Here is a 255,308-nt window from a genome sequence, read left to right on the forward strand (position 1 = left end):
TTGGTTTAGGAACAAAATTGTAACCAAACCACTGCAGAAATATTCTCTGGACACTGAATATCAATAATAAAAAAAAGTTGAAATTTAGATTTTTGCATTCACAAATATGTTAAAAACCTACTTTTGCAAACTAGTCCTAGGTTTTTGGCCCAATCAGAACCAAAATACTGCAGTAATATTCTCTTGACTCTATAGATCAATAATTATCAAAAAAAATAAATAAATAAATTGAATTTTGTCTTTTGGTTAGCTATAACCGGGGCATTTATAAAAGGGGGGTGGCCACATCCAAACAAAAGCCTATAAAACCTCAACATAAACTCAAAACTTTATGAAACATATATCAGATGACTTAACAATCATGCAAAGTTTCATAGAGATCGGACCATGGGTGTCGCTATAACAGTAGAAAAGGTCTCAAAAACCAGATTTATAGATTTCCTCAAATTGGTTGAAAATGCTCATATATTCACACAAATACTAGATCTATATATCATATGATAGATCTCCTAATACTGAATAACTTTGCCTCTGGGACCAATGTTGTCAATAAAATTGTTAATTAAATATACAAAAATAAGTTTAAACTTACTTTTGCGAACTAGTCCTGTTTTTTTTTTTTTTTTAATCTCGATCAAACCACTACAGAACAATTCTCTGAACTCTACATCAACAATTATCAAAAAAATGTTGAATATTGTCCTTTGGTTAGCTATAGCAGGTTAATTTTAAAAGGCGCGTGATCAAAATGCTCAAAAGCCTTTAAAACCTAAATGAAAACTCAAAACTTTACGAAAACATGTCAGATTACTTTTAACAAGCATGTAATGTTTCTTGGAGATTGGACCATAGGTGGTGCTCTAACAGTATACAAGGTCTCAAAAACACAAGATTTATATGGTAAATTGCCTCAAATTGGTTGAAAATGCTCATATATTCATACAAACACTAGATCTTCGTATCATGATAGATATCCTCTTTCTGAAAAACTTTGCCTCTGGGACCAATGTTGTCAATAAAACTGTTAATTATATACATAAAATAAATAAAATACTTTAATGAACTTCAAGGTTTATTAACTGTGTGTGTGTGTGTGTGTGTGTGTGTGTGTGTGTGTGTGTGTGCGCGCGCGCGTGCGTCCTATTCTCCATTTTGGATGTTTAACTGTCATCCATACATCCGGGTTGGCCGAGACCACCTCAAAGGCCTACATGTGTTTCAACCCCGTAATTGCTGCTTGCAGCTATATATATATATATATATAAACAGGTCCTTCTAAAAAAATTAGCATATTGTGAAAAAGTTAATTATTTTCCATAATGTAATTATAAAAATTAAACTGTCATATATTTTAGATTTATTGCACACCAACTATTTCCAAATACCAAATATTTCAGGTCTTTTATTGTTTTAATACTGATGATTTTGGCATACAGCTCATGAAAACCCAAAAATCCAATCACAAAAAATTAGCATATTTCATCCGACCAATAAAAGAAAAGTGTTTTTAATACAAAAAAAGTCAACCTTCAAATAATTATGTTCAGTTATGCACTCAATACTTGTTCGGGAATCCTTTTGCAGAAATGACTGCTTCAATGCGGCGTGGCATGGAGGCAATCAGCCTGTGGCACTGCTGAGGTGTTATGGAGGCCCAGGATGCTTCGATAGCGGCCTTAAGCTCATCCAGAGTGTTGGGTCTTGTGTCTCTCAACTTTCTCTTCACAATATCCCACAGATTCTCTATGGGGTTCAGGTCAGGAGAGTTGGCAGGCCAATTGAGCACAGTAATACCATGGTCAGTAAACCATTTACCAGTGGTTTTGGCACTGTGAGCAGGTGCTGGTTGTGCTGAAAAATGAAATCTTCATCTCCATAAAGCTTTTCAGCATATGTAAGCATGAAGTGCTCCAAAATATCCTGATAGCTAACTGCATTGACCCTGCCCTTGATAAAACACAGTGGACCAACACCAGCAGATGACATGGCACCCCAGACCATCACTGACTGTGGGTACTTGACACTGGACTTCAGGCATTTTGGCATTTCCTTCTCCCCAGTCCTCCTCCAGACTCTGGCACCTTGATTTCCGAATGACATTCAAAATTTGCTTTCATCCGAAAAAAGTACTTTGGACCACTGAACAACCATCCAGTGCTGCTTCTCTGTAGCCCATTTCCTGCACACGCCTGTGCACGGTGGCTCTGGATGTTTCTACTCCAGACTCAGTCCACTGCTTCCGCAGGTCCCCCAAGGTCTGGAATCGGTCCTTCTCCACAATCTTCCTCAGGGTCCGGTCACCTCTTCTCGTTGTGCAGCGTTTTTTGCCACACTTTTCCTTGCCACAGACTTCCCACTGAGGTGCCTTGATACGGCCCTTTTTTTTTTTTTTTGAGGGGGAAGTCGTGGCCTAATGGTTAGAGGGTTGGACTCCCAATCGAAGGGTTGTGAGTTCGAGTCTCGGGCCGGACGGAATTGAAGGTGGGGGTAGTGCATGAACAGTTCTCTCTCCACCTTCAATACCCTGACTTAGGTGTCCTTGAGCAAGGCATCGAACCCAACTGCTCCCCGACCCCAACTGTTCAGAAATTTCTTTCTGTGTCTTACCCTCTCGCTTGAGGGTGTCAATGATGGCCTTCTGGACAGCAGCCAGGCCGGCAGTCTTACCCATGATTGCGGTTTTGAGTAATGAACCAGGCTGGGAGTTTTTAAAAGCCTCCGGAATCTTTTGCATGTGTTTAGAGTTAATTAGTTGATTCAGATGATTAGGTTAATAGCTTGTTTAGAGAACCTTTTCATGGTATGCTAATTTTTTGAGATAGGAATTTGGGGTTTTCATGAGCTGTATGCCAAAATAATCAGTATTAAAACAATAAAAGACCTGAAATATTTCAGTTGGTGTGCAATGAATCTAAAATATATGAAAGTTAAATTTTTATCATTACATTATGGAAAATAATGAACTTTTTCACAATATGCTAATTTTTTGAGAAGGACCTATATATATATACTTTTTTTTTCTTTTGTTAATTTTATAATAAATGAAAAGAAAACCGACAGAATACAGAAAGATTCGAAAACTAGTTAGTATTAAATTATATTTAATATGAAATGTGCAGTAAAAAGTACAATATTAAGCTTTGAATGGACATTTTCTAAAGAAACATTGACTCATTGGCATTTCACTTAAAGTACTTTTACTGCAGAGTTAAAATACTTGACTACTGTTTCTCTCTGCATGTTATGATCATGAAACTTGGCCATAATTGTAGTTCCCTGCCATGTTTTGTTCTGTGTCTGCTACACCAGTGGTTCTCAATCCTCTCCATGAAGTGCCCCAGCACTGCACAGCTCTTGCAGTTTCCACTGACGATTTGAAGCAGGTCTGCTGGATGAGGGAGACATAAAAAATGTGCAGGGCTGGGGGTTTTAACTGCTGAGGCACTAAAGTTGCAGAAATCAATAACTATGGACCTCAACTATTAACATTAACCCTGTTTAGTGAATATTCTATTTGCATATAGTAAATGTCATTTAGAAATTTAAATGCAGGGTGGTTGGTGTATTAAGGACTGGTAATATGTCTGGATGTTGCAAGAGCTTGAACAAATCGCTGCGTTTGATAGTAAACGCTGCACTGATTGTAACCTGTATCGAACACCGGTGCATAAATTATACAGCTATAATCTGCACAGCAACACAACCACGATTTGAGCCAGGTGCTTCAGTGTTTTGACTGCAGTGCAGTTTAGCCAGTAGTCCATAATTTAGTCGTCGTTAATAGACAAATGTTTGTTTGCTTTAGCTTTCCCCAGTCTTGTGCCTTTTCTGCATCATTAGTGTTTGCTTCTCGTGCAGGAGTGTAAACCACACTGGTTGTCACATGACAGTATGTAAACACCCATGCGACCGCTTAAATGTGTGCTGCTGGAGTCTAAAATGTTATTGATGCACTGCATCTTAACTTCAAAATCCCTGTTCTCGCGTTCAGCCTTTTCTGTCGCTCAAAGTGTAACATAACGGGGCTTCAGTAACTATTAAATGATTGGTGAACTCTTCAGGAAGACCGTGAAAATGTACATCATTCCACACCCAGACGTTTTAAGGGTTTCGTTGTGTTTTTACGAGAACTCTAAGGAGGGCTGACACCTTCAAAACACGCCCTTTTTTTAAGCAAACTAGAAATGCTCAACTTTCCGCTGCAAAGGAACAGACGGATGTGCTGTTTTCGTAGAGTGAGCGAATTACGAGTCATTTTTGTTCTTGTTTAATAGAACGTGTCCAGCACCTCTTCGTTTCGAGCGGTATTGCGTGGGTTTCTAGTGTCTAGCGCGGAACCGCTCACAGAAGACGGGATTTGATGCAGAAAGAGCCGATGTTATCTGAGGATGCAGGGCCGAGCGCGGGTGCCGCTGCAGACTCGGCCCTGCCTCAAGACTCCGCTGGAAAACACGCCGTGTCCGTTCTCTGGTCCTTCGGAAAGTGCGTCGGTGCCTTATTGCCGGTCTACCTGGCTGGATATTTCGGATTCAGTATCAGTTTAGTCTTGCTCGGTCTCCTGGTTTATATGGGATGGAAACACAGTCGCGATGGAAAACGATCGCGACTGCTAAGCGCAATGTATTTTTTAGACAATGAGCAGGATGTCACCACTACACGGGTGTTTAGAAGTAAACGGGAATTACCGGCATGGGTAAGGGACTTTATACCATAAATGGCATCATTCTAGTAGCCAACAGTTCAGCAACGTAGCCATAAACACATGAAATCTTCGAGCAGATAGACATGCAGGATTTCTTAACGCTTTTCTCTAGTATTCCTGTTTACATTAAGAGTAAAAAGTGTATATTTAGGTGCTTTTGTGGCAATGATAGCATGATTTCATGTTGTAGTTATTTACTGATATGATTTTAAATATTTATTCACCTACTCTTGCAGTGCAACCTGTAACTATTGATTACACATCATACGCATCGTAACTACACACTCAGTGTTCTACATTCCTTTAAAATAACATCTATTTTTTATGTTACAGTACTTATGTTTTTGTAATAACTGGAAATTAATCCAGTATGGACCCGTTTCACGAATGGCCCTCATCATGCTAGTACTTATTCCAAAAGTACAAGAGTACTAGTACTTATTTACATTGCTAGTCACAATTCCATTAAAAAGTACATATTCCATTTGTAATAGGTAAACAATTGCATTTACAATTGAAATTCACACAGATCTGTAGTTTAGATAGATCAACCATTCACTTCCGACTAATATGCATTGTATTCAAACCAGTACCTACTACCCATACCTGCAACTAGTTACTATCCCAATAACAAGTAAATATTCAATTTGTGACTGGTAACAAATTACGTTTACCATTGTACTACCAACTACCAACTTTTTACTACTCACTATGCATTCAAGGAGGATTCACTGAAACGTGTTCATTACAAACTAGTACCTGTATTTGTCACAATCCCAATAATAAAAAAAAAATTATTATTATTATGTTTGTGATTGGTAACCAGTTGCTTTTTCCATTGAATTTTATGGGACCTGTAGCTCAGATATGAACTCTTTGATTCTGCCTAGTATTTCAGTTTTACAAGTAACCGACTACCCATCCTTACTTTTTATTTAATAATATTCAAATAGTTAATGGTACCATATCAGTTTTTCTAGCAATAGTAGAATACATACTGGTACGTGTTTAATAGGTGCTAATGTGTATTCCAATTCATAGAAGTTATTACTAAAAAAATAACTATAAACTACTGTAAGTAAAAAATCAAATAAAAAAGCTGTTGTAACCAGTGAGATGCTTTACTATCATTGATTTTACATATAAAAGGTTTCTTTCATGTTGTTAACAGGGTACTATAGTTTTGGTACTATATTTATTGGAACTATATTACGTCATTATCTGTAGTCAGAATGCATGATCATGACCCTGTATTGCAACATCATCATAACGAGAGCTTCTGTCAGCCAACTCCGCCAATCAAAGTTTACAGTTCTCTTCCTTTCATAAGCATCAAGCACACTCCCTGACAGAGTTCATATTTATATTCTCCTTGCCTCCCTCCCTTCATCCCCCGTCCCTCATTAACTTCACTACATTCCAAAGTCAGTCCAGCCCTTGCTATATTTGGACATTGAAGTAACCAACCACATGGGACTGAGTCACCAGCAGCTAAATGGCAAAATGAACCATTTGCAGCAAGAATTTGGTGAGGGGGTGATGGGAAAACATGAAGTTGAAAATTGTTAAGAAAAATATGACCTGTGGTCAGAGAAACAGTTGTGGCACATTCCACGGGTACCTCTCATGTACATAGTGGCTTTTTTAACTGATGTGTTTTGTATAAACCTACCCACATCCTGTTACAAAATGATGTTTAAACTTGAAAGAGGACTGCTGCAGGAATATACATTTGTCTGGTGTCTTAGATTAAAATATATGCAGTAGTTGGGAATCATGCATATGGTGGGTCAAGTTACATTCAGTCTAATTTAATGTAATTAACTTGTCCTTTTTAAAAATTGTAATTTAACTAAATTATGTTTTATTTATTTATTTATAGTTAAACATCTGCACTGAAATCAGAATTGGCCTTTAAATAAGGTTCTTTTGCCATGTGTATTCCTGTGTCTGCAGAGCTGGAGTCTTCCCTGGAAAATGCTGGTGTTTTGTTAACAATAGCTCTGACCTTCCTGGTGTTTATTTAGTAAACAAAAAAATGCTGCATGTAAAACCCTTCTGTTATATGTGTTGACATCGGAAGTCAAAGTATACTCTTTGTTTTCCATAGGTGAACTTCCCTGACGTGGAAAAGGTTGAATGGATGAACAAGGTATTAAACTCGTTATTCATATGCACACGTGACCGCAGCTGCTGTTCTCATTGTTTCTGCTTCATGATCCTGAGGGCACAGCGTGTATGTTTTCAAATTCAGTCCCTGAAGATAAATAGTTGAACGGCTTGGCAGCACTCCAGTCTTTGCATAATGTTTACAGTTGTCATTGGCATAATATACCTTATTTTGGAATAAAGGACACACAGACTACATTGAAAAACCTTGTAAAATATATGAAAATTACCAAACATCTGGTTATTTCAGAGACTTTTATTGGCCAGACAAACCACACAGACTTTAAGAGCTTATCAGGAAGGAAATTGTTGTTGAAAAGAGTCTTCAGACTGATTGCCCCATGATTTTCCGGATTCTTTCATTATTTCTAATTTTAAAGCACAAAAAATTTATACTGGCTTTGAGATTTCATAAAAGACCTCCTCAGTAGCAGACCAGACGCTTCACAGATAATTCTTGAGTTTTCTTGCACACCTGGTTTTGTTGTTAGCATGCAGGCTTCAAACGTTTGCCTCAAACAAACTTTTGTTTAGACAGTGGGAATAAGGAGGGGGGGATTGTGGAATATGGTTCAAAGCTCGCTACAAACACACACTGCTCTTTCTGATGACATTTGCAAACACCCAGTAAGTGAATATGTTATAGTGTAAGTTTTGTAATTGTATTTCATCATGATTTTGGTGTTAAACTAAACATGACGGATTTAAGTTGTTGCAGTGTACAGAAAATCAATCAGTATTTTTTTAATTAATGCTCAATCTAAAAATTTATGAGATTATTTTTATGAAGTTGAGTACAGCAGTCCGGTAAAGAAAAAAGTGCTTTGTATAGTTTTCTTTCTCAGTGCTTATGATTTCCGTCCTAGGTTTGACTGACAAATTAGACTTATTTTGCATGCTTTCATTTCAAAACATAATGCTCTAATGTTTGTGTCTCTCAAAGAGCACATTATATCCAATTAAACATTTATATTATATACTTTTCATTGACTTGATATTGCCATCTTCATGAGTTTCTACCATTTTTTTATTGTTCATATCTATCCTTGCTCACAGATATTGCAGCAGGCCTGGCCATTTATTGGACAGTATCTGGAGAAGCTGCTGGTTGAGACTATTGCCCCTTCAATCCGAGCCGCCAGCGCTCATCTGCAAACTCTCAGCTTCACCAAAGTTGACCTGGGCGACAGGGTAAACTAATTTATCTCAATTAAAAGTTATTTGCATATGTTTTTCATATTTGAATGGATTCTCAGTTTCTGCTTATCAGACCCTTTTCTTGAACATGTTGGCTACTGACCAAGACTATTATTTTTGAACAGCCTATGAAGGTGGTTGGGGTGAAGGCCTACACTGAGCATGATAAACGTCAGGTGATACTGGATCTTTATATCAGGTAGTGTTATTGGTCTCTTTCTTGACAAACAAGTTCTCAACCTTGGAGTTGTGGTTGTGTCTTATTCATAGTATAGTATAGATTCATAGTCATAGTAGTCATATAGTATTTTTGATTATATTTACAAAAACAGACTATTATTATTTTTTGTCAGTGTGATCTTAAAGTGTATGTCTTAATTCTGTTACTTGGGGTTTCGCAAGACATTTACGACCAAAAAATAGGTTGTTGACCAAAAAAGGTTGAGAACCCTTGGGTTTTAGCCATATTTAAATCCTTGTGGCTGTGTTGCAGTTATGCTGGAGATGTGGAGATCAACGTTGAGGTGAAGAAGTACTTCTGTAAAGCTGGAGTGAAAGGCATTCAGGTAAGGAGGAGGTCAACGTGACACATTAGAGATAATAGATAATGGATGAAAGACTTATTGACTGTAACCAGTATCTCCTATTCTGTAGCTCCATGGAAAATTGAGGGTGATCTTGGAACCTCTTATTGGAGATGTTCCTCTCGTTGGAGCCATCACCATGTTCTTCATTCGCAGACCTGTTAGTACACCATTTTCCATCTTAATTACTATGTTGCTTCGTAGTAACCCCCTTTTTTATTACACAGTCTTTGTTTCTGCTTCCCTCCATCTTAGAAACTCGACATCAACTGGACTGGGTTGACCAATTTGTTAGACATACCCGGTTTAAAGTGAGTGACTTTGTTTTGTATCATTTTTCTGTTTTGGTTTTATGATTTAGAGATACCGCAACTCCACTGGAATTTTTAATACTGTAACTCTGTCTTCTCATATGCTTCATTCATTAATAATCAGTAGAGCACTGGTCTGATTATTCAAAGTCTGCTGAGCTTCCCTCTATTTAAATAAAGCATGGAAATCAGCAGTCGTTCATATTTATCATAGCTTAACTCATTATAATCATTCAGAAGCATGCTTTTAACTAGTTTAAATGTATTTTGTTTGTGCCATTTTCTCTGTACGAACCCCTTGCATTCATTTTCAGTGCCATGTCGGACACTATGATAATGGATGCAATCGCCTCTTTCCTGGTTCTCCCCAATCGTCTCACTGTGCCTTTGGTGGCCAATCTGCACGTAGCACAGCTGCGTTCCCCTCTCCCACGGGTAACACTTCACTGTGCTTTACTGGAGTATTAACCTGTTAACCTTCTTATTTTAACTATTAAATATCCATCCGGTGTACTTTAATACTCCATAGTTTTCATCATGCATGCTTGTCCAGTGTAGCTGCTTCATAATGTTGAACTACAAGGCCGTGTTCTCAATTGGATATGTTAATTAAAGGAATAGTTCAATCAGAAATGAAAATTGCTGAAACTCATCCTCAGATCATCCAAAATCTGAGATGAGTAGTTGATTTTCTATCTTCATCAGAACAGATTTGGAGAAATTTAGCATTACATCACTTGCTCACCAGTGGATCCTCTACAGTGAATGGGTGCCGTCAGAATGAGAATTTTAACAGCTGATAAAAACAGCTCAATAATCCACAAGTAATCCACATGAATAGTCCATCCATTAACATCTTGTGAAGCAAAAACCTACATCCTTAAGACGTTTTGTAATTCAAGCTGTGGCTTTCAGCTAAAATACCTGCATAATGTTGTTTTCTCGTAACAGTTTAAAGTTAAAACGTCTTAATTATGGATTTCTTGGTTACAAACACACAGCTTTTCACTTCGCAAAACATTCAGTGATGGACTGGAGTCGTGGATTACTTGAGGATTATTGTGATGTTTTTATCAGCTGTTTGAACTCTCATTCTGACGGCACCCAATGACCTCAGGGAATCCATTTATGAGCATGTGAAGTAATAAGTAAATATTCAACAAATTCAATTTTTGTTTGAACAATTCCCTTAAGACACGACTCTTGCACTCAGCTTAACCTTGTTTTGTGTTTTCCCACAGGGTATAGTGCGTATCCACTTGCTGGAGGCAGAAAACCTTGCTGCCAAGGATAACTACATGAAAGGTGTGATATCTGGGAAGTCTGACCCGTATGCCGTGCTACGGGTGGGCACGCAGACCTTCACCTCCCATCATGTGGACAACAACCTAAATCCTCAATGGAGGGAGATGTACGAGGTCAGAGAGAGATGTGTATGGGTGGCAGTGTTGGGCAAGTTACACTGAAAATGTAATCAAATTACTGATTACTCCTTTTAAAAGTAATCACATCACTGTTCTGATTACTTTATTGCAAAAGTAATTAGTTACATTACTAGTAACTGCAATTCGTGTGTTATAATGAGAGGATTCAAGAGCACGCAAATTTCAGCACTGCATTGCTCAATGCTGCAAACTCGTGTTATAGCATAAATAGAAAGTCTGCATACTATTACTCCTGTTAGTAGTTCATGTTGCTTTTGTTAAATAGATGAATATATATATATTTTTAATATTTTATATAAATACTGCACTCTGTTGCGTCTCGTCTCGCAGGAGCAGGTCATTAATTCATTGGTGCTTGATTCAACAGTGCGTGTTGTGTTACGTCCTTTTTACAATCTCTGGATTCTAAAACACTGCATTCTGTCAGCAGTGTAATCGAGCAGATACCTCGGCTTGCAACTATTAATTACTATTTTTAAAATCATAAGGCGTTAAATTACTCCATTACTAAAAAAAAACAATCAAATTAGTAATGCACTACTGCCCAACACTGATGTGTAGCATGTGATCAGTGTGGTTGCTGAAAAAAGTGTCAAGGTTCTGATGAAGGGGAAGCTGTGGGTTTTTTGAGCTTGTAACACTGTGTAGGTGTTTACTGTGTTCTGACTCTTGTTACTGCTGGCAACAGCAAGAAAAAACAAAGTGTAATAGTGCAGTATGTGACTATCATGTGGTGAGATCAGATGAGCTTAGAGCAAAAGCACAAGTTCAGAGAAACATCTGATCATTGTAAGGTTCTTTATTCCAAATCAAGAAGTTTTGAAGCATTTTTCTAAGTCAGCAATGTGCTTAATTACATTTTGTCACATATTTTTAGCTGTGTTCTGTGTGACTGTGTGTGATTTTTAGGTCATTGTTCATGAAGTACCTGGTCAGGAGCTGGAGCTGGAGGTGTTTGATAAAGACCCTGACCAGGATGACTTTCTTGGGAGGTATTAATTCATTAATAATATAATAATATCATAATATAATAATGAATACTTATACAAATATATAAATATTGTAGTTGAGTTAAAGAAATATATTACAAATATAAATACATCTTTATTTAAAATGCTTTTTCTGTTTTTGTTTTTCTCTATTTTCTGTGAATTATAATTTTTTTTAGAATGAAGCTGGATTTAGGTATTGTAAAGAAAGCAGTTCTTTTGGATGAGGTACATCTTGTGGACTAATTCTTGTTTATACACACACACACACTACAGTTTAAATATTCTTCTACAGTTTAAATATGTATATATAATTTTTCGTTGATGTTCTATTTTCATTTGATGATTTTTTTTACACCAAAAACCTTTTACATTATTGCTCTGTATTATGTTTTTTAAAGGGTTAGTTCACCCAAAAATGAAGATGGACCCATAAATTACTCATCCTCAAGTCATCCTAGGTGTATATGACTTTGTTCGGAGTTATATTCAAATTTGTCTTTAATCTTTCAAGCTGTCTAATGCCACTCAGCGGGTTTTGCGGTGCATCAGTCCAAAAGAAGTGAAATAATAACCACCCATCCATAATAAAAAGTGTCTCACACAGCTCACACAGCAAAGGTCTCCTGTATAGAATCAATGCGTTTTTGTAAGAAATATTTAAAATATAACAATCAATTTAATATAGCTTGCGCTCACTGTTGTACACGGAAGCAGCTCCAGACAGATGGTGTATGATGTCGGCTTTGCAAATGCGCTGCTCAGAAGTGACGAATGCGGAAGTGCAACAATGTTGAAGGATTTCGATATAAGCCAAGAGGTGACTCGTTTTCCTTTGCTCAAGCAAGGAATCTTTGTTTCCTTTGCTCCTGTTAACAAACGTTAGTTTTCATGAGACTCACCAGCGCATTATACGTCATCCTCCCGGAGCTGCTTCCTTGCACAGCTGTTGGTGCAAGCTACATTAAAGTGATTATTAGTTTTGAATATGGGTATTTGTCTTACAAAAATGCATCAGTTTGCTACAGGAGCCCTTTGTTCACCCCTTGAAACCATGTGAGACACTTTTTTATTTTGGATGGGTGCTTTTTATTTCACTTCTTTTGGACTGATGCACTGCAACACCCGCATTAAACAGCATGAAAGCTCAAAGACAATTTTTAAAATAACTCTGACTGGATTCATCTGAAAGAAGAAAGTCATATACACCTAGGATGACTTGAGGGTGAGTAATATATAGGTTGATTTTCATTTTTTGGGTGAACTAACCCTTTAAATCAGTGGCAAACATGTTTATTTCACCACCCTAACGGCCCCTTCACATGGGACACCAGCGTTAACACTTGACGAAGGGCGTTTCTGAAGCTTGGTGCTAACCAATCACATTAGTTTTCTGTGTTGCATGAACCCAATTGATTAGCGTCTTTGCTAGGATATTTGCATAAGGGTATGTGATTGGAGGATGCTTGTCCCACGAGCAACAAACCCAACTCGATGCGACAGACCCACAATTAATTTTGACATCACTCCATTTAAAGTAAACTAGAGCCGTTGATGGTGATGTCCCATTTGAATAAACAGCAACTGTTTCTCAGTTATGCCGCTGTATTGTTTATAATTGCAATGCATTGTTTCCACTGTGGTTTTAGTGGTACACTTTAAAGGACGCACCATCAGGTCAGGTTCATCTCAAGCTAGAATGGCTCTCTCTGCTGCCCTCTGCAGAGCGCCTAAACGAAGTAAGCTCTTACACGACAAACCATAAAAATAGTGTATTTCTTGAGATTCTCCTTTAAAATCCAGACTGAACCCATATCAAATATAGGTGCTGGAGAGGAATAAAAACATTACGATATATGGTAAGACAGCAGATCCTCCTTCTGCTGCTATTTTGACTGTTTATCTGGACCGGGCACAAGATCTACCTGTAAGTTTGTATTCTGCACCACTGTTACCCTTCTTTCAGCATTTATTATTTTGTTCAAAGAGTGCTTAAAATGTTGATGTTATTTAGTAGGATGTGTTTCTATTCAGTTTAAGAAAGGTAATAAGGACCCCAACCCCATGGTGCAGATATCTGTCCAGGATACCACCAAAGAGAGCAAGGTATAATATAAATCTTATAAAATATAGGTAAAGTTTGTGGCATGCTTATACCTTTTGGAGTCACTCTTTCATATATGTTTTCTCAATAATTAAAAATCCAGACGGTGTATGGGAATAACAATCCAGTATGGGAGGATGCCTTTACATTTTTTATTCAGGACCCACGCAAACAAGATATCGACATCCAGGTACAGTATAATCACTGTTATTGCGAAATATTAAATCTAGAGTGCTATTAATTTACCCCTTTTCATGATGTAACTGCAATGATATCCTTTCAAGTGCTCATTTATTTGTGTATAAATAGATGTAAACAGTATTTCTTCACTGTAATTGCTTCCATCTGTCCCAGGTGAAGGATGATGACAGGTCTTTGACTCTGGGAAGTTTGTCTATCCCCTTGTCCCGTCTGCTCTCCAGTGCTGAGCTCAGCATGGATCAGTGGTTTCAGCTAGAAAAGTCCGGACCAGCCAGCCGTATCTACATCACAGCTATGCTCAGGGTAAGATAAGATAGATTGATTTTGATAATTAAAGACTTGAGACATGTAATGTAGGAGTTGTTTGTTTCAGGTGTTGTGGCTGAATGAAGAAGCCATCCTTACCACACCCATGACTCCATCACCCGGAGAGGGAGATATTGAATCCGAAGTGTCTTCAGGGGTATCAAAAGTGACTCCCACTACAAAACGTCCCGAGCACACCAGTCCAGACAGCAGTTTTGCATCTGAGGTGAGTCTGTAAAGAAGTGTAAATCTTGATGTCTTTTGAATTTTTTAAAAAAGATTAATCGCATCCAAAATAAAAGTTGTTGTTTACATAATATATGTGTGTGTACTGTGTATATTTATTATGTATGTATGTATCTGTAAACACACATACAGATTATATTTGAAAATATTTACATTACATTATATCATACCTTTATATTTTATATACAAACATAACATATTTTTCTGAAATATATATAAATGTATGTGTGTGTGCATTTATATATAAATAATAAATATACAGTCCACACATATGTATAAAAAAACTTTTATTTTGGCTGCGATTAATCACGATTAATCGTTTGACAGCACTAAAAAATATATAAGATTGATGTACATGTTATAATTATTCCATGTTAAATATAGGGTGTTCTGCGGATCCACCTGGTAGAAGCCCAGAGTCTCATTGCTAAGGACAATTTAATGGGTGGGATGGTGAAGGGGAAGAGCGACCCGTATGTGAAGATTCGAGTGGGGGGACTGGCATTCAAGAGTCAGGTCATCCAAGAGAACCTCAACCCCACCTGGAATGAACTTTATGAGGTATGCATGCTAATTTATTTCATGTGTATCATGGAGGGATATGGCTTATTTCTTAAAACACAAGGATTCCATCTTGTCTAGCTGATATCTGCTTTAAGAGTCACTTCATTTAAACATTCCTTTTTGACTCTGGAAAATAAAGGTCCCCATTGCAAAGAGATCTTTTTAAGTTATGCATACTGTACCTGTCTGCTTGTATTGTAGGTGATCTTGACCCAGCTGCCAGGTCAGGAGGTAGAGTTTGACCTTTATGATAAAGACATTGATCAGGACGACTTCCTCGGCAGGTGAGGTGGCAACCTTCCTCGTCTACTTTCAGAATTCTATGCTGAAGTTTTACTGTACCATAGTAGCTTACTGATTCTTAAGTAATAAGGAAAAACAACACTTCTGTTTAAAAGTTTGGGGTTGGTAATTTTTTTTGTGTTGTTGAAAGAAGTCTCATGCTCACCAAGGCTGTAGTTATTTGATTACAACTTCATATTTTGAATGTTATGATTTATTATTATTTTTTTATTTTATTTTAATATATTTAAAAATGTAAGATATTATCAAGTTATCAAATGCACCTATCAAATGTAACAGAGCCTGTGTGATGTTATTGAACTCATAATAACAAAAAATATATCTGATTCATTACAAAGTGGAAGTTAAGATTGTGTTACAAAGTTTTGGATAGTGACTCGAGAATCAGTTCTTTAGTTTTGTTGGTGAATGTCAGTATTGTTCCTGTTTTGATTTATTATCTGGTTGCAGGGTTAAAGTGAGTCTCCGAGACCTCATCAGTTCTCAGTTTACTGATCAGGTGAGGCTCTCTCTGTTTTATGTATAACTTTTTTTTTTTACATATACTTTCTATATCTGGTTGTATACTTGTGTACACCTTTTTATGCCTGTGTCCTGCTGCAGTGGTATACTCTGAATGATGTGAAGTCTGGACGACTTCATCTTGTGTTGGAATGGGTGCCTAAAGTTTCAGATCCCACCAGACTTGAACAGGTTATGGGCTTTTATTATATATGCTTAAATTGTTCATCCGAATTCAATAATTTCAACTGATTTTGTGATTTTTTTATACATTCAGATACTACATTACAACTATCGTCAGTCTTACCTGAATAAAATGGTTCCTTCTGCTGCACTGCTTTTTGTGTATGTTGAGAGAGCACATGGTCTTCCTGTGAGTTCAAACATCTGAATTATTTCTTCACAGCTTAATTAGTAGTAGCTTTTATTTAGCATCGACTTTGCTTCAATGAACTGAATAAGTTAGTGCTGAAAATGTACTGTTGTTTCCAGTTAAAAAAGAGCGGGAAAGAGCCGAATGCAGGAGCAGAATTGTCCCTCAAAAATATATCCTACCGAACCAAAGTAAGATACTCAAGTCCTGACAGATTAATTCTGATGTTGTTAAACTATCGAAGACTCACGAAGGAATCATGTCTCCCCTGCAAGGTTGTCAATCGCTCGACTTCTCCACAGTGGGATGAAGCTTTTCATTTCCTGAGTCATACTCCGACAGAAGACACACTTATAGTCAAAGTGAGAAACTATTTTACAGTAAATGTTGATTTTAAGGAGTGAATTTATATCAGAAGGACGATATTTACATAAAGTTGTCTGCACTGGAGTGTATTTAAATGAATCTGGTGTGTGTTTGTAGCTCTCTCACAGCTGGGGTCAGGCTCTGGGCTCTCTTGTGCTTCCTGTGAGGGAGCTGCTGGATGAGAAGGATCTGGTGCTGGACCGCTGGTTCAGTCTGGATGGAGCCATGCCTGAAAGTCAGATTCTGCTGAGAGCTGAACTCAAGGTTAGAAATCACACACACACATTCAGCATGTGCTGAACAGCAGGACATGTTTACATTCAGCCAGAATGAAGTCTATTAATACAGACAGTTGTGTTCAAACATGCACATACTTTTGGTGGTGTAGTGTATTGTATTCAGCATGGAATGAAACATAATTGCTACAATACTACTGGTAGTTTTTTAAGTAATTAATGCTTTTCTTTAGCCAGGATGCATTAAATTGATAAAATGTGACATTAATAATTTGACAAAAGATTTCACATAATGCTGCTCTTTTAAACTTTGTACTCGTCAAAGAATCATGGAAAAAATCCTGAAAATTCTGCTTTGTCCTCACAGGAATAAATTGCACTTTGCAGTTCATTCAAATAGTAATTTGAAATTTTAATAATATTTCTGAATATGACTGTTTTTAATGCATTTTTGATCAAATAAAAATCAGCCTTGATAAGCATAAAATGCTTCTTTCGAAGACATACATTTTATTGGTAGTATAAATGAAACGAAAATATCTTGTGTGTTGAAAAGCTCCTAGACAGCAAGCTGGCTCAGTGTAGCAGTGCAGAGGATTCAGATCATGTCATCCCCGCTGGAGACGCAGCGGCTGCAGCCAACTGTGAGCTCCGACACAGAAGTGTGCCCGTCCAAGGGTGAGCTCAAGAGGAACTGTATTTCATTTGTAAACAGTGTTTTAGTGTTCTTAGGCAGAACCAGTCAGTTACGGACATTGACACGTGTGTTGGTTTATTTGTGTGGTTGGATGTAAATACAGAGGTGAGGATGCCAGTTCAACTGGAAAGGCCCAGGTGAAGCTCTCTGTTTCCTTCTCATCTGAGAAGCGACTGGTCATTATCGTCCATGCCTGCAGGTAGGAGTCATACAATTAAAAAAAAAAAGAGCCTTATTACATGCCGGTGTCCTCAGGTTTTTTTTCCCTTTCTTTCCGAATTCTCTTTTCTTGCGCAGGAACTTGCCGTCCTACTCTAAGGATCCTCCAGACACATACATCTCATTTATTCTGCTTCCGGACAAGAACCGGCTCACCAAAAGGAAGACCAGTGTTAAGAAGAAAAGCCTCAAACCTGAGTTCAATGAGAGGTTTGTAGGAACATTCATCAAATCACTTTGTGCTAACACAGAGAGCCGAATGTTCACCATCTTTCACTCGCTCCAACAGATTTGATTTTGACATGTCACATGAAGAAGCTAAGCAGAAACATCTTGAAGTGTCTGTCAAGAACAGCGTTTCCTTCATGAGTCGTGAAAAGGAGCTTCTTGGAAAGGTATTCATCATGTGACGAGTCAGATAACAAGACCCCAGACATTACAGATCCTCTTTACATGACTGAATTTCAATCTGCATTCTGTTTCAGCTTCAGATAGACTTGCGTCAGATGGATCTCAAGGCAGGAGTATCACAGTGGTATGTGCGGTACTCTTTACTGTAGATTACACTGAGATTACACAGTGTTTGCTCATGTATGTTCTTATTTGTATAATTTCAGGTATGACTTGTCCCATGAGACCAACTGACTGACTGGCATTCCCATGTTGACTGTATTTGCAATCGTTTAAAGTGGAGGCTGGTTTCAGAGATGTTATCCTGACTCTAGCAGAAGGTCCTAGAGCAGGGTGTCAGGACTAAGATTGGATCATGGAATTGCTGTGCCACTAGCTTTCACCCAAAATATAGCTTGCTTGATTTCCATTTTTAACAAATGATGTTAGCACAAGAAGGCTATGAGGGCTCCACCTTGAGTCAACACAGCTACAGTTGGAGAAATGTTAAATATTTAAGTATTTTCATTTGTAGCCTTTTGAGCTCATGCACTTTATGGGTCACTGAGAATGCAGCAATGAGAAGTAGGAGCTTCTTGTTCAGCTGTGATTTTTTTCAGTGTTTATTGCATTTCATTCCAGTCTCAAAAAAAAAAAAAAAGATTCATCTGGAGTTGATTAGTTCCAGATTAGTTCCATCTTGCATTTCAGAATAACCAAATTGCAAAATATTATTATTATTTTATTTTATTATTATTATTTTTTAAGTAAGTCGATGAAGGAGGAATCCTTTTTTATTGTTTCCTCTTTGAAATTCAATGTGTTTAATTATTATCTGAACATTTCTTTATATCTTTGGTTAACATATTTTAGCCTCATGTTTGTGACTATACTATTCATTTTACACATATCAAAAACGTGTCAATCTTTTCTCTAAGATTTTAAATATATATTTTATGTATGTATGTTTGAACCGAAACACAGCATGATTATTTAAAATTGAAGTGCCAATGAGTCTCTGAGAGACGGATGCTCAAAAATGTTACAAAAATGCTCGAGTTGTGTCATGGAAGTATAGAATTAGTTATTGTGAGAAAGACACAGGCGTAGGGAGGACAAGAGAGATGTTTTTGACTTTGAAATGTAGTGCTTCTGCACCCTATTAACCACAGCCTGTATTGCCGTTTTAATAAATATGCCATTTGCACTTTAAACGCAGATTTGTTTTGTTTTTGATGTAGAGATTCAACATGCCTTTGGTACACACTTAAAAATATTCATAATGAATTAGCCAATTATGTTAAGAGGAATAAACAGCTGTGATATTCACTGTTTCGAAAGAGAATTGTAGTAGACATGGCTAAAGCCAAACAGTCACGAATAAAGTCATTAAAATACCACATCGGGGACTACTGGGATTCCCAATTAGTAATGCTGTAGTTCCAGCGTTCCGCCAGGAGATGGCGACAGAAAACCCCAGTCATTCAGCTTCACGCTAGCGATGAGCAGTGTGTGTGGAGTTGAGAGGGTGTGATCAGTCGTATGTCGATAGATTTCATTGTGAGGTCGGATTCAGCGAGTTAACAGATGAGCACTAATCGGGATCACCCAAAATACATCATAAACAAAAATTCACAGCAAAAACACGAGAAGAGAGATATCAGAAAAAGAAGAAACAAGAGAACTAGCTGCTTTAAATGGATTGTCCAGACATCGGCAATACAATACTTTTTAAGAGAACATCAGAGTGATACTTTTTTACTCACTTAGATGATTTAAATCTAAGACATTAGATATATCATAATTTGTAACACTCGTGCCGATAAAGGAATCGGTAATGAAACGGATCACTTTATCTTTTTGAACTTTTTTTTCTTTCTTTTTTTAAACAAAACCAAACAAAAGTGGAATGTGATCGCACGTATTGGATGTAAGCTATATTGGATTTATAAAGGTCGCCGGGGGGTAAAGATTGAAGAAGACACAGAGTATCTGAATCCTGCGTCTGGACGACATTATAAAAGTAAAATATGGGGAATATTGAGAGTGTGGACGGGCAATCTGAGATGAAGCATCATATCATGCCCTTGAAAGTTCCCATGCCTGACCCAACAGAGCTAGAGGAAAGATTTGCCATTGTTTTGGTGAGTATGCTGTCAAAATATGCATATGTATAACATGCAGTGTTGCCTGCAGTGTATTTTCACTTTACAAATATATTGAAAACCTTTACTTACGCTTTTAAAATATTTACTAAATGTCAAGTTTGTTTTCACTTAGTCTGTATTTACATTAAATCGTTATTTTCATAGTTCATATTCCTTTATTTAAAATAACTAGACCATGTTCCTAACGGTAGTGTTTAGCATCTCAGACTTTAGTGATCAACAGATAATCACATCGCATAATTGAGCTAAACCGACGTGTTGACATTTCTTTGATATGTTCCATATGTCAGAGGCTTTATGACTTTCTCCAATTTTGCACTGCCACCCCCATTTGTTACTCTCCCACTTCTCTTCTTCTCAATCCTTTTGTCTCTGAAGCTTCACAAGCGCTGATAAATTATGTGAAATTTCGCATGGTGGTAAAACGGGCACACAGGCACAAAAATTCACTTTATGCTACATCCCAAAAGTTTTGTTTGGGTGAGTTGGCATACAGGCAAAGACCGTTATTTAGTGAGGGCTGTAAAGTAATTAATCTCCTCATAGAGTGCAGCATTTTCTGAATTCCCCCCAAAATTTTGGGTTACTTGCTTAACCCTGGTTCTCTTGCTTGATAGACTATGGAATCACCAGTTACACCACATCTGTCCGAAGGACGGACCAATATCAGCTAATGACTAAGACCCCACATCCTCCCTATACATACAGCTGTGATCCCCTAAACTTCTCTTTCAAACAATTGCTCGGTATCTCACTATGGGAATGATATAGCCAACTCCTGTAATGCTTGCTTTTCGAAGCCGGTGAACAGACTTGGAAGGGAAGAAAGATAACCTTTCAATTCTCCAAAAAGCGAACTTTAAGAACTGCATGAGCCAAGGAAGGCACAGTGACACCAAGATGGTAAAATCTGATAAATGTTTGCGGGGAAGTCCAATTTGCTTCTGCACAAATATCTCCCACTGAAATCCCCTTGAACATGAGGTAGCAATACATTGCATAGAATGGGCTCTAAGGCCCTTTGGGGAATGAAGACCCATAGATGTATAGGCTATTTCAGTCACCTCCACCATTTAGTGGGAGAGGCGCTGCAAGGAGATCGGCTTACCCCTACAATGAGTGGCCCACGAAACAAATAACTGATCAGCCTTTCTTAAGAATTGTGTCTCGTTTACATAATAGCATAATGCTTGATGAACTGACAAGGCATGTTACTCCCCCACTCGCTTAGCTGAGGCTAAAGCAAGTAGTATGACCGTTTTCAAAGATAGGAGCTTAAAATGAATACTCCAGAGGTTTAATAGGTGCCTGGGTTAAAGCATTCAAGACCGTAGACAAATCTCATGAGGCGACCAGTAGCTTTGATACTGGTCTCGAATGCATCACTCCTTTCATAAAACAGCATATAAGAGGATGCCGACCCACTGAAACTCCTTTGAACCCTACATGGCAAGTGGAAATAGCAGCCAGGTAAACCTTAATAGTAGAGAATGCTCTCCCATTGTTCAGAAGCTTTGCTAAAAGCAGAGAACATCACTCACCCCGCACTAAAAGGGAATAACTCCTTTACGAGTGCACCATTCCTCAAAGACCCACCATTTCAGATCATACAGAGAGCAAGTTGATGGAGCTCTTGCACCTCTGTATAGTGTTTTTAACCTCCTGGGGTACCCCTAGTGTATTAAGATTCAACCCCTCACAGGCCATTCCCAAAGATTTAGTCATCCCGTATGAGGGTGAAAAATTATCTCCCCCCGAAGGAGCTGGGAAATTTCTACCAGCCACAGCCTCCCTAACCAACGAAGGTGTATCATAAGGCGAGATGATCCGTTTTCTCTTACTCTGTCTAGGGTGGGAGAAATTCGAGTCAGCAGTGGGAATGCTTATAGCAACACATTATGCCCTGAGTTGCCAACGCATCCACACCCAAATGCGTATTTTCGTCCCTGAGGGAGGAATACAGTGGACATTTTGGGTTTGCCCACGAGGCGAAGAGATCTACATTTACCAAATTTGATTCACCACCTATGGTTGGAGTACCCATTCTCCATATAACGGGTTGCCCCTTTTCAGGAGATCTGCTCCAACATTCAAGACTCCCAGGACGTGCATTGCACAGCTTGTGTGCTCGATTGTGTAGTTGTAACAAACGCGTTCCCCCCTTGAGATTGATATATGCCACCACCGTTATGTTGTCTGTCCTGACTAGAATGAAAACCTTCCAAGAATGGATGAAAATGCTTCAGGAGGCTAGAAAGATGGCCATTAACTCCAGCTATTTATGTGAAGTCTGCAAAGCTGAGGTGTCCAATGACCATTTAACAATCTGCCCTGAAAAATAACTACTTTTCTCAGAAACACGCCCCCCAACAGAACTCCTGTCCTGAATACACATGCCAAGCAGGACCATGAACGGCGCTGAAGCCATCAATCCCAGAAGGCGGAGACAGGTCCTGAACGAGACCAGGTTCCCCACTCGAAACTGGGCTAGGCACTGGTAAAACGCTGATATACTTCTTTCCAAGAGCATAGCCTGGTATGCCATGACTCTATACACAAGCCTAGATACTCCATCTCCAGGGATGGAATCAACTGTCCAGGTCTGCGTGCACCCATGAATGAGCGCATATCAGATAATCATCCAAATAAGCAGATATTCCGAGACCCTTGTGTCTCAGTGGATATAACGCTGCCCCTATGCACTGACTGAACATGCACGGAGTTAGGCTAAACCTGAACATGAGAGTTACAACCCTTGGTTACAGTCATGATGACCCACGGATGTGCAGGACACTCTCTCCACGTCTCGTGATGAGGAGCCAGAAGGTTCTGTTGAACCAGTTCCATAGATGAAGTGCTGGCGCCATCTATGAAAACTGAATCACAGTAAACCCTAGGTGCTACCTGTCCCACCCATGCGGAGATTGTATCCTACGTATCCCTCTCTTTTTATCTGAAGGGTTAGTGGACCTGGACTTTGCAGCCGCTGCTGCAAATGACTGCTTTCTCCATGGCTTGGCATTCGGAGCAACAGGGGAGTGGGGCCGCTTGCTCTGTGCTCTGGGGTTTTGCAGTTCTGGGAGCATTCAAAAATCTCCTGTTCTGCATCGGAGGAACAGACCGAGGGGGAACAGGAGAATGAGATTCTCTTTTATGTCGGAGGCAGATGTCAAACACCTCTCCTTCCTTCTTCTTGAGGTCACACGTCTGTCTCATTGCCACAACAGCTAGGCTGAAGAGCCGCTTCAAATCTAAGGGATGAAGTGATGTTTAGTGCCCTCACCGCTTGTGCTGAAGACTTTTACATTTTCTGGTACATGGAAGTGGTGAAGTGTTCCATTTTCCCAAGGAGGTAGGGGCTGGACCATGAGAGAGTGGTCTGCCTGTTCGATGCAAGTGGTGAGCTACTGACTGCTTGACCATGGGAGGTTTAGAGAGCCCAAGCCCCTCCATCTCACTCACATTGAGTAACCCTTGACAGGCACGCAGTGAGAAAAGGGTTTATCCAATGACCGCTTCATCTCTGCTATACACGACGACACAGCTGGAAGCAGTTGCTACGCAGGTGGAAGGCCGAAAGAGAGCCTTTTCTCGTCATATATCCTGTGTAACTCCCGGATCCCTGGGAGTTACAGGCCAAGCAATGCCAAGCTTAGCTGCAGCATGTTAACAGAACGTAACTAGGTGGCTATCCACCACAGTCGTTGCCTTATTGCCATTCTGCTTCCTCACAGGCCTGGACACTTGTGCTTCAGACAAGACAGTATAATCCTCCTCATCATTAGGCTCATCTCAGAGGAGGCGAGCTAGAATCTCCTATCCTCATCTTCCTCCTCATCTCCCTCGACCTCATCGCAGTCCGCCAGCAACTGCTGGTCAAAAAGCGGTGCAAACTCAGAATCCATAATATCCCCCCACAAAAAAAGATCACCAGGTTGGGCACCCTCTGTCGAAGGAAGGACAGCAGAGAGTACTGGATCATTTTTGGAAGATGCCGACACTCAAAGCCTTCTCTCTAGAATCCTGGACAGCATCACATGACAGTGTGAACAGCTTTCCGCATCCACCAGCGCAGCCTGGGCATGCTTGACACCCCCCATGCATGCAATACACATCAGATGCAAATCCCTGCCCAAGATCATGAATCCACATGCATGCTAGACATGAGCACGAAGGGGCATCATTTTCTTTTTCCGCCATGACCTTGGAAACGACATGGTTTGTCAAATATACCCTAGCCTTAGATAGCCTTAACGCTTTAGCTAGGATAGGAAACACCACTAATAAGAAGTTCAGTAACAACCAGGAAAGATGTGGTGTAATCGGTGCTTACATAGTCTATCATGCCTGGAGGCATTCCCATAGTGAGATACAGAGCAATTGTTTGAAAGAGAACTCCTACAAGCAAGAGATGGTGAAAGATCCACCTCCTTCCATCTCTCTCTCTCTCTCTCTCTCCCTCTCTCCCTCTCTCCATCCAGTGAATGGTGTGGGTTTTTTCAGACATTTGTGTTGAACACACACTTACACACTCAACCTTTCATTGTGAATCTGACATTATGAGGCAATCAGGCGTGTTTATGTAATACTGAATTATAACATCGTAACATTTGGAAACATTGCCCACCAGAATCTGTCAAACAATCTTTGTAGTTTTTTTTTAGTCTGTTGATTTGCTTTGCGATTTAATAGATTTCTAGATACTAAATTGATTTTATTTAATGTACAAATAGACTCAGTTTGGATATGCTGTGAAGTTTATAATGTACATAATAGAAATGTTATGAGGGTATTGCTAGTCAATTATAAGGTGTTCCGGGTGGTTACTAGGGCATTGTTGTAGTTGTAGTTTAACAACAAAGTGTCCTCATTTTCTCCGTACTGGACCAATGATGGAAAGGCTGACCATCCCAGGGTGGCTCCGAGATCAGTTTTAGAGCCTTGCCGGCAGTCTTCTTTAACTTTGGCCAGATTTCCTCTTACTGTTTTTACTTTGTGGGAAAGCATAACATTTTGAGTCACATTTGTGTTTCAGTGTGGTTATCGGACAACAGCATGTGCTGGGCTCTGTCTGTCCCACTCGACAGATAAAGGAACATCAAAGTGTGTGTCTGGTAGAGAGCTCTCCACTCAGGAAAAGACGCCTTCAACTTCACACTATGGTACTGATTAGGGTCACACAGGTTGAAAGTGTTTCCTCCGTCATGGAGGTATCAATGCAGTCTGAACAAAAAAAAAATTCCCTAGCAGTCATTTATTAAAAAAAGAAAAAGTAAAAAGAAAAAAAGGATATTCTGACAGTCACAACTCTTTTACATGTGTATATATAACTTTCCTGAAACATACATCACGAAACCAGTGATGTAACTCTCACATTTCCCTTTGATTTCCTGTGCGCTACTGCTTGTGGTGCACATTTAGTTCAGTTTGAGGTTGTGTCTGCTCGTACCATCTCCCCTCCCTCAGACACACGCTTTCAGACGGGTAGCACATAATGATGTCATAAGTGTACACTGTGCCAGCGCTGTAATAACCATGCAGTGATGGCTTTAACAGAAGCTTAGCACACAGGAGGGCGGGCTGTGCGTGGAGATGGATCAGGGAATGAGACCCCTGGGTTTCATCAGACAACTTCATGCAGCCCACTAATAAAATGCTTGGTTCGGGCCTAACCGAGCATATGTGCCTCATGCATGGTTTTTGCTCTTTTTCCTTTGTCTGTCTGATTCTGACTCTGCTTCTTCCCAGCTCTCTGCGGCTGGAAACAGCTGCCTGACATTTTTCCCTCGTTTGCGAAAGGAAATTGCATTGTGGAGCTGGCTGCGGCCAGTTTCTCCAGTGGTGCCTGGAGATTTTGGCTACTGGCTTTCTTGATGGTCTCAATATAAACTATTGCTTTGGTCATGCAGCCTTCAGACTGAAGATTATTATTTTTTTTATTCAAAGTAGCATCATGACTGAATATGTAAATATCAGATTTCAGGATATTTCACCAGAAAGATCAAAAGTCTTGTCATAATTTACACACCTCAGGGGAAGTAAATGATGACATTTTTTTGTTTTGTTTTTTTGGATGAACTACCTATTTAAAATGTATTTTTTTAACACAGTGAGTGTGTTAAAGTCAACATGAACGCTTTTTACGTTCTTAATCTGTTCCTGATCTTATTGTGCATGATTCATCGACACATTTTAACAAATAAAAATGTTTGTGTGCATAATCTTCATCAAAATGTAGGCTCCACCTCTTTTTGGCTGACATCAACACTTCTCCTCCAACCACCTGGCTCCATTCTGGCTTTTAACAATCCGGTCAGTTTGCAAGTTGTAATCTTGGGGCTTGGCCAATATTCTTTTTTCATTTAATGTTTTTTTAATTCGAAATACATTAGTCATTACGAAATACATCTTATATATACTTACATTTATATTTTGAGTTTTCATATTCATTTTAATTTAAGTTTAAAATTATGGATACCAAAAATCATTTGCAATAGTTTTAGTTAACAATAACAGCACTGCTTGCATTTCATGTTAACTTTAAATGCACGCTGGAAAACTTTAGAGGTGTAAATGTAAAATGTACTTATTTCACAAGTTATTTGTGAAGTTATTTTTTCTTTTACCAACATAAATGAGGGGGAACAGTGTAAACCTGAAATGTCCCACTTAATCTGACCTGACATGTCAAAAAATTAATTATTATTGTAGGCGTACTCCTCTATAAGATATTTTAGTTTATTTTAACTTCTGTAGTGCAGCTTTAAACAATAGGTGGAACCCTAAATCCAAATGGAATATTCTATGGTAATGGAACAGTCTTACGCCTCACTCTGTTTCTGAGACTGAAGTTGGGGTCTGGCTTCCTAGCTAAACTTCTCCATACAGGCCTTTGTTTTTTTAAAGAGACAGGAGGTGTAATTTCTTTTTTTTTCCAGAGGTGCAGCGATGGAGCGGGAGTAAATGTGTGTGTGATATCCTCTTTCAAAGTGCTCCCGCTCGACTGCACCGCAGTGGATTCCTGCGGTCTGCTCTCGGTTAAAGCCACGGGAGAACTGTAGAGAGGGAAAATTCCCTTTGAACTGGCTCTTTGCCACTATGCTCTGTTATAATGACTTTACCAACATTTTAAGCAAAATCTTATACTGTAGGACTGTATCAAGGGTTGCTGGGCTTATTCTCTTCTATTTTGAAGTAGACACCAAAAGAGATTTGCAGTCTTGAATATTGTATTAAACTTCTTTTTGCGATTCAAAGAGCATTATGCTGTGCATGAGTGTTTAAGTGTGAGCTTTGCCACATAGAAAGAGGCAACACTGTGACCTTTCAGCCCCGTTTCTTGTCAGTGTGACCCCTGACACCGTGTCTGTCATGTCACAGTATTTAATAGATGTCACTCAGGTGGAACTAATTGAGGCTAGCTGTGTTTATGGGACATTAAACCTAAATCATTTTCATTAGTTTGGCCCATGCTTCGTTTATCTGCTCTGTGTGTCTGGTCAGCCTGCTTTTGGGCCAAAACGCTTCCAAAAAAGTTTGCAGGTGGGGACGAATCGGTCCTTGTTTGTTTGCTGAGCCTCAGAGTCATGCTGTGGGAGTGTACATCTGTCTCTTCAGTGGCCCCATCACAATGTTCGAGATAGGATGTATCAGGCTCCTCTCTGTAGGCATCCTTGTCCTACACAAAAACGCACAGACTCTTATGCATGCATGTAGACTCACATGTATTCAAATCTGACAGGTTTCTGTTTTGTGAGGTGAGTTTAAGGTAAATTAAAAAAAAAAGTATATAGTGAAAAAGCTAACTTAAATATAGTTATATAGTTTTCTTTTTTGATTTGAGCAAAAATCTAACAATTCTACATGAGGGTTATGCATACAATAAAAAAAAAATATATCAGCTTGGTTAGAAAAATGTGGTTACTCAATAAAAATGCTCCAAAAAAAAGTATTTTTATGGGGTTTTTTTTTCTTAAAAACATAAAAATCGTTAATTCGAATGACATTTTTTGCATGACATTTGCATGGTTTATATTTGGCCATAGGTGTGTGTGCGGGTCAGGCTGCTCTTTTGCAGCTGTGTTGAGGGTCCATTCTGAGCAGTGGTTTCCTCTCCAGCACAATGGAAGCTCTGTGAGTGAGTGTTGTTTTAGAGCGAGGGCCTCTTCCCCTGAGCCCTTTGTGCTCATTTCTTTTACTATAAAGCATGCAGGAACTGCTGCAAAGTTATTCCTTGCAGATAAATGCCATTTCAGCACACATCTGAAAATAAATGTTGTTTCCTTTCACCAATATCACCCCACTCGTGAATAAAACGTATGTATGTAAACCAGAACATCATCTTTCTGGGCTCCTTTTCTTAGGCTCACATTCATAAAAAGTGTACTCCCGTTGTCCCATGTATTTTAAGGTTGGCAGGACTGAGTGGGTGGTGACTTTGTGCTAGAACTCACCATTATTATTATCTCAGGGTGAATTTACTTACCACTCCATCATGACACGGGCGGTGGCCCTGTTGGCCTCTTTAACTAGATATTGTGTTCAACTTTCTTCAGGATTCTGCAAAGCAAGTTCCACTATTGCATACTGGCAACATATGGAGCTTCTATGGCTTTTTCATGGATAGACCCCCTACTGCTGCAATGTTAAGTAATGTGACACAGCATGTAGCATTTTACCTGAGAAGCAAAATTGCACAAGTATACATTGATTTAATTATTTTATTTTATTTAAAATAAAATTTAAAATCACCCCAGTGGGAATTTTATTTTATTTTGTAAGCAAATGCCACAAAATAATCAAAAAATGTAGTAAGCTTTAGGCTTTGAATAAGAATATTATTAAAAAATAATGTATTTTTGTAACTCTATATTCTTGTATTTACTTACTGTTACTTTTTTATCAGTTTAATGCTCAGTAAAAGTACTAATTTCTTTTTCCAGTTTGTACTTCACTCAGAATTTTTGAATGGGAATGTAATAGTTTCGGCAGCAAAAGATTTTCAGCTATTATATTATATATATATACACACTCACACACACACACACACATTTATATATATTTAGTGCCAATGTGTTAAGTTTAGTTTGCTATTGTGTGTACAAGAGTGTGTGCAGTTGTAAATGTTTGGTTGTCTAAATGAAGCTGTCTCCTGTGCTCTCATTCCTGTTGTACTCTGTATATCCGTTATGACCCTGTTCCTCTCCATCTCCTGTGTGGCCAACTGAAGACACAAACAGGACATCCTCTTTTTAAGTGTCAGCCAAGAACATCTGATTCACTATAAATTATATTTGTAAAATGTTAATATTTAAAGCACCATACATTCTCAGTTCTGACTTCAACGAGTCTACTGATTCACATGCTTAGAATGAATCTGGCTCATATTTAATAGCTGAGATGTGTTTGATGATGACACCATTTGAGAGTATTTAAGTACTTAATGTGCCGCAGATCCTGTCAGAGAAAGTAGAAAGGGAATCTGCGACGTCACATCTGGAAGCCTCATCATGGTCTTCAGTAGTTCCTGAAATCACGTCTCATGACAGGAAACACTTTTAAGTAACCACATCATTGAAGACAGTAATTCGTAATTGAGAACTCACTTTCACACAGAATGCTCAAACCAAAACTGGAAGTGGACATTTTTCACAACATTTTTGTGGTTATATGGTAAGAATGGTCTGGCTGTTCTTTAGGGATGCACCGATATCATTAAAAAAAAAAAAAAAACATTCAGAAACGATCTGATCCGATACAAAAAAAAAAGAAATTCTGAGTACTGGTCGAAACTAATGCCAATACCACAACTGTTATTTTTTTATCAATGTAGAATTTTTATGCCTCAGTGTAGTCTACTAAATATAGTATATTTACTCATTCAAAAGAAAAATAACAAATTAAAAATTATATAATCATAATCTATGACAAAAAATACTATCATAAACTAGGTTAGTGGATAATTCAGCAGCAAAAGTTATTTTTTAAATTATGCACAATAACTTTTTTAATCTAAACATTTAGTGAAATAATATTATTTAGTGGGGAACAAATATATGAGTGTAGGACTAAATATGGTAAATGTTATGTTTCTCTGTGTATTGTAAAATAGGCTCATGAAAAACAAGTAAAAAAATGTTTTTATATATTTTTTAATGTGTAGCACAGTAATGGAAACATAAGACAGAAGAAGAAAAGTTATTAATAATCTTTCATATCGCCAAAGTATTATAATACAAAATGTGGGCATACATGGGCATATCCCAAAAGGTGGGATATGGTCATTTGATATCATCATTTTAAATTATTTTATTATATGTATTTTTATTTCATATTATTATTAGCCTATTGTTATTTATATTGTATTATATATAATTTATTTTAGATTGATTGATTATTATGTTTTATGTATTATATTTAGCCTAGATCCTGAATGGTTTGGAATGGGGATCGTTGGTGTTTCTGATGTAAACATCTGGTGTGGCAGTTCACTAGTCCCTCAACCTCAGCCTCTTTCTGTGTTGTGCTGGATGGGACATTTGTGTTTTGTGGATTTGCTTTGTTGTGATTGCCTGGTTCAGGTTACTGGTTAGGTTTGGGAGATTAGGTGTCAGTGCAATGAATGGAGGACAGCATTTTCTCACACTCCAATATGTCTTGCTCATTGCCAGGAGAGCTGCCTGAGAACAGCCCTGACCTCCTGTAGAGCTCCACTTTCGTTCCCAGCAATCTTTTGGTTAGAGTCAACTGTTAGTGTTAACCTAAATTTAAAGTTGGAAATCCCCCTGGACCTGTGAAACCTTTTGCGGCTGAGGTTTCAGTGCTTCTTTCTTTTATTGTACACGTTTCAAGGAACAAGATGAACAGTAGCTTCAAAAGTTTATGTTGATGTGGTGTTGTAAGACATGGAAATGTACACATAAACCCAAGACTTAGTCATTTACATGTGATTGTTATGTCATTGCTTCAGGTCATTTTCTTCAATAAGATTCTGTTAGTCATGGGGGTCCCTGGGTGGGATGAGGGCCTGGATGGAATGTCCCTGTGTCTGTAAAGATTGAATTTCTTAGTTTCAGTGCTCTCTCTCTCTCTCTCATAATATATTCAAAGATACCAAGACCTTGCCTTGACATTTCATAAGATAAACATCTCAACAGACCTTAGACCAGCAATGAGGGAGGTGTACAGGTCTTGGTCACATCCTTGGGGATGAAAAAGAGTGTCATGACTTATTGAATTAGTTCTTCAGAGGTTTACATTGAGTCCTATCCAGATGACTTTGGCCTGTGCAGCAGAAACGTGTTTCACTCAGTAGGGTTTGGTTTTCAGATTTATTGTACAGAAGTTAGTGTTGAGAAAAAGTGCGAGTATTTTATTGTCTTCACCAGTCTTCATGTAATATTCAAATTCCTTGTGTTTAATGCAGTGAAGCAGGGCTTTTTTTAGCGAGGAAAATATGGCTGGAAAGTATTGAGTGTACAGGGTTCAGCACACTTTTCCCCAAAAGAATATTTGGAAGAATGAAAGGAAAAAAGCTTCAGCGGGCCAGTGTGATGTTCAGAAAGAGCTATTGTTTCCCATTCAAACTTACAGTCCACTATATCTGCCAGGGTTCGTGTGCATTCCTCAGGTCCTACATTGAGGCTGGGTGCCTGGGGACCTATTAGGTATAGCTCAGTAGCTGAAAGGGGGAGACGGTGTGTGTCTGGTACTCCACTCCAGTCTAGTCGACAATTCTGACATATGCTGGATCCATTGAAAGAATACGAGATCCCAGACTTCCCACACATTCTTCCTGTACTACAGTAGGCTGCTGTTTAAATTTATCAAATGGAGTCAGGGTGTAAGCTCTACCTGTTGACTTTGTAGTCAAAGAGTCGTTTAGATCAGTTTGTAAACCACTCTTATTGGCTTTAGGGTTTAGCTTGTAGATTTAAGTTGAGCTTTGGAGGAGTTTATTTTGGATGTCTCCCAGAGTCTAGTCTCAGGCATGGGAGCAGACGTTCTGAGCTGTGCATGGGCAAAAAACATATTTGCATTGTTTGTGTTTATAAATGCAGTTAAGAATCTTTGCTCACATGAACTCCCTGCCCTCAGAGCTGACGGAGAACCAGCCAAATAAGGCTGTAAAAGTGTGTGGCCCTTCTCTTCTCTTCATTCCCTGCAATCTGATACTTGACAACAAATCAAGCTACTGTTCTCTTTAGACACATCTTTCTCTCCCCTTTTGCCTGTCCCGCTCCCTTTTCAGCTAAACATCCCAGTTTCTACAGGTTATTTTCCCAACTCCGCTAGTAATTTGTTTCATTGTAAGTAATTCATATGGTTCATCTCGTCATGACATGTATATCTCCATTTCCTACGCTTCTGTTCCTATTTTTATTAATTAATTTTGTCTTATTAAAAAAGATTTTTTCCAGACCTGTCATACATGCAAAAATGCATGTTCCCAGAAACTAAAATACACTACATTGGAGTAATTTGACTCTAATTTAGTAATTTACTCTAGTATTATATAGAAAATGTTCCTCAGTTCTTACATTATTGGGTAGTTGTGGTCACCGATAACCACAGTCTATTGTCCAACATAATCATTTGCCAAACAGCTCAACATGCCAGAAAAAGGGAATGGTTCTTTGTTGTGTCTGCACAGTCACCCTTTCACAAACTATACTGGGATCAAACAGAAGCTCTTTTTGTCTCTGTGGTGGGTAGCGTCTCTCTTATTTTGGAAGTAAAGAGCTTTCGGGAGTTGATTTTAAGTTTTATTTTCAGACAGTGAAATATGAATGTATTTTTATCTCCGATGTAAAATATGGGCCTCTTTTTAAAGTTGTCATGCCAGGAAAACAAGCCTGGACTTTTGTGGGAGAGGACTAATGAGATTTTCAAAATTAGATTTGGAATCGGCAGTTAGCTAAACCCTTTGCTGTAGTAGAGCAGCCAGCAAGGTCTTTTGGAGAAGGTAGAACATCTACTTTATTTTGTTTTGTTTTTGTGCATTCATATTTTTGGGCCACCTTTTTATATTGTGTAATGTTTGCAGACGTTTCATAGTGAATGTGTGGGACTTTTTATGCGCCAAAATGAGATGTTCTTCTTTTCCAGGAATAGACAAAGTGCTTTGATCCCACTGGACCGTGTGCCATCTTAGTGGTTAGGACAGAATTCAGCGTTTTGTTATTTCAGACTGCTGTTTTTAGTGTGGCCTGGAGTGGACAGGCTAGTTTTTCTCCACAAATACCAAAATCTTCATAGCGTTTTCTTTGATCGTACTTCAATGGGTTTTTTACATTGAAGGTTCCCCTGTGATTCAAAGAGTTTGTTTTTTTGTACTCAAGTTTCAGTTGATTGTGGTGGTATTGCTCCAGAGGTTTAGCTAAAACTATCTGTTTAGGAAGCTCTTGGGTCCTAAGAAAAACCCCCAGGGTAAATACTGCACAGCTGAATCAGAAAAGTGAATCTTAAACTTATTAGCTTAGTCACTCATTTCTGAAAAAGAAAACAAAGAAGCCTAAATCTCAGAGAGCTACTGTAGATCAGATAAAGACTCATATGAGCTCTTTGCAGCCGCTGTTATCAGTGATGTAGCATCAGATCCTGGATCATCATGTGAAAGGAGGACTGGAACCTCACTGTGCTCTAAGTGCCCTAATTACATATCAGACAAACAAATGGTCGCTAGGCAGTCCCAGCAGCAGACATATGGTTAGATGCAACCTCTGACTCCTATTCTGAAGCTGCCCAGAAGACAGTTTTACTGCTCACAGGTTGCTCTTTCATAGCTCAGGAAACTGAAGCTCTTTAAGTATTACCTTCATGCCAGATGTTTCTCCTAAAATTACTTGTGAGAAATAAAAATAAACAAATTAAGCCAGTGTTGACATACAGCATAGGGGTTGACTGGTATGTGTTTTTCAGCGCCGATACCGATTATTACAGATCAAAATAACCAATATTTTGAATCAATATATTTGTCTGGTGTAAAAATGTAAATTAATGTCAAAATTAAGAATAACAAGGGCTCTGAAAAAAAAAACTTTCTGGAAATGCTTTGAAATTATTTATTGGAAAGTCAGTTGTAACTGACAGAAACCGATAACCATAATTTTTTTTTTATATTGGCACCAATAATTGGCCATGCCGATAATTGGTTGACCCATAATACAGTAGAAGAGTGCTCTCAAATTAATGTGGATAGCAAAGTCCATATTTGAAAATTGAGAAGAAATGTTTGGATTCATCTTGAAATCTGACTTTTAATTCTAGACTTTGGTGTATTGGAAAATATGAGAGTTTGTTGAGATGTCTTCTTTCATATGCATATTTCTCAGAAGAAAATCTGAGAATCTCATTGCTGTCTTGAAAAAAATAATAATGGGATTATATTTCTTTCATATGGGATTTGTTGTTGACGTAAAAATGTAGAATAGCTGCTATTTCCTCAGAGACTGGATGCTTTCATACTGGCTCAAAATGGATGATGGTATTTTTGTAGACATTATGCTCCTTTCTTCTGCAAAAACAATGGATGAGGTTTGTTGTGTGAAATGTTCGGAAGCAGTGAGCTCATCACAAAGAGCTGCTGTTTACGTCATTTATTAAATGCTGCATGCTAACAAGTGTAGGAGGCACCCATTCCATCCCTGACATTTGAGTTGTAAAGATTATAGAGAGAGATAGAGAGAGAACATGAAATCTATAAGCTTAGTCTAAGAGAAGGCAATGGAGGGAAAACAGGGTGATAGAAAAGATGAAGTAGGAGAATTTATAGCCAAATTCATTACTGTTTATAAACAGGACACATTCCTTCTGAAACTGTGGACATCTGGAATGCACAATGTCGGTCACAACTAGGGGGAAAAAAAAACATTGGAAGGGGAATTGTGGGAGGGAATGGTAATGCTTGAGATCTTCACAGACAGAGCCAAATAACATTCTCCAGGGCCTCTTTTTACACATTGTCATTTCTGCTCAAAAGTTATTAGCTTTTCAGACATTACAAACCCTAGTCATCATAATTGGGATGTCTTTCAGTCGAATGTGGTTTCAAACAAAACAAATTTTCTACATGGTCAGTTGAGTCTGTCTGCTGTTGTATTAAATGATGAAAGCTGAACTGTCTGGATTTATCTACTCAAAACTTTGTTATACTGACATCAGTATTTCCTGCACTGTTGTTTGCTACTTGTAAATCTAAAGCTCCATCGCAAACAAACAGTTGTGGACTTTTATTTAGAATTAACACTTCTAAGCTTTAATTTAGTTGAGACTTTTGTCTATCATGAGATAAAAAATACTTTTACTAATGACAAGTGGGTTCAAAACTTTGCCTCATTGCCATTTGGACTTTTGAGAGTTTCGAAACAATTGTTTTGTGAAGGAATTGGTTCAGCTGATTAAAAGATTAGAAAACAGAATTCACTTATGACCTGATTCTTTTCATGAATCACACAAGTTATCAGTTTGAATTAGTCTGATGAATCCTTCACTGAATGCTGCAAAACTAAGAAAAACTGCAGTGATACACACTGCATTCACCAGCCTTTTCCCAGACATGTCACTGAATATGATTCATTTTTGACTTTTGGAAAGCCGTAATCACTTTACAGTGAAAATAAACTAAAACGCATTCTTTCAACACATAGAATATTCACTTTCCACAAATCATGGAGTAAGTACCACTGGAAAAATGTTTTGTTTATAATGTCGTGGTCATGTAATTTCACTGAACTGATATGTTGCCTTGGCAGTAGGCTGTGAAACTGTTGGCTTTTGGGGTGGATGATCAAGATAAAGACATGGGTGATGGACAGATGTTTGGGTGGGTGTTGATATGGGTGTGAATGGTATCTTCAGAACAAACACCTTTTCCATCTTCAAAGGGAAACCTACTGAGAGGATCTGGGGAATCTGCTGCTCACTGTCAGGAATCACAGCACAGAATCTCAGGTTAATAAAGAGAGATACAGTGTTTGATACAACTCACACCCCACACCTGACTCAGTGTGTGTTCCATTATTAAAGACATTTAGAAGACAAATCACAAATCTGTTTGTAGTGCAAACATGACCTAATATTATAAAGTGGTCTTGTTTCAATGCAGTGCCCTGTCTATTATAAGAAGTGGCAGGAAATACAATGGTTTATATATCATTTGAACAATAGCATTATTATCATCGTCACACTAGTTGACACTGATGTTTGGAGTAATGGCTCCTGGAAATTCAGCTTTGCCATCACAGGAATAAATTAAATTTTAAGATATACTGTATATTAAAACTAAACATTTATTTTGAATTGTAATAATATTTCAAATGTTACTGTATTAAAAAATTTTCTTAACACAAACTATTCCCACAACATTACATATGACTACAACAGTATGAGGATAAAAGTCTGTTTTAGTGGTGCTTGTCCAGGACATTTGAAAGCTCAAGTTAACAAGCTTCAGGTGACAGAGTTACATTTAGATGTTCGTGCCATTTAACCAAGTGTGTTATTACTTACAAAAGTTGCTAGAAACATGCTGATTTTAACTAACTTGCGATTAAGATTCTCTCGCACATTGTGAGCAATGCACAAAATCAAGTTTGCATGGAAGTGTCTGCATATCGTAATTGTGTATTTCTGTAAACTTTAGCACTTAGGTCATACATCAACCAATGCAGTTTGCTTTCTAGCAACACCCCAGTAAACAAATACACACTACAAACCACTCAGAATACCTTAGCAACTGCCTAGCAGCACCACACCGGCAATCACCCACAATTGTGGTTGTGAGTTTTGCAAAGGCAGTTTCCTTCAGAAAATATAAAAATAGATTTTTTTTTTAAATGGAGAACTTTAGTTTGAAATCATATTCAGGCATCAAGCAAAGATTTGCTTGATGACTGAAGAGAAATATGATTTCAAACAGGATATAAGAAGTCAGTACAGGACGTGAGATCATAGGCTGCTGGTTTTCTTGTGTCAGACAGAAACCGCTGTGACCCAAAGCAAACGAGCACAGAGATGTCTGCAAGGTCGTTGCCATGAATACACAGAGGAATATATGACTTCCTGTGTGTTCTGATGCGAAAGTGCTCTCTTGTTTTTCAGAACTCTATGAACCTGCCCCCAGATAAAGCACGCCTCCTCCGGCAGTATGATAATGAGAAGAAGTGGGACCTCATCTGTGACCAGGTACAGCCTCCACAATCACCCACTATTATGTCACAGCCCTGCCTCTGTAAAGCAGTCCAGAAGAAAACCCCTCCAAGAAGTGTTGTTGACATGACAAAATATATATTTTTTTATCTCTATATATTGTACTTATATTAATATATACAAGTTAAAGGTATAGTTCACCCAAAAATGAAAAATAACCAAGATATTTTTGATGAAATCCGAGAGCTTTCTGACCCTGCATAGACAGCAACTCTACTGACACGTTCAAGGCCCAGAAATGCCATAAAATAGTCCACGTGACAGCAGTGATTCAAACTTAATTCTTAGAATTTGTGAAAAGAAAACAGAAATAACAACTTTATTCAACAATTTCTTCTCTTCCATGTCAGTTTTTGACACATGTTTGTGAGAGTACCATAACACATTAATTAATGACAGAATTGTAATTTTTTGGTTTACTGTCGCTACAAGAGGAAGTTTTTTTATATTTCAATTATTTATCACACAGACTCATCACACTTCTGTGGAGCTTTCTAGGAGTTGTGTGGAGTACTTTTATGATAATTTTATAGTGATTTTATCCTCAGTCCCAATTCGTTTTTAACTGCATTAAAATAGCTACTTGTGTAGTCTTCATAATTTCTCCTTCTGACTTCATGCTTTCATACAGGTTTAGAATAATAAGAGAGTGAGTAAATGATGACAGAATTACATTTTTAGAGGAACTGTCCCTTTAAGTAATCTGACATCTTGTTAAATACAGGGTTTTGCTGAAAAAACTGCATCAGTGCAGTAAATGAAGATGTTAAGTGCTACATTTTGTGTGTGTTTTGTAAAACTATTTATAAGTGTCTAGTTGTGCATTTTGACAAATCTGTTCTGCTGAAAAAGGGAGTTCATAGTTTCAACAAAATATAGTTTAAGAATAATGCCAGGGTTTGTTTTTTTAAACAAATGGCATGAAAGGATTAAGAATGTGTGTATGTTAGTTAAAACAGAACATTCATCTTTTGATGGAGATGTTTGATGTTTTTTGCCTGTGCATAACTGTGTGCCCCTCTTTTCTGTGTTAGGAGCGTTTCCAAGTGAAGAATCCTCCACATACCTATATCCAGAAACTACGAGGATATTTAGACCCAAGAGTCACACGCAAGGTCAGCATCATTCCTCAAGATTGTGTAACCAATGTCTGTTTTTCTCCTGGTTGAAATGTACTTGTCGCAGTTAAAGAGGTTGTATTATTAGAGTAGAACTATAATTGTACCCCTGGAAAAGTTGCGGGTAGTAGGATTTTGTTATTCAGCAAGGATGCATTAAATTGATCAAAGGTGAAAGTAAAGACATTTAGAATGTTACAAATGATTCCTATTTACGAAATAACTGGAAATATATGCTGCTCTTCTGAACTGTCTATTTATCAATGAATCCTAAAAACAGTCCTTTCTTTCGGAAATATTAAGCAGCACAGCTGTGCTCAACATTAGTAATAATATTAAGAAATGTTTCTGGAGCTCCAAATCAGCAAATTAGAATGATTTCTGAAGGACCATGGGAGTAGTGATGCTGAGAATTCAGCTTTGCATCACAGAAATAAATTACATTTTACACTTTTATAAAATTTGACATTTTAAAAGTTTTCTTTTGACTGGAAGTGTACAGTATATGCAAAAAAATATCTGATCAATTGGTTTTCCTCTGTATGTCATTAAGTGTTGACCTCTTTTGTGCACTAAAAGTTTAACCAGAAGTGTTTACCCAGCACTAGTTAATGTTTGTTGAATTGGTTTATTGAAGTGATTCTGGTGAATTGGATTGTTTAAACTGTTCTGGTGATGTTGCAGGAGTTTTTCTCCTAACATGTCGATAATCATCAGTTTGTCTCTGTGTGCAGAAATTCCGCAGGAGGGTCCAGGAATCCACCAAAGTCCTGCGGGAGCTGGAGATATCTCTGCGAACCAATTACATTGGGTGACTAATTCCTGTCTTCTTTTATTTAATCCTTCTTTTACATCTCTTCGTCTTCTGCTGATCTCTCCAAATGCCAGTCACCATTGCGTTGAGGTTATGAGGCTCCTGTATACAGTGCAGGGAACAATAGCACTGCTAGTGGTATGGACGGGAAGCTGTGGTATTGTTTGGCTTTCCACTCTAAAGAATCACTCTTTCTTTGTTCTTCCTGTTGTAGAAAGCTAGATGTAGTGTTTAAATCCCTGCTGTTGGGCTGTTCTGCCAGCTCCCCTCTGCTTATAATGCTGTCTGTAGACCTCAGCAGCGTCCAGATGGTTTTTATTCATCTCATTCCTCACACACCACCCCCTTAGCAATTTCAAGCAACTCCGGAAGCTGAGTTGTGTATGTTGGAGAGCCAGGAAGCCTGTAGCATCCAACAATGTAGTGTGTGAAAGGACATGTATACACACACACACACACACACACACACACAGAGGTTTATAACTCACATTGATTTGAACACAGATAAAAACACTGATGCACAATTGTGTAACACAATGAAGCACTGACAACTGAGAACATCTTTTCACTGTTTATTTTCCGTTTTCAAGGGCACACACACTTACTGAATACAAAAACCATTTGTTGTGGGACTGTGAAACCATTTACACACATCCGTATTAGAGAATAGCATGCTTGCTACATGTATGGTACATTCTTATCGAATGAACACACAAGCGATGAGGAGTAACTAATAACTTTACCACATTTTACAATAGTTCTTTTGAAAATTACATAATGTGTTGTATTTAATGTCACTTTGTTTTGTGCATGCAAATTTACAGTTGAGTGAAATAAGTATTCAAATATGCTCATATATACCATGGGGAAAATGTTTTTTTGGGCCGTGTAAATGAACAATTCAAAATAATGCTTTATCAGTTCGAGTCCAATCACAGAAGCAATTCATTTTAGGTATTTGAGTCTCCACAAAAGAGCAAGTAGGTATTTTTATCAAAACTTTCAGTTGCATGCTGCTGTTTGTCGTTACATTTTTAAATCAGTTATAAATTAGGTTGCATTATAGTATTGTTAGTTGTTTTTTGTATTTTGTGAAATTATTTTGTTTGCTAATTGAGATTGTTTGTGCCAAAACATACGGCTTACATTAAAATAATATAATTTAAATCAAATAATAATAATTAAATAATTAAATCTTTTTTTTTAGAATTGCATTTTATTATTAACATATTTAAAATGTTAACATTTTATAACAAACATTTTTTATATTTAAAATGATTCATTTAAATGATAAATTATATTATTTTATATTTAAACATTTTGAGAATAAGTTGTGTTTTCTCAAGTTGCTTTTTTTCTTAGTTGTGTGTAGGTTAGCTAACTACTGCTTCAATAGATTAAAAGGCTGTATTCAGTTTAAATTACTATAAATTATGAGTAGTTTGGCAAACTGCAGGTTCAAAGTAGCTTCCTGATAAACACTGACACACACACACACACACACACACACAGTTAGTAAACGAGTAAAATCTCAGAATACACTGACAAAATATGATTCTGAATGACTTCCTTTGTCTTCTGTGTGAGCCATAAATAACCAATACACTCCTCTCTCCCCCGTTATTAAGAGCCAGGGGTAATGTGTTTCTCATTAAGAACAAAAGAAAAAGAATAGGCTATTTTCACTTTTTCGGGGGGCTGGATGAAATGGAACACAGGACTGTTTATTGCATGTGTCCGATCCCTGGCCTCTTTCCGATGTGCTACTCCTTGCTTTGCCAAGACAATCTGAAATAGCATCTGGCCGGACAGGAAAAGAGACTAAAGGGGAGCAGGGAGGGGGAGGCGGCAGACAGGAAGCTGATGATGGAGTGAGCCCCCTCCACCTTTTCAGTCTGAAAAGTCTGTTTCTTGCTCAGTTCCACATTTTGTCTGTTTTCTTGTGCTCGTTTGGGAGTCTGGAACTGTTGCTTTTTTTTTCTCATGCATCCAAAGCCATTTAACAATAGAGACGGATTTCAACTAATCATTACGGCTTGTGTTTGAGAGGTAAAAAAAGAATGAAAATGAGAGCCGTGCAGAAAAATGAAGAATGCATGTGTATATAAGTGAATGTTTGCACAGGGGAGGCAGTCTAAACACTCCCACTGTTAGAGATTTAACCTCTTCTCTCAAGCTATGATCTCCACGTTCCTTTGCTCCGCATGGTGGGAATTCCTTTTGCTCTGAGTTTCCTCTTCAGAAATCTGGAGTTAAATGAAGGAAATCTAAAACTAGCCTCTATTCTGGACTTTCCATCTCAGTCCTGCCAAGCCAGTCCACTCAGAACAGCCTTGAGGCTTAAAATGTCTTGGGATTTTAAAGTCAACATGAAACAACATTCTTTACATCCATAATATGATCTATTATTTAATATACAATAGGATATTCATTAACAGTAAAGAGAGCAGAACTTATTTTTTTCTCTCAGAGATTAATTGGATCATGAAAAGTCTTGGTGTTCTGTAGACTTTGCTGTCAGTTGCGAAAGATTTCTTCCCTCTTAAAAACTATTGGCAACTTATTGGTACGCATTTTGAAGATTACAAAAACAAACACTTGTTTTCTGTTGCAGTAGTGCCCAATGATAAATCATTCATGAGCAGAAAGTAAATGGGATGCATTTAATTAATTTCTTGCTCACTTCGTCTGAAGCTTAAGTCTTTTGTCATATTGACAGTCTAGAAAAGAACAGTTACTTTTCTTGGTAACACTTTAGTATAGGGTCCAATTCATACTAATAACTAGTTGCTTATTAGCATGTCTATTATTAACATATTGGCTGTTTATTAGTGCTTATAAAGTACATATAATGCATGACATCCATAATCCTACCCAATACCCTAAACTTAAAGGGGGGGTGAAATGCTGGTTTTCACTCAATATCCTGTTAATCTTGAGTACCTATAGAGTAGTACTGCATCCTTCATAACTCCAAAAAGTCTTTAGTTTTATTATATTCATAAGAGAAAAATAGTCTGTACCGATTTTTCCCGGAAAAACACGACCGGCTGGAGGCGTGACGTGTGGGCGGAGCTAAAGAATCACGAGCGCCAGTAGGCTTTTGCGTTTGGAAGCTGTGACATTACCGTGAGGAAAAAAACATCCAAAACAAACCATGGCTAACAGTCAGATTCAGCCGTTTATTTATGATCCAGAATCAGATCCCGAGGCTGAATCTGAATGAGAGCAGCAGCAGCAACGACTCGCTCCGAGCGGGGCTCGAACCCGGGTCTCCGATGGGAGGCGGACGCACTAACAAGGAGGCAGAGATATTTGAAGCAGTTTTACTCACCGCCTGCGGTTCCAACACATGATCGTGACCCTTTTTCGTTGGGATTGCATCATCCTTAAGAAATAAACGATACGCAAATCCGTCGTCAAACTGGGCTTTGTTTGTAAAACAAGCGTTTTAGAAATGCAGGGAACAAACACAAACACTTGCACAACTCCGTTGATGCTCTGTAAAAATAAACTCCATCCACTGGTCCCTTAATGCTGTTTTTTTTTTTTGTAATCTGTGCAGGGTTGTCTTGCCCTGGCAACCAAAAACACACTTCTTTTGTGACTTTTCGCGATGCTCTCGCTCTGATCAGTGATTGTCTGTGCTCAACCTCTCAGTGCTCTGTTATACGGGAGCGCGCGCTCTTCCGGCAGACGTGCCCTCAGGACCCATATAAGGAAATTCCGCTCCATCTAACGTCGCACAGAGCCATACTCGAAAAAAACTTTCCGAAACTTGTGACAAAGCGGAAGGAGTATTTTGGGAGCAAAAATACGCCTTCAAACGTACAACTTAATTTATTGAAACTTTGTCCATGTTTAGCATGGGAATCCAACTCTTTAACAGTGTAAAAAAACTCAGTATGCATGAAATAGCATTTCACCCCCCCTTTAACAACTACCTTATAAACTATTAATAAGCAGCAAATAAGGAGTTAATTCAGGCAAAAGTCATAGTTAATGGTTAGTTAATAGTGAGAATTGGACCCTAAAATAAAGTGTGACCCTTTCTTTTATATTTGTCACATAGATTTACTCTGTTAATCTGATTCTGTTTGATTTGGGGTCTGTAAATAGGTTGCATTTATTTGATTAAAAACACAGTAAAAGCAGTGATAGCTCTTTCTACTTTATTAAATTTTAGAATGCCATGTATTTCTGTGATAGCAAAAATGAATTTTTAGCAGCCATAACTCCAGTTTTTAATGTCACATGATTCATCAGAAATCATTTTAATATGCTGATCTGCTGCTTGAGAAGGTTTTATGTTGACAGCTTGATGAATAGAAAGTTAAAAAGAACAATATTTATTTGAAAAAGTAATCTTTAGTAACAGATCACTGTCACATTTGATCAATTTAATGCATAACTGCTGAATAAAAGTAATAATTATTGCTTGTTGTCCCCACATTTTTAAATGGTAGCATCAATAGAGTGTGTTTGATATGAGAAGAATGTTAATAGGATGCTTTAATTTCATCTCTGTCTTTAATGTGGCAGGTGGGTTCGTGAGTTCCTCAATGATGAGAACAGAGGCCTGGACATCCTGGTGGAGTATCTCTCCTTCGCTCAGTGTGCCGTCATGTGAGTGACACACTCTAGAAACAACCAACCACAGTCATCTTCACAACACACTTATCCATGTACAAACTTTAGGACATTTAAAAGATCATGTAGCCAGGCTTCTGTTGGAGACAAAGGCTGCGATGAGTTCAGTGTTGTTAAATCATTATCGTGCTGAATTATGATCGGCAGGCTGCATTTTGATTTGTGCTTTGTTATGCTGTGCTTTAATTTGCTTGGGTTGTCCTGTGCTGCTCTCTGCATAATCCTGGACCCCCTGTTACTGAGCTCTGTTGCTAACCTTCCCCATCCTTACCCCCTGCCATCCTTATATGCGGTTCCCTGTCTATACGGCTCAGGTTGGATTTTGAAGGGCTGGAGAATGGTGACGACTTTTCGCTGGACAAAGCTAAGTCCTGGAGCAGGTCCATTGAGGATCTGCACCAGAACGGCTGCAATACGCTGGTGCGCTCTGCGCGGCAATCCGTCCTCCGGTATGTACTGGCCTGCTTGTGCTTGCTATGCTCTGCCTCGCTTTAAAATTATGTTTGATTCAGGCTGCTGGCCAGTCACAACTTAATAATTAGATATACATATATATATAAAAAATGTTTCACCCAAAAATTTTTACTGGCACTTTCCAAGAATAGGGTATGAAAAAATTAACCTACAAATCCTACTGTGTTATATTTAATACACAAATTTCTAAGGACTCTTAATTATTAATATGATCAAACCTTTTTTGAAAACTGTTGTACTGTTGTATTGCATAATATATTTGTTTTGCAGATGTTTTTTATTATTTTTGAAAAATATAAATTTTAAAGGTTAAATAAACTGTCCAAAAAAAACCTTTTTTTATTTCTTTTGTTCTATGTCAAAATTAAGATTAGATGAAACCTTATTACAGGCCAATATTGGGATTTTAATACAAACATTTAATGTGTTTTTATACTCATGCTAGGCTAATTTTATTTTAGATAATAGTTATCTAATAAATCTTTTCACATTCAACATTTTTCACATTTCACATCAAAACATTGTTTCCCTTTGGTTTACCCTATTTTTTGGAAAGTGTCAAATATTGTTTTTTGAGTTTCACAGTTAGTTTCCCGTCTCACTTCACAGATGATTATATGTGTGTTCATGCGATAACAGGAACATTGCTTTGCAACGAAACTAGGAGTCATATGCATGTATTATTTTGCCCACTGAGCCATAGCCACACTTCCTGAGGGTAGATAACACACGCAATTGAACACCTTTTTATATGGTGCATAAGAGTGATTGTTTTTGCACATTTATGTAATGTCAAATCAAGCACAACTTTTGTGAACTACTAAATGTGTCCTTCTCTTTTAGTTATGGCTCCGCTGCCAACAGCAAAACCATCAAGAACTCCAGATTAGTGAGTCAAAAGGATGACGTGCATGTGTGCATCATGTGCCTCAGAGCAATCATGAACTATCAGGTACAGGATGCACAGACCTGATTGATCACAAAAAAACCTCAGGGACATCTGACCTGATTGCACATAGAAAGGAAGCAGTAAATAAAGTAGTAAAAGTAGTAAAGTAGTATTATTAAGTATCATTGAACATGACAAATAACCTGTTACTCTCCAGAATGTTTCAGTGTCTGTCCAGTTTACAAACAGCAGCACAATGTCTCTATGGAATCACCATTGCACTGTGGTATATGTTTTTTTATACTTACACCACATTGCTTTTTCCTTTCACACCCTAGTATGGCTTCAACCTCGTCATGTCTCACGCACATGCAGTCAATGAGATCGCCCTAAGTTTGAACAATAAGAACCCAAGGTAAGAATTAGGGCTCTGTATAACAGTTTTAAAGGTCCACCCAAAAATTTAAAATTCTGTCAGTCACCCACCCTCATGTCTTTCCAACTCTGTGTGCATTTCTTCTTCTACTGAAGACAAAATAAGGTATTTTGAAGAATATTAGTAAACAAACAGTTTCGGGTTCCATTTACTTCCATAGAATAGTATTTTTGGTCCATACTATGGAAGTCAATGGGACTCTAAACTGTTAGGTTACCAACATTCTTTAAAATATCTTTTGGGTTTCACATAAAAGACCAAACAGTATTTTTTGATCCATACTATTGAAGTTAATGGGACACAAAACAGTTTGGTTACCAACATTCTTCAAAATATCTTTTGGGTTTCACATAAAAGACCAAACAGTATTTTTAGTCCATACTATGGAGGTCAATAGGACTCCAAACGGTTAGGTTACCAACTTTCTTCAAAATATCTTAGTTTGTGTTTTACATAACAGAGAACCAAACAGTACTTTTGGTCCATTTTATGAAAGTCAGTTGGACTCAAAACTGTTTGGTTACCCACATTCTTCAAAATATCTTTTGAGTGTCACATAAAGAACCAAACTCAAATTTTAGGCCATATTATGGAAGTCAGTGGGACTCAAAACTGTTTGGTTACCAACATTCTTCCAAGTATCTTCCTTTGTGTTTTACATAACAAAGAACCAAAGAGTATTTGGTCCCACTGACTTTTTTTTTCTAACTGTGGAAGTCAATGGGACCCAAAACTGTTAGGTTACCAACATTCTTCAAAATATCTTCTTTTGTGTTTTTAATAAAGTACCAATCAGTATTTTTAGTCCATACTATGGAGGTCAATGGGACTCCAAACGGTTTGGTTACCAACTTTCTTTAAAATATCTTTGTTTGTGTTTTACATAACAAAGAACCAAACAGTAATTTTAGTCCATATTACGGAAGTCAGTGGGACTCAAAACTGTTTGGTTACCAGTATTCTTCAAAATATCTTTTGTGTTCCACAGAAGAAATCATTTACATGACAGGTAGTAAATTATGACAGAATTCAAATGTACGTGTACTATCCCTCTAAGGTCCATTCATAAAGAATGTGTTTTTACATTTAAAAATAATGTAAAAAAACACTTTTTGTGCAGCAGTCACACATGTCTGTCTAGTGGATGTTTACACAGAAAAACGATGGAAAAGCAGCACATAAGAATGCAAAAAAAAAAAAGTGTTTTGTGTGAACTGTCCCTAAATAGGTAGCTACCTGATGAGCCCAATTAAATGCAGTACTTTCAGTGAACTTTAGTTTTGGTGGCGCTGTGAAGTTGGGGATTAGATTTGTGCTTTTGTTTGGTAAGAATGAATTCTTTCAAGTGGATTAGTGTCAGTCTGACTAAGTGTATTTGTAGTAGAAGCTTAGATCAGAACCCCCCACCCAGCCTTTTGAAAGCATAATTCCTAGAACTCAATGAATCATACACCAATGCCTTTAACTGTGCTGTGAAGGCTTTTCTTGGATTGTGTCATTCCAAAGTATCACCATAGAATTACCCAATTCTTAGCATCAGATGTGACCCCAATGAGAGGCTCAAGATGAAAGTGCACTATCACGTTTCTGATTTAGAAAATTGTATAACTATGGACACAAAGCTGCTGTTCTCCCTGTATAGATCTAAGCAGGTGTGGGCGGGTAATGATCTGTCAAGTTGGTAATGTTACCCGTGTTATTGTGTGAGTCCTGCTCTGTCACTCTGGTCCAGTTGAATGCTCACAGAAGCTTTTGTTCTGTCTGTAGAACAAAGGCGCTGGTCCTGGAGCTGCTGGCTGCTGTGTGTTTGGTGCGAGGAGGCCATGAAATCATCCTCTCAGCGTTTGATAACTTCAAAGAGGTAGATCCTGGGATTTTTACACCTACACGTGCCTTTCCAAAAATCACGAATGCTGTATTATGTTAAAAAAGTTGTTTTTGTTTCAGTTCGTGCACATATAAAACCCAATAGCTGTCCATTTTCTACCTTCGCACATGCATTTGTTGGACAACACCACATCTTAAACCAGTCATTTCAGCAAACCCGTCTCTGATAAGGATCAGTGTTTTGGGGGAGAGAGACTTGCCTCTAGACTCAACTGTTCACTCAACCGCTTAGTTTTGTTTGCCTAGTCATTTAAATACCGGAAACGGGGCCAATTATCCCGTAACGGTCCAACTCTTTCCTGAGAAACTAAGAGAGATAATTAACACAGCAGTCGCAACAATGCTGTGAGAAAGACTGAAATAAAACTCTGCCTGCTGTTGACCGCCAGAACTAGTCTTCAAAGAGTCTGTGGTTGAGCTAACTTTGAATTGAGACTAATGAATTAAACGTTCCACATTTAAATCAGCAAAACATTACGAACAAGAAGCTGACTGAAGTATTTGAAATAAGGTTCTCATTCTGTCATAATTAAATGCTAGGACATAACATAGTTCCTTTGTTATTTAAATCCCCTTCTTTTTCCATAATGTCTACAATAAAGTCAGACTTTCTCCTGTTTGGATTGTGGTGTGATTTCTCCATCAGTTTCAGCTTCACTAAACCCCATAACCTCATACTCTGCTGTTTATAGAACTAAAAATCTCAGTGATTTTTTCTATGTTGTGTTTGTTTTTGTTTGGTTGGATGGTTATTGGTGAGGATATAAGAGCTATAACTATCACACTTTAATAGTTAACACACCTGGTTATACTGGACTGAAGGGTTACTGTTTATTTGTGACTGACCAAATAAAAATATATGCAGGTGTGTAAGGAGAAGCACCGCTTTGAGAAGCTGATGGAGTATTTCCGTAGTGAAGATGGGAACATCGACTTCATGGTAGGTGCATGAAAGCAGGTCAGTATTTTGTGTGAGACATGAATGTGTTTGACTTTGTGGTTTGTGTCTCAGGTTGCTTGTATGCAGTTCATCAACATTGTGGTCCATTCTGTGGAGGACATGAACTTCCGTGTACATCTGCAGTTTGAGTTCACTAAGCTGGGCCTTGATGACTTCCTGGAGGTATCCAGTCAATGTTCAAACTGATCTAAAATCATTCAGTGTTTAAATAGCCAAGTAAAAAGGCAAGTTTGCTAGATGTCTTTTTGTATTTGAAATACTATTGAATGATCCAGTCATACAGATGTTTGGAGATATTGTAACTCACATGTAACCATATGGTAAGACATTAAGAAATCCCCTGTGTTTCCTTCCAGAAATCCAAGCACACAGAGAGTGACAAGTTGTCGGTGCAGATCCAGGCTTACCTAGATAATGTGTTTGATGTCGGAGGTCTGTTGGAGGACGCTGAAACAAAGAATGTGGCCCTGGAGAAAGTGGAGGAGCTGGAAGAACATTTGTCTCATGTAAGGCAGTTCAGAAGAACAGCATTTCATTCATATTTTGCAACATTATAAATGTCTTTACTGTTACCTTTGATCAATTTAATACGTCCTTGCTAAATAAAAGTATTTTCTTTACTGACACCAAACTTTCAAACTGTAGTGTATATATTGTGATGTCACAATATTGACCTTTTTTTTTATTAGTCATTTGTTATAAATGTTTGCTTATATCACCACACTTGCACTTTGATTTAATTTATTAACAGTCCTAATTATATTCATGTTCATATTATGTCAGATCTGTAAATATTAATGATAGTTTATCATATCACAGGTCACAGTCATGTTAGCACTTTGAATGTCTTAATGACATCACCCTTATCAGAGTTCACAAGAGTCCAGAAAAATCAGGGTTATTTCCTAGTATTCACTCACAACATATAGCCTCATGCATAGCTTAATCGTTAACCTTTAGTGCAGAGAGATCTTAAAATGTAATTTATAATCTGACTTGTGGAATGATTGGGTTTATAAGTGTTTAGTTCAACAGATGAGGCTTGTGAATCTGAGTATGCAGAAAGCAGGCAGTGTAAAAACAAACCTCGGATTGTTCCTCTGATCTTGACTCAGTGGTGGGCCTTTCTGCTGGGCTGAGTTATGCTCATGGCAAAGGTCTTGAAATGAACAGATAATCACACAACAATTTTTTTTTCTCTTGCTGGGGGAGGAGGACCGAATTCCCCAAATATTCCACTATGTGTGTAATCTTCACTGCTTCAAAAGTGAAAGTGATGCTACCTCATCTGCTGTGTCATACTGCTGGGAATGTAATTATTGATCCATAAGAGAGTGAGAGAGATAGAATGAAGCTTAAAAGGGTATGGGAGAGATGTTTATAGGATTAATGCTCTGAACCGCCTCTCTTTCTTCACTCATTTTTGTTTCACAGCCTCTCACGCTGTCATGTTTTCTCTCGTGCTCCTCTTTTTTTTTTGTTCTAGGTGACGGAGAAGCTTCTAGATGTTGAAAATGAGACAATGATGAAGGTAGCAGACCTGGAGAAACTGCTGTTACACAAAGACAAGGAACTGGCTACCATAAAGGTAGGCCTCAGTCATTAATATCATCTTCACTCAAGAGCTTGACATGCAAATATCTCATATCATGAGTTGTTTGTGTAATATGAATAAGTAATAGGAATGATGAAACGTTGTTATTAGGAATGACTGATTATCAATCCTTTGTGGCTTTTGCATAATGTGTTTACTAGATGTCTAAATGTCTAATAAAAGAGAATAAGATACCATTTGTTTTGGACATCTACTATAGTATTCTTTGAAGTACCATCATAGAAATTACCATTAAATAATTTTGGACGTTTTGGAAAATTTTAAAACCTAAACTGTGCCTTTATTGCCTTGGTATCAGTTTATGAAAAAAAATTTAAATGCTGCTCCTTGAGCATTTCTAACAGCTGAAGGAGTGAGCAAATAAGATTTTTTTTCTCGCTCATGACCAACATAAACAATCTCTCAATATTTTTACCTCAATTGGAAAATCATGGAAACACTACTGTGGCAAAATTGATAAATATTAAAACTCTGTTTGTTATAGTTTTCATTCACCACTATAGAAGTTTACCTTAGTAGCTTTATTATTTCTAGGCTGAGAGAAAAGTACAATAAATGTTTGAAATACTTTTGTACCCTAACATCCTTGGCTTGTCATTCTCGTGGTTATGCAGGAGACGTATGAGTCCACCAGCTCACAAGTGCACACACTGCGGCGGATGATCCAGGAGAAGGACGCCGCCTTCCAGAGGCACAATAACATTGAGAAGCAATTGCTGGAGCTGGAGCAGAAGGGCACCATCCGTTTACGCAAGCAGCCTGATGGGGATATTGCCATCGAGGCTCTGGGTGGAAGAGGACTGGTTGGTGGAGCGGCAGCTGGAGCATCTCTGGGAGACCTGGGCTTACTTACTGCAAGCATGAGTGGGAGTGGAGGTCTGGGTGTCTCTACACCTGCTCCTATTGAAGCTGTTGCTCCACCTCCACCTCCACCACCACCTCCACCTCCACCTGCCCCACCACTCCCTTCAGAAGGTACTGAGTCTGAGAACAGCCAGGAAAATCAGACGTGTATGCGAATCATGTGTGGTGTTACTGTTGCTTAACTAGATGATCTGAGATTCTCAGAACTCATCTGATTTGAAATCATTTGATTTCAAGGACAGATGAGGAAAAGTTTAGATTTGGCACTCGTACAAGTTCACTGTCAATGGGAAACAGATATGTAAGTGTTCCCTCAAAGCTCACGATTATGGAGAGTTATTGTAGTGGATATTAATCAGAAAAACAAGGCTCAGTTGTGCACACTTAGTTCCTTCTTAGTTACAGAGCTTTAAATGTACAAGTCTTTGCAAGCCTAGCAGGAAAGGGAAAAGCTAAGGGTGTTTCCTTTATCTGAGGAGCCGTTTCTGCTGAGGAAGCAGCTGGACTGGGACTAACTAAACATCTTTTTAGCCCTTGTGACTGTTTGGGAACAGATTTAAGAGTAAAGCTGAAAATCTATACTAATGTATTACATCTCTCTTTTTTTATATAGTCGAGTGTATTCCTATTCCTCCTCCACCTCCTCCACCTCTGCCTGGACCATCACCATCAGTCATCCTTAGTGTCGGCTTATCAGGTAATACAAAATTACAAATAATAATAGGAAGCAGTATGATCTAGGTTTTGATTTGTTATGAACAAAAGATTAAAGCAGTGACAAATCAGTCTCAGGATCTTGTCATACGTAATTATGTTTGTAAAAATAACGCCTGACAATCATGTTTATTCTTATCTTATAGCCATACGCATCAAGAAACCCATAAAAACCAAATTCCGCCTTCCTGTCTTCAACTGGACTGCCCTGAAACCCAACCAGATCAATGGCACCGTCTTCAATGAAATCGATGATGAGCGTGTGCTTGAGGTGATATTGAGTATGACTCAGATGCACATTATTTTGGTTGGTGCTCCATGAAACTCTCCACCCATGCCATGTGCTCTTGATTGGTCGTGTAGGAGTTGGATCTGGAGAAGTTTGAGGAGCTGTTCAAGACGAAAGCCCAGGGTCCTCTGGTGGATCTGTCATGCTCAAAGAGCAAGGTTTCCCACAAAGTCGTCAACAAAGTGCAGCTGCTTGATGCCAATCGCTCAAAGAACTTGGCCATCACCCTGCGCAAGGCCAACAAGACCACAGAAGAGATCTGCAAAGCCATTCAAACGTACGCACCTATGCAAGTGTCTGAATCTTCTAAAAAATCTCCTCTGAGATTAATATGATGCAATATCCATGTTGCAGGTTTGATCTGAAAGCCCTGCCAGTCGACTTTGTGGAATGCCTGATGCGGTTTCTACCCACGGAGGCTGAGAGTAAACTACTGCGTCAGTACGAGCGCGAGAGGAGACCTCTGGACCAACTCGCTGAGGAGGACCGTTTCATGCTTTTCTTCAGCAAGATTGAGCGGCTCACTCAGAGAATGAGCATCATCACGTTTGTGGGCAACTTCAATGATAATGTCAGCATGCTGACCCCGGTGAGCAACTATAATGGTCAACAAATAGGAAGTTGGGAAATTTTGTGGGGGTTTTAAATAGATTTTTGGTGAAGAATGACCGTCCACAGTGATTTGTGAAAATTGTCTGACCAGCATCCCTGTTGTTCCTGGAACAATATTCTTATTCACATTTTGGGGTTAAATTGAGGCATAGACTTATCAACCTATCATTACCCTCCGATTTTAGTGGTTGTTAGGCTTGGGGTTAAGTATAGGGTTAGTTTGTTTGATGGGAATTTTATTCCTGGAACAACAAAAGTGTTGATTTAGGAATGCGTTCTTGCCAATATCACGGTCATCCCGATCAAATCAAGATTTGACATCTGTTCATTTATATCCACAGCAACTCAACGCTATCATCGCTGCATCAGCGTCAGTGAAATCTTCTCCAAAGTTAAAGAAGATCCTTGAAGTAAATGTCTTCTTGTTTTGAATATTATAAGGGTTCAAAATCATCTCAAATTGATTTCCAATTATGCTTAACTATCCGTTTTTGTCTCCCCAGATCATTCTGGCCCTGGGCAACTACATGAACAGTAGTAAAAGAGGCTCTGTGTATGGTTTCAAACTTCAGAGTCTGGATCTGGTAAGCTCGAGTGTAGAAATGGCTTCAGAGATGTCGTAGCTGAATAACAGTGCTGTTCTCACCCATGCTAATGTTGCTCTCTCTCAGCTGCTAGATACTAAGTCTACTGACCGGAAAATGACACTGCTGCACTACATTGCTGTGGTCGTCAAAGAGAAATATCCTGAACTGTCTGCCTTCTACAATGAACTGCACTTTGTGGATAAGGCTGCAGCAGGTCTGTGTCCTTCAGGGTTGGAATTCAAACTGAACATGTCCCACTTACAGAAATGATATTCATTTCAATTTAATTGCATTAATTTGAAAATTTTCCATTACAGTCTCCCTGGAGAATGTGTTGTTGGATGTTAAGGAGCTGGGTAAGGGCATGGATCTGGTCAGGAGAGAGTGCAGTCTGCATGACCACGCTGTACTCAAGGGCTTCCTCCAGAGCAGCGATACGCAGCTGGACAAACTACAAAAAGACGCCAAGACTGCTGAGGTGTCCTTTCTCTCTTTTACAAAACACATTGTGAATACGAAACCAGATCATCTGAATCTCAAATTAAATCCATTTATAGGAGGCTTTCAACAATGTGGTGCTTTACTTTGGGGAGAGTCCTAAGACCACGCCGCCCTCTGTGTTCTTCCCAGTGTTCGTGCGGTTCATCAAAGCCTACAAGGTACTGCAATCCATTAAATGATTCACTCAATGGTTACTAAAGAATCATGAATCTTCATTATTTGACAAGGAGAAAACACATTTGTGGCTCTGTATATTCATCAGGTAGAGACTTTTATTTTATAAGCCTCGGGGGGGAAAGGTGAACCCGACTTGGTTTTAGGTCATTAAGGACAGGAAGGAGCCGTCCATGTGACCTGCTGTCTGGCATGTTTAGTAAACATGATGCGATGAAAGATCTGGCCTCCTAGCCAAGTGGTTGTGGGTTCAGACCCTGAATGTACACACAGTTTCTATGTGTGTTTATATCCTTTGGCCATCCTTGTTTTTAATGTCTTCCCTGTTGGAGCATCAGCGGCAGAGCACTAGGGTGGAGTAGCAGACGTTAGCAGAGGGTGAATAACAGGAAGGGGCAGCTGGGCTGAGATTTAAGGGCAGCTGCTGTGTTTAGACTGGGCTTTGCCTTCTCCGCCTTTAACCCGGACACACACGCATACACACACCTCTTCCTCACATTGTTCTGATGGGGGATTTATGAGCCTACATGAGGAACCAACAAAGGTCCAAGATCTCTACGCGTTCGTGTGTGTCCATATTCATATCCCTTCTCAGAGGTTGCTGGGATTGTTTAGATGCGAAGTCGTAGCCTGTGTTTTGTGCAGTGTCAGGACCCGGATCACACTCAGCTCTCTATCGGAACTGTTGTTGGTATTTTCTGCAGGAGGCTGTGGAGGAAAACGAACTGAGGAAGAAGCAAGAGGAAGCCATGAGAGAAAAACTACTAGCACAGGAGGCCAAACAGCGTGACCCAAAGGTAAAATCTAAGAGCTGAGAATAATTATTTTTTAAATTCCTTTAAATATCAAACTAGAAGATAGCTTTTTGAAATCAGTGTGTTTTTAAGTAAAAAAAAACAGCAATTATACTCTTGAAAACTCTTGAAATTGTGGCAGTGGCGTTCTCTGGTTCTGAAAGCAACACATTTTGTTCAGAATACATGTAATGCACATGCAAATGAATATGGGAATCGCATTTAAACATTGAGGGTAATATAAACAGAACTTTCAGAATCTGAATCAGATTGGATTGAATCCAATGGATGAAAATTAGTGCATGTAAGCATACCACTTGCAGTTTTTTTCCTATAATACCATTCTATTCTAGTTAATTTGCCCTTGCATCCATTAAATATTTCAAGCACCTCCAGTTGATATTAGTGGTAAACATGTATTTGTTTTTTTCCACTGCAGGTTCAGGCTCAAAAGAAGCGACAGCAGCAGCAGGAACTGATCGCAGAGCTCCGGCGCAGACAAGCCAAGGACCACCGGCCCGTATATGAGGGCAAAGATGGCACCATTGAAGACATTATCACAGGTGGGCCAGGCAGGACTACAATACCCATCAGCCAGGGGTCCACAATCACTGTGGTGGTCCACAGCTCTCCACATCAGCAGTGTACTCTGTGTTATGTTAAACATCGGCCCTTACAGCTCAATCATCACACTTTACAAGTGCATATCAGTTAAAACCAATGGTTCGGAATTTGCATCAACCCTCAGGGATATTCAGTGTTATTTAGAAGGCATACTAACTAAATGGATCTCTTTCTAAAGTATGTAAATCAATTGTACAGGATGCTCTTAAAAGAGATTGCAGAAATACTATCATTTTTAATAACAAAAGACTATAATGTATCTTTCACATAATGCTCTCAATTTAGGGTATCTATATTTATTATAAATTAATAACCACTGAATCTTTTTTCCTTTTTTCTTTTTTTTTTTTGGCAAACACTCATTCACCTAAGATTTTCATATATTGCAATACGGACAAAATTGCTAAAAATGTCTCTTTAAATGTAGTCCAGAGGTTCTGCACAAATAGGGAACTTTTTGCTATTTTAACATTTCAGTAAACAACGTCCCAGCCTTAAGAAGCCGTAGATATTACTGACAGAATGAAGAATAGGCACTTCTCCTATTCTGTTACCCCAGTCACAAAGTAATCAGGATTTAATCTCTAGTAATGCTTAGGTTTTGACTTGAACATGTTTGTATGTTTAACATGTAATTTAATGGTTTATTCCTAAAGTTTACCCATGTATATCCTGTGCTCAGGTTAATGGAGTAGTTTTTCCTTAAAAAACAAACAAATTCCTCCATCTGAGATACACACTACTGTTCAAAAGTTTGGGATCTGTAAGATTTTATTAATGTTTTTGAAAGAGGTCTCATAAAGGTTGCATTTATTTTCTTCAAAAATACAGTACAACTAGGTGTAATTTAAAATGTGATTTCTGTTTTAATATACATTCAAATATCATTTTTTTTTCCTTTGATTGAATTTTCAGCAGCCATTACTTCATCGTCTACAGTGTCACATGATCCTTTATAAATCGATCTAATGTGCATTCCAGTATTCATTCTATATGCTTCTTTTTTTGTGAATAGAAAATTTTGAAAGAATAGCTTAAAATGTAGTTTAAAATCTACATATTTGTACTCTCACTTTTGATTAATTTGATTAATCCTTCCTAAAAAACAAACAAACAAAACATTTTTTTTCTGACCCCTAATATTTGAAAGATAGTGTACCTATGTGAAGAAAATTGCACAAGAAAAATCCTGCACAAAAATGCCAGGACGTTGCAAGAGTCAAAACAAGTGGTTTCTCTTTAAGGAACACATGCTCCTTCTTAACCTCAGATATAACGTTCTGTCTCTGACCTCCCTCCCTCCCTCCCTCAGTGCTGAAGAGTGTGCCCTTCACAGCCCGCACGGCCAAACGGGGCTCTCGCTTCTTCTGCGATACCAACCTCTTCGACGAGTCCATCTGCTAGCCCCCCAAACCCCCCAAAAAACCTGCCCCTAATGCCGCAGGTTGTCCCGTTCTCTTACAAGTTGCAAAGTGCATGCATACAACCACTCGCATGACCCATTCTGTCACTTGGTTACCCAGCATCCTTTACTAACCAACGCACAATGGAATTGTAGGAAGCACAAGCTGTGGCTGTTCACAGACCTGAAACAGGGACCGGCCAAATCTTTCTCAATGGAATTATGACAAATGGACTGAAAAGTATAAAATCATCTGTCTTTAATATATATATAATATTATAATATAATATAATATAATCATATTTTGTACTGTAAAACTGTTGCTTTCCTGATTTTTTACATGTATGCCTTTATGATTTAATAATAATAATAATTTCTGTTTGTCATATTGTCCAGAGAGATTTGGCCTGTGTAACAGTCCTTATTATGTTTCACTTGGTTTGTCACCTGCTAACTCTCATTTTCTCTCCCATAACTCTTTGTTCTACCTTTCCAGCAGAACAGGGGATTAATCTGAGTAAATTTGAGCACTAAATAATTGGAGGGTAAGAAAGGCATCATGGAGCTTCATGACGCTTTGCTCCTGTCTGCCTTTCAGTTGCTTTAGCGGTGCTATATTTTGCACATTGCTACAATGCTGAAGCTTATGTGGCCAAATGCAGTCTTGTACTGAATATTGCTTTTTTTGCATTGTTAAATTCATATTTTATGAAACTTGTCATTGTGTCAAACAATAAGATAACTAATTATGTATATATATATATATATATATATAGTTTTACCACTGAATAAAAAATTAAAATTATTATTTTTTTTTTAATCTTTTTGGGAATTTTGATTTTTTTTCTCAAAATTTTGAGAAAAAAAAAAGAGAACTGTGAAATATTTGACATTTTTTAAGGAAAAAAAAATAATTCTTCTAGCAGTTCTGAGTTTTTACTTTTCCCCCCGCATTTACATCCCACAATTATTATTATTATTTTTTTTTTACTATTTATACCTTAAGATGTTTAATATAAACTACAACATTTTTATAGTTTTATATAACCTCATAGATATCAAATCTTATTACAAACTAATCAGTATAATCTCATATTATTTTACTAGTAAAATTTTTGTTAGCTTTTCTTCAGTAGCGTATATTAGAAATGGAATCTCTATTTTCTTGTCATCACTGTTGCATGTAAAGCTGTGTTTGTCCGCTATATCTTTGCACTGTGCCGTCTGTCTAACATGTTTATGTCCTCTACTATTTCATCACCTGCATGCAACTCTGTGTTCTGTTCAGCAAGATCTATCTGTAATGGTTACTGTATATAGTGGTGTAGTGTTTTATTATATATGGAAATGTTATAGCATCTTTTAAGACCTTGCTGAACACTGAATCTATCAGTTATGTATTTGTGTTGAATAGTCGTACTGCAGTGATTGTATTTTGTTTTGTGTCTCTGTTAGTGTTTTACTGTGTGTGCGCTTTATGAGTGCAGGGCCATGCCTGTGTTTATACTAGAAGCAGTTATTGAGATAAATATTAACTGCATTTAGTTTTTTACTTTAAAAGGAATAATTCACACAAAAAATGAAATGTCATTTACGCCTTAAGTCATTTAAAACCCTTTTGTGGAACACAAAAGGAGAAATTTTGTAAAATGACCAAGGTGCTGTTTTAATGCACTACCATTCTTTCGTCTTAAAACATTTATTTATTTTTTATGCCTGTGTCACATGATCCTTCAGAAATCAATTAAATATGCTGATTTTATGTTCAAGAGACATTTCTTATTACAATCGGTGTTGTGCTGCTTAAAGGGATAGTTCACCCAAAAACATGAAAATACTGTCATTTACTCCTCGCTATTTTTTTTCTGTTGAACACAAAATTAGATAATCTGTAAAAAGAATGTGTCTCCCTATTGTCTTCCATAGTATTTTTCCCATACCATGGAAGTCAATTGCTACCATCAACTGTTTGTTTACCATCATTCCTCAAAATATCTTCTTTTGTGTTTAGCAGAAAAAAATGAACTCCTAGAGGTTTGGAATGACATGAGAGTGAATAAATGTTCATTTTGGGTGATATTTCCCTTTAATGTTTTTGTGGAAACAGTGACACATTATTCCATTTTGGAGATTGACAGCTGCCATTCAGTTGCTTTTCATTCTAAGGACAAGAATGGTATCAACATTATGCTAAATATCTCCTTTCCTAGATAAATAAAAGCATGAATGACATGAGGCTGGGTAAATGACAGAATTTTCCTTTTTGGGTGAACTGTTCCTTTAAGATCTAGAAAAGTAAGATCTACAGAATTCGGCATTCCTTCAACCCTTTCAAAGACAGCACAAATATTAGCAGCCAGCTCAAGTGCTGAGAGTGACCCCTGCTACCCTAAATGTTCCCTGATCTAACTCTAACTCTCTCCCTTCCCCACTCACAGATCTCCGAAGCCAGCCCTTCCTGCGAGCTGACGCGGTGATCCGGAATGGGTGGAAGCGACCCTAAAGACCCCTCACTCACTCACCCAATGCTACTTTCCCCCCGCTTTCTTCTGAAATGGGATCTTCCTGCAATTCACAGTGACTGAGGGAAGTGCAGGACCAAACCAGTATCTTTGGTTTTAAGGGGATGTGGAAGTTGTTATTTATTTATGGAAATCCTTTTTGGATTCTGCACTGGAGGCTCTTTCAATAAAGCCATAAAAGCACAGACATTAAGGGCGGCCTCACGAACTCTCGCGTACGCAAATCCTGAGGAGAGTCTGTAACAGCTTGTGTTGGCACAGGAAAAATGCTTGTTGTGATTGACAAACCGACAGCAGTAACACTAGCCTGCTGACCCTGAAGAGCCTTCTATTGGGATTGCACACCCATTAACGTGGATTTCCTTTTATTGTGCAATGTAAGCATGACTTGAGGTCACTGACTTTCAGGCCTGAGCCCGTTTGTACAGTTCTTTTATTAGCTATGAACTCAAAAAGATGTATTAATCCTAACTACCTGGAGTGGACTAGTCTGTCTCCAGTATTGTTACCCTATCGTTACAAAGAAGTGCCTTTCTGCTGAGTCAGTATTATTTCTTATAGCCAATATTGATGTATCTAAGTTTATACTTGTGTTAATTATTATGTTGTAACATTTTGAATGCTTAATGTAAATATTATATGCAGTTATCCATTGTAGCTTTAACAAAAGAGCCTGAAGTGCTCTATTTGATTCATGTGCCTTGTAGGCTTGTTGATGGTGCCTTCTTCACCCAGCTTTTTAAATGTTTAATGCGCATGTACCAGAACAAAGTGTACATAACGTTATGCCATGCCTTGAAACGTATTCTTTCTCAGAGAATGATGTTCGGATCCATTCTTTACCACACAGAATTCTTATGTATATAAATGCATTTTTTATCCAATGGGAATCACTCCATGATTGTAAAGATGATATAACAGAATATTTTGGGTGTGCAGTTCACTCATTTGCAGAGTTAGTAAAATGAAGGACATTTGTATTTGTATTCACTTCACAATAACGTTTTATAAGGCACGTCCTGATTTTGCCAAGTTCGATGTGTTCCTAGGTCAACATATTTTGTTGACCCTGGAACAACATTTTACTCCAAAAATATATTCTTAACCATATCCCTACACCTAAACCTAACCTTAACCATGAGTAATCCCTAAAATCAGAGGAAATGATAGATGAATGACACTGATGTACAAGCACCAAACACTGATTTTAAGCGTAAACTTCACAAAATCTATAAACTGGTTCTAAAAATCTGATTGGTTAATCACAATGTTGTCCCAGGAACATGTCTCACTTGGTAAAATCAGGTTCTGCTTTTATAAGATTAATTTTATTATCTAATATCTCCCTAATAGAATACTTATTATAATTGAATAAGAAATGATTATGCAACTAGTGACTCGATATGAAATTTTATGAGCTTTATTTTAGCATTAACTTACGCAAGGCAGCGCTTTACTTAGTTACTTTGTTCGGAATGTGCTGTCAGTTATATTCACAATTCAGTATGGTGATTTGTGCTACCCTGTCAGATTTTGATACCTCCCAGACTTGTTATTCATTGTGTCTGTGTTTTATTCATAAAAACAACAATGTTCGATACACGCTCTGTAGAGCAGTTTGTCCATTTAGGGCTACTGTAGAAACATGGTGGCCACTTCAATTTAAGGGGACACATGGTGTATGTAGATAAAAAATAGCTCAATATAAGGTAATAAAAACATAACGGTTCATTAAGAAAGGTCTTTATACACATCTGAAAACATAGTTATGTATATTATATTTCATTTCTGTAAATAGATAGGTGTAAATATTACACACTGCACCTTTAAAAAAAAGTTATCAACCCAATATTGATGTGCGCATGCGCAGTAAACCCTGGTAGGAAAATCAGACGGGTAGGATAAAATGTCAGGACAAACGGCCTCAATTTCTTACTGCTTTTATAAAAGTTTGATAACAAGGACAGAAATTATAATTATTACGTTAAGAAAAATAATTTTAGTGGCGTTTTTCCGCTAGAAGAGATAAGATAGCCCCAACAAAAACTTGGCTGGGACCTGTTTTTATACAGTCTATGGTTGGGACCATAGACATGTATATATGATGTCTATGGTTGGGACGCTGTTCTGACCAAACAGAAGTCAGAACCGGAAGTGTCTAACTAAACGGAAGTGAAAACATGTCACGTGACAGGCTCGACGACTTGGAGGGCAAAATATCCATAGAAAAGCAACTTTTCCACCTGTTTCCCAGCAGCAAATATTTAAAGTAATGGTTCAGTTTTCCATTTCATGTGAAACTTTGCACATTGTTTTTATATCCCGGTATATATATATATATATGTATTTTTTTTACAGTCTATGGTTTTACTACACTGCTTAATGCAGTCTGCATAGGTCAGTGGATCAAAGCTTCGTTCTGCCCTCCAGTGTGACGTCACGTGAAAACGATCAATTAAACACTAACAACTTTTATATCTTCTTGGGAGTTGTTTCTAAGACTGAACTTTTATTTTTTAGATGTAAATTAAGCCATTTGGGAGGAAATGCAAAGCACAAGTTGAATGTACCAAAGTATTAATGTTATTTGGTTGAACTAGACCAGTGAATACAGCATTTAACTGGATATTCTGTTGAAGTGGCAAATAAAACATTTGATACTTGACTTTACCTTTGTATGAATTTGATTAATACAATCTCCCTAGTGTACTGCAGTAAATATACAGGTGAAGTGGGACAACCTTTGGATCTATTACTTACTTTTTACACTGTATATTGTAGATTATTGTTATGGTATTTTTTGTAAGGAGTTAAAACATCTGGGAATCATATTTTAGCTTAATACAAATGACAACCATAAAGAGCCCCATTTTACTTCTATTCACCTTGATCATATCTAGTACTAGGACAACAGTAATTGTTTTAGATTCAGCATTGAAATAATGCATTTGCACAATGCATTCTGTTGGAAAACAGTTTCTAAAATGACCACTCGTACCCAATCGCCAAACTACAGCAGAGCACCAATCCAGAAACCACTTCTATATTAGTTATGTACACATTTTTTATTTTTAATATGTGTTATTGTCTGTGATTCATGATGATCTCCAGCTGGAAACAAAAGAAACGAACATCACATGGTCTCTCCAAAAGAAGGGTTGAGCCACCATGCATTTCTACTATAAAAAGCAGTTTAATTATTTTGTATATATATATATATATATATATATAAAAAAATGTACCAACAAAACTACAGAAACGGTTGCAGGGTTGTGACACTAGTCATCTGTGACAGTAAAAGGCCACCGAGGGCCGTGCTAAATTACATTTGATCGTAAACAGAGCAGACACTTTACGTTAAGTCCAGATGCTCGGATGAATACTGTTAACATGTATCTGTTGAGCCGATGCTAGTCTTTATGAGCTGTTCGATCCATGCATTAGCCTATGGCACACGGGTTACCTCCAATAGAAGCAGTGGACGCTCGGCCACAAGCAGGGCTGGCCGAGTCTCTCTACAGGTCAGGCAGATGAGAATGATGGGAAGAGTAGCAGCAAGGCAGTGACTTATTACTGGATCCACACAAACCTCACAGGAATGCACTTACACTGAGCATAAAGTCCATAAGACACAAAACTAGTGAACTAAAAGTGACATACAGCTCCCAATGAGCAGATGACAATCATCTGAGCATTTCTCCTGGCTGTTTCCGGCGTACTGGAAGACATGGCGTCAGATGAGGCCCGCATCCTTTGGACGTACCACTTGCGTACACACCAAGGCCACTGATACCCTGGAAACAGTTCTGGAATGACCTTACATTTACCATCCGTTTGGATTCACTCACTCCTTGATTCAATCAACATCTTTTCATCCATTAAAAAAAACGAAGCTAAAACAAAGACAGTTATACTGCTATTCGTACGGGTGTCTGCTTGTATTCCTGGGTATATTTGTCAAGACACTTTGTTAATTATATATGTAAATATATATAAAATCAATCTGTGCAAGAAGTATGACAATCATCGTAAGCGTTGTTCTCTGAGATAACAGTATAGAAATAAAAGCGATGCCGACTCGTCCAGCCATCTGCAATCACACACGGGCCGAGTCAGCATCTGTTATCATTCAGTCGGCCGTGCACCCCTCCCTCACATTTCATTAGCAACACTTGGCAATTTTGCTTTTCCTAAAAGAAACATTGATCTCTATACAATTGATACAAAAATAAACGTTAAAAAAAAAAAAGAAAAAAAAAAAGGATTTCCCATATTGTTGTTGGCATCTTGTTGAGCACAGAGGTAGTGGCTAAATGGAGGGCAAGGGCGAGAAATTAGGTATGCAAAGTCTGAAAAAAAGAAAAGAAAAACAGGGAAGGGAAAGAAAAAGTACATGTATAGAAAATGCTTTCTTTTGTTGACCAGAAGGATTTCTCGAAGAATAAAATATAATACTGCGATCACATACAAAAGTGTCCTTCATGTTTATGTTTTTTGTGTGTTTTTTTTTTTTTTACATTTTGTACAGTGTTCCTGCTGTTGTTGCTTTTCCTTTGACATGTAAAGGCATAAAGGTCTGCGTGAGGGTGGGCGTCCGGCCGGGACTCTATGCCAGAGGGTCTCCCATGTCGTCATCTCCTGCAGACAGCAGCTCTTTCTTCTCGTCTGTGCTGGCCAGAGAGTTACGGCTGTTATGGGCGCCCATGTAGAGAGTGGCATATACAGGGTTGGTGAAGTTTGTGGGCTGCAAGAGAGATACAGATACTGATAAGCCGATGATTTTTTTAATGTCCATAAAAGATTTTAAAATGCCAAACTATTTTAATGACGTATATTAAAAATAATCAACTAAAAACTAAGTGAATTTATGCAATACCAAAATTATAATATACAGTATGATAAATGGATATTCAAGACACTCTTTTAGACTGCAAGAGTGAAATAAAAATTAAATCATTTCTCTAACCAAACTAGAATTTAAATAAAGTACTGGTATATATAATCATATATTAGGCCCTATATAAAATTATGTAAAATATTTTCATTTACCAAACTTATAATTAAAATGTTTCATATATGATCATAATATATTTATTTTATCAAATAGAAATATTGTAAAACTATTTAAATTATTTTGATTATTATTTGTATTTAAATACTATTTAAAGTTCTGGTTGAAATATATATATAATTTTTTCACACACCCACACTGATATATATATAATTCAAGAACAATAACTAAATACAATAATAAGAATATATTTTTTTATATAATTGAATATAAAATTATATTAACATAAAATTATATAAAATCAAATTGTGTAATACTGTCATTTTGATTTGAATGATATTAGACAAATATAAACTATATTTTATAATATTTTATATAAATGTATTTATGTTTTAACGCCACATCAGCAACAATGTCTATATTCATGGCCACATTAACTGTATCATTTCAATAGATCATAAACAGTACTATAACATTTTCGTAAGAAACAATCACTATACAAAAATCATACTTTTTAAGAAACTTTTTACAGGAGAAACAAAAAAAAAAGTCTTTTAATATATTGTCTAAATTAAAATTGGACATTCTATTATAATACAATTCACATTCAAAAGATTCTTACGTAAGTCACAAACTGGTTTCTCGTCTCCTTTCAATAGATATAAATGAGTGCGTCTTGAATGTCCGATTCATACAACCTGGTCATATCTATTTTCAAAACTTTTTTTTATTTACTACTGGAATCACCTCATATAGTGCATTCGTTCCATTCACCATTCATATATTATACAAAACATTGCATTATTTGATACTTTAATGTTAAACATTTTATCACTAATAACATTTCAACAGAAACAAATGATTACAAAATATACACTTTAAAATACACAGTTATAATAAATAATATTAAAAAAATCTAAATGTCAAAAATCCCCTACAAGGGGGTTGGAGAATGACATAAAGGGGTCACCTTATCTGGATCCAGACTGAACTCGGAGTCCAGCAGCTCGCCTGCGTCATCATCAGGCTCTCCTTCGTAAATCTTGTACGCCGGGTTCCCGATCTCAACGTTCATGGCTCCGTTGGTCATCCTCTGGTGCTGGAATCCTTTAGCGCTGCAGACACAAACACCAGTAAGCAGTTATACTTTGTCCAAGCTTCTTCACAACACACCTCTGCAGGCCGAGCCAAGGCACAGGGAGTTACACTCACACACACAAAGTAGCCTATCTCCAAGCAACTCACAAACACAGACACACAGCTACATCCACCAGGGTCTCTCCTGCCGTATAAACACAAGTGCAAGGAGCCATGACACTTTGAGGAACCATCCATGTGCTTTCAGGTGGAGACTGCCAGCCAGAGTGAACAACTCTGCAGGGTCTTAAAGAAAGCTGGATATCCACAAGACATGGTCCGCTACGGTCAATAAGGTGCCAAACACTTCAAGCACAGCAACACTGCTCTCACGGACATATAAAAAACGGACACACGTCTACAGGATGGCGCAAGAGGAGTGAGAGGGACAGGACGCAGCCCAGCGCTGCGTCTTGCACCAACCAGTTGATCTATTTTAGCTGTCATCAATAGATCCCTGTGTTGAAACTGGTAAAAAAAACACACAGGGATACCACAGTAACAGTACAGGATCAGGCAGGAGAAGCAGGGAGAAAGAGAGGAAGAGTATGATGATGGGGGAGGAAGAGAAGAGAGGAGAGGATGGACGAGGATGAGAGCCTGCTGTTATAGAGTCAAAGTTACCGCGAACATCTGGAGCTGGGCTTGCCCTGCCTCACAGACCTGAGAGACAGAAAGATGCAGTTTAACCACAGAGAGAGAAAGTGAGAGAGCTGGAAATTGAGTTTAGTAATAAATTAAAGAGGAATGTGCAGGAATTAATGCTCTAAAGCAGGGGTCTTCAACAGGGTACTGAAGAGGGTTTGCTAATTATCGGATGAGCTTAAGGTGACTTCAAAGAACTAGCAGCGATGAAAGCCGATGGTGTTGTCGCCTTGTGTCGGCAGCGTCTGGACCACAATGCTACGCTTGAACACACTGCACAGACTACAGCGGACTGCAAACCAACTAATATTTACGATATTTAAAAAAACGCGTTCTAATTCTTGGGCAATGACTCGTTCGCTAAACTGAACAACCAATCAAAATTCACACTCTAGCTGATGGCCCAGACGTTGCATTGACATGTTGAATCGTGCTCGCCAACTTTAGACTAAATTTAGACTAAATCCCGGGCTTTAGACAAAATTTCGTAGGAGAAATAAGTATTAAAACAAAAATCCATTTTTTATAACATGTTAATTAATATAAATGTAAATTATATAATTATATGTAAAATATTTACTTTAACCAGTTTTTTTTTATGTATAATATAATCATACCCTTATAATACACAATAATTATGTACATTTATTTCCTTCAGCTGAACAAATATGGTAATATATAGAATCATATAATTATTATATAAGGTCTATCAAAAATACTAAGGCCCTCGAACTGAAAGTGTCAAAGATCCTTGCTCTACAGCAAAATGAGGAAGATGACAGGAAAAAAGGTCTGATCAATACACAAAATTATTTTGGCTATTGCCCTGGAGTGTCTCTTTTGTACATGCTGAAATTGTTATATGTACTTACCCACGCATTCTCTTCTTGTACCACAAGATGGCACCAACCACTAACAGTGCAAGTAAGAGCAGTAGCATCACTGGGATGACCACTGACGGAGTATCTACACAAAGAAGAAACATACATCATTATTATACTATTAAACAGATTTCTTCATAGCAACAGGCATACAAAAACTAATCTTTCAAAGCTTCTTTTAGTTTACCTTGCCAAACTAAACTGAATATGAATCTGAGAGAAATGAAAAGAGAGATGAAAGGAATGCTGGAACTTACTTCCAGAGTCTGATTTTTGAACAGGGGCGACATTGAGCTCACAGCGGAAACCTGCCCAGCCGGTGTGACACCTACATAACACACACACACACACTTTAAATTACTGGCCATCCTTATACAGAATCATGTTATTATATATTTTTAAGATAATGCTATATAAACAAGTTTGTCAGCTATCTCAAGTCCAGAATTCAGGACATTCAGGTAGATTATCTTTTATCTGGAGTACCACAAGGTTCAGTACTAGGCCTATTTTTGTTTTCTATTTTCTATATTCTATTTTCAGTCTCATTGTCCATTTTAAGTGCATTTTATCTATTGGTGTTTTTTCTTTTTACTTTTTGCCAACAAAACATCTGCAAGAACATAAAAGCATTTCTTTTATACAGCTCTTTACCTGCACTGTGGCAGCTTAGTATTATGGTCTATAGAGCACTGGCCCTCAATGCAGAAGTCACCACAGGTGTAGCACGTAGGCTGCTGGCTGTTATTACCGCATCTTCACAGAAGAACATAAATTATCACAGCACCCACAAAAACAGAGCACACAACTGATCCATATTTATACGACACATTATTTCAAACAAGCTAAGGCTAAATGTTGGTAGACTATGAAAGCACAGTGAGTTGAATGTGCTGGTACGTACTTGCATGTTATCCCGCTGCCTAGCACTTCACACTTGCCCATTCCACAGTATTCACACTTGCTCAGCTCACATTGTGGACCAAAGTATGACTCAGAACACTGGCAATGTTTAGTGCCATTCATCATCTCCATACAAGTACCTCCATTCTTACAGAAGTCCTCACAATGACCTGCACAGATTGATTCCCAGTACTTATTTGACTTTGTTTTATTTATTAGCAAGACTTCTGTTTGGATTCAAACAGCTAATAAAAAAAACATTAAGACAATGGAAATTTTAGAAATTACTGAACCCTCTATTTAAAGTGACAAGGAGTTAAACTCACTGTATTGGCACTGGTCACCCAAGAAGCCCTTTGGACAACGGCAGGTTGGCTGGTTGCCCTGGTTGACAGTGCAGTTGCCCCCATTCTGGCAGTAGTTGTTGCAAACATGTAGGTTACATTTGGGGCCAGTGAAGCCAGTCTGACAGCGGCAGGTAGGAGCACCTGGAGAGAGGAAACGGGATGTGTTGCGGATGTAGCTCTAAAGATAAATGTGCAAAACCCTGGTCACAAAGGCACAATGTGTCTGTGAGTGTGTGTACCTGTGCGTGAAGGGGAGCAGGTTCCTCCGTTCTGACAGTAGTCTCTGCACTGGTTGATTTCACAGCGTTCTCCACTGTAACTGGTGGGACAGCGACATTTGGGCTGGCTCCATGCGTTGAGGAAACAGCTGCCACCATTCTGGCACTGAACATTACATGTAGGAGCTAAAAGAAAAATATGTTAAAGATGACTGACTGAATTTTATAATTTAATTATGTTGAGAAATACCTAACAAATGAATTTATGCTCATGAAGCATCAGAAAAAAATATAAATGCATTCAATCAAGCTCAAAAAACTGCATATGGACAATATTTACCATGTCAAATGTTATATATATATATATATGTTTTTTTTTTTTTCCTCAGTGTAATAAGTAGCTTCAGCATTGTTCTGGCTGTGGCCTAAAATGAATTAGGATATAGTGTGAAAGCAGGGTCTTACTGAAGGGGGATTGGGTCGCTGGAGGCACCTCTGTACAGGTACCGTTGTCCGGGATGTGGTCATTAGGACAGGTGCACACTGGCCCACTGGGACTGAGTAAACACAACCATTCACACTTCTTCCTATCACATGGGTTAGTCACTGTAAAAAAACAACAACAAAAAAGACGTTTTAGATCACAGAAAAAACACTTAGATTTGCAATCAGACCCTAAAAAAATGTGTCCAAACCACACACACTTTCACACAGACACTCACTCTCAGGCTGTTTGTAGCGGTGATATAGGACTATGTCAGTTGCGTGGTTGATGCCAGTGGTCAGATTCTCCGCCTGACCTTTCCCAAACTTGTTAACCCGGAAGACAAAGTTATTGGTGTAGGTAACACCATAAATGTAATCCTCAAAGATATCAATGCTGAAGGGATGAAGGAGGTCTGTAAGAAATGAAGAGAAGCTGATTAATGTTTCAAATATTACTGTTTTGTACAGTTCTTTAACCATATAAATGATAGCCTTTGAGAGTATATATATAAAAAAAAAAAATGTTTGAACGAAAGTTATATTATAGCTAAATATAGATTTTTAGCAGATACAGTCGAGGATGAGCTTTAATCCCAGAGCATAATCGCATTACTGAACTGTTTTTGATGTTAGATACAGCCACAACAGGGTCCGAGCCATCCAAACGCACACTGCCAATCATAGAGAGCTTGACATCTGCCCAGTACAGACGCTCATTGAAGTAGTCCACTGCAAGACCTGTTTTAGAGAAGATGTATGCATTAACACACAGATTTAATTTGAATACAGTGAACTAATTTCATGGACACAGATGGTTGAAAGCAGCACTACGCTGGTAAGACCTGTAGGCCATTGGATGTTCTCATGGACCAGGGTTTGTCTGAGTGTCCCATCCATGGCTGCCGTCTCAATCTTTGGATGATTGCCCCAATCTGTCCAGTACATGGTTCTGATATACGAAACAAAAACGATCCATCTGAAGCGTTTCTACTGTAGAATTAAGAAAACATACAGTACAGTGTATGCTTCTTACCCTCTCTGAGGATCCACTACAATGGCATAAGGCTCATCAATCATGCCAGAAATCAGCGTCTTCCTGTGCTGGCCTGAAATCTGAGCAACCTCGATCACATCACGTCCCGAATCGGTCCAGTAGAGGTTACCAGCCACCCAGTCTACCGCAATTCCACGTGGCATCTTCAAACCTGGAATCTAAAGAGGAGACCGGGGAAATTCAGTTAAGGTATTGCAAAGCATGAAGCTTAATAATGAACACTGAATGTCTCGACTTACATCGAGGTTGGTGACACTGCCCTCACTCTGCCTGGTGTTGCGGTGAGAGTTAGACGTAGGACCTGATGGTGAGATCGAAGAGGGCAGCTGGAAGCAGGAAATGCCAGATGTGTGCCAATTGGTCCAGAAAATGCGGTTGGTCTTGACGTGCAAGTCCATGGCATCGATGCGCACGTTGACGTCGCCCTGGAATGTCTGCTCATAAACCCACTTGCGCATATCAAGATTCAGACTGCGGATCTCGTTGTCATCCGCAATGTAGAGGACCTGTTTACTAATGTTTTGACCTGCAGATACACACGAAAGAGTTTTCGACAGGTGAATCCATTCGAGAGCATGCACAACTCTAAAGGCGAAGTGATTTAAAGAATAAATTCAGCACATACTGTCAGCCTTGCATGTGTTGTTAATCCTGGTGAAGTATTTGTGGCAGCTGCACTTGTAGGAGCCCTTGGTGTTGTTACATATGTGAGAACACATACCAAACTGCATGCACTCGTTCTTATCTAAAAAAAAGAGAACAACAATAATTTCGCAGGTAGAGATACCCTTCACTGACATAAAAAAAGTCATAAGCCTTTTTAAGACGGCAGACTAAGTACCTTCACATGTGTTGTGTCCAACGCTCTGGAAACCCTGTTTGCAGGAACAGAACGTGTCTGTGCCGTTGGAAATGCAGTGAGCCTCATCGCCATCTCCACATAAAGATTTGTTACTCTTACAGTCATTCAGAACGGTGTCTACAAACACACAGACAGACACATGAAGTCAATTCAATCAGGATTTAAGAGCCCCTTCTAAATATCAAACTATAAAACCAAAGCATATTTTATTCACAAATACGGACACTGGCATTATGATAAATCATCTTACCTGTCTTGCAGCCAATCTCATCTGATCCATAATCTTCACAGTCATTAAAGAAGTTGCAGCGCAGGTTGGCACTGATGCATTTGCCATTGCTGCACTTGAACTGGTCTTTATCGCATGTGGATGTGTGGTCTCCTATAAACATGTCGAACAGGTCATGGAAACCCTCAGGGAGTCTGATATAAAATCATTTAGGCATGTCAGAGCAGACGACTCACCACAGTTAGTCTCATCTGAATTGTCTCCACAGTTGTCCACACCATCACAGCGCTTGCCACTCCAGAGACATACGCGATTATTCCGACAACGGAAATTTCTAGTGGGTGGGCACTGGAAGTTTCCTGAATTATAGAAAGGAAGATGTTTACAGTTTGAGCTTGCTCTGTATTAATGTTGTTTTTCTATTCATCATCACCAGCAAAACGTTGAATTGAATTGTAAATATTTGTCAGGGATGCTGATCTTTTTTATTACAATTCAACTGTGAGAAAGAGTTCTTACTGCATTCCTCAGGGTTCTCATCAGAGTTATCTCCACAGTCATCCTCCCCATCACACTTCCAGGACAGCGGCTTACACAGAGTGTTGTTACACTGGAACTCATCATGGGGGCAGTGCCGCGCCTCTAAAAGAGAGCAAAAAAAAAACAAAGTGAGATACATGAGAATGTATTTTAAAAATGACATTGGACATATAAATAAGCCCATTTCAGAAAGAAGCAGACATGCATACTCACCAGAAATATTACAACTCTCTTCATCACTGCCATCAATGCAGTCAGCATCAGCGTCACAGCGCCAGCGAAGTGGGATACAGTGACCATTCTTACACTGGAATTGATCCTCCTCACACTTCAGGTCACAGCCATGCTGTGAAACACAATGATATATGTATTGATTTTAATATATAATATTACAATAAAGTGCTGAGTGTCATAAGAAGCCACAAAAACCAACCAACTAAAGAAACCTTAACTATATTTATATCACTTGGCTCGTATTTTGGAGGAAATGGAGGAACATTGCATTTAAGCTTTGAATAAATGGTCCCTTGATAACTGCAGTTTATAGACTGGCTACACCCAATTTATATGAGATGGTGAAGCAGGCCAGTGAACAGCAGTACCTCATCAGATCCATCTGAACAGTCATGATCTCCATCACACTTCCACCTCCCAGCAATACAACGGCCGTTAGTGCAGGCAAACTCACTTTCAGAGCACTGACGTGGCACTGGGAGGGAGAGAGAGACAGAAACGTTAATAGTGAAGAAACACCAGACAGCACAATAACTACAACAACTACAACAACTACAAGGAAAGCAGGAGGAAAGAGAGGGACACATTTCAAGACAAGGTCTATAGTTCAGCTTAGAGAGTGAGAAAAATTACCAACACTTTCAGGGTTCCAACATAATCATGATCAATTTTCAAATTAGATTATTTCATATATATATATATATATATATATATATATATATATATATATATATATATATATATATATATATGAGAAATTACCAACACATTCAGGGTTCCAACATAATCATAATCCATTTTCAAATTAAATTATTTCATATATATATATATATATATATATATATATATATATATATATATATATATATATATATATATATATATATTAGTGCTGTCAAACGATTAATCGCGATTAATCACATCCAAAATAAAAGTTTATAAGTACTATATGTGGGCGTACTTTGTATATTTATTATGAACATATAAATACACACATGCGTGTATATACATGTGTGTGTATTTATATATACCGTATTTTTCGGACTATAAGTCGCAACTGAGTATAAGTCGCATCTGTCCAAAAAAACGTCATGATGAGGAAAAAGACATAATTCGCACTGGACTATAAGTCGCATTTATTTAGAACCAAGAACCAAGAGAAAACATTACCGTCTACAGCTGAGAGAGGGCACTCCATTTTTACAGTGGTAGACTACAGGAGCACTGAGCAGCATAGAGCGCCCTCTCGCGGCTGGAGACGGTAATGTTTTCTCTTGGTTCATTTCTCTTACTTCATTTCTCTTGGTTCATGTCAAATTATTTTTGATAAATAAGTCGCACCTGACTATAAATCACAGGACCAGCCAAACTATGAATAAAAATGTGTGACTTATAGTCTGGAAAATACAGTACATAATAAACATACACAGTACGATGACGACCATAGGAACCCTACTAATTAGTTCAGAATCATTGGAAACACTTTCATTTTCAAACTTTATTCTAGTTTCAAGATCTGAATGTATCAACAGAAATGTTCACTGCTACAAGCTTCTCTATTTAATTTCGTGGAGGAAAATTAACTACATCGTTTCTCCACTAGGGAGCAGAAGCTACGATTGGCCACTTCTGTCATAAACATGAATGGAATCATGGAAAGATGAGAAGAGAGGAGAAGGAAAGGGAGCCAGGAATAGATAGGTGGTTTGGAGGAAGGAGAGACCTACCTCTGAGTCAAGCCAATGGGTCAGTGTGAAATGAAGAATAGAGACAACATGAAGTGAGATGCAACAGTGAGCAGTGTGAGTGAGCCATGACATAGGACAAATACCCACAATGCCTCCCACAGACATATGTGACAGTCACAAATAATAATAAACCACTAGATTCACTCCTTTAACTTGCATTCAAGCAGTCTCAGTTGTGCGAACAGGAAGCAGGAACGCTAAGGTCACTGTCGGTTGAGATACTTACCGCACTTCTCCTCATCCGAGTTATCGCCACAGTCATTGTCATAGTCACACTGCCAGCGGCCCGGCACACAACGGTTGTTCTTACAGCGGAACTGGTACGGCTCACATGTTCTCTCATCTACATCAAGAAAATACGATGGAATTATTTACTAAAATAATGAGAATAAAATGAACCATTTGTATTCACTTCCACAACAAATCAAATTTTTTTTAGGTATAAATGGAGAAAATAAAAGCTGTCGCACCACACTCCTCTTTAGGTTCATCTGAGCCATCTCCACAATCGTCCTCTCCATCACATGTCCAGCGGGACGGGATACAGCGGCCCGAGTCCTTACAGCGGAACTCATCCACACCGCACTTCATCTGAGCTGCAGAAAACACAAACAGCTTTAATTACGACTGTCAGTCGATTCTTCATTTAATTTATTTGGTTATTTTATGCCATATTATAAATCGAAGGCAATTATTGTAGCAAGAACAAGATAAAATCATTAAAAAAATAGGCAAAAAATTTATAAATAAAAATATTAACAAGCATAAGTAGTGCTGTTAAATCGATTAATTGCATCCAAAATAAAAGTTTTTTGTTTACATAATGTGTGTACTGTGTATATGTATATATAAAGATATACACAGATTTAAGAAATATATGTATATAATATACTTATTTAATATAAATCATATGTAAAAATTAAAACATATATACACGTTTGTAAATATATACCTATATACCTACACACACACACATATATATATATATATATATATATATATATACTTATATTTTTATGTTTGTAAATATACCTATATATATATACCTATATACATATATATACCTATATACATATATATATATATATATATATATATATATATATATATATATATATATATATATATATATATATATATATATATATATATATATATATACACCTATATACCTATATATATATATATATATATATATATATATATATATATATATATATATATATATATATACCTATATATATATATATACCTATATACCTACACACACACACATATATATATATATATATATATATACCTACCTATATATATATATACATATATACACCTATATATACCTATATACATATATATATATATATACCTTTATATATATATACATATATACATATATATATATACCTATATATATATATATATACACATATATATATATAGATATTTATATAGATATATATATATATATATATATATATATATATATATATATATATATCTATATCTATATAGATATATATATATATATATATATATATATATATATACTTATATATAAATATTTGTTTGCTGATTTAAAAAAGCAGTCTGATCAAAGCAGTCAAAATAATACATGGGCAATATCAAGATTTACCACCAAATTAAGAAAAAAAAGTGGCTTTAGAAGTCAACACATTGTTTTTGTATTTCCTTACTGCAGTTGGCCGGTTCGTCGGATTCGTCCACGCAGTCGTAGTCTCTATCGCACACCCAGACTCGTGGTATACAGCGTTTGGTGATGGCACACTGGAACTGGTTAGGAGCACAGGTCACCTCAGCTACAAGAAAACACAGCGACACTCAGCCAGTCAGCTCATCAGAAACCAGCCTAATACATAGTGTAAATATCAAAACATCCCATGTCTTAATTAATGAGAGATAGAGGACTAGACTTACGACAGTCCTTTTCATCTTCTCCCTGGCCGCAGTTGTTCTGACCGTTACAACGCAAGATTCCAGGGATACAGCGACTAGGATGCGAGCACTTAAACTGACTGGGCAGGCAAACGTGGATGTCTGAATGAGGACAGAAATGAGTGTTCATTAAACATATGTCCTAAGGATGATTATTTCAGTCCTACACAATTGCTTGGACATCATACCACAGTTGGCTTCATCGGAGTTGTCCTGGCAGTCATTGTCTCCATCACAGATATAAGCTGGGTTGGTGCAGAGACCTGTGCCACACTGGAACTGGCCTGGTCTGCATTTAAACTCGGCTAAAACACAAGAACAGAGAGCATAAGACTGTTATGTATGTTTGAGCCATGGTGTCTCTCGCAGTTACAGCCCTTATACTTACGGCAGTCGGCAGGTTCATCTGAGCGGTCTCCACAGTCATCCTCAGTATCACACTTCCACCAGAAGGGAATGCACTTATCATTCTTGCAGACAAACTGCAGTCAGAGAGAAAGAAGAGAGAGGACAGACAATTAGTAGAGCGTCATTTCTGACAAGAACTTCTGACAAGAACTAATATTGCACCCCAATATTGAGGACAATCAAGTTTTTTTTGCACGGTGACATTTATTCAATTTACTTCTGACTACACAATTTCTAACTCTACTACTCATTACCGAAATGCAAAAAAGAAGAGAATAAATAATAACAGTCAGTAATAGTATTATTGTATCGCAGTGCTATTTTAGAGTCACTTTAATATTATTAGTATACTATTATAGTGTTCAAAAAATGTTGAAGGTTTAATCATTTTGTTGTGTCTGAAAACACTTATTATAATATTATAAATATCTATAATGCAAATAAATATATATATTTTTTTATTACCAGTTTTATTAATATTAGTACTTCAAATTACATTTGTTTTCAAACTAAACTTTCAAATTTTAGTTTAGTTAATTTTTTCCTTCATTTAATATCTATTTTTCAGTTTTATTTTAATTAACAAAATATTTTTTAAGTTTTTTTGTTGTTTTTAATACTACTACTACACTGTAAATGAAGAAAAAAATATGTATTCATTTGGACCATTGAGGTGTTATTTATTAAAATAGTTAAGAAATACCACAATATTCTTTTTTTTATTTAAAATGAATGGCAGTACAATAAACACTGACAATGTTGAAACACTTGTGATAAATATCACTTTTACTTTAGTAGTTAATGTGTTAGCACTTTCAGTACATTTATAATGTGAATCGAATAAGAATAATGAATTATAACAAGTAAAATGTGCTGGCATTCTGCATTTTGAGAAAACGTTTGCTTATTTGTGCCAAAATGACACACACCTGACTGGCTGTACAGTTGGACAAGCACTGTTTTCCATCAGCTGCCAGATAGAAGTTGGTGGGACAGGCACACTTGTAGCCTCCTCCAGGTGAGAGCAAACACAGGTTACTGCAGCCACCATTATCCTCCTGACACGGGTGACCTGACACTGTGAGAGGAGAAAGCTCAGAAACCACATCAAACACCGCAGGAGCATTTCTATTCACAGCATGTGGGCATCTTCTCACCCTCAGGTTGTCTGGAGGGATGATAGATGTGTATGTCCATGGGTCTGTGGAGGGTGCTGATCAACAGGGTCTTGTTGGTGCCCAGGGTTTTGTGAGCTCTGTTAATGGACTTGGTCTCCCAGTCGGTCCAGTAGATGTATTCCTCAAATAGAGTCATGGCAAAGATATGAGGGATGTCTTGATTCAGCACTGTGGGGTAGAGAACACAAGACCTATATTTAATAAATCAAGAAACAGAATACTGAAATAAGGATGAGACTGATTTTTATCCTTCATGATTTCATGAACTTGATTACATTAGCAAAAAAAGAGAAAAAAACGTAATTATTACGAATAAGTGACAGACCAAACATATTAACCAACACTTAAGGCTATTTTCACAATATGAAAAGTACTACTTTTAGTACATCATATTAAACAGATTTCAATTAATTGCCAAGACAGCAATTTTTTGTTTGTTTAGTTACCTTTTTATTTTAATTATTAAACTGACATTTACTTAAATAGTATCTTAAAAACATTCACATACATATACATATATATATATATATATATATAGTGCTGTCAAATGAATTAATCGCAAAGTTTTGGTTTACATTACTGTGTATATTTATTATGTATGTGTATATATATATATATATATATATATATATATATATATATATATATATATATATATATATGCAAACACTTGCATGTATATATTTAAAAAAAACATGTTGTTCATATAATAAATCTATTTATGCATAATATAAAATCTAAAAATATAAATATATATACACGTCAATAATTCAATATAAACTGTACGTGTGTGTATTTATATATACATAATAAATATAAACAGTACGTATACATAAATTATCTAAACAAAAACTTTTGGATGTGATTAATCATTATCAATAAAAAACAAATTATATATTATTATATAACTTTAAAATGAAAAAGAAAGAAAGAAAGAAAGAAAGAAAGAAAGAAAGAAAGAAAGAAAGACAAGGTCTTTCAACTTGATATTTTCCCATATTTTCTTCCAATGTCCAAAATACATGCATACTTGCATTATTAACTGTGGTACAAGTTTGCATGAATCTTATTACATTAAGATTATGAGATGATATTGATTTTCTTGCATCTCTTGACTTTAGCAACACAAAGAAACTAGGAGGCTTCAAAGTCGAACCCATTAAATCCAGGACAGATCTAGCATGTTCTTGTGTAAGCTTTCTGAATATGAGGAATTCATATGGAAATAAACCTCCTCCTCACTGTCTGTCTTTTGCACATACCAGTCTCAGAAACAATAGATCGACTGTAATATTACATAATACAGACCGTCTATGATGTCATTTATTGGCGACATGAAGGCTGGGTCTCTCCTTTGTCTAAACTAACTGCCTGAAGAAAAATGACCTCATAAGCAGTGTGTGTGTGTGTGTGTGTTTGCATTCACCAATGTGTCTGTTGGATCCATCCAGGCTGGAAAAAGCAATGTAGTCTTCACGAGCGTCTGCCCAGTAGATGCGGTCATTAATAAAATCTAGCGTCAAGCCGTTCGGCCATGTGATCTTATCTTGAATGATGATGTGGCGATCTGAGCCGTCCATGCCGATGCGGCCAATATGTGGCACATCACCCCAGTCTGACCAGTACAGATACCTGGAAATAATAAACCACCAGTCAAACAAGTATAAATTAATTATTTAAAACAACAAAAACAACAAAGTCTCATAGATCCATCAAGAGAAAATACTAGGGTATTTTATATAATTATTTTATTAATATTTTATCTACATTTATAACATTAATTTATTCTAATGAAATATTTTATATATATATATATATATATATATATATATATATATATATATATATATATATATATATATATATATATATATATATATATTTCAGTTGATATATAATTTCTGATGATTTCTAAAATGTGATAGAGAAAAGGCAATGAAGAAGTCTTTTATTTATTTTTTTTTTAACAAAGGTCAAAACTCCTGTTATAATTTAGATTTTTGAGTGTTTACTCTTGTCATAAATTATTCTATTACTTTTCCAACATAATCCTTCAACAAAAAACATTAGTAAAATATATATTTGGGAGTCTTAGACCTTTCCAACGATATATAGTTTGCCAAGATTAGATTAGATTTAATTGTAATATAGTGAAGTAAATGTAGGTGTATACGGGACGTGGTGACAGTTAAAGGATTTTCTAGGAAAATAATGATATGCAATTTCAAATAATTAAATTCGTTACAAAGAATATCATGGAATTTGATCACAATTCTAATAGACTCACAACCCCTAGAAAATAAACCAGCAATTACTGGGATAGTCAGACTAGCTTACATAATACATGACGTAAGATCAGGACGTGTTTAGACTCTCACCCATTCCTCACATCCAGAGCCACGGCTCTGGGCTCTCGCAGGCCGCTGTTAACCAGCACACTTCTGTACGCTCCGTTCAGCTTGGAAACCTCAATTGTGTCTCGGCCCTTATCACACCAGTACAGGTTCCCCCCGACCCAGTCCACAGCCAGACCATCAGGGTTACTCAGAGAGGTTCTGTGCAGCACCTATCCAACAGCCAATCAGAACAAGATGGTACAGTTAATGAATTTGATGTATCATTTTTTTTTTTTAAACATGAAGGACTCCTTAAGGCGCAAGCTTTAAAACTACACAGACCTGCACGTTACTGCCGTTGATGTTCATGCGACGGATCATGCTTCCTTGTGTTGTCACGTCAGTCCAGTAGATCATCTGCTCCGCGTAATGATAGTCCAAAGCCACTGCGTTATTGAGCCCCTGTTAACACGTACAAAACCAGCACACAAAATAGACAATCAGCAACTTTAGAAAATTACAATAGTCTACAAATAACATCTATAGGCTGACAGCCACCTCACCTGTTTAATCAATGTATAGTTAGATCCATCCAAGTTGAGTTTTCGCAGGTAATAGCGGTTGGCGAAGATGAGGAAAGGTTCCTCATCTGAAATGTAAGCAACACTCGTATAGTAAAGCAGACTCTTAAACAGATACTCAACAACTTGAAACATTTTAACTAGCAATGTCATTTTTAATGACTTTCTGTACTAATACTAATATTAAAACATAATAGAACAAGGGGAGAGGGCTCACCAGATGTTGATTTGCAGCTGGTGGGGTCGTCGGGACGTGGCACAAAGCCATCGACACAGAGACAGTGGAAGCTACCATGCGCGTTGATGCAACGCTGGGCACAGGGGTACGTGGTGGTGCACTCGTCCACATCCACACACGTCTTTCCATCTTGCTTCAGACGGAAACCTGGATGACACCGGCACTGCAGGGGCCGGGCAAGAGGCATGTCATGTATTCACTCTTATATGTCCAAGTAATTAATTTGCATAAGTATTATGCGCAAATAAGGAAATGTATAAACACACCTTGAAGCCGATCTTGAGATCTTCGCAGAGCTGTGAGCAGCCGCTCAGCTTACTGTTGAGACATTCATTGACGAAGCAGTTGTTCTCATCAGAGCCGTCGCCACAGTCATTCTTACCGTCACACAGCAATGTCTCGTTCACACACTGGCCATTGGTGCACAGGAAGGCAGTGTCATTACAGCGCCTCTCTATGGATAAAAACAAAACAACCCATCACATTTCTGTTCTGGGACCAATGAATATCACTCTATTATGTGGTAATATTATAGCACTACACCATGGTAGAGAACAATATCATATTTATGTACCATTTACAAGGAACCCCAAAGAACTTCATAGAACATTGAAGTTCTTTTGGAACTTTTGTACTTGGTGTAATAGATTTTTAAAAAGTCCAATTAATGCTGTAAAAGTTCATCCATAACCAGATATTCATAAAGTTACTTCAACCCAGTCAGCGATCCAGAATTAATACTGCCACAGGAAGTTGTGGCTCTAATGAAGCAGGGAATTGAACAGAATTAAGCTCCTTTAACACACCACATTACACACCTGGCACGCTTCCAGGAACCCACAAGAGCCTGTTTATTACCACAAGTTTTTATTGTTAGACACACGACTGTAATATAACCCTGCGCTTTTCAATTTCACACACGTTTGCATTCAAAGACAAGATCATATTTTGATTAAAGGCGTGAAAAGAGAAATAGTGACAGAAAAGCTATTGGTATATGAACAATTTATCAGTTAGATGAAGAGTGGCAAAAAATAATTAAAACAGCTTAAAGTTGTGTATCTTTTATTGTATTTAAAAAAAGTACTTGTTTTATTAAAATGTATTATTTAATCTTTGTTACAGCCCGTAGAAAAGTATATAAAGAGATAAATATAAAAACTATTTTTTTTTTGTTGCCCTTTAAGGTTTCCATCCTCACCTGAGTCTGTGCAAAGTGGGTTTTTGGGAGCTTCATCTGATTGGTCTCTACAGTCAAACTCTCCATCACACTCCCAGTTCTTCTGCTTCAGGCACTGGCCATTAGCACAGCGGAAATCATTCGGCCCGCATGTGGGATATTCTAATTTAGGGCAGGAAAGACAACAACTGACTTAATGTATGATTCACTGTGTGGGTCTGTTTGACTAATAATAAAAAATAACACCAAAAGACGCACTAAAACAGACAGCACATGCTTACCACACTCGGGCGATTCATCAGAGCCGTCGCGGCAGTCAATGTCATGATCACACATGAAGTTTTTGGGAATACACTGATAATTCTGACACTGGAACTCCAAGTCATCACAGGTCTTATTGAACACTTGAGAGAGAGAAAATACAGAAATACAAGTTTTTTTTTTTTTAAATAAAGAGTGTGATTAAATAAAGAAACTAGGCAGAAATGGTCTCAACGGTTTCTTCCAAGGATTTCCATGGCACAAAATAACTCACCACAACCAGCCTTAATGCCCTCATCTGCACCATCAGGACAGTCCTTGTCGCCGTCACACTTCCAGCGCTGAGAAATACACATGTGGGAGCCGGGACACTGGAACGCCTCTGGACTGCAAGTTTTTGTCTCTGTCAGATACATACTCAGTGTCAGTGTCAGTGACACATTGGGGAAGTCGTGGCCTAGTGGTTAGAGAGTCTGACTCCTAAACCTAGGGTTGTGGGTTCGAATCTCAGGCCAGCAATACCATGACTTAGGTGCCCTTGAGCAAGGCATCGAACCCCCAACTGCTCCCTGGGCACTGTAGCATAAATGCCCACTGCTCCGGGTGTGTGTTCACAGTGTGTGTGTGTGTGTGTGTGAGTGTGTGTTCACTGCTCTGTGTGTGTGCACTTGGATGGGTTAAATGCAGAGCACAAATTCTGAGTATGGGTCACCATACTTGGCTGAATGTCACGTCACTTTTCACTTACACATTCTGTCATCTAGCCTTAACTAGATTGACATTGAGATTCTTCAAGGCTAATATAAAGACAAAAACAGTTGGTAGCCACTGACATCCATAGAATTTTTCCCTATGGCTACTATCAACTGTTTGGTTAACAAAATTCTTCATTAGTGCTTAACAGAAGAAAAAAAAGACTCATACTGGTTTGGAAAAACTTAACGTAAGCAAATGACAACAATTTTTATTTTTGGGTGAACTATCCCTTTAAATAGCATAGAGGTTATCAGTTGTTTTCAAATGACATGGTCACAGCTATGAGGATAAAAACAATGGATAATGCAAATAATAAAATGCAACCAACCATATAATCATGCATAGAGAGATCAGCTAAACAGCTTTTAAAGGGGGCGAAACACAAATGCGGTGCGTCCAAACAAACTCAACGGTGGCGCAAATTCTTCCTTTGGTAACTCGCCAAGTTAAACAGATGCTAACATGGACAGATTGTGTGACATCCTCAAAAACCATGAACAAAGGTAAAAGTACGACCTAGAACGCATTAAGTATTTGTTAACTTGCAGTGAGGAACCCGGTTTATTTGGGGTCAGAGCTCTGTTTGTTGATGTAAGTTATAACGTGACTCACTGCATTTGCTGTCCTCATCAGTGCCGTCTCCACAGTCATCAGCACCATCACACACCCAGGATTTGGAGATACAGCGATGGTTCCCACACTCAAACTGATTTGATGCACAGAACTTATCTAAGAAAACAAGAGTAATCAAACTCAGTCAAAATATCAAATGATATGATGATAACTGTGCTCAGGGTCAGAAATTAACCAGAATTGTGTCAAATAACATAAACAATCTAAAATAAATGCATATTAATAGATATACAAATATATATTATTGTTGTTAATAATAAAAAAAAAATATTAATCTTGTGAAAAGCCTGAGAGATGTTCACTAACCACAGTGAGACTCATCTGCTCCATTCTCACAGTCGTTCTCTTTGTCACAGGTCCAGCTCATGGGAATACAGCGGCCGCTCGGGCACGCAAAGAAGTTCACCGGACAACTATGCTTCCTTTTCTCTGTGGGAAAGAAGGTGAAAGGTCATTTCATGAGGCAGTATCACACATTGTATTTGCTGTGAGAATGAGGGGACGTGTCAGTGCATGCTGATGTGTGAAGAGTCTGACCGGGACAGTTTCTTTCATCCGAGAAGTCTCCGCAGTCATTGGAGCCATCACAGCGCCAGGAGGGGGCGTAACAGAGTGTAGTGAACTCACAGCGCTCAAAGGTCACGCCCTTCACTCCAAGCAGATAGTAACTGGAGCAGTCAGTGGGGCCTGAAAGAAAATGTACTGAAAGATTATATCCGTTGGAGAGAATAACCTGCAACCTTTTGGTTGGGTTACCAGACCAGATATTTTTAGCTGAATACTTACTGCAGTTGATCTCATCACTGGCGTCCTCACAGTCCACCACCTGATTACAGCGACTCGAGTTAGTGATGCAGGAACCGTCTTTGCACTGGAACTCAGCAGCACTGCACAGAGTCACTGAAGAAAACAGAGATGCATACAGTGAGGAATTACAGCTGCACTTCTTCTAGTCAACCACTCAAAAAACTAAAATTTCCTTAATCTCCTTTTATTTCAGACAATCACCCCCCCCCCCCACCCTTACTGTTGCACGGCAGCTCATCCGAACCGTCTCCACAGTCATCAGTGCCGTCACACCAGGAGCTGTGTTTGATGCATCGTCCGTTAATGCAGCGCCGGTAGCCCTTCTTACACATGCGGTTCGCTGCAAACAAAAAAAGAGAGTTAAACTACTTCAAATATTAAGCTTTCTAAATTGTAAATGCTTCTGAAAACTACAAAGCAATGAATGAGAAGCAGTGTCACGCTTACCACAGTAGGACTGCTTCTCATCAGACTTGTCCTTGCAGTGGCCGATACTGTCACAAGTCAGGCTGTAGTCGATACAGTCGCCGTTTCCACATTCAAACTCATCCACGCTGTTGCAGGTTGTGTTCTCCGCTGGGAGACAGAGAGATATGCTTGCATTTTATGCCGCACTTTCAGAGGAATCTAACAGAGCATGTTCAGAACAGGCTTATATTTTAGACACTAGCTTCCTGTTGGTCTCTCTCACCAACACACGTGTTGTCTCCCAGTAGTTTGCGGTCTCCGCGGCAGCTGCAGTTGACTCGTCCTTCTGACGTCAGCAGACACAGGTCCTGACAGCCTCCATTATTGGTGAGACATGGAGAAAATTCACCTACAGACACAAATGACCAATTTCAACTGAATTTATGGGCTGGGTAATGCATAAAATCACCATCAGTTTTTATTAATTAGTTAAAAATCAATTGTGTCAGTTCTATCAATTTTGTGTGCTGCTGTAAATGATTAAGTATATAAATAAATAAATAAATAGATAAATATTCAGCCATTTAAGCCATTTCAGAGCAGTGTTACTTTAGTATCACTGGTATTCTATGATAGTTTTTTAAATTAGAATTTAAATGTAATAGAAATTTCATTTTTTGTTTTCATTTTAAAGTTTTAGAATTGTGACTTTTTTTTGTTTTTGTTGTTAAGTTTTTTTTCCTCTTTTTGTGTTTAAATTTAGTAATTTTAATACCTTAAAAATGAAAAAAATGTTGCCTTGTCAACTCGCTGAAATAAAATATAACATTTTATTTCAGATAACATTTAGGTAATGCAATTTTTTCATGGTTTTAGCTTTTGTAGACCATAATAACTGTCTGCAAATAATAATATTTCTAATATTGGCATTCTGAAAAAATATTTAAACCATAATGTCAGTCTTCAGTACAAAACTTACAACTATTGGTGTCTTTGGCCACAGCAGTGATGCCCATTGGCTGTTGAGGAATGTCGGCACGTAGGACTTTCATATCTGTGCCATATTTATTAGCTCTGAGCACAGCTCTGCGCACCCAGTCTGTCCAGAAGATATAGTCACCATACACCGCCAAACCGAAAGGATGCACTGGCTCATTCTTTAGGACCACCTAATCACAGGTACAATTTACATTCATTCATTTTGCAAAGAAATTCAAGGTGAACAAAATGTCAGTAGTGTGAACTACTGAACTACTACCAACAATGTCGGTTGTGGTGAAGAAACAAGATCACGAACTCTGCACTTTTAGACTCATGATCTACCACATAATAGTCAAGAACTCTTCATTTCTCATGAACAAACATAAAAAATAAGGCATAAATAGAGAGGAACTCACAAAGCGTCGACTGCCATCATACTCGCAGCGCTCAATCTTGTCAAATGTGGCATCTGAGAAATAGATTTTCTCAGCACGGTGGTCGATGGCCAGGCCGTTCGGTGTGCGGATGTTACTGCCGATGATCACAAGGACATTCGCTCCAGAAAGAGACGCTCGCATGATACTTGGAGCCTGTTCATTCCAGTTAGTCCAGAACATCAAGCTGAAAGAAACAGAATTTAACAATAGAAACTGATATGTGAGGTCTACTTACACCAAAAGCAACATAATATTAAAATAATAAATAAATAGATTACTGAAGTATTAAATATTTTTTTTTATATAAATACAAAAATTGCAAAAAAAAAATTATTATTAAATAAAATGATAATTCAATTATTAGAATTAATTATGTGAGCTTCACAAAAATTTAGTTTTTTGGGATTTGTTTTATAATAAAATTATGAATTAATTATCAATTATTCATTATAAGAACATCACTTTGGCAATTAATGCTTAAATGAAGATTTGTGAAATTTAAATAAAATTGTTTCAAATAAATTATATATAAATTTGGCGGTAAAAACAAAAATGTGTTCAGTATTTGGTAGGGTAGTACTTCATTCTGAATGTGTGTCAAATTCTTGGAACTGTATGCCCAGCAGAAAAAATCAAAACACAGCATTGCATCATAGCCAATTTGATATACAATGGTCATACTCTTGGCATTCATCCAGAACAAAGGCTCTGGGGTGGTCATCCCCGGACATAGTGACCACAGTGTCTCTGTCAAAAGCTCCAGTCCGACTCTGGTCCACAGTGTGCCGTGTGATGGTGGAGGTGGTGTAGCTGGTCCAGTAAAGTGTGTCCCAACCCCGGTGATAAGCCAAACCTTCAATTGATCCTACATCTGTTCAAATGAAAAGAAAAATGGTCTTAAACTAAGGAAGTATATAGAGAATCCAGCTCTGACTGCTTGTTTCTGATTCAAGAACAACTTTACTGCATCCTATCTGTTTTCTTAATTATAATTGACCTATTGGTAAGCCCTGCCCCCTTAGTAACTGTTGCGAACTCGGACAAACAAACAGAGTTGCTAACTGTCTTAAGGGGCGGTCACACTGGTGTTTAAACGTGCGAAATTATTTCGGACGCCGTTGCGAATATGGGCGGGAGCAAGATAAAACGGTCTCTCCTCAATTATCACATGGATTGATATGTGCTTGTACTGTGTCTCTTGCGACGGCGTCGAAAGTGTCTTATTATATTGTACTCTCTTAACTTAATGAGAGTGTGACAACCAGAAAACAAATGTTTTTGTCTTCATTGGGATTGGGGGTGAATGCTTTGCGGCCTTTTGCTCCGTTTTGTTTGGGTTTAGGAAACAGTTGGAGGTTCGATGCCTTGCTCAAGGGCACCTAATATTTAATTTATAAATTAAATTACATGTATCCTGTCCTCTCAGGATACCTGGAATCACTGTAAGAAGTACCCCATGCACATCGTTTTTTTAATTTTTGAAGCATAAACCCCATAAAAATGATGCAAGCTTTGGATCTTCCCATGTTTCTCTATGGCGCTGAAACCTTCAGACGTTTGAGTTCCCCTCGACTGCCATTGGCTCATCTGGGTTTAAGGGGAGGGGCTTACCTATGTACAGACACACTATTTATTTTAAACAACTAACTCTACGGCACACTATAGCTAAAAAAGAAACAAAAAACAAGGCATCTGAACTACTTGGAAAGGATGGTAACAACTTCAAACTGGATTAATGTCATCTAAGCTTCATAGAGTAAACCAATTCTATGATTAACACAGGGCAAGTCCAAAACATCTCTTTTTAAACTCCTTATTCTTTCCCAATGAACAGTTTAATCCTATGATATGTGTGCATGTTGCTTTCATCATGCTGGGAGATAGTCGTTGTTGCTGGTGCATGTGTGTGTTTAGTGGCTTAGTGTCATCCGGTCATTTCATGGATGGGTGCCTGTGCACACAAGACCCCTCCTTCGCTTGATCTCTTTAACCACGGTGACTAGTTCTTTCATAAAGAGATGACTGCTGGAAGAGTCTCAGACCCAACGCTGGGGTGAGAAGCAATGTGGTGCAATGCACTTCATTCAGCACCCTCTGAACGAGTCGAAGTCACACTGAATAATAGTCACCCTCCAGAACATTTATGAGCCCATGAGGGTCTTCACTGCATCTATCTGCATCACACCAATTGCTGCTTTACGACAGTGATTGCTCCACCATAAAACAAGAAGGACACTCCACCAAGCTGTTTACTTTTGCAAAAAACCAATAACGATCCTGTAAAACACATCAGTCTTTCGGCCAAAGGAAGAATAAGATACTTGCGTAATAGCCAGAGCCAACAGATGAGACGCCGTCATCACAGAAACGATTTTATTCTTGGAAAAGGCCAGTAAACCTGACAATCAATGTATTAGGTGATGATACCTGAACAACCACCTATTGTACTTTGAACTTGGTGGTCAGGAGGATCGTTATGGTGTTCTTTGCAAGGGAAATCTCACATTAGGACAGAACGAGGAGAGTCGTCTTGCTTTCCTTCGAAAAGAAGGACAAAGTCCTGCAACAGCCAAACTAAAGGACTTGGAATTAATCTGAAGAGTCATTTAATTGATCATAAGAGGAAAGTTGCATTGGGCACTTAGATTCAAGTAGAATCGACAGTTTGTAATGTATCAGCCAATGACAGATGCAGGGAATCACATATTGCAGGGTTGCCTGGTTTCACTCAATCAATACACGCAAACCGTAATCATGGATGGATGTAAGGTAAGCGCCTTCCACTATTTCAAATACGAGATGGAGTTTAATAGTGATAACATGTGAAATGAACTGTTTTCACATTACAAATTATGAAATACAAATGTTTATGGCAATACTGGAAGTCTTTGGCTGCATTCGAAAACTTGTTATTAACAAAAAAATAATGCAAATACAAAATATTTCTTGCTGAACCTACTTGTAATCTCTGTTTGATGCTTTGCACAACAATAACTTAAAATTATCTTTTCAGAGTAATTTCTCCAAATTTGATGTGCAATTAATTAGATTAATTAATCACCACATCATGTAATTAGATAAATGTTAATTGCTTACCAGACCTATTTATAATACATTACTTGTCTATTTATTTTTTTAAATGTCTTATATGTACCAGAAAAAAAGTGTTAACATGAATTCTCAACTTCCTAGGAGGATATATTGCTAAATGCTAATGCTAAACACTAACAACCTCCCCAGCAGAGACTGCCTTTATCTCTTGGAGTAAACACCCCAATGATGCTTTGCCATGTGAGGAAGTTTTTAACTCTCAAAAGAGCTAATTGTTAACCTGAAGCAGACGGCAGTCTTCATCTGGAGTTTGAACGCATGTCATCCCAAACTTCAGTAAATTGTTCTTCAGTATGTTCAGTATGAATAGTAGCCATGACTGTGGGAGTCTGAGCTGGGAACTAATACGGGTCTTAGCTCCCATTCTGGACATAATAATCATGCTGATCGGGCTGGTGGGACACTCGCTGGTCATTTACGTCCTGACCGGACGGAAGAGGAAGAATGGACTCCAGTCTCTTCAAGGGACAGATATGTTACTTTTAGCCTTGAGTGCTTCAGATCTACTGCTGCTCATTTGCCTGCCCTTCCACACTGCCGCTATAGCACTAGGCTACTGGCCCTTCAGCGGCATCCTATGCAAAATCATCAGTTTCCTGGGAGTGGCCGGTAACTCGGCAAGCGTATTCACTCTATCTGCATTAGCGGTAACACGGTACCTGATTGTGGTGTACCCCAATTGGACGTATCGTTTCCGAATGCGCCGTTGGCTGCGGGTTACTGTGATTCTCATTTGGGTGGTGGCCATGGCTCTTGCAGCACCTCAGTTTGCTTTCCGCCAATTGAGGACTGCGCCCATCCTCTGCTTTGCGTTTCTTTCAGACCTCAGCCAGTTGGTCTACAGTACCATTCTGTTCCTGTTCAGCTTTGCTTTCCCCCTGATCATCATCGTCGTCATGTACACTAAACTTTACAGTTTCCTGCGAAGGACACGACTGCAATGTACCGCGCCGCAACTGGAGCGCTACCAGAACCAGGTGACCAAGACGTCGATCCTGTTGGTGTTATTCTTCACCATCTGCTGGTTGCCATCCTATGTCCTCATGTTCTTGCTCATCGCTACCAATAATAGCAATATTCACACACAAACTCTCAACTTCGCCATTATCGCCCGGCTGTTAGCGAGCTCATCGGCTGTAGCCAATCCACTACTATATGCTTTCATGTCAAACAAATTTCGCAGAGAGCTGCTGACATTGGGACGGGTGTGCTGCAAAGGTAACAGGTGTGTTATGTGTCCAGGGAGCGCCATAGTGGAGCCCTTTAACCCTGTGGAGCTGGACACCCCTCCCCAACCATGAGGATAAAGTCCTGATCCATGCAGAAACATTTGATGTGCTTCTGCTGTAAAAGGCTAAACCAGTAATGGGACTAATAGTGTAAAGAGATAAAGACAATAAATATAAGACATATGTTTGAACTACATTGATTTGTTCTGCCAGATATTGAGCCTGAATTACCTCGAACACTTTGATGATATTATGTAATAACAGATCTTTATTATATCATATATTGTTAAGAAATGTACTTTTAGTGACTAGAAATATCCATGTGAGACTTTTAATATATTTGAAAGCATTGATGAAAACATATGTTTGCTTTCTTTACTAATTCATTATATGGCATATCAGATAGAAACTGTATACAACAAAAGCAACACAAACTTTGAATGACGGGTTTTGCTTTTGGTGTATTGTTTTTTTCAGTGCTTGCATTGTTACTAAATGTTACTTGTGTTCTTACAATTTCATGCTACTATAGGAGCTGATAAACATTTTCAGCCTCCACTGGCATCTGTCTAACCATCTTGAATGAGGAAAAAAAAAAAAAAAAAAAAAAAGGTTGCTCACTAATAATTTTTGGTACGTTAAGTACACATTTGTTACACATTATCTGATTTCTAAATAATGACCACGTGCATATTTAATTGGTAGAAATACACATACATACTATACTGCATATTCCCTTTTCAAAGTTTGGGGTTGGTAAGATTTGGAAGAATTTTTCTGAAAATGAGTCTCTTATGCATTTATTTAATCAAAAATACAGTAAAAACTGTGAAAATATAATATCAATACTGTGAAATATTATTACAATTCTGAATAAGTGTTTTCTATTGTAATATTTTATAAATGTCACCTATTTCTGTGATGGCAAACATTATTCGAGGTTTTCAATGTCACATGATCATTCAGAAAACATTCTAATATGTTGATTTGCTGCTCAAGAAACATTATCAATGTTTGTGGAAACCGTGAAACTATTATCATGGAGTTTTGATGAATAGAACGTTCAAAAGAACAGCATTTATTTGAAAAAGAAATCTTTCATAACAGTGTAAATATTTACTGTCACTTCTGATCAAATGCATTATTGCCGAATAAAGTCTGTAGTTTCCAAATTAAAATAGCATTTTTTTTTTTTCAAGTACTTGGTTCCATCATCATTTCTCACACTTGGTATTGCTGTTAGCCACAATCAGATGGTGTGTGCAAAACAGAGCAATACAAAAAATGAATAAAAAAAGACTGGGCACTTACTCTCCACTATGGTCTTGCGGTCCGAGCCGTCATCGCTGATCTGCTGAATGTTACCAAAGTGAATGTCGCTGTAGAAGATTCGGTTTGCTCCCTTTCCACCGCCACCCCTGTAGTCAAAGGTAAGGGCGATGACGTTCTTCATGTGATCCGGGTCTTCAAAGGGTTTAATGGGAGCATTGAGATTGGTTTCATCCGATAGGTGAATGCTCTTTAGTATTGTGCGCTCCGAGTAAAGGAGGTAGCCATCGTAATCCCTGCAGCTGTGGCCGTCCTCTGCCAGCATGCCGTGTGCGCAGGCGCAGGTACGATTGCCATTACCCCGGTACAGACACAACTGTTCACAACCACCATTGTTCACTTTACAGATGTTGGTACCTGCAAACAATATTAAAATATTAAAATGAACATAGTTTCTACTGATAAAATCCAACTTTTTATGTACTACGGTCTCTTGGTTGGCTAAAACCCTGGCTGGAGGGGTCCTTATGATAGAAAACCCCTGCCATATAGTAAAAAAAAAAGTTTTCAGGAGGATACACACCTTGCTGTCTTGCACGGTTGAAGACTTTAATGTCTTTGAGCTGTACACCAATGCCTGTTCTCAGATACACCATGTCTGTGGCGTTGTCCTTGTTTCCTCTCTTGATGGAGCCATTGGCATGTGTCCTGTTGGAAACAGGAGAGGATAAAAAGCTCATTAACTGTAAAATCCACTGCAATAGCAAGATCTAAAAACCATTGAGGACATAAATTAAAATGAATTAAAGGGGCCGGTTAAAAAGGGGTAATAATATGCAATAGTAAGGGAATGATGTGTAGGCACCTGTCACTCCAGTAGATATAGTCCTCAAACACAGACACAGCAAACATGTCCATGTTGTTACTAGATAGCACCAGCTCACGGTTTTCTCCAGTCTCCAGATTTATGCGCTCAATTTTGTCTGTACGTGCGTCACACCAATACAGCAGGCCCTCCTACACATTGTACAACATCAGTTATTGAACACTTACCATACTGTTGTGGTTTCATTACTAAGGTTATTATTTTTTTCATTAAAATAAAAATTAAGTTAAATAAACATTACAGTCCAATAGCTTGGGGTTGTTAAGATTTTTTTAATTGTTCAAAAATACATTTAAAAAAGTTAAATATTATTACAGTTTAAAATAACTGTTTGTGTCACATGATCCATCAGAAATTGTTCTAATATGCTGATATGATGCTCAAGAAATTGATCTTACTATCAGTGATGAAACAGCTGCTTAATATTTTTTTGTGGAAAACATGATTTTTTTTATTTATTATTTAATGAAGAGAAAGTAAAAAACAAAAAAACAGCATTAAAAAAATCTTAAGATTAATAATAATAACTAATCATCTTCTAAAAGTTGATTTAGCAATTAAATCGGGTACGTTTTCTGCAAAAGAGGCACAGTGTGTTTATGTACAAACCTGGTAATCGATGGAGATGCCATTGGGCCAGCTGATGCTGACATTGACAAGAACTACTCTCTCAGAACCGTCCAGACGAGATCTTTCAATACGCGGATACTGACCCCACTCCGTCCAGAACAGATACCTGGACACACAAATACTTGAGTCTGAGATCATGAGATCATACACAGTTTTCTCAAGTTCACAGGCACACAGTCCCCATCTTCAAAATACAGACACATTCCCTCACCCTTTCTCTGGATGTACAGTGATGGCACGAGGTTTGTCCAGACCCTGAGAGATGACCACATAGCGGAAGGAGCCGTTGAGTCTGGCCACCTCAATCACATCAAAGCCTTGATCAGTCCAATAGATGTTGCCTATTTATACAAAACAACACAATGTGTTAGATGCATGAATATAGAATGTGCTTTTAAATGTGTGTTTGCACATTTGCACACCTGCAATCCAGTCCACGGTGATGCCTTCCACACGTCCAATGCCATTGGTCACTATGTCCTCCCTCCAGGTCTGGTCTCTCTTGGCTCGGCTAATAGTGCTAAGGCCCATGTCAACCCAGTAAATGGTGTCGTTCTCTACAGGGCAAAAGAAGCACAAAACACCTCAAGTTAGTTGCATTCAGAGCAATTCTCAGACTGAATATTTGTACACAAAGATACTTGCATACTCACCAGCATGGAAGTCAATGCCCACAGCAAGAGAGGTGCCTGACACAGGTACCAGAGCATCAGATTTATCTGACGGGTCCAGAGGAACACCACGGATGCCCTCGTGCACAGAGTAGAGCAAAAACGAGCCCATGCCTTAATACAGAAATGCCATACACACAATGTTACAATGTGGCCATGTGAAAGCAAATGTTGTTCATTAGTGATGTTTGTATGAGATCTTGCCTTCACAGGACTGTTGGCCACTCTTCAGACTATATCCAGCTGTACACATGCAGGATCTTGTAGTTGGTGAAGTTGGCAAGCAAAGCTGAGAGCAGTCACCATTGTTCTTACTACAGAGGTTGGTCCCTATAGGAGATATCAGACACATCCAAATGGTATCATCTTTGGTTAACAGTTTGCTTTATACATAATAAAAAAATAAAAACTAAATAAAAAAAATATTTATAGTGGTGTTCATTTTAAGAATTAATAAAAATAAGACTTATTATAACATTAATATGTAATCCGTCTTGTGATCTGACAACCTAGGAATCCCCCTTTGATAATGTGAACTATTTTCACATTTAAGTTAAATTAAATACTAATAATAATAGCTGTTTTTATTCATTATATTTGTAAATTATTAACAACTAAGTATAAATCATTAGCTTAATTAAACATAATAAAAATAATTTTCCTTTTAAACTTTAAATTTATAAAGAATATCAAATGTTTTACCTCCAAATGAATTTAAAAGTACAAAGTCACTAATCAATATAAATTACATTGAATTATTTTTGAAGTACTAATTAAAATGAATTATCCTCTATTATAACACATATTTAATCTGTCTTGCCATCTGATAATCCAGAAATTCCTTTTTGATCATGAGATCTATTTTAACATTAAATAGAATTTTAGTTAAGTAACACCAATAATAAAAAACACACCAATAATAAGAAAAAAAGTAATAATCATTTAAAAATGTATGCATTTAATTAAAAAATCTAATAAATGTAATTAATGGTTTTATTAAAAAGATAATAACACATTCTATTTTTAAAAATATGTAATTTCATGAGTAATTTCTCCTTTTCACTTGCATATTAATTTATGGGGACAAAGTCACATGCATTTTAGGGTTACATAATCAATATAAATATGAAAACACACCTAGTCGATGCACAGTCTCATTGTAGATCTTCATATGCATCATGGGTGAGGTGTTGTTTCGGAGAACCTTCCAGTTGCCTCCATCGCTCTTGTCACATGTACCAATCTGATCTGTGCCCTGATCAGCCCACCACAACTTATCTCCTACACAGAAAACATAAGAGGTCAGTCACTTATGTCAAATGGGTTTTACAATGCAGTGAACTCTATGAACATTGTTCACAAAATCTGGTCACAATTATGTTTTTTCTGAGAGCACCTGCATCTAGTTATGTGGAAGAACTTTTAAGAGCTAAAGTTAGACAAACTTCAGTTCACTGAGTTACATCAAAAAGTTTTAGTTTTTGTTGCATTGGAAACAGGTTGATGGTGCTGTCTAACCCATGATAGCGAGGGCTGTAGCTTTGGTGAGTTTTCCTTTAACACCCTCAATGATCTCCAGTCCGGAACCATCCAGCTTACAGCGGTTAATGGTGCTGTTCCCTGAGCTGATCCAGTACAACTGCTCCATGTAAAAGTCTATGGACAGACCTGCCATGGGAAGAAGTCAACGTATAAAACATCATCTTCAGAAGGCCTTTTTTTAGCTTTAGGCAAACAAAAGTTACACAAGATTGGTCCCTCACCCACTGGGCCTTTCTGATTGGTGAACAGTAACGTGTGGTTGGTGCCGTCCATGTTGGCCATACTGATGTTGTCACCATCAAGCCAGTAGAGCTTCCTGTAAACAACACGCAAAAATACTAAGTCCTGACATAAAGTAGATATCTGCAAATTATTTGTGACAATGTTTTAGTGTTATTTATAACTATTATAGTATTTATTCATATTTTTAATTAGCATTTACTTGTATAATTTCAGTTCTCATTTTAATTTTAGTTTGTTTTAATAATTGTATGCACTTCTTTCATTCTTATTAGTTTTATGTTATATATATATATATATATAATGTTTTTTTTTACTTTTATTTTAACTTTTAATATTTTAATTCGCTTTAAATTTATGTTCTCATTTTAAATAAGTTGATTAATTATTTATATATTATTATTTATAAATATTTTTTTTGATTTCTTATTATTTCTTACAAGTTAAAATTTAATTAAAAATTTTACAATTTTAATTTAAATCTTAATTCTTATTAGTTTATTTATATTTCTATATAGCTTTCTTTTATTTGAGTTTCAGCTTAGTTTTTTAGTTTTTAATTTTTGTTTAAGCTTTAATTCTAATATTTATATTTTATCCCTTTTTTCAATTAGCAAAAACTATTCTAAAAGTCATTTAACTTCATTCGTTTCAGTTATCAATATTTGTTTATTTGCAAAGAGCACCACATTTGTTGAGGTTCACTTATTCAAGATTCTGGAAATAAAAAAGGCACTGTAATGCTTCATTTTGATTTGGTTTAAAAACAAAAGCCAGGAAAGTGTCTTCACATCTTAGTTAACTGAATGCCTCAAAACACTGATTTACTGCCAGTGAGAGACGAAATAGATACTAAGTTATCAAAAACACTGTAGAGGGGGAAAAAAAAACACACCGAACAAATGTAAAACCAGCTGAATGACTTACACTGTCTGCATCCACATGCTTGCTCATTTTATTAGAAACTGGTGCATCTGAAAACTAGCACTACACGCATCTTCACAATGTCTACACAATGAGAAGAGCAACACGAGGGCAGCTATATTGTCAAACCTATAGCTCACACCAATGAGCAACATCTACATTTCTTATCTACAGCCTTTACAGTCTCTGCCAGAAACACACTGGCACCGCATCTGCTCCTCTCCAAATGTGGCCTACTAAACATGCTGAGAGCGAAAGAGGCTAAAGAGACTAGAAGCCTGAACTAGCAATTGTGCATGTGTGAGAAGTTGTACTAACCCCAGGATAGGATGTAGCACCAAACAGTGAGGCTTGTCCAGTCCGTGGATTACAGCATTCTTGAAGGACCCGTCCAGGCGCGCAACATTGATCTGTTTCTTATTCGTATCATAGCTGGTCCAGAAGAGGTTTCTGGAGACCCAGTCTACAGCTAGACCCTGAGCATTGGGGAGGTCTAGCAAAGAAAAAAACAAAAACATTTGATCATGATTAGAACTGATCACACAGGCTGAAAAACAGAACAACGTAGCCAAAATAAAGATGTAGTTGTCTTGCATTCTTTGATACAAAAGTATGTGAACACTTCCTGTATGAAAATGAATGTATTTGATAACAAAACGTGACATTTATTTTAAAGTAAGATATATTTCACAAGTCTGGGTTTGGCAAGAAGGTTTTCATAAGATTTTTTTCACCCACCCCAGACGTGTGCATTTATTTGATCAAAAAATTTTTTTTATAATTTAAAACAACTGTTTTCTATTTTAATATATTTTAACATTTAATTTATTCTTGTGATAATAAATTTACTGCAGCCATTTACTCCACTTGCCATTTTTCCAGAATTATTTGATAAATAGAAAGTAAAAAAAAAAACAGTAATTGAAACCGAAATATTGGGTAAAGTTATACATTTATTTTACATTTACTATATTATTATTTATTATATTATATATATTTATTATATATCTACACACACATGTAAATACTTTACAAAAAAAATCAGTAGTTTAAAATAAATCTTTATTATATTTTTTATTGGGTTTTAAAAGATAAGATAGATATGCTGTTTAAAATGGACATAATGGACCATAATGGACATAAAACGTAATAGACCATGATAAAACCATAGTTAACTGGAAACTGATTTCATCCATTCACTAAAAATGACCAGTAAATCAGATGGCTAAAAGTAATTGGAGAAAAAAGTAAGAAGAAAATAACAGTTACTTGACATTTTAATAGCATCAATTATTTGATGATGCTTTTCAGTTTAATATGTTGCTATACAAAGCAATGAAGGTACATTTTTGAGTGTTCATATGCATTTTGGGCCAGTGTTGACTTCAAACCATTATCTCACCAGCTGATACCACCGTCTCCACACCAGTCCCATTGATGAAGGCTCTTTTGATCGTCTGCGTGCGAACATCAGACCAGTAGATGCGGTTCTCCAGGGCATCATAATCCACCACGGTAACGTTGTCGATGTCGGGCACAGTGAAAGAGATGATGTAGTTGTAATAGGGATTATCAATGTCCACCCCTCGGATTTCAATCTGACGAGCGTACAGCAGGAACTGACGGTACTCTGGACAAAAGAAAAACAGATAAGTCATTGTCAATAGATATATAGTATCATATCAGTGCATGTAAAACAAACCATATATATTTATTTGTCTACACAAAATCATCTTGTACAAAATATAAGCCATTGTTAAATTGTAGTCTTCTTGTTTTTCTATGTAAATACATATATTAGTAAAGAACATACAGTAGTAGTGAAGTCTACAGTCTCTATATTGATTAGCCTGAACGGAAGCATGGCTCCTGCGTTTGCCACTATCTAGTGTCACCTACAGGTCCTCTAACTCCAATCCCTCCGCTCTCCATACAGCCATAATGGAGGCTGTGCTGCTGAATACTAAACACTGATCGTACATCTGGGCGGCAGGGTGCACTGCTGTTTTCTTGACAGTTAAACGAGATTTACAGCCCACATTCAGCCTGGCCTGAAAAATCTAACATTGAGCTTTTATAGTGCCAACGCAAAAGGAATCTAAAAGAAAAGCCTCATGCTGTGCCGCAATTCATATACTATCTGTCCTGAAGTGTGCTACATTCAAAATAATAGTAAACTGAAAAATTGTCAGCCACAGTATGCTTTTTTGAAATGTGAAATGTGTTTTGAAAAATGCTTGTAAGATTTTATTCCTTAAGTCTGAAGCTGCCACAATAGTTTATAAATTTATTTACCTAAAAGTGAAGTAATAATGAAATGCTAATGGATTTAGCTAGATGCAGACAGACAATTAACACAGCGAGGAGATCTGCGGCTTTGCAATTTTGCTTACAACTAACTCAAATTGGAACTCCAGCTTTAGGTTACGTTCTAAATAAAGTACTATGACTGCAGGACATTTGTCTGTGGAATACCAGGCTGAGCAAATACATTCACTTAAACATGCAGTATGTAAAAAAAATATTACTGCGTGGATTACTGTAGCCCACAATGCAATGCGCTTTACCACCTATTTCCAGTATGATGGATTAAAATGGAAATACTATCAGCAGCAATTTTTAATCAAACAGCCATCGTTAATACATTTGATAAATAAAACCTACTGAGGTCACATGACAGTATACTGTGGAATATTGCCTATTGTTTCTTAGTACAACTAATATTGTTCCTGTTGCTCAAACAGTAGAATATGTTGTCTGCAATGACAACGTCAAGGAAAATGTAAGATGTTGTGCAGTATTCAGTAAAAGAGTATTCCATTCAGAACTTGCTAACAATTAAAGCATGTGATTGGATCTTGGGGCTGAGGAAGGAGGAGCCTACCGAAGCAGGTGTGCTTGTCTGCTTTGAGTTTCATGAGGTGTGGACAGGCACAGGAAAAGGTTTGGTTGTAGTTGATGAGGCACAGGTGAGAGCAGGGCCCTTTCCCATCATTCGCTGCACACGGGTTGGGAGCTGCAAAGGAGGAAGTGATTGATTGATTGATTGATGGATTGATGGATTCATTGATTCATACATTCATTGATTCATACATTCATACATACATTCATACATACCTACATACATACCTACATACATACCTACATACATACATACATACATACATACATACACATATATATATAAATTAATTTTTTCAATCCAGTTTTAGAAATCTTGGTACTTATTTCTGATGTGTGACCCTGGAGCACAAAACCAGTCATAAGTTGCACAGGTATATTTGTAGCAATAGAAAAAAATATATTGTATGGGTCAAAATGCCAAAAATCATTAGGATATTAATTAAAGATCATGTTCCATAAAGATATTTTGTCAATTTCCTACTGTAAATATATAAAAACTTATTTTTTTGATCAGTAATATGCATTCCTAAGAACTTAATTTTGAACAACTTTAAAGGCGATTTTCTCAATATTTAGATTTTTTGCACCCTCAGATTCCAGATTTTCAAATAACTATCGCAGCCTAATATTGTCATATTATAACAATACATCAACAGAAAGCTTATTTATTCAGCATTCATATGACTTGTTTTGTGGTCCAGGGTCACATATAAGCTTAAGTTAAAGTTTTTCATCTAGCATTTATATTTTACTTCTGTTAAAGAAAACAGTTTTAATAGGTTTGGTTTACAAAAACAACACTGGTATTCACGGCTTACAAATGAAACACGAAACATAAACAAGTGTGTGACATGCTAGTTCAGGTCATGCTGGTTCTCACCCTGAGGTTGTCTAGAAGGATGAAACACTTGAAGATCAAACGGCTGAGTGTTTGTTCTCTGGACCACCGTCACATTGTGTCCTGTCCATTTATTGGCTTTAGCCAGAGTGTTGGTCCGCCAGTCCGTCCAGTAGACCTCTCCTCCATACATGGTGACGGCAAAGGGATGTGATAAGTGTTCATGACCCCGGAGCACCTCGATCAGGCCGGAACCGTCATAAGCGGCAGAGTAGATGGCATCAGATCTAAAGAAATGTGTTTTTTTTTTTTTTTTGAAGATCAAGATGACTAACTGTGGACATTTTTGCATTTTACTTTACTTTTAGTGCCAATAGTGCATGCATACCTGGCATCAATCCAAAGGATACGGCGCTCTAGGTAGTCCACAGTGAGACCGTTGGGCCAGCCACCATTCCCAGTCTCTTTGTGGATGGTGCGACGGCCCTCCCCACTCATAGACGCAGCCTCTATCCTAGGGGAGCTGGCGTCCCAATCTGTCCAGAACAGAATACTGGGGGGGAAAAAAGAAACATTTCTTGTAACAACCTAATTCTGTCAACATAACTGAAAAATAACACAGCTGTCAAAGTATATCATGTTTTACCCATCTCTCGGGTCAAGTGCAATGGCACGCGGATGCTCCACTTCTCCGGCTAGTAGTGTTGTACGCATGGTACCATCCAGCTTGGCCACTTCGATCTGATCCAGGTTACTTTCCACCCAGTAGATGTTTCCTGCGATCCAGTCCACAGCCAGACCCTCTGGAGTGGCCAAACCATACTGAATCACCACCTCAAAACTGGTGAGAGCTGAAACACCAAGACAAGGAGAATTTAGAGGAATCCAAGTTAAACCTAGAAATAAAAGGTTAAGCAGGTTGAAAAATGCATGAAGTAGTAATTATGGATCCAATATTAGATTTTATATACAATATATATTATAATAATATACAGTATATAAAGTATATTATATTTATAGACATACAATTTTTTTTATATATATATATTCTATTTATTTCAATAGAACAGTAGTTAGACAGCCATTAACTATATCTCATTTTAAATCCTGCAATGAATTTAGTCATCACAACATTATAATGTTAGTATCAAACATTGGCATTCATTTTGAGATATGCTAAATATTATATTTAACATTGTTACTTAATTGTGCATTTTGCATTTAATTATTAAATTATTGGTGTATTATCTAAGTATACTTTAGATGAGTGAAAGGTAATAAAAAAAAAATCAAAAGGTAAAAAAAAAATAAACAAATATAAGATTGTACAATTACATCATGAATATCAACCAAAACAAATAATGATCAAAAACCCCTCTAGTATCAATATTCAATCAATGCAGTGGCGATATATTGTGCATCCCTAAAGAAATCATTTAAAATTCTGCACTATTTCTAGGTCACTAATCAAATAAGAACATATATGACACTGATCATGTGATTCTTCGTACAGTCAGTCAGACTTCAATTCATGCTCAAAATGTTCTTTATATAATCTCAAATCATACTGGAGAACATAATCATCATATTTCACACAAACTTGTGGAGTTCATACAGCTCTAGTGCTGCAAAAGGAAAACAAATCAAATACTAAGTTCAACCTTTCACTCAAAACGTTAAACATTTTATAATGAAAAAATTAAATTAAAATAAAGTAGAAGCATTTTTACCAGTGATCTCAGACTGTATATATTGGCTAAGAAATAGTTTGATTGCTTCCAGCCTGAAAGCCGTTTAAGTCAATGCTGCAATAAATATTCCCCCACTCTGGGCTACAGCCATGTGGAAGAGAAAAAAAAAGGCTCCCAATCAAGGCAAGCCGCTCTCTGATCTGTGAGAGAGACTCTCATCCAGAGCAGTAATTAAAGGTCCAGAATGGCTCTCTGTTGGGCTGGAGACAGCGCAGCCTCCCCGATGGGGGTTGAGAAACAACACTTCAGTGTTGGCAGCAATGTCAGTCATATTTTTACTCTGTCAAAGACGACAGCATGGAATCAAAACTTGGACAGTGTATCATATCTCTTGAAAGAGAAGTTCAGAAAGGGAGTGAGGTGTGTGCACATATTTCAAAGCAACTAAGGCTTCCGACGCTTCACTTTTACTCTGACTGTAGTCACGCAAACTAGGAATGAGTCAAATGGGTAAAGACAGAGGCGTCCAAATTCCTGTACTATGATCACACACAGACTCACTTAGATGCATGCTGTGGTTTTGTGAACCGAGAATAGTTGTAATAATAACTCGGTATGCTGAAAAGAACAGAACAATGTGGGAAAACACAGTTAGACAACAAAGGCAACTCAGAACTTTACACAAGTCTTTAAAACATGAGAATGCGATTGAAGCTCTCTTTTGTCCAAAGCCATTATTAAGTGAACCAATAAAGTTCTCCATCTAAACAATGTTTATGTAAATGTAATGTAATGTAACAATGTCATGTACTAACCCAAACATAAACATATTTATTATTATTATATGTATACATATACATATATTATGAGTGTGTGTATATATATATATATATATATATATATATATATATATATATATATATATATATATATATATATTTGTTTATATATGTTTATTAGCAAAACGAATAAGAAAGCTTAAGAGGCAGGGCATACAACTTGATGTCAAATAAAATAAATAAATTACATAAAAGGTTAAATAAAGTAAAAAACAGCAAATAATGTGGAACCAATTAAATAAGAAACGAATATTTCAAAATCACCTTAAATAAACGGCAAAAGTCAACAGGCTTTTCAAACTCCAAAGTAACGCCAAACAGGCGCTTTTGCCTTACGTTTTAATTTCGTCTTGTCTGTCTCGCCTCACTCTTCCTGTCAGTCAGCTCTCCTCACTGGATAAATGAAATCTGATCTGTGATGTGACTGTCGTTCAACACGCTGCATTGAGCAGACGCGTTCAGTTTTTAATTGTAGTGAATGTTCTTTTACTGAACTAAATTATATTTTTCTATATATGTATAATAATACGGATTATTAACAACTAATTATTTGACTTAGGAACACCCACTCCTATAGGACTAAGACATCCATTTACCTCCGTTTTCCGACAGCTTTCCCCGATAGATCTTGTCTTCAACCACGTCGGTCCAGTAGAGGGCACTCTGGTTGAAGTGGAAATCCAGGGCAATGGTGTTCCGCAGGCCAGGCACCAGCACGCTGAACTCACCCTTGTACAAGTCAATCCGACGGATCTCATGCCGGTTGGAGAAAATGATGAAGGGCTTGAATGGATCTAAAGAACATGGACAAGTCACATAAGGCCAGCACACTGCTAACCCTTGATTTTGGTTTTATTCCAGAAAGTCACTAGACTTTAATATAACGTAATGTAATGTAATATAATATAATATTATATTATATAAAATTTTAGCAAAAACAATATATACAATATATTTTATATACAGTGTACTATACATCTCACCAAGAGGTGAAATATTCTAGGTATCTTTATTCATCCACCCTGTCTTTTCCTCACCAGTGCTCTTGCAGCTCTCGCCGTCTGGCCCGAGCGCCCAGCCTTCATAGCAGGCACACTTAACCGTGGCCTTCTCCTGCACACAGCGCTGGCTGCACTTGAGATGCTTGGCGCAGAAGCTCTGAATCTGGCAGGTCTTGTTGTCGGTACCCAGCTCCATGCCAACTGGGCAGGAGCAGAGGATGCCCTCACCAGGAGCGATGGTACAGTTGTGGCTGCAGCCTCCATTATCCATCGTGCAAAGATCTAGAACGAAAACAGGTTACATTTTTTAATACATTTTTTTTATAAATAAATAAAAAAGAAGCAAGTGGGATTGAAAGGGTATTTATGAGTAAGTTACTGCAAGCCTATCAAAAGAAATAAGTAAACAAGAGTAGGAGGGAATGTGCTTATTTCATTTGAATTCAAGCCTGAAATATTTTTGTGTCATGCTAATGGGAAACACAAGTTGAGTTGGCATGCTCTGTGCAAACTGAAAGATTTAAAGGAATAGTTCACACATTAAATGAAACTTTTATCATTATTTATTCACTCTGAAGGCATTCATCCATGGAGCACACAAGATCTACTGGCTGTCAAGCTCCACAAAAAGACCAAAATAAATCAAATCATACAGAAAATGTAGCCCATATGGCTTGTGGCATATATATTCTGAAGTCTTCTGAAGCTATTTGACGAGTCACATGGACTCCTTTTATTTTGCTTTTTGGAGTTTGGCAGTTCATGGTCACTTATTTACTATAGACCTTCATTACATAAAAACAATTCACATCATCATTAAAAAGATCGGGGCCAGTAATTTGTGTTAATGATTTAATGTTTTTTTATGTCTTATGCTAACCAATTCTACGTATCTGTGAATAAAGTAAAAACAGTAACAGTAAACAGTGGAAAACTCTGTTATATTAATATTTTTTCAAATATAATTTTATTACTCCAGCCATTCTAATATGCTGACCCCCCCCAGAATTATTTGATGAATATAGTTCATATGAAAAACATTCAAATAGATTTCTTTAGGGTCACTTTTAATAAATTTAATGCATCCTTGCTGAATAAAAAAATAATTACTGACCAAAACCTTTTGAATAGTAGCCTATTTGATTCTTTAAATACTATTTATTGCGTGATGCACAGAATAAATTAAACATGTCTAAAATGACACAAGGTTGAGTAAAGCATGACAATATTAATGATCCCTTTAACTTGAGTGTATTTGTGTTTCAGTGCGTGTGCATTACTGCAAAGCTTCTCGTCCGAGCCATCGGGGCAGTCGTCCTTGCCGTCGCACAGTTTCTCAGGAGGTAGGCAGATGGAGTCGTTGCTGGCACAAACATGGTGGGAGAGCTTGCACTCAAGAGCCTCGCAGTTTTCTTCATCCGAGTTATCCTCGCAATCGCTGTCCCTGTCGCACACCCAGGCCTTACTGATACAGCGAGCTAAAATAGACACACACAAAAAATAATAATAATAATAATTCGACCCACAATTCAGAATTTACTTGCAAATATGCTTCAATTTGTAATTTTTAGTCAAATAAAAAATATGTTTATAGCAGATGAGGAAAGACAATCAAATTTTATTGAATAAAAATGGGTATACATGTACGCAAGATGTGTCATCAATATTGTTATATATATTGCTTTTTTTTTTTTTTTTTTTTTTTAGACTTTTTACACAAGATTACACTTGCATAAAGATGCTGTTTAAGATAATATACATTAAATAAAATGGTCAAACTTTTGATTTGGGGACTTTAAGATTTGATATTTTGATTTATGTCAACATTTATTTATGATTGTTGGCGAAACATGAGTGAGAACATTTAAGAATAACTAACCCGAGTCCTTGCAGGCAAACTTGACAGCAGGGTCGCACATATGTGTGACGCCCTCACAGTTCTTCTCATCACTGAAGTCCATGCAGTCTGTGTCTCCATCACAGCGCCATCGCATAGGAATACACAAACTGTCCATTCGGCACTGGAACTCATCTGTGTGGCAGCCGCCGGGAGGCCGCGTGGCTGCAGACAAAAGCACAAATGGGACGAGCAATTACAATGCAGCCGTGTGAACACTCATACAAAGGCATGGACCCATATCTTATTATTTGATGGTAATGACAGCTTGGCTTCCTGACGTCAAAAATCAGTTCCCAGGGATGGAGATTGTAACCAGTGTGAGGCACAACCTCAATGAACTGATCCAAAGCAAACTTTCTCATGAACAGCGGTCCAGGGCTGGCACTGTGACGGCCATCATTAGGCATCAGAAATAAAGGCTTTCCCTCATGGCAAAGGTTAGTGTCTGGCAGAGTCTAGAGAGGGGGAAGCGGAAAACCAGAGCTCATCCGTAAACAGAGAGAAGTGTGTCCTAGAACAGGGATCTGCTGGGGTGAACTGACCCCAATGACATCATACTGCTCGAGCTGCATGTATTCAGTGCGTCTCTCTCTCTCTCTCTCTCTCTCTCTCTCTCCCACACACACACACACACACACGTTTGTTTTTGTGAAAAGTGGGGACATCCCATAGGCGTAATGGTTTTTATACAGTACAAACTGTTTATTCTATTGCCCTCCACCAACCCTACACCTAACCCTAACCCTCACAGGAAACTTTGTTCATATTTACTTTCTCAAAAAAACTCATTCTGTATGATTTATAAGCGTTTTGAAAAATGGGGACATGGATTAAGTCCTCATAAGTCACCCTCTCCTTGTAATACCTGTGTCATACCCATGTCATTATACAGAGTTGTGTCCTGATATGTCACAAAAAAAAAAAAAGAGCGCGCACACACACACACACACTTGATATCAATACCAAAATCTGACTGGAAAATTACAATTATCTGCCAATTGTCCGTATTTTAGCAAAATTGCATGTGCTACTTAAACTACTTTATTTTTTATATACATGTCTGACTCTGGATTTTTCTCCCCTTTAATTTTCCACATAAAAAAGTACAGAAAAGTTAATAGTAATATACTACTGTACTCATAAGCATCATATGTAGTAAAGGCAGAAAATAATAAATAAATCCCAACATTTATGGAAATACTTTTTTATACACTCCTCTATAAAAATACTAACAAATATAAACAATTTAAATTTGACTTGTGACCAAAGTACCATTACTTTTAACATTACTACTTCAAACTTGTACTTAATGACTTTATGAAACATCTCTCCTTCACAACTCATGCTAACATGACCTCATTCGGATCTACATCTTTACAAAGGCACAAACACATTGCCAGGCTCCCATGAGGCCCAGCACTCTCATTAGGCCTCTGGCTTGGTTCTGCTGCATTGATTCTGCGAGTCTATTAAGCACCAGCATGCCGTAGGGATTAGAGAAGAGAAGGACAGAGCCCAGACCCCGAAAACAGAACCTAACCCTCCATTCCTGTTCCACGCAGGGCCCGGCCAACCATTGAGCAATTCATAGCTATGAAACCACACGAATGAGGCTTGTGGAGAGGGAAAGAGATAAGAACAAAAATGCACATGAGGATGCACTAGTGGCTCATGCGTCAAACGTCCCGGCACATCTGTGCTTGTGTAATCCCTCAAGACAGCAGCTCTCAGAGCAGTCATTAACACTGCTCTCAGAGCAGACATTCTTCAAGATTTTGTGGTTTACGTGTTTCACCACAGACCACAAAAAAAAACAAGAAAAAGATGACATCCCAGTTTGTGAAATCGTGATTTACTCCTGTTAATGAAGAGATCAGCTGCATTAGTCATTGTGGTTTCGCTTAAAATCTAGGAGACACTTCAGGAGGCTCACACAACTAAAACAGCTTCAAAGAGTAAACTGACAGTTTACAAAATACAAAGAGGGTAAAAAAAAAGAAAAAAAAAAAGAAAAGAAGACAACAATATTAAAAATATCATTTTGTCTTTTAAAAAAATGATCAGTGAATGAAAGCGCTTCATCTCGATAAAATATTAATTATCAACCTCTGGATGACAAACTTAATATATAAAGTTGTTTTCTAAGAGGTTCACTAGTTATCAAAATTTGGGACATCAAACTATTTTAATAAAACAATTTTGTTATTTTCTAACAATTAAAATGTTCAAAAGTACATTTATTTCAACAATTTATAAAAAAATGTAAACAAATAAAACAAACAAAACTCTTATTTTCTAACAAATAAACATTCTATTTTTTTCCATGTTTGTTCATTTTGTTACTCTTAATTTAACTATTAATTTAAACAATTTATATAATTAAAAATAAAAATATAAAAATATAAATACATAAAAAAGAAATAACAAAATTAAACAAATCAAGTCAAGTCACAATATAGCGCTTTAAACAAAATACATTGCGTCAAAGCAACTGAACAACATTCATTAGGAAAACAGTGTGTCAATAATGCAAAATGACAATTGAATTCAGTGATGTCATCTCTGTTCAGTTTAAATAGTGTCTGTGCAATCATTTGCAATCACGTCAACGATATCGCTTTAAATGACGTGACCCCAACTAAGCAAGCCAGAGGTGACAGCGGTGAGTAACCAAAACTCCATCAGTGTTAAACAAATAACTGACTCAAGTAATTTTTCCCAAAAACTGAATTAAACTATGTTTGGAGTAAGACCTCTTTTCTTTCATCGAATAATGCTACTTTCCAAACTCACCTTGATTAGTACAGTTGGCATGAGTCTCGTCGCTGTTATCTCCACAGTCGTTGTCTCCATCACAGGTCCAGTACTCTGGAATACAGCGGCCGCTGCTACATTTAAACTGCACACTGGAGCACGAGTGACTGCAGCCGGCTTCATCACTGTTATCCCCACAGTCGTTATCTGAAGACACACACACACATGATGACACTTACTGGACACTTATGTCTATATGACATTAGAAAATGGCAATATGGAATTAGAAACTCACCATTATCACAACGCCAGTTGACATTGATGCAGCGTCCATTGGCACAAGTGAACTGTGTGAGGGGGAAACAGGTGGGATATGCTGGAGAGAGAGAGAGAGAGAGAGAAGAGAGAGGAGGAGGAGATAAAGAAAAGGGTTCACAGCACGGCATGATGATATAAGAAAAGAGGCTCAAATTTAGATACCACAAGATGGTGGTTCATCTGAGCGATCGCCACAATCATCATCCAGGTCACAAGTCCAGGAGACAGGAATACAACGGCCACTGGCACATGGGTACTGATTTGAAGGACACGTGCGTGCTGGGAGAGAAAAGAAAACCTGGTCAAGTCCCAAAGCGCATAAAAGTGTTTGGACATTCATTGGGAGAAAAAGCTTTCAAATCCTATTGACATGCAATTATGAAGTTCACAATACCCAAGCAGGTGCTGTTAGATTCGTCTTCATCATTCCCACAGTCATTGTCTCCGTCACAAAGCCAGCGCAGGGGGATACAACGGTTATTCTGGCACTTAAATCGGTCCGCGGGACAGGTGTGCTGGTCTGAAACAGGACAAATAGGACCATTTAAATGTGCACTCAGAGTTGTTTTGTTTCTTTTGATGGCCGATATAACAGAATATACACACACACACACACACACACACACACACACACACACACACAAACATACAGTATATAGTTCAAAAGTGTGGGATCATTTTTTTTTGTGAAAGACATGAATACTTTGCAAGAACAAATTAGCTCACCAGAAATGAGATTAAAGACATTTATATTACATTCTAATTTCTATTTTAAATAATTGCAATTCTTCTGTACTTGTCAAAAAATATTAACCCCCCCCCCCCCCAACATTTTTTAAAAATTAAGCATCACAACTGTTTTCAATATTGATAATAGAAAGAAATGTTTTTGAGCACCAAATGAGCATATCACAAAGATATCTGAAGGATCATGTGACACTGAAGACTGAAGTAATAGCTGAGGAATATTGGCATTGCATCAAAGAAATAAAATGCATTTTAAAATATAATAAAATAGAAAAAGTTTATTTAAAATGGTAATAATATTTCACATTAATACTGCTTTTACTATCTTTGACCAAAAAAAAATGCAGCCTTGGTGAACATAAAGAGACTTTTGAATGTCAGTGTTGTTATTTGCATATCTGAAAATATGAGACAAAAGGACACTAACGGCACAACTCGGGGGCCTCATCGCTGTTGTCCAGACAGTCATTGTCCCCGTCACACTTCCAGCGGTCTTGAATACAGCGATTATTCTTACAGGCAAATTCTCCAGGCTGGCACTGAGGAGGAGGCACGTAGGAAGGGTTTGCTGGTGAGAAAAAAATAAATACCATTTATTCCAAATCCGAAATGGGCCTTTTTACAAGCCTCTGAGGTTATTGACAACTACATGTACAATTCAGGCCATTTAGAGGCCAGAATACCCACCTTTACAGGTCTTGTTGTCAGTATCAAGTATCTGGTCATCGGCACAGGCGCAGGAGCGTCCAGTGGGCGTCAGCAGACACAGACTGCTGCAGCCACCATTATTGGCACGGCACACGTTGGAGCCTGTGACTGCACACAACAAAAATATCCTTAGCAGATCCCAATAAAACCACTGAAACTCTGATCTCATTAGTTTGTTAGTTCTCTAACGCTGTATAAATAATGTGGTGGTTGACACATGTTAACATACAAAACAACACAATTTATGTCTTTGTTTGATCAGTGAGCTCATGCTTTACATATGACTCATAAATGATTCATTTCCAAAAAGAAATGCTTAGGGTGTTCGGTACTTTGCTGTTGTTGTGCGTCATAGGTGCGAATCTCATAGATTGGTGGTCGTTCACTGCGCAGCAACGTGGCCTTCTTGGTGTTCTGGTCCAGTTGGTAGATTCCTCCACTGCGGTACTCATTCCAGAACAGGAAGTTCTTATAGTGACACAGGCCAAAGGGATGGTTCAGCTCCTGTCCTTCATATACCGTCTGGATGAACAGAAAAGGGTTTTTAATATAAATTCAAACACAAAAGTTGGAATGTCAAAATTATGTGGAACATCAGTTGCATCCAATCATTTTGTCAGAGCAACATAGTAGTCTACTTATACATATTTATAGATTTTATTATTTCTGCAAAAATAATGGTCATAGGAAGTTTTTGCTTTATGTGTTATTTTAGTAAATTGGGTAATTTATGAAGGTGTCGAGATACTTTGTACATGCAACTAAGCCAGTGTTGAGCCAGTGTACCAAAAAAATTATATATGCGTGTGTGTGTATTTTTTTCCACTGACACACGTCCAACTCAAAAACCTTGGGCTAAAAAAATAAATACAAAATTTCCCACTCACAATTTGGCATTCAACCTTTCCAACATGACTTCAAAGCAGCAATTTTCATGTTATAGTAGAACTATTAAATAGCTGATACAAAAATTATATGTAGATAAGCTAAACAAAAATGAAATAAAATGAATAATGCATGCCTAATCAACAAACTGACACATTTTCATGTTTATTTTTTAACGTTAAATAAAATTTCCCTATAATTCAATGTTCTCTATAATAAGTGTATATTCAATAAACAACATTTTTTACTTCATAGATAATAACAAGTTAGAAATTACTGATATTTTGACCATTAAACTAGGAAATGTCCCTGTTTTTTATTTACGAAATTTGGTCATCATAGTATAATGACATAATAAGTATCTCTAGCTAAGATACAAACTTGAGCTTCCTTGAGTTTCCTCACCCTGCGTTCTGTGGTGTTGAGAAGCACCATCTCGATGCGGTCGTAGTACGCATCCACCCAGTACAAGATGCCCTGCTGGATGTCCAGGCTGAGGCCATTGGGCCAGAGCACAGTTTTAGAAGTAAGCAGGATACCAGCATTTGACCCGTCCATCCAGGCCTTCTTTATACTGCCCCGATTGGTTTCTTTAGGCTCCTCCTCCCAGTCACTCCAGTACATCATTCTGCAAACAGCACAGATTTATGCATTCATTCAAAACTTTAGATTCAAGTAAACAACTCTAGTGCAGCTCGACCTGGTTTATCAATATATATGGTCGCTAAAACCTATTCTGAACTATAAGTCTATTGTGACTTAAAATATATAAAATCTCTAACATTTCCTAACATTATAGTCGATAGTTTGCCTGTTTCTTAAAATTTTGCAATCAAGCAAAAATAATTGATTTACCCATGAGAAGGGTCTACTACAATGGCTCTAGGATGGGTCATCTTTCCCTCGATAAGCGTTTTGCGGGTCTGAGAGGCTTTCTCCAGTTTGGCCACACTGATGGTCTTTTTGGGTCCATCATCAGTCCAATACAGGTTTTGCCCCATCCAGTCCACAGCAATACCCTCTACTGTGTGAATACCTGGGGAATAGATAGACAACATGCATGGGATGAAGAAGAGTGAGAGAGAGATACAGGAGTTGTATTATATATGTATTAGCATTTGATTGGTCAGAAGATTTGTTGAGAAGATGAAGTACGATGTGATGTCAAAAAAATAATTGAGCTGTTTTGGCAGAAGTGAATGCTTATATCTTCTAAATGTGATTTTTTTTTTTTTTACTGTTTTGGAGCACACTGCCTTGTATATAATATTAAGACTAACATATTGATACAAACTTTTGATTTCATGGGGATTTTATATTTGAGCAACAACAAAAACAAAAATAACGAGCTAGTAGACACATTAATATTTCAAATAACTTTCATTTTAAATATTTATTAACTTTATATATTCACAATGATCACTTTACATTCTTTACTCATTCTGCACTCACCATCCTTCACTATGATGTCTCTCTCAGTGCCATCAATCTTCTGGCGGCCGATGATGTAGCTGGTGGCATCAGCAAAATAGATGAATTCGGTCTCAGCGTGGAAGTCCAGGGCTCTTGGGTTATTCAGGTTCTCAATGGGGATGATGTGCTCGTCATACACCCTGGCATGCATGTCCATACCACGGATGACACCAGGCCGACCTTTACCGTACACCAGGAAGAGCTCATGCTCTGGTTCTGAGGGTAAAAAAAAAAAAATCATTTATTATATGCAAGAAAACCTTATAATGGGTTACACTGTTTGAACAGGCTGGATTGAGATTTTACTCACTCTTGCAGGACTTTCCGTCACTGCCCAGGCTAAAACCCGAACGGCAGCGGCAGGTTCGACTCTTGTGACTGTTACCCAGCAGGCAGATATCGGAGCAGCCGCCTGGCTTCCCAAACTGATCTGGAGCACATGCGTGACTGCGGACTGTAAGGACAAACACAAAAGCCTAATTTGATCATAAGGGACCAGTTGGGAATCCATAATGAATAGTACTGAGTCATGCTGCCTTACAATTAAAATGTTCGAACACTTGCTGAACTTAACATTTAGGAACATTTAAAAACTAACTCCCCAAAGTCGTACCAGCAGGTTGACGTCTCTGGTGGTAAACGTGAAGGGCGCCACCCTTGTCTACGCGCGTCACCACCTGGAAGTCAGAACTGTTGAATCGGTTGACTCTGATCACACTGGTTTTGGGCTGCATGTTGGCGTTGTCAGAGTTGGTGGCATACAGATAGTTTTCAAACACAGTTAGACCATAGAGATGTTCAATCTGCCAAAAAAAGAAAGAGAGCATAAAAATAGAGCCACTGTGAATAAACTGTGAGAGTATACACTGTTTGCCATCTGATGCACTGTGTTAAAATTGATAGATCAATATATCGGCCAGTATGATCACCTTGACTTAAAGGCCTCACTTTGTCCACATCAAGGATCCGTGTTTAAATAAATTTCAATTACCTATTTACTAAATGCACATTACTTTTACAGTTCTAAAATTCTCACTAATGAGACTTCTTCATATTTCTCAGTTTTCAAATACTGATTCCTGCCCCCCCCCCCCCCCCCAAAAAAAACAGCTGTTGAGGAGATGATTTGAAATAAAAATATATATAAAAGAGTTATTAAAAACACTATATCCAGTTTTTAATGATTGCTTTAGATAAAAACTGTAAAATTGATTCAGGGTTGACACTTTAAAAAAAAAAAAGTCTTTGTGGAGTAATAATTCCCTAAGGACTTAAACCAGCACAATTTAATAAAATATGTTTAACAGAGACTGGACTCTGGCATGATCCCAGGAATAATTGAAAATACAGATGTGACTTTTAAGGCCCCGTTGGAAGGTTGCCAGTTGAGAACCAATGACACACACTATTTTGCGTAAACAAAACGATAAAAATAAAAATAAAAACAGAAAAAAACCCCAGAAAAAATATATTCTTTTAAATGCTACAAGTGATTTTAGGCATCACATCAATTGAGATGTTAAGTCTGAGATAATTTTGATTTTTTATTACATTATAATTATTTTTAAAGAATAACTTAATTGATGTTAGTGTTACATAACCCTATGCAAAAGTATTGCAACATCAGATATTAATTTCCAGTATGTCTATGTTAACATCTACAGTGCAAGTTTGAACAATCCATTGTTTATTTTTGCAATACGCTGAATGTAAACTTAAGGATTGAATGTTTTAAGCAAAAAAAAAAAAAAAAGATTGACACTGTTGACTTGCACAACGCTCAGTTTGCACTGCTGCAGCAGGTTTGGGATGAGCTAATGCTGATCTTTCAGTCCTGCTGATCATGTGATGTTTTCCGTTCCAAAAATTAACGAGTGATGACGTCAATGCAAGTGACATCCTGAGAATGAGTTCATGGCTCCAAACAAACAAATCTCGAACAACGTGTACGTGTTTGGCATCCACAAATGTGCATGTGACACTTCACACGTACCAGCAATCCCTGAATGATGGTGTGCCGGTTCTTGCCTTCGTAGTCCACCACCTCAATGTAATCCAGGTAAGCATCAGCCCAGTACACCAGCTTGCTGACCAGGTCCAGAGTGATGCCATGAGGGAAGACAATTTTACTGTCTACCAGTTTGGTGCGGTTCTGGCCATCCATATCACAGCGCTCTACCTTCGGGATTTGGCCATAGTCTGTGAAGAACACTTTCCTGGAAAAAATAAATAAATTATGAATTGTGTGTTTAGTAATTATGCATAAATAGTATTTTTTCACACCTGATGAACTTTCATATTTAGAACAATGAGGTTTTTGTTCTGTGTGAAACTTTCTCAGTTTTTACTATTATGATGCATTTGGTTGTTTTTTTTTTTTTCACTCTTTATTCTAGATTATTCTATTTAGATTAATCCTGTCCAGACTCAGTTATTTTAATAATATTTAACCCTTAAAATAATTGATATATTACAATAAATAATTATAAATAAATATAACAAATACTACCCATAATAAATAATATTTAATTTTTTGCAGTAATATGATTGATTTTTTTTCTCTCCACATAATAGTATTAAAGGTTTAGGGCATAAATGTGCTTAATTTGCTATGATAATAATGTTACCATACATACAAACAAACAAACCAAAAAATTAAATAAAACATAAAACAATAAATAACTTTCTTTATTTTACATTTTTTATTATATTTGTTTTTAGTATGAGTTGAAAAAGCTATGGGAAATTAATCCAAGAACATTTTATCATCTCAAAATTGCAGCAAGTTGAAGAAGTGAATAAGCTATCATGATGGAGAAAAAACTAATCATGGACACTTGTAGGGACTGATGCTGTGGTATGATGCAAAATCATGACATGACTTCAGTTGAAGTCAGTCACAAAAAGGCATGGCTGAGATACATCTGAAGAGAATTTAAAATGGCACGAGGGACATTATTGGATATTGTTTGTACAAAAATTGTGGAAAATTGGTCTTGGGGTCTCACCCCATGGCTGGGTCCAGTGCGATTCCTTTTGGGTTATAGAGCTCCAGGTCCAGCAGGATGACACAGGTTAAGCCATCTTTACTGCACACAAAAATGCGGTCGTCCACATCATCCACAAAGTAGAAGTTTCCTGTCAGCCAGTCAATAGCCATCTGCTCCACATCTGAGTTTGTGAGAAGGAAAAAAGACAGGAAGAGAGTGAGGAGGAATATGGGGGGTGGGGGTAGGTGAAAGCTGTTTTCAGAGTTTGCTTTATTTTTAGTCAGTCATAACTGCAGCTTCTGTCTGACTCAGCAGGAAGATGCTGCACCGCAAAACTTGGGAGGACTGGAAAAGAGGAATCTGAAAACAAGAGCTACAAAAAGGCTAGAAGAGCTACAATGTGATGGTATCTGTCAGTGTACTTGAACATAGCCCCATTATCAGGCTTCTATCAAAAGAGAACCAAGAAAACAAGACAATAGTTAGAAACCTGAACAGTGAAAAACCAACCACACTGCTGTCATTAATGTGCTTTGAAACCTCATTGTTACAAGATTCTGCTATTCATAAAAAAAAAAAAGTTTGCGCACCTGAATATACGAGTACACAAGGACACAAAGTAATCTCTGGAACAGCTCTGAGAGTAACTTCATGAGCATTTTACCATTTCTTTTGAGAAAAACTATCGTCGTAAAGGTCTTCATTAAAACCAGTCAAAATAAAGGTTTGGGTTAACTTGAAGAAACTGTGACAGAAATATATTAATTAACGTAATGTACTACTACTACTACTACTACTGAAATTATCATTTAAACAGTTTAAGGAGAATTTACCAGAGAAATTATTTACCAGAATTAATTTAACAGGAGAACATACATGCACAATGCAGTATTTCTGAATAAATAAATTAAGTAAAATACTTTATGAAAATTTATTAATTAGAGATGCTTTTATTACAATTTAATTAAACCATTGAAATGGAACCCAGAAAAATAATTTTAAGACAGAATTTGAGAAAAAAAGTTTCATGATTTATTAAGAAATAAAGATGTTTTTGATTATTTTTTATTTATTAAACCACTAAAATAGCTGAATGTAAAGGGAAAAAAATCCAGAAAAAACACACGGAATTTGAAAAATAAACTCAATGTAAAATAAGTCTTTTCTATTTTAATATATTTTAAAATGTAATTTGTTTCCTGTTATGAAAAAGCTGAATTTTCAGCATGATCCATCAATATTTCTAATATAATATTTTAATATGCTGATTTGATATATTTAGTCACTTTTGATCAATTCCAAACATCCTTGCTGAATAAAGGTATTTCTTGAAAAAAAAGAATGGTATTGTATAACTAGATCAAACCTAAATTTTACAAAGTTGAATTGTATGAATGATCTGACAGTACAAGCAATCTTCATAAAGTGCCCCACACACAAAAAAAACTCAAGCAGTAGAAATGTATCTAAATCAAATCAACTGATAATCCATTCTGACATAAAATGTCAAACTGAATAAAATGCAAGTTACATACGAACTACTATACGAATGATTTACGCAGAAACTCGTTCTACTTGTGTTTTATGAATATGGCCCAATGGGTTTTATGCATGTCTCTGCACATGTATACATTTGTGTGTGTGTGTGCGTACCAGCCCAACTATGACTCACAGTCACAAGATGATTTTTCACTCAGAGATTGTTTCTTCCACTTTCTGCATCAACACAAATAAAAAGACAGCAAGCTAAAAATCTGAAAGCAGGAACTCTACAAACACTATGGGAAATAACTCCATGCCTCAACCGTCTCCACACATTCTCCATTACCACACCTTTTCCCTGCACAGGGAGGCTGGACTTGGCCATACAGATATCCTCAATTCTGGGAAAAGAGTTTGAAATGTTAATTCAGTGAATACTAAGTTTCTCGTTCTCTTATATAACAATAAGACTCTTTCTGTGCGGGCCATGTAGAGGTCCAGCTGTGCAGGCCGGTCTGCGGTGCCTCCCATGATGCTTGGTGTTGCAACAGCTGCCACCGTACTCCCTGTTACTGATTTGGGCAAGGGTTTCTGCAGGCATCCACTAATGATCCTTAGACACAGGAATATATCCTCGTTGTGCAACCCAGTGCAACGAGGTTGTGCAAACCAGACACAAACTGTTCTCACACATTTCTACAAAGTCCGGTAAACAGAAGCCCTGCCGGGAAATGTAAAACTACCTCCAGGCCACATTAACCCCTTCCCCTCCACATCCCACAGCCTGCAAAACAAACATCTACAGAACATGTTGCGCAAAATTGCAAAAGACATGTTGTTCCAGAGGACATTTCATCTTGATATTCTCATCCAGTACAATTCTGCTAAAACGAACAAAGTAACTCTTCACTCTTTCTTCACCCCCTCCTTTCTTCAGAGGAAAAGTATGAAACAATATGTGGTAAGAACATCTGTAACTAATCATTTGTAACTACATCTCAGTACAGGCGAAAGGTACCACATATGGCTATGAACCGGGATTTGTTGTGAAAAATATGGCAGGAATGCAGATGATTTTAAAAGAAGTAACACAAGGGAGAAGGAGACGGGAAGTAAAGACTGGTTACATTTCAAATTACTCACAAGATCTAAATAACTGTAAACGGAAACTGATATTGGCATGAGATTAGGAATATATCAAGTTTAACTATGGCAGATAAAACAAGGTTACAGCTACCAGTAAAGTGAAGCTTAACTATATCAGTGACAGAAACACAAGAGATTTAAGAAGGGTGAGGAGAACAAAGATATGACTGGACAACTCTTTTACTAGGGTGAGTAACTAATGACAGTTTTTCATTTTTGTGTGAACTATCCCTGTAATATGATATGGTCATAAAACCGTATATATTTAAAAATGGTCAGTGGAAATCCTATACATCAGCAAGACCATTATATCGGCAAATATTAGGTGGTAAATCGAATTGGTCTCAACGTTATATTTACATAAAAATTGTGTAAGCAGGTCTTCATTAGAGGAAATATAGTTCCCAGTATACAAAGACTTATTGGATTAGCCTGTTGGTTACAGTGTTTACTTAATTTTTAGTCATATTTTTAACAATTTCATTATTATAGAACAAAGCTGTTCTCATCTAAACTATAAAGCTTATTTTACATACATACATACATACATATAATTTATTCATATATTTATTTTTAATCAAATTATTATTTATATTTATACATTTTCAATAAAAAAAATCTGATTTAGTAGCTAAATATTATGTAAAATATATTTGTAATTGCAGAATGTATTATTTACTTATTATTTATAATGTGTGTTCCAACAGCTTTCTATCAGCCATCAGCCACCCTGTTATTAGTCTCGCGTAGCCAGACCTTCAGACTGACGGCTGTAGGTCTGGAATCTAGTAGCTTTCATTGGCCAAGGCCCGCCCATGAAGACATTTGATCGACATGTCAAACAACCAATCACAGATTGTTTCGTTCAGCGTCACGTTTTGGGGCACGGAAAGGTCACCACAATAACACACTGGTGTATAAATCTCTCTGATGTATTCTAAAGATTCTATACCGCAAATGTTAAATATTTTACATAGTTTTAAATATCCAGTGTTTAGTTGATCCTGATAAGCACTTGTCATCACAGCTGTAAACTCGACAGCTTTCTTCTTTAATGAGGGGGTTTGGCACCACAGCATTTTTGTTCCCAGGCAGAACGTTAAAGAACGCAATGCACGACTCCTGGAAATCCTGTATAATTCAACCAATCCAATGACGCCTTCGACACTCCTGAAGTGTTTCCACTTTTGTGTCCCATATGCATCAGACATTTAGCCAACGGTCCGTGGACATGACGTCTGAGGCTGAGACCACCATATCGATAATATATAGACCAAACAAATGAATAGACATGCAGAAGCAAAACAAATACTATCAAATGTATCTAGAAAGAAATGTACTGACGTACGGACAAGCAAACAAATGTACAAATGTACAAATTAAACTCAAATGTTTTACACAAACAATAAATGACTGAATCAAACAAACAACTAAAAAAAAAAAACACATTTAGAAAGCTTACAAGCTACAAATACATATAGAACTGTACAAGCTAAAGAAACATGTATAGCAATGACTGACGAATAAACAAGTGGATGGGAAAAAAATGATGTGCAACAAACACACAGACACTCAGTTAGACTTTGTATGACAAGCAATGACTGAACACAGTGACACTATAAGCATCCTTTTGTGCTTTCATCAATCCTTAATAGTTTTTCTAGAAAGCATTTAAGAGAGAAAAAAAATGCAATTTCTAAAGTGCAGCAAATCTCAGTGAAAGCAAGCAAAAACAGCAGAACTATATACAGGAAGACACATCAGTCACACTCCATGACTGACTGATGACACCAGCAGACTCTAGAGCTCTGATACATCGGGACTAGATGTGGGGCATTCTTAAATCAGCAGGACAGCTATTGCACAACCAGCACCAAGAACGTCCTGAGCCAATGAAGTGTCGTGACACCCTCAAGCATGACTAAGAGAGAACTGATATGCACTACCCAAGTTCATCAGCCACAGTGGGGACGCCCACTCACCCACTGCCCCTCCCCACACACTGACGATGAGTTTGTGTGTGCATCCTGCTCTGTTTTAAGGCTTTTTACGGGGGAGAGCGGTCATGGGGCACATCTGGAGTGCTCATCTGCCCGGCATGCAACAGTTATAAATCACTCTCCCCTGTGAGAAACTGGGCCATACAAGTCAATGCAGCACCATTACCGCACAGCACCCCCAGCATCAGATAAACCGAATATCTGCAGCATATAGGCTCATTAAAAAGACTCATCCATCTACTGTCCTACCATTCCTCAAAAACGACCACACAGAGTCATTAGTGAAGTGGCTGTAATAACAGTTGCCCTATACACACTGAAGAGCAGAGGCTGTTGATTTATAGGTCCAGTTAGAGGGGGATCAGAACTTTGATAACATATAATTATCTCAGCCCTGGTGGCGTAGGACCTCTGGACATGGTGTAATTGAACAACGATGCTCTGATTTATGACCTCTTTGAGGAAGTTTTGCGGCTGGTTTTGTAAAAGGCCTGGGAAGCTACATAATTGGTGGTCGTAGGTGCTAGCAGCTTTAAGCATACAGTGAAGCAGATCAGAAGAGATCTGCTGTCTTGGAGAACATCAGAGATAAATGTCAAAAGACAGCGACAAAGCATTCAGAGTCATTTCGAACCTTGCTACTGTACCTTTAAGCCTTCTGTATGCATAAGACAATGTTTTGCATCCTTTTTCTGAATTTTTATGATGAAATGGGCATAGGTAACAATTGTTAACAGTTCAATCAAGAAAAAATATTATAATATATGATTTAGGTACGCAGCATTGCACATCATGTTAGTCAATTATTCAGAAATCCATTTATAAAAGTCACTTGCCTCATTACTGAAGTAATCTACCATTTGAACGAATCGGTTGAATGAATGTCTAAATGTCATGTAATTTGCTGCTTTGGTTTGGTTTCATATTTAAAAGTATCATCACATTTTCCCAAAATTTCTTATTTGTATGTTTCAAAAATATTCTAAAACATTAATTTTATAAAATTATTTATGCATCTGAAATTTTGCAGTGTAAATTTGTTTATAGAGAATATCTGTAACTTAGTCCATATTGGGGGAATTATTATGCAATTTAAAAAAAAAATAGTTGGAAAAAGTATAGATTTTGTTTGTATATACTGTAAATTATAGTACTATATATATATATATAAATATATATAATAGACGGTATTGGCAGGTCACACAAATAAATAAATAATAATCGGAAATCAGCACTGGCCAAGAAAATTACAATCAGTGCATCGCTATTAAATATTCATTGATGTACAATGGTACTGAATCATGAATGATATTTTCAGTAAATAACTTCAATTGCAGTCTGTTCATCACACAGCTATTGCATCACGACTTCAGACAACTTCTACAATTAATATGTTGCAATTGACCACTTTTACATTTTTTTTTTTTAATATTTTTTGTCTTCATTCATTGCTACTGAATGGAGAAGAATGTCCAACACAGTCTTCATCTTTTTTTTGTGTCCCACAGGAAAAAAAAATCATACTGGCTTGATTCAACATAGGAGTTCAAAATGAATTATTTAAAACTATATGATATTTAAATATTGTGTTACTAGCTAACTGGCTGCTCCTGGAAGATTTAGTCATTAGGACACATTCTTTTGTGCTCTGGTGGACAGCTGAAGCTTGGGCTGCATGGGAGATGGAGCCAGAGTCCAGGCTGCTAGATTACTCAAAAGGGCCTGTTCAGTTCCCTAATCACAACACAGTCTGGAAATTTCCACACTATACCAAGAGAAGAAATGTAGGCAAGGTCTCTGAGTCACTCCTTGATGCTCCAACTGTAGCCCAGTACCTATAACACAGCTTTGCAAGACAAACTCAGAAATTCTCAGCAGAGAGATTGTGACTCATTGCTTCCTCTGGTCTGTCTTGCATAAAGATGGGTCTGAAATCAGAGGGACAGCAATGCACAGGGTCCCAACTTCCTGTTAAACTATTCTGAGACAGAGAAGCTTGGTTCTAAAACTTAGTGAGTTTCCTTACTGTCTACAAAGGCAGCTGAATTATGAGGTTCCTTCACTGTTAATAATAATAAATCACAATAATCAGACAAATTCATAATACTTTGACTATCATTTTTATTATTATTAAATAACTAATAATCATTTTAATTTAAATATTTGTCTTTTTTAAATATTTCACTTTTAAATATATGTAATTAGCATTTACCTATGTTAAGTTGCTAAAACAATAACAAACACATACAAATTATTCAATAATTAAACTATTCTGTATAACGATTCTTATTATTATTACTGAATAATAATTTCATTTTAAATATTTGATTATATAATGGTAAAAATTTCAAATTGGCTGATGACAGTGATTCATTTCTTATTAATATTAATAGCAATACTGATAGTTGAATAATATTTTTTTATTTAGATAATATTTTATATATTTATACATTTTGCTTAGTTTTTATTAACATTTAAATGTCTTTAATACACATGTATTTACATCTTGCTATAATACTAATATGAAATATCATCATAAATATTATTAGCAACTATAAATACATTATGATCATAACCACAATATTTAACTACATCATCATCATCATCATCATGAAACCTCGTAAGTGAGCCATTTGGATTAGCACACTGCACGTGAAGTTACAAGTGACAGTTTAATTTCTGACACTGTAAGCTACATCAGTCCTAAAGAGTAAACAGTGTGTGATTATTTCTAGCAACAATAAACTACTGTGCGCTAACTTGCCGTCCCACCCTGCACACCCTTCCTGTGAAACTGCTTCCTTAGTGTGATGGAGAATGTCTTACCCTGGCACTCCGACATCTCTCTCTCACACACACACACAAAGAGTAGAAAGCTTTGCATCTTAGGCCTCTGTCTCTCTCTACCCATTATCCCTCCTTGCTGGAAAACACAACCACACTTGGCAGCGTCTTCATCAGAGAGCAGCCAATATTTAATCTGAGCTTGCTTTCAAGACACATCGATCACAGGAAACATCCACCACTCATCAACAACATGCACATCAGCGCAATATTTAGTATCCTGTGAATCATTAGGGTCACTGTCTAAAGGATCTAGTTTTGGGCAGACGGAAAAGATGTGACATTAAATCTGAAATAATGTGCTCCATCTAGAACTCTTATAAATAACATTTCTGTTCATTTAATTTAAAAACTAAAAAAAAAAAGATTATGCATTCAATCAGCTTATTTTTTGGATGTGCAATGAATGTCTGGTTTCATGTTCACCTGATTACAGCAAAATGCTTACTTTTTTGTTCCATTATGTTACACACTGCCAAGATACATCTGAAGCTGAGAACATGACTGAGAAGGTGGTATTTTTAACTTCTTTAGTCTTAAAAAAAGCATATAAAGCATGAAATGTGACAACATCTAAAGATTTTTCACTTGCATGTGTACAGCTGTAATGGCAGTGACTTGAACGGGATGAATTTAAAGGTACAGTCTGTCAGCACAATAACTGAAATAAAGTCCCCCAAAACATAAAAAGGCTAATTATTCGAACTATATACCAGTTATTCAAACCATCATGACCCATTGATACCTCATATAAAATCAAAATCTTTTTACTATAAAAAAATATAAATTTTCCATTGCACATCCATTTAAAAAGATGGAAAATAAATATTATAAATAGTGTAAAATCCAAAATAAGGTTAAAATATAACTAAAAAATACAGCTAACTAATACAATAAAAACAGAATAACAAACACCCAGACCTTTCAAATATATTTGCATTACACTTGCCCTTTCACCAGAGGTGGTATGGAAGATATTTTATCAGGCAAGTGGACCCGTGATAAGCAGGAAAATTACGCAGTGAAACCAAGTCATAAAAACAGAATTCAGTTTTACGCGGAATGTCATGGAATTTGTCAAACTTTGAATGAATTAATCAAAAGTTGATCATTACACTTAAATCCCGATATGTATCTGTAAATATGTTTTGCATGTCTCTGTTAATGAATGGCGCAGACAGGCGGTTTCATTTAAGGTTCACAAAATTCATGGTTTGGTTCGATACGACACAGGGGTTTCACGGTTAAGTTCGGTATGGGTCTAACTGCTTTCATCGCAATTTTGGAAATATTTCTGTTTTAAACCATGAAGGCGAGCCAATGGATATTATATAAGCAATGTGCAAACTTTGCACAAGAGTTATGAACGTCTTAACATCAGTCAATTCACTATGCAGGAAGTGAAAGTAAAAAAAGAATTACAGAGTAATGACAGACATATCTGCATCTGACACCACATATTCTCTCAGACGGCGAGACGAATCTCCTTCAACATATGCTGATAACAGTATATTATAGCTAACTGTTTTCATTTACTTTAATTTAGTGTAAAACCGGTTGTTTTTGAAAGTTGGCGCTTTAAATACGCTAAATAAAGCTTTTTATATAAATGATTTTTATTAAAGACTGCAGTGTTAACGATTTAATAAAAGGGCAGAGAGAGAGAGAGCACGAGAGAGAGCACACGAGAGAGAGAGCGAATGCGAGAAAGAGGGAGAGAGAGAGAGAGAGAGCGAGCCCCGGCCGCACGCTCACAGTCTTCAAACAACACGAGCGCTGTCTTGCTCTCTCCCTCGCGCATATTAATCAATTGACAAGATGGTGTCGATGTTTAAATCATTTAAAATGAGAATGTAAGTGTGCTCACCCCATTTTTGTTTGTAAGAAAAACTTGGATTAGATTTCATATCGCAATATATATTCGCAGAAAAATAAAATATCACAATGTCATTTTTTCCCAATATTGTGCAGCCCTAATAATAAATGTGACTTGATAATAATAATTATGGCATAGGCTAAATAAAAATAAGAAGGTAACAGGTCTACATTAAATGGAAATGCCAAATCCTCCTAATATTGCCAATAACTGATGTTTTTGACAATATCTCTGGCTAGCATCGACAAAAGATCAAAGTCATTTGACGCACCAGCAAGGGGAGGTTATTGCGGGGCAGTGTATCGTTACACCCCTAATAATAATAATGTATCTATTGTAGATTATTGTATCTGGTTGTTGACAACATGCCATGCTGTAAAATGCAGGCCAGCATCATTTAAATCCATGTCAGCATACAATTCTGTTTGCAAGAAAGTTATATGGCTACACAGTACAGTTCATCGCTACCCTCTTTTTCCCAAAGCTTATGTTCATGACACACTTTGTGGTTGGACTCATTTAAGCCCTGCAAGCCAGGGTGTCAAAACTTTGGAAAAGCCTTTTTAGCAGTCAACATGCAAAGGAAAATATTTCCCACAGTCTACACAAGAAAACCTGCAGGATGTTTAATCTTGCCTTAACATAGCTACAGTAGGAACAAAACCAGACCAGGTGGCAAATAAGACAGACCTAATACTACAGAAACTCCCTAGAGGGCAGGAATGTCTAGGTGATGTAACAGTTGATGTAACGGTTGATGTTAAATGTTATGAAAGGTGTCGTTGAAATTGCTGCAATGGTTTTGGCAGTAAACAGTATATCCTTGACATCCTAAATCACAGTTATTGTGTTACACAACCTAGAACAAACACGTCACTGCAATGAGCATGTCATCAGACACTAATTATTATTTTCCAGACAAACATTAAGACTAATCATAGACTGAACCCAATCAAAAGTAATAAATTGGGCCAACAATATGTCATGAGAACAGTGCACATCAACATTTTTCCCCCCAAAACCCTGTGACTTTCTTTCATCAAAAGAATGGAAAAGTTCCCTTTTTAAAACATATTTTGGGCACTCTAAATTAGTGAAAGATTTGGAGATGTAAAAAAAAAAAAAAGCACCATAAAAGTAAGTAGACTCATGCTCTATATTCTAAGTCTTAGTCATTAAATCTTGACATCCACCTTAATTCTCCTTGTAGCACACTGCAGTTCATGAGAGAAGTAACGATGTCTGATTTTCAAACAAATTATTCTTTTGAGTCAGATCTTGTCAATAAATTGCTTAATCCAGATAACAAAACTGGTTTGAACGATCCATTATTTAATCAGATTGGGTCTGGGTCTCGAGTCATGGATTACTTCAGGATGCTCTCAAGCTTTTTTTTAAAGGGTTCATGAACTGCCTTTGTTTTTGAATAGGCGTGGCAGATTGTAAACTCTGCATTTACCTTTCTCACCATTTACCTACTTCACATGCAAATTGGGGGCGGGGCTAAACAGGCAGCGATGTAGAAGCATGTGCTGATCTTCTTCTGTGGAGGCGGTTATCCACACTATTACACCATACAGTAGTACATTCCACAACTTGCCTTCGATGTAAGCAGTTTTTAGACTAATGAGAAAGTTTTAAAGTGCCCCTATTATGGATTTTTGAAAATGACTTTTCATGCTGTATGTAACAACTCTAGTGAATTTAAGTTTTAAATCTGAAAGTGCACCGTTTATAAAGGTATTGTCTTTCAAAAGAAAGAGTCGACTTTGAATCATTTAAATTAGTTGTTGTTTTTTTAAACAAATCCCAATCAGGCATTACAGGCATGATGAAAAGAAAATGAGACCAATTGGGCCAAGCACCGCAGATTAGCGTCACACAAAGGTGGGGTTTGGAAAAATGAATCGTTGAGTGATCGTTTGGGAGTCGTTGAGCAAGTCAGATAAAAATAAATGCATATTATAAGACAATGAAAGTATTTTTTGACCTTTCATGCATGTAAACCTGTTGTTGGGGACTCCCAAAACCAAAATATGAACCTTTCATTACCCATAATAGGGGCACTTTAAGTTCTGAAACTTGTCAGAAGATCAAGGGAATTTAGATTTCTCAATTCTAGACCCCTTTAATAAACTGTTTTGTCAGTTTGAATGCATTTTCAATTACTGTAACTGCATGGAAAAGAGCAATCAGCAAAAAAAAAGTTTTCCTTCTGAAGAAGTTACACTACCATTTCTGAAGTTACGGGTCAATAACTTGATCTGAAAAAAACTAATTATACTTTTATTTAGCAAGGATGCATTAAATTGATCAAAACTGACAGTAAAGACTTTTACATTGTTACAAAAGATGTAGATTACAAATGAATTCTGTTCCTTTGAAATTTCTATTCATCCCAAACTCCACAAAGATTTTAAGCAGCACAACTGTTTTCAACATTGGTAATAAAGAAAAATGTTTCTTGAGCACCAAATCAACATATTAGAATGATTTCTGAAGGATCATGTGACACTGAAGACTGAAATTATGGCTGCTGAAAATTAGGCATTAACATTTTAAGATATATTTAAATAGAAAAGTGTTATTTAGATTTAGATTTTAATATTAAAATGTCATAGTATTTTTGATCGAATAAATGCAACCTTGGTTAGCAAGAGGCTTCCTTTCAAAAACAGAAAATAAAAACTTTTAAATGGTAGTGTAAGTCATAAGGGCCTCAAATGAGGGTTTGTTAATAATGACAACTTTTGATTCTGGATAAACTATTAATTTGGCAACACAAATCTGTAATCACAGGCTCAACCAAAACCAGGAAGCTCATCTAATTATTGCTTGTAAACCATGAAGGCCTTAACAAATAAATTCGTAAGTTCATGTTTTTTGCCCAAACAGACAACTTACATTCATGTAAAACACACAAGTAAGAATGTGGTACTGACGGTGCAGGCTGAGGGAGATGTTGATGGTCTTCTCCTCCGTGAAGCTCTTGGCATTAGGGAATTTGGCACACTTTAGTTGGGTGGCTGCAGGGGAGTCTCCCATGTGGATCCAGCACACGGTCTCCTGGGCGTAGATAAAGTCCATAGCGGTGGTCTGCTTGGTGTTGATGGAGATGGGATTGGCTCCGCTTAGGGAGGTGGCTTGGATGTTCTGTGAGTTGGCAATGAGGAGGTACGGATGCCGATCTACAGGATCTTAAACGCAGAAGGGAAAACATGGTGCTTACAAAACAAAAAGGATTTGACCACATAGCCAGCAAGACAAAAAAAGGGGGTTAGCAGAAAGGATGTTCATTTCCTACCGTTCTTAGCCTTGCAGGACCGGTTGTCTGGTTGAGGCAAGTAGCCCTCCACACAGCTGCAGGTGTAGGAGCCATCTGTGTTTATGCATGTCTGACTGCAAGTCCCGTACACTGCACACTCGTTAAAGTCTGACACAGAGAAAGCCTCATGTTTCCCATTCAATATTTCTACAATCATCACTTAATTACAAAATCATAATGTCATTCAAAGCTCACCTTTGCATCTCTTTCCATCTTCTCCCACCTCATAGCCATTCCTGCAGTAGCACTTTGGGCCCGACAGCGTCACTGAACAGTTGTACTGGCAGCCCATGATGGTGCAGTTATGAGCATACTCTATAGCACAGGAAACAGAAAGAACAGAGAGTTAGCAGAGAAACATCTACAATTAAATTAAATATTGGACAGAAGAGATAAAAAAAAAACTGGAAAGTAGGACTAGTCAAATTCACAACATTTGTCAGCTTTTGGTTTAAAAATAAAATAAAATAACCAGCGACCTTACATATGATAAGCAGTTTGGAGAAAGTAAGGATGGATAATATAATGTGTTAATTCAATTTTTTTTATTTCAAAATACAAGTAGTTTTACTAAATAATATCCAGCAAAAATCCAGCAATTGATACAATTGTATATTATTATATCATATTGTATTACAAATGATATATTTTTAAATAAAAATTTAGTTAAATAAAACCTGTTTAAAATAATAAAATAAAGTAAATAATATAGGCCTAAATGAATACTAAATGAAAACAGGAATAACAAGCATGGAGATTTAAACTTTATGGCAACAATGTGTCAAAAATAACAAAAACAACAACAACATTTACTTACAAACATGGAATAAAATATTTAAAGGAGATATATTATGGCCCTTTTTACAATATGTAAGTCTCTGGTGTCCCCAGAATTTTTCTGTGAAGTTTCAGCTAATACTTCACAGATCATTTGTTATATAATTTTGAAAATGTCTATTTTGAGTGGAAGCAGAAACATGCAGATTTTTAGGCCTGTGTCTTTAAATGCAAATTAGCTGCTGCACCCTGGCCCCAGCCCTAATCAATTAACCTACAAGCTGGTTGAACAGCTACTTAAAACCACCTAGGATCAGCCTTAGTCTGTAATGAGTGTCTTTCTTACATTCATGCAAAACATGACACTTGATATTCGTAAAAAAAGGCTTGTCCTACGTGATTTCTATGAATGCGGTGTACAGTGAAAAGCCTTTAATGCTCTTAAGCCCTATTCGGACTGGACTAGTTTTACAGGGGGTCGTTAGAGAAATCTGCGTTTCACAGACGTACTTGGTGATTTTAATCCCGTCCGAATCTGCCACGTCTGTGTTTTTCTCACACAACCTCTGTGAAAATTCCAGAGCAAATTACATACTGTTTTTCAGCAAACTCAGTGATCCTCTGAGAAAACTAATCCCGTCCGAATGCGAATGTCTGTGATTGCCGGTGATATTTTATTTCACAACGCGTTTCCTTGTGTGTTTTGGCCAACGTGAATTACCGTAGATGCTCTTACCGCGCGCATGTTTCATATATTTGCTTAGCGGCAAATAAATAATAATAAAAAAATAATAGAAATAATAAAATCAAGAGCAAGATCGCGTAAACTGTTAATACTGGCTAGTGTAATATCAGCATTAGGTAGGATTACTCACGTTCATTTATGTACTCAGTTACATAATGTTTTAATTACATTTAATAAAAAAAAAAAGAAAAGAAAAACAAGTTAAACTAAACGAACCACACATTAACATGGTTTTGCTATACTAGCCATTTAGTATTTATTGTGTAATAATACTAAGGCAATCATTCTGAATGAATTAAATGCACGCATACAGAGCGCGTGATCTCTGTGACGCCCAGATGCACAAATCAGACCCTCCCACCTCAGTAATAAACACGGAGATACTAGTCCCGTCCGAATTGGTACATGAAAATCACAGACGTCAGGTGGTAAGAATCGAAACTCAAATGTAGTTTAGAAAACTAGTCCCGTCCGAATAGTGCTTTAGAGACGCTTTTAGGACATCTTGGCAAAATATGAAAGCACAACAGGGGCTTCACTGCTCAACCAACCAAAAACACATACACACAGAGCGTACGATTAAAAGGTTTGACTGGACACAGATGAGTGCACTTGGTTTTATACTGTGGGTATTGCTGTGCTGCCAAACTCTGTATCACTGTCCACCAACCTCTGTGTGAACTCAGACTGTGGCTTTGCTCAGACAAAAAACAAGTCTCCACATGCCCACCGGATACACACAGGTCTGAGAAAGCCACATCCTTCAAAACAGCGATTTCGTCTGATATGTTAATGTGGGAATGGTTCAGGGAAGTACAAAATCACAATGGTAATATTTACTTAAGGAACTCCTTTATAATCCTGCAGGATTTTTATACCGGGAACATCTGTCTCAGTTGAGCTGATCACAAGCTGACAGATACACGTGTAAATGTGATCCGACGAGTCTTGTTAGGTGCATCATGATCCAAACTTCAAAATTAAAAACAATTTAAAAGTTCTTTCACAAGAACATCTGATCATAAACAGACACTGGAGATGCATCTGAGACTGAATATCTTTACTCCAGTCTTCAGTGTCATATGATCATAAATGACAGAAAACTAGATGAAACAATGCCACCATAAGGCATTCGTTCAGTTATGATTTGGAGAGCCCACAATGTTCATGAAAAGTCGGCCCACAATGCATTGAAACTCTCCTCCTCTCTGTCCTTTCTTTCTCCTACAGAGACTAAACCACAAAAATGAAAGCACAGGGACAGCGAGAGTCCTCATCGCACAAAAGCCTGTGGCACTGGGGGGTACAATGGAGCTTTTGTGGAATGTTTAACGAGGAAGATGTGCAGACAAAATACAACGGCCTGTATCGAATCAATTCCCCCATAACGTCCAAACACAGTTCATATACTGACCTCACATCCACAAACGACTCCAAACAAGAGCTGAGGGCGTTTGGGGCGTAGCACTGGCTACTCAAAAAACTGTCAGGTCTAAAAAGTGTTTCTAAAATGTTCTGCACGGATTTTGAGGGGAAATTTAGCAGAATTAATTTAATGGGATAATTTACCCAAAAATTTTAATTCCAAAGTTGTTCTAAACCTGTATGAATTGATTTAGCTAAATACAAAAGATGATATTTTAGGGAATGTTAGTAACCAACAGTTTCTGGTCCCTATTAAATTCCATAGTAATTTTTTCATACTATGGAAGTCAATGGACGTTCGGCAACTGTTTGGTTATCCACCATTCTTCAAAATATATTTTTGAAAAAAATATTACATTTAAAACAACTTGAAGGTTGTGTAAATGATGACAGAATTTACTTAGGCAAAATGTGTGTACTACACTTTTCTGAGTAGCTGAAAGTATTACGGAATAAAAAATTGAATAATTATGGACATGCAAAGTGTGACTAACACATGTGACACTGACCTAATCGAGCCATATCATTAAAGGGGGGGTGAAATGCTCGTTTTCACTCAATATCATGTTAATCTTGAGTACCTATAGAGTAGTACTGCATCCTTCATAACTACAAAAAGTATTTAGTTTTATTATATTCATAAGAGAAAGATAGTCTGTACCGATTTTTCCCGGAAAAACACGAGCGCCTGGAGGCGTGATGTGTGGGCGGAGCTAAAGAATCACGAGCGCCAGTTGAGTTGACAGCGTTTGGAAGCTGTGACAGCTGTGAAGGCTGAAACTGAATGAGAGCAGCAGCAGCAACGACTCGCTCTGAGCAGGGCTCGAACCCAGGTCTCCGATGGGAGGCGGACGCACTAACTAGGAGGCAGAGATATTTTAAGCAGTTTTACTCACCGCCTGTGGTTCCAACACACAATCGTGACCCTTTTTCGTTGGGATTGCATCATCCTTAAGAAATAAACGATACGCAAAACCGTCGTCAAACTGGGCTTTGTTTGTAAAACAAGCATTTTAGAAATGCAGGGAACAAACACTTGCACAACTCCGTTGATGCTCTGTAAAAATAAACTCCATCCACTGGTCCCTTAATGCAGTTTTTTTTTGGAAATCTGTGCAGGGTTGTTTTGCCCTGGCAACCAAAAACACACTCCTTTTGTGACATTTCGCGATGCTCTCGCTCTGATCAGTGATTGTCTGTGCACAGCCTCTCTCTGCTCTGCTATACGGGAGCGCGCGCTCTTCCGGCAAACGTGCCCTTAGGACCCATATAAGGAAATTCCGCTCCATCTAACGTCACACAGAGCCATACTCGAAAAAAACTTTCCGGAACTTGTGACAAACCGGAAGGAGTATTTTTTGAACAGAAATACTCCTTCAAACTTACAACTTAATGTTTGAAACTTTGTCCATGTTTAGCATGGGAATCCAACTCTTTAACAGTGTAAAAAACTCAGTATGCATGAAATAGCATTTCACCCCCCTTTAAAGGAATGTTGCTGGTTAACCTTTTCAGTGGTGAGTTTAAAATATTCCAGCGGTCCCCCCAGAGTGAGTTTTTGTAAGGCGACCATTATTTTAGAACGTTTCCCCTTACTGTTTCCATCGCGCCAAGCTTGTCATGTGACACACCACGTCTACAATAACACTGTTATTTTATACTGATGGATCGCTTTTATTTAGTTTTTACTTTTTTTTATTTAAAATATTCACAAACTTGCATACTATGTCATGAACAATCTGATATTCCAATTTATACATTTGTGTAAATGAGTGTGTTTGGTGGTTTAAAAACCTTTCTAAATGATCTTGATCATGATCGGTTATGTGAGATGGGTGCCGCCATGTTTGTTCGTGTGCTGTCAGTCAGATTTACAGCACGAGAATTCATTGATCTCTCAAAAAAATTAAAGTAATAAGTGGTGGGTGAACTGGGTGAAGAATAGAATGAACTGTATAGTTACCTACGCCAAGTGTATCTGATATAAATAAAACAGCTGCAAATTAAATTTGAATCCATTGTTATCGTTGCTTCCATAGACGTGTATTTTTCAAAGTCTAAATGTATTTTTTTTACTAGTATTAAATACATATTAGTATTAAATAAATGTCCGAAACCTAAAATATGCTTTATGTGGTTAAGGACACTGCATTAGTTGCGATAATACGACAAGAGCAGTGCACGTCTTTCTCTGGCTCAGCGCCAGTCGCATCAGTCCAAAAATACGTTGAGGAAAAAAAACATATATAAGTCGCATTTATTTAGAACTAAGAACCAAGAGAAAATATTACCGTCTACAGCCACGAGAGGGCGCTCCATGTTTACAGTGGTAGACTACAGGAGCACTGAGCAGCATAGAGCGCCCTCTCATGGCTGTAGACGGTAATGTTTTCTCTTGGTTCATTTCTCTCGGTTCATGTTAAATTAATTTTGATAAATAAGTCGCACCTGACTAAGTCGCAGGACCAGCTAAACTATGAAAAAATAGTGTGACTTATAGTCCGGAAAATACGGTAACAATTATGCAACGTCATCCAATGTTCTAAATCCCATATGTGACACCGTATTCCCAGGGGCACAGAAATAAAAATCCCACATGTGGGATTCTCTCCATTTTGGGAGAGTGAAACTAATATTTTTTTTAAACCAGGTCCCAGAGTGAAGAAATCTGAAAACGCCGCCCTTGTGTTTTCGTCTGGACAGCGAATCCGTATATTGTCTGAAACGATGACATCTTTAGCCCATGTTTCTCCCATAGTCAGACACCACTATGTCATGTAACAGCAACCAAAACATGAACAACAACTGAACGAAACTACTAAAAAAGAAGAACCACCAGAATCCCCACTGTCTTGTAAAAAGTCTTGGGGTCTTTGAATATTCTTTAAGAAAATGTGAGGCTTAGAAACTGAAAAGAGCCACTGACAAAACTTCCCCAGGCCCCCAAAATACCCTTAGACTCCAGAGGGTTAAAAAGTATCAAATCAAAAAGAAACCCCATCATTTGTGATCACTGGATAATCATCTTTCGTCAAGAGATTCCACAAAATAGGAATGAACACAATTTTTTGGTTTATTTTTCCAAAGCACAATTTTAAAATCACTGACACTTCCAGGTTTTCCACACCCATTGAGATCCTGGGAATATTCCTCCGCAGGAATTAACCTCCTATTGGCAAATGCAGTCTCCAATTCCCACAGCCATATCTTACAGGTATTTTGATTGGTATCCACGTGTTTGTGGTTTATTAGAGCAACGGAAATAATTTTTTCGGGATCATTTCAAGTAAACAGCCAGACCTAAAACCAGTCTTCAACCGCACCATATGCGAACCACTCAACCTGTTATAACACTACTATTAACAGCAGATTCAGGATCAGATCTGTTCCTTATGTCTCTTCAGAAACATCTTGTGTTACTGAACATCCAGCTCTCTCGTTCTCAAGCACAAGCAGAGGATCAGGCCACACATCCTGCATGCTTCATGAGGAGAACAGGAAATGGCTAAAAATGTCACGCTTCCCATTTTGGCACTTGTGATTTCCAATAATATTTTAGTTGAACTGTAGGAGACCAGGCCAGTATTGGGGAATAACTAACAAGAAGCAGAGATGCTGTGAACTTAACTGCATTTTTCAGTAGTGTGACAGCACTGAGCACAGCTGTTCCAGTAAAAGCTAGTTTATTCAACAAGTAGCGGTACAGCATTACAAAACTCTACATCACTGTATTTGTCACATCTACTCACACAGTCTTATAACAGAGCAAACTAAACAAACACATTCCTAAACTCTCAAAACAGCTTTGGGAAGTCACTTCATTCACTTCAATGAATTCAGACTGCTCCATTTAAATGTACTGGTTAAAAGTGATTCATTTTTCATTACTCACATGTTCTCCTAACCCAGTGTGCACCATTTTTAATAGACTTCTGTGTGGTGACATAAAGTGTTAGCTATATACACAATACAACACTAAATAATAAATTAAGAATGAATTCGGTTCTTTTTAAGTAAATTATTTAAACTTTTAATTATATTCAATTTGATTATTTTTTCAGGATTAATTTGATTAATTGAATAGTAAAAAGAAAAAAGCATTTATTTGAATTAGAAATGTTTTGTAACATTGTAAAATGTCTCTACTGTCACTTTTAATCAATTTAATGTGGTCATGCTGAACAAAAGCATTCATTGAAATATTAGTACTGACCCCAAACTTTTGAATGATAGTGTATAGTTGCATTTAAAGGGCACCAAATATGCCCCTTTTTACAATATGAAATATAACCTCAGAATGTGTGTGAGAAGTTTTAGCTCAAAATACCCCACAGATAATTTATTATATCATTTTGAGAAATGCCCATTCTGAGTGGAAGCAGAAACATGCTGTTTTTGGGCATGTAGCTTTAAATGCAAATGAGCTGCTGTTCCCTGCCCCCTTTTACAGAACAGGACTATGCTTTTACTCTGCCAAAAACATATTTTTGGTTTTAATTATTATGGTCTATCGTGCTGAAATAATGCATTTAAAACATCACATTAGACAGATTCTGCAAACGGCTTATTCTGAGACACTTATGATTTATGGGGATTTAAAAGAAAAGGGTAGGGTGGTTGTGTACACACAGTACCAACATATTTATGGTCAAACAGCATTTAAAAGTGAATTTTGCATTATAGGTACCACTTCATGGCACTTTATAATACTTTATAGCATGTTTGTGTGTAATATTTCTCACGTCTGAGATCTCGCTGTTTGTCTGTTGGCAGGTCTGTGCATGTGTGTGTATGTGTGCGCGTGTGAGTGAGTGCATAATGTGCATTTGGTAATAATTGAGATGGGGGGGGGGACTGACAGCAAGAGTTCTTGTCAGGACAAGAGGTTGATGAACTTCAACTTTGGCCTATGTGTTGTGTGTTTGTTCAAGATTGATTGGGAAAGATGAGAGCAAACCTTTCAGCAAGCAGCAGTTCTGGAACATGCACACACAAACAAACTAATGTTGAGGTACACTGACTCCTAACTACACAAAACTCTTGTTGTGTTTGATATGAAAGTGTCCTCAAGATGAACTCAAATTGCTGAAACCAAAAAAAAAAAAAAAAAAAAAAAGACATTAATTAACCTATTTATCTGAGCGGTACACCGTCCAATCAATACTCCTGATCGCCCTCCCTGTTCAGTCACAATAATACGCAGAGATCTGAGCCAAGCTCATCCATCAGTGCAGTGAAAACATTGTGAAGCCCTACAGCAGAATAGAAACAAATGGATAAGCCATTGCCCAGAATGATATGCTGTTGCCAAAGCTGAGCTCAGATAAAGTTGAAAGGCACAGTGGAGTTTGCCAATAGTAGTGCAAAGTTCTATTTCAAGGGCTAATCATTCTTGTACGTGCTGCGTATTTGCCTGCATGTGTGCAGAGCATCCTGTGTGAATAGGTCAGCTAAACATAAGCAAACAGAGAAACCGCCGGCTAATACAAGGCATGATAAACATAGGCACCGTGGCCACATTAGCAGATAAAGTCACCAAAACTGCAGTCACATACCATTTCAGTGACATATTTCTAATAAAAACAGGATATTCAATGATGAAAAATAGGACAGCAGAATAGTGATTAGTAGTCAGTTTGGAAGTGATGATTTATTTGATGGTATTTCTTAGAGGCTGAGCAAGCTATTACATTTGGGTGAAAGATTATGAAGACAAACAAAACATGAAACTGATTAATTGTGCACATGAAGGAACCTGCCTTAAGTAAATAGGGTCATTTTAGGTTGATTTATTAGTGAATTATGAGTAGCTCAAAGTAGCTACAGTTCAAAGTAAACAAGTCAAAATTCAAATAATAGTAAAATAGTCAGCTACTAACTACACTTTCATATAAAAGTTTGGGTTTAGTAAGGTTTTTTTTTTTTTTTTACATTCAACAAAGCTGCATTTATTTGATGAAAAATACAGTAAAACTGTAATATTGTGAAATATTATTACAATTTAGTTTCTATTTTAATATATTTTAAAGTTTTAAGCATCATTACTCCAGTCTTCAGTTCCACATGACATATGCTATTTTGCAGCTCAAGAAACATTTATTATTATTATTATCATCAATGATATGATATAATTACTTTAAAGGAAACTGATACTGTTTTTCAGGATGCTTCAATAGATAGTACAACATGTTTTGCAACAATATAAATGTTACTTAATGCTATGCTTACTTGCTGAATAAAAGTAATTTTTTTTTCCAATCTGACCCCAAACATTTGAACATTAGTGTATATTAAAATTACTCAGTGGCAAATAATTTAAACTGATAGTGTGAACAATGAATAATGAAACTTATAAAGCTAAAAACATCTAAAATAGATAGACAGACAGACAGATAGACATAACTTACACAATGTATTGCTTATTTATTGTAGTTTTTGTCCTATTGCTTGTAATTAGTATATTGTTCTTATCTCATCACTGACTGTTAATGTATTTCCAGTGATATTGAGTTTTTATTATTATCATCATCTTGTATTATTTTGATATTGATATTGGTGACAAGGATTATGAAAATTATATGATATTAAAACTTAATATCATAAAAAAACTTTATTAAAAAGAAAAAACAACAATCAAAATATATATCGTTAGAGATATAAAATTTCTCATATCGTGATATAAGATTTGTCATTATCGCCCACCCCTAGTTAGCTACTTCCACTATTAACAGTTCAATTAAAGTACTATATCGTCTCTGCCAGAAATTGAGTTAACGCTCTGCGATAAAAATGTTCCTTCGCTCTGTTGTGAAGTAAGCCATTTCGAAGAGTCAATAAATAAATAAATACATAAATAAACAATTGTAGGAAATCTGGAATTAGAGCTGACCAGGGACATTTTTGTATAAATTGTTTGATGCGACTTAAAGTTAAAACTATAAATCTCCAGTTCCTCATCAGAAAGTTATTTTGGAGGGCTGACAGTTTTTGGCTCGTGTCCTCATAGCGGGAGGAACTGGACAGACCTTGAAACATCGCCGAGAGGCTTTAGTACAAAATGATTAAATCAAGACTGTGGGGAGCCAATTAAATCTGCCAGGAGGGAAAACACGATCAAACTGGTTCCCAGCTCAGTGAGGGGTTGATTTTACAAAGCCCAGGATAAGATGATCTAGACTAGCATGTGCACGGCTGATATCAGAGCTCGGCAGTTCCCATCACTGATTTCTTGATGCTGACCCGCTACATTGTTAGCATAGCAGCCAGATGTATCCCACACGGCAATAAATTCAAGCCTGCCTCCCTCTCGCCCAACTTGTCAACAAATCTGATAATTACTTAGAAATATAGACTGACAAAGTGTGTTTTGAAAACACTGGGGCTGAATTTCTTGCACAATCTCCACATCTGTTCGGGGGAAACAGCGCAATGATTGTTAAACTATAAACCTTTCTGTGAAAGCAGAAGCAAGCAAACATCAAACAGGAAAGGCATGTGAGCATATGTTTGTGTGCGTTCTGTGCATCTGAAAGCGAGGGGTTCTTGTGGAAGAGTGGGTGACTGTTTACCTCTGGGTTCAAAGGGTCGGCATTTGAGCCGGGGGACAAGTGAAGTGTGTGTGTGTGTGTCTAGGCTCAAAGCGCTGGAGAGACGCCAGGTCAGGAAGGTACATTATTTATTATTCTGCCTCTAAAACCTCAGGCCCAGACTGTCTTTCTAACATTCCTGCAGTATAGAAAGATAGCAGCAGATAGGCCTGGACTAACATTACAAGAATTTATTTGACCCCAAAGTCTAAGCTTTTCTTTTAAAATGAGATTATCTGGCAGTCTGATTTCTTTCAATTACTTGCTAAGTGGCTGAATGGGTACTGTAGAGATACAGGTCAGCCGGATGAGACTGCGTATCTCAGGACTTTGGACAAACAAGATGATTGCCTGATATCTCATGTGAGGATGACACCAACTATGCTCCAGAGCCAAACCTTTGTGGACAAAGGGGATTCAAACACAGATCTCGGCATGATGAATGCTAAAAAAAATTGTTTATTTTTTTACAATTTTTATAGTCCTCTAATGTGTTTCAGCCTGAAGCCAAAACCATTTTAAATTAATGAATTAAATTTAAATAATTTTATGCATTTAGCAGACGCTTTTATCCAAAGCGACTTACAGTGCATTCAGGCTATCAATTTTCTCATGTGTCCTCGGGGAATCGTAACCCCAACCTTGATATCGCAATGCTCTACCACTTGAGCTACAGGAACACAAGAAACTTTTTGACAAAAGTTAATCTGTGCCATATATATATAATTTATCTGTGTCAGATATGACAGCTATATTTATGCATTTGACAGAACAGCACTTTAAAGGTAGATTAAGCCTGTCAGCAGTTGTAAGATTGACCAGACTGCGTTCTGCACGCATGTTACCTCGACAGTGCGGCCCCTCGTCACGTCCATCTGTGCAGTCTGGGACGCCGTCACAAAGCTTGCTCAGGTGAATGCACACATCTGTTCCTCGACACTCAAACTCGTTGGGAGGGCACTGTGACACCTGGGTGTGATGGCCTGCAAAGGTAAACAGCAAACAAACACAAGTTGACACATTGCAAAGATACAAAGAGACGCAGCTTCATTCAACTCCTAGTTTAACAAGTCATGTCTATTTCTTTTAGAACGGTAACAAAGTTATCACCTGAGCGATGCAACGCATGACCATTTGCACACTACAGTGACAGACTCTTAAACTCAGACCATTCGGTTTAAACCTCTACTGCATCCTTATTACAGTTTTCACTAGCTATAAAATGTTGTTTTCAATTGATGCATTAGGTTTACAAATTTGTTTTATGTTAGTATTATTTATATACTGTTGTATTTTGAAACTTATCTTTATATTTTCAGTTTAGTTTTTAGTTTTAATAAATGTTTCGCTTTTTTTACTTTAATTTTGACTTATTTTAAATGGTTGCTAAGTTCAAGTTTAAAGTGTTTCATCTTATATATTATTACAGCTTTATTTCAATTATTTATAGATTTACTTCTTTATAACAACAGTGTCCTGAATGTCCATAGGACATTATATTTACAGTCTGAGTAACGTATTCCAGAAGTCAGAAGAGCAAAAGTCAATGCAGGTCAAACCAGAAGTAAACGAAGACACTACAAATCCCTAGTCTCCAGAATAGATCAATAAAACACCCAATCACAAGTTAAAATTAATCGAGGACTAGAACAAAGAACTATTGCCTTTCGTTTAAAATTTTTATTGGTAAGTCTTTAACTTGCTCTGTCGTAAACCATTCAGAGCATCGCTATTGGCCGGAACCGTTCTCCCTCCATGTGGCCCACACGGCAAAGCAAACTGTTTGTCTTGGATATTTTTCTTCCACCTCCTCTTTCTTTCTTTCCCTCCACCTCTACTCATAACATCTGCTGACCCATTTTGGAAAAACACAAAAAAGGAGGGGGAATTCACCTCCCATATACTGTAAAAGTGAGGCAGTGTTTTAGCCGGGTTAACGCCGCTCTCATTGCACCACGCAACTGCTTCTGAAAGTCCATTAGGGTTTTCTGCACTCTTAAAAGCAGATATACGAGTATCTTCTGGGATGGAAATGAAGGGCCAACGTGCTTATTTGGTTCATTAAAGTTTGGCAAAAACAGACTGAAAAAAAAAATTCTGTGGGAGGCCCCAGCAGAGCTTTAATTTTATACCAAGGGGAACATTATAGCTCTGTTCCAAAACCTAGTGAGCTGTCTATGTAGGAAGCATGTAGAATGTTCCAAATCAATTACGAGGTTCAATCTCTGACATGGAAGGCAACTACCTATGCCGGGGCAGCTCACCAGTTTCTGGAACAGACCCATAAATGAACATCCATTTTAGCTCCAAATCTATTCTTAACCAACAGCATAAAAGCTGAATGAAAATATTTTGATCATACTGTCAAAGACAACATTAAACAGCATTTGCAAACCATGAACTCATGTAAACCCAAGTGCTGTAACATTTTCATAATGAAACCTATTCATTGTTGAGATAAATTAGAGCAGGTCTGGATGCGATCCATTGGGATTTGACTGGATTTGTGGAAAGTGTGCGAATGAAGGTATTTTTCTCCACCCACGCATACAAGGGGAAATAAAGACTAGCACATGGGAATATCTATCCATAACAGTACAATGATTTTTTTTACTTATGTAACTCCAAAGATCACAATGGATACTTCCATTACTGCGATGAAGCAACACCAACAAATTCCGGATCCAAACAGCCCCCATCTTTCCGAACCAGGCCATTTAATTTCAGCTGTTCCTCTAAAATCAGGAAGGAACATCGTGTACTTCCTCTTCTCCAGCTTCATATTTATAATGTTTCTGATTCATATCACATGACAGCATCCATCTATCATCCGTTCTGAGGGGAGTGAAACCAGTATCAGAAATGTACATCGCTTTCAGCATTGATAATAATAAGAAAGGTTTCTTAAGTACCAAATCAGAACGTTAGATTTATTTCTGAAAGATTCGGTGGCACTGGAGAAAGTCCAGCTTCGTCATCACAGGAAAAAAATACATTAATATAAATTCAGAAGTATCTACAACAACATGCTTGTACATGGATATTCAATCCTCCCCATGCGTCACATATGGGAGGTGCTTGGGAAAGGATGGTGGGTATAGCCCGACGTATTCTTGACTGTATGTTGCTTGAAAGAAAGTCCCTGTATCTCACACACGACGTTCTTGTAACCCTTATGGCAGAAGTTTCTGCCATCATTAATGCACGCCCTCTCGTGCCAGTATCTTCAGATCCTGAAGTTCCTTTAATACTCACTCCTGCTATTCTGTTGACCCAGAAAACCTGTTCGATCCCTCCACCTCTTGGCGAATTTACAGATAATGATCTTTTCAAGGCTGAGTGGAAAAGAGTTCAAAACCTTGCAGAAACATTTTGGACAAGATGGCGTCGTGAGTATCTTACCACTCTACAGAGTAGGCAGAAGTGGCAAGACAAGAAGCCTTGTCTCAAGGAAGGAGACATTGTGTTGATGAAGGATAGCCAAGCAGAGAGAAATCAGTGGCCTATGGCTGTCATTGCAAAAACACTACCTAGTAAAGATGGTCTTGTGAGGAAAGTGGAGCTGAAATTTATCAGAGAAGGCATGCAGAAAAACTTTGTTCGCCCTATATCAGAAGTGGTTCTGCTTTACTCCTCCTAAGGTATTGGAGTACAAAAAAATTAAAGTGAGGTCTTTACATACCCCAGGCGGGGAGTGTGCTGGACTTTAAACTTTGGTTTCAACAAGGACCTTTATTTTGATACTTATTTTGGGGTTTTCCAATGGTTTCCTGTTTTAAAGAGGAAGTAGGCCATATTCCTTCAGTGGTTTAGTTGTGCAAGGTACTCCATGTGGTTGCAGACATCCATCTTCATCTCGTTTACCAAAGCCTTTTGAAATGCAATATCTGTAAGTGACTGTTTGATTTTGTTAAGTGAGCATTGAGTTTTTCTTGTGCTATGCAATGTAGCATTTAATTCAGCATGTTTGTTATCTTTTTCTACTCAAGCTTGCAAAGTATTAATCCATCCTGTTGATTCAACTGTATTGTTGTTGGTTCTTTGCCTTGTGTGTTTGTGAATGCTCATTTATTTAATGATTTATCTATTTTTGTGAAATTCATGTTTGTGTATTTTTCTTTTTGTAGTTTCACACTTTTCATGATTAAACTTCATAAATTGCACCTTCGTGGAGTTTATTGTGGAAGTGTTTAGCGGCTGGATAACTGGATCCATTAAAACAGTGAGGCCAGTGACAGTAAATATAAAACAGCTATTATAAATTGTAATAAAATTTATGAAATAGTACTGTATTTTTGATTAAATAAATGCAGCCTTGGTGAGCATAAGAGACTTCTTTCAAAAACTTCAGAAAAAAAATCCACAGGCTTGTTATGACCCTTTCTCCAGCTCTGTTTTATAATGAAGCTGTGAGATTCCCTCTCAGGGTTTGCTGGCAGGGTAACAATTCAAGTAAACCCTAAATCCAGCTCTTCAAGTTCAAACGTCTCTTCAGCCAGTGCTACCCTTCTGAAAATCCATCCTAAAAGATTCTGTGACTAGCGTGAGAAGAGGCCAGTCTGAACAAAACTCACCAACTAATCCTAATTCTGCTCAAATACAACTGCTAACTCCAAAATGTGTCCATGAGAGTTTCATAAAATGGAAAAGAAAGCAATAAAGAGTGATTCTTGCATGCAAAAAGCAGTTTTGCGAAGGAGGCAAACACACAGGGGGAGCAGACAGACGGCTTTTTCACAGTATGTGTGTGTGTGTGTGTGTGTGAGTGAACTGGGGCAGAGCTCTGTGATCTTGGAGTGAACTGGGAAGTCGTTGGCCATTTGCTAACAGGATCTCTCTCATACAGGCGACGACTGCTTCCTTCCTGCACTGTCACTGACACCCTGAAGCACATGCACTAAACACACCAGAGAGCGGGGAGGGGGGGAGGGAAAGAAAAAAAAGGGAAAGGAGGAGGGAGAAATAGAGAGCGAATAGAGTGGACATCCACAGATAAACAGATATAGGAGAAATATATTAGAGAAAACAAACACTTCAAATAACAAATCTAACCATCTAACATTTTTAAAGACCACTCACAAAACCTAAAGTACATGTACATGTGATGACAGAACTCTGTGGCATTATCTGACTGAAAATAAGTGAGCTTTAAATTTCATGTATTTTTGGTTTTAAATCATGGAATGTAGAAAAAAAATTATAATTTCATTTTAAAATATTTAAGTATCATCTTGTGTTGTTACTGTAAGTCGCTTTGGGAAAAAATGTCTACAAAATGATTAAATGTATTATTACATATTGCATGACTGCATGTGCTGTTAATGTGTTCCTTTGTTAACGTGTATCGTTTTTAATTTGTGCTTATGTATAAAAAGTACAATTAGTTACTTATTCACATTTAAAAAAAAACTTCCTGATGAATTATTGCAAAGCACACAGTTTTTTCTTAATTAACTGAAAATAATGTACAGTAAAAGTAAAAAAAAAAAAAATTATGCTATTGTTAAAAACTAGGAAAAATGTATACTACAACATGCACGTTCAAAAAAAAAAAAATTAATGCTAAATATTTTAAAGGTTCTAGATTTTTAAATAATAAAAATAAACAAATTGAATTGTACTATATTTTAAGAAAACGTAAAGAAATAATATACATAAAAATATGGTAACAGACTTTTATTTTAATAAAAATGGTAAGTAAATAAGTAAATAAAATACAAATTAATAAATACATATATAATTTTTATTTAAAAATAAAATAAATATTTAACCGAAAGTGTAACTTTTACTAAGTGTAAGTGTAAATATGTAAACCTCCACCTTTTTGCCTACAATTTTTGCTCATTATGATGTCCACATTGTCATGGTTGGGGAAGATGACTTTGAGTGAACCTGGATTCATGCGGTCAAGACGAGCTGTACTTAAGCACTTGAGCAGAGCCACAGGGAGTCTAAACACAAGGCAAGCAGCCTGTATGTGTGTGTCTAAACCTATCCTTACCCCTAGTTACAAAATGACCTCCCATTTGGCTTTCCTGTTGTGCTTTTGTTAATTGTGTGTGTGAATAAGATGCACCGTTTCCTCCCCCCACTTAAAGGGTTTATTTCTGTCCCTCAGTCTTAATCATGCTATTCCAGCTCTGATGAACAAGCCCATAATAATGTCTGCCTGCACTGGCCCCAGCGGTAACATCCAACACTTCTTTGCCCTGTGCATATTACAAGCATTTTTCACGTCATGTAAAAATGATTCAAGAAGGATGTATGTGTATCATTTATTCCTCCTTCCTTCCGTCGCTTCCCCATCTGCGTGCTCGCCAAAAAGCTTGATAGCAGAGCAAATGGGTCTTTAAATAAATTGTCCTTGACCTTGAGTTATCTTCACGGCCACACTGGAGTCTCTTTTTGACACTTAATTTTATGCTGTCTTTGACCAGCTGATCCAGGGTCAGAGATGACACACCATTAACCCAGCGTCCTTGCAAACCTTCTGTTCTCTGTTCGTAATAACAGATGAATCGGGTCAGGCGATGAACTGAACCTCTGATCTCGGTTTCTGCAGTCAAGAAAACTCATTATACCCATTAGCTACAAAGGTCATTCCTCAACCGACCTCAAATAGTTCATTCCTACACATATTCTGCAGTTGCACTATTGCTTCTTCATTCATGAACTTCAGTTCCCTTCTTCTTTCAGCTTCCCTCACTAAATTAGCAGGGATTGCATTAAATAAAAAAAAATGTCCTTTTACAAATTCTTAAAAACATTGACCAGTATTTCCAAGTAGTAATTAAAATAAAAAGTACTGTTGCTCTGTGAAATTTCAATGCAACATCCAGTCATTCGAGTAGATCATAAATATTCATAATAAACCTTAATTGTTTTATGACTCCCAGGTAAGATAAATGTTAAAGTTTAACAATAAAAAATTATAATTATGTTTTTATTGTGCTTTACAATACCTCCTTTGTTTTCCAGAAGTTCAAGAAAATGTCCACATACACTTGCTTTATTATTTTGTTTATTTATAACTTTTTTTGTTATTTAAATTCAGTGACTCATTAAATATTCAGAGAAAACAATTAAAAAATATACAAAATAAAATAAAATTCCCTGCCTATTATCAGTCTACATCTCCCAAACAGTGACAAAACTAGTTATCTATTCACCTTTTTCTGTAGGTCACATGTATTGATGGTCTTTTCTCAAACCAAGCAATGGCTGTAAATGACACGGACAGATATCAGTCTCCTCGGGGGCGTCTGTGGGTGGCAACAGCCTTACACAAGTCCAAACTGCACTGAATAATCACTCCTCCTCACCCATTCAATCAAAGAGTCTAAAACAGCATCTGAATGTAAAAAGACAGCATTTACATACACACTCAAATGCATGCAGCCCCACGCTGAGCACTCTCGCTTCCCCAGAGCTTTCTGGAACAGGACTGATGAATTTACCAATCCATTTGGTTCAGTTGGTATCTTTATAATAATTAAACACACACACACACACACACACACACACACACACACACACACACACACTTCTTCCATGATCTAAAGCTGCCCCACACAGATGAAATATTTCCCTCCATTAAAGCATTTTTGTGTACATCTTGTCCTGTTTGCCGCCCTGACCACAGCCATAAAAGCATTCTGTGTTGTTCTACACACTGAAAAACTACAACATTCTTATCGTAAATTGAATTAAATAAATAAAACAGACATTACTAATGAAAACCATATCCTCCCGCAGAATGCAAAAAGATTAGCTGAAAGAACTTGTAATGGGTGTCCTACTTGGTGCCTGAGTAAAAATCCTACAACATTTCGTGAGGAATGTTGTGCAACAATTACCATAATTTTGACAGTAAAAACACTTTAAAAATGCTATGGTAAAAATAGCTTATTTGGTTTACAGTAAGTTCCATTAATCTATACGGTCAAAATTTCACTATTTCAATGTGCAGTTTTTGGAACTTTTTTTGTAAACTAACAAACAATTCATTGTATAATTTACAGTAAAATTGACATTTCCAGAGTTCTGTATGTGACAGTTCACATTTGATGTTTTTTTAACTGAAATACAATGTCTCTTCTTAATTTTGTCTAATAAGTAATGTACATTAGGGTTTTTTTGTTACATTTTATGTGGATATATTAATGTTTATAGTGCTATTTTAGAGCCCTCTGTGTTACCACGATGGTGTTTTATATTTGTGTATATTTCACCATGCACCTTGTATATATCAGTATTTACCTGGAAAAGCTACTTGTGATGAGCTTCATGTTTATCTTTACCACCTGTTTTTTAAGGTGGTAGTCAGTATATTATAAAGGTAAAAAAAAAAAAAAAAATTTTTTTTTAGTAATTTGTCATAATACATAATATGGTAAATTTCTGGCAACAACAGATGCCATTTTACTGTAAACTTCCCAGATTTTTTACAATGTATGTAAATATGACAAATAACTATCCTTTTAAGAGTCATTACAAATTTACTGTTCAGTGATAGGACGGCTTGCTTCAGGGAAACGTCTATGATGCCTTAACACGCTGTCTAGGTAGGCGGCTCACAAAGAGTTTGGATTTGGAAGACAGCTGAAATGTAAATTAAAGGCAAAGAAACAAAGAAGCCGCAAATAGGAGAGGACAGAAGAACAAAACTGGAAAAATGTCACTAAGAGAATTTGATATTTCATTTTGCGTATTTAAATCCGCCTGAGAAAGAGGAGTCAGAAGAGCTCCACGTGCACGCAGCGTGATGCCCCGACACAGCCAGACTGTGAGAGTCTCTCTTTACCTCTGGAGGGTAATTGCAGCTTAGGTAAGACACCTGGGAACAGTCGTGCAATTAAGACACAAGACTAAATGAAAAAGCGGCATGACTCACTATGATATTATTCTAAGATTGACTCAGTAAAATGTGCTTACATTTACTAAGGATGTGCACCAGAACTCACATATGGAAGTGCCAATTATCAAACAAGAAAATGCAACAATTGAGCTGACCTGCTAATTAAAATGTTTCATTTCACACTAATAAACTAAAACAACTAAATCACAAACATGTCAAAAACTCCATTTATTTTATATATATAATAAAGTTTTTTTCAGGAGTCTCTTATGCTCACCAATGCTGCATTTACACAATCAAAACAGACTTAAAAGTAAAGTAAAGAAAAATTACTACAATTTAAAATTGAAATTTGAATACATTTTCAAATGTGACAAAAGTTTTACATGATCCTTCAGAAATCATTCTAACATGATGATTTGGTGCTCAATAAATATTTCTTCTTATTATCAATGTTGAAATCATTTGTGCTGCTTAATATTTTTGCATATTGACCCCTTTAACAGTGTCAAGTAATTGAGCAGACAAAATGACCATCCTTAATACACACTCTAAATCTATTCTACACACATGCAAGTATTACCTTCACATTTAGAGATGATACAATAGTTGACTTTTGCAACAGGTGCATTAGAAATTGTGATCGATAATGTCGCAATACCCTTCTAAATCTTCTCTCTTCATTGAAGGAGAGAGAACCGGAGAAAGGGAGTTCCTCAGTGCTCTTGTCTCTTATGTCAGTGCTTTTCTAATGATATACTGACCTACTTAAAGATATAAACAAGCCCTACACAGGGCGCCAAGTTTGTTGAAATCTCTGATTTACACCCGGAGAGAAAGTGAATGGGAAACAAAAAGAAGAGAGAAAAAGGAGGGCAAGATTTATTTGTTCTGGCAGCATGGCACTGGTGGGAACTCAGTTTGTTAGTTAGAAATTAACCTGAAGAGAGATGAAGTAGGACATGAGAACAACCTTCAAACACAGAGCACCCCTTTGTAGCACAACAAGACAAGTCTCAACTGAACCCTGAGCAAGAGCCACCAGATTTGGGTCTGAATGAGTGTGTCTATCTTTCAAAAACAGAAGAATTGATAAACAGGTTTCTGCAACCCATCTCATTCTATCTCTTCAATCGCTTCAATGGCAGACACCGCATAGTGACTTAATAACAGACTCAAATAACAAAATGACAGTTAAGACCGGGATTAGACGTGACACTGACTCTAAAATTTAAAGCATTCTTGTTTGAAATGCTGACAGCCAGGACAGGTCTTTCTCTTGAATTTAAAGGCTTAAAAAAGTCTTTAACAAAAAGGATTAAACATGTAATGTGTGTAATTGGCAGAAACAGATCATGATAAATCAGAAGGTCAGAGCTTCCTTCTAATGAAAAGCTCCTTTGTGTGTTCAGCCATTCTGCATTAGTTGCATTGAAATTATATTAGTGGCACTTTTTGAGAGACAGATGGTGGGATTGCAGCAGAAAGTTTGTTTGCAGGCAGACAATTCTTTGATGTTTACGTGCTTCGAGCACGCTGGGAGCTACTCTGTGTAGGCGTCCAAACTATGGGCCATTTGGGGCAGTCCTGTGTGAATTGCTCATCATAGTCCATAAACTACAGATGGACATTTCACATCATTCTTTTGGCAGAGGCTTGATGAAACTTCAAAGAAACATGGTATATAAATATGTTACTCATTCAGTACAACACTAAACCGTGTATATAAGTACCATGGTATTACCGCAGTCATTTTTGCTCAAGTGGGGCTGTTATTCTGTAATTCACCTGGCAGAGACAGAGTTTTGCTTAAAAAAAAAAGTACCATGATATACTCCATGGATTTTTGGACATGGTATCATAGTGATAACTGCCTGTACAAAAGTAGTGTGTCCATACAAACTGAACTGAAATTAATTTACCATGATATTTACCATGAAATTTATTTACCATGATATTTCCATTACAGTACTCCATGGTATATCAGTAGTGCACTGTAGTACTATGTCTAAGGTTGATATTTTGCTGATATATGAAACCTTTTAAGTAGTGTACTGCAAATGTGGTTTCTTGGTATGGACAATGGTAACTAGAGTCCTGCACGGGTCCATTTTTGGAGACCTGCGCCCGCCTGTACCCGCAAAGTTCAGCACCAGAACCGACCCGTCACCCGTGATAACATAAAAATTAAATCCGCACCCGCACAGACCCATTAATATTTGGCCTGTTACTCGATCCGCGTCCGTGATAAATCACACACGCTAAAATCATTCCAATTAAAGTGCTTTATTTTTTCAACATCAGAAAGTGTCATTAATGTGCTAATGAAACAAAAGTGCACTTTGTTTTGCACCATTCAAGTAGCCTACCATTGGCACCTAAATAGGCTATGGAACCTGATAAATATACGCAAATAGACCTATTAATAAATGTTTTTTTTTTAAAAAAGAACAAGAAAAACTAAAACCTGAGCCTGTTGCTCACAAACTATGCATTTAGTTTCCCTTAAGGTTACTGTGCAGGAAAAGGATAGCATCCACAGTCCCAGGTTTAAGTTGCGTTCTCCGTTCATGAATTACAAATCCAGCTGTGGAAAAGTCTCTCTCTCTCGCAGCGATGTCACACCGTCGCAGTGGTGGTGACGTGATGGGTCAAATGTGAAATGTCAAATCTCCCGCCCGCAAGGAGTTAATTATCTGCCAGCATCCCCATCCGTGAATTTTAGGAATGTCAAAATCCACCCATTTCAGCCAGTTTTATGCGGGTATCCGCAGGTACCCGACCCGTTGCAGGATTCTAATGGTAACACCATTGTATTTTCTGACTCACTCAGGAATACCATGATTTTTAAGCATAGGAATGATTTATTTATTTAAATGGATTATTTACATATTGTTATAGTTGGGCCACCTCTACTGCCATGAGTCGCAACTCCTGAAAAACGATTTTTGCCAATAAATTTGCATAATATAGAAAGGATAAATTAAGACAAACCATTAGATGTAAACACAGACTAGTGTACATGGCACACTACGAACGTCTGTTTCCTGAGAGGATGAAAAGGCGGCTGCAATCACAGCACAGAAGGTCATATGTAAACACTTAACTAGATCTGTCTGTTCTCTTGCTGGACAGTAAAGCACTACCCAAATGACAAGCTTCATTAGGTCTGCGTGTGCGGAAACATTCACGAGCAGGTCAGTGGTAAATAAAGAGTCAGGCTCCTGTTTTTTACCTTTGAGATGAGCTCACACACACAGATCACTTGGCGTTTTTAATTAGTGCCATCGCTCAGAAGAGACACACAGAGCATCCTTCAAACTGTGGACTGCAGTGTGTCCGTCTTCAACCCCCATGTGCTCTAGGCACTGCTAAACACTCCGCAAACGTTTAGGTCAATGCACAGTTCGATCAATGATTAAATTAGTTAGGTACATGTAATGAGGAAAGGTCACAGGTACTCAGAGGTGACATCAATTATCAATCCTGGAAATTTTACATTCAAATAATTTCACAATCAAAATTATGAATGTATATCTGTTGCACATTAATTATGAGAAATTGGATATTTAATATAAGCAGTCATCTAATGTTTCCTTAAATTAAGATTTATAAACACTTATAATTATTACATTTAACTAAAAACACTGTTAAATGAAATATTTATTTAAATAAATAAAAGAATTATGCATTTCAAACTATTGTTAAATTTTTTGCAATTGAATTTATTTTTAATTTAAACGAAAACTTATAGAATTTAAGTAATATTATTCCATGGAAGGAATAAAATTATCAGTTTATCAGTATCGGCCTGAATTTAAATATACATACATCCGCAATTAAAAAGTAATAACCAAAATTTTACCATTTTTTATTTAGTGATTGTTTGCTGTATTTCAGCATCACCTTGCAAGTTGCTCAAACAATGTACATGGTAAATTTCAGTTTAGGGCAGCAACAGCTGGTAACCTGTAGGTAATACAGGTCTCGAGATACATTTTAAAGCTATTTTCAACTTGTAGACACACAAACTACCTGAGAATTTATCTGGCTTTAGTTTATAACGTCATAACATTTTAGCTCCGCTTATCATATCTTTGTGTCATGATGACACATCTGATGAGATGGATAAACCGGTTTACTCACAGATATCTGAGGCTTCATCAGAGCCGTCGGGACAGTCTTTCTCTCCATCACAGCGCCAGCCTTTAGAGATGCAGGTCACCTGGTCTTTACACACAAACTGCTTCGGACTGCATGTCTTCGGGGCTGGAACGGAGAAATAAATTGTAAGTGTGAAATCCATCTCTCAAAGCAATTACTTTAACAATATTTGGTCATTCTGGGGATCTCACTTACAACTAATAAATACCATGTATAAATTCTCTCTCTCTCTCTCTCTATATATATATATATATATACACACACACACACACACACACTAAAATGGTCAAAAATCAGTCTTCATCCAGCATTCTGTCTAGATATCAACCACTGAACAACCCACATTGGTCACCCACTTAATGCTTCAGCAGTAATAATTCAAATTTTTGTTGAGAGGAACATCTAGATGTACCACTTATGAAATAAGCAAATACCTCAAAGACTGGCAACTTTGACAAGACAAAACATTTCGAAGAAAGACTTTGTGGATGTGGTCACGGACTGTGCTGAAACTACCATTCCTCAAGCCAAAGATAGCTGGTTTTAACACCGAAACACATCTGGGTCATGCCAAGTCCACAACTGTGCTTTATATTCCAAGACAAACTCATTCTGCTGTATTATTATTAACCCACTTATTTCAGTGTAGGTGCTGTAGTGTTTGTTTATTTCCCAAGTGCTGCCCACAAACGGTGGTTTTCTTTTGCCCTTTATAACCTGAGAGAGGTTTCCTCTCAATGCGTGGATAGAGGTATTTTCATTACTTGCAGTAGGGCGAAGAATGCATCAGTCTAACTCTGGGGAGAGCCCGGCAATCAGAGGAGTATTTTTGCTCAGTCAGTCTGATGAGATTGTTGAGGTAAACCGCAGAACCGCCCCAGGACTGTGGGTAATCTGGCCCTGCCCCACTGCTGACACTGGTCCACTCAGCCAGAAGTCAGAGATCCTCAGCAAAACCGCTGCTGTAATTAAACCATTCTGTCTGTCCGTCCCCCAGTAAAACACTGCAGCTACAATACCTTCTGTGGGTGCGGCCCACTAGTATATACACAACTGACCACAGGCCTTTACCAAACACAATACGCAGACAAAAATGGCTAACTGGAAAGATTTTAGAAAAATTATCCTTACAAGTCTTACATGTGTTAGCTATAGGGCTAGAACACAGACAAACTTGCAGAAAAATGTGGCCAAGAAGAGGGTTATTATGGCTTATAGACATACTTTGTGATTTTAATCAGTCACTGTTTTGCCAAAACAGTACATTGGCTACAGTGTTTGTACACTTTATCTCAAGCATTGGTTAAGTACAGATTACGATGGAGGTAACTGTATCTGATTGTGATTCTCTGCGGGACTTTCCCTCTCTCACACTTACCTCTCTGCTCACTTGGCAGGACGAGAGGTGTTTTGGGAAAATAGAAACAGGGGAAAAACTGCAAAAGGGAGAGGATGTAACTGCAAGCACAAGAGAGACCGGGATGCGTATGCGTCCCATTTCTGTACATTTTTTTTTAAAAGTAATGAGAAAGCTGGATTATTGAATCCTTTGCAGGCAATGACTGCCTTAAGTCTGGAAATCATGGACATCACCAGAGGCTGGGTTTCCTCTTTTGTGTTGCTTTGCCAGGCCTTTACTCCAGATGACTTCAATTGTTGTTTAATTTGTGGGTCTTTCTGTCTTTAGATATGTTTTCAGATAGTGAAATGCATTCTCAATTGGGTTGAGATCTGCAGATTGACTTGGCCATTGCCATATTGCCATATTCCATTTTTTTACCTACAAAAACTCCTGGGTTGCTTTTGCTGTATGTTTTAGGTCATCATCCATTTGTAATACAAAGTGCTGCCCAATCAACTTTACTCTCTTCCCAGATTCAGTCAAATGGAGCATATACCTATACACTTCAGAATTCTTCCAGCTGTTTCTGTCCTCAGTCACGTCATCATTAAACACCAGTAACCCAGTGCCACTGGAAGACATGCATGCTCATGCCAACACACTGCTCCACCATGTTTCACAGATGATGTTGTATGCTTTGGATCATGAGCGGTTCTAAGTTTTCTCCATACTTATTCTCACCATGTCATTCTGGTACAGGTTGATCTTCATTTCAGTCGTCCAGAGAATACCAGACATGGTTTGGCTTTTTTTTTTATGTTGTTTTGGCAAAGTCTAATCTGGCCTTGTTTGCACCTTGTGGTGAACCCTCTGTATTTGCTCTTGTAAAGTCTTCTCTTGATTGTAGACTTTAACAGTGACATGTCTTTACCATGGAGAGGATCCTCCGGTAATCTACGACTGTTGTCCTCTATGGGTGTCCGTTGCTTTTCATGTTGCTGAGCTCACCAGTGTGTTCTTTTTTTCTCAGAAGGCACCAAACAGTTGATTTGGCCACTCCTAATGTTCCTGCCATCTCTCTGACGGATTTGTTACGTTTTTGAAGCCTAACAATTGTCTGTTTCACTTGTATGAATAGATCCTTTGACTGCATGCTGTGGGTTCACAGCAACAGCTTACAAATGCAAATGGTACACTCCGAATCAATTCAAGAACTTTTACCTGCTTAATTGATGTAGAAATAAGGTAAGAATAGCAAACATCTGTTCATTAAATGGCTTTTGAGTCAACTAATTACTTTTGGTCCCTTGAAAAAAAAAAGGGGGGGGGGGTACCTTTTAAAGCACTGCATTTCCTTAACCATTGTAACATGAATAGTTATATACTACTGTAATTATATACCTGTAACATGAATATGTTTTGGTCAACAGCTAAAATAATAAATATTGTGCCTGTGTCCAAATTCACAAGAACCTAATTGTATATATCACTTTTGACTCATGTATTATCTTGGATGGGCATTTACACAGGAAAAGTTCTAGCATTCAAGTACAGCTAGAAGGAGTACAAAGTATGGCTTAAGAAAACATGTAAGACTAGTCTAGCGTATACTTAATTTCAATAACTAGACAAACAGCACAAATGGACACAAGAAAGAGTTTTTTTGAACATTTGCTTATAATCTGGTCAAAAAAGATCTAAAATGAAACTAGCTATACCACACACAAAACAAGCACTTAAAACCTTGCTTTGAGTTCTCCTTCAGGACCACTAGCAGGATCCAATAAACACAAAGCATGTCAACATCCAAGACTTTTTATCTCTTTCCAAACAAGCTCACAGAACTAGGATTTGTTCCAGTGCACCAGTAAAGCTCTCAGAGATCTGGTCAGCAGTATTAGGAGGATGATAGATACAAAGTGGAAAGTGCAAATTAAACTTTACAAGCCCCAAATAGACACTGAGGAGAGGAGGAGGACTACACAAGAGATCACTTCTAATATATGTAGATCAGTTGGCAATGGAGACATGAAGATCCAGTAGGTTATACATACATTCACCCATCACCGACAATTATCTCGAAACAGTTCATTATAATTAAAGGGATAGTTCACTCAAAAATGAAAATTCTGTTCTTATAAGAAATTTGTTCATCCTCAGAACACAAAAAAAGTTGATGTTACAATAGTGGTTCAGCTGTAATTTAACAAAGCTACAAGAATAATTTCATGCACAAAGAAAACAAAAAAATTACGACTTCACTTGTTTGTTTTCGCTGCACGTTCCCCCAAAACATTTTTTTACCAATATTGCGATTGCGATTTAATATGCGATTATTTTTAAAGCTCTTTATGTTCTGTATTATTCAACAAAGACGAACTAGATGTCGTTGTATAGTCTGACCAACACAATATTAGATAGATTAACCATAAATGTTATTTTCTTCTAGGCCAGGTCTATGTTATGATGAAATTAGGTGATGCATGAATTGATATGAATGACATTTTTATTAAACCACTACAATCACGGTAGTATATTGACTGATTTCTTTATCTTCCAACCTTGCAAGCACATAATAATTATGACAGCATAAAGCACTGACAAATGAGCCTGGTGTAAACATAAATAAATAACAGAGAGGAGAATAATAATAATAATAATAATAATAATAATAACAGTTGTCCTTTACATGCTATTTTTCAATGTGAAACAGGTTTTAAGGCTGTAGGTTTTTTTTATTAAAAAGCATTAATTGTTCATAATATTTAGTTTGAAAAAAGTTTGAGAACCACTGGTCTCACTGGTCTTCGCACCGCTTTAGTTGCAGAACTAAGTGTAGAGTACTAAAATACTGGGACAAGTTTGTGCGAACTATTTCCCAGTACCATTTAAAGGGTTGCATTTGCACCAACCATGTGTACTAGGACATGATGTAAGCCGGGTTGACAATGATGTCATTTGTGCACGAATTTCAACAATGTTAACAAAGAAGAACAACGTTAACAACAGGAGGATGGAGGAAGCGGTGATCTGAGCTGTGTTTTTGTTGCGTCTGGTGGGTTTCACACTAATGGACATGGAATGTCGATGTATATGTAAAGCAATTGAAAGAACAGAAAGGAGGATTAAGAATATACTACGACAACTGGCAGTGCTACATTTGCTACAAGTGCCTGCACTTCAGCGTCCGTATATTTATCGATGTTCATCATACTTGCGAAATAAGTTGACACAATGTTTACAGTTTGTTACACAGTTTTTTAAATCATGGCAAATGAGGGCGTTTCTGAACGCGTCTGGCCAATCAGTGTCTACTCGCATCACTGTTAGTACCAGTTGCGCTTGTTACTATAATTTAATACTAGACTGTGCTAAGAAATTAACCAGCATTGAACATATTTATATGATACCAGCTTTAACTTTGGCAGGCCCTACAAAATCTATTTAAAAGTAAAAACAAAAAGCCCCCATAGCGTAATATGAGGTAAACAGTAGGGATGTTGCGGTGACGGATTTTTTCCACCGGTTAATCGACGTGTAAAAAAAACGGTAATCTTGGTGTCACCGGGGTTGCGTGTCAGGGATTTCGGGTGGCCGAAAATGCGGTCGTGCAGACGTACACACGTCTCAATTTACTTTCACTTTAATAAGCGGCAATTGAGTAGCATTTGTTTGAATTAATCATGGGTTAATTTATTTTATTCTTAATAAAAATACACAAAACAATAAGACACTCGCTTGTATTACACACATCTTTATTGCAAAATGAATAATAACTTAACACACCTATGCTATGACCGGTAGGTGGGTTAAACACTTTGTATCACCGGTAACACTGACTATCGCAACAAGCCTAGTAAACAGCAAAGATAAAAAGCTTTTTCAAAATGATAACAAAAAGAAAAGTAAAACTGAACTTGCTGTCGGTAACAGTGCTTGCATTTTTTTCCAACAAGAATACCAACATGCTCTCCTTCTCTGGTTTAAGAAGCAGTCTTTTACTTTAGCTTGAAAACAATCCATCGTTTGGATTCAAAGCGGCGAATATATGATGCACTGCAACACCCGCTGAGAGCCATGAAACAATAAAAATAATTTTTTTATATAACTCTGACTGAATTTGTCTGAAAGAAGAAAGTCATATACACCTAGGATGATTTGAGGGTGAGTAATTTATGGTCTAATTTTCATTTTTGTGTAAACTAACGCTATAATAGAAAAGTGTTAGAGGACAACATGTTGAATAGTTATTGACTCTGCGTTGCTAAATCTTTCAACCCGACAATGGCATTCTCATTACTCAGGCCACCGACTGTACATAAAAAAAGCGACAAAAAAACATTCCACTTCTAAATTTAACACACGAGCGGCAGTGAGCGACCACGAGGAGGAGAGCCTGTGACTCTAATTGGAGGTTTTGGGGTCATTGGGGGGAACGGAGTACACAGGCAACTTTTCCCACAGAGCTTGCCTTCATTCAAAGCACACAAATATTTCAGACAGAGATGTTGATTGTTAATTCAGAGCTGTTTTTTTCCAAATGCACAGCCAAACTACTCAAGTTTTTGAAAGTGCAAATCAAGGGGGACTGTTAATCATTTCAGAGCATCTCAGTCTATGGTGAGGAATCAAGAAAGCCTTTATTTGTCCCTCTGGGCCTTCACCCAAATGCAAACATCAGGAGCATCCCAAAAAGGTGCACTGACGCTAAGCAATCGAACATCACACTGCAGTCATTTGAAATACCACAATCCCGTTTCCAAACAGGGTTGGGAAACGTCCAGAAGGCCAGCCAATGCGGAAGAAACTTCCGTCTCATTCATTTACGTTTTGTCTTGGGGAACAAAAAAAACAACAGGAGTGTTTTACATCCAGGCACCTTCACAGGTTAAAAACATTGATCTTTTCTCTGAATTCTGGCTGAGGCAGTTTAACCCTTTTACAAGTTTGTCCTCTGATGTTAATTTTCTAGGACAAACCGGAGTTAAGCATGGCGCTGCTGAATGGGGCCAGTTTCTAATGAGGTGAAATTCCAAAGAAATGAGGCTAAAAACCAATAATTCATACATCATCATCATTCAAAGTTTCCCTTACCCTCCAGGCTGAAATTTTTCACAACTAAGAACGGATATGCTTTCCAGACAGTATAGTGGGGAAAAACAATGAATGGAAATGGAAAAGGAACCACCATGCTTTATCAAATAGCAACATGTATCCATGTGCATAATGTATAGCTGCTTTGGGGCTGTAATCACAGTATCAATCTTATGATTGTGAACATGCTCCTGGTTCATCCCATAACATTACTTTAAAGACTTTAAGCCAAGATTGATCTCATTGTTTATCTCTGCTGTCACTTGGACTTTTGTTGCCTTTGGAAATTTTGGTAAATGGTAATTTTGGGTTATTTACACCAAATGCACCAAAATGTGCAAATGCACTTTAAAAAAAAAAAGGAAAATGCCGCCTTTTTCCATATTCCACTATGTTCTTCCCTCAACTTAGAGGAGTTGATACGTACCTCTCCTGTCTCAGTGTGTGCACTTAATCGCTGTAGTGTGCAGCGCCACTATGCTAGCGTTTAGCTTAGCACCATTCATTCTTTAGGGATGAATTTAGAAGCCACCAAACACTTACGTGTTTTCCCTATTTAAAGATTTATGAAGGTTACATGAGTAGTTACAAGAGTAAGTATGATGACAAAATAAAACGTGGCGATTTTCTAAGCAGACAAAAAATGATAACTATAAAGTATGGCGGAAGAGCACTTCACAGCACAGTAATATCATCAGGAAGAGTTTTTAGGAGTGATATTACTGCACCGAGGTCGAAGTGTTGCGAAGTGCTCTTCCGCCATACATTATAGTTATCATTTTTATCCACTTAGGAAATCGCTAGGGATGCACCTATACCACTTTTTTCAGAAAGAGTCCGATACCGACACTTTCATTTTTGGTATACGCCAAGACCAATACCTGTATTTTCACATCATTTGTCTATTTTTTCAATATTGGGTACAGAGACAAAATAAAAAGAAGAACAGCAACAACAACAATCATGTTAGCTGGCTTCAGCTAGCAATCAGATATTTCCTTCAGTTATTTCCACACTTAATTATACCTGTTAAAAAGTATTGTATAAGCTTTTGTTACTTCCACGGTTCATTTAAATGGCGCATTAGAGCTGCTCTATTGCAGCAGTACAATAGTGTAATGCAGGGAATCAATGCTTATACATTATACGACTACGCCCGTATATTTTGATCTAATTTGCGTCATGCACATTGCACGCAGACCCTGGCGTAAAAAAACGATTTTAGAGCAAGCTAAACATGCGCAGTACGCACACGTTTGCATTGGTGCAGAAGACGAGTTATTATTACGAGTATGAGTACAGGAGCACAGTATCGGCCCCGATATCAGTATCGGTATCGGTGCATCCCTAGAAATCGCCACGTTTTATTTTGTGTCAAGATACTTACTCTTGTAACTGCTCATTTAACCGTCTTTAAATAAGAAAAACATGGAAGTGTTTGATAGCTTCTAAATTCATCCGTTTGGATCCTAAGGAATGAATGGTGCTAAGCTAAACGCTAGCATAGTGGCGCTGCATACTACAGCAGTTAAGTGCATGGACTGAGATGGGAGAGGTACGTATCAACTCAGTCTAAGTTGAGGGAAGAACATAGTGGAATATGGAAAAACGGTGGCGTTTTCCTTTAATAGTTACATTTAATATTTGACCACTGAATACCTGGAATGTGAGACTACCTTTGCATGTCTTTTGCCAAGCATGATCAGATTGGAAAGTTTTTGTAGCCTACCACCTCAGGAACTTCAGGGCCTGCACTCAGGGAATGAAAAAATGAAGTAGACAGAATGACTAACCCCTCAACTTTATTTGCTTATTGTGGTTTGTCTGTAAAGCTCAAAGATGACTTTTTTTTTTTTTGCCACTGGACAAAATCCAAGACAGTGGACACCAGAAGCAAAGTCTAAAAATATAATCATCCACAAATGTGGTTTAATTAAAAGGGTATACGTTAGTAGCCTAAATTAGTCTCAAAGTTTAGTAATTATCTGCTTGTGAGATCATCTGGAGATTACAATATATTATTTTATGTAAAAAAAAAAAGAGAGAGCTATTGAAAAGTATGAGTAAAAATGGGTCTACAACAAACTAGTTTACTAATTTAGATTATTTAGATACTCTTTTTATTACATTATGTAATATTTTATTTTAGAAATAACATTTTGGATTTTATTTATCTTTTCAAAGCCCACCGGCCCACCATGAATGTATGATTAACTGTGTTAAGTTAAAAACACCCCACCCACCAAAAATGTATAAGAATACATAAATAAATTAAATTGTTCTTTGTCCACCTATTTTTCAAATTAAGAATACATCTTATTTACAGACCACAAAGAAATGCATCCATTTTGGTCACACAAACCCACAACCAGCTGAAATATTCAGACTTTCATTAAAGGGAAATTCACCCAAACATAACAATTCTCACTTACTTTCTTTTGTGGAACAACCGAAAATATTTATAAAGAACACTGGTAAACAAACTTTTTGGGGTAAAATATCCCTTTAAGACAATTAGTCAAACCCATTAACTAGCTGGTTTGCACATTCCTTATTAGAAGATAAAAGCTGATCCAAGCTGAAATGAGAAGACAACTATTTTAAGTTGTGTGATTAATTAAAAGGAAGGCAAACCACACTGGACGCAGACAAGAAAAGGGAGAGAGACCTCCTGGGCTCGTCTCATCTGGGGTTCCCTATCCGAGCCAGCTAAGACCAGCTGGGAGAGGTGTGACCCACTCTCAGCCCCTCAGTCTCATCTTCCCCCTCACAGTGCACCACCCCTCCAAATCAGCTCCAGGCCTTGGCCACACATTCCAGCACCTTTTAATTGATTTCTTCTGCAGACTCGTCCTCTGAGAGGATATGGGCTCATAAAAGACTTGAGTTCTCGGGTTTAACTCGGGTCTTTGGAGCCCACAATGGAATTTTGCAACAGAGAATTTAGATTTTGCTCAGATGACAAGCATATCAGGGTGGTTCTTATTACAGTGCAGAAAAGATCTGGAAGTTTCACCAAACACTGCTACATAACTCTCTCACTCTGTTATACATTCTCATGGAAATTCTTGAAGGCCCTGTTTGTAATTACAAGTTGTAGGCTAAAATAAAGAGAAAACCAGCAAAATGAGAGAGAAAAAATGACAAAGACAAAAAGGAGAGATCAGAGGCAAAGGCTGGTTCTCATCAACTTGCACTGCTCTCCTCCCTTTAGGAATGTCTGTCTGCCTCACAGACCTGCAAGTGACAGTGAAAGCTAAACACAGCGTGTAAATTACACCATTGAAGAATTTCGAAATAAATTTAAAGGCTCAGCAACTCTTTGACAGAGTAAATAGTCATCTGAAAGTAACAATTAAAGCAACCCATCAAGAGCCATTCACACTGACAGTGAACTATAGCATAAAGCAAGTAGAAGTCATTCATATTTTCATAAGAACAGACCACTAGAAGCGACATGAGTGACTGTTGGCGATTTTATGTTAGTATATCTAATGACACAAATGACAATGTATATCTGTCTCTGCACGAAAAAAAAAAAAGATGTATTAAATAAAATTTGCATAATTATTTAGACTACCTTTCACACGTTTAAAGTCAGTTAGATTGTTTTTTTAGGAAATTACACATTAAAGTGTTAAAGACATTTGCGGTATCTCAGTTTCCACAAAAATATTAATAACTTTCTGTAATACGTGAACTTTAACAACTCTTTTCAACATTTCTAATAATAAGAATAATACTGATTTCTAAAAGATCATGTGACACTGAAGACTAGGGAATGACCTCTGAGAATCCCACTTTTGCCATCATTTGAATAAACTACATTTCAAAACGAATTAAAATATAAAACAGTGATTTTAAATTGTTTCAATATTTCACAATAATTGTTGTTTATTACAGTTTTTTTTTAAATTATTATTATTATTACGTGGATTTGACTCCTGCATCAATAATTAGGTCCATCATTATTTATCTTTGGAGAAAACAGATTCACGGTTAAATAAATTATTTCCCAACAATCAGATTATACACAATAAGCAATTAGATTTTCGAAAGCCAGTCACACATTCCACTAATAGGACTTTCAACAATGAGATCACATACTACAAACCACAACAAATCAACTAAGCAACATCTTCCAGTTAAATCACTCAGTGGAAAAGAATTGAACTTTTGCAACAAAGCTGTTCTTATCGCTGCATTTTGCTGCCTATTCAGCACAACTGTGCACTACCCCTAGCAAAGGATATGGGTTAACATGAGGGTAAAGTGAAGACCAATTAGGCCATTATGCTCCATGTCTGTGCTGAAACCCAGTGTCAAATACAGTCCAGTGACCCGTCTGAAAAACATCACACTGGGCAGGTTGAGGGTCCACCTCATTTGAAACTTAGAAAAGTGCCTTTGAAAACACACGGAGTGTTGTTACACACTGAAGCGTGCAGATACACACAAACAATAGGACAATACGGTCCAATAGGAGTATCCTGGAAACACCAGGGCACCACGTACTGGCCTGCTGCTCACACATAATGTGACCATTCTGTGTCACCAGATGTTGACAAAAACACATTTATTCTGCTTAAAGATTTTGAAGCATACTAAAACAACACAGTGTTAAAAAGCAACTTTGGGATAGATAAAGCCAAATAAACTAAAGGGGAATAAACTATTTTGCTTCTGTATGTTTTATGATGATACCCTGCAAAAAAAAAACTGGATTCCTATTTATAACCTTTGAACTTAAATAAAATAAAATAAAATAAAAATAAATTTTGTACCCATGTTTGCAAAAGGAAGCTAGGATTTGCTACACCTGAATTCCAACCGGGTCTCTTAAAGAGGACATATATTCATGGCCAAAACTTCAATTACCTATGCCACTGTGTGTATCCAATCCCAACCAGCTATATTCTCCAATGAGGAAATAAAAGGCCAGTTCTTTTATATGGCTTGAAAACGCATTAAAGGCTTAACGATGGCTTCCAGATCCCAGAGTGTATAAGAGTTGCAAAATGCATGCTACTGTTTATTTAGAACTGACCTGAATTAGATATTTTACATAAAAGATGTTTACATATAGTCCACAAGAGAAAATTATAGAATTTATAAAAATAAAAATTATTTCAATTATATTTAATTTTGTAATTTTAATAAATGTTTTGTTTTCTCTGTATTTCTGTTTCATTTTGTTTTCATTTCACTTTAACTTATTTTATTTCAGTATTAAGCTTTTCATCCACTATTGATATTTTTCATTTCAAAGTTTTATTTATTTTATAATAAGTTACAAGTTAAAATATACATTAAAATATATATATAAGTTAAAAACACTGGCTACAACATGTAGGGAAAAAATACACAATTAAAGAATAGGACAGTAAATTGAGTGTGAACGTGTGTGTAATTGATAGAAGGGTGTTTTTATACATTAAAGTAAGCCCACTCATAATTGTAACGTTCATCCTTATTTCTTTTTTACTTTAGTCCTATGTAACTGGGTTTTACCTGTAGTTTAAAATGCAAAAAATATATTTGCAACCTAAAATTATAACATTCAGTATTACATTGTTTTTATTTACTCCTATTTTACTGCAATTTGTTTACCTGTAATTTGAAATGGAAAATGCAATAAAATACAAAGCTGCTTCATTGTAGCTTCCTTCTCTGCACTAACAAATAACCTTTTCATGAAAGGTCTCACCCTGCTTCTCATCGTGTAAAGATTAACTGATTCTCTTTTAACAAAACATGGAGCTATTATTTGCTTAGCCTTCCTTTCAGTTAGACCTTTATGCCCATTGCCCAATGTATGCCCATAGTATTCATCAAGCTATCAAATAATTTCTAGACTTGTTACATGTGACAAGAGCAATGGACAGGGTTTACAAAGATTGCAGGAGCTGCCTAGACATGTTCCCAGGTGTAAACTTCCCATGAAACTATTAAAGAGTGGATATGATGTCCATACAACACCTGTTTCTTTCCTAACACCGGTCATTTTATATAAACAACATGATGACGGATTACAAATCAGCCTTGAGTACAATGACAAGTCATTTTCATGACCTTCAATGAGCAGTTTTCTGACTCATGTGAGAGACGGTGAAGAGTGTTAAAACACAATACAAAAGCTTCAATGGACAGAGGTCATCTAGAATATAACAGAACAAGTGGAGAATAGATACTTCAAGAAACAGGTCAAACAAAAATGAAAGTTCTTCTGTCATTATTATGATTTACTAAACCCTTAAACTTTCCAAAACCATAAGATTGAACACAAAGAGAGCTTTTTTATGTGTGTGCGTGATTTCGTGGAATGCTCTTTGTCCTTTAAATGAAAGGAAATGTGGAAAGGAGCCAATGATCTCCAAAAACATCCAGAAAAAAAAGGACTTGGAATAATAAGTCATACGTGTTACATTTAATGGTTTTTTTGTGCTTTTTGACATTAATTGCAACCAAAATAAAAGTTTTTGTTTACATAATATTTGTGAGTATTGTGTACAACTTTTATTTTGGATGCGATTAATCATGAATAATCATTTGACAGCAGAGAAACAAAAAAGTAAAAGTGAGAGAAATATAGGAAAGAGTTCTAGCACATGACTGTGGGATGTCGAGTAAACATGACAACTGTCCTCGACTTTTGAGCAGACATGTTTGCACCTCATGTGAGGAGGTAAAGCAGTCCATTAGAACCTTCAAATCATCAAGTCTTCAGACTCAGAACGGCCAAGCATTACACGCATGTCTGCTATAGTCATGAGCTAGTAGTTGACAGAAGCGCCTGATAACAACTCGCTTATGTTCCCCATCACTGGCCCATGAACAGCCCCCGTCTTCCCCTGTTTTTGCTACATGAAGCCATGTCCTCCTGAGTATAGCAGTTAAGTAGGGTAAACACTCCAACGCAAACCGAAAACACCAATTACAGCACACTCAACTCCCTACCATCAACACTATCCTTTCATCCACAGCTCCCAACCTCTCTCACAAAGTCTAGTCGGTTATGCAAATCTGGGTTTAGCCCTCAGTCGCAGAGGAGTCTACCGATTTTTCTCAGGGAGAGGGGAGGTTAAGAGAGGGAGATTAGAGCTTCCTCAGGCCCGGGGTTGCAAGACTCCAGCTGCGCAATCTAATGCTATTACATTGCGCTTTTCTTATTTTAAGAGACAATTCTTGTACGGTGACAAAAATAAACTGATTTTCTGTTAAAGCCGTGAATAATTTTAAAAAGGAACGTAATGAAAAGGTTCATTACAAGCCAAGCTTAACGGACAACACCAGAGGCAAACAAAAATCATGTTTACGGCACATGTTGGCTGTTACAATGCTTTTAAAATGTAACTACACCCCTGGTCAGAGCCTGACTCCACCCACTGGCGATATCTGAAAAATGTTGAAAAGTGGGCAGAACACAGCGGAGATAGAGGGGACGAACCAAGTGAACCTGAGACCCCCAGTGATGGATTAATTGACAGCTGCTGTCAGAGTCGCTAAAATGGAGACTGACTGTAGAGACGCAAGTAGCTTTGCAACAGAGCATTCATTTGAAAGTAGAGGACTTTTCTCCCCCACCTTCACCTGAAGTGTAGGATGTCGAGGTGTCTGTGGACACAGGGCAAGGGCCTGAGCCATATCAATTCGAGCCGCTGGCTCAAACTGCAGTCTTAACTCCCACATCACAATCGCATCCGACGATGCTAACGAAGCAGCCGCACAAGAGAAAATGGTGCCAGTTTCTGAGTAAGGCACTGTGTCGCTTTTCAGCGCAAGCTCCATTGCGTTGTAAAAGCAATCCTGCGTAAAATACAGTTTGCACACTCCAGCTCTAGACGGAACTCGTGGTCTTTCAGGCCAAGTGCACGCAAGTCAAGTCTGCTGGAAAACTATGCAGTCCAGCAGTGCTGTTGCAACCAGCAACACTACACCTACACCAACCATCCTGACCACTGTACTAAATACAGATAAATCTACGCTAACATGAAGCTATCCTAACTGATGCAATACTATGCTACTAACTAACTATGCTTCTAACAATACTTACACTAACAACTATACTAATTACATAGGCTACACAAAATAATCGAATAATTATATAAATGCTATGCTAAATAGATGCTAAAGTACTCTATCCTGATCGTTTTCAATACTCGCAATTCCAACTCCTGACTCGCTACAGTGATTTTGATTTTATACTGCCAGGGGCGTGGTAGCTCGTACCAAGGGGCGTGGTGAGCTGGAAACTGCTTAAGTCACCTGCCACCGCTTATGTCACGTACCACTGCAAACATCCAATAGGAAAAATCAACTGCAGTAGCCATCGTTCAACCTGAAGTGGGCAGCACTCAGACGTTTTTACACCATATATTGTAGAATTGTCAAAAAAAATTCTTGAATCAATGAACAACACTAATAAAGCCCCATTCTTACAGATCATTAACCAACTAAAGTTGGTTTAGGGTTTAGTTACCCTTTAAAGGAACACTCAACCGTTTTTTTTGAAATAGGGCTTATTCACATTATTTCCTATATTTAGATAGGTGGGCAAATGCATTTTTGTGTCAGTGCATGCATTGTTTTAGTTTGACTGGGTCGGCGTTAGCTTAGCTTAGCACAATGAATGGAATCCTTTGTAGCCAGCTAGCATGGCCTGAGTAAAAGTGATCAAAAAAATAAAAAAAACCCCACCTAATTACTTCTTGTGGCCTGCGTATTCACAGCGAAAACAAATAGCGATCCAGATTAACACTAGGCGATTTCCTAGGCAGATATTGACTTGGGACTATATTATGGGGAAGCACAGGCGAAGCACTGCTGCTTAGGCGAAGCACTGCTACTGCGGCGCAGAGATATCACGCAACACATGAAATCCCACAACTTCCGTCAACATACCGGCGTGAATAGTAGCTGCCTGGCTATTTTCCTTACAATACACGAATGGCGATGAACATGGCTGATTTTGAGAGAGACGAAGAGGGTGACTTCTCAGACAGTCAAGAACCAGAACCATACCTATTTGAACCAGAGTTTACAGAAGACGAGCTGCGTGCTTTGGAAATAGAACGACAGGAGGAGGAGGTTGAGATCGCTCAACAGCCTGAGGACGTGAGGATGAGAGCCAACATGAACTGGTGGTGTGAATGTGGGGGAATATGCCAATCTATGCCGACGGAAATAGAGTGTCTGTGCTGTAGAGAGTGGGACATGTTTTTGCCATTGATGACCAGGCTCAACACGTCAGATCAAGATGAGCGTGCCCGAAGTTGTGTCACATCTACAGAGGATTTCACGGTGCTGATCCATTCTGCAGTACTCGATTTTTTTTCCGGTGTGACAAAGTGAACTGGAAAAAACGGCCCACGCCGAATGGACCAAATGGACAGCTGTCCACAGAGTAAGTGATTATTTTAATCATGACGCATGTATAGATCGACCCATATTATACCTGTATTCACATAGAGTTGATGTTTTCATGTGTTGCGTGATATCTCTGCGCCGAAGTAGCAGTGCTTCGCCTGTGCTTCGCCTGTGCTTCCCCATAATATAGTCCCAAGTCAATATCTGCCTAGGAAATCGCCTAGTGTTAATCTGGATCGCTATTTGTACTCGTTGTGAATACGCAGGCCACAAGAAGTAATTAGGTGGGGATTTTTTAATTTTTTGATCACTTTTACTCAGGCCATGCTAGCTGGCAACAAAGGATTCCATTCATTGTGCTAAGCTAAGCTAACGCCGACCCAGTCAAACTAAAACAATGCATGCACTGACACAAAAATGCATTTTCCCACCTATCTAAATGCAGGAAATAATTTGAATAAGCCCTATTTCAAAAAACGGTGGAGTGTTCCTTTAAAGGACATTATCAAGGATATTTTTGTTATAAGCACTCATAAATGTATTATTTCCAAAATTGTGTTATTTGAGCTGTAAACTGGTTTGAAAAGAAGTAGGATTATCGTAGGTGGAGTTTAGCTCCATCTCGTAAACGTCGAATACTTTCATTATGTCCCTTCATTGTATCCATGGTAGTGGAGTGTGAAAGTTACCACATTTTATACTTAATACACTTACAGATTTGAGCAATTCATTCACTCCAAGTCCTGACTAAACCTTCAAAATATGTCCTGCAAAACAGACTTCCATTTAAAGCGGTGCTATTTTAGTATCATTAAGCTACTATAATAACTTTTAGTTTCATAGTTTAGGTAATTTAGTTTTGACATGTTTTATTAGTTTGGGTTCTTTTTTAATATGTCTATATAGTTTTTGTTCACTTTTGACTTCAGTTTTAGCTATTTTAGTACATCAAGTCAAACTAAATGAAAACAAGAAGTGCTTGTAAGTTTTGTTATTTTTTGTTTATTTTATTTGAAGCAGCGAAAATGTTTAAGGTTTTACAATACGATACATTTTTATTGTCAGACAAAGTCTGATATTTGTCTTGCATTACAGCAGGTTCACTAAATTATAGGATAAATCAAACACACACACACACACACACACACACAAACAAACAAAAATAATAATAATTTATTTAACTATAATAACTTGACTTAAAGTACACACATTTACATTTTCACAAATTATGTCTTTTCTATAGTTCACAATTGGTTCGAGTGAAATTAAAAACAAAATGCAAAAAAACGGACTGTTTTTTTAAACAAAAAGTAAAATGCATTTCTAATCATTAGACTGAGGTCAACAAATCAGTTTTGACTTGGAAATGAGCAAAACTCTACCACAAACCTGAACTCTGTATCTATACTCCACATATATACCATTTATAGACACATTCAAAGATAATGCTAAATACTTGTCCATAACCCGAATAATATTCATGAGCTAAGTATTGACCATTCTGAGTTTGAGACATCACAATGATCACCTCAAACAGCACTGACAGTATGTCAAAGATGCACTGAGCCCTTTAAGTGAGTAAGCGGCCACATTTGAATTTCTGCTGTGCAGCGTTTTACATCAAATAAAGGTTATGTAACAGACTTTGCCATTGCATTGCTCTTTAACTAACAACAACAACAAAAGAAATCCCAGCCTGAATGAGAATGTTACTAAGAGGTTTATAATGTAGCTCTATTCATTCATCAGATGGGGCAAAGATGGTGTGGGAGAAACGAATGGTTGAATGAATACTGATTGTATGAGTAGATGTATTAATGTATGAATGTAGGAGGATTTATGGACTTATTTCAGACTATAAGAGGATTGTAGAAACCTCCGGAGTAGCTGAGCCACAAAAACAGATGTGTTCATAAGATGAAGCACTGATCAACAAAGGGCAAAAAGACTGGTTGGTTATCACCATTAATATTGTAAAACTAAAACTACATTAACATACATTTAATGACTACAAAACTAACAAATAAAGAACAAAAAAAACTTTGTTTTTGTACAGTCTAGTCTTTATTAAACACAAAAATACCACTATATACTATTAACAATAGTGTTTGCTGATTTTATTTATTTATTTTTAACTTTGCACATTAACTTTGGCAGCCCTAAAATTACTGTTATAAATATTTTTTTTTATGAAAATAATGCTGAAATTAAATAAAACGTAAAATGTTTAGAAATATTTAAATATAAACTAAATCTAGAAACAATTTCTTACTAATTAAAGCTTACTAAACCTAAAATGAAAAGAAATCTGAAAATAATAGCCCATTTAAAAATAAATGAATAATATAACAGTATTTAATTATCACTCCCTAAAAAAGTTTCTAAAACTTAATGAAAAAATAATAAAAAAATATTTAAAAAATTTAATTGTGAACACTAACAAAAAGCTAAAATAAAAAGCTAAAGCTAAGCTAAAAATAAAATAGGAATCAAAAGAACTTTAATTAATATATAGAATTTGCAATTTATGTTTGCAAATTGTCCGCCAAACTGACCCCAAACCACCTGCTCAAGTTCAAGAGACATGGTCTAAATGGAAAAAATTAAATGTTCTACTCGAATAAATGAAAAAGCATCAGTTCTCCTTCTCCAACAGTGATCCAGGCAGAGCCACGAGTTCCTGCTGTAGTCATTGACAGCAGTTTGATTCCAGCTCGGGCCCACTCACCACCTACGCCTGAACCACTGCAAGGGTCACTCTGCATTCCATGCAGCCAAATGCTAACATGTACATTAAATCGGTGCTTAGCATCACATGCCAGAATGTGATCCAACAGTGAAGCAATGCCTCTGTAGACACATACTCCCAATCCTGTAAGCCAAGGCTGGTCACTAATGGTCTGCTTTCCCATTCGTCCCCCTATAACATCTAAACTAATGGGTCTCCTATATCCAGATGTTCCAGAGAGGGTGGAGGTGGAGCAAGATAATACAGCACGAGAACTTCAACCCTGCCTTCATCTGCTAGACCATTTCCTCCTCGTCTTCCACAGAGCACACAAACTCCCAGGTCATTCATTTATCATAAAACCTACGTTTCTCTCATACCACGCCAAGGAAATCTCGTCTTATTATTTTAGAAGTATACAGAGTGAGACGAGGTTTGTTCGAATATAGAATATTTCTTCATGACCGTTATCTTTACGATCCAGTATAATAAAAATACCCACATCCCCCAGGGCTCCAAATCCTGTCTAGACAAGATAAAAGTTCTGATAAAAGATCTGAAATGTGCGGAGGTTCTCAAGTAACTAAACCTATTATCAGAACTCGGCAGAAAAGACTACTGAGCGACAGTCCAAATCATCTGAGGTGGCGTCACATGGTCAATGACTCAATCAAATGACTTCGGACAAAACTACTCATACTTTGCTATTGCATTAACAGTCGTAAATGACTTGGGTTTCCTGAAAGTACTTTTTTTGATTACTGAAAATGTAAAAAATATAAAGTGACTGTCAACCCTAAACATGACTTGGGGTCCAAATACAACACTGAACTCCACTGACTTGCATTGCATGGATGATATACAGATAAACCACAGAAGAAAGTTTCGGAATGACTGACATGAGGGTGAATAAATTACATTTTTGGCTAAACTATACTTTTTAGACAAAATAGCAGCTTATTCTTTACAGCTGACGTGTGACGTGCTGCTTAGTGAATGACTAAAGAAAGTAAATCACAGCCTTTTAACTTCTCTTGATCAGGCCTATATATGCACTTATTTCTTTGGACATGAGCATTACATTTGGATCTGCATAATTTAAAATGTGGGCTTTTTGTAGGCCAGTTTTCTGAGCCATACTAAATAGGACTGTTGCATAATTTATTCAGGTGTCACAGAAAACTATCTTTAGTATTTATTTAAAAGGCATCCGGTGTGCTTTGTAGGCACCACTTTCCTCTCATTTCTTTGGATAGTTATTGTTAACATCGCAAATTTTAAAACATAAAAGGAATAACTAGGTCAAGCTCTTTGGTGTTTTTAAATATTTAGCATATGAATGCATCTTGAATACCTAAAAACAATCAGAGGTGTCAGACAATGACAACCATACTGTGGTTCTCAACCCTAAAAACCAGTCACGGATCTGTTCTGATCATGGACAGAAGAGAAAAAATAAAGCTCAATGCAAATATTAAACTGCAACTAACCATATAAATGTGCACAATGAACAGGATTGTCAACTGTTTTTAAAAGGGAGGAAAAGGACTCCCCATATCAGCTTTGTAGCTGATGTTAAAATATGTGTCTAATCAAGTTTTATGGTGCAAAACATTTTAAATTTCCATCTGCCAACAAAGACGGTGTTGGTGGTATACTCGAATCATAAAAAAAACATGAAAATGCTATTAACATACAATAAAAATGGATATATTTGGCTGTATTATAAAAAGCGGACTACATTAAATGACTATATAAGAATAATTTTGTGCTATTGATTTACAATGTAAAAACCTGACACTTGAAGTAAAGCTAAATGATAAACATAATGTGCACTGATTCAAATCGCTTCTACCTAAACTTACATAGCAAACTTGGACTTAGGACTGATCAACAAGCTTTGGATACCTGATTTTGGAGTAAATAAGAGCAATTACACTCAATATCTGCCTTAGATAATAATGTTTACGTCACGCAAAACAAACGCTGAAGAATGGACAGGACTCTTGTGGGCGACCAAGAAGCAGCAACACTTGCAGAGGAGGATGTGCCTATCCATGCACTTGAATAGACCGCTAAGAATGCGGGAACATGGAGCATGTCCACTGCATGCAAATAGACCTGTGGCGAGCTCGGCTTGCACTCATACTGTAAGAATTCATGCAAGCAGAAGAATTCCAAATGACAGGCGTTTGAATTTTTAAACGACTCCGGTAAATGCACAGGCCTATGAAGCTATTACGAAATAACTCAACTCCCACATCTCCAATTTGTCCCCATAAGGCACGCTGAACGCGTTAAAAAGCGGCCGATTTGTGGCTTCTGTGCACACATGCTGATAATGCGAATGTTTCATAAAGAATTAGCGCGAGTCTGGATGAGGATAACGAAGACAGATGTAGCAATCACGGCACAGGTGATAGCAAAACTGCGCAAATGCCCTCCTAGGCATATTTATTTATTCAAAATCAAACCTGCAAGCTTGAAATAATCACACTGCTGCCAACATAAGTGGGTGTCGAAAGCAGCAGCCCACACGTTGCCTGGTCACTATCACAAGGCCATGTCTCAAAACTTTCAGACTGTCTCCTAAATGCATGCATGGACAAAATAACACGTTTAATCGTGGTTACTCACCTTCAATGGCTCTGGTGGGGTCTACAATCTCTATTGCAAGAATTAACCCCAGGTAAAGCAATCCAACAGCCAGCATGTTTGCATTGCAAGATGACATTGCCTATGGAAATATCACAATTGTTCACGTAAGGCTGGATTCAAAGACCTCATCCAAACCTCACGATTGTCCGCCGTGGTCGGGTCTGTTGTTTCTCGCGCCCTCTGACACGCTAGCAAACGGCAATATGCAGAGCAGAGAATGTGTCATTAAAATCTATGCATAAAAAAGGCTTTTCCAGACTAAAAAGGCGAGGTGTTGTACAATGGCACGGTCACGTATGTTGCTTACTGAATAACAGCATGCAAACAGAGGTATGTGGTGTCTTTAAAAAAAATCCTTTAAATCAAAGCGGTCTTGTCTGTGATAAAATTATTCCTTTTGCAAAATCAGGAAGGTAAAAATGCAAGATCGTCCGCAAAAATAAAAATAAAAAAGCCTCCACTCTTCTGTACCCCACCGCTTCTGATGCTGGTGGTTACAATTTGAGTGAGGGGGACAATGTGGAGCCTCTATTGGGCTGCTGCATGACGTCATCCACCTCGACCGGAGTAAAAAAAACTGAAAGCCCTACGCGGCCCTTGGCTCCTGCGCATGCGCGGCTCAGCTTACGACTGACCATTTGTTTCCCCCCTCTATCCGTGGAAACTGATCCAGCCACGCAGCCATCTTGGCTCTATAATTTTGACTCAAAGTAGGCTTAATTAATTTGTTTTAGTTGACTTGCTTATGAGGAATTGCTTTTGGCTAGATAGCTGTTGCTAATAAATAAAGATGTTTTAAAATCCAGGTCTTGTTATACTTACAGGCGTATTACTTTATTTTGTAAATTTTTATTCTAATATAATAACATCACGAATCAAGGATAACAAAAAAAAAAAACTACTTAAGAATAATGCAAAATGTGTAATATTCTTCTTATTATTATTGGTCATGGACAGTTCTGAAGGAAGTTTAATATAGGTGGCTAGGATTGCCCTATTGCTATTAAAAAATTGGGCTTTGATCAGTTATTAATGCACACTAGATTGATATGTAATAAATTGAAGTGTATTAATTAATACAAAGAGTAGCTGTGTTATAATTAAGGTTGGCTATTGGTTCCCCCGTTTCTTCCTTTGTTCATTTTCAGGTACGAGTTCTTTTGTCTCTTATCTTAAAGTCACATGGGTCCATCTAGTGGTCAATAAAGGTTATTGCATGAGTTGGTTCTCATTTGCTTGGTCCTTATAGATTAGATAGACTAGATATAGTATTTAAAAAAACTTGAGTGAAAACTGTTCTCATTCTAAGAAAATTAGCATTTGTAAATCAGTAGCAATAATAAAGGCAGAGTTTCTTTTCGTGCCTTCTTCATGTCTCAAATCCACATGTCTTTTATCCTGGAGGAAGTTTATTGGAGGTCACAGTCCAAGGAACAGATAAACACATCAGTGTTGAATTATCTAAAGCTTGGAAAATTCACCTCACTAACAGCAGGAAAGAGTCATGAAATTTTGTTTAAAACAATTCCGGAGAGACAGCTCAGATAATACATCTCCGAATCTACCCTTTTATATATATTGTACTCTTTTATTCATTTAGACTTAGAATAAACCATGAAGAGAGTGATTAAAAAGAAATAATTTCTTCATGATAGATGTCTGCGGTGGAACATCTAACCAGAGTAAAATGCAACATCTGCTTAACCTATGGTTTTGATAAAAGTGTCACTTGGTATGGTCAGAGAGGAAAAAGAGAGACCGACTGCAAGCTCATGGATCAGTCCATGCAGGGTCTGAGCCTAACTGAGATATTTTATTATGCCACAATACAGTCACAATCAGTCTTACTGAAGGCTAATTTAATTATTTATTTTTTAATGTTCTTATCTAAATTAATTATTCCTGTAAAGTTTCAGAAATTATCTGGGCTTTACAAAATTGCCACATTATTAAAGCATTCAGGCACTTATAGATAGGTAATAAATAAATTACTTAATTAATTAACCTAATTAAAATGTGCATTTAATCATTTAAGACAATGTATTAAATATATATATGTATAATTTAAAAATAATTATTAAATTGTTTAAATGTAATAATCATTATATTAAAATTTAAATATACATATATATCAAATTTTTATAGGATGTTTTTATCATTTTAAAATTCTGTTTTAAAATATAACTTTCCCCATGCTCCTCACAACAAATGTTGTTATTGTTGCCCAAAACTTTAATGTATTACAAAGTTTCCATTAATTAAAATGAACCTGAAAATAAAATAAAATAGATCTTTTAAAAACTCTTTACAAAATCATTAATCAAAATTAAAAGTATTATATTAGTTACTAACTGGAATATAAGAAGTTTGAGTTAAAGTAGGTTTACAAAACTAAAATGGAAATATTTTTTACAAATCAGGTAAAAAACTGAATGATAATAATTCTAAATAATAATAAATACTGTAATATAATATATTATATAAATTTACAAATGCTACTACAATAATACTGCTCCCAAAAGTTAATACATGATACCTAATTTTCTTTCTATCAAAGTGCACGCTGTCCTCTGGGAGGCACTAGACACCAGTCTTTGCGCTTTTTTCTCCAGCTAGTGCACATTTTCTCATTTCAGGGTTTTTGTCCTCCACCCTCTCTAATAAACCCCACTGTTATATAGTGAACAAGATACCACACAGTTCTTGGAGGTTTAACAGCTCCCACTCAAGCCTAATATAAGTGCAGTGATTCATGGAATACCGCATAGAGTTCTCTTTAAAGAAGGACCATTAAAATGATCTAATAGATCAAATGATGTCACCTAACACACATGAGTCAGTGTTTAATGAACGTACGTAATCACTGCTAAATTTGCCACGTTTATTTTTGTTTTTTTTGATCGTTTCCCGGTTTTAATTGGTGCGTTTTGTACGGTACTTTAATTTCGTGCTTTTTTAATCTTGGTAAATAACTTTGGTGTCTTTTTAACATTGGTTAAGCCAAACCCATTAAAAAGTCCTACTGATGAAAAACAAATTCTTCATCTGAATGACATCTGCAATCCATAGAGAGGTCATGACAAGAGACTCGGTCTGTGATGTGGGGACATCCATTCCTGTGGATCTTTTGGGATGATGTGCAGCCGGCAGATGTTGTGGAAGGAGAACAGCATTCCGGCTATGCGGAGCATCTGGGAGTAGTGTAGCAGGGATGTCTGGCCGTCCACGTGCCTCAACATGTATCTACCCTCATTCCCCATGTCTCACTGGGAGAAAAGCTTGGGGGTGGTGATAAAGCTCATTGTACATTGGGGTATAAATCCAACAAGCTCTTCGTCTGACACAGCATGACAACCATCCATGCTTAATGACCTCCTCCCCCTAGGCATCTGTGACAATCTGTGCATTCAACTGTCTCTGAAAAACACCCAGCGCAAGATTTGGGCGCCAATTTGGGTAAAGCAAGTGCTCTTTTTTCAGTTTCAAATGAGCCATTAGATTTGTCATCTTGAGCCATATGAATCTGTGGGTTATTATGCCATCCTGCATCAAAACTGCAAACAAAAATCTGCTTCCATCCATGAGTTTCATTAAAGGGAAATAGATCACACAAAAATAAGGCAGAGCCCTCATGGTTTCCAAACTCGTTTTTTTAAAAAAGGATTTTAAAAGAATAGTTCACACAGAAATAAAAAATTGCTGAAGATGTACTCACTCTCTGACCATCCAAGATGTAAAACTCCTAAATGATGGATTTATTTCTAACAAACATGAAGCTTTTTACTTTACAAGATGGAAGGACTTGAGTCATGTGGGATACTTGTGGATTACTGAGATGTATTTATTCGCTGTTTAACGGCACCCATTCACTGCATTGGTGAGCAAGTGGTTTAATGCTACATTTCTCCAAATTTGTTCTGATGAAAAAACTATCTCATCTACATTATGAATCGCCTAAGGCTGAGTGCATTTTCAGCTAAGTCAAATTTTGGGGTGAATGATTCCTTGGATGTTCACTATGTATCCAAATAATGAACCAGAGGCTGCCAAGCTACAAAAGTGACAAAACGTCCAAGGAAAAAATCCCCCAAATACCATAATACATCTTTATATTCTTGTCAAGTCAAATAATAGACTTGTGCAAGGAACAGAAAGAAATTAAAGTCATTATTCACAGAAAACCTTCCCCTCTATTGTCTGAAATCTTATTTCTTGGTTCAATCCTTCATTTGTTGACTGGATTATAAAATGTGGGGCGGGGTTTAAGTGGACTAAATGATTTGATTGGAGAAGTTCTGCACGTCACCAGAGAGAAGATCCAGTTGTGATATACTGAATAAAACGTACAACCTCAAGAAAACATTTCAACACAATAAGATATATAATATACATTTAGAAAATAAGGTTCATTTTCATTGCATGCCAACTTTAACAAAAGTAAGTTATTACTTAAAATAGATTTGCTTTATTTTGATGAATTGGATGCACCTCACGTTCAACAATTGACATGAAGATTGATGTCGCTCAGTTAGCAGAACGGCTCCTGAGCAGCAGTGGGGGAAAGAGATCTGTGTGTGTGTGTGTGTGTGTGTGTGTGTGTGTGTGTGTGCTGTCCTGTGAGGCCTAGCATGTTGTGTGGGGGTTGATTTGAGACAGTGCCAGCGTAAACAGTCCCAGACCACATGTTCTCTCAGGGCAAAGCATCTGGCCACTCTCCAAGCACATCTGCACACAATCCCCTGCCTTCACCATCCACAGCGCTGGAGACTGAGCTGGTAATAATTGGGGGGAGGGAGAGGAATGGACTGCGTTCCCAGACTCCACCAACCTGCTGCAGACAGGCGGGAGTATGAGAGACGAAATTACAAAAGGTCCATGCAATGATGTATTGAATTGAATCACTCCCTGATGATTTGGTTCTCGTGCTATGTTGCGTACATGCATCTAGTTTGCATTATATATGTATACGAAATGAGTTTCAAGCTAGGAAATGAAGCTGAATATGTGACTGCTCAGTAATAGCTCATATTGCATTGCTGCATTGAGCTTTGCTTCGGTTACCTTTGAGCATCACTATAATGTGTGAGTGTGCTATGAATAATTGGCAGCAATTGAGACCTTTTCTCTAGTGTGTGTTTGTGTTTGTGTATGTGTGTGAACATTGGGTAAATTACATCACATATCTTGGACTGTGGGATGTCTGCTGGGCCAACATTACTCCTCTGGCCCTCAGCCTTGAGCGAAGATAGATGCATAAATCAGGTCTGTGAATCTCCCAGCCCTGCACTGCAGATGTCACCGAACTCGGAATGTGATCGCATTTGCCAATGGTGACACTGGAAATATATCATTGCTGTGTCCTGTTTGTGTCAAACAAAATCTTTGCAACAACATATGGAAATCCTTACAACCAAAGCTGAACGTGTGCAACCTAGAGGTAACAATGCATGATCTTTCTTTCCAAAAAAAGGTATTTCCTTCAAAGGAAGACGTCCTAAATAGCAGGTGGGGAAGTGAGCCAGTCTTCCACGGGGTGATAATTACCGCAAGGGCCATGCTGACAAGACCTGAAGAATTCAAGGTATGTGCAAACAGCAAAGATATTCCCAACCCCGATCAAGACTTCATTCTCCAGGTCCCTCTGAAAGACAGTCGGTGTCAAAGCAAGATTTCTTACTTATTTGCTTTAGGCATGTGAAAAAAGTGGGTGAAATGTATTAGGCCCCCATCATTTATGATGCACTTGTCAATTTGATTTTATATACGTGGAATGTTTATATATGTACAGACATTGTATATGTGTGATTTATCACTTTTGCTTAGTCACCCAGAAAAAAAACATGCATAATAATGGAAAGAGACAGAAGAGAGAAATTAAATAAAAATGTGTTGAATACAATGCATTATAATTATTTGTATAATTAGTAAGAAGTCTATTATCAAAATTATTTTAAAGATATTATTACATACATTATATATCATATATATAACATTTATTTATAATCAATATTAATATTTTTAAATTAAATTTTAATTTCATATTTTTCCATAGAGTGTTTGTAATGTTCAGTTTGCTCTGTTGAAGGCCAAACAGTTTATCTTCTTGTGTACATATGCAAATCAATAGCTCAATGACCTTCATTTGTCCAGGACAGCTTACAGGCTTGGAAACGCTTATATTTCTGTATAAACCCCAATTTTCTGATATTACTCAATCTGAAATGTTATAAATAAAAGAACTGCAAGACTAAACTGAAACGAATGCTTGGCAAACCATAAATCATTTGTGAATATGGATATATACATTTCCAGTCCTGTTTTTTTTTAATGCTCTGAGAACACCCAACAAGGCTTTAATCATTAAAATATACAAAAGTGTAACACTGTACCAACACCGTAGGAATGTAGCATGTAGCTGTTATCTAAACGTAAACAAGCAAAATGCCAGAGACCTGTAGACAGAGCACTGGAGGCAAAAAGATTTCATCTGCAGTAAACACTGTCGGCTGTGGCTGTGATGCTGGAGGAGATGACTGGGTTCTGCTGTGGGCTGACTCATGATCCCAAGTGTCTCTGGGCTTTGCTGGCAACGTTGTGTTCCTTTGCCTACACTGTAATAAGAAAAATAGTTAAATAGCAGGTGTGGTTGTTAGAATTTCCCCATAAAAATATGTTGACAGTGTTTCGGGGATTATGGGAATCATTTCGGTGGCTGGCATATTTGATAGAATTCATAACTTGCACATAACTTTTAAACGTCTGGAATAATGAGTACCAAATGAGCACTAAATGACTGCAGAAAAATCAGCTTCGCCATCACAGGAATAAATTACATTACATTTAAAATGTATTCTAAAACAAAACAAGTCTTTTACAATATTATTTGTAGAATTTTGCATACATGACCCTGGATCACAGTCTTAAGTCACGGTTATCATCACACATTTTAGCAATTTTTGTAGCAATAGCCAACAATACGTTGTGTGGGTTAAAATTATAGATTTTTCTTTTATGCCAAAAATCATTAGGATAATAAGTAATGATCATGTTCCATGAGGATATTTTGTAAATTTTCTACCTTAAATATATTAAAATGTAAAAATTTTTTAGTAATATGCATTGCTAAGGACTTTATTTGGACACTTTTAAAGGGGATTGTCTAAATATTTGGATTTTTTTCACCCTCAGATTTGAAAATATTTGTACCTTGACCATATATCGTCCTGTATTGTCCATTCACCAATGGAAAGCCTATTCAGCTTTCAGGTGATGTAAGTTATTTGCTATATTTTTTTAACATACTTGTGCTGTTTTCAACTAAATTAAATACATTTTCACAAAACATCATCTTTACAGTATTTTATAGGAAAATTGCATATATTACCCCAATAAGTTTAATATAACTTTTTCATTCTCCTGGTGTACAGCACCCAATCATTTACATTTGCTAGTGCTTTTACTGAGTTTCACAATAATAATATATGTGAATCTGTGAATGTCCAGCTTCCCAGAGGTGGTGCATATATAACCAGTGAATATCATATTTAATAGGCCTAGTGTTTGTGCAGCTGGGAGAATTCAGCATCGATTTCCAGAAAGTTCAAGAATGGGTCTTTCAGCTGATTTCCTCCATTACGATCCTTGTTTAAAACAGAAAAAGTTCATATGAAATCAAAACTCTTTTATTAGTCATAAGAGAGTATATATTTCAATGTCATTTAGAACAGAATAGCGTGCACTATTGCTGTTTTCTTCCTGTGTGTGTGTGTGTGTGTGTGTGTGTGTGTAAGTAAGCGACTCGATCTCTTCCACAGACTCCAGGCTGAATGTCCCCGGTGACGTCAGCTGACTGTTTTGGCTGTACTAGGCGCTCCGGACACAGCGCGCGCTGCTGCTGCTGCTGCTGTAAAAAATGCTGCTCTCTGTGCCGCCAAGGATAGGATTCAACCCATACAACGGCTATCCCAGCAGAACCACTAAAAAGGTAAATCCCTCTTCGTATGTGGTGGGGTCTGGTCGGGACGGCGGAAAACGCAGATTTCTGTCGCTTATCTCTTGTGTGTGTAACTGCACGAGTGCGAGCTGCAGTGTCCTTGAAAGTGGAACCATAAAAATACTTAAGTGTATCATCGCGCGATCGTGCCGGGTTTTCCTCCGCTGTGGAGTGTGGAGTATATTTAAAAAGTAGGCATCTTGATGTAGATTCATCTTAGAAATCACAGACAGTGCGAACTTGCGGTCCGAAATGTTCACGGACAGCTTCTTATTTATGGGGACTCGATGCTTGTAGATTGTTCGAAGTAAATCAGAATAGAGGACTGTTATTTGGGATTCATGAGGAAAATTGCTTGATGGGGAAAAAAGAAAATTAGTTAAAGCAAGTTTTACGTTGAGTCATTCGCCCCACCCCTATAAATCCCACTACTATGACTGGAAACATTTAGGTTTCGGATTGACTTTGCAGAGACAGAAAGTCAATGCACCCGACACAGGATGCCTTTGATTCACGGGCTATTCATTTTCGGAGAGACAAAGATCAGAAGAGAGACCAAAAGACTAAATTAGCTTTTATATCATGTTAATGGCGCAGTTCATTTGATGTTGGTTACTTGCAGAGATAAACTAATATAAATCATAATATAAATGTCGTAGGCTTTTTTTTTTTTTTTTTTTTTTGGACAGGTAAGGCACTAGTGATTTTAATGATTATGTTTCCAATAACATTTGTGTTTTTTTTTTTTTACACAAAATAAATATTCTAGGTTAATAAAAACGTAACATTTTTAAAACAGGTACTATGTAAGTTTGTAACCTTTTTTATTGAAAAAAGGAATTTTCCAGTCTGTTTTGAATTTATTCTGAATGATATGTATGTAGCTGGCAGCCATATGACCCTGTAGCCCAAGACTGGTCTCCCACTGAAGCTAAGCAGGGTTGAGCCTGTGGTCAGTATCTGGATGGAGGTTGCTGATGGAAGGACAGTAGGGGGTGCTCACCCTATGGTCTGAGTAGGCCCCAGCGCCCCAGTATAGTGATGGGGACTCTATGCAATCAGCACCGGAGCTCCCCAGGGCTGCGTTCTCTCCCCACTGCTCTTCTCCCTGTACACCAACGATTGCACATCTAAGGACCCCTCTGTCAAGCTCCTGAAGTTTGCAGATGACACCACACTCATCGGCCTCATTCAGGACGGTGACGAGTCTGCTTACAGACAGGAGGTAAAAGAGCTGGCTGTCTGGTGCAGTCTCAACAACCTGGAGCTTAACACGCTCAAAACAGTGGAGATGATCGTGGACTTCAGGAGAAACCCCCCTGCACTCCCCCCAATCACCATCATGAACAGCCCTGTGACTGCAGTGGAGTCATTCAGGTTCCTGGGAACCACCATCTCTCAGGACCTGAAGTGGGACATTCACATTGACTCCATCGTAAAAAAGGCCCAGCAGAGGTTGTACTTTCTCCGCCAGCTGAGGAAGTTTAACCTGCCACAGGAGCTGCTGAAACAGTTCTACTCCACCATCATTGAATCCATCCTCTGCACTTCAGTAACTGTCTGGTTCAGCTCAGCTTCTAAATCTGACCTCAGAAGACTACAGAGGGTAGTCCGGACTGCTGAGCGAATCATCGGTTCAACTCTCCCATCTATTCAAGAACTGTACTTATCCAGAGTGAGAAAAAGGGCTGTCAAAATCACTCTGGACCCCTCACATCCAGCACACTCCCTCTTTGAACTGTTGCCGTCTGGTCGACGCTACAGAGCACTGAGCACCAGAACGACCAGACACAGGACCAGTTTCTTCCCTCAGGCAATCCATCTTATGAACAGCTGACAATAATGGCGAACACACTACACTTTATATTTATATACACACACACTTTATTTATCTAACACACATACTTAGTATACACTTAAATTTTGCACACAATATATATGTACATACATAACTTCACTTTGTAATATACCTGCCTACAATTGTCATTTGTATATTGTCATTCACTGTCTACATATTTGTATTTTTTATTCTTTTATTATGTGTTTTATGTTCTGTCGCTGTCATTCTGTTGTACTGCGGAGCTTCTGTCACGAAAACAAATTCCTCGTATGTGTAAACATACCTGGCAATAAAGCTCATTCATTCATTCATTCATGCTGTCAACAAGCGCTGTCCTCCGGATGAGACATTAAACTGAGGTCCTGACTCTCTGTGGTCATTAAAAATCCCAGGATATCTTTCGAAAAGAGTACAGGTGTGACCTCAGCATCTTGGACAAATATGCCCATTGGCCTCTGACCATCATATCCTCCTAACAATTCCCATATTTACTGATTGGGTTCATCACTTTGCCTCTTCTCCACTCCTCTCCATTTAAGAATGAATTGCTGTTGAGTTTGGGTATGCAAATGTATGCAAATATTAGCTACATAAAGTAAGTTACTTTACCTGTGAACATTGTGTTCCTGTTGAACCCACAGTGATATAGTGGTGTTATTGTGTACTACTTATCTAATAAATCTCTACCTGACATGAGATTAATACTGCACTGACATGCCCTTAAAGTTGTCAACCATATATTTTTAACATCATGATAAATCAGGTGCGCTTTTTCGCAAGTTTATTCAAAGCACTCTCTCTTTATCATCTGCAATCTTCAATGCCCTTACAAAAAGTTCATCATAATAGACTGAAATAAAATGACTGTTAACGTGTGGACCGTTTTATAAATTATTGCCTGATAACTTATAAAATACTAGATAAAGGGAAGCCGTTTCTGACACTGACATTGAGTATGAATGTCTGTCTACTCATTAACAGTTTCACAAGCATACACCCTGTTATCTGATCCAGCTTGGCTCTCTAAATGTTATTTCAGCTTCACGCCCATACTCACGAAATAATCCAGAAACAATGCAAAGATTCAAGCAGACCGGGTTGCTGATTTCATTTTACCTTTCAGTTTATGAAGAAATAAGAGAAGACCACAGCTATTCACTGAGATTCACAGTTGCATGTTTAACCACATTCATTGACCTCATTTTCCTTTTCTTGTTAGAGCTAACCATGTACTTGATTTTTACAAAAGCAACTATTTACTTATAAGTGCTGCTCTAGAAAGCATTGAGTTGCCTGATAGCAGAGCCTCCAGCAGCCCTGCCGCTGAGGTGGCAGGTGTCCGAGCCCATGGGGCATCTTTTCTCAATAACTCACACAGCGGGCGAGTGCTGGGGGAGGAAGTGTAGGTAGAAGCATGAAAGGAAGTAAGCTGTGTTGGGCAGGTGGGCATCATGTCCCTTGGTCATAATAAGGACATGTTTGTCATTATTGAAAGGTTGTATATTGCCATGGAATGGAGAAATTATGGCATGTATCACCCCAGGGATGGCAGTGAAGATGGTGTTTTTGGAAGCAGTTTTGGGCAGAATTGAATTCAGGGCATCTGTTTTTAATGAAAAAATAACCTGGTGATGTCAGGTTGCACTTCCACCTGCTGGAACGGACTAGATGAAAAGTATTCAGTAGGTTTGAGTAGGGCCACTGGCCAAAAGCCTAGAGGCGGCCCTGTCTGTTGAGTATGATGGCTGTTGTTGCTGCCAATGGAAGTCCAAAGGAGGAATGACAAGTCCAGTTCTTGACAGTTCTAAAACTTCTTGACTGTAGTGTTTTGTGAAGCTGAGGCTGCACTCTATATGGATCTTTAGTTGCTGTAGTTGTGTAAAAATGCAGTGGGAGAATGTCAGGTGTGGATAAAACTACAGAACAGTATTTCTGCAGTGACTCTCAATAGCTGGGTTTCCATCCAAAGTTGCTAGTTTAAGTCATGCGCAAAACTGGTATATCACATTAAACATTTTTGAACAAGCATTGTTTCTATCCAACAAGTCGAAGAGAACAAAATTATTAAATGCCCACCTCAAGTGAGTGTAAAAACATTTTGTGAATTAAGGTTTTTTTATTCAGAATTTGGCATTTCCATTACTCGTTTCTCATGCAATACTTCAAAATGTGCATTGAAATAGGGTAACTGGAATCATAGTTAATGAGTGTGGGCCAGGAGGAAGATGAACCAACTATGTGTGAGAGTAAAGGTATATTTATATAAAGAACGGAATGAGAAGGCGAACCAAAAGCACTCTCATTTGCATGCTTATATTGTAGGTCATTTTGACCCATTATGATTTTTGAGTTGCTAAATGTATGATTTTATTCTTGAAATTTAGATTTAATTTTTTTTTCATTTTGGGTCATGAACGTGATTGCGAAGTGTTGACATTCTACTGTTTTGCGTGCATTATTTCTATTATGATCTATTATGATATTTTATTATTATGTTGGCAGTTGCGCTGACCTGAAAAAAAATAATTATTTGGTTTATTTTGTTATGTCAGGTTCTCTGCCTCTTTTTAATATAAATTATGTGTGGGAAGCATTAATGTTTATGAGGCTTTTTGCTTTACCAATTTTTAAATATATACTGTGATTTAAATCCTGATTAATCTAAAGTCAGGATCAATTTGACCCAGACCATAATGATTTTTAACCCTAAATGCAAGATAATAATTCTAGCAATGCAACTTCTCATGTTTTAATGTAAGATATGCAGAGTTGGGGATGACGTGTTTCTGTAATATAATTACTTTTCCTGGTAACGCAGTAAAGTAATGCGTTAAATTTTCAATTTATGTAATTTGATTACAGTTACTTATGTCAGTAAAATTACATTACTTAAAGGGTTAGTTCACCCAAATGTTAAAATTATGTCATCAGTGACTCACCCTCACGTTGTTCCAAACCCGTAAGATCTCTGTTCATCTCCGGAACACAGTTTAAGATATTTTAGATTTAGTCCGAGAGCTTTCAGTCCCTCCTTTGAAAATCTATGTACGGTATACTGTCCATGTCCAGAAAGGTAATAAAAACATCATCAAAGTAGTCCATGTGACATCAGAGGGTCAGTTAGAATTTGTTGTAGCATCGAAAATGTCGTACGACGCTGCTGTTATCTTTGTTATTGGGCGCACCAGAAAACACGTCAACAGCGTTGTACGTCAACAGTCACAGAAGTCACACTCACAACAGTCCCGGAAGAGAAAACAATGCTGAATAAAATCGTAACTTTTTATATTTTTGGACCAAAATTTATTTTCGATGCTTCAACAAATTCTAACTGACTCTCTGATGTCACATGGACTACTTTGATGATGTTTTTCTTACCTTTCTGGACATGGACAGTATATCGTACACACAGCTTCAATGGAGGGACTGAGAGCTCTCGGACTAAATCTAAAATATCTTAAACTGTGTTTCAAAGAACAGAGGTCTCACGGGTTTGGAACGACATGAGGGTATAATAATAATGACATAATTTTAATATTTGGGTGAACTAAACCTTTAAGTTACAAATGCATTGAGTCCTACAACATTTAGATGCAATAAAATGTCTTATTTTAATTTGTATGAATCTTATTACAAAATGTTGCACATATTTTAGTCTGGCATTATAGTTTGGTAATATCTCAACAAGTGAATGTGTACAAGTTTATGTCACAGTAACACTAATATTAGTAAAAATCAATGACTCAGTAGAATGTGATCATCTGCTGCTTTAAGTCGCGTTGGCATCATAATTCAAGGCTTATTCCTCACAGCACGTTTTCTACCCAAAACGAAAAGTAGCCGAAATGACCTTTAATCTTTCTTTGTATACAGAGGTTATATAAAGATTAAGCCTGGCTTCACGTAGTTGATTATTTTACAGGACTTACTTTATTTAATAATAGACACTTCAAGTTTTCTTTAGATAAACTGTATTTCTCAGCTCATTTTCTTTCATTTCAGTGATTCGTTTCAGGAAGATATTCACGGAGACTGAATTGCAGATAGCGCACCCTATTTGTTTTCTTTATTTTACACACACACAAAAGTTTTGTAGATTTTAGGAGTGTAGGCTATAAAAATAATAGGCTACTTATGTATTTTTTCAGTCAATATTAAATTAATAAAATAACTAGTTTCTCTGCTTTGATAACTTGAAAAGTAAAGTAAACTTGAAAGTAACTTGAAAGTAAAGTAATTAGTAATCTGATTACTTTTTAAATGCAGTAATGTAATCAAATTACAATTTTAAAGAAGTAATTAGTAATTTGTAGTGGATTACTTTTTTTTTGTAACTTACCCAACACTGAAGATATGTATCTGATAATAATTTTTTATTCTTGGTGTGAATAAGCTCTGCAGAAAATGTAATTTGGAACATTATTTCCACAGCCTCTGTGCCTACGAGTTATCAGGGGACATTAACTTTATCAGAATTTCAGGATGGTGAGAGTGTGCAGCCACTGGTCTCTAATTTCCTCTTTAAGTGCCCCAAACTTAGGCTTCCTAAGCCCTGCAGGTCTGCTAAGCACTGCTGCACTGACTCACCCAACTGCTGTCAGCTCTGGCAGAATAAAATCCACTGGAGAATGACACTCTGTGGGGCGGCAAAATGTTGCAAATCACTTTAGACAATATGAATATTTGAAGTTCATTAGAGTCTTCTAAATATTCTGTGACCTTTAAGGTAATGAAACACTCTTTTTATGCGAATCACTCAGTTTTGAATATACAGTTGAGAGCTTTGAGATGCACAGTATCGAAAGAAACAATGAGAGCCGACTGTGGATACTAAAAGAGATTCTTATGCTTTAAAAGCACCAAACCCAATATATTCCAGTTGCATAATATTAACAAAGCTCAACAATACATTTTAAAAAAACATATTCACTGGTCCAAAAACAAAATATAACTATTAAATATTAAAAATATATTATTAAAATATTCAGATATTAAAATATGTATTAAATTATATACATAAATTAAAAATATATATATATTTTTTATACATTTTAATATTGCCTATACTTATAGTTTAAGTTTCAACACTGGAAAATGAAAGTATATATGATGCATAACCATATTCAAGAATTGATAAATGTACTAATTAAAAGCACTAAACTGCAAACTTTAACTTAACATCTGTAGAGTGTAACATTTTATGGTTTTCTTCAGATTATGATTCTACAGAAATATTTGAATCAGTCAGTAATGCATGCTGAAGATTCCTTTCTGTTGGTACCGCTACAGAAATGTGTGTTCACTCACATGCACTTACTTCCAAATTCTCCTTCACGGGATGGATCACTGCTGAAAGACACAGTTTTGAAAACCAAGCAGCCTAGAAGAAGAGTCATTCCCCTCCTTCCTGCACTCTTGGCAGGGATGCAGATTGCTCAGAGATAAATGCCTTGGAATTCCTGGAATTCCTGTCTCAAACATTGTGCGTGGATCCTGGGTTACTGGCTGTGGTTACGCTTGTTTCTTTCTCTTTAATTTCTACTAAGAGTTATAGTTTGACATTTTTGATTAGCCAAAAGATATACAGACAGAGAATCTCAGAAAATACCTGACCAAGATTAAATCCTAACTTGAAAAGGGTGGAGAACTGAGCAACTGAGGGATTTTTTTCTGCTGTTCCCCTCCTCCTCAACTTTAATCCAGTGAACGATGTTTGAGTGAAAAATTGCATGTCTCAAGAAACACCATATATATGATTTAGAAACCAAAGTTCTTTATATTTCTCTGAGGACATTGGACTGAGGGATAAAAATCACTATTCTGAAGAATATTCTATCTAATAATATTGTCTCGATATTCTCATGCAACGATTAAATTTTTAGTTACAGGTTTTTTTTAAACAAATCCTTTTTGCATTATGTATTGTATTATTAGGCAAACACAGTCTGACTCTAACATAAATCTAATCTTAACTATTTCTCACACCACAGAGAAGTTTGAATAACTACACCTTAAAAATAATCAAAATGTTATTGCATTGTGGCCCAGATATATATAAATGATTTGGTATTATTATGTATTTTTAGAAATTGATTATATTGGAATTATTCAATTAAGTTACAAATATTTGACTGCGATCACAAAATATTAATAATATTTTTTAAATAATAATTAAAAAAATGTTTGTAAAAATACTAATATTGTTTTAGAAATTATATTCATATATTCTCAAAATATTCATATAAAAAATGTAAACGATCAAAATCTAGATTCTAATACAATTTTTAAAACCACAGTGTAATTTGACTAACTACACACTAAAAATAATGAAAACATTATTGCATCGACCCAGACATCTATATATGATATTGTATTTTATTATATATATATTATGTATTTTCAGAAATTGAAAACGAAAAAATAATCATAAATGCACATTTTACTTTGTTTTATTCATTTTATAAAAACAAAATGATTGCCATTGTGCATATAGTTCCGACAGTAGCCATATAAAATGCATGCAAGTTATTTTCACTTGCTTTGGAAGTCTGCATTATGTCTTGGTAGGTCATTAAACATCCATATTCCAAGCAAAACCAAAAGCGTGCATCACAATACTGTAACCTATGCAGGTTGGAATGATAGACAGACCATTTATTTTCATCCACAGTCACACCTGGTACCAGCTCTTTAGAGCCAGATCACTGCTAACCCTTCAGAGCTGTGTTCTGCCTCCTGTGACCTCTATTTCTGCAAGCCTTCCCAAGAGTCTGCCCTAGTGGCACTGCAATGGAGTAATCAGGAGAGGTGCAAACCCCGCCAGGCTCTCATTACCACACTGCGCATATCTATGGAAATGAAGAGGCGGACTAAAGCCGGTTCCACTGCAGTGCTGTCCTCAAGTGCAAATAAGGGAGGACTCTCAGGTTTCAAGGGCAGGTTTGCTGGTATTGAGTAGATGTTGACAAGGATTTGTTCTGCATTCAGATACATTGAGCACAATCTGAAGTAAACAGAGCAGTGAGGATGTTCGTGATGCATGATGCATACTGTCAGTTTGGACTCTGAGGAATGCCTTCACCTAATATATTACATGAACAAGAATTAAAGCTTCAGGTTTAACAGATGTACAAGAATGGGATTGTTTGTGTAGAGTCCATATGGGTCATGAGAAGTCGTGAGAAGAACCCTAGGCACGCAAACTTAGTGAAGCGGAACTTAAAATACATAGCTAGCTACTTTTTTCCCCAGAATGCAAGCATATAGTGACCAATTCTACAATTGCACATACGTTTGTAATATCGCTTGTCTTTTCAATTAAAGTACATTTAATGTGCACACTGATTAAACAAAAATTGGCGTTTAAACAATTTCCACTGAATTTGAAAGGAAATGGCAAGTAACTAGAGCCCCTTTCACACTGCCATTCCGGTAAATACACGGGTAAAGTGTTCCGGCAATTGTTCCTGGGTGGCTAGATTTTACACTTTCACACTGCCAGTGATTACCCGGGATATGTGCGTGCTTTCACACAAAAACCGTAAAGATCCCGTAATGACACGTGATATCAGGGCGTGACGTGTAATGTACGAGTTGAATACGTTAGGCACGTTATACTTTCACTGAAGCAAGCGAACGATCTCGGCGTCAGCGCGGAAAGTGAGGAACAAACTGATCTCTGCTTCATTACAGTTTGCACATATTTTTTCGTCGCGAACGTTGATCTTCCTTCAAAACAGCCGGTAAAAGAGTTGTGCGTTAACGTGCGTCATCACTTCGACACAGCATTAGATCTGGCTTTTGTTCACACAGCACTCGTTGATTGAACCTGGCAATGTTACTAGGTCACCGACCTGGGTTCAGTGCCGGAATCAATCCCGGGATGTGTTTGCTTTCACACAGAAGGCGATCCGGCAATGTTCCGGCAATTTTCCTGGTCCGACATGCAGTTTGAAAGGGGCTTGGGACATTTTATTACAAATTTAATTTTGAAGTAGAAAGACTGAAGTAGTAGCTATTTTCTTGTAAAACAAGCTCCAATAGTCTGTTTTATTTACAACTTTGAAAACACCTTTTTGCAAAGTTTGAGAATACAATTTCCTGCGGATTGGAGCTAAACCTGACAAAACCTTCCTTATATTTCTATAATAATTCCATTCAAACGTTCAGGGTTGGTAAGGTTTAATTAATAATTTTGAAAGAAGTCTGTTATTCACACCAAGGCTGCATTTATTTGATAAAAAATACTGTAAAAATATTGTGAAATATTATCACCAATCAAAATAACATGTCTATTTGAATACATTTCAAAGTGTAATCATTTATTCCTGTGATGACTAAGCTGAATTTTCAGGAGCATTCTTCAGTGTCATATGATTCTTATTACCAGTGTTGAAAACAGTTTTGCTACTTAAGATTGTTTATATAAACGGTGATGCATTTATATATATATATATATATATATATATATATATATATATATATATATATATATATATATATATATATATATATATATATATATATATAATTACATTTTAAATATTTACATCTAAAAAGATTTTAAAATAAATGCACATAAGCACTTTAAAGTAACACATTTTTAGTTAAGTGAAAATTTGAAACAATATGGCATGATTCAAACAACACCTCTATCTGGATTGATGTCATAGGGAGGTTTGTTATTTTTAGCATGTAGTGTTTGTGTGGGGAAGACTGGTGTAGTTAGGTGTGCAGCTCTGCTTAACCTTGAACAGCGTTGGAGGGCAGATGGGCTTAGTGGGGGGCAGTGGTTCAGTCATCTGTTTTCCCATGCAGAGGCAGAGTTAGCCGAGTAGAGCAGTCCTAATGAGACAGTGCTTTCTGACTGCACCCAGCACATGAGAGGGATTAGCGCTCAACGCTAACAAGCTCAGATCTCAATTAGACAGGCTTCTATAACTAAGTTCAACCGGCTCAAAGTCAAGAGCCCTATATATGACATAACATTAGTACGAGCACTTCTGGATGTGCCCTGCTCCTCTTTTTCCAACAATCTCAGCCAAACCAGTGAACTTGTAGCATGTATTAAACCGAGCCATTGTTCCCTGGCTGATTTGATTTCACAGGCTTGGCTAATTAAATACTTCATCCTCGCCTGCCCCTCTGACTGATGAGGAGTTAATTAGAAAACTAACAGAACCTCTCAGGAGAGGGAAAGCCCCAGGCTTTGGACACAACAACAATCACAGGCATTTTGTGTCTCAGAATCTGCTTGTTATTGTACCTGAAATCGCATACTTTCCTATATAGGAGGCAATAAACAGTATGTGAAAAGAACAGTATGTCTGATTTAGTAGGTGTAAAGTACTCGGATGACCAGACCTACTATTTTGGACAAAGTGTGCATCAAATGGACACTTTACAGGACTTTATGGGTTGTTAATGGCAGTGAGGTGACAGAACTGAACACAACACATTCAAACAACACATACTCGTTTACATTCAAACAACACATACTTGTTTAACGGTCACAACATAATTATTTATTTAAAATACATTCCTAAGTACCTGAAGAGTGTGTGATTTAGGACACAGCCAGTTACTGTTTCAATGATCCAGTCAAAATGACTTCTGAGTTTATTTGAAGGGAATTAACAGCAAATAATGTATAACATTTGGTTCAGTTTTTCCACACAGAGCTTTTGGATGGCTTCAAGAAGACTATATTTAGAATATAGCACACAACTATGTTTAATGGTTGGTTTTTGTTAATTTTTGTTTCGTTGTTGCATGGAAATATCCCTTTGTGTTCCATGGAGAGAAAAAAAAAACAGAAAATGGGTTTGAAATGACGTCAGGGTCAGTAATAATACACAATTTCTTAGTGAACTGATTTTTTAAAGGTTATATTCATGTTGCGGCAGCATCGTTTTGATATTTGAGGGTTTTGCTCTGCGTGTGGCAAGACTGAGTCATTCATGGTCAGCACAACAACTCCTTCCACATAAGTCAAGAGCACATTTCCAAGGAAAATTAAAGGAAAGCTCTTAGGAATTTTAATCTAATATCACTGTATTGTCTCTCGTATTATCTCTGTTTTCACAGCAGGCGTATGCGTCCTCCACCCAGCAGATGGCGCCGCCCAGTCCCAACACCACCACCAGCAGCAGTAATGGAAGCAGTGGAGACCACCTGAGCAAAACCAACCTGTACATCCGTGGTCTCCATCCAGGAACCACAGACCAGGACCTGGTCAAGCTCTGTCAGCCGTGAGTGTCCTTGTTTCACGTGGAAATGAATTTAGGATTAGAAATGGTGGAGACAAGTAAGGTCAGGTTCATCATCAGCAGTTGGAGAGGATGTGTAATAAGAGCAGAAAATGCATTAAAAAACAGAAGGAGTGTGTGGGAGAGAAAATCTCCGACTTTGAGCGTCCTGATTTGACCCTTTATGATGAGGTTAGAAATGCACTGCTGGCAGATAATTCACTTTCATTTCAACATGAAGTGTTTTTGGATAAGCTATACAGCATCTTGATTTAGTGGACGTCGTGAAAATCACACATTTCTATTCATGAGACGTTTTTGGTATTTTATAACATTTTGGTATGATGCCTGAGGGGTGCTCGTTCTTCATCTTGGTATTGGTTCTCATTCGGTGTGTTTTTGTTGGTACATCGGGAATTCATCTTTTGAAATAAATCTCATATCACTTTGTCATAATCAGATCTGTGCTTTCATGTTAGAAGATGTTTTGGTGGAATGTTATGACAAATTCAACAGAGCTCTTTATTGATAACCGACTGCAGTGTTTCTAACAGCTAGGCACGACGGTTCCCCCTCCTCGCTCTTTCCCTGCAATTCCTTTTTAGGGTTGATAAAAGTAAGGAAGAGAGAGATTTTGGCTTCGGCTTCTCCCACCTTGAAGTATTTTATGTTTAAAAATAGTTGTTTTCATCTAATTCTCTCACCTGTTAACAACACTTTCGTTCATTTCTATCTGACTTTGTGTTTTAGAGGTTTGATTTGATTTCCTTCATCAGTAAGAAAATTTAAAATGGCTTCATTTTAGTTTTTTAGTGTTTTATAAATCTGTAACTGCAATGCAGTGATAACTGTTGAATCTATTAAAAAATTTATTTCATTAATTTAAAAAAGCTAAAATAATATATATATATATATATATATATATATATATATATATATATATATATATATATATATATATAAAAGATGAAAAACTGGAATGAAATTTAGAAATGTTACCTAGGCAATTAATTAAAATAAGTGAAAGCTACTAAAATGACTAAAACTGATATAAAAAATTAATTAAAGATAAATAGAATAAAATAATAATAATAATGACAAAAGAACCTAATTTCTAAACTTAAACTAAAATGAAATTAAATTTGGAAATATAAAAATGAAAGCTAATTCAGAATATTAATACAATTTATAATTGAACATAAATAATGTTGTAATAAAATACACTAAATGCAAATCTAAATGTATTAGCTTATAATGTTTATATTTTAAATTAGTATATTAAATTAAAGTGAACAATCACAATCTTTGATGAATGTGTTTGATGTCATTTATTTTGGCCAATACAAATGTGATGTGTTTTCTTAAGCTTCATTGAAATATATATTCCATTTTTGGACAAACTGCTCATATATTTAAGATGGCGTAGAAAGAACACGCACATAGAAGTAAAATACTGGAGATCGAGGCCCTCTCTGGAAGAAACGACTGAGATGAGGCTGCCCAGCCCTACAGGAAACTCTGAGCCCAGGGGGAAAGGGAAAGACAAACAAGGGCAACAGCTGGGAGGCAGAGGAGACGAAAAGTTGTTGGTGATGGGGGTGGGGAGAAGCTGTGAGAGAGAACGAGAGATTTGGGGGAGTGTGAGAAAGAGAGGCTGAGAGAGCGAGAGATAAGAGCTAGTCAAATATATCAGGTGTTTCTTAGCAAAGGAGCTGTTTGCGGGGGAGATGTTTGCTCAAGTAATTCCTGTTACCTTTATAGAAAGCGAGAGAGCAGATCACAAACCAAATGGTTTCAGAACTCTACAGCTTCTTTTACAAAGTCAGTGCTGTGGATATCTCAAGCAAGAACAGTGAAAAAAAACGACTTCGGATATATTTAAGGATTATCACGAGCAAGAGTGCTGTTATTCTGAATATCAACACTTCAGACCACCAGCCGAGTATGCGAATGCGAGAATGATATTTCTTTAATATACAAGAAAACTGCGACAGGATCAGTATGAGTACTACACTAATATCTGCAGCTCATCTCATGTAGTGCTTGACCATGACTCTGGGTTGGATCTCACACATGACTAACTGTCCGTCCACCCCTGGGCTGCACTGATAGTGACATCAGGGAAAAACTAAACTAGATGCAAATAATAAAATGCAATTAACCATGCAGTCATGAATATTTAGGATGGAAAAATAAATAGGCTTACACTACGTTGTGGCTTGTTTGCACGAAATAGCCGCAGACACCAGGGAAGTGCTAAATCATGGTATTATGTATGACATTTTTTATTTCTTTTTTATGTTGTTGTTGTTACATTTGTACAATAAACAATTTTGGCAGTACGTTGGGTTGCCATCTGTGCTGTTTTTTATGTTTTTATAAAAACATACGGTAGACAGATGTATTCGACTTAGAGATTGAAGATGTCTTGTGAAATTCAAAACTTTTAAAAGCATGTCTCAAAACACCTGTGTTTTGTTCCATTCCTCGTCCTGCATGAACAACTCTTAAAGGTCAAATGAATAAAAAACCGAAACTACTGTGATTACTTTAATCTATACTATAATTATTGCATTATATAGGTTTAGTTGAGCTGTGAACATCAGCGTGAGGTTGTGTGTGCAGGCAGTAGGACCCAGGTGAGGAGTCGGTGGAGGGCATTGTAGGTTGATTGTTGTGGATCTCAGCCAGAGCTGTGCTGGGCTGACAATGAGAACTCTCAGGTTACACTGCAAGCACATGCCTGGCTCGAGAACACCTACCTTCCTCCCCCTCCCCGTCCCTCAAACACCCGCAAGCCTCCAGTAATCCACAGCCGTGTACACAAACCTACAGCTCTATACCTGTATCATGCTGTGCAAATCCCTTTTCCCATGCAAGGCAGCATGAACATGGTATGGAATCCATTATTCAAAGAGCATTACCATTTGATCAGGGCTTCTCCTCCATGCCGGCACCCTCATGAAGATTTAATGCAAATGATTTCTGGATATGGGGGCCCGTTGAGTGGCACATTGTGAACGGGGCAGCGCTGGTGCCCTTGATTTATGGGGTTTTGTGCCTCCTCTGGCTTCGGTTACTTTGGCTCTTCCAAACTGTGTTTGACCTTATAAAATATCAGATAAACATCAAGTCTTATGAGTTTGGATTGATTTATCATTATTAAGCTGCTTAAAAGCTGTTTAAGGTGTTTATCTGTTCAATTAACCCAAATGTTACTTTTTGTGTTTTGTATTGCACAGCTATGGAAAAATAGTGTCTACTAAGGCCATTCTTGACAAGACCACCAACAAGTGTAAAGGTAAGATGTGCTGTAGAATTTCATATTTAATGGAATAGTTCACCAAAAATGTAAGATAAAGTGAAACTTTAAATAATTTGCTTTTCTGTTTCTTAAATTAAGATGAGCCATCAAACTCCCAAAAAAATAAATAAAAAAAAATTGTATTTTTTTCAAGACAGAAAATCTTGCTTGAAAGCTGTGGTCGCCATTCACATTTATTGTAGCGAAAATAGCAGCTTGGAAATTCTTCTAAACATCTCCTTTAAAAAAAAAATTATATTATTTTTATTATAACTTTTTGGGGGATTGTCATATTATTTTATGACAGTTATTATTTATAAATAAATATTTTAAGTTTGATATTTTCAATAAAATCTTTATACAGTACTTAATTTTTTTCTATTAAATATTAATGTTTTTTTATTAAATATTAAGATTTTATGTAATATTACTGTTATTTTATACTGATATTAAATATTAATTATTATTTGATTAATAATATATTTTACAAAATAATATAAATCAAAAATGAAAAATCCAAAATGAAAAATCCAAATAAAATGATTTTCCTATCAAAGCTACTGCAGTGGGCCGTTTTTGTATATAGAAGAGCATCTTGGACGTTCCTCTAAAACATCTGCTTTTGCGCTTCACGGAAGAAAGAAAGTGATACACGTTTTGAAAGACATTGTGAGTGAACTGTTCCTTTTAACCCGTGAGCGCTCTTTAAATACACTTCATCTATTTTATCTCTAGCAAATGTGTGCTGATGTACCAGGAATGAGATTGGTATTGCATAACCCTACATCTGTCAAGTGGACCAGTGCTATTACATTTGTGTCTGTGTGTGTGAGAGTGTATAGCTAACTTGGTCTGATAGCTCTTTTCTCATGCAGGAGCGATTACCAGTGTGAGCTAAGGTGCAGAGGAGTGATAGGGAACGCTATTGGCTTAACAACTAAACTCTAAGCAGTGATCACTGATCCTCTCTGTGTGTGTGTGTGTGTGTTCAGGCTATGGCTTTGTGGATTTCGACAGTCCGACCTCTGCACAGAAAGCAGTGACTGCACTAAAGACCAGTGGAGTTCAGGCTCAGATGGCAAAGGTAAGAGACAGAGGAACTAAACACCCTGTCCCCTTAATGGCTCTTACTTGCTGTGAACCTTATATGGCACATTGAAACCGCTTCAAACGAATTCCAAACACGAGCATTACTATTATTACTATAGCTCATACATACTTAATTTTTGGATTTGAACAAACCCCTAAGCCAAAGTATTCAACATTGGCGCAGATTTCATACAGCATGATGAGGGAATGTATGATATTACTTTCCTTACTGATTTTAAGCTAGTAGACAATAAAATTGAAAAAAAAAAATTATATGAAATTAGACTAAAGAAGCTGACTTTAGCAACAACAATTTAATTGTTGTTACCCAAAACAAATTATATTTTATGTTTAACTACTAAAGAGACATCAGAGCCAGCGATACAGGTCTAGCCAAGGTGAGACTGCTCTCGGCGGATACATGTGGATTGAGCTCTCGCTGATTGCGTGGAGCTCACCGTCTCAGAAATCGACGAAACACATTTTTAAATAGGCGCTGTCTTTATAAATAAACCACAGATTGGAGTTTTAAACAACTACATTCTTGCCTGAAATACTTTAAAAATTACATTTCATGACACAGTAACAGTAATATTTTGAAAATGATCCGAATAAATGGTGGTTGAACTCAACCAGTGCTGCGTGAACTCAACCAATCAGGATCTTTAGCGCCAAAGTCCCGCCCCCGAAAGTTCCAGAACTTTGAAAAAGTACTACCTCGCCAGCAGGGACTTTCTGAGGGGCTTTTTTTATCCCGGAACTTTATTTAGTTCCTGGATCCTGGGGTGGAAACACACCGGCTGTATCCGAAAACTGAAAAATGCTGCCTTCGAAGGACGCATTCCAAGGTCGTAAGGCATCAAGGCATGTCCGAATTCAGTGTTAGCTTCACTTCCTGTCTCCTGAGATGCCTTCATCTGGCTGATTTTTGAAGGCAGCATAGATGTATCCTTTGCTGCTTTTGATATCCCACAATCCTGTGCGTTACATTATATGAGAGTTAAGCAAAAAAATAAAGATGGCGTCTGAAAGTTGCGGTCGGTGGTCAGTTTGTGTGTAAATGTATGTTTCTGATCAACGTTTTCCGCTTTTGATGTCATTTCTAGCGAGAAATCAATATTGCAGTAATGAAATATTCACTTAGTTATCACCAATATTTTGCTGTATTTTGCAATATTTTACAATCGACATTTTGCTGTAGATCATTAAACCATTACACTGCCTCAGAAGCCTGTCCAAAATCAGTTTAATGAGGTGCCTTTATACAAAAATGCTGCCTGCAAAGTCATTGCCTGATATGGCAGCGGGGCAGCCTGCCTGAGTTTTCGGATGCAGCCACCGAGTACCAGCCCAAAGTCCCTAGTTCCTGGGTAAAGTTCCTGCGGTGTAAACGCGGCTTAATATGCTGATCTGGTACTCAAGAAACATTTCTTATTATAATCAATGTTGAAAACATTTGTTGCTTAATATTTGTTGTGGAAACTGTAATACATTTTTCAGTATTTCTGATTAAAGCTGCAGTTGGTAACTTTTGACGCTCTAGCGGTTAATAAACAGAACTGCTTGCATCTTGCGGAAGAATATCGTAGCCAGAACTACTTCTCTCTGTTTATGTATATGAAGAATCACAAAGGTACTGGGTTACTCCGCCGCGGTACCACCGAAGCAATCTAAAATAGTCAGAATATAAACACTTATTATAAGTGCACCCTAGTGATTCAGGACAGGCTAAAAACACGGTTTGGAAAATGGATTCATGGTGTACTCGCTTATTATATACATTTTTCTACATTTTGAACACAAACAAAGTTACGGACCGCAGCTCTGATTGGTTGTTTCTTACCGGGAGCGATGGAGTTTCTGCAAATGGCAATAGGAGCACTGGGAGGAGCCAGAGGAGCTTGATTTTTTCACAGATTATCTGTCTCATATTCTACTGTCAGGGCATAATGACGGGTTTAATAAATATGTAAAAAAAAATTTTTTTTACAAAAGTTCCCTACAGCACCTTTAATATAAAGTTCAAAAGAACAGCATTTATTTGAAATATGAATCTTTCATAACATTGTTTTTTTTTTCTCTTGACTTATATTATATAATATTGTATAACTGATTCAATGAGAAATTATCTGATGTTGAAAGTAAATGCCACCAATCACTGATGATTTTAGCACACTTGGGCTGTCTGTGGGTGTTGAGCTGTGGAAATGGAGCTGAGGTCTGCCACTGAGAGCAGTTCAAAGTGTGTGCCTGAGGAGTATTTGTCCCGTCGCTGCTCCTGCGTGGTGCTCCAGCTCTACAAAGAGCCTGTGTGTTTTCTCTCTCACCCATGGCTGAGTCACTGTCTGAGCAGCTTGGCTGGTAGTGCTGCACACCCTCCCTGTGGTGGCCCTGCAGGCCAGCACTTCTCCTGCCCCAAATTTATGATGAATATTTGGGTTAATCTCACAAAAAAATGTCCAGATCATATTTTACAGCAAAATAAATAAATAAATAATGACATTACATTTTGAATAAATAAAACTTATTTTTATTTTTTATATTATTCTATAATTATTATTATTAAGATTTTTGTTGTTGTTTGGGGGGGGGGGCTGTAATATTATTTCCATTATAATTAATTATTCATGAACATGATAATTTTGAGTTCACCTAATATTTTGTTATATTTTGTTTTAATTATTATTATTTTATTTAAATTAAGATGTGTTTAACTGCAATATTATTTAAATTAAAATGTTTTTATTGTTATATTTTATTTGATTTTAATGTTATTACAATGACAATTATTATTCCCGAAAAGCAATTCCTGTAACAAATGAAGATTAAAATATGATTTTCCTCAAAAAAATCACATTCACAATTGTCATTACATTTATATACATATTATATTATACATTATATATATATATATAATGATTTAAATAAAAAACTGTATCAAAAATACTAGCTTGACTTCCTATATATATATATATATATATATATGTATGTATATATATATATATATATATATATATATATATATATATATATATATATATATATATATACATGTATGTATATATATATATATATATATATATATATATATATATATATATATATATATATATATACATGTATGTGTATATATATATATATATATATATAGGAAGTCAAGCTAGTATTTTTGATACAGTTTTTTATTTAAATCATTAAGGGACTACAAAAAATAAGCATGTTATTAATTTATTTGCATTACAGTAATAGCACTGATGTTTTTTGCATTGCAGTAATGAGAAGTTTGTAATAGGTGTGCTTAATTGTGCAAAAAAATGTATGCCACAATACAAACGTGCAACAAAAACAGGATTCAATAAAAAAAAATGTATCTTTAATTTTGCTGTAAATGTGACCTGAACATATTCTTGAAAGATTTTGTGAGATTTGCCTATTTAATCTGTAGATCAGGATGAAAGGGCAACCTCTTCACGCAAGAACATTATGAAGCACCCGTCTTAACTACATTATATTATATATATTATATTTAAGAGTCTGTTGAGGCAATTGCTGTGGATTTAACTTGTCCCATTCCTTCTCTGGAAAAATTAAATCAGTACAAAAATCACCTTCATCGCAGGACACTGCAATTAGACATTGCATTTACAGCTCATGTTTTAATCTCATCTGCACACCAAAGTGAAGAATATGCAAATCAGCAGCGGGTGAATTGGAGGTTTGCTGTCTTGCAGCATCTTTACTGTCTTTCTGATTTGTTTAGACAAGTTAACACACAACTCTTGCTTCAATGATAATGAACTAAATTAATTTGAGCCGTATAATATGATTAGGGGTTTTGAGATCCTAAGATGAAAACCTTCTGCTCATGCCTCATGCAGGAATTGGGTAATCCATAGAAGACATGCAAGCACAGGTTTTGTGTATCTATTAATTTGAGGTTAGAAAGGTGTCACTTTGTACTGTATGCATATTTGCTGTCATCTCTGCAACTTCAAACGAAGCTAATTAGGTGTTTATATGGTAATGAGCTGACTCAGTACTGGCCTTGAAAACGGTCATTTTGACACATTTTACTAAAAAAAATGTTGATGTTTAAAACTCCAGCATAATTATGCAAAGGTAAGAGACAAATATGGTGAAAAATCAGCTTCTGTTTTCACTGGTGGCCAAAAGTTGGAAATAATTTACGAGTTCTTAATTTTTGAGAGAAGTCCCTTATGCTCACCAAGGCTGCATTTATTTGCAGAAATGATGACAGAATTGCTATTTTTGGACAAATTAATTCTTTAAGTTGAAAATATTAATCAATCTCATGAAAGTGCGTATAAATAGTACCCCAAATAAAAACAAAAACGTGTGGTATTGATTCGTATCATATGTACACGAAAACTGCATATTATATGCACCGTACACCAAACACATGCATATCATATGCATGCTAAAGTCCATTTTTGTGAATAAATAGCGCAAGTGTGTTTTTATTTGGCGTATTATTTATATGCACTTTCATGAGGGCTCTATATTCATTGTTTTCATTTCAGTTTTCTTTAGTTTTATTAGTTTCTTTTTGTTTTTTGCTTTGCTTACACACACACACACATAAATATATATAGTTCCAATTACTGAAAATAATTTAACAGTTTACAATAGAGATGATTTCCTATTCAATGTTTAACACATTTGTTTCTCTCTTCTCGTTGCAGCAACAAGAACAGGACCCCACCAATCTATACATGTCTAATCTGCCTCTGTCTATGGATGAGCAGGAGTTAGAGAGCATGCTCAAGCCCTTCAGCCAGGTCATCTCCACACGCATCTTACGCGACGCAAACGGCACCAGCCGCGGGGTCGGTTTCGCCAGGTACGCCTGACCAGCTCTCATACATAGAACCTGACATTATCATCATTAATATTCCATTCATAATGCATTTGCAATTACTCTATGTCAGGATGGAATCGACTGAAAAATGTGAGGCCATCATTCAACATTTCAACGGCAAATACATCAAGACTCCTCCCGGAGTTCCAGGTACTACATTTGGGTTGTTTTCCTATTGATCAGATGGTTATGACAAATAAATAATGAGTGATGTTTTCATGAAGTGCCTACAGAACCCTTGCTGTGTAAATTTGCGGATGGGGGACAGAAAAAACGCCAGAATCAGGGGAAATATCACCAGAATGGGCGGCAGTGGCAGAGAGAGGGCGAGACTGTGAGAGATCTGCTTTATTTATTTATTCATTTTTTACTTTTTCCATGTTGATTTCAATCACAAGTTTTAATTCAACTGTCACTCTTTCGTTCTCTCACACATACAGGGCGGGATGACGCTAACATACGACCCTACTCCTGCTTTACAAAATGGGTGGGTTCAGAAATTATTCCTCAAGAAATGTTGTACGTTGTGCTTTTAATTATGACGCTGCATGGTGACAGCGATTTCTTAAAAAACTGATGTGTCTGTCGCCCCCTGCAGGTTTTACTCTCCTTCCTACAGCATTGCTCCGAACAGAATTATCGCGCAGACTTCTCTCTCTCCCTACATGCACTCACCTGTATCCACCTACCAGGTACGGAGAAGCCATTTGTTTAGCAAGAGCCATACTACTGCTCAATATTTCAACTCTTTTGAACATGTACAGTTATTATATATCTGTATAAGGAATTTAAGTTCTTGTTTATTGACAAATCTTGACATTCTTTCTAGGTAATTAGGTTTAAGTTGATCTGAATCATATAGAGTAACAACACAAATGGAAGTTTAAAATGTGTCTCGTTTTGATGTCAGGTACACAATCCCTCCTGGATACATCACCAGTCTTACCTCATGCAGCCCGCGGTAAGTTGCAGTAAAAGCACTGCTCTTTTTCCTTAAGCACTTTTGCTTGTCTAACTTTCTTTCTTTTCTGTGCGCAGGGTACCGTCCTCACGCCCACAGTGGACCACACCATGACCATGCAGCCCACTGCTATAATAGGGCCTCTCACACAGCAGCTCAGCCATCTAACCCTGGGCAGCACAGGCACGGTACGTCCCCCACAGATCCCACAGAGAATTCATTACAAATGTCTTGAAACAAATAATGTATTGGTCTAATATTTTATGACTGGCAGTAAATTTGTCTTTTTTTTTCTATTTGTCTATTCTTTTCAGTTTTATTGTTAATTTTAGTTGATTTTATTTATTTATTTTTCTAGTTTCACATTATTGCAATTTTATTTTGGGGCTACCAGAATTCATATGCTAACTGCGTTTCATTTCTGGTGACAGGTTTTATAATATTACCATGTATAAAAAACGTGTAATTGTATTTTAATTTTATTGCAAATAAATTTTATCTTAGGTTTTGGTGTCATGAAAATGTCCGTTTGGTTTCAGTTTTTAATATTTGTGTTAGTTTTAGGGCTGCACGATATAAGAATATAAATTCAATATTGCAAAATATGCAGTGCAAATAAAAACAGTTGGACAGATTTAGGTTTGAAAATGAAAAGTAATTGAGACATAAATGTTAGTATTGTATTTTTACAGTGTACTATAACAATATTTGTATTACTTTTATTAAACTTTCAGTTTATTTTATAGTGCAATAGTTTAATTTATTTTATTTTGTATGCAGCCCCAGCAAAATCATCCCAATCATTAAAGAATGATTGATTCCAAAATCCAAATGTAGCTATTTAAATCATCCGCTGAAAATTCCTTTATTTTTTCATTGTGCAATATACATCACAGAAGAACAAATTATTCCTGTCAGTTTTTAACAATATCGTGCAGCCCTAATTTTGATAGAAATTGTGATATACTGAATTACAAGAATTATGAATAACCATATGAGCAAGAAGTTCATCCGTCTAGTATATTGGTCTAATGTTCACTTTATCTATAAATATCACACATTTGTCAACATGTGTCCATCTGTCCTCAGTATATGCCTGCAAACACAGCTATGCAAGGGACCTACATACCACAATATGCCCAAGTGCCTCCTTCAAGCGTTACAGCCGAGGTACCAAACCCTTGCACGCTGAAATATTCCTAGTGTTTCAAAGCCTGATTCACTGTGATGTATTGTCAATAATGTTGACCTCATGCCACTGCAGGAAAATAGCGTCCAACAGCAGCAGGTTGCTATAGAGACACCCACAGACCACACAACATACTCCTACCAGCACGGCAAGTGAAGAGGAGGTGGGCTACTTCCTGTTGCTTCCGAAATCTTGTGGTCTGTAATGGAAAGAGATCATGAAAACAACATTCATCCATAAGAAAATATGTTCATGATGTTTGGATGAGTAACTCATGTTATAAGCTTCTTTTCCTCCTCTAATATCTATCTTTCTCTTATTTTAGTTCATTCATAGGAGTGATGGAGGATACTGAACCACCTCTCTTGACATAAAAACAAACGGACATTGTGAAAAGGAACTGAGAAGCGTGTCTCTTTCCGATGGAAGAAAGCAGACATTTTTGTGACTTTTTTTTTTTCTCTGAGAAGGCCAACCGATAATGAAGCTAAACCTATTTTAGTAAATGAAAGTCTTGGAGGGAGAAAGCTATGACTACAAGACGTCATAAAAGTTCACAAAAAGCAAAGTAAGCTTTTTTTAAACACAAAGACTCACATGCACACACACACACACTCCGACACAATTTGAGAAATATTTTTCTGCAACTTTATTTTCTAAAATGTTCTGTGATGCCAGAATGAAACAACTATGATGTTACAGCACCATGTGTCGTTTTAAATTGATTTAATCTTTTTGTAAAATTCTTCAAAGATTTTGTTGACTGCTTTTGAACTGTCTGCTGCAAAAGGAATTTTGTACATAAAAAAAAACTGTTTTTGCAAAGATCTTGCTGCATTTTTCTTGAATATCGATTTAAGGAAATCCTGAGGAACCTGCTGAAACCAGCAGCTTAGTTGTTTTGATAGATCTGCAGAAAAATGTGCTGTATCGAAGAGCGTAGTAAATGCACTCATTGTTTCGAGCAACTTTGTGCCAGCAAGACAAGACTGAATTCAGAAACCAAGACCTCATATCCCCTCACAAAATAGTATTTTGTTTTTCTCTTCCAAAATGCTGCTTTATCTTGTAAGTTAGGTTATGCTCTGTTTATATGTTGAGATTTATTTTTGTATTTGAAGATCATTTTTTTAAAGTAAATTTCAAAGAGAAGCTATTTGGATGATAAACCTTTTTTATGGCTTTGTTTTCATGTCTATAGTTTTGTCTTGCCTCTTCATACATATGGATTTTGTCTTTTCTTTAACGCATTGTAAGGAGTGCTCCTCCAGCGCTGTAATGTAGGCCTGTAAATTAATTTTTCTTTCCTTGGTGAACTTTAATAGTGAGGAGTGTGTTCTTTGGACTGTGTCCCCTGAGATATAAAAATGGCAATATAATGAAAACCAAGAGAGTTCTTCCCTTATTAGTGGAGCACTCCCTCAGTTTCCTTCCTTCTGAGATAAAAGATTCTGAGACTCGAATAGTGATCATTTCTGTTGTGCTCGGTGCATAATATAAATCCAACATGCTGAAATGTAGCATACATGTAAATTTGCTGAGCAGGACAACAGTTCAGTGATGTATGAAATTAAATAGAATACTATAATCTAAAAAGTATTAGGATAAATGATTATACGCTCTCGTTAACGATGTGTTTTCAGAAACAATTAATAGGACTTATATCACATGCCACATAATCAAACTAAGTGTTACAATTTTGTGAATGAGTTCGAAACAACATCGTAGATAAGACGAGGTCGCGTTTAGTCCGATTCAAGAACACGAGCGATTCTAATGGCTCAATTTGTCGAATCAAAAACCTACAGCGCAAATCTATGAGCCGGTTCTAGTTTAAACAAAATTACCGGTTTGAATAGGTCTGTATTGTATTTTTTTTTACAGCTTTATATATATTAACAAATTAATATATACCCAGTGCACTCAAATTAAGATCTTATTTAAGGTCTTATTTAGCGAATCAGGGCACGAATCGGTTCAAACTTCGAACAAAATAGTTATCGGCTGCAATCAGTCTACACGGTATTGTTTACAATTTTATCAGAAAGAATTGTATTTAAGAAAACATACATGCAATTTAACCAAATAACTTTTCCAATTTCCACATTTAAGACAAAGTTAGCTTGAGAGCCATGACTCAACCAAGGATTCATTTGAAATTATTTCATTTATCGTCTGATACACACATAAGCTCAGGAATTTATTTCCAGCAAGATCTGTTCCTCATACAAAAAACAGATAATAAAAGGTACAAAATGAGTATTAAATATGTCTTCAGTTTTACCGTATAGTCACTGTATATACAATAATTGTCAATATCCTGCAAGGGGGGAAAAAATCTAGAAACAGTTGCCAAAAATAGTTTTCTCTTACACAAATGGAAGAACAGAGTAACCTCAAGTAAGAACAGAACAGAATGTTTGACACTGCTGGGTTGTGAAAAGGCAAATAAATGTTAAGTGCAGCCTGTCTGAGATGACCGAAATGATCATAAGACTCCCAAGTTATTACAAAGCCACCAAATACTGATAAAAAAATAAAATAAAAATAATCACGTCTGTAAAGGCAGAACTCCATCCCAAAACATACTGAAGTCAAAAGCATTGCAGCACATTTGTGTTCTTGTGTTTCATCATCGCTAGGAAAAAAAAGAACCACAAAACTCACTTAAGTTTTAAAAAATTGTCTTTCCAAAAAAAAGACTAATGGAGTCTTTCGTACTTAAAATATTTTTATAGTTAATTATCTTGACCGCATCTGTATAAAACATACAGGTATCAAAGATCACAAATATTAAGTAAACTGCTGTTTTTCATTAGAAAACCACTGAGTCTGTGATTGTCAGTACCAGCTATTTCACTAGTCCTAGAGTGAAAAGACATCAATGTAAATCTCACTCATCATATTACTGCAACATTTATGACTTCTGATGATTTGAGATCAAGCACACTCCCTGCCAATTAACACAAATGATCATTTGAAATCATCTTTAGACAGGCCTTATTTTAACAGCTACTGCAGTAGAATGGCAGCACAAGAAAAGACTGAAAATATGAAAATAACATCCTTCCATAGTCAAACAACATCTGCTGACAAAGCAAAAGCATGTCAAGTTATAGGGAATTATTAAGGGACAGAAAACCATTGCCCTGACTCTTAAAGGATGAGACTGTGTCCCACTTGCATGAGGACTTCCTAAGTATCATTTAGACAGCATAGAAACGACCGGTGATAGAGGGCATCCCGCATTTGTTTCAGGGTTCCTGAAGTGCACAGAAGCCAAATAAAAAATGTTCTATACAAAAGAATCTTCCAATCACAACAGTTTCTGGTTCAGAATCTCCCATACCATTCGTCTTCTGAAATAGGGCATGTGTTTCTGTTTTAGAAATGAAAGAAAAGTTCAAATTAAAAGTGTGATCAACCAATAATTTATTTCAAAATCTACGCAACTGACGCTCACCTGTGTGAATGTGATTGGCCGGTCTTTGGTGATGTACTCAGCATATTTGCATGTGAACATTCCGCAATCACTTCCATTCATTTGCTGAGGAACTTCCTAAGGATTCGGAAGACAAAAACTTTGAGATGATCCTGGAGCTATTTGGGTCAATTTAAGCCCTACATTATGCTTACGCGGGAAAACTCACATTGGGTCTTTTACTTTTTAGAGTCCATTCTGAGGTATCAAAGTTCTGCCCCTTCTTGTCTTCACTTTCTTGTTTCAGATATTTTCTGTTATGCAGAGGACACAATTAAGCGACTTCTGACAAGGTCTAATCATGCATAATTTATTCCGTTTATTTCTTAATGGGTTATCATGGGACTTATTTTAAAAAGGCACTTCTTGCAGATCCGTTTCATCATGTCATCCTCAAGCAGCACTTACAATAATATCCTGCAGGCCTCGTCGTTGTTTCCTCCCATTGAATCAAAGTAAGTGATGCTTTTCTTACGAAAATCCACCACCTATCAAAAGGAAAAAAATGAGAACAATTTTAAACAATGCTACTCCTGACTTAATAGCAAATCTATCTGAATTATTCATTCCTTTATTAAACTGACTGAAATGTATTATAATTCTATTCTGAATTACTTGTACATGTCAGGAAAGAAGGCAATGCTTCAATGTGACCTTGGTGCTGGTTCGCTACTTACAGACAGGCACCAGTGCACCCCCAGGTGGACAGGCACCAATATGATGTCTACAGAAAAGATGTCCACTTTCTTGGTCCAGCGGCGGACCGCGTTGTAGCCGGAGCTCCGCAGCTTGGGAAAGAAGAAGGTGTTGAAGGTGTAAGCGGAGGGCAGGTTGGGCTGTTTACTGCGCTCCACCAGCAGGTTCATGTAGAAATTAATAACCTGAAATGGAGGAAATGCATCAGTCAGGACCTCAAGTCATTGACAAACTGATAATTATGGTAACACATGACACAAAATGATTAAGAAGAGACTGTTCACAACCCATTTACTGGCAGGTTTATACAGAGACCTGAATGATGTAATAAAGCTCTGACCTCATCATTGAGCCAGTTGAGGTGGTTGAGCGTCTGAAGGTCCTTTCTGGTGATGGTGAGGCGGAAGCCTTCGCTGAGAACCTCATCCTGACTGCCGCCTCTCAGAGCTCTGTTCACCTCCTTCTCCATGTCCTGTGAGCACCATGAGCAGTAAACACACCACCAAATACTTTTATATTCAGCAGAAGAAAGGCAGTTATTCATGTTTGGAATGACATGATGGAAGTGATGGGCGATAAATCGATAAAAGCAATTATCATGACATAATGTTTTCTCGATAAGACGATAACTTGATGTTGATAAGTGTTCAATGTAATGTTTATACACCAAAAGTACAACGGAAAACACAACAACACTACTCATTTAAACTAGACTTGCTGTAATAGACTGTTGACGGTGATACGGGTGTTAAGCTGCCCCACCGTTGTTTTGATTTTGATTTTGTAGTAATAAAAATAATTTAGTCCAGTAAAAGAACAGACACTACAATTAAAAACTGAACGCGTCTGCTCAATGCAGCATATTGAACATTACAAATCAGATTTCATTTATCCAGTGAGGAGAGCTGACTGACAAGAAGAGTGAGGTGAGATTTTGGAAGTTTTTTTAAACATTCGTTTCTTATTTATTTGGATCGTTTGCTGATTTTTACTTTATTTAAAATTTGTGCCATTTATAGATTTTATTTGACATCAAGGTGTACGCTGTGCCTCCAAGCTTTCTTAATCGTTTTGTTAAAGGGTTAGTTCAGCCAAAAATGAAAATTAATTAATAACTCACCCTCATGTTGTTCCAAACCAGTAAGACCTCCGTTTATCTTCGGAACACAGTTTAAGATATTTTAGATTTAGTCCGAGAGCTTTCTGTCCCTCCATTGAAGCTGTGTGTACGGTGTACTGTCCATGTCCAGAAAGGTAAGAAAATAATCATCAAAGTTGTCCATGTGACATCAGAGGGTCCGTTAGAATTTGTTGAAGCATCGAAAATACAAAAGACAATGCTAAATAAAGTCGTAGTTTTTGCTATTTTTGGAATAAAATGTATTTTCGATGCTTCAACAAATTCTAACGGACCCTCTGATGTCACATGGACTACTCTGATTATGTTTTTCTTACCTTTCTGGACATAGACAGTATACCGTTCACACAGCTTCAATGGAGGGACTGAGAGCTCTCGGACTAAATCTAAAATATCTTAAACTGTGTTCCGAAGATGAACAGAGGTCTCACGGGTTTGGAACGACATGGCTTCATTTTTGGCTGAACTAACCCTTTAATAAACGTTGTACCTTTCTTATTTATTTGGTTATATATTTGACATGTATACTTCTTTCCAGTTTTGTATACCTATATAAACGTTGTGTTATTTGTTATTAGGCATAGCCTGCCCTATAGCATGGTGTGTTTTTATTTGTTTTGTTAATAAAAGTTATACGTTTTAAATATGCGTAGGCTAAATTGAGTTTGACTTTGTATTTTGTTGTTGCATTCAAGCAATTGACGCCAATTCAAAAGTGAAAGTAAAATGTGCACTACGCTTTTAAGCTATTTAAAAGCAAAGGAAAGCAGAAAAAATAGGGAATGCCACCACCCCCACAGTGATTACCGGTGTTGTCACACTTCGATTAACCGGTGGGAAAATTCTCACTGTCACAACCCTTATTTAAAACATGCCTCATGGACCATTTATCTGCTCCGTTCAAAGTGCAAATAGCAGCGCAGCACTAGCTTAGAGCAGATGTGTTTACTCGCTGATAAATCTGGGTCACATGAGCACTAAACAGCGCTGTGAGATCCAGTGTGAAGGGTTTGAATTCATCGTAGAACACAAATGATTCTGTGATTTAAACTAGTTTAAATCCAGATGAAACAGAGCTGACAAAAAGAAGAAATGTTGTGCAACAAAACTTTTAAGTCTACAAATCGCCATAATTGACCAAATATTTACTGTAGTAACTCTTAATGCACTGTTGTATTGTGTGAGAATTGTGGGTATCCATATCGAATTTTATAATATTTTTAATGCAGACATGCATTTATGCTAAATGTATTTAGAGCACTGCTTTTAATACATAAAAAACTTATATTTATATTTTTACCATGGTACATGGTACTACTACTATCAAATGAGAACAAAAAATAGACAAAAAAGTAATATTATTATTAATATTATCAGGCAACAGAAACCTGTTTCTTGATTTGAAACAATATAACTCATTTGTACATGCAGAAAAAATTAATTTAGTTAAAGGAAAATTAGAATGATGGTTTCAACAACTATTACTTTGAAGCAAACATATGGCTTTAAATTTGAAAGTTAAAGATTTGACATTTATCATTATAATTATTGATATCAACTGATTAAAAAAAAAGAAAAATTGATCTTTTTTTGGTCATATCGCCCAGCCTTACATGAGGGTCAGTAAAAAGTGACAATTTTCAACTATCCCTTTAGGAGCACTAACCTCTGTTAACTCTGGGAATTCTGGCTCCTCTTTAATAGGCTGAGGCTTTTGGATAACAGCAGCAACAGGAACCTCCTTCTCTAGAGGGACTCGAACCTTAAGCTCAACACTCGCTGGGATGGCTCGACCCTCTCCAGAGAGGCGCTGATGTGCACAAATGAGAGCATGAATGGGTTAGTCACATAAAATGCAGGTGTAACATAAAAAGAGGGAAAACGTGCTCACCTGGCGTAGCAGCTGAGAGGCCAGAGCCTCCTGCTCTTCAATCAACCTCCGTCGCTCCCGAGCCCGAGAGTCATAGAGGCTAGTCCTGACAATACACAGCAAAGGTAGGCCGTATCAGAAGCTAGTCACTTCACCAAACTTAAAGCACTGATACTGGTACATATCAGACAAGAGAAAACAAGTACTCACAGTTCTTTGATCCACAGTTCAGCCTGGAAGCACGGCACACTAGAAAGGACAAGATAGGGTTATGTATTTAAAAAATAAACAAAAAAAAGGATGAAAAGGTGAAACTCAATGTTCTCCTACCTTGAGCTTTCACGCTTCTTGCCCTGCTTCTCTTTTACAAAAATGACTGAATCTCCATCATGAGCTACAGAAAGTGAAACAACACATTAAGACAACCCTAAAGCCAGAATTACATTACAAACATGAACAAGAAAGAAAGAAGACTCACCTGATGACTGTGTGTCCTGAGAGGAGGTATCCTGAAGGGCAGCTGGTGATGGAGCTGAGAGAACGGCTGGTTCTTTTGCGCTGGGCTCAAGGTCGTGGGCCCATAGCTGAGGCTCTGGAATGCTGGGAGACGCACCAGGACTGGGCAGGGCACTGGACGCCTGGCTGGACCCAGGCTGGGGGCTGGGAGGCAGACTGGACAACCCGTAGGACGGCACTCCAGCACAGGAGCTTGTTGGAGAGACAGAATGAAGACGACTACGACTGGACGACAGGAAGCTGGAGCTGAAATGAGACCAAAAGTTTCACTGTAAATACGAGAAACTATCAACATTTTTTTATTCTGTCATCAATTACCCTCATGTTGAACCAAATCCATAACTTTTGCTCATCTTCAAAAACATCTGTTCAACATTTTAAGCCAATTTCACAGAAACTTTCATAGAAACTTCATGAAGACAATGTAAACAATCCATACAAATGTGGTAGTTTATATGGTAAACGGAAGATCAAAAGTCCTTGACAAGTTTGTGCTTCCGCAAGAACCAACAAGATGTTCTTGCATGTAAAGTAAGCACAGTTGTGCCTTCTGTCTTTTTATACGTGAATAAAAGCCTAAATTAAATAATATAAAGTAACTGTCTCCAGAAGACTTGGATTATGATCTTACACGGACTACAGACTTTCAGTGGATGGACAATAAGCATGAAAGAATACAAAAACAAATCTATATTGAAAAAGTACATTTGTGTTCTGACAATGAAAGGAAGTCTTATGGGTTTGAAATAATATGAAAGTGAGCAACAGAATGCTTCAATTTCAACTATGTTCAATTTTGGATAAACTATCCCTTTAAACAGCTCAGGTTTAGTCACATTTTAAAGCAGCATGACACAGACACTCACAAATCTCGATGCGAGCGAATGCTGGAGTGAGAACTTCCATCGTGAAGGAAGGTCGACTGGCCACCAGACACCACGGCTAAGAGCTGCCTGTAAACCTCCTTTTCTTCCTCACGCACCGACTTTAAAAACAATAAAAGCAAAGTATAATTAGGGCTGCACAATTAGTGGAAAATGTTTAAATCACTTTTTTTTTTTTTTTTTTATAAATTAATAAATAAAGCCACAATATCCAGTTCTGCTGTACTTTTTTTACTGTACTAGTTTGTAGGGATACATAATTTGGCCCAAATTACGAATACCGTATATCAATATGACTATACAACAATAGTAATGACATTTGTTTTTACTATTTAATGAAAATATCACAAGCTAAACATGTAAATAAAAACAGTTCTGCTCTTCACTTTGAAACATACTGCCTCACATTATTTATTTAAACCGTATCCCTTTTTATTTGTTTATAAGAACTTTGTTTTAAACTTATTGTGCAGTCCTATGTCCAAAGAAGTACCATTTTTTATGCCATGAAATATTTGGTTAATTAAGCAAACCAGTCCAATGTGTGTCTTACCTCCTGTGCTGTACAGCGTGCTCTGGCCCGGAGGAGGCGGTTTGAGCTGCCATGTGAAGGACTCTGGACCACTCGGATGGGAAAGGTCTTCTCATACAGGCTAGTACAAGTGGCTTTTCCTGAACTGGTGTCAGATGATGACAAAAAGCTACAACAGAAACAAATTTCCTTTCAGTTTCATTGCCTTGCATTTATTACACTCTTTCACACCAGAACAACACCCATCAACAAATGTTTTTTACAAACAGCTAAAATCATTCTAACATAAATATCATGAATAGTTTAGATTTAACTTAACCTTTGTGGTCGGTGGTACAGGGATCTGCCCAAGCGGGGAGAGGGGGAAGGTTTTGGCGTGGAAGCAGGGGGTAAGTTAACAGAGTGTCCGTTAGCTTTGTGTGTCTCATGGGGTGGATGGGCCATACAAACTTGTCTTCTGCTCGCTTTTGATATCGTCACTGACTCTTCAGTCCAGAAGGAATCTGTCAAAACGAAAAAGACTATGTCAGCATATGTTTTTGGCATAAAAAAAAAAACTTTAACTATTTTTATCCTTACCTGATTTTGTGACAGTCCTCCAGTCAACTGAACTAGATGGAGCTACAAATTTGTCTTCAAGTATATCACGTGACCGATCTGCAAACTTTAAGGACAAGCAGAACATGTATAGCACAGACAAAATTAATTAGACTGCATGACAGTTTTTGCTCTTCTGTTATACCTGATCTCAGAAAAACCCACTAAGACTTTAATTAGCAAAACAGTACCTTGTTTTCCACCCTCAAAGATGCTGATGTTGCAGAATTGGCTGCAGGTTCTGATGGTATTGCTGTTTGAGGTGGACTCGGTGATGCTGGCAGCATGTTCCCTGGAGCAGGTATGACACTGTTCTTTACCCAGTATGCAACACTCGAACCATGGGTCTTCACTCCTTCAGCTGCATTTTTCACTGTATCCATAATATCTCCTGGAGAACAAGAAACAAAATGTTATTGTTATTGGCATAAATTAGTTTTGATCATGTGTTCATAATGATTTTATTTACCCATTCTGAATTTCTTCACCACTCTCTCCTCCTCCTGATCAACTGAATCTCCATCTTCCAAACTAGAAGAACATTCAAAATCGAGAAAGCTATTTCAGTATAAATGAACGTGTGATTAATTGAATAGAACATCATAACATCAACTTGTTAAATGTTGCTCAGTTGTTTTATTGAAGCAGCAAACGCGCAAACATACTCGGGAAAATTATATGGTTTCATATATTAAAATAAACGACAAAAGAAAAAAATAAACAACACAAAATAAAGAAAAATATCTAGACGCGCACGCGTTTCTGACGTCACGCTATCAAAACAGTTCGCGCTTTAACGACCGAACCAAAACATAACGACTCAAAAACCAGTTTAAAGACCTAAACTTTCATTTGTAAGCCGAAACATTAAATAAAAGAACAGTTCTTGGACTTACACGTAAAGCCCTTACAGTTATGTGCACACGTAAACAATTCTTGTTACCAGTCTAGTGGTCTCTTTCTCCGTGATGTCCCGTCCTGATCCACTCTCACGGAACCGGTTTGAACCCCATCAGCTGGAGCACCGTTTCGTAGACTGGCGATCCCGGTTCCGATCCACTCGTAAAACTTATTAAACATAGTGAAAGACTGAAAGCCTCTATTCTAGCGGGTAAGTTAAGTCTTTCGGGCTGTCAGCGCAGTCCCAAACGCGGGCTCCCTCTGCCCTTCATCCGCATGCCACTGCTAACCAGCTTTGTTAGATAAAAGTAAAAACTAAATCCTTGACTTAAACACGACTAAACTAGTTCAGATAAACCCACACCGCTGATCTTTAGCTCAACCAGCTAACCAGCGGCTAACACGCGAGATACCAGCCCAGGAATAATTACATCTGAAGTGCACCGGGCTCCAAACAGCTGCGCGCGTGTGTTAGCATCTGTTATGGATATTTTTTCCTTACTGACTCGAATTTCTCAGAAGCCGTAAGCGATTCTGTGAATGAGATTGAGTACACAAAGTTGCATTAACGCCTCCCGCTTCTTCCTTATTTAAAAGCAGAACATGGCCGAAGCCCACATGTTAAAACCGCGCTTTCCTATTGGTTGAGCGGAGCGGAAGAACGTCATCGGTGCGCAGTGTTTTGAAAGAAGAATGGTGGGATCAAGTGCAAAGTGTTTCAGTGCTTTTATTTATGTTTTATCTTTAAATACATTGCTATAGTAGAGGGGGTTGGTTATTCTCAGTGACTCCGATAGTTTGAATCATTTAGTGATTCTTTCAGTGGCTCTCTCTGCAGGTTACAATGTTATGCCAGTAGGTGGCGATAAATAATTGTTTGTGTTTTATAATCCAGTCACACATCGTACATTCAACCGTCTTGCTATCGTTTCTTAAAGCTGCAGTCCGTGAATTTGGCCTCTTTGTCGCCATCTATGTTTGAAAACCTGCAATTGCAGCTGTTCGCAGAGTTATCTTCCTTGTGTGGGTTGTGCTCCAACGTGGATGAATCTAATGTTCTGAAGAGTATATAGCCTAGCCCTTCACACTGTGATTCCGGAAAATACACGGGTAATGTGTCAAGGCAATTGTTCCCTGGTTGCTAGATTTTGCACTTTCACACTGCCAGTGATTACCTGGAATATGTGCGTGCTTTCACACACAACCCGTAAAGGTCCCGTAATGACACGTGACATCAAGGTGTGATGTGTGTCGAAAACGCTAGGCATGTTAAATTTCACCTAAGCTGACAAACGTTCTCAGCGTCAGCGCGGAAAGTGGAAACTAACTGATCTCTGCTTCATTACAGTTTGCACATATTTGTTTCATCGCAAATGTTGATCTGCCTTCAAAACACGTGGTAAAAGAGTTCCATGATAACGTGCGTCAACACTACGAAACACCCTTACAGCATTAGTTCTGGCTTTTGTTCACACAGTGCTCGTTCCGGGACTGAACCCGGCAATGCTCCCCGACCTGGGATGAATCCCAGAATCAACCCTGGGACGTGTTTGCTTTTACACAAAAAGTGACCCGGCAATGTTCCGGCAATTTTCCGCGTCCAACATGCAGTGTGAAAGGGGCTAAATATGGATCAAGTCGCTCTGTCAAAATGTTGACATTCCCTTTAGCACAGCTCCATCTAGTGGATGCATAACGCAAACCCGGTCAAACGTTTGACTGCAGTATCTTCTATTCTATGCGCCTTATAATCCGGTGCACCCTATATATGAAAAGAGTTCTAAAATAGGCCATTTATTGAAGGCTAATCTCTCTGAAAGCGTGTTGTGATTGGCCAAATGCCTTAAGTGTGAGATGGAAATGTTACACCTCTTGACATATTGTGAAGCCATGCACCAGCAGAGCGACGAGACATAAACATAAAACCAATTATTAATGTGATATAAACATGATTTCTAGTCGTGTTTTCTTTTGGAAGGCAAAAACAAAGTAGCTTCGCTTTCTCAACCGAACAATGTCACACCTTGGCCTTGAGTGAGCAGAGTCTGGAGGCCTAGAGTGAGCCGCGGATGGCTTGAATGAGCAGAGGTGGGCGGCTTGAGAACGGTGCAGCAAGCGGATTCTACGAAGGAGCTTGCAGCAACCACATGACGACCAAGGGCCGGACGCCATTTCGTCCATGGTGAAAACCGATTCGGCGATCCACAGTTCAGGGTGCATGGACAAGACAAGTTTTATAAACAATATCTCTTTTGATTTGATACTTTAGTCTTTGCAACTTGTCAGATCTACTTTATTCACCAAGAGCTTGTAACACTCTAATTTGAAATCACATCATATGACCCCTTTAAGAAGTCTCAGAAAGAGTTCTAAACGTCAAGCACATTTTCCCCATAAATGACAATAAAACTGGTCTATTAATCCTGGTTTTCTCATTGCCATACACATAACGTCCCCCATGTATGAGATGTAAGCTTGTTGTTTTATTAAAAAGAGAGACAACTTTGTTGTCTATAATTTTATGATAAAACACCTGCAAACAAAGATATAAAAGGGATTTTATTTGTGTTTTCAGAGGGATTCATCTTTTTCACTTCTTTTTTGCCAATTTATAACTGAAACATACTGAATAATAATTTCATATTCAATACATTTTAATGAGTTCCATTTATTGGTCACACAATGTCTCTATACTGTAAAGGCCATAAACGGGAAAAATGTATATTATGAAGCACCGCATTCTGTTTAAATCCAGCTACAGTGATTTTGCACTCTTTTAGTGAACACTGTAAATCTATGTACACATCCAAAATCATTTACAACTCATTTTCTTCAAAAATAGATCTGTGCTATGATAAGATATTAATAAAACCTTTATGGAATGAAAAAAAATTAACAACACACTTAGGCCTAAACAAAATAAATAATTCTCAAAAAGCATCACTTTACAATGGCAGAAAAAATCTAAATAGAAAATTCCTATGAAATATTAATTTAATTCTAATGGAAGCACTGATTATTTATATCAAAATTAAGTGTTACTTTGATTCATAGGTGCACTCCTAAAACCCAGCCAGCTATTCAAAAAACTTGTTAACAATCTGTTATGGAAATATTCAGCACAATATCAACTTTCTCAGTTAGTTAAAAAGTGTGATGCTCTAATATTTCATGCACTTTCACTGCTAATGACATCATAGAGGTTTCACAGATGACACCAGTGCATTTTATATTTTCTGTTTTGTTTTCTATGACACCAGTCGTAAAGTTGTAAAGTTTTACCAGTGTACATAAGCAATGTATAAGCAATGTATATGCATCGTCAAAGCTGAGGTGAGTTTAAACACAACAGCGTGCACTGAAGATCCATATCATGCTGGAAAGACATGATCACTCAGATCAGAGAGACAAAAGAAGAGCAGTAGGAGCTTCAGGTTAACGGCACATTCACTGCCGTTCAGGAGTTCCAAACAACTGGAGAAAGAAAGAGAAGATGTAAACAACGTCCAGGTATATGCTGAGGGTGGCAAAGATGTATTCCTCAGGACTTATTGTGCATTGCTTTTCCCCCATCAGCATCTGTGTGTCAAATGCCAGGAACTACAAGACAAGAGAGAGATGAAAATAATGCAATGACAATAATTACGAATAAACACAAGGGATAATTTTGTGCAGGGGTCCTTAAATCAGTATTTATTTTGCATTAATGATATGCTGACTGTGCATTATCCACTTTTCACTCTGTTACTTAAACAAAGAAATCAATAAATCCATGGACAATTAAACCCCATGGAGCCTACTGTTATCATATTTCTTATATAAAGGCCTCTAAATTAAAATCATTCCTTCTTTTGTCTGATTGACAGTTTATATTTTTTTTAGCAAGTAAAATGCCTTTCAGTAAATGTTTTTTTTCTTCTTCTGTGAAATATTTTATAAATATAAGAATAACTTTTATAATGTTAGTAATATTAAGATGAGCACTTACTGGACTGAAGCAACTTGTGTATGAGCTCCATATTCTCAACATATCATGTCATAAAAGCCTAACTTAATGAATACTCAACACAAAACTTATTATTTTTTTCTGTCTCCAAAAGTGTTATCTAAAGGTTTTAAAAATGTTGCATTTAAAAACCTAAAACAGATTCTGACTATACCATATGTCAAGGTTTCACACCGGTAAATACTGATCTGAGCCGAAATTATTTTAAAATTATTTACCATGCTAAACAGTACTGCTCCCAAGGCAGCGTACACAGCATGCAACCATGGAACCTTTAAAGAGAAAAGAACAACTTTAGTTAAAGTACAATCTTACTTCTGTGAATATTAAAGTCCAGCACCCTGCTGAGAAATAATAGATTTACCAGTCAACTACTAACTTACATATCCAAAGGGCAGGATGACTGCCAGGAAAAGTCCACAAATTAACAATACTGTGCAAAAAACTAACAGCACGCCTTGGTATGAAGTAATGTCAATCTGTAAAATCATAAACATTTGATCAGAAGAAATATACTCCAGAATACAGTTAAAAGTATTGCAAAAATGAAAATATGTGATACTTTAAAAATACTAACCTTGGTTTGGAAGCTAAAGATAGTAATAGCAAGACACACCAAGGCAGTGATACCCAGGCAGATGATGACAGATTTAGTATTGTAGTAGCTAGAGAGAGGGGGAATATTAAAATAAGAAACAGGCCTATCAAAAACCTGACATCTTGTTATATGCAAAAATATTTCACTTGAATTCATTTTGTGACATATGAATATGAATCCGTAAAATATGCAGAACATGCTTAACACCTGTTGTTAACGTGTATATGAAAAAGACATAATTCACATATAATGTGAGACTTTACCTGGAGAGCATTGCTGTCATGTAAGAAAGAGACAGAGTCTAGAACAGAAGAGGAGAGACTGATGTTTAAACAGAAGAAGACTTTCTTTTCTATGTGGAAATAGGCTTGTTCTTGATCAACACTAGTATTCCTCAAATAATAGCTAGTTTAATAACCAAAGACATACGGTTATTTTGGTTCTTTTAATACTCACAAAAATAATGAGCAGAATCAGATTCCATGGGAACTGCCTCCTTTAGAGTAGAAAAGATTGAAATGAACACGTTACAGTATATAATGTGCCAATTTTTCTCAAATAGAAGTTTATTGCTAAAAACAATACATATAAAAATATATATATCATACCATATCATATTATATTACAAATTACAAATATTATATTATATTAATATGCATTTGTATCTCTACAAGTAGACTCACCGGGGTCCACGGCAGCAGGATAGGGTCAGATATGTGACAAAAAACACCACACTGTTGGGACAATCAAGACAATCAAGCCATTATACATTCACAGTGGATAACAACAGTGCATAGCAACACATAAAGTAGGAACGTGCACTGTTAACTGAATTACTGCATTATATGCTGTCTGTATTCAAACTGAATTTTAAGGTTTGCGTTTAAAATGTCAACCCAAAATAATAAAGTCTACTTACTATGATGCCCAGTACCAGCCAGGGTTGGCCTGTATGTAATATTTCACAGGTTCACTACAAGTAAGACAAGACATACTTGATAAACAAGCTTACAAAAAGGAATTATGCATTATGAACGTCTGTTCAGTTCATACACTCACCAGAAAATGAAAACTGCCACAAAGGCTAATGTGACAGATAGCTGGAGCATCAGGATGGTGTACACCTACAGGAAATAATGTGACATTAATTCACTCCATATTGTCCACAGCAGCCCAGAACTGCTAAACAGAATGCAACAATACCTTGCGGATGAATATCCTCCTGATGTTTTTGTCATCCCAGCTGAATTCGGTGAGCATCTCACTATCTCCAGGATAGGCTCCGCTATAACAAGGGCTTCCACCTTCTAATTAAAATGTTTCTCAAGTTAAAACATCAACTGTGACTGTCATGGGTGATCAATATAGTATATAGTGTCCAGAATACATTTGGATTCACTGAATTAAAGGGATAGTCCACCCAACAATTCAAATTCTGCCATCTTTTACTCCCCCTTGTGTCCTTCAAAACCTGTATGCATTTATTTGTTCTGTCACTGTGAAACATAGAAGATTGTTTTTGAAGAATGCTTCAGGTCCCATTAACTTCCACAGTATTTCATGGCACCCAAAACTGTTTGGTTACGGAACATTCTTCAAAATATCTTCTTTTCTGTTATACAGTTTTAAATTACATGAAGGGGAATAAATTGATTACAGCATTTTCATTTTTAGGTGGACTACTCCTTTAATAATAATGTTAAAGTGCAGATCAGTGTAAAAAGGAAATTCATTAAGGAAAAAGTAGTATTACCAGCAGTTGCCTCCTCGTAACTTGGAGGAGCTGTGGCCATCGGCTGAACATCCGAGCCATTGTTTGATTTGTTTGTCACTGAAACCTGTAAAAATATGAAACTTCATGTGTTATATGTGCACTTAATGGAAATATATTAGCTTTCCATTAACAATTATAGATAGATATTATAGAACAATTCTTAAAAGGATGCTGTATTGCTACAGAACCTACTATTCACTGTGATTTATAATATTATTCATCTGTCAGAGAAATGTTGCTAATTATAATAATAATAAAAATTAGTTATAGAATTATTATGTTTTATATGGTTACAGTGCATGGATTGGTTAATCGATGTGCATAATGCCAAGTGTGTGTTTAGTTGAGAATGGAGAGAGTGAGTAATTGATCTGGTCATTTCTTCTCAATGACTTATTCACTGTAATAGGAGAGTTTGCTGTTGGTAAATGACATCACAATGCACCTTAAAAGATGCTTTCCTCCTGTATATCCTGATCCATTTAATTCTATAAGTTAAAAACGAACCTTGTCAACAGAAAATATAAAGATTTCTTGCATAAAAAAATCAACAGAACTATAAAAAGACATCTGTTTAATCAGGTGTATTTACAACACCCGAAACGTCTACCTGATACTTTTTTCTGACTCTACCTTCGCTGTTTTCTCATGCAGTTGAAATACTATATAAGAAATACAGCCATTCAGAGCACTGTTCACAGACAGTAAAAAAAAAAAACTATTTCCTTTTGGTTAATAGCCAGCAATTAAAGTAAAAAAGTCAGTGTAAATAATTAAAATGCTTACCTTTCCCTGGGTCATGGTCTCAGTTTTTTCTAATTTGGCTTACTTCAAAAAGTCTTTGCCTCTGTCTTCAGTCTCGGCACCTGTCTGAGATGCTGCACACAGATGGTGATGATGCTGAACTGCTGTAACGACCGCAGCTCTGTGAGGACAAACCCCCTCCCTTACTCTAAAAGGCACATTCTAGCAACATCGAGGTTTTAAAACTCCCTTGCCTGAGGCTCGGGCTGTACCAATCAAGCTGGCACCAGAGGGGGGCAACCTTTCCCCCATGACGCACGTTAAAGTGTGTTAACTACTGCAACACTTGTCCAGAGAGCCAGAATTTTTTCGCAGCTCCAAAACAGGAAGAAGTGTAAGAGGATGAAAGAAAATAGAACACATTTTATTAGATATTTACAGGAATAGTTCAGCCAAGAATGAAAAATTGCAGTAAATCCACTATATATACAATGCAGATGAGCTCGTTTCTGCATCTGAGCAGATTTGGAGAAGTTTAGCATTCCATAACTTGCTCATCAATGGATCCTCTGCAGTGAATGGGTGCCGTCAGAATGAGAGTCCAAACCGCTGATTAAACAAACATCACAATAACCCACATGAATGTAGTGCATCATAAAAGATTTTATGGGGAGGAAAGCTTTGTGCTTGTAAGAAACAAATCCATCATTAAAGCATATAACTTCTGGCCAAAATACAATACCATAATCCATAATAATGCTTCTTACATTGCCTATTGTCCTCTCACATCAAAATCCATATTTGAACAATTTCAATTGGGAAGCAATGGTTTGAAGATGAAATCATTATAAAGATGATTTTGTTTATTACAAGCAGTGCACAATAACAAATATGCATCCGCAGTCTGGTTGATTACTTGTGATGCTTTTATCAGCTGTTTGGATTCTCATTCTGACGGCACCCATTCACTGCAAAGGAACCACTGATAGGCAACTGATATAATGTTAAATTTCTTCAAATGAAGAAACAAACTCATTTACATCTTCGATGTTAGTATATTTTTATTTTTGGATGAACTGTTCCTTTTAATTTGGTTTACAGTCTTACCTTGAGACAACAAAATCAAAACATCTAGAGGTCCTCAATTCAAAGCTATTTATTATTTCAAACACCATAACGAATAATAAAAAAAACCACCTCAGTGATGTGTTATACTAACAAGAACTCTGTCATACAGTACAATATCTCAACATAAAAACATGTTGCGTTTTGCTTTCTTTGGAATACTGATGTATTAAGCATAATTGCAATGATAATTGTCTAACATCATGTTAATTGGTGTAAATGTTAAATGGATTTGTTCTCCATGACCAGCAGGTCCCACCGTTTGTATTTTATAATTAATTTACATATAATTAATTTGCATTGATCCTCAAACCAGTAAAAAATACTTCTAATCAGACAAATATTTATTTGACTGTATAGTTCAAGCATCAATCCAGTCTTATAATATTTTAAACAGTATATTTTAGTCTAAGAATAGGTGGTGTCCGTTTTCTTTTGACAAACTGATTACTCTTAACATTCATCAGTGACACGAGGAATAACAACAACTACAAATGACTAATCTAACAATGGCATGTATGATGAGTGAACAACAGAGCATATAAAATGGTCCTACTAAAACACAATGCAAATATATAATATACACAAATGCATCTCACAATAATTCTACGACCTCATTTTTCAGATTTCATGTTTTTGTTTAAAACCAATATATAGGCCAATTACAAATATTTAAAATATTAGTGTCATGAGCAACTGTTACTGTAAAAAGGCAGCTCAGCTGATGGTTGAATTTTTATTACAAAAAGCAGCAGCAGACTACTGTATAAGCTACATTTATTGTCAGGTTTACTATTCCAGTTCTGTCTGAAGCCACAAAATGTTTCAAGGCAACAATAAGGGTCAGATGTGAGATTACAGATTGTCATTTTAGGAACACCAGCTTCTGGCCGCCTCACTTGGACGGCTAACCTGTCACTGATCTCACAAAAGATACGTGAAGCTTGTTGTAGTGCACTTGTTGCATTTAGTTCTCACACTAAGCATGTTGTTTTTGCTGTGGAGGGAGACCTGGAGAAAAAGGCATTGGGTACCAAACAACGTAAGTCAAGTACCACCCTAATATCCCACACAACGTCCCTATAACCTTGTCAATAATATCATGGAAATACACAGAAGTGCATCCGAACATCCATATCCAGATAGCCACAATCGCATTGAGTGCTATATAAAGACAATCAAGACAGATGTTTCTGTGACTCTGTGGTATGTGTAACATTGGCACCATTTCCTCCACAATCACAAGAGAAGAGTAAGTCAAGATGAAGGAGTGTCCCGATATGTCAAAACCATCCCAGATGAATCCGGCCTTTCTGCACGCCGCCTTTGTGGTAATCTCACCATGAATAACTTGCATTGTGTCTGACGCATAGCACGAACCGGTTATATCTTCAATGTAGAAAAAAGTGCCAGTGCAGGTGTACCAAATGAATGTTGCCACCAGTAATGACGTCAGACGCCTCAACATAAATGTGTGGCTTCTATTGTAAAGGTTGGAGTAAAAGATGAAAGGCAGAAGTAGAATAATGGTCCATCCCCAAGAAACTTTCACAAAATATCTGAAAGTAAAAAAAAATTAAGTGAAAACAATTAAATGACTTTGGAGACAATCATCAATGTCATAGCAAGTCGTCAATGTCAACAAGCATTGCTTTTTAATACCGTTTAAAGGCTATTGCATTTATATAACATATTATTGATATTAACTAAATAAATTAGTTTTACATTGTTTTATTAACTATAGGTCAGGTTGATACAGTAGACTTGTACTCACAGATTTAAAACATTTCTGCTGTTACTGAAGTAGCTCTCTGGCACGAGGCCCGTCGGTTTCAAAATCGATCCTGTAAACGAAATACAAACGAACAAATGCGGTAAACAAGTACGGGCACACTGCTGTCTCCAAAGAGAAGTCAAACTGTTCACTAAGCTGCCTACTGCAGCCATGTTGTTCTGTGTGCTTGCTGTATGAATGGCGGAAACAGTAACCATCACGCTACTACGAATTCTACTCTGGTGACGGGTTATCGATTAATATTCATGAGCAAGCATTCGCCATTGGAGGACTACGAAGAAACGTCGCCATTACCTCATTAAATATCCAAGAGTGAGACGTCCGCTATAGGAAGGTTACTATACACTGCAGCGCTGTCTGATTAATATGCAATGAGCAAAACCTTTCTTCTAGTAGCGGGTGAGTTGCTGCTGTCCCTGCTGTCATCATTAATCATCACGAAAAGTAAAATCTTTCATCGTTACATAAGATAATGGCAGAAACGGCAGAATATATGTTTGGTTAAATAAGGTTTGAAAAAATATAGTTATTTGTAAAACATATAAAAATATATTTACTTAAAAAAAACCTTTGTAGAATGGGTGAGTATCCTTTAAGAGCTAGGGCTAGGCGTTCACTGTCCAATAGGTGGCACTATAACATAGTCACAAAAAACCTCTACTTTAATTTTATTTTTTAAAAGAAAAACATGTAGCCTAAAAGACACTTTAAATTGTCACATAAGAATTAACACATCTTCCCATTAAATACATTTTTGCACACATCCTTGTGCTCTGTTTTCGAACCCAAATATCTACAGATGCACTTGAGAGAACAGACAATGTTCAGTTTGGTATTCTCAATAATATTTTAAAATAATATGCTTGGAATGATTTAAGAAATTAACTTGGAAAGTTCCACAGTCTTGCTCTTGTTGCACTCAATATTGGCAAGAGTGTATTTATTCAAAGGCAATGTTTCCAAGTATTTGTGCCATTTGGCTAGGCTGACTCTCCACTCTCAATTCCTCAAATTGTGCCAGACAGAGCAGTCTGACAGGATGTTAAATGCTGGTGTTTTAAAAGTGATTGCCATGGATTTAAAAATCATTTGGAAATCTCTGAAGCAATTACAACTGGAAACAGTACAGGTGCATTTAGACCATTATTTCAATCATTAAATCCAGTTTGGACACTCTTGGATGCAATTATGAATCGTCAAGAGAATAAACGTACATGATTTTAACGAACTAGAGATCAGAACATAACTAAAATGTGTGACAAAATATTTTATGGGAGAACCTAAACCAAATTATTTTTTCTATTAATTTAAGATTTATTATTTAACATCATATAAAAACTGAAGGGTTTTAAGAGTATGCTGAAGTGGTTAGATTTAAACATAATATAAAAAGCTACAAATGTACAATTGTTTAAAATATTTATACCCTAGCTATTAATTTAAATATCTGCATGAGATTAATTTAATTGTGTGTATGTGTGTGTTTCTTAATAAAGCAACTGAGCAAATGTAACATTAAGACAGTAATAACACATTGATGATTACACAAACTTTTTTTTCTACTGCCTTCAGATACCACCCTTTTGTAAGTGTCTAGACAAGATGATGTCATATTAGAGGAAGATAGATTGTTTGTGGCCTGGTTGTCTAGAAGTGTTCCACCCGAGCCTGACCCATTTCACACTGTCTCACAGAAGGGGGCCTCACTGAGTTATGGCTGTGTCTGCTCTTCCTCAGAGCATTCCTGACAGTAAATCTGAACTGTTACAGCTTGACATCATACGTGCTTTATAAAAATGGAACCATCCAGAACCCCACATATGAGACAAATATAATTGGTCGATATGGGGTGAAGTCTCACAAACTCTTAAAGGGGACAGTCCACCCCAAAATGAAAACTTTATTCAGTCTCATGTTATTTTAAACCTGTATGACTTTCTTTTCATATGTGGAACACACACATTTGGACCCCATTACATAGAGGATACCATTTACACACACACACACACACACACACACACACACACACACACACACACTGACAGAGAATGGGGTACAGTGTTGTTTTAGACAGCTTTGATTTTCATTGTATGGACAAACCATTCTTTAGAATATATTATTTTGTGTTCAGCAAAGAAATGAAGTAAATGATGACAGAATTCATAACATTTTGATCTATAACCGAACTACAGTTTGGGCGTTATTCAAATTATTTATTTTCTTATTCATGTTAGGTATTCTTATATTTTTTCTTATATTATCTGTGATTTGCTCACAGGTTTAACATATCAATCAATCAATCACCTTTATTTATATAGTGCTGTAAACAAAATACATTGCGCCAAAGCACTGAACAACATTCATTTGGAAAACAGTGTCTCAATAATGCAAAATGATAGTTAAAGGCAGTTCATCATTGAATTCAGTTATGTCATCTCTGTTCAGTTGAAATAGTGTCTGTTTTAATTTGCAATCAAGTCAATGATATTGCTGTAGATGAAGTGACCCCAACTAAGCAAGTCAGAGGCGACAGCGGCAAGGAACCGAAACTCCATCGGTGACAGAATGGAGAAAAAAACCTTGGGAGAAACCAGGCTCAGTTGGGGGGCCAGTTCTCCTCTGACCAGACGAAACCAGTAGTTCAATTCCAGACTGCAGCAAAGTCAGATTGCGCAGAAGAATCATCTGTTTCCTGTGGTCTTGTCCTGGTGCTCCTCTGAGACAAGGTCTTTACAGGGGATCTGTATCTGGGGCTCTAGTTGTCCTGGTCTCCGCTGTCTTTCAGGGCAGTAGAGGTCCTTTCTAGGTGCTGATCCACCATCTGGTCTGGATACGTACTGGATCCGGGTGACTGCAGTGACCCTCTGATCTGGACACAGACTGGATCTGGTGGCCACGGTGACCTCGGAACAAGAGAGAAACAGACAAATATTAGCGTAGATGCCATTCTTCTAATGATGTAGAAAGTACGGTGTTATGTGAAGTGTTCCGGTTCCAGTTTACCTAATTAATGCAGCCTAAAAATCCTTTAACGGATTTGGATATTAAAAGCATATTAGTATGTTATGTGTATGCCAGGTTAAAGAGATGGGTCTTTAATCTAGATTTAAACTGCAAGAGTGTGTCTGCCTCCCGAACAATGTTAGGTAGGTTATTCCAGAGTTTAGGCGCCAAATAGGAAAAGGATCTGCCGCCCGCAGTTGATTTTGATATTCTAGGTATTATCAAATTGCCTGAGTTTTGAGAACGTAGCGGACGTAGAGGAGTATAATGTAAAAGGAGCTCATTCAAATACTGAGGTGCTAAACCATTCAGGGCTTTATAAGTAATAAGCAATATTTTAAAATCTATACGATGTTTGATAGGGAGCCAGTGCAGTGTGGACAGGACCGGGCTAATATGGTCATACTTCCTGGTTCTAGTAAGAACTCTTGCTGCTGCATTTTGGACTAGCTGTAGTTTGTTTACCAAGCGTGCAGAACAACCACCCAATAAAGCATTACAATAGTCTAACCTTGAAGTCATAAATGCATGGATTAACATTTCTGCATTTGACATTGAGAGCATAGGCCGTAATTTAGATATATTTTTGAGATGGAAAAATGCAGTTTTACAAATGCTAGAAACGTGGCTTTCTAAGGAAAGATTGCGATCAAGTAGCACACCTAGGTTCCTAACTGATGACGAAGAATTGACAGAGCAACCATCAAGTCTAAGACAGTGTTCTAGGTTATTACAAGTAGAGTTTTTAGGCCCTATGATTAACACCTCTGTTTTTTCTGAATTTAGCAGTAAGAAATTACTCGTCATCCAATTTTTTATATCGACTATGCATTCCATTAGTTTTTCAAATTGGTGTGTTTCACCGGGCTGCGAGGAAATATAGAGCTGCGTATCATCAGCATAACAGTGAAAGCTAACACCATGTTTCCTGATGATATCTCCCAAGGGTAACATATAAAGCGTGAAGAGTAGCGGCCCTAGAACTGAGCCTTGAGGTACTCCATACTGCACTTGTGATCGATATGATACATCTTCATTCACTGCTACGAACTGATGGCGGTCATATAAGTACGATTTAAACCATGCTAATGCACTTCCACTGATGCCAACAAAGTGTTCAAGTCTATGCAAAAGAATGTTGTGGTCAATTGTGTCAAAAGCAGCACTAAGATCCAATAAAACTAATAGAGAGGTGCACCCACGATCAGATGATAAGAGCAGATCATTTGTAACTCTAAGGAGAGCAGTCTCAGTACTATGATACGGTCTAAATCCTGACTGGAAATCCTCACATATACCATTTTTCTCTAAGAAGGAATATAATTGTGAGGATACCACCTTTTCTAGTATCTTGGACAGAAAAGGGAGATTTGAGATTGGTCTATAATTAACTAGTTCTCTGGGGTCAAGTTGTGGCTTTTTTATGAGAGGCTTAATAACAGCCAGTTTGAAGGTTTTGGTAACATAACATAGATAATATGTTTCTGCTATGACTGCTAATTAGTTTTGAAATAAACCCATAGTTTCCTGTAGCTAAACTGGTAGCGAATGCAAAACATATGCATTGCTTTAATCCAGTGTGTGCCAGTATAAGTTTTTATCTGCATAATTAGTTAATCTGCTGTAAATATGTTAGTGGTAATTTAATGTGCAATGAGAAACTGTGTGTTGTGATTTATTTTTAATTCTAGTAACCAATGGCCAGAACAGACCCCTCGTCTCTATTCCCTTCAAAACCATCCATCACCATGAACAGCTACATCACTTAGCAGATTCGTTTTCGGGGCTGCCAAAACAAAGTTTGGACTGCTGACATGAGAAATGGAGTGGCAGTAGGGAAAGGGAAACCCTGGATTTATGCTAAATGACGTGATTCGTACACAGAAAGACCTGACTGCCCTTTCCATTGCTGTGGAGGAGATAATGACACAGCTGTGCACCTTTTTAAGTCACTTTTTCCCTCTTTTTCAATCCCAAGGACCCTTCAGCCTTGTAGATGAGAAGCATGAACGAGATGTAGTCAAGGTAACCATTATGCGAAGGAATTAAGCTTAACGTAAGCTATAGGTGGTTATATATGTTTTCCAGGGCTGCTTACATGCACTGAATTTTTCATTTGACATCTCTGCTCAACATTCATCACCTCCTTTGATGTGTGATGACAGCACTATTAAGTATGTGATAGAATTGACAGAGACATGCCTGTAGCTATTTTTAAATGCTACACGCCACAAGGGCTCAATGTAGCTTCGAGTTCTGCATTCATCATATTAGCACATAAAACTGTCAAATGTTTGAACCATGGAAAGATGTTTATATGCGTCTCATTAATGGCATGACCAAACTTACAAAACCGTAATGGTTGCAACATTACGTATCTTAGGAAGTCACATCATCTGTTTGTCTAAAGAACAAGTCACGGCTTTTTTGCCTATATAGTAAGTCAACAGAAAGACTTCCAAACAGGTCTTTCGCTGAACTTTGACCCTGCTAACCGTGGCAGTTTTAGGATGACTGCTTACTTTTTAACGTTTTTTAAGTTTTCTTTGAGGATGCTGAGTCTTAATTATACAGGTACATGCTGAATGAAAAGTTAGAAAGCTAAATTAAAGGCTTTTAGGCTACTTTATTTCATATATCGTATACTATATTTGTAAATGAATGTTGATTTTATTTCCACTATATTTTGCTTCTAAAATTGTATTCAGCTAGATGTTAAATCGGCCAAAAACCATCTGGAATTCTAAAGTATTGTCATTTAGAAGTTTAATATCTTTTTCTATTCTTTTACTTTTGACTATTAGCAAAGACTGGACTTTGCTATTAGAAGAATGACATTCGCACAATTGTTTGCATGTGAGACTGACAGTGGCATGGAGCAAGTGCAGACAGAGCGTAAAAAGCCATTAATTCTATGCAAATAACTGGCGCAAAACCCTGCACGGTAGACAATGGTTCTGAGTTGCAGACTGTGACAGTTTTTGGTGGATTTGTAGGGGTCATATGATGCGATTTCAAGTTTTCCTTTCTCTTTGGAGTGTTACAAGCTGAGTGTAAAAATATAAGATCCCTGAAGTTGCAAAGACTAAAGTCTCAAAACTAGTCTCTGCCCCCCATCCCCCACCCCCTCCCGCCACATATCTACATCACTATATGGAAATATTTGCATACAGTATTTGCATAATGCTGCCCAAATGTTCAAACGAAGAAAGAAGCCGTGGTTTCAGTAACCACTATTAGTGTTGAGAAAGCCATGTCAGGGAGATGCTGTGTGTATCTTGGTGAGAGCAAAAGCACTTTAATAGAAAAAGTAGATGCATTTAGGAATCTTTAAGATTACTTACAACAGAACAGCAATGCATTTTATGAATGACTGTTTCGTGAACCTATGAGTTGAGGACATTCTGACTTTGCTACAACAAGCTGGCGCTTTTGAATCAGCTACTTTAAGTATGATTTGTTATTAGTCTAAGTATTTGCTATTGACTGTTCAAATGCAGTTTTGCACGTCGTGTGTGTGTGTGTGTGTGAGACAGAGAGAGAGAGAGAGAGAAAGAGAGAGAGAGAGGGTCACACAGTGGAGTCAGCTGTCTTAACCGTCCATGGCTTGTGTACTGCAAAAACATAGGAGCTTCATCACTATGTCTGTCATGCGACTCTGTTCCTCTTTCGGGCTTGAATTAATGGTAAAACTACGGAAATGATTAACTGTCTATACATTTATTTTGAAAGATTAAGCTCGGGATTATGTAAAGGGGCGTTACATTTCGAACGAGTGCTTGTGGTGTTTGGCCAATCACAATGTACTGGTTCAGTTAGCAAATCAGAGCAGAACCTATAATAATGTACAGTATTTATAAAATAATGTGTTTTTTGAACATTGCATGTCAACAAATTTTGGTGTACCAAATACACAAAATAAGCATCATATGATCCCTTTAAATAAGATATTGTTATATACTGGAATTAAATTAGATTTTCAATTGTCATTTGAGTTCTTTTAATGTGGCTGTATTAATATTAGTGTATTAAATTATTCATTGAAATAAAGATTGTGTCTTTCCAATGTCTTTCCACCTAAAAAACTTGTCATTTAACAATTTAACTCTTTGCGTCAGAAATGCCCTAAGCAACAGACATGGGTGTAGCATTTTGAGTGGTATTGCTCCACGCTATTGGACGCCCACAGCAACAACACCTGATCTTTAGCTGAAAAAAATAATGTCCTGTTACAATGTTATTATTGACCTTTCACTGACATTTAGTTTATGCTGAGGTTGCTGATTTCCAAAGGATTGCCCCATATTATTAATACTTCGGAATCTGTAACTCGATGCTCTTGATGACCCTGTTCAGTAGTTATTGCCAGTCAAAGTTGTGCAGTGTATATTGGCACTGCCCAGAGACTGAAGATATTACTCATTGCAAGTCCTTCCTGGAATCCTAAACAGTCGGGAAAATGAGCTGACTGGGCTATGCTTTCAAATTTGGCCTTTGATTCGTAGAAGAACTCCCTCACTTTAATAAAATCCTTGCCAGTGTTTATTCAACTATTTTATTGAAATATTTTGCCAGGACAGCTAAGTGCAGCTCCAACCTAAGCTCACAAAAAAGATTACAAATGTCCAATATAAGCACAGATGATTTAAAGAGAGTCCGATGTAGCCACTATAAACAAGCATGGGCAATTCAGTTTTGAATATTACTTTACATACACAATATTTTAGTTTCTATGTCCTACAACTTTGGTTTTCAATGAAAGATAAATGATAAATTCAGAGGTGAGAGTTGCCCAAAAAGCGGTAAAACAACATTTGAAAATCACAAAGGTAATGGAAAAGAAGAGCAATAACCGTTGAAAAGTCATCAATCTTAAAATCCCATTGGAGAGCATGACTGTTTGGAGCTTCCATACTGAGTGTGTGCTGAAAAAGCAAAACCTTCCATTAAGTTGTTTCCTGAACCTCAGAAACATCCCTGTGGGGGAAGAAAAAGAGACAAGGGCTTTTCTTTCACGTCAGATGGCCTTAGAGAGTTGGCCCAGTTAAAGTTCGCTGCCACACATGTCAGAGACGTTGTTTGCAAAGGCCAGAGTTTAAGTGGAGATCTTTTCAGCTGCTCTTCTCCAGGCTGTGCTAAAGTGCTGGAATCACTGCTGAAGGTATCTGCTGTGAAGACCACTCCAGCTGAAGACCCCCGCTCTCTTCAGACTACAGGAATACATTCATAAGTACAGTATATGCTCAAATTTACTCTTCAATAGCCGTTATGTGTTTTTTTTTTTATTAAATTAGAAATATATATATATTTTCATATATCGTATATTGATAGATATTTGTTGTTGATGCACTGCTTTTTCCCAAAGTTTAGATGTTTACATGTGTACTATCGTTAAAGAATATTGAGTGCATTTGGGTGCAGTGTCTGTCAGTTTGTTTAAACCATGAGTTTTTGCAGTCTTAACTCATCCTGCTGAAAAAAAAACAAGATGTGATTTATTCTGTAAGGCAAGAGAACAATCATTCCCTGCTTTAATGAGAAATCTCATGTATAAATTTGTCGGCTAAACAATTAGTATAATAATAATATAATGCAGTTGTCAAATCCTAGCCTTACTGAAGTGCAATATCAGTCCTCTATGAACTGTGTTTTTTAATATATATTTTTTTGGTCTGTATTGTGTACTTCTTGCTAATGGACCTTGAGTCTGGAAATAAAGTTTAATTGAATTAACCATAATATAACCTTTATTGTAAAAATGTTAGTTTTAAATATAAATGGTATTTGTAACTTACAATTATATATAAATATATTTAAATGCACTGTATATGTGGCAGTTTCATCATTTTTGCCTTTTAAACATGTCACAAAATAAAAAAAATAAGTTTTATCACTATTTTCACAAATTTACCTCTTGTTATCTCACTAAAGGATACTTTAGGCAATTTTTGGCCAACTGCAAAAGTTTAGCTAACAAAACAAGTCACCTGCTTATTACATCTTTATGTTGACATTTTTATTCGGTTACTATGGTCTAAATGGTCTACAGAAATTGCAGGATTAAACTCTACTTACACTTGAGTAGGCACTGTACCGTTTCTGATCTTATTTTACTGGCTAATACAGTGAGAGATTTTTGACACTGAATTCTCTTTCCACAAATAAAGCACGTGTAGCCAACCAGACGGAAGGCAGATGATGAGTTTGGCCTGCGTTCAGCTGTTCTTTGCCGCCACGTTGTGGACACTGCCGTGCAGCACAGCATCTGTGGCGGTGAGCAGCGCGACACAGCTGCTTCATCTCAGAGATGTTTCTATGGAGGCTCTGCTGAGGAACAGAAGCGACAGCAGCGCGCCTCGAGCGCGGCGGAAACGCTTCATCTCCAGTAAAGATATGACGGCCATTCTGGACTATCACAACCGCGTGCGCTCACAGGTCTTCCCACCCGCATCAAATATGGAATATATGGTAGGACATTTTTATTACCGTGAGACTACCTTTTTTTTTTTTTTTTTTTTACATTAGGCTACTAATGTTTTATGGTTATCACATACACAACAAGACCCCCCCCCCCCACCCACCCCAAAGGTCTAAAGTTCACCATAAAAATTTTCGTTTCATAAAAGTGGACTGACTTTAAATAGCTAGCGTTATTTTTTTTTCTGACAGTATGTGAAATCAAATTTGTATTATAAGTCTTTATAGAACAATCTTCACCTCAGTGAATTTAAGGGTCAGCGAATCATTTAGTTGAACTCGAGTCTGATTTATGAACGAATAATTCAGATCAGTTTTAATCGAATCAACTAATTCTTTAAAATTGGACCCTGGACCAGAAAACCATAATGGTGAATTTATACATGATCTGAAAGCTGAATAAATAAGCTTTTCATTGATGTTAGGATAGGCAATTATATTTGGTCGAGATACAACTATTTGAAAATCTGGAATCTGTGGGTGCAAAAATAAATAAATAAAATAAAATAAAAAATAAAAATATTGTGAAATAACCTTGAAAGTTGTCCAAATGAAGTTCTTAGCAATGTTACTAATCAAAAATTAAGTTTTGATACAAGGAAATGTACAAAATATCTTAATGGACTGAAAATAAAATATTCCAAAATATCTTCATGGAACATCATTTTTGCTTAGCTAATATACTAATGAGTTTTGGCACAAAAGAAAAATCTATAAATAATTTTGACCCATACAGTGTAGTGTTGGTTATTGCTACAAATCGACCCCTGGTATGACTGGTTTTGTGGTCCAGGATCACAAATATCTGATTCAAAAGAATAGTTTCTCATGATTCAGACATCTTTATGGCATAGTAAAGCTGTCATGTAAAATGTAAATGAATGTCTGTTCTTCATGTTTTATGGACAAAATTTATGATGATTTTTCTTCCTTTTTGTTGCTTATCCCCTACATTTTCTAGTCACTGTGATTGCATGGGTCTTTTTTAAGCGAAATATTTTTTTAATGATATGTTTATCTGTCCTCTCTCTCCTTTGTGAGGTGTGGGATGAGAGACTGGCTAAATCTGCAAAGTCCTGGGCCGCTCAGTGCATTTGGGATCATGGACCGCCTCATGTTTTGCAACAAATTGGACAGAACCTGTCCATCATCTCTGGAAGGTACAGACCCTTACAACAACCTACTATATGGGTACAGACAGTCATTTATCAGCATGAGTTAATATACAAAAACCATGTTAGTTCTGGATCCTATCCACACTTTCTATTCTGAATGTTATTGTTAATATTTCTTTCATTTTCCAGATACAGATCGATTATTGACCTGGTAAGATCCTGGTATGATGAAAGACACCATTTCTCCTACCCCAACAGATGCAGTGGCTCTGTCTGCACACACTACACTCAGGTGGGTCTCCAAAATACATGTAATATTGAATATTTTATATATAATAACATTATTTATATTAAAAAGTCATTTGTATTGTACATTTTTATATTTTTCAATTATCTATTTATATGAAAAGTATTATATTTAATTTAATACACACTCTTTTCAGACATTATATTAATTTTAGCAATTATTTTTTGATTCAGATGGTGTGGGCGGCCAGCAATAAGATCGGGTGTGCTATCAGAAGATGTTCAAATATGTATGTTTTTGGGAGTATGTGGAAACAGGCCAACTTTCTGGTTTGCAACTATTCTATCAAGTAAGAATTATTACTGTATCCATCAGTACAATATTTAAATCTTAAAAATGCAGGAAGTAAGGGTTTATTTTATGAAGCAGATTTGGGGAAAATGAAAGAAAAGGGAAAATAACCAAACACGTACATGTTCTTCTTCTGTTCCAGGGGGAACTGGGTTGGAGAGGCTCCATATAAGACAGGGAAACCGTGCTCTGCGTGCCCCTCAAGTTATGGAGGATCATGCAATAAAAACCAGTGTGACTCCAGATCCAAATCCAGAAGAAATGCAAGTGGTGTTAGAGGCTAACAGATAAAAAAAAACCCTTCTCTTAAAAATTATAATAAATATATAACTAAAGTTTAAGTCTAGAAACCACTAAAATGTACATTTTACAATGCAAATTATTCCGTGGTCATTTTAAACTGAACGGCATTTAAATGCTGTAAAATGTCCAAGTAATTCAATGTGTAAATGTCAAATTGCATTAACTGTTACTGTTTATTACCAACCCATAGGTGTCAAATGTAGTATTTTTTTAAAATTACTTTTTAAGTTGTGTAATGTTTATCATTTGTATTAGTTTTTTTTCAAGGCTATGGACTGTTTGCACTGTTTTGCTTATAATTTGTTTGTACTAAGTTGCATTGCAGTGACAATTCAGTTGGGAGAAAAGCACTTATGTTCTTTCATCATTATTATTATTTTTTCCTTTTTGTACAGGTAATACATTTTCTTTAGATTAGGAAAAGTCATATGTTCAGTCGTTTCTAAGTTACTATCTTTTTGAAATGTCTATTGCACTCATGTCATACAGAGGACATGACTGCACTGTAAACACATTTATCCTCATAAAAACTGTCCTTTTATTTACATTTTCTCTTGTAACATAGACAGGCTGTTGCCAACACCTTCCCAGCAGGGACACAGCCAGTAAGTAAAAGAATAAAGAAATAAAATAAATTCAGTAAAGAAACATTTATGAATTTCAATCATATATTATTAGAGACAATTCATATTATTAAGGTGTATGTGAGTAGCTGGTCAAGGATCAATATTGAGAAGCAGAATGAAACCATCTTTTATTGCCTCATTAATGTGCTCAATCCATCTAAAAGAGACAGATCTCCTGTAAACCAAGACTAAAAGGCTTTTAAAGCCATAAACGAAGCGCTGGGCCACTTTCTCTAGTCTATTGTATAGTGAATACTTTACCGGTGATAGAAATCATTCATCTGAATAAGAAAACATGAGTATATTAGTTTTTTTTTTTTTTGGTTCAATAGGGCATCGATCAAAGTGTTGGCTTTTGAATATGCACATTCACGTTTTTTTATTTAAATTAAAATCTTTTATTCATCACTTTTAATTTGATTCAAAGTGAAAATAAATGGTGTTCTTTCGTTGCTTTATTCATCAGATAGAATCACAGGTTCCACAATCGATAATAATTACATTTCTACTGTTTTATTTATCTATATCCCCCCACCAAATCAGCATATTAGAATGAATTTTCATTTATATTTTAACATATATTTAAAAAGAAAACGGTTGTTTAAAAACTGTAATAATATTGCACAATATGTTTTTAATGTATTTTTGTATTTAATTATAAGTCAAATGTACAAATAAATATTCAGCTTTGTCATCACAAATTACTTTTTTAAATATATTAAAATGGAAAACAGTTATTTGAACTTTTAATAATAACCTTTCACCATATTACTAGTAATATTTACTATCAGTATTTTTTTTTAATAATGCTGCTGTATAGAAGTATTATAAGGCAAATGGACACAAAGGTAATGAAGAATTTAGAGTGAAGGTGTGTCTTTCCAAGTGGGGAAAATCTGAAGTTTCAAAACACTTGACTTTCCCACGAAGCTGCTTAAAAGTGAAAGCAACATTAGACTTGTGTAACGCTACACATCTGTCAGAAAGCATCAGATTATATTCATGGGAAAAGCTGTTGAAACTAACATAGCATCTGTTAAGAAAAAGCGGCAGCATATTCACTGAAGCACATGGCCTCATATGAATGCATCCAGCTGTATAAAATTAAAACTGGATGGCATTGGTCTAATAGTGAAGTATCTAAGCCTCAAACACAAAGGCAAAGATGAAGAAGAGTTACAATTAACTTTCATCTGTCTGACAAATAATTGCAGTATAGTGGAAATGAAAGCTGATATGAGGCATGTTGTCAAACAGTACATTTGGATTACTTCAAAACTGCTAAACGAGTCCGTGTAAACCCTCCACTGCTTTCATTTCTCACACTCGTCCTTCTCCTAATGCATGACTAAACAAAACTCTTCCTACCCTAATGATTCATTCCCGAATATGGCACGAGTTTAAAAAGATGCAGACTTTGAGAAATGGAGAAAAATTATAACAAAATGTCTATTTGAGTTTCTATCATCCTGTTGCCATAGCTACAGCTGTCATATGGATTGGTCTCCATACAAGCCTGGTTACTGTTTAACCTCTCCACCCACATTTGCCCAGATTAGGAAAATCAATAAGATAACAGGAGTACCGGCCTTACCTTGCGCCAACAACACCTTCACCAGAAACACAGAGGACTGTGCAAAACTTATATGTGTTAATTCTTCATCATCTTTCACCCTTTATAGAGCAAAGTCAGTAAAACGTTGTGGTGGGGAGCAGAAGAGACAACATGGTCAATGTGAGCGCTCAGGCCGGCACCCATATGGATGCAGCATACGGTAAGTGCTTAGCCTCTTTCAGACGGCTCTCAGATAAAACATGGTGGCTGCTTTGGTGATCTTGGTGGAACGTGTTGTTGAATGGGCATGTTATTTCTTGACATTTCATCCAGTATGGTAGCTATCATCGCCATTCGTGAGAGCTTGTGGTACACGGCTGTAATTCGGGAGGTGTGGCATATCCACAATGACTGGTAAATAGGGCCTATTTGCAGGAGAAGATGAATAATGTGGACAGAATGGCTGAAGTTCCTCTTTTCTTTCTGGCATGGAATGACTCAAAGTACTCTGGATAAAGTGCTGGAACAAAGTGAGCTTTATAAAAGATCTCGAAAAAATAAAAGGCTTTAATCTTCAGACCAAACGTTAGCGATAGTAAGCGCAGCTACAAAATAGGCCTACATCAGAACAATACACATGACGATATTGTATAGCAAAGTCATTTCACTCAGTTTTTTTTATCTTTTTTTATCATGTTCTTAAAAATAATGATAACATTTTTTTGGAAACAATCTTTTAAGCTTAACCATGCTGCATTTATTTTATAAAAATACAGTTAAAGTAGTAATATATAGTGAAATAATATTACAATTATTATATTTATTTATTATCATATTATTTATTACCTTTAATTATACCTATGGCAAAGCTGTATTTTTAGCAGCCATTATCGTGCAGTCTCACATGATCCTTAAGAAATCATTTTGATTTGGTGTTCAAAAAACATTGAACACACTTGTGCTACTCAATATTTTCGGAAACTGCAATATTTTTTCCCCTCCAGGATTTGCAAAATTTGATAGATAGAATTTAAAAAACTGCATTTATTTGAAAAAACAAAAATCCTCTGTAGTATTACAAATGTCTTGGAAACACTTTAGTTAAAGCTTTTATGTATAATACATTATAAAAGTAGTTTTAATGCATTAATTATACCTTCTAATACACCTTATAATGTGGTGTGCAATCTTATGAATAACTGTAACCACCGTTAATACATTAACACTTATGAATTAATTGTTACATTGTATTCTAAATTCAGTTATAATGATTTATGAAAAGATAATGTATTAAAATGCACATTATGAATATTATAATGCATTATAGCCTTTAATAAACATTTATAATGCATTATACATAAGTAAAGTTTTATCAATGTAATGTTTTCTCGCTGAATAAAACATTTTTTCTAATATCTTACTGTCAAACTTTTGAACATTATTATTTATTTATTTATTAGATTCATTATTATTTATATTTAATTATTAGAATCATAACATTTATTTAATACTTTAAAATGTAATTATATATAAGAATTTTATATAGGCTACCCTTACATTTTAATAGTAGATGCACATCTAATTTGCATACAATGGAGTAAGTTAGTTTAACACCCCTCTGTCTCATATAAATTGGCATTGGTTCCTCAGTCAATCTCTTGTAGGCCTCATATGAAATATAATATTTAACAATCAGTCACCATTAAGTCAACATCTCTTAGCATCTTCTAATACACTTTGTGAAACAATTACAATCATGTATGTCAACATTTGCATGAGTTTAGTGATTAATGGCCTCACATTTGTCTTAGCAGAGCTGTACTGAAACATTTACATTACTGTTGCATTTTCTTGGTGACTGGATTAAGCCGCTTTGTGGTCCAGATCATTTCAGAGCAGCTGCGTTTTTTGTGAACACAAAGAATGCATAAAGCAGTGCAGCAGTAAATCCTACTGCAACATGCTGCTGACACAACATTATGTAGAAAAAAGCTCAGACATAAAAGCATACATTAACATTCTCTAACACAAAATTAATTCAAAATGAAAAATTATTTTACAGCATATAAAATAGTTTAAAATAGTTTAATGTTAATTTCTACATGCATTTAAATACACTTTTTTAATAGTAAAACTGTTATAAATTTGCAAGATATAAAGCACTATTAACTAATGTGAACAATTAACAACAAAAGTATAACATTTAAGAAACAGTTCACCCAAAAATGAATATTTGCTTAACATATACTCACCCTGCAGGCCATCCAAGATGTAGAAGAGTTCTTCACTGGAACAGATTTGAGGAAATTTAGCATTAAATCACTTGCCAATGGATCAACTGCAGTGAATGGGTGCCGTCAGAATGAGAGTCCAAACATCTGATCAAAACATTACAGTAGTCCACAAATAATCCACACAACTCAAAATATTAATAAATACTTAATACAAGACAACTTTTTTTTTACTGGATAAAGCAGGAAAGATGACTAATTTTCAAATGAATTGTGTCATGTGGATTACCTGTGGATTATAGCGATGCTTTTGTCAACTGTTTGGACTCTCATTTTGATGGCACCCATTCCCTGCAAAGGATCCATTGATGAGCAAGTGATGCAATGCAAAATATCTGTTCTGATGAAGAAACAAACTAGTACTAGTATATTTTCAGTGAATTTTCATTTTTGGGTGAACTAGCTCATTCCTTTAACATCAAGCAATATATAAAGTACACAGTAAAATTTTTAATTTTCCATGCAATTAGTTCTTCAAACTTTATTGCCTATTTGTTATAAATATGATGAAAAAAAATAAATGGTAATTTTTCTAAAAATTCTAATCAAAGCTTGTTACATTATGGAGTAACATGAAATGCTGAGTGACTTTCTGGTGGAGGTCCAGCGGCTCCAGCTGTCAGCTCAGAGAATGTTCAAGGCCAGAACAAGCAGCCACCAAAGACAACAAGCCACAATGGAAGGCTACTAAAAGTTTCTTATTATTCTACAAATACTCTCTTCCAAGTCTGGAAATATTTGTTCCTGTTCAATAGTTACAGAAGTGTTTCTTTCTCCTGATCACAGAACTCATCTCTGTTCAATATGGAGCCTTTCAAACCTGGAATTTAGCAACGGAACCCACTTTCAACATTCTATATTTTCTATAGAGACTAAACTGAAATAAAAAATGGAAACTTTTTTTTTTTATATAATTTGTCACACCGCAGGATTATTTAAAATGAAGTCTTTTAAAATATGAAAACAAATTGATACTTCCTTTTACATTTATTTAAATCTTGATGATAATAATAGATATGCATCAGCAACAAAGAATACACACTGTTTACAACCAATGTACATGATCTATACATCCTCTGTACTATCACACAATGCATAAAAACATAATCTTTCCTAGTTAACAGGATATACATGACTAAAAGATCGAATATGTATAAATTGGAAATAGACTGGATGGTGGAAAGTAGGCGTTAAATATATTTCTGTTCAAAAGTTTGACGTTACTAAAAATGTTTTTAAAAATGAAAAAAAAAATGTTTTAAAGCAAGAGCATATTAAATAGATGAAAAGTGATATTGAAGACATTCATAATGTTATAAAAAAATCTACATCAAATAAATACTGAAACATTTATCATTAAGCATCACAACACTGATAATAAGAGATGTTCCTTGAGCAGCAAATCAGCAAATTAGTATGATATCTGAAGGATCTCGTGCACTGAAACAGACATCTGTTATTTTAAATTGTAACAACATTTCGCCATTTTACTCTCTTACTGTATTCTGGAATACAAATAAAAACATCCAGGCTGAGCATAATAGACTTCTTTCAAAAACATTTTAAAAATCTTCCCAACCCCATACTTCTGAATGGTGTCTACCAGATTGGCACCGCCAATTGTCCAGACAGCTAACAGTAAGTGATGTCTAAGTACAATTCTCTCCTCAGCACCAGAAAACTGTTCAATTCAGAAGCGTGTTCGCTGACTAAACACTGGTGTCACACTCATCAAAATGACAAGTTAATGTTTCATATCCAATTAAGGGAGAATCCATGGGCCTCGGGAACAGGAAGTGCCAGATATGAATTATACGCTCTGTACACTTGACACTATAAGGCCGTGCGCTCAAGCCCCCAATCAAATCTCATTGTGACAGGCATTAAGAGATTAGGTCGAGCTGCTGGTCAGCGTGTGTGAGAACGCTGGCTCCCTCACACACTCTCACACTCACTGAGATACACTGAGGACTGAATGGATAGGTCATTGTTTGGAGAAGGCTGAGGAGCCGGGGGTCCTGCCAGCTCTCAGGACCACAGACAAGTGCAGGATGTTTGAAGGACATGTCACGGGCCACTTCAACACCACACCAGGTAGAGCGACCGCAGATTCACTGCCTCTTTTAGGACAGTCGAGGCTGAAGAGTAGATTTTGAGTTTGTTTACACACTAAATAGAGTAACAAAAATCAAAAATCTGTGTGACTTGTATTTCGTTTGTTGACAAGATAAAACATATAGGGGAAAAAAAAGAGTTTACAAATAATACAGGCACAATTTGGGCAGTAATGACACTTATTAGAACAATGACAATGAGACATAATGAAGCACAAAGAAACATTTTAAAGCAAAATTTTGTTGAATGTCTTCAAAACAGACATTTGTAGAATGTTTGACTCATTTACTTCTCTAGAAATCTATGGTCTGGTTTGGGTTTACTTCTTGGCTGTTATGAAAACTTACTGTGCTTATGAAAATCACTGCAGATTTGAGATTTTTGGGGACTTCAGTTGACAATTGGTGAAGTCCTTGTGGTTCTTCTCAGGAAGGCCCAACACTGAGAACTTTGCAGATGTAATTGCAAGCTTTGTCCACATGAAGGAGCTGCTTAATGGTATACTTGACTGTATACACTAAAAATGTTGGGACATTCTCAGATGTGATTCTTAAAATATCTTTAAACATGTAAACATGTAATTTTATCACCATAGGAAAAACAATCCAAGGTTGATGCAACATAGACTATATAAATGTTTCTATGTCAATATCTGTAAATCTAGGTCACCATAGTTAACTAAAAACAAAACTAATGTTGAAACCATTAAAAAAAATGGTAATTGAAATATAGAAAATTTTATATATATATTTATACAAAACTACTGAAAATTGGCAAAACAATAAAATTACTAAAAGTTGAGCTAAAATAAAAATGAAAACAGAAAATATAAAAATTCTAAATAAATGGATTAAAAATAAAAACTACAATAGTATCTAAATGATACTAAGATAACAGTAATGGGATTACTTATTTGATTAGTGACCAAAGAATTTCACACTATGACATTTATTTATTTTACATTTTGCCAAATTCTAAAATGTTATATTTATTTACAAAACACTTTAAATCAAATGTTCTCAGTTACCTACTCTATATGCCCATAATATGTGACTCCTGATATAATCTAAAATATTAACATGAAACCTCTAATAGAATAATGACATAAGAAACGATCCAATGATCCATCATCCAAGATTAATGAAAAACATGGGGGGGAAAAAGGCTTCCAGATTCTTCTTGTGCTGAGTTTCCATTGTGTCGTTAAATCGGTTAAATAATGATCACACTTGTAAAAAAACATATTCATTATGCAATTATGTACTTTGTTTTGTACTATAGTGATACTCAGACTGCAAGAGAATGACTTCAAAACAGCACGGATGAGTAAAAGTACACCAAGCCCCAGTGTGTTAAATTATAACAAATTGAATAACCACTTAAGACTCTTCAGTTTGGATAAACTGGGGTAAAGTTAAACTTGTTAGGGTGAAATGTTCTCGAGAGCTGTACACTGTGATGAAAAGGTGATTGATTGATTGATTGTTGATAAAAAGTGAGTGATAACTGTCCATGCAGCATCACTCAGCCTGCAAATATGATTGGGTCAACAGCCAAAGCGATTCTCAGCAGAAAAACAGTTAATCATTGAAAGAGCCTTATCAGAAGATGTGATTGATTTACAAAGAGCATTGCTCTGAATGTTTATTGATGCACTTGTTTACTCGCGTGATGTGCACAGAGTTACTTGAGCTTTTGTAATGTGTTGAAAGTAACAAAGAAACTTGATCATTTCAGTAGCGTAAGTTGTCAAATAGTATGTGATCCCATAAAGCTGTGATCACTCGATAAACAAGCAGGCTAGCCATCAGGACAAAATCCTATCAGTGGCTTTATCATGTTTATGATGTAAAGCATGACATCGAAAGTGATAAGCAGGTAACAGCAAAGGTTGGCTAAATGTGTCCCTTTTTTGTCAAACATATTATTACCCAATGATTCTGAGTTTTAAACTGGAAGACTTTATGGAGGCTGTGCGATATTAGGTCCTAGGGGTTTATGATTACCTACACTACAAATACCGTGATGGCTGAGGAGGACTATGGGAACTCCATAGATAACTGTATTTGTTAATCGTTACGGAGGAGGAGAGTATTTCCTCATAAGAAAATGGCTTTGAGTTATAAAGTATTTATTTTCAAATCAAACACTGCTAAAAAGACATGTACTTGACACCGTATCCAGGGTCATTATACAATTAACTAAAACTGAAACTAAAACCATTAAAAATGTAAATAAATTATATACAAACTGTATATAAATTACTAAACACACTTCTAAATGAAGTTGGAAATAATAATAAAACTATAAGTGTATCTTGATACTAAAATAAAACTGGCAGTATCAATTTTGTTTAAATGCAGTGGAACTAAAATCAGAAAATGTAAACATTTAAACGAAGGAGATAAAAGTGAATTCAAGTTGTTTTGAAAATCTGCCGGTTGTTCATAAGGCTTTAGGTCTTAACTGGCCATCGTAAAGCCACTAACAACCTCATGAATTGCATCTTGGCAGGAATCACAGGTTTTCCTTGTAATTTCTCTTCATTTGCACCTGAGTTATGTATTAAAAACTTAACAAGGTTTGAACATTTATCAGAGCAACAGATCACATGACATGATTCTCAGCTCCTTGGTGCTGACAAGAGCTTGATTAGCAAATACTTTCAATTCTTAGTTTGATTATCATCAGCTAATTAAAACTGAATATGAACCTTCAAAGAAAAAAAAAATGCTAAATGCTAAGGATAGTTAGCATTTGACCATCGATTTACACTCGATGGGCCTTCAAAAAGCACCATAGCCTTATGAGACAAAAAAAAAAAAGTTTAGACAGAGGGGAGGGGCGTTATCCACACTTATCAGCCCCAACACACTTAGGATAAAGATACATTTCAGCAGTCTTAGAGTACACCGCAACAGTTTAAAACTACAAATAGATAGATTTTTATATAAAAAAAAGTATAATTTCAAATAAGCAAAAGTTAATATTTTGCCCGCAAAGGGCATGAGAGTTGTGAGCTTGCCGTTTACCAACCGATCTGTTGACAATCTGTTGTGTGTTCACTATGTCGCCATACTCACATCTGTGCCATCTACCCCAGTCAATCCACAGCGGCTTTTCTACTGACCTGGAATGAGCTTTACTAAACATACTCATGCCGTCTTCTCCCATTCTTAACAAATATTCAAACCCAAAGAAAGCATAACACTCATATTCCCACGTGAAAACCATTCCCGAGTACTCCAAGAGCGTGTTATTCCTTGTAGGCCACCGGTTCCCGCAACATGTGCATTATACATCTCCCTTTGTAGTGCTACTTGTTATTCCCATTTGGTCAGACAGGTGAAATGAAAAAGAGTCATTGGAGAGAAAGTACAAATAGGCAGTGGTTACAAATGGAGTTTGGTCAGTGGTCGGAGATCCTTATTGTGGAGATAGACAGGACTTTGTTCACAAACTGGAGTTTGAAGTTTCAAAGGGGAAAATAGGCAGAGGAGTTACATCAACCTTCTGACTTTTAGCCCCAGGCAGGCGGTATGGGTGACTGATTATAGGACATGTCATCGCTGCCTCATATCACACAGAGAAGACGATCAGGGCAGGAACTGTCCTATGTCATATTGTCTTCTGTGATGAGACTCAAAGTATTCAAAGATTGCACCACGCCGCAGTGCGCATGTAAACGTCTTGCAACACTGATCAGATAATGGTGGAAAAATGTGACTGTTTGATGTAGGTTATTTTCAGGTAGAGAGAGAGTTGCTTTGAATTTGTTGTACTGGTTCAGTCTAATAGTTCAGTCTCTGTGTCATTAGACATTAATTGTTACGAAACAGAATTTTCAAATCAATATGATCAATTAAAAAAATATTACTGTTAATTAAACATAAATTAAATGTAATTGTATAAGAGGGAAAGTTTATATGTTAAATATTTTACAAGAACAAATCTTTCCGTTACACTGTCATTTAATATGCAGTCATAAAAGCAAAAATAAAATAAAATAATAATACTTTCAAAAGCATTATGGGTGTGATTGAATGTTTTTAATTAAACACAATAATGACAGTGTTTCATAATTCATTGCCTTAGACATTAAGCTGGAGGAAAAAATTAATGATTTTAGACAAAATAAATAAATAAGTAAATAAAAAACTAAACAAAATTTAATCTAATTGAATAAGAGGGAAAGCATATAACTTTAATAAAGTAACTGTTTTACAAGAAAACTGTAAGACTGTTAATTATTATGTGGTCATAAAAGCAAAACATAAAAATAAATAAATAAATAAAATAAAAAACTATGTCAACAAAATAATATCATAGTGTTTTTCATTACAATGATATTCAAATCAGTTAAATAGATTTACCCATATTTATGTTACTTAACAATCAAAATGTAATGTTTTCAAATCAAATAATTAATTTACACCTATGGCCTGCCATGTTAATAAAAGTACATGAGTGACACAAATCCCAGTTAATGAATACATGGCTAATCCATCTTTTTTTTTTTTTTAGATGTGTATCTGTTAAACAGGTTTGTACACCAAGAGGCTTTTGCCCATGTGAGGTAATGATCTAATGTAGTTATCTACGCCTGCCTGCTCTGATCACTGTGCTGCATGTGAGAAAGGGCCATAACTTTACAGATTACACTTTATAGAGGTCATGCCTTAGTTAATAGAAACATGGAGATGTGTGCTGCGATAAGGAGTTTAATGGTGACTCAGATAAGATTTGTCCATTGAGTCATTCCTGTACACTGATTGTCATTACTCAGGTTAATTACTGGAGAACTGAAGTCATCTTGAACAGAAACAAGGAAGACTAACAAATGTTCCTGATCTATCGGTTCAAAAGTCTGCAACTTCTTGTAGATTTATTTTGAGATGTACGAGTGAAACATCATCCGGTCAAGACACAACCATACAGACACTACTTCTTCTGAATCTAATTAACTTTTTATGTCTTTTTATATCTCTATGAATATGCAAGTCTATAATATATTCAGAACCAGCTATCTTGTAAGTTTAGGTATTTTCCAGCCAGTTTAAAACCAGCTCAGCACTTTTAGTCCACAGAGATGGTCAGGTGGGATCTGCCATTTACAGATAGTAAACAATGTCTGCAGTGTTTTAGCAAGCTCAACATAAAATACATAATCCCACATTCTCATTTAATTTCATGCGGTGGAGTAATTTAATTTAAAAATAAAACAAACATGTAACACTACTGTGACACATCGATTACAGCAATGAAGCATCTCAAAGAAACTTGGTTTAAACAGCAAGAATCTAGGTTGTTCATCTGACAGTATAGCAACAGCAGCTTTATATTCTCTGTAGGCAGCTGGATTTTACAGGCTCCAGGGCCGGTCTGAACTGAGGAACGATGACCCATGGTTTGTTCTGTTGCTTTCTACTCTTCAAATATACATACTTGCCTCTGTTTGCACTGGCCCTGATACTTATGTACTTGAAGTTGGTACATGCGTAATTGTTACATCAAATTTTCCTGTTTGAGTAACAAATAGTTTTATCCTCCCCCAAAAGAGTTTGGAAAATATTGATTACTTACGATTCTGGCACTACAATATGTACAGAGATGATCATCTCAGTTTTTTGTCATCTCTAGGTAATTTTGAAACCATTTTGTCAGAATCTTAAAAATAGAAAAACTAATAAAAGGTTCTTTTAAAAAAATTTAAAATGTTCCAAAAGGGGTTTCACAGCAATGCCATTCAAAGAACCATTCTGGAAGAACATTTTAATAATCTAAACAACCTTTTTTTTTTTTTTTTTTTCAATGGGAAGGTTCTATGAATGCTAATGGTTTTTCATGGAACTATAGATACCAATAAAAACCATTTGTTTTTAATAGTAGTTTGAATGCCAAAATGGCATCACAAATTCCCCAAGATATTTTACAGCCTACCAAATGCTAGTTTAGCACAGATTTGATGAGAAGTAAACAATCTCTTCTGTACAACGGGAATGGAGTTGTGTATCACGTGCAAATGCAGAATGTTCAACAGAACAATGAGCTCTTTTACATAAAGGCCACAAATTTTACTCTGTGTGATTTATTGCTGTTGTTTATTGTGCTAGAATTAACAGAGATTTAGCAAACACGTAATTTGCACGTTGAAATGCGGACCACTTAATTTCAATCTTACACATTAGAGTCAAATAATTTGACTCTAATGTATAAGATTGAAAACGAGTGACTTTTTCATAGTGTCTAATATGTGTCAAGGCCCAGACAGTCGTCTTTCTTGCTCCCTAAAGCCCTTGTCGGGGAACTGAGATAGAAAGCATAGTGTTGTTGAGACTGGCTATATTTCTCTAGCAGTGAATTTAGGTTATTGAGACAAACATAACACCCTGTTTGTCTCAGTCTCTGGAAAAACTCTGATTTAGCACTTTAATCATTAACATAAGACCCATCCCACTTCAGAATGGGGCCGTGCTCTGGGAGGAGGCCTGAACTGTCAATCATGAGCAAGCCTCATCTTTGCCCTTGAGGACATGGCCCCTGTCACTCAAAGGTGTCTACCTCTCAGAGAGGAGGGGCTTGGCCTATGAGGGGGTGTCCAAACGCTGTGGAGAGGACAAGTCTTTCCCCCCAGCATCAGGTAGCTGAGAATGCGTTTGTCCAAACCACTAGTAGACATGGAGATGGCAGACTATAGCGAGGCCTTGGACCCAGCCTACACCACCCTGGAGTTTGAGAACATGCAAGTGCTTGCGATGAGCACAGGTGAGTCATCTGCTCAGACCCGCGGTGAACTTTGAGACCTTTAGTGACTTATATAGGCTAGTATATAGTATATGGTCAAGTGTGGGAGGCAGATGTTTAACAGGGTTCATAGGCTTATAGTTAAGTGCCAATTGGCAAGTTCGTAACCTTTTGCACAGAACACCCAATACTGATTGTAAAAGCCAATAGAAAAAACACATTTTTCAGGAGAAGATAAGAAGCACATCATGCTCTGTCCTGTAGACAGGATACTCTACAAGGAGAAGAGGTTCATTCGTCTCCTCTTGCTTGTTCTCATACAGTCGGCTTGGGATAAAATGACTTGTTTGGATAGTATTTCAAGAGAAGTTTGACACCAGGATGAATGATCACTGAGCAAAGAGGGTGTCATGTAAATGTTTCGCAGTTAAGTCTCCCATGTCTAGGTTTTGTGAAACAAACTGATATCCAACCAGTATCAACCTGACAAAGTAATCTAATATGTATGGTAGTTATATTTAGGTAAAGCAGTAATAGTCCAATTTATAAAATGTTTACATTTGAGTAAGATTGACATTTGAAAATAAAATGTAATTTTATTAAAAAAAACTTTTTTTTGACTGACCCAAATAGTGAAGTTACATTTTCATTCATTGTAGAGGTTGTCTATTCAACAGTATATTTAAATTATCTAAATTATTTATAATAACATTATATAAAATTATGACTTTTTTGTAATTATGAAATATTATAACCAATATTTAAATTTTAAATCACTTATATTTTATCAAAACAAATTATTCTACATTTAGGTGATCACCAAATAATCACTGATGAGCCATTTAACTAGGTTTTGCCTTTGATCATTGCTTGGGTTTTAATGTAATTATCTTTGATTACCTCTGAAATGATTAATGTTTAAATGTCATCAACATAATATCAAATCACCATCGTCATAATCTTTTTTAAATCAAACTGACCCAAAAGAATCATATATGTTACTGTTGAATTTTTTTGTTCAATTTATTAAGTAGGTCATCAAGAACACTAATTAGAGTTCACATAATCTAAGATGATCTTGTTGTAGCTTTTGTACAGGTTTAGCACTAATCACTTCTGGATTACTTAGCAAACAGCCCTTTCCAGCTCATGTTCATGATGATGATTCACTGCCAATTGATTTAGCCATAAAAATGTCTTTTTGAGAGTATTTTTCACCCCATGACCTTTCCCCTATTTACTTTATCTCTGATTGGTCTGGAATCAGGAGTCTGACTGGTTTAATCTGCAACCCAGATATTTAAGTCTCATTCAGAAAAAGAAGTGATTCATAGCATTAAACTTAATTTATTGACTCTGGGATTTTAAGCAGCTCTTATTTCTCACACAATTTTGTTTTTGCTTGAAAAAAATAGTTAAAAACAGAAAAGAGAATTTTAACCACTTGTGACACTAAATTCAAGATCCTCCATTATTTCAGACTCTTCGCCAGCTGAGAGTGCCAACATGAATGTTGCCAACCACTTAGGGGCCGGCACCCTATGTGCCATCTGTGGGGACCGGGCCACAGGAAAGCACTACGGAGCCTCCAGCTGTGACGGATGCAAGGGGTTCTTCAGGCGCAGCGTACGCAAAAACCACATGTATTCCTGCAGGTCAGAAACCTACATTTTGGCTACATTTTGCTAACATAATGCCATAATACTGCATAAAAGACCATGTTTCCATCCAATGTATCCAATGCCAAAGTAAATCTTCTTTATGCTTCCATACAGATTTAACAGACAGTGCATAGTGGACAAAGACAAGAGAAATCAGTGCCGGTACTGCAGACTAAAGAAATGTTTTCGAGCTGGGATGAAGAAGGAAGGTACTTGTTCATGCTGTTAGATTTTATTTATATAATGCTCATAAAATGTAAAAAAAACAGAGATTAAATCCCCCTGCCCTGTTTGGGAGGTTAGGGGATGAGGTGGCGCAAATGGGAGATGTTGCAATAGCCAGAAAAGAGTTAGCAAGAGACATTTTGTTAATGTTCACTCAACAATGCACTGATGTCTATGTCTGGTTTATGCTGAACAAACAGTTTAGAGCCATCATAACTGCACACTGATAAAAAAAAAAAAGCGCAACCTTGAGGACTCCCCCCTCTCACATAGTCAGCAAATATCCCTCATCTCTGCAATCTCAACTGGTTGTAAGAACTGGTTCACTAATATTGATAACGAAAGAGTATATTTCAGTGGTTTAACCAGAGCTGTTTCTGGTCAAAATAAACTTTCTGTGTATTTGTATTAAATTTAATCTTAATTTGCTGATTAAATGTGTTTTTCTCTTTCTCAGCTGTGCAGAATGAAAGAGACAGGATTAGCACCAGAAGATCCAGCTATGAAGACAGCAGTTTACCCTCAATAAACGCACTCATTCAGGCTGATGTCCTTTCTAGACAGGTACACAGTGTGATTCAAATCTAGGTTCAAATCACAAGGTGAATTGTGTAACATATGTTCTCTTAACCCAGTGTAACATGAAGAGACTACAATTAGTAAATCTGTTGGTTGATTCCTCTGAAAAAAGTGTAAACACTGTGGCACAGCTATCAAAACATTGCCCTGTTTGTTTGAGCATCCCAATTAGAACCGCATAGCAACACATGCTCAACCAATGGCGTGGGTTTGGGGCATGACTCTCTGACCAATGATAAACCAGGAGATTGTTTTGGAAACCCGTTTGGAAACAGTCAGTATTTCTGCAGATTCACTGGGTGTAGCTAGAGACACAGAAATGACAAAATTCACCTTTAAAATATATTATATGATTTACTTTTATAAATGTAAAATTCTCCCATATGCTTCTTTGCAGATCTCATCACCTGGTCCTATCTTGAATGGCGACATCAGAACGAAGAAGGTAGCAACTATAACTGATGTGTGCGAGTCTATGAAACAGCAGCTGCTAGTGTTGGTTGAATGGGCTAAATACATCCCAGCATTCTGTGACCTTCCCCTGGATGATCAGGTAAGATCCCTCTTATTAAGAGGTAGGCACTTCTTATTTAGCTGAAAATGTACTCCTACAATATATATATATATTTATATTTCATAGATATTATTGCCAGCTGGCTCATTTTTATAGCAGTCGGAAAAAAAAGTTCAGAGATCTTTAATTTGGGTGGTTAATGTATTTAGATGGCTCAGGTTAGAATATGATGAGCTGGTTTGAAAGTTACATCTCTTCTTGAGACATTCAGAATCATTAACACGCTGAGCACTGAGGCGTGATAACTGATCAGTGTTTTAGCTGTGGGTGAGAGCGCCTCAAACAGCATCTTCTCACACAAACATACACGTGAAAACACACATGTGCATACAGGCATGAAGACCAACCTAATTTAGCCTCTAAAAATACTTTAAAAATATCTACATTTAATCTTAAATCAAAAAAATGAGATGATATGGTTATAAAAAGGATTCTAACCAAACAAACACTTGTTCATTTGTCTCAGGTGGCTTTACTGCGAGCTCATGCTGGAGAACATCTCCTGCTAGGAGCTGCCAAACGCTCCATGCTGTATAAGGACATTTTACTATTAGGTATGTTTTTTAAAGCAAGAGACATTGGAAATGCATATTGGAAACGACAGTGTTCTGGACTGAAGCTATTTTACTAATGTTTTACCTCACAATTTTCCATGATTCTCGCAGGTAATGATCATATAATTGCACGAAATTGCCCCGAATTGGAGGTGAGCCGTGTGGCTGTAAGGATCCTTGATGAGTTAGTCCTTCCCTTCCAGGACCTCCAGATCGATGATAATGAATATGCCTGTTTGAAGGCCATTGTATTTTTCGATCCAGGTAGCTAAATTTTCCTTAAAAAAAAAAGAAGAGACAAAACAGAGCAGAATATCAAGTGAGTTTTCAAACTGAATCTAATGTAATGATCTTTCTCTACTCATGTAGATGCCAAAGGTTTAAGCGACCCAAGCAAGATAAAACGCATGCGATACCAAGTTCAAGTTAGTTTAGAGGACTACATAAATGACCGGCAGTACGATTCACGAGGACGGTTCGGCGAGCTACTACTTCTGTTGCCAACGCTGCAGAGTATCACCTGGCAAATGATCGAGCAAATCCAATTTGTTAAATTGTTTGGAATGGCAAAGATAGACAACCTGCTACAAGAGATGCTTCTAGGAGGTAACTGATCTCTGTTAATGAAACAAAATTTTGGGAAAAGTGCAAAGTCATGGTTATTAGACAGTGTATATAAATGACCCTTTACTTTGGAGAGCTGTCAAAAGCTGCAGTATCTGAGATGCATGGTAAATATCTAGGAACAACAGGAACAACTTGATTTAAAAGATGCAAAAGGCAGCCTATAACTATCGGTTTCTTAATAATCTGCTCTACATGGATCATATAGACTGAAAAAACAAGTTCCTACTTGATTCAGATTTGTATAAGTTTTCCCAATCAGAGATTTAAGGACTTTCTTTTTCTGTCAGGTTCTGCTAATGAAGCTCCTCATGCCCATCATTCTCTACACCCACATCTGGTCCAGGAGCACCTCAGTAACAATGTCATAGTCACCACAAACATGGCCACTCCAATTCACAATGGCCAGATGTGTAAGTAGCATCTTGAACCGAGTGAAAGAAAATTTGTTATGAAGGAAGCCCTCACAGAAAATATAGGTCCTTAAAATGTGAAAACCAGGGACAAACAGGCTTGTTGGAGTAATCCCTGCCAAAATCGTAGAAACTAATCAGGCTTATTTTGTATAAGAAGGCTACTGTAATGCTTTTCTACCCTAATGCCTTCAGAAATTTCATAAGCGTGATTATTTTGTGTCAACCAATGGTTTCTTTCTTTCGCATGTTATCATGCTATGCAAATTATGTTTATTTAAGGTTCAGTATTACCCCTATGTGGACCCTTGATTTAATGTATCCTCTTGCTTTTTTTCCCAAACAGCCACTCCAGAAACTCCAATCCCATCTCCCCCGGCAGCCTCAGGTTCTGATCATTACAAAATGGCACCGGGTGTTATAGCCACAGTGCCAAAGCAACCAAGCTCCATCCCTCAACCAACCATCACCAAACAAGAGGCCATCTGAGTGCACAGAGAAATACAGATTGAGTTTTTTTTAACTTGGTACTATGAATAGGCTGTGCTAAATGTGACATTTCATTCAAGCATCTGGACACAGTAACACTGACATTTCTATTCACTAGCTGTTTAATTTAAGGTTTTTAGAAAAGACACAGTGAAATTGTTCAGATTGTTTCCCATTTAAAGAACTTTAGACCAAAATAGTTGAGTTTAAAGGTGTGCAACAATCACACTTTATCTATATATATGTTCATCCCATCTTATTTCTTTGGTGTATGTATGTTTTAGAATTAACTAGTGGTGCATACTTATACTACCCAAGGAGTCACAACAGAATTTAAAAAGTGAGAAAATACCATATTATACAAAGGCTATGCAAGATTTATTCTCCTTTCAAGGAGAGTTTGAGTTCCATGAATGTTACAGCAGGCCTGAATATGATCAGATGTTTGTTTTATTGTACAGTATTTTAACAGCTTGCTTCTGGCTCTTATAGTACTTTTACGGTAGCCTGATAGAATACATAACATTTTGTGCCTTGGAAATATTGTTATTTACCAAAATGCTGGTAATTATTTTATGTAT

General features: G+C 37.0%; 10 protein-coding genes and 1 long non-coding RNA gene across 17 annotated transcripts; 6 read left to right on the plus strand and 5 right to left on the minus strand.

Moving 5' to 3' along the window:
• Positions 1–3,962: 3,962 nt before the first annotated feature.
• esyt1a (extended synaptotagmin-like protein 1a) lies at positions 3,963–19,121 on the plus strand. The gene is made up of 31 exons (XM_026241907.1): positions 3,963–4,693; positions 6,813–6,854; positions 7,928–8,062; positions 8,194–8,267; positions 8,562–8,634; positions 8,723–8,812; positions 8,908–8,963; positions 9,278–9,398; positions 10,205–10,381; positions 11,318–11,400; positions 11,577–11,625; positions 13,047–13,136; positions 13,223–13,324; positions 13,432–13,503; positions 13,605–13,691; positions 13,856–14,005; positions 14,076–14,234; positions 14,639–14,815; positions 15,020–15,102; positions 15,572–15,620; positions 15,725–15,814; positions 15,900–15,995; positions 16,115–16,186; positions 16,271–16,357; positions 16,479–16,625; positions 17,154–17,275; positions 17,398–17,493; positions 17,592–17,723; positions 17,803–17,908; positions 17,999–18,048; positions 18,131–19,121. The coding sequence occupies exons 1-31, from the start codon at positions 4,361–4,363 to the stop codon at positions 18,156–18,158; spliced, it is 3,228 nt and encodes a 1,075-aa protein (XP_026097692.1). The 5' UTR covers positions 3,963–4,360; the 3' UTR covers positions 18,159–19,121.
• Positions 19,122–19,436: 315 nt separating this feature from the next.
• On the plus strand, positions 19,437–60,079 carry fmnl3 (formin-like 3). 4 transcript variants are annotated; one of them, XM_026241909.1, is made up of 27 exons: positions 19,437–20,047; positions 37,172–37,255; positions 38,314–38,394; positions 39,132–39,208; positions 43,754–43,837; positions 44,176–44,310; positions 45,179–45,287; positions 45,563–45,639; positions 47,428–47,521; positions 48,413–48,487; positions 48,560–48,670; positions 48,865–49,014; positions 49,995–50,096; positions 50,738–51,098; positions 51,601–51,684; positions 51,848–51,972; positions 52,065–52,267; positions 52,345–52,579; positions 52,944–53,012; positions 53,106–53,186; positions 53,274–53,403; positions 53,507–53,667; positions 53,747–53,848; positions 54,569–54,661; positions 55,098–55,221; positions 56,595–56,726; positions 59,123–60,079. In XM_026241909.1, the coding sequence occupies exons 1-26, from the start codon at positions 19,934–19,936 to the stop codon at positions 56,684–56,686; spliced, it is 3,153 nt and encodes a 1,050-aa protein (XP_026097694.1). In that variant the 5' UTR covers positions 19,437–19,933; the 3' UTR covers positions 56,687–56,726; positions 59,123–60,079. The 4 variants fall into 4 exon arrangements, with proteins under 4 accessions (XP_026097694.1, XP_026097696.1, XP_026097695.1 ...); XM_026241911.1 differs by lacking the exon at positions 56,595–56,726 and adding an exon at positions 57,184–57,229; XM_026241910.1 differs by lacking the exon at positions 56,595–56,726.
• A 2,173-nt stretch (positions 60,080–62,252) lies between these two features.
• On the minus strand, positions 62,253–173,139 carry lrp1ab (low density lipoprotein receptor-related protein 1Ab). The gene is made up of 89 exons (XM_026241908.1): positions 172,603–173,139; positions 151,418–151,540; positions 139,260–139,397; positions 128,077–128,196; positions 127,861–127,989; positions 127,499–127,753; positions 115,227–115,389; positions 114,212–114,434; positions 112,832–113,021; positions 112,529–112,672; positions 112,198–112,434; positions 111,601–111,781; positions 111,151–111,373; positions 110,193–110,382; positions 109,840–109,968; positions 109,580–109,720; positions 108,800–108,925; positions 108,568–108,684; positions 108,383–108,463; positions 108,127–108,294; positions 105,313–105,495; positions 104,714–104,911; positions 103,470–103,715; positions 103,029–103,226; positions 100,549–100,753; positions 100,291–100,455; positions 99,945–100,189; positions 99,045–99,176; positions 97,563–97,790; positions 96,479–96,653; positions 95,218–95,312; positions 94,973–95,122; positions 94,592–94,735; positions 93,659–93,784; positions 93,437–93,568; positions 93,206–93,340; positions 92,995–93,124; positions 92,763–92,889; positions 92,133–92,284; positions 91,851–91,975; positions 91,310–91,684; positions 86,340–86,529; positions 85,638–85,842; positions 85,220–85,409; positions 84,524–84,649; positions 84,280–84,408; positions 84,053–84,172; positions 83,812–83,925; positions 83,563–83,712; positions 83,332–83,454; positions 83,005–83,121; positions 81,911–82,039; positions 81,657–81,779; positions 81,397–81,537; positions 80,462–80,649; positions 80,175–80,358; positions 79,940–80,025; positions 79,719–79,838; positions 79,419–79,606; positions 78,467–78,672; positions 77,020–77,208; positions 76,792–76,940; positions 75,843–75,936; positions 75,643–75,759; positions 75,437–75,556; positions 75,196–75,318; positions 73,972–74,097; positions 73,728–73,844; positions 72,122–72,228; positions 71,733–71,865; positions 71,499–71,621; positions 71,216–71,338; positions 71,001–71,132; positions 70,730–70,867; positions 70,514–70,633; positions 70,128–70,414; positions 69,868–70,046; positions 69,677–69,783; positions 69,453–69,572; positions 69,071–69,247; positions 68,814–68,954; positions 68,370–68,534; positions 68,110–68,271; positions 67,785–67,953; positions 67,535–67,636; positions 67,138–67,208; positions 66,872–66,965; positions 65,188–65,332; positions 62,253–63,950 (listed from the first exon to the last, which is right to left on the minus strand). The coding sequence occupies exons 1-89, from the start codon at positions 172,697–172,699 to the stop codon at positions 63,813–63,815; spliced, it is 13,638 nt and encodes a 4,545-aa protein (XP_026097693.1). The 5' UTR covers positions 172,700–173,139; the 3' UTR covers positions 62,253–63,812.
• On the plus strand, positions 88,759–90,801 carry LOC113068950 (galanin receptor type 2). The gene has a single exon (XM_026241913.1). It carries the CDS (start codon positions 89,063–89,065, stop codon positions 90,068–90,070), a length of 1,008 nt encoding a protein of 335 aa, XP_026097698.1. The 5' UTR covers positions 88,759–89,062; the 3' UTR covers positions 90,071–90,801.
• Positions 173,140–180,423: 7,284 nt separating the features above from the next.
• rbms2b (RNA binding motif, single stranded interacting protein 2b) lies at positions 180,424–205,307 on the plus strand. 3 transcript variants are annotated; one of them, XM_026241915.1, is made up of 14 exons: positions 180,424–180,607; positions 192,543–192,706; positions 195,946–196,004; positions 197,000–197,091; positions 201,800–201,957; positions 202,046–202,125; positions 202,200–202,309; positions 202,416–202,462; positions 202,574–202,667; positions 202,886–202,936; positions 203,014–203,124; positions 204,026–204,106; positions 204,201–204,273; positions 204,451–205,307. In XM_026241915.1, the coding sequence occupies exons 1-14, from the start codon at positions 180,536–180,538 to the stop codon at positions 204,459–204,461; spliced, it is 1,203 nt and encodes a 400-aa protein (XP_026097700.1). In that variant the 5' UTR covers positions 180,424–180,535; the 3' UTR covers positions 204,462–205,307. The 3 variants fall into 3 exon arrangements, with proteins under 3 accessions (XP_026097700.1, XP_026097702.1, XP_026097701.1); XM_026241917.1 differs by having other exon boundaries at positions 180,438–180,607; positions 204,201–204,322; XM_026241916.1 differs by having other exon boundaries at positions 180,438–180,607; positions 204,201–204,288; positions 204,451–204,952.
• Positions 205,308–206,273: 966 nt separating this feature from the next.
• On the minus strand, positions 206,274–215,368 carry senp1 (SUMO specific peptidase 1). The gene is made up of 18 exons (XM_026241914.1): positions 214,783–215,368; positions 214,309–214,370; positions 214,031–214,230; positions 213,822–213,906; positions 213,562–213,745; positions 213,264–213,411; positions 212,693–212,811; positions 211,789–212,072; positions 211,641–211,704; positions 211,521–211,559; positions 211,332–211,416; positions 211,107–211,250; positions 208,643–208,774; positions 208,284–208,487; positions 208,015–208,094; positions 207,776–207,860; positions 207,589–207,684; positions 206,274–207,504 (listed from the first exon to the last, which is right to left on the minus strand). The coding sequence occupies exons 1-18, from the start codon at positions 214,917–214,919 to the stop codon at positions 207,442–207,444; spliced, it is 2,211 nt and encodes a 736-aa protein (XP_026097699.1). The 5' UTR covers positions 214,920–215,368; the 3' UTR covers positions 206,274–207,441.
• Positions 215,369–217,387: 2,019 nt separating this feature from the next.
• LOC113068832 (protein lifeguard 2) lies at positions 217,388–222,094 on the minus strand. Its single transcript, XM_026241684.1, has 12 exons — positions 221,904–222,094; positions 221,097–221,181; positions 220,547–220,650; positions 220,403–220,467; positions 220,263–220,316; positions 220,027–220,077; positions 219,800–219,839; positions 219,607–219,644; positions 219,323–219,410; positions 219,129–219,224; positions 218,964–219,017; positions 217,388–218,339 (listed from the first exon to the last, which is right to left on the minus strand). The coding sequence occupies exons 1-12, from the start codon at positions 221,916–221,918 to the stop codon at positions 218,187–218,189; spliced, it is 843 nt and encodes a 280-aa protein (XP_026097469.1). The 5' UTR covers positions 221,919–222,094; the 3' UTR covers positions 217,388–218,186.
• A 908-nt stretch (positions 222,095–223,002) lies between these two features.
• On the minus strand, positions 223,003–225,000 carry fitm2 (fat storage inducing transmembrane protein 2). The gene is made up of 2 exons (XM_026241918.1): positions 224,761–225,000; positions 223,003–224,545 (listed from the first exon to the last, which is right to left on the minus strand). The coding sequence occupies exons 1-2, from the start codon at positions 224,976–224,978 to the stop codon at positions 223,966–223,968; spliced, it is 798 nt and encodes a 265-aa protein (XP_026097703.1). The 5' UTR covers positions 224,979–225,000; the 3' UTR covers positions 223,003–223,965.
• Positions 225,001–232,364: 7,364 nt separating this feature from the next.
• Positions 232,365–237,214, plus strand: r3hdml (R3H domain containing-like). The gene is made up of 6 exons (XM_026241919.1): positions 232,365–233,014; positions 233,952–234,252; positions 235,303–235,421; positions 235,566–235,668; positions 235,857–235,972; positions 236,117–237,214. The coding sequence occupies exons 2-6, from the start codon at positions 233,980–233,982 to the stop codon at positions 236,256–236,258; spliced, it is 753 nt and encodes a 250-aa protein (XP_026097704.1). The 5' UTR covers positions 232,365–233,014; positions 233,952–233,979; the 3' UTR covers positions 236,259–237,214.
• Positions 237,215–241,717: 4,503 nt separating this feature from the next.
• On the minus strand, positions 241,718–246,554 carry LOC113068955 (uncharacterized). The gene is made up of 2 exons (XR_003279635.1): positions 243,212–246,554; positions 241,718–242,887 (listed from the first exon to the last, which is right to left on the minus strand). It is a non-coding gene; the product is annotated as an uncharacterized LOC113068955 (long non-coding RNA).
• A 2,879-nt stretch (positions 246,555–249,433) lies between these two features.
• Positions 249,434–255,302, plus strand: hnf4a (hepatocyte nuclear factor 4, alpha). 2 transcript variants are annotated; one of them, XM_026241920.1, is made up of 10 exons: positions 249,438–249,629; positions 251,089–251,263; positions 251,384–251,478; positions 251,952–252,058; positions 252,471–252,626; positions 253,114–253,201; positions 253,313–253,465; positions 253,571–253,807; positions 254,116–254,238; positions 254,585–255,302. In XM_026241920.1, exons 1-10 carry the CDS (start codon positions 249,515–249,517, stop codon positions 254,725–254,727), a joined length of 1,392 nt encoding a protein of 463 aa, XP_026097705.1. In that variant the 5' UTR covers positions 249,438–249,514; the 3' UTR covers positions 254,728–255,302. The 2 variants fall into 2 exon arrangements, with proteins under 2 accessions (XP_026097706.1, XP_026097705.1); XM_026241921.1 differs by lacking the exon at positions 254,116–254,238 and having other exon boundaries at positions 249,434–249,629.
• The last annotated feature ends 6 nt before the right edge of the window (positions 255,303–255,308 follow it).

This window comes from Carassius auratus, unplaced genomic scaffold, assembly GCF_003368295.1.
Source record: "Carassius auratus strain Wakin unplaced genomic scaffold, ASM336829v1 scaf_tig00000254, whole genome shotgun sequence".
Lineage (NCBI taxonomy): Eukaryota > Metazoa > Chordata > Actinopteri > Cypriniformes > Cyprinidae > Carassius > Carassius auratus.

Coding starts and splice junctions, on each gene's coding strand:
- fitm2 (XM_026241918.1), bottom strand. CDS start 224,978: ATGGTTACTGTTTCCGCCATTCATACAGCAAGCACACAGAACAACATG. Junction 224,546..224,760: donor AGCAGAAATGTTTTAAATCT/GTGAGTACAAGT, acceptor TTTTACTTTCAG/ATATTTTGTGAAAGTTTCTT.
- senp1 (XM_026241914.1), bottom strand. CDS start 214,919: ATGTTTAATAAGTTTTACGAGTGGATCGGAACCGGGATCGCCAGTCTA. Junction 214,371..214,782: donor AGAAAGAGACCACTAGACTG/GTAACAAGAATT, acceptor ATGTTCTTCTAG/TTTGGAAGATGGAGATTCAG. Junction 213,746..213,821: donor GAGGACTGTCACAAAATCAG/GTAAGGATAAAA, acceptor TCGTTTTGACAG/ATTCCTTCTGGACTGAAGAG.
- r3hdml (XM_026241919.1), top strand. CDS start 233,980: ATGATGAGTTTGGCCTGCGTTCAGCTGTTCTTTGCCGCCACGTTGTGG. Junction 234,253..235,302: donor CATCAAATATGGAATATATG/GTAGGACATTTT, acceptor CTCCTTTGTGAG/GTGTGGGATGAGAGACTGGC. Junction 235,973..236,116: donor GTTTGCAACTATTCTATCAA/GTAAGAATTATT, acceptor CTTCTGTTCCAG/GGGGAACTGGGTTGGAGAGG.
- LOC113068832 (XM_026241684.1), bottom strand. Junction 220,317..220,402: donor GTGGCAGTTTTCATTTTCTG/GTGAGTGTATGA, acceptor TCTTACTTGTAG/TGAACCTGTGAAATATTACA. Junction 220,078..220,262: donor GGCTGGTACTGGGCATCATA/GTAAGTAGACTT, acceptor TTGTCCCAACAG/TGTGGTGTTTTTTGTCACAT.
- rbms2b (XM_026241915.1), top strand. CDS start 180,536: ATGCTGCTCTCTGTGCCGCCAAGGATAGGATTCAACCCATACAACGGC. Junction 201,958..202,045: donor CGCGGGGTCGGTTTCGCCAG/GTACGCCTGACC, acceptor ACTCTATGTCAG/GATGGAATCGACTGAAAAAT. Junction 204,107..204,200: donor CTTCAAGCGTTACAGCCGAG/GTACCAAACCCT, acceptor ATGCCACTGCAG/GAAAATAGCGTCCAACAGCA.
- esyt1a (XM_026241907.1), top strand. CDS start 4,361: ATGCAGAAAGAGCCGATGTTATCTGAGGATGCAGGGCCGAGCGCGGGT. Junction 16,626..17,153: donor TGCTGAGAGCTGAACTCAAG/GTTAGAAATCAC, acceptor TGTGTTGAAAAG/CTCCTAGACAGCAAGCTGGC. Junction 18,049..18,130: donor AAGGCAGGAGTATCACAGTG/GTATGTGCGGTA, acceptor GTATAATTTCAG/GTATGACTTGTCCCATGAGA.
- lrp1ab (XM_026241908.1), bottom strand. CDS start 172,699: ATGTCATCTTGCAATGCAAACATGCTGGCTGTTGGATTGCTTTACCTG. Junction 96,654..97,562: donor GGAGACGGTGGTATCAGCTG/GTGAGATAATGG, acceptor TTTCTTTGCTAG/ACCTCCCCAATGCTCAGGGT. Junction 67,954..68,109: donor GGGTGACCAGTGCCAATACA/GTGAGTTTAACT, acceptor CAATCTGTGCAG/GTCATTGTGAGGACTTCTGT.
- LOC113068950 (XM_026241913.1), top strand. CDS start 89,063: ATGTTCAGTATGAATAGTAGCCATGACTGTGGGAGTCTGAGCTGGGAA.
- fmnl3 (XM_026241909.1), top strand. CDS start 19,934: ATGGGGAATATTGAGAGTGTGGACGGGCAATCTGAGATGAAGCATCAT. Junction 49,015..49,994: donor TGGAAGAACATTTGTCTCAT/GTAAGGCAGTTC, acceptor TTTTTGTTCTAG/GTGACGGAGAAGCTTCTAGA. Junction 51,973..52,064: donor ATGATGAGCGTGTGCTTGAG/GTGATATTGAGT, acceptor TTGGTCGTGTAG/GAGTTGGATCTGGAGAAGTT.
- hnf4a (XM_026241920.1), top strand. CDS start 249,515: ATGCGTTTGTCCAAACCACTAGTAGACATGGAGATGGCAGACTATAGC. Junction 253,808..254,115: donor ACAAGAGATGCTTCTAGGAG/GTAACTGATCTC, acceptor TTTTTCTGTCAG/GTTCTGCTAATGAAGCTCCT. Junction 254,239..254,584: donor AATTCACAATGGCCAGATGT/GTAAGTAGCATC, acceptor TTTCCCAAACAG/CCACTCCAGAAACTCCAATC.